Source organism: Sarcophilus harrisii, chromosome 3 (assembly GCF_902635505.1).
Source record: "Sarcophilus harrisii chromosome 3, mSarHar1.11, whole genome shotgun sequence".
NCBI lineage: Eukaryota > Metazoa > Chordata > Mammalia > Dasyuromorphia > Dasyuridae > Sarcophilus > Sarcophilus harrisii.
Genome location: NC_045428.1, coordinates 445154594 through 445405443, shown reverse-complemented (window position 1 = coordinate 445405443; position 250850 = coordinate 445154594). Strand labels below are relative to the sequence as shown.

The window sequence follows — 250850 nt, the reverse complement described above, 5'->3', positions numbered from 1 at the left end:
TATAACAGGTAAAAATGTTCTTAAGAAAGTCTGTAAACTTTTAGAAAAATATAATCCTTAATTATCAAAGCTAATATATATGGATACAAATGATACAACAGCATGTATTTGTAGCTTAATTATTAGCTAAATGAAATTGCCCCAGTGTTAAGTTTCATCATGTTCGCTGCATTATTCTCTAGGAAAGTACCAAAAATGGAATATTGAAATTTGTAAAAAAAAAAAAAAAAAAAAGAACAAAACAATGAATTTTATACATTTTTGAGGATTGGATCAACTGTGATTTTCTTCTTGGTTATTTTTAGAAATTTAAAGAGAAAAAAAGATTCACTTTATTATACAGAAATTTTTACCTTCCTTGTCAGTAGATTTTATATACTTTTGATAACTTGGCAATCAAAATAATTTTTAGCAATGAAAGGAGAGACTTCAGACAACTTGGTAATATTTAGAACTAGTTTTCAAGATTTGGCCTTCTTCATAGATACCATGAAGCTCTTAAAAAATTGAACTTAAAACATTAGGGTCAAAATTAAGTTTAAAAATGTTTGACTACATTAACATATTTAAAATAAAACTTGGTCCTGAGAAAGGCTACTAAAAAAATAAGGATTTGATTCATTTTTTTAATGTGTAAAAAGTATAAAGAATTCTTTGGTTCTTGTAATTTCAACAAGTATATCTCTAATATTCAGAAATTACTATTTAAATTTGAAAGATGATTTGAAGGATACAAAATGAGTGAAAACATATTTTTAAACTATTCAGTACTCCATTTTCTTTCACTGTTGGGAGAACATCCAAAAAGAACTTGTTGAAATTAAATATAAGACAGTGCCTTGACAAAGTGTGTTATGTATTTTTAACATGTTTAACATATATTGGATTACATGCCATTTAGGCAAGGGGGCAGGGGGAAAAGAGGAAAATTTTGAACACAAAAGTTTCTGCAGCGGTCAATATTGAAAAATTATCCGTATATATGTATTGAAAATAAAAGGCTTTAATAAAAATAAATAAATAAAAGTATATATAAACTAATGTTTATGTTAATGTTCCAGATTTTTATTCTTACTTGCCAAAATGTTTTGTGGAAATGTACATTTACTACAAGAAACTTAGAAATGTTTGGTAGTATATACCTAAGCAAGCAGTTGTTTTCATTTCTGAGGACTATTAAAACTTATTTTGGATAAGATTTACAAACAAGCCAATCAACATTTCTTTGTGTGTGTGTGTGTGTGTGTGTGTGTGTGTGTGTGTGTGTATGTATATGTATATGTATGTGTACAGACACACATATACAAAAGCTTATACCTGATACTGATAAAATAATTTCTGGCAAAAAATGCCAAGTTTCTAGTAAAAAATATTTAACTTTGAATCTTCTTTGTAGTGACATGTTTTGTAATGATTTTGAATCTATTCAGACTTAAAGCACAAAATTGTATGCTGTTCTATAATTAGTTTCTACCTGATTCGTAGGCATGTGTGCAATATATATACATACATACATATAAATATTGAAAGTTGTCAAATTCATAATGCCAGTACTTTTTTATACAGAGGTTATTTCTATTTGCTATCTGACTTTAATATGTTGCTACATTAATATTTATGTATAAACTTGAGATTTTCTAAGCTTGTAGGGAGCCTCATGTAGGGTTCACTGGCCTTTTATTTTTATTTGAGTTTGACATCACAATCCTAATGACAGCCTTAGGGATTTGTATTATGGTCAGGGTGACATTAAACAGGAAAGGTAGATGGAGTGAAAAATTCATGGGCAAGAATCTATTGGGACCACCTTCTGGGGGGCAGTGAAGGAAGAAAGAGTTGGGGGGGGTACAGAGAAGGTGTGAGTTTCAGAGTTGAGTTGATCTTACAGGGAAATGAGCTTGAGGGACAATGATGAAGTCCTGGTGAGTAGCCAGATGATGATGAGGTAACTGTTCTGGGAATAGCTAGCATTTATATGCCAGGCACTGGGCAAAGCACTTTATAAATATTGTCTCATTTGAACCCCCCCAGCAACCCTGAGCGATACTAGTATCAGCCCTCTTTATAGCTGGGAAACTGAGACTATTTAAATTACTTGTTCAGGGTAACACAAGGTCTAAGGCCAGATTTGAATTCCACTCTGACTTTAGGCTTGGCATTCTATCCATTATACTAGCCAGCTCCCTACCCAAGTCAAGAGTTGAGCTGGGACTTGACCTTCTGGGCAGATTAGTGGGAGATAGCCATCTTAGGATAAATTCTAATGGATCTGTGATCTCATCGATGCAGTTACTCTTTCCTCCAGTACAAAATGCATCTTTGTGTCTTCTCCTGTGACATTTTTGCTCACTTTTTTAAATTGTTTCTTTTTTCTGATTATACATGTATGTTAACTTTTTAAATACACATTTCTTTATGAGTCATACTGGGAGAGAAAAATCAGAACAAAAGAGAGAAGAAAAGAAGAAAAATATATAGCATGTATTGATTTACATTTAGTCTCCATAATTCTTTTTCTGGATGTGGAGGACATTTTCTATCCAACGTCTATTGGGATTGCTTTGGAACATTGAACCACTGAGAAGAACCAAATCTTTCATAATTGATCATCACATAGTCTTGCTGTTACTGTGTACAGTGTATTCCTGGTTCTACTTGTTTTGCTCAGCATCAGTTCATTGCTCACATAATTCTACAAATGTTCCAGAAAAAAAAAAAAACGGATATGTCTTGGATTATTTTAATATTTAGGGAGTAAAATATTCAAGTTGTCTTTCCCTTACCCTCACAACATGATGAGCCCACGTCAGTTGTTGTTCAGTAGCTTTTTCAGTCATGTCCCATTCTTCATGATCCCTTTTGGGAGTTTTCTTGGCAAAGATACTGGAATGGCTTGCCCTGTCCTTCTCCAGTTTGTTTTACAGATGAGGAAACTGAAACAAATAGGGTATTGTTATTTGCTCAGAGTTACACAGTGAGTATCTGAGGTCAAATTTGAACTCAGAAAAATGAGTCTTCCTGACTCTAGGACCAGCATTCTATTCACTGTACCAACTAGTTGCCCTTTTTCAGTCCTATGTGTGTTCAATTATATCTTCTAGTTAATTTATGGTGAGAATGTCAACATAATTCATCTTTGGGAATTTTTGAAAAATCATAATTTAATTAGTAAAACATCCCTTCACTCAGAGCCAAAACTCTTAAGAGACCAAATTTGGGGCTAAGGGGGAATGGTATGGATAATATGTATTTTACAGAAATGAGCTACCTTCCTCTAGAGAAGAGTTAGAAAATTTGTATGTGACTGAGAAGTTAGTTTGGGAACATCTTGCTATAAAATAATGATGCTTAGAAAAATAACCTTTCCACCATCACAGATGGCAAAATAAAATGGATATTTCCTTTGAGACTTATTTGAAACCACAGATCTGCTACTTCCATTTGAAATGCTAGTATCTACAGGAAGTCCTCAATTTATTCCTGAGTTCAGGCATAAACTAGAGTTCATCTCTTACAAATGAAATTTGGTATTTCCTTTCACTCTTCCTTTTCTTTCCCCATCCCTAATTTCTGCAGCAAGAATTGAACATAATATTCTAGCTGTAATCTGACCACAGCAGATTATAATGGCCCCACATCACTTTCTAGTCTTAGACACTAAAACTATTAAAACAGCTTAAGATAGTGTTAACTTTCTAGCTACTATATCACATTATTGATTTAACTTATATTTTCACTACACTTAAGCCCCAGGTCTTTTATGTATGAAATTCAATCTAGTTACATCTTCCCCATTTTGGATTTGGAAGTTGCTTCTTAAAAATTACTGAAAACCTTTTCATTCACCATGATCTCAGAAGAATCTGATCCAAATAACAGACAAGGAAATGGAAAAATCCATGGTGGGTTTACCTCTTGGGAGTAATCATGGGATTTAGAGCTAGGAAAGATTTTGGAGATCATTTAGTCCAACTGCCTCACTTTACAGAAGAGAAAAATAAATCTGAAACAGGTGAAAAGGCTTTCTTCACTTTGTACACTAAGTAGCCTAGGCTACTTAGAATCTAAGCCGTTAAACAGATTTTTTTTGTCTGAACCCCGGCCTTAATCTAAAGGAAACAGCCGGAAAGGAATAGCAATATGGTCCAATGGAAAAAACAATATGGCACCATAATCAAAGAACCCAGATTCAAATCCTAGCTCTGCCAAGTTATTGCACATGTATGAATCTGGATAAAGCAGGTTCACTAGGCCTGATTTCCTCATCTGCAAATTTGGGCATTTGGACTACATGGCTTCTGTGATCCCTTCCATCTTTAAATCGATGATCTACGATGAACCCATAAATTACAGAAGGAAATCTATCTTGCCATTGTATAAGCATGCAAATTTTGCATGATGCTGTCCTTAGTCCTTTTTTGTATTAATTTGTGTGTATACGTGTACACACATATATACATGAATACATATACACATGTACACAATATATACAAATGCTAGTGTGTTTACATACACATACATGTATGTGTATGTGTATACATGCATATATTATTGTAACACTAAAGGTAGCTAGTGGATAAAATGCTAAACCTTGCATCAGGAAGACCTGAATTCAAATCCAGCCTCAGATATTTACTAGCTGTATGACTCTGGGCAAGTCATTTTTTTGTCCCAGTGACTCACCTGTAAACTGAGCTAGAGGAGGCAATGACAAACTACATCAATCTCTTTGCCAAGAAAACCCCATTCAGGATTAAGAAGAGTCAGATATGACTGAAGCGACTGAACAACACCACCATAACTCTATAGAAATATCTGGTTTATTTTCCCATGTTGCCATGCAGATTTATAACTTAGCTAAAATGTTTTCAATATTTTTAATGTCTTTAAAAATTTAGAGTTTGACAGGAAAGCTATTATAACCAAGGATGTTGTGGTAGTTTGCGAATGTCCATATTCACTTAATTCCATCCATTCCTCAAAATCAAATTTACATTCCCTTCTAAATAAGGAAGAATTTTCAGTGCTGACTAGTGTAAACTATTGGAAAAGAAATAAATGTTGTTGATTTTTTTACCCAGAAGAAAGCTTGTGAGCAGAAAATGGGAGAAAAAACACCCCACGCTCATAACAGGCAGGAAAAGGAAAAGAAAATATTTTGTTGACTGAATAATAGCCAAAATGGGAATCATCGTGGTCTGATATTTCATCACATTTCACAGCAAAAGACAGTGCTCAGTGGCAAAACATTTCAGTATGCTTGTTTGCAAGATTCTCTTAAAGGACAGAAAATACCTTGCAAACAATGTTTCATTGATTAATTCCCAGGAAAGGCCGAAATTTAGAACTAATGGGATACCAGAAATAACTATGGGGCAGAGAAAAAATACAAGAAATTGTAAGGGCCTTTCATCTGGACCCCAGTGGTTCCAAAGGAGATAATTCTTCCCAAATGTGTGATTCTGGCTCTAATCCCAAGTCTTTGCAAAAGAAAATAGTTAAAAAAAGAAAATAGCTAAAGGCTTCATCTCCATTTTACAAATGAAGAAACAGAATTTAAATAAGAGTTTAAATTATTAGTTAAAAAGAGGGACAAAATTGATATCTTTTGAATTCCTTCAAACAATACTTCCTTGAATGCAATGGGAGTTTTACTAGGTTCTGGTGGGGCATTCAAATAAAATGTTTGTTTTACCATGAAGTTTAGAATTTAATAGATAGATAAATGAAGTATGCTAGGTTTTGTGTGTGTGTGTGTGTGTGTGTGTGTGTGTGTGTGTGTGTATAAACAAGAAGAGAGATTTTAGATGCCCCTAGTTCCTCAGAGAGGGAGATTACGTCCTGATAAGGATATTAGTAAAAGCTTCATGTAGAAGTTAACATGGAGCTGTGTCTTGAATAATAATGAGGATCTGGATAGGCAGAGCTGGAGATAAAGAAGGGCATTTTAAAATTCTGGAACAAATAAAGGTATAATTTAAGGAAACATCTGACATGTGGGAAACAACCTCTTTTGATAGATTAGGGTACATAAAAGAGAATGGTGCAAGTAGCAATAAATAATGAGGCCGATTTGGGCCAAATCCAAATGTTCTCCTATTAATGCAATAGTTACTTTGTAGCTTTACAAGCCAAATTGAATGTTTAGGATCTAACAGTTGGGAATGACAAGTTTTGAGAAACCAAAATAAAAGAGGTAATAGAGATGTTTTGAGCAAAACTGTGAAAAAGAAAGAGACGAGGAAAATTTTTTTTGGCAGAAATGTCTTAACTGTTATGAAAAGAATTTTTACAAGTTTGAAGGAGGACTGTTAAAAGTGACAGTTTGAAAGAACTGCAGAGACTTTTTCCTGCCAAGGGTAGAAAGAAGACAGTAAGAAAGAAGTTAGATCTTCTTTCTTGATAAAACTGTCAATATCTCAAAAGAGAAAGAAGATTATTCTTGGAAAGAGACTGTGCCTTTTACTTTCAGTTAACTGAATGGTGGTACTACATTTCTAAAAGCAAAACGTCATTTATAATTGTCGTTTTTTATAATGTGCTGATCATTTTTGCTGATTACTGTTCCTCTTTCTTTTTTCTTTCTTTTTAAAAAAATTCTTTGTTAGAATAATCTACTGCTCAGATCTATAGAAGGAAGGAATTTGTGACCAAAAAAGACTAGAGTACATTATGGATAATTTTGATTATATTAAGTTAAAAAAATTTTGTGCAAACAAAACCATTGCAGACAAGATCAGAAGGAAAGCAGTAAACAAGGGGGGGGAGGGAGGGGGGGCGGGGTGGGGAGTTTACATCTAAGCATTCTGATAAAGGCCTCATTTCTAAAATACATAGATAATTGACTCAAATTTATAAGAATACAAGCCATTCTCCAATTGATAAATGGTCAAGGCATATGAATAGATAATTATCAGATGAAATTAAAACCATTCCTAGTCATATGAAAAAAATGCTCTAAATCACTATTGATCAGAGAAATATAAATTAAGACAACTCTGAGATAACACTACACACCTCTCAGATTGGCTAAGATGACAGAAAAAAACTGATGAATGTTGGAGGGGGAAACTGGGACACTAATGTATTGTTGGTGGAGCTTTACAATTTATGCATGTGTGTGTGTTATCTCAGTCAATCCTCAAAAAGCCTTATAAACTAGATAACTTTCCAGATGAGAAAACTGAGGCTGAGGAAAGTTTAGTATCTTGATCCAGTTCACATAAGTGTCTGAGGGAGAAAGCCAACTTAGGTTTTTCTGATTGCTCTCCATGATTTCATATACTCTCTTGAATGGTACTCTGTTGTCATTATGATAGAATGATCATAGAGTAAGATTAAGATTATAGGTTATAGACTAAGAATTACTGAATAATATGAAGGGTCCAATTAAGGTTATCTAGCATTAATTCATAACAAACTTCATTGACCCAATTTCATAACTTAACCTAAGTAGTAGTGAAAGAAGCAGAGTTTTTCTAAGGTTACAGATTAATGATGCAAGTATATGCAACTATATCAGAAAAACAAAGGAGTAAGAGAAGAAATGACTTGTTGAAGGCCACCTAAACAGTAAGTAGCAGAATTCTAATTCAAAGAACTCAAATCTAGATCCTCCAGCTTCAAATTAATAACTTTTTCCACTGTTCCATACTACCTGGGGTGTTAATTAGAACATTGCTGAGGTGACATAATTCTACTGAAAGTTATCCAAGCTATTTGGGAAGGAAAAGGAAGCTAGAAGAAGGTGCTAGAATGGAAGGTTAGGAAAAGATAGCAGAACTAAGCATCACTGTGGAAAGTAAAGCCAATAAAGTAGAGAAGGAAGAGGAAATACAGGAAATTCTCAAAACAAACAAACAAACAAACAAACAAAAAAACCCACCAACCCTAGAAACTAGAAAATCCACAAGACTACATCCTGATAAAGATGAAAAGGGGGGTGGGGTGGGGGAAAATCACAGTGAGTTGTTTTTCTCCAGCCCAGATCAGATTGGCAAGATAGAGGAGAAGTCTGCTAATACTGGGGATAAGGTCTGATTAGGAGCCTTGTCTTCAGGACATTTCAGTGCCCAGGAACTACAAGAGGTCTGAAGGCTATTTGAAAGCTATGACATCCCTTCCCAGAAGAGACAAATAATGATACTTCAAGAAGTCTTAAATAATCTCAGGTCTCTTAGAGCTGGTGCCCAAAATAGAAATAGAAAGAATCCAATGGTTACTTTTTAAAAGAAATACCAAAATGAATGCTTCCCAAAACACTGTAACCAAGATCTCAAGCTTCCAGGTCAGCAAAAAAAATAAATTTTAAAAATTGCCAGAGAATTCAAATCCTGAAGAGACACAGGCAGGATCATACACACAGTATAACTACTACCACAGTAAAGGAGCAAAGAGCTTAGAATATGATATTCCAGAAGACAAAAGACATAGGTTTATGATAGCTTACCCAGGAAAAACTGAATATAAATAGGGAGAAAACTGACCTTTAATGAAAGAGTAAACTTCTAATCATTCCTGATGAAAAGAGCAGAGAAATTATGAAATTCAAACATAGGAGATAAGAGAAACATATAAACATGAACAATTACAAAGAACCAAATAAGGATAAACCCAAATATGAAGATATAACATTTGTTGGCTCTGTGTTACTAAGCACAATAGGAATCTAATTAGACTGACAGCCTAGGAATGATTCTGAAAGTCATGATCTTCCAAAAGAAAATGGAAGGGCAGCTACATGGCACAGTGGATAGAACACCAGCTCTGAAGTCAGGAGGACCCCAGTTCAAAAACACTTCCTGGCTGTGTGATCCTGGGCAAGTCACTTAACTCCAATTGCCTTAGCAAAAAAACAAAAAAGAAAAAGAAAAAAAAATTCTATGAATAGCTTAGTACAGTGTCTGCCACATAATAGGTGTTTAATAAATGCTTATTTAGAAAAAAAAAAAAAGGTCAGCATAGGGGTAAAGAGCTGGTTCTATAGCAGTAAAGGATGGAAAAGTAGATAAAAGAGGAGATTGTGGTCAGAGGAGAATTCCAGAGTTAGAAGTCCTGAAGAAAAGGTGTATTCATTAAATGAAACTGTTGCATTCCGATCTTGAATAGTTTAGAATGCCAGAAAGAATGAGGTTTTCAGTGTTACTTCTCTGAAGGATGAAGAGACTACTCAGCAGGAAGAATCAGAGTCCTGCAAAGCCCCCTCTATCCTTGTCAGGGAGAACATTTTCCAGGATTACCCAAGTTACTACTTGATGAATTAATACCATGGGAACTCCTTGTTATGAATTAACTTTGAAAACTGCATCAGCTACATATCTTTACTAAATGTGAGCTTTTAGTGAGATTTTAGCTGCTCATGAAAAGATTTATATCATTCAGATTCCATACTTCTTTTTGCAGTTTTAAATAAGAGTTGGCACTTTGGTCAGACTCCCAAAAAACAAACTCATTAGGGGACCATAAATTATGTTTTCTAATGCTTTAAAGTAATGGAGTTAATTCAGTGGCTGCCCCATATTTTAATTTTCTAAGAATTTTATATTATTTTAGGTTAACACATTTAACTACCAATGGCCCTTCAATAGACATTTAGCAAGTGCTCATTAAATGAATGCAAGCGTGACATTGGGCCTGCACTTCAGAGAAGAGTGGGTAAGAATTTAAAGGTGTCTTCCACTAAGTAGCTCCTCAACTCTGCTCACTTGGAGGGCTCAGGTCTGGAGAGACAGACCTTTAAAAAGAGGATTCAGGTTATCACTGATTTTTTAAATGTCCCCATTACCTAGGGTCTCTCCAAAAGGGATTAATAAGATCTCTCTTAGGAAGTCAATATATGAAGCACATTTAGTGTAAGACAATTATTTTTTTCACTAGAGAAGGAAAAAAACAAATCCAAAGGATTCAAAAATACACCTTGACAAAGAATGAAAACATTAAACAGTAATCAATAATTCCTGTTAATCTCTCTGAAAACTGATACCTAAAACATCAAAAAGGAAACATTTTGTGGGACTGTTGAATAGACTTTTCCACTTTCATCTAAACTCTGCATTTTCTGAATAATTCCATCAAGTCTGTGTGCTCTGTCTGGTATGTCTTAGTGGTGGTCATTTTCTCTCATGATCAGTGTTCAGTCTCCGTGATCAGGAAAAGAAACACAAGTAGAAGAGGTAGCCAGGAGCTGAGATCCAGGTTCAGGTTTACCTAACCAGGACATGGGCTGATTGGCAAGCGCAAGCTTGATGAAGACACGGGAGGAGATGATGCTTTCTTACACTTTCTGGCAATGAAATTTCTTTTGGCAGTTGCTCTTTCATAGGAACCTTTTATTTTATAATTTTTGTATTAAAAATATACTCATTAACATTCCTTCCCCAAAGCTCAAGGGCTGAGTCTTTAGATGACATTCACCAAATACTTGTTGAATTAAAAAAAAGTAACAGAGCAGCACTGGCTTAACAAAGGCTTTCGATATTAATCTAATTTAACTGGAGATTTGTGAGCTGAAGGGGGCATTGGAATAAATATCCTCTCCTACTAGGGAGCTACAGAGCTCTGGATTCACTTTGGAAGTACAATTGGCTGGCTCAAAGAATCCCTACTAATTCAATAGACCAAAAAAAAAAAAAGCACCAGAAGGCAGAATTGTATCCTTGCAGGGGTCCTCAAATTATAGCCGGAGGGCCAGATGCAGCAGCTGAGGACAATTATCCCCCTCACCTAGGGCTATGAAGTTTCTTTAAAGGCCCACAAAACAAAAGGTTTTTTTTTTTTTTTACTATGGGCCGGCCCTCCAACAGTCTGAGGGACAGTGAACTATCCCCCTATTTAAAAAGTTTGAGGACCTCTGCAAGAAGGCCATTCTTCTTGGTTCATTGACTAAGTCTTTTTGATATAGTTCCAGGTCATAGAAGATGGGAGCTGGGAGTATGATTGCCCATTTCTTTAGCAAGAGCCTTAAACTCCTCTCCAGTCACCAAGAGGGCCAAAACACATGCTCCAATATAGTTCTATTAAAAATGTCTGAATGAAAAGCAAGCTGTAGTCATTCAATAAACAATTATGTTCCAAAACACTGTGGTGAACACCAATACAAAGAAAAATAACAGTCTACTGAGTTCTAGTTACAAGTTACCAAATGCCTGTTGTACATTGTGGACTGGATGTACCATCTCAAATGTTTTCAAGAGCCAACGAGAGAGGATATAGAAGACAAGATTTATAAAAATGTTATATGATTTAAAAGATTTTGCACAAACAGAATGGAGTTAAAATTAGAAGAGAAACAGGGGGAGGGAGGGATTTTTGTAACAAATTTCCCTGATAAAAATTCCATTTCCAAGATATAAAAAAGCACTCGTTCAAATTGATTACAAATAAGAGCTATTCCTTAATAGATGATGGTCAGAGGATATGAACAGTGAATTTTTAGTGAAAGAAATCTAAACTATTAACATCTATGCAGGAAAAACTATCTTTGGTTGGACTCGTGTCTCTGAAGCTCAGGCCTCAGTTTCCTTGTGTAAAATGAAGGGGTTGAGCTAGATGGCCTCTAAAATCCTTTCCAGTTCAAGATCTATGATCTTATTGATGTGTTCAGGGTAGCAATTCATAGCCAAATAATATGTTTGGGGTTCAGCACTAAATATTAGGGTCTGGTCATGTGAAAAATTCACAATGGCCATTCTCTGGCAAAAAGATTTATTTAGGAGAAAATGTTACAGACAAAATGAAGAGATACAATAGGCAACAGGAGTGTTAAATATGAAATAAGAGTTGGGAGAGCATACAATTATACAGGAAAGTGGTTTTAACAATGAATGGTGGACAAGATAAGGTCAAAATGGGTTCATGACCTAGGCATAAAGAATGAAATTATTAATAAATTAGAGGAACACAGGATAGTTTACCTCTCAGACCTGTGGAAGGGGAAGGACTTTATGACCAAAGCAGAACTAGAGATCATTACTGATCACAAAATAGAAAATTTTGATTATACCAAACTGAAAAGTTTTTGTACAAACAAAACTAATGCAGACAAGATTAGAAGGGAAGCAATAAACTGGGAAAATATTTTTACAGTCAAAGGTTCTGATAAAGGCCTCATTTCCAAAATATATAGAGAATTAACTCTAATTTATAAAAAATCAAGCCATTCTCCAATTGAAAAATGGTCAAAGGATATGAACAGACAATTCTCAGATGAAGAAATCGAAACTATTTCTAGTCATATGAAAAAATGCTCCAAGTCATTATTAATCAGAGAAATGCAAATTAAGACAACTCTAAGATACCACTACACACCTGTCAGATTGGCTAAGATGACAGGAAAAAATAATGATGATTGTTGGAGGGGATGGGGGAAAACTGGGACATTGATGCATTGTTGGATTGTTGGTGGAGTTGTGAACGAATCCAACCATTTTGGAGAGTAGTTTGGAACTATGCTCAAAAAAGTTATCAAACTGTGCATACCCTTTGATCCAGCAGTGTTACTATTGGGTTTATATCCCAAAGAGATTATAAAGAAGGGAAAGAGACCTGTATGTGCACGAATGTTTGTGGCAGCCCTTTTTGTAGTGGCTAGAAACTGGAAACTGAATGGATGTCCATCAGTTGGAGAATGGCTGAATAAATTGTGGTATATGAATATTATGGAATATTACTGTTCTGTAAGAAATGACCAACAGGATGATTTCAGAAAGGCCTGGAGAGACTTACATGAACTGATGCTGAGTGAAATGAGCAGGACCAGGAGATCATTATATACTTCAACAACAATATTATATGATGACCAGTTCTGATGGACCTGGCCATCCTCAGCAACGAGATCAACCAAATCATCTCCAATGGAGCAGTAATGAACTGAACCAGCTATGCCCAGAGAAAGAACTCTGGGAGATGACTAAAAACCATTACATTGAATTCCCAATCCCTATATTTATGCCCACCTGCATTTTTTATTTCCTTCACAAGCTAATTGTACAATATTTCAAAGTCTGATTCTTTTTGTACAGCAAAATAACGTTTTGGTCATATATACTTATTGTGTATCGAATTTATATTTTAATGTATTTAACATCTACTGGTCATCCTGCCATCTAGGGGAGGGGGTGAGGGGGTAAGAGGTGAAAAATTGGAACAAGAGGTTTGGCAATTGTTAATGCTGTAAAGTTACCCATGCATATAACCTGTAAATAAAAGGCTATTAAATAAAAAAAAAAAAAGAAAAGAAAACTATCTTTACATGTATTTGGAAAAATAAAATACTGTTAAAAAAATAAAAAAATAAATAAAAATAAAATAAAAAATAAATGAATGGTGGAAAAGGCAAGTTCCTTAATGGAATTCACAATTAACCAGAAGAAAAGGTATACTCCATGAGGTGGAACTGATCAGTTCCTGAATGGTGGATGTGGTGGGCAGAAAAAATCTTGAACCATTGATAAAATTATTCCCTGGGGTAGGCAGGAAGAAGGTTCTGATAATCAAGATCAGTTTAATTCCATGATCCTACCTTCTATGGAGGTAATCCAGCCAGAAATCCAAGTTATGTCAAATCCCTATGGCTAAATTTTCCCTATAAATCTACCTATGACCCATGCCATCCACACTGAACCTCCTTAGGTTATTCCTCCACTCCATTTCTTTGGTGTCCTGGTAAATGGCAAATTTCAGTAGGGAATTTATCCTTTCCATAAAATCCCTTTCTATGGTTTCCCACTCTATTTCATATTTACCATTCCCGATGTCTATTGTATTCCTTCATTTTGTCTGTAATCTCTTCTAAATAAACTTACCTTTTGCCAAGGAGAATGGCCACTGTGAATTCTTCACATGACTGAACCCCAACATTTGGTACTTACCATTACCTACTGTCTACATCAGCCACATTAGAACTATTGCCTTAACTGACAGGCTAAATCCATACAGGAGTTTAGCTCCTTAAAAGAGTTAGTTACAAGGAGAAAGACACCATGAAGCATGGGGAAGAGGGCAGGAGAAAGGCATCTGGAGGGGGAGCTGTGACAGGCTTAACCCAGAGGGATTCAGCAAAGATGGCTTGGGCCATAGATTTATAGGGGAAAATTAACCTAGTGGGTTTTGAAATAACTTGGATTTCTAACTGGACATAGTGAGGTGAGGCTACCCTCACCCACCACATAGAATGGATCTATAAGGTTAAACTGATCCCCCTCAGTGCCCTTCCCAGCTTGCCTCATGGAGTAATCTTATCAATACTTCAGACTCTCTCTGCCAATTCCACTTAGTAATGCAGGACCTCCTCCCTATCATTTTAAGAAGGTTTATGAAAGGTAATGTACAAATACAAAGGCTGGTTGAGAGTAAAACCTAGAGAGAACCTAGAATGCAATTTGGAAAACTGACCATCGCAGCTCCCATAGTTCAGCAAGCTCCAGGTTACTGTTTTAAGTTCAGGTTCCAAAGTGCAAGATAGGACACGTTGGAACTCTCTCCAAAATGCACAGAGGGACAGAATAATGCCGGGTAACCAACTTTCTGGGGGCAATTAAGTTCAATTCAATATAACATATTAGGGGGGAGAAGAAAAACTCTGAGCTTCGGCCATCTTTTTGGTTCGACAAAATTGCTTATTGATACAGCTGAAGTGGAGCTTTCTGTCAGGTGCTTTTGGCTGGCAGATTACTCACCCAGCTCACAAGTCTCCAGTTAAATTAGATTAATTTAATATCGCAAGCCTTTGTTAAGCCACTACGACACACCAGACACTGTGCTAGGAACTGGAAGTGGGGAGGTGAGGGGAAGGAGATGGTTAAAAAAAAAAAAAAAAAAAAAGTCTGCCCTCTTGGAGCCACGTATTGATGGCGACTATGGACAGGGATGTGTGGAAATGCACCATCCCCACTTCGGGACTCACACCCTCCCAGAGGAGCCCCTTCTTGAGACCTCTTATTTTGGTGATTATTGGCCCACACAAGTTACCCCACCCCCAATCATAAATACAAACCCACCCATTACTCAGGACTTCGAACTGGCAGGCTGCTCTCGCTGCGGTCCCTTATGTCCCGCCCAGCAAGGAGGAGGGAGCCTCGCACAGAGTGAGTTTAGAGCCTCAAGAAGCAAGTTAATGACTGAAAATTTAAGTGGTGTGTGTGTGTGTGTGTGTGTGTGTGTGTGTCCGAAATGTTCCTGGCATCGGCGGCCAAGAGAGAGGCAGTCAACGCCGGGGCACTCCTCCAACTTTTTCTCCAGTTTCTCCCCTGAGGAAACAGGGTACAAAGTTCGCTCCGGTCCGCGGCTGCCTTCAAGCGTCTCCGCCGGCATCCCGCGCTCAGCATCCCTGGCTTGATCAGCATCTCGCGCCCAGCATCCCAGCACCATGTCTCCAAAGAGGGTGAGCGGACTATGGGGGCGAAGTGTGTGTGTGTGTGTGTGTGTGTCGGGGGGGTTGGCGGCGGGGGGGGGGAGGGGGGAAGGGGGGAAGGAGAGCCTTCTCCTCCTCCTCCGATCCGGCAAAGCTCTAGGTGGGTGTGGAAGTTTTGCCTCCACACCTTTACCTACAGCTCGACAAACTGAAGCACGGAAAACGGGCGTGGGGAAGAAAGAAATGAATAGGTGTGTGTGGTGGGGGGGGGGGGAGGTCCCCGGGGTTGATTTTGGGAAACTGAGGCAAGCACACTTTATCCGCGGTCTCGATTCGCTGTGGAGAGGAATCCTGCCCACGGTCTTCTCCTTCCCTCACACTTTCATCCCCCCTTTTCTCTTCTTCCTCCTCCCTTTCCCTCAGCAAATTTCCATCCTAGACGCGAACAGAAAGCCGTGGGGGGAGGGGAAGGGGGGGGGGTCTCGCAAACAGGGACGAGGATGCGCGGAGCTCACGCATCCGCTCCCCGCGCATTCCGCCCGCCTCTCGCCGAGCCGCAGGTCCGGACGCCCGCGGCCGTTTTCGTGCTGTCTCTGCTGCTGAGCCTCGGCTCGGAGGCTTTCCGCGTCAGCAAGCGCCCGGTGCGGACCCGGAGCTGCGCGGACCGTCCCGAGGAGCTTCTGGAACAACTGTACGGACGCCTGGCCGCGGGCATGCTCAGCGCCTTCCACCACACCCTGCAGCTGGAACCGCTGGACAAGGAGCGCAACGTGAGCTGCCCGGCAGGGGGCAGGCTGGCCCAGGACAAGAGGTACCGACTCCCCATCAACCTGCACAGCGTCTCCCCGTGGGCCTACAGGTGAGCGCGGAGCTTCTTCCTTCCCGGGCCGCCCCGGCGGGAAGCGGGTTCGGGCCTGTGTGTGTGTGAACCTTGGGGAACTTTCCCACCTCTCCCCCTCCGCCCCCAAAAAGGGTTTTTTTAAACGTCGGCGTGGTGGGCGCAGAGAAAGGTTCTTCCCCGCCCTTTGGGCGGCAGTGCTCGTTCGCTGGGGCGGGGCCAGGATTCAGAATATAAAGAGAACTAGCGAATCGGCGGCTTCTCCTTATTCGTATGGGCTCGTGTACGGGAAGCTTGCGAGGAGGGTGGCTTGTGGGTAGATGTGTAAAGCAAACCTGACGCTTCTTTCTGAAAAACCGAGGCGTTCATTTTTTCACCGGAGGTGTGGCTGAATTTCCACCGCTGCACATTTTAATCCGCCTATACCTTAAGAGACAGTCTTGGATTCAAAAAATAAATTCAAATCAAGATTTTGAGCTCGAATCCAATATTGGATACCAGCTATGTGACCTAGAACACTTACTCTTCCAATCCCCCAGGTACTCTCTAAGAGAATGTCCCAGAAGACATTCATGATAAAAGGAAATTACTTAACAGGATTTCCCTGCACCCCTGAAATCACAGTCTAACTCTTCCCTCAAATACATCCTAGGAGTTTTGAGGCTCAGAATATTGTGACTTAGGTGTAGAGGATTGTTGTGTACCAATCATTGTAAACAAGGTCAAATGCTCTGGATTTGATAGCAAGTATTTATCTTATTTTATTTTATGTGCTTTGTAGGACATAAACACAACTTTTGTGTTTGGCAGTGGTTACTACAATCACTTTGTGAAATGCAACTTTGTAAATACTTTGGTCAGGTAAAATGAATTATACCCTGTGTCAAAGGTTCTTAACCTGGTGTTCACCAACTTTTTACAAAATATATATACTTTTGATAACTTTGTTTCAATATAATTGTTTTCTTTTGTGATCCTTTTTTTACTTCATTGGAGGTGTGGCTTTATTTTTTATATATTTTACATATATATATATATATATATATTTTATGATTTTAAAGGCAATTGGCATTAAGTGACTTACCCAGGGCCACAAAGCTAGGAAATGTTAAGTGTCTGAGGCTATATTTGAACTCAGGTCCTCTTGACTTCAGGCCTGGTGCTTTATCCACTGTGCCACCTAGCTGCCTCAGATTTAGTGTAAATTATGATTAAAAACAAAAGGAAGAGCTAGACAAAGTGAGGAAGAAGAGTTCACTGTTGTGGAAGAATAAGAGAAGGCTCTTAAAAAGAAGTAGCCCTAAAAAAAAAAAATGTAGCCCTTCGGTTGACCTTTCAACAAATAGAATTTCAATAAATAGAAGTGCAGAGTATGTCAGGCAGGAGAACAGTTAGGTCAGCAGGAGATCAGAGAACAAATCTGTTTGGCATTTTGAGTGAGTAATGAGGTGTATGGTAAAATAAATCAACAGAAAGCTACTGCAAATTTTTGTGATGGTTAGAGTTATGTATTTAAAAGTATGGTACATACACTTGGGCTGTGTAAAAAGAGATACAGTGTCTCTATGAGAGAATAAGGACATAATCTTTCTGCTCTATCCTGATTAGGCAATTTATGGAATACTGTGTTCAGTTCAAAAGAGTACCATTTTAGCAAACAGGGGTGGGAGGAACAAAAATCTTTTGATGGGGAGACATGTGGAAGGGGAAGGGGTCACCAAGGTTAGGGGCCAGGATTTGCTTAGATAGGAATTCTTAACCTTAACCTGGGGGAATTGGAAGGATAAGTTATCAATCTATCCAAGGTCATGTAGCTGTTATATGACCGATACTGGGTTCAAATTCAAATCTTCTTGACTTCAAGCTCTTAGACTATGTCTGTTAAGTTATTGGGAGGTTAAAATGTGCAGTGGTGGAGCCACATCTCTAATGAAATAATAAACGCCTGAGTTTTACAGAAATAAGTATACGGTTTGGTTACTGTCTTCATAGCACTTATAGTTTAATATAGATAATCTTTTTTTAAAAAAATTTGATAACTTATTTGAATATAATTAATTTCTTCTGTAATTCTATGTATTTTATTTTATATATTAAGAAAAAAACACCATTCTGAGAAGGGAGTTCATAGAGTTTGCCAGATTGTAAAAGGAGTCCATGACACCAAAAAAGTTGAGAATTCCTGATCAAACTCAAAGGGCATCATCTAAATTTAACTGCTTTAGGTAAGCTGTGAATCCAGAGACCATTACTCTGGAAGCTCAGAATCTCCATCTCCATTCACTATACAATGACTGTGGTGCAGAAAGGAATGAATGCTAGAAAAATAAAATATTAAACACTCATTTTTTCATTCTTTAAGTGAATGAGAGAGACAAGTTGCTCAGAGCTGTGAGAAACAGTAGCAAAAGCAGTGTAGATATTCCTGTATAGTTTTAACTGAGTCGCCCAGTAATTTCACAGATTTGCTGCCTTGGCTTGGATCCCACCCAAATGATGGCACAGAATGCATATACTTCCCATAAAGATATAATGCATTAAAGATTACTTGAACTTGTAAAAGCAATCTACTTTTAAAAGTAATCAATTTAAAAAATAAAAATACCTAAATAAATTGAATTAAAATTTAATCAACTGAGCAATATGGAACAAAATTATGTTTAGCTGACTGAGACCTGGGATCACTTCATCTTGTTTATTAGAAATATCAAAGGATTTTCAACACAATTTTTCGGGATGGAGAGTAGGGGGTATTTGTCCATTTCTGAACCTTCTGAATAGCTAATTGAGTGGAGGGAGGGAGTGTAGAGGCAGTGGTTTTATGAGAGAAACTGGAATTAGGCCTTCCCTGGCTCAGATCTGATTCAAATGAAGCAAAAAGAACTTTTTTAAAATGAGGGAGAAAAGTGAAGAGAGAAAAAAGCAATGTTGCTAGAAATGTGGTTCAGGATTCTGAATAATATAGATTCAGACAAAGAAAGGCATTTAACCAAACTAGAATGTCCATTAATTAATAAGTAAGATAAACTCCTTGCACCAGCAAAATAGAGTATTATTTGCAAAAAACACCATCAAAGACAGTATGGGATTTTCTCCATTGGCACAATGAATTACTTGGAAATTTGTGGAAATCAAATTTAAATTGTTGCCAAAGTTGCCATTATGCCTGTGGGAAAAGTATCTTTCCTTCCAGAGCTCAATGAAGACTTTTCTGAGATATTTTTCTCTGTCCAGGATATTTGGATGAAAATCAAACTGACTTTGCTCAAGGATATTATGACCCAATGCACAAGCGAGGATTTTGTTAAGAGAAAAATACCAAAATATTAGATGATGTAGATAGGTTGTTTTGGATAGGTTGTTTTGTACAATTTCCTGGCAGATAAAAATACCATCACATTTACTTTGTGGCATGATGTCTGTTTCTGTTCATTTTTAAAAATAAAAATACCTAAATAAATTGCTTAGCAAGGGATTAAAGGAAATTGATGTATTTAGAAATACTCCTATTCATTGTAAACACCCCAGCTTATTGCTGTTTGACTAGGACCAGTCACGCAATTATGTTGAAATACTAAAAGAAAACATATTCCAGCAATCTAAATAATGCTCAGTAGTTCCTTTAATTACTTGTGGTGCAAATCCAAAGAGAGTTTTTCTCCGGAATATGAATCATGTTCAGTCGCTTATTTCTAGGCTTTATCTGCTAGTTTTCCAGGGCAGTTTTCCTACTTTAATCTCAGTCTGAAAACAATTTGACAAGAAGAAGCTTCAACAAGGGTGTAAACAGAGGAAAATCAGAGAAAGAAACAAGACTGGTCCCAGAAGAGATTGGGTGGGGAGGAGGAAATAAGGTTGAATAACTGTGATGAAGAAAATAAGCTGTTCACATTCTTATACTATCAGTCTATAGGGTGATTTTCAAGAAGTAGCAGATTTCCTTCCAGACTTCCCAAAAACATGTAGTTTCATAGAATCTTAGTATTTAAAGGAGACTTTAGAGATCATCTTGTCCAATCCCCTCAGTATATAGATGAAGAAAATCAAGGCCAAAAAAGTTAAAATGACTTTTGCAAGATCACATAGCCAGCCTGTCAATCACAGAGGTGGGTATCCCAGTGCTCTGCCTCTTTCAAAAGCCATCATCATTCAGTAATCTACCATCCCTGTCATTCATGTCACTGATACTTTTGCACCAAGAGGAAGTGGAAGGAAGGAATAAAGGAGGGATGGAGGAAAGAAATAAGCATTAATTAAGTGTACTATGTTGTGTTTTACAATATCTCATTTGATCCTCAAAATAGGCCTGGGAGGCAGATGCTATTATGATCCCACTTTTATAGATAAAGGAACTGAAGCAGGCAAAGGTTAAGTGACTTGCTCAAGATCAGAGATCTAAGGAAGTATGTAAGGTTGAATTTGAACTTAGATCTTCTTGACTCCAGGCCCACAAAATTTACTGTACCAGGCCCACCAGGCACTATAGTACCACTAACTGCCTCATATCCTCCTGACTTCAGAACCAGGACTATGGCCTTGTGGAACAAAATTCTAAAGGAAGTCATCCCCTACCCCCTATTAAAAAAAAAAAAAAAAAATCAGATCTGTGATTTTATCAGTGTGGAGAACTCCCAAGGTAGAAATTCCCTCCACTGGTGCAGTCTGGAAATTCACCAGTGGTCATAGTCTTAAAAAATTGCCACAGGTGCTAAAAAATTAAGGAACTTGACCAGTCACACAGCTAATTCTATGTCAGTGGCAAGACTTAAAGGCAAGTTTTCCTGTCCTCAAAGTTTGCCTTCCATATACGCCATGCCACCTTGTCTCTCACTATAGATATTATTCATCCCTTTTACAGAAGAGAAAATTGAACTTTGGAAAGGTTAATTTACTTGCCTATGTGTGTTTAGTCACGTATGATCCTTTTCTGACTCCATTTGTGATTTTATTAATCAGAGCTGGGTAGTATAATAAAGAGAGTACTAGGCCTGCAGTCAAGAAGATTCATATTCCTGAGTTCAAATATACCCTTAAACACTTATTTTTTTTTTTTATCATCACACACACACACACACACACACACACACACACACACCCCTTTATGAATCATGCCAGGAGAGAAAAATCAGAACAATAAGGGAAAACCATAAGAGAAAAAAAAAGAAAGAAAAAGTGAATATCATATATGTTGATTTATATTAAGTCTCCATAGTTCTCTCTCTGGATGCAGATGGCATTTTTTATCCAGAGTTTACTGGGATTGCCTTGGATCACTGAAAAAGATCACTGAGAAGAACCAAGTCTTTTATAATCATCGCACAATCTTATTGCTGTATACAATGTATTCCTGGTTCTGCTTGTTTCACTCAACATTAGTTTGTGTAAATCTTTCCAGGCCTTTCTAAAATCAGCTCACTCATCATTTTTCATAGAACAATAATACACTGTAACTTTTCATATACCAAAACTTATTCAGCTATTCCACAATTTATAGGCATTCACTCATTTTCCAATTTCTTTGCCACTACAAAAAGAGCTGCTACAAACATTTTTGCACATGAGGGTCCTTTCCCATTTTCATGATCTCTTTGAGATTCAGACCCTATAGAGACACTCTGAATCAAAGGATATGCAGAGTTTTATAGCCCTTTGGGTATAGTTTCAAACTGCTCTCCAGAATGATTGGATCAGTTCATAATTTCATAGACAATACTTTAGTGTCCCAATTTTCCCACATCCCCTCCATCATTTATCATTATCTTTTCCTGTCATCTTAGCCAACCCTTAGACACTTATTAGTCATGTGACTATGGGTAAGTTGCTTAACTCTGTCTCGGTTCCTCATCTGTAAAATTAGTTGGAGAAGAAAAATGACAAATCACTGCAGTATTCTCAAAACAAAAAACAAACCCCAGAAGGGATCATAAAGATTCTAGCATGACTGCAAGACAATAAACAATGGATGATCACAGATCTAGTAAATGTTTGAGGCAAAATTTGGCCCCAAATCTTCCCCAAATATAAATAGAAAGCTTTTTCACTCTAGCATGCTGTAGTGAGTTCTTTGTCATCAAAGGTCTTTGGATAGATTTCATGTTAGGAATGTTTTTTAGAGGAGATTCAGGTATAGGTTACACTAAATGATTTCAAAGGTCCTTTCCATATTTAGAATCCTATGATATCATGGTACACGTGTTTCTGTTTGGTTGGGCTTCTGAAAGTAGGGGACAAAAGTAACTTTCCCCTCAACATCTTCTGGGAACCTCTAATAGGACATGAGTATTAGTTTGAGCAAATGTATTACCAATGAGTCCGCAGGCCCTTTTCTGTCTATCAGGATCCTAATGATGAAAAAAAAAAAAGCAGCAAATAAAGTTCTCGTTCTGAATTTGAACAGCAAATTGGTTCCACCTGTGTTTTGGAAAATGAAAGCTAAAGAGTTAATACTGCCAATAAAGCCCATTGCACTTGTTTTAACAGTCTTCATGAGTTCCTATGACTGACCATCAAGGGCTAACTTAGTACTATGGGAGAAGCAAATTAGTTTCTACCAGAAATCTTTCATTCCTGAGACCAAACGGGGCCAGTCTTTGATTAAAGCATATCCCATCCCTGAGGCAGTGCAATGGGAAGTACATTAACTTTGGAATCATGGAATCAGAGGTGCTGCCCCTACCACCTGTGTGATCTGATCATCTAAATCAATCTGAGTGGTCATCTATAAATGATGACCTCTGGGGTCCCTTCTAAAATTAAGTTTATGATTCTATGAGTGATTTGTTATCTAAGCTGCTCAAATCCACTAAATGACTGATCTTACAACATCAAAGTATTGCTTTTCATTACCACTACTGTGCTAAACAAATATAGAAGCATTGTAATGTAGTATTGTCATAGGATTAAGGCCTTTTGTCCTGAAATCAAAGTCACTGGCTGTGATGCAGTGTTATTTTCTATAAATTCTCAGCTTTATTTGAGCATTCTTGCCACAACCAGAGATTGAAGGCAATAAAGTTTATCCCGTCAACACTTTTTCAATATTTGCACACCTAAAATGAGATGATTCCAACAACACACCCATCAGGAAGCAAGACTGAAGATGGAGGTTGGAGTTTTTCCACCATTTAGAGGTAGAAAAGAGGCTATGAAAAGGGCAAATGACAAATGACAGTTTAAATTGCTAATCCCCTGGCATTGAATAAAGAGAATGAGCCAGGATGAGAAGAGGAATGATTTTCATTCTTTCTCAAGACTTATGCCAGAGCACCAACTGGTCAGCCTTGGATTAAAATAGACTAAACCTTCATTAACCAAAGGAGAAGAGGTAGTTGAGCCACTTTATCTTGAGGGACAGAATTCAAATAGACACATCAAATGAATGATTCTACATTTCAGAAATTAGGAGTGAAGCACCACTTCAATCTGGAAAATCTGCATAAAAAAATTTGGCTATCTCTTTGTACCAGAAAAGAAGCCTGAATATTTCTTTTTTGCTTTTCTTTTGGCCTTCTTATAAAATTTGGGTTAAGTATTTGGTCATGGACTCTCTGTCCTCTGCTGGCCGTTGTGTGTTGTCAGCAGCTTCCACAAAACTTCCCCCAAATTTTCCATTTAATTTCTTATGCCAACCCACGACATATCCAAACTGTGATAGGAAAATTGCAATGTGGAATGGATAACTATACATTGAAGCTATTAGCATGGGTGTTGCTTCTTCCTCCTCAAAGTGACATTTTCCAGCAATACTGAATGGAAGATAACTCTTCTAGCTAAGAAAAAAATCCAAAGATATTCATTCTCATTGACTTAACAAACAAACCACCCTTCTAGAGTTGTAATCCAAGTTATTTCTTCTCTGAGTTCTCTTCTAGCTCCAAGTCCAATAATTGAGCCTATGATTCTGAATTTGACTTTTCTTGTGGATTCAACATGAAACAAATGGCTTACTTGGTGTGGAATGGTATGGTAAATTTACTATTTATTGTCCAAAGAAGAGCTGACTGCCAGGGGATCAGCAACTAGGATAACATTTGACTCCCCTTTCTTCTCTCTCTGACTTGTTAAGGGATTAAAGACAGCCTGCTATGAGAGAAAGAGAGCAGCAAAATAGGACTCAGGTCTCCTAGATTCTAGTCTGAGTTCTGCCATTGATTAATTGTTTGGGTTTTTAAATTTTTACTTGAGGTAATCATTGAACCACTTCAAATCTCATTTTCTTGATTTGTTAAAAAAAAAAAAAAAAAAAAAGGTGTGTGTGGGGGGGTTCATACTACATGATCTCTAAAATCCCCTCGAACTCTGAAATTTGTTCATTTTAAGCCCCAGGGAACCAAGGTCTAGACTGCCAATCAAAAATAATCCAATTCAATAAACTCTTGTTACATACCTACTATACACTGGATTTGGAGTCAGAGAAACTTGGTTTAAATCCCTAGCTCTGTCACATGACCTCCATGGCTAATCTTTAAGCCTCCATTCACTTATCAATAAAGTGGGTGTTGCAATAAAGACATTTGAAATCCTTTACAGCTTCAAATCTATGATATGATGGCCAAAATACCCTTCTTAGTCCTTTCTCTTATATTCTTCTAGGAGTAACAACTAGTTCTACAGCCAACTTATTTGTATTTTTTTCAGGGTTGACCTCAGGGCTTCATCAGAGTTAGCATTAGAGTCTGGATCAGCCTAAGCATTTACTTCACTCAGTGGCATACCTTGTTCTAAAACCAGGGAGGTTTTTCCACTTCCTCTACAACAGGGCTTCTTAAATCTCTTGTACTTGAGATTCCTTTTCTCCAGAGAAATTTGTATATGATCTCAGGTAGAGTATATAAAGTAGGTATATAATCAAATGTTTATTGATCATAAATAATAATTTTGCTACTCCCACGTTCCTTTGTGAGACTCCATATGGGATCATGACATGTAGTTTAAGAAGCAGGACTCTAAAAAGACATTTGTGAGAAAGCTCAATGAATGACATTTTCTCCCAGAGTCAGAAAGACATTGTTCGGAATTCCTTGGCACTGTCCACAAAAGATCTTTGGCTCGATGAGTTCTTGATGAATGGGCTGAGGGTGGGGCTGTCAGTCATAATTTTCAGTAGAGGAAAGCTAGTGTAACTTCCCAGTCTCTCCATTCACTTCCTTGGCAGGAAGGCTGTGACATTTCTGGTCAAAAGAGGAATAATGTATTCATATGCTGGGATATGGAAGTGGGTTTTTGGCATAGGGAAATGATCCTTGTTTCAGATACAAGAGGTCTCAGTTTAAATTCCAGGTCAAACCTTTTATAAGGTTTAAGCATAGCCATGATGGAGTCAGAGAACTCAGATCTTGCTTTTGTTGGTAATCCTGTCCAAGTCATTGGATCTCTGTAGGACTCAGTTTTCTCATCTTAAAAGAAAGAGATTATATTAGACGTCTAAGGCCCTTTCTAGCTCTAAGCTGATTTTGTTATTTTGTTAGTTATGGGTCTGCTTTCCCACTGCCCTGTACCTCATCTCACCCCCAAAATGCCTATCAATCTCTGTGTCTTCAGGGCCAACACTCCATCTAGGAGCACAAACACTGAATGGCACGTAGGAGGGGATAGCTAATTTGAACCTACCAGATGAAAAGTACATTTGATAAATATTCCAAATAAAGGTCCAAGCTCTACTTTCTTCCAAGTGGCTTTTGGTCTACAAGTATGACACAAAACATGATTTAAAATTAACTTTGTAATTAATGATGTACTTAAGTACTTAAGACAAATTCAGTTTAGTAGAAAGAGTTATTAAATACTATAGCACATCACAGATGGGTTTTAGTAGCAATGGGTACCATCTAGTAGCTTCCTGTTTTAAGTAATTACTTTTGCTTAACTAGATGCTTAGTTCAGTGGTTTCTATATTGCTCATGGAGTCCATGTTTGCCAAAATGCAAATGTAGCAAATTTCAGTTATATTTAAAAAATCATTACTTAAAATTTTTTCATCCTTTAAATCTTGGTGCCTTCACAAGCAAAATCCCCATTATCCCACCCTAGTTAAGACTCTGAGGAGAATTAGCCTAGCTGCTAATACATTTAACTATATTGGGTTAGTTAGGTGGTACAGTGGATAGAGAGCTGGGCAAAAAAAAATCAGGAAAACTTATTTTCCTGATTTCAAATCTAACTTTAGACTTTAGTGATCCTGAGCAAGTCACTTAACTCTATCTGCCTCAGTTTCTTTATCTGTAAAGTAATCTGGAGAGGAATGGCAAACTATTCTAGTATCTCTGCCAAGACAACTCCAAATGGGGTCACAAAGAGTAGGGCAAGACAAAACAACAATAATTAGCTATTAGTGATCTGTTGTTTTTTTCTGTAGCTAAAGATCTAGCAAAAAAATAGTTACCTTCAGAGATTGTACTTATATTTTCAAAGCCAAGTACTTGTTTGTTGAATTAAGTTTTTCTGCTTGTTCAGAAGAGGTAGCATATGAAAATATTTGCTGGCATGGATCCCTCTGAAATTCAAATACTCTTTCAAAAAATACACCTATACTATTATGTACTAATCACGATAAATAATGAAGTTCTTTGTTTTAAAATTCAGAATTTAGCTTCATGCAGACAGAAACACAATTTAAGAATTTACTGATTATTCTTCCTTACTGTAGACTGTTACCATTTCCTCTACTACTTCTACTACTACTGCTAGTTAACTAGGAACTGCTAGCATTTATATAGCATCTATTATGTGCTAGGTATTGTGGTAGATACTTTATAAATATTATATCTTTTGATTCTCACAACAATCCTGTGAAGTAGTTGCTGTTATCCCTGTTTTACAGTTTAAGAAACAGAGGCAAACAGAGTTAAATGATTTGTCCAGAGTCACATAACTAGGAAGTGTCTGAGACTAAATTTGAATTCAAGTCTTCCCGCCTCTAGACCTAGCTGCCCTTTAAACTGTAGCATATAAAAAGACAGCACTATTTTAAAACTTGCAAATAAACTATTTGACTCAATTATTGGAAATAATTGAATAAAGCATGATAAATTAATATAATGAAATATTATATTACAATGAATGATGAATATGAATAAATCAAAGAAATGTGAGATATGAATGCTGTAACAGTGAAGAAAGATTCAAAATTAAATCATGACAGCAACTCTAAATGTTGACATGATATAGTAACAAGATTAGGGATCAGACCTGTTATTTCACAATTATGAGAAATGCCCAAATGAGGAAACTCCTTCCCAATGTAGATGAGCACTTTCATAGCAACTTAGAGTTGGCTAAAGCACTGAAAATTTAAAATACTTGCCTAGGATTGGGCAGCTAATATGTGTCAAAGGCAGGACTCAGATTTTCCTAGTTTTGAAACTAGTTCTCTATGCACTTTACCATTCTAAAGGTAGCAAAAAGCATTTCTGGCAGCAAACATTTTGTGTTATTAACCAATCAACAAGCACTTGTTAAGCATATATTTAATATACCAGGCACTGTACTAGGTGCCAGAAAGGCAAAAAAGAAGCAATCCCTTGTTGCATGCAGCTTACATACATTTTAAGGCTTAATTTATCTTTTTAAAATTATAAATTATGAATATTTCTCTCCCTTCTACTTTGACCTCATCTTGTAAATGAATATACATAATCAAGAAAAACAAATTCTCATATCAGTCATTTTGTACTATGAATCTATTATTTTTCTGTCAGGAGAAAGTAGCATGTTTCATTATTAGTCGTCTAGAATTGTCACTGATTATTTCATTGATCAGAGTTTTTAACTCTTTCAAAGTTGTCTTCACAATGTTGTTATTGTATAAATTACCTGCTGGTTCTACTTACTCTACATTATTTTATACAAATTTTTTCCAAATTTCTCAGAAACTATCCCTTTCATTATTTCTTACAGTATGATAGTTTTCTTTCATATCCCTATACCATAATTTGTTCAGCTATTCCAAAATCACCGAATATCCCCTTAGTTTCCAGTTCTTTGCCACCATAAAAAGAGCTGCTGAAAATATTTTTTATACATATGAGTCCTTTTCCTCTTTATTTGATCTCTTTGGGGCATAGACCTAGCAATGCTATTGCTGAATCAAAGGGTATGCTCAGTTTAATAGCTTTTGAGGCATAGTTCCAAATAGCTTTAGCAATTTATATTCTAATAGGGGAGATGATAAGATATATATGTCTCTCAATTGATAAAGGTATCTTCTGTGCCGATAAGGACACTGATGGTAAGCTCTCTAAATGTGAAATATTACCCTTCTCTGCCTTTGAGATAGAAAATTGTTGACTGAACAATGCCTCTGAGATTCTTCTCTTCTTCCCATGAGGGGAAAGAATCTAAGCAGAAAAGTCAGTTTTTGTATCTGAGGCACCGACTTCTGGATAGCCAGTAAATTATTCTCTTCAATATTTTTGCTCTCTCCTAGATTATTGAGTTGCCAATTTCTCCTTATAAAAGAAATCACCAGCCATTGATACTTACTGCATGATAAAAGTTAATATGTTGAATAGCGTTTAGGGAGTTGTTCAGTTAGAGAAAAAATGTGGAAGATGCAGCCTCTGACTTCTGGAGAGAGGTTTGTTGGAAGTGGCAGATGACCGATTTCTCCAGTTTTTTGGTCACTCTGTGATTATATTCATTTGTTATCTTGAAGTTGGCTTTTATGAATGTCTATAAACAGAAACAGATTAATAAACTGAATGAATCAAGAATTCCTTGAGACAGGAGGAGCAAGCCAACACCTGTAAGTATTAATTTGTTTCTTTTTGGATTCCTTGCTAGGACTGTCCTTTTTCATTCTAGCAGAGTAGGTCCTCCTTAGTCTTCTCGCTTTTCGTGATGTTCCTTACATTTTTATACTAGCATCTTTTTGTAAGCATCGCCCAATAGGTATTGCTCACAATTATTATTATTATTAGAAGTGTGTGTGTGTGTGTGTGTGTGTGTGTGTGTATACCATGAGAAGAATACATACATATACATAAAATATAGTTAAATACAAGCTAGTTGGAAAGGGAAGGTACTGGCAGTTGTAGGGGGGATCAGCAAAAACTTCATGTGAAAGGTAATACATACTTAAGCTATATAATGAAGAAAGAGAGAGATTTTTTGGAACAGATGCCAAGTGGACATTTAGTGGATAATGCCAAGGAGGCAGTGAATTCTAAGCATGGGAGATGGCCAATGCATGGCCATGGAATTGAGAAATGGAGCTTTGTTTGTGAGGAGCAGAAAGAAACCCAGTTTAACTGGAAATTAGGGTTCAGGAGGAGGAATAATGTACAATGGGAAGAATTGGGTCTAGGTTGTAAAGGACTAAAAGCTAAGCCAGGTTTATTTTTGATTCTAAAGGCAAGAGGAAACCAGTGGCATTGATTGAATAAGGAAGTGACATGATCAAATTTATACTTAAGGAAAGACAGGGCAACCAAAGGCATCATCTACTTAGAATATTAGCTTGTTTGTAAAAAATTGATAGAAGAGAATAGTCAAAGATTGGGAGCAGTATCACTTCATAAAGAAGAGAAAAGTAGAAGATGAAATCAGTTTGAATAAAGCTTGGTGAGAGACACAACTAAGTAAAATCATCCTTAGGGCATTTACAGGTGAAATGGAAGAACAACAAAAACCAAATAAAGATGAAAAACATCTGCTGTGATTTTGATAATAAAGTTTTTTTTTCACCATCAAGTAGTAATTAAGCCACCACACTTGGTGTAACATCTCAGTGCCAGATGTGCTTCTAAATCCACAGGAACAGTAGTAAAATGAAGAAAGATGAGGAAAGTGTCTGGATTAGACCAAGAGTACATAGAGAAGATTTGTCCTGGAAGTGACTTAATTATAAGGGTATAGAGTATTGAGTCACAAAGCATCTGAAGGAAGGGAAAATACCAAAGGCAGGGGGGAAAACTCTCTCAAATAACTATTGATATATATGTTTATTTTTCTAGGCATGCAAACTTTTATGAAAATCATATACCAAGAGCATCCTTGAGGATCAATCAAGTATTTACTAATTATCTACTATGTGTCAGGCCCTGTGGTGGTGCAGGGAATACAAGTACAAACAGTAAAATAATTCCTACTCACTACATTCAAATAAGGGAAACAAGAAGCATATGTATGCGTATGCATATATATAAATATATGTTTTGACATCTGAGCTATGATTTAAAGGAAGAGAGGGATTCTATGAGATGGGGCAAAGAGGAAGTGAATTTCAAGCAAGTTTTGCCAGTGTAAAAGCATATAGATGAGAGATAGCATGTCGTTTATGAGGAATAGAGAAAAAGCTAGTTTGGCTGGATCATACCATGCAAGAGGAAGAATAATGTCCAGTAGACATGAAAAGATAAATTGAGTCTGGGTTATGAGAAATTTTAAAAGAGAAACAGAGTGCTGTATTTGTTCTTAGGGGTAGTAGGAAGCCAGAAAAGCTGATTGGCTGGAAGGGTCATTTGATAAGATCTACCCTTAAGAAAAATTTCTTCGGTGGTATTGCATAGGATGACCTGGAGTGGCAAGAAGCTTGAGACAGGAAGATCAGTAAGGAGGCTGTTAACAATAATGTGAGCAAGAGGTAATGAGGGCCTAAATTAAGGAAGGGGTCAGAAAACATGTTATAGTAGTAAAAATGGCAAGCTTTGACAATTCATTGAATATGTGAGTGAGTGAGTGAGTAAGGAAAGTGAGTATAAGGATGATGGCAAGGTTATGAAACTTAGAGCCTAGAAGGATGATGGTGATTTTACCCTAAAGAAGGAAGTGGTTGGGGGCAGCTAGGTGGTGCAGTGGATAGAGCACCAGCCCTGAAGTCAGGACCCGAGAGTTTGACCTGAGTTCAAATCTGGTCTCAGACACTTAACGCTTTCTGACTGTGTGACCCTGGGCAAGTCACTTATCCCTAATTGCTTCAGGGAAAAAAAAACAAACAACCCCCCTCCCCCCAGAAAAAAAAAACCAAGAAGGAAGGGGTTGAATGGAAAGATAATGAATACGATTAGGCTTAAGAGCTCTCTGAGATATGCAGTTTGAAGTATCCAATAAGCAACTGGTGAGGCAGCACCAAAATTTGGACACTGGGACTGGATATACAGATATGGGAGCATAAGTAGAAAAAAAGCAAGTACTATTTGCCTTTTCCAGTGATATCCCTCAGTAGACATTCTTTATCATTACACAACTGACTAAAAGATATAGAGACTGCAAAATCCAACTATGCCTATTGTTTGTGTATTATAAAAAGGCATTTTCTTTTGTAGAGAAAAGCATTATCTTTAAAAGCTTTCTTCCAAATTGGTATTTCCTCATTCACACATTAGAATAATTCAAGATTCCCTGAAAGATATAAACAGAGACATCATTGTTCCTGGAGGCTCATCATCCATATCAGGCAAAGTGCAAAGCATGCTTGCCCAAGAAATTCACCACTATTGTGGAAGAGATCTAGCGTAGAGTTTAAGTTGAAGAGGAATTCCTAGAGCAGCTAGATGGTGCAGTGGAAAAAGCACTGGTTTTAGGAGGACCTGAGTTTAAATCCAGCCTCAGACATTTAATACTAGCTGTGTGACTCTAATTAAATCAATTGCCTTGGAAGAAGAAGAAGAAGAAGAGAGATTCCTTATAAACAATGAGATCTTCAGATGGTCTCATTTATAGTTTGCATCATGTCCTGGAATGGTGAGTCTCTTGATCTGCATCTACTCTAAACGAATTTGGTATAACCATTCAAAAAATCAAGTAGATGAAGAATACTTTTTATCCAGATAAAAGTCATAGATATGCAATCTATAGAGCTTGTCCAGTAGGATATATTTTGGAGAATTGGTATAAATTGAAAAGTGGGTTCAGAATGGAGTAGAAAAAGGAAAGGGAGTTAGTTGTTGCCAGCAGAAATAAAAATCTTCTTAGAGTATGAACTTGGTTTTTATATACACACACATATAATGAAACTTGAATTTCAGTATCATTGATTTCTTTTGTATCCCTATGTATTTCTTTCATGCATTTAAAAACATTGGAACCATAGGCTTTATCAGCTTGTTAAAGGGATCCATGACAGAAAAAAAAAATTGAGTCCCTGCTCTTAAGTAATGCTTCTATTTTGATATCAGATTGTTACATTGGGAAGATTCTTATTGCTTTAAGGAATGCATCTCATGGTCTCCTGGAATTTTATCCCTCTCTGTTTAAAAATTGCTCCTTATGAAGTTCAGAATTCCTGAACTTGTATCTTTTTCTCCCCAGACTTGGCTGTCAATCATTCTATTCAGAGCTCAGTTTCCATCCCCTCTAATCATCCCCAGAGGATATACCCTTTGTTCTAGGATTAAGTATGCCAGCTGTCACTCACACATGCCAGGCTTCATTCATGGTCAGTGAGAAGGTTGTCTGAAATTCTTAGAGAAAAAACTTGATTTATTTCAAGTATGTTCTCATGTCAAGCACCTACTAAATTATGCTGAAATACAGAGGTATTATTTTCCTGACACCTGCAAAACAACAAAACCAAAAAAAAAAAAAAAAATCCCCAACCCATATTATCTGATCTCTTCTTGTGCAGAACCACATTTCTTTGAATCACTCCTCAATGTAAGGATATGTCCTTAGTTTCCAGTTTTTGGTTACCATGAAACAAATAAAGGTGAACCCTGTCTGAGCCTTAATGATAGCTAAACCATTTTCTATCCTTTGAAAGAAAACCAGTAAAGAGACCATATGTGCTTTGGAAATGACACATTTCTCTAAAACATTAAGACAGAGAGTGGGGAATGGGAGAGTAAGGGTGATCATTGATATTTCATTCTGATGCTGTGTAGAAATCAAAACTCTAGTGGGCAATAGTTCCATGGCTGTTTCTGAAATAGCAAATCTTCAGAGTAACCACAGTGTATAACAATGAGCTTTCTTGTTATTTGTTTTCTCACTTTGTAGCCAACAATTCTTCTTCCCATTTCTTGTTGTTAGGGCTAAGGAGAGCCTTCTGCCCTGGTGAAAATGTTCTCTGCTTCCCAACAAGGGAATAAAAGAAGGAAATAGAAATGAGAAGAAAGAAATGAAAGGAAGGAAGAGATATAAAAGGGGAGAACAGAGAAAGAAAACAGAAGACAAAGTGTAAAGGGCTGAAACTATTGAGTCAATGCACTGAGGTCAGGACTGCCAAGTGCTTGAGGCTAACTACTGATTGGACAATACTCTATGGGGATATGCTTGGAAAATGGTCCTTTCCACTATCCATGCTGGCTCAATGATTGGTGTATACAGAGGATTGTAGGAGGGACTAGGGGATGGAGTAAGACTAGCCAGAGTCACTCTTTGGTGGTAGATGAGGGAGAAGGCGGTTGTGGAGATTCTGCTTCCATCCTGTTCAATCCTGTGTCTAAGACCAAGAATAAAGACTAAGGACTTTTGCTTATCCTGACTCCAGCTGATTTTGAGGTATCTGGGTGCTAACGTGGTCATCACAACAAAGCAGGAAAAACAAGACAGCTTAAAATTTATATGAGATTTGTACTGATGTGCAACCCATTTTCTCCCCTTATACCTTGCCTGGTATACAAATGAAATGTGGCATAGAAAAAGAAAACATTTTTCTTTTTAAATAGGTTTATTTTTTTTTTTCAATTGACAAACATTTTATTATTTATTTAACTGAAAGATATTCAGGATTAAGTGACTTGTCCAGGATCATATAGCTAGTAAGCTTCAAATGTGAGAGGTCATCTTGGAATTTAGGCCTTCCCTTTTCAGAGCCGGTGTTTTATGCATTGCACCACCTAGCTACCTCTGATGAGCTTATTTTAAATCTCTCTCTCTCTCTTTTTCTCTCTCTCTCTCTCTCTCTACCTCCTTTCCCATCTCACACAGTGAACAAATAAGAAAGAAAAAGAAAAATTAAACCTGGAAAATAAAGCCCTCGATACATAGCTTCATAGTTTAGCAAACAAAGTTTTATATTAGGTATCCTTGTAAATATATGTCTTTTTCTGCATTTTAAGTTCATCATCTCATCGTCAGAAGATGAATGGTATGGTTTCTCTTTATTCTTTTGGATTTGCGATTTATCATTGCTTTGCTTAGAATTCTAAAGTCTTTCAAAGTTGATTTTCTTTATGATGTTGTTGTTATGTAAATGATTTTATTTCCAAACACTTTACTCTCTATCAGTTCATAAAGGACTTCAGTTTCCTCTGAATTGTCTATTTCATCATTTCTAATGGTATAGTAATATTCCATTACATTCATATGCTATAGTTTGTTTAGCCATTCCTCAATTTGTCCTTAGTCCATATGTCCTTAATTTTCAATTTTTGGCTACCATGAAAAGAGTTGCTGTGTGTGTGTGTGTGTGTGTGTGTGTGTGTCTGTATCTGTGTTTACTTTTGTACATATAAATCCTTTTGCTCCTTTCTTGATTTCTTTAGGATAAAAATCTAATAAGTAGTTAGTTTGGGAACTAGTAACTTTCTGGATTTAGTTCCAAATTGCATTCCAGAATGGCTGGAACAATTTATAACTCCAATGATAGGGTTATAGTATACCCATTTCCTCACATTCTTTCCAACATTTGTCACTTTCCCATTTTGTCTTCTTTGCCAGTCTGATAGGTATGACAGGGCCTAAATCACAGTTACTTTACTTTGAATTTCTATAATTATTTATGATTTATATCATTTTTGTATGATTATTGATTGCTCTCTTCTTTTTAAAACTCTTCATATCTTTCAAGTATTTATCTATTGAGAACTGGCATAATCATATAAATTTGAATCAGTTCCTTATATATCATATACATTAGACCTTTTTCTGGGAAAATTGTTGCAAAATTTTTTCCTTAGATTTGCTTGTGTAAATACTTAACTTTATAAAATCATTATTGTCAATTTTTTTCTTGTATGATCTCTTTCTTTGCTCCTTTAATTATGATGTGAATTTTCATAACTATATCATATATCCATTTGGAAATTAGCTTAGTTTTGTTTGCAAGGTATTAGTCTAAACCTAATTTCTGCCAATTTGATGTCATATTTCCAGTAGTTCTTGTCAAGCATTATGCTCCTATTTTTACCTCTCTATACAGTATACCAACAATATACTACCAATCAACCCCTTTAAACCAATGTTAAATTGTAAAACATTTAATGTTAACATATAAAGATCAAAATGGAAAGTACATATAAAGTTGAATAGCTCATAATGGTACTCAATAATTCAGTTTTTGATAAAGTGAAAAAATTTTGATAAACATTTTACTTGATAAAAATTCCTGGAAAAATTGGAAAGCAATCTGGCAGAAAAAGACTTTGACAACTCTTTCTTACCTTTTAAATGGATATGGAAACTTAATATTAAAGATCCTACTATTTAAAAAATTAGAAGAGTAACAGATAATATACCTATGACAGCTATGGATAAGACATGCATTCTTAATCAAATGAGAGAGAGGCTTTTGCAAAAGATAAAATAGATAACTTTGATTATGTGAAAATGAAAAATTTCTTCATGACAAAATTAATATAGCTAAGAAGGGAAGTGGTCTAAATGAGGAAATAAAAAAAATCTTTGTATTCAGTTTCTTTGGCTAATTAGTCACCAAGATATATAAACAATGAACATTAGCCACTCCACAACAGATACAGGAATATGAACAGTTCTTTCCCAAAAGAATTGTAAAGTATTTATAAGCATGGAAAAGAATGCCTCAAAACAATAATAAAAGAAATGCAAATCAAAATAATCTTGAGATTTCACCGAATACCCTGCAAATCACCAAAGATGACAAAAATGAGTAATAATTAAAGTTGGAGGAATTATGGAATCATAAGCACACTATTTGTAGAACTGTGAAATTATGCAACCATTTTGGAAAGGAATTTAAGTTTATGCAAATAAGGGGACTAAAATGTATATACTCTTTGATCCAGACACCTTATTACTGGGCTTATGCTCCAAGAAATCTATCAATAAGAAAAGTCCTCATATATACTAACATATTTATAGTAGTGCTTTTTGTGATAGCAAAGAATTGGAAACAAAATAGATACCCATCAACTTGTGAAAGGATAAACAAATTGTGATACATAAATGTAATGGAACATTACTGTACTGTAAGACTGTATTTATGTGATGAATACAGAGAAGCATAAAAAGAGTTATGTGAACTGATATAGAATGAAGTAGAGACAAGAAAACAATATGTATAATACCTACAATATAAGTGAAAACAATCACACACCAAAAACTCAAAAGTGAATGTATCAAAATTACAACGATAAAGCAGGACTCCACTGAAGAGACATCAGATGACATCTCCATCCCACCCCTTCATAAGAGGTAGAAGATTCCCAAGGGTTACACATTGCACATGTTTTCAGACTTACTATGTATCAATCAATTGTTCTGATTTTCTTTTCTTCTTTAAAAATATTGTTGTGTTTTTTTTTAATAGGGGATGTTTCTCTGGGGAGTGGGAAGGGATGAGCTACTGAGGATAACCATGATGATATTAAGAAATAGAAGCCATTAATAAACTTATTTTAAAAAATACACAAATAGCTCAGCGTTCTGAAATCCATCTACTCATCATTTTCTTATAGAACAGTAATATTCCATTACACTCATATGCCATAACTTATTCAGATTTTCCCAACAGATAGCCATTCACTCAGTTTTCAGTTCCTCGTCACTACAGAAAAGGCTGCTACAAACATTTTTGCACATATGGGTCCTTTTCCCTCTTTTAGGATATTTTTAGGATACAGATTGAGTAAAAACACTGCTGGATCAAAGGGTATGCACAATTATATAGCCCTCTGGACATACTTCCAAATTACTCTCCAGGATGGCTGGATCATTTCACAACTCCACCAACAATGCATTAGTGTCCCAGTTTTCCCACATCCCCTGCAGTATTTATCATTATCTTTTTTTTGTCATGTTAGTCAATCTGAAAAGTGCAAGGTGGTACTTCAGAGTTGTCTTAATTTGCATTTCTCATCAAAGTGATTAAGAGCATTTTTTCACGAGTAGGAATGACTTTTAATTTCATCTGAAAATTGATCATATCAGAAACACTGGCCGAAATCCTCTCCCCCCCCACCCCCCCCACCAATTTTCTGCTTCCCTTCTAATCTTGGCTGCATTGGTTTTGTTTGTGCAAAAACTTTTTAATTTAAAGTAGTCAAAATTATCCATTTTATATTCATAATGATTTCTAGTTCTTCTCTGGCCATAAATTCCCACCTTCTCCACAGATCTGACAGTTCTTTATCTCTAAATCATGAATCCATTTTAATCTTATCTTGATATAAGGTGTTAGATGTTGGTCAATGCCTAGTTTCTACTATACATTTTCCAACTTTCTCACTAAGTTTTATCAAATAGTGAATTCTTATCCCAGAAGCTAGAGTTTCTGGGTTTATCAAATACTAGATTACTATAGTCATTGACTATTTTGTCTTGTATATTTAACCTGTTCCACTGATCCACTTAGCTAGTATATCAAATGATTTTGGTGACTGCTGCCTAATATTTAAGTCTGCCATGGCTAGGCCACCTTTCTTTGTATTGTTTTCCATTAATTCCCCTGGTATTTCTGACTTTTTGTTTTTGCAGATGAATTTTGTTGCTATTTTTTCTAGCTCTATAAAATATTTTTTGGAAGTTTGATTGCTATGACACTGATTAAGTAGATTAATTTAAGTAGAATTGTCATTTTTATTATATTAGTTTGGGCTGCCCATGAGCAACTGTCATTCTTCTAATTGTTTAGATCTAACTTTTTTGTGTGAAGTGTTTTATAATTGTGTTCATATAATCATATAATTGTTCAGGAACTATAGTTCCTGGCTTTGACTTTACAGGTAGACTCCCAAATATTTCATATTGTCTACAGTTATTTTAAATGAGATTCTCTATCTTTTATTGACAGGCTTTGTTGGTAACATATAGAAATGCTGATGATTTATGTAAGTTTATTTCATTTCTTGTCATTCTGGTAAAGTTGTTGATTATTTTCAGTAGTTTTTTTAGTAGATTCTCTAGGATTCTCTAAATATATACCATCATATCATATGCAGAGTGATGATTTTTTCCTCATTATCTACTCTAATTCCCTCAATTTCTTTTTCTTATTTTCTTAAAGCTAACATTTCTAATACAATATTGAATAGTAGTAATGATTATGGGCAACCTTGTTTCACCCCTGATCTTATTGAAAATGCTCCTACTTTATCCCTATTAAAAAAAAATTGGTTACTCATGGCAAAACCTGTTTTTTTATGCCAACACTTTTGAATGGTAGGGGAACTTGGAAAATAACAGTCTCTATAAAATTTTAAATGAATATCATACAGAAAGCAATGGAGAGGTATATGGTGGGTGTGAGTAGACTAAAGTGAAACCAATGAAGAACTTTAATGAAGAGTAGTACAAAATGGCATCAAGGAATTGTAATAATAAAAGAAAAGATTGGATGATTATGTGACCAGACTGAGTCATGATAGATTGATAGCCAGTGCCCCACTGGTACCCTCACAAAGTGGGAAATGAAAAGGAAGGAGAAGGGAATAAATGTTTATATAGCATCTACTTTGTGTCAGGCATTGTAGTAAGCACTTTTACAAATATTATTTTACCTGAATCTTACAACAACCCTTCAAAGTAGTTGCTACTATTCTTTCCCAAAAGTGAACAAGTCCCTATGCTTTGACATGTGAGGACCTTTATGGTGAACATATATATATGGATATAGGAAAGGGGTATATAGCATGTCCCAGGCATGGATTGATTGTAATCTTCAGTAGAGAGAACTTTCAAATCAATGCAATCACATATCCATTTGATAATTCAATTATGGATAATAGATTTAAAACTGGAAGAGACTTGAGGCCATCTAAAATTGCAAACCTTAAATAATGGCAGACCAAATAGGAATAATGAGTTACAGGGAATGGTACCTCTCTGATCTATCTGAAAGTAGAGAATAAAATGGAAAATAACTCTTGTTACATAAAAGGCTGTCAGGAAAGCACCAGCCACGTGGAAGAATCTACATCTTGATTTCAGAAGTATCTTTGGTTGCCTTCTGGCTTGTAGTGAAAGAGTAGAAATATTAGACTTCCTCTTTTGTGAATGTTTTTCAAATATTGATATTTGATTCTCTGTCATGACCAGAAAAAGAGAAAATAAGAGGATGCTGGAAAATGCAGCATTAAGTTTAAAATGCAATATTCTTTTTTTTTAAAGTAGTCCTGACTTATACTGAGTTCCTTAGATACTCATTCCTTCTAAGAGGAAGTACCTTCCAACACTGGCAGCTTGACAAAGGAACTGTCAACTTGTGGTGGTCTCAGGGAAGATATCTCAGCTGTTTTTTCCTATGTGAGTCACCCAATTAAGTGATTAATGACATTGAACATTGACTTTGAGTCAGTGCAAACTCTTCTCTAGCATTATCAACATCCTATTGGATAACTTGGATTCATCATTCTGCTTCTGGCTAACTTGGATTCTGCATTTCATTTTGGCTAACTTGGATTCAGAATGAACACTTGGCAATTGCCCTTGAACTCGGGGATCTATTGTCTGCCAAATAATTTCCCCTCTCAAACTTGTACACACTTAGATTTACAGCAAACATGCTATCTATTTCTCTGCTCCCCACATTAGCAAATTCTTAATTTTTGGGTGCCTTTTTGCTAAAATTAAAAGTGGGGGGCAGTGTGAGTTTTCAGTAGGAGCATAACTCCCTGTGCTCTCTATTGCTAACACTAGAAGCCCTGTTGTCCCTTGAGATGACTGCATTTATAGTTCATTCAAATAGGGAGTGTGCATGTTCTCATTTCTCTCTGTATATAGACTTATTAACAAACCATAAAAGTTTTTTAAAACTAGCATACAGGAAAATAGTTCTGGAAGCTCTAGGGTTTAGATGAACAATATGTACAAATTCTATTTTTTTAACCTTTTAAAATTTAATGAAAGGCAGGTGATTTATCTTATTTAGCATAATTTGAAGTTTTAGGTTGGAGTATATGTACATGGTAACTAAAGCTATATTCTAAAATAACTGTTAGACCTTTTAAAGTTACTGATCTATTTAGCAAATGGTTTCAGTGCTTGTCCTCACTTAACATAGTGACAGATTCATCTGCAGCTATTTCTCCTGGCCATTAAAAAAAAAAGTTAAATAAATTACAAATGCTAACAATCGTTCTTTGTTAGGTAATATCCTCCAGATGGTCAAAAAGCACTCAATAAATCTGTGGTTTAATTTGTTTTGTTTTTTTCTTTTCCCATGCAGAATCTCCTATGATCCCACAAGGTATCCAAAATACATGCCTGAAGCATATTGTTTGTGCAAGGGCTGTCTGACAGGACTATACGGAGAGGAAAACTTTAATTTCCGCAGCACCCCAGTATATATGCCCACAGTCATTCTGCGCCGCACTTCGGCCTGTGCTGGGGGGCGCTATGTCTACACAGAAGATTATGTGACCATTCCAGTTGGGTGCACTTGTGTTCCAGAGCAAGAGAAGGAGTCAGAAAGCCTGAACTCCAGCATTGACAAGCAGGGAATTAAGCTATTGATGAACCCAAATGACAAACCCACAACAAACTGAACTAGAGGAAAACTCATCAGCTTCCCTCTTCACTTTTTTGTCTTTGCACAGAATCAGAAAATTAAAAGCAAATGAAAATCCTGTTCCTTCTGAAAGGCTTCCATTGCATAATACAGCTGGAAGGATTTCACCAGGTCATGAGGAAAGGAAGTTGAGTCATGAAGGAAGGGTCTTCTTTTTAATATAGAGTAGTCTACAATTAATGTCAATGTTGTGACTATTCTCTTTTCTGAACAAAAGTTAGCATTGTTTTTGTATCTTGATTTGAAATGCATTAGATAATTGGAATAAATCTATAAATCATATTCATCTGCTATGTCCAACTGCATAAACGGGCATAGAATAAGGAGTGCCCCTGGGATTTAATTTCTCACAATACTTGGGGCCAAGAGAGCATAGCTTTTAGAAAGAAATTCTCTGGGACTGCATTTACCAGAAGGCTGTCCTTTGACCACAGAATGTGGTGACAACACCAATCAAAAAATCTCCTTTTTGAAGCATTCTTCTCAAAATAGGAAGTTAAAAAAAACCTGCCAGAAATTTGGGGCAATGATTATAATGGGAAAATGTAAGATATTAAGCTTCATAGCCAGGAGAGTGAAGAAACCACTGGGAGCTTAGCAAGTTCAGGTTGGTGATTTCTCTGAGCAATGAATAGAACACCCAAATTTGGAGATGGACTAGCATAAAGGCTGCCAGAACTGGAAAGGAGCAGGAGCAGGGATGGAAAAGATTGCAGGCAAAAGACAGATAACATTGGAGCCAGGGCCCTCAGGCCCATCCTAGCTGCCTTTTCAAGAAGTTACTTATCTTCTTCCTGGTCACTGAGGCATACTGACAGGAGTCAAAGACCCATTGATAATTCACCCTGAGGGTCACTTTTTTCAGTAGGTACCTCAAAAGCTTTTTTCAGGTTTCTATCCATCTTCTCCTCCTAAAAGATGTTTGAGATTGCATTCTGTGTATGGATATAGAGAATATATATGTATATTTTTACTTTATTCCCGTCCTTGTTATTTACATTGTTTCATGTCCTCATTAAATGCTTTTGCCATTGGATTTGTATTTTATATGGTTTGGAAATAGAAATAAAAGTGTTTTGGATATATGCTCAGACCATGAGTTGCAAAATGAAGTTGCCCTAAAAGTGTTAGCTATAAGGAGAAAGACCCTAACTAACTCCTAAGGGTGCTAAATTCCTTTTAAGATTTACCCAGTCCCCCATGGGGGAAGGGAATGGGAAAAAAGATACTACAAGGTGAAACACCACGGAGGGCTAACTCAAAAGAGATTCAGCCAAGATGGCATAAGCCATGGGCAGATTTATAGGGGAAATTTAACCTTAAGGGTTTGACATCTTTTCTGGGCTTTCTGATTGGATATAGTAAAGTGGAATTATCTAAGACCTCCACAGAGGTGGCACTGTAAATTGAGCTGATCCCATCAGTGCCCTTCCCTGCTTGCCTCAGGGAGTAATCTAATATTTCAAGCTTTCTCTACCAACTCCACCTAATTACCCAGGACCTGTGGTAACTATGAAAGCAAGTGCTACAAAGCTTACTATTTAGTGTGTTCTACAATCATGGAGAATGAAGGAGAGTGTCCTTATCTCTTTGTTGTTTTAGTTATAACAACAAGCCTTATTCTATTGAGTATTTGGTGTGCCAGACATGTTTTTTGCATATACCAATGATTTTTAATTATGGTAATGAGGAACAACTTTCACAGAATCATAAACTCCGGAACTGAAATTTAAGATATTAAAATAATTGAAATTTACAGATTCATCCAATAAACAATTGCTAAATGTCTACATAGCAATACAATTATTGCCAGGATTAACGATTCAGAGCCCCAGAGATTTGGAAAGTTTGCATAAAATTTTTTGGCCTTCACTTTATACCAGAGAAGAAATCTGAATTATTATTGTATTAAAGGATAAAATGTGTTATAATACTGGATACATTTTATGCATTTCTGAATTTCCAACTTTTTTCTCTGTTGTCTGTTGGCATTTGTATGTAGCCTGTGGTATCCTCAAAATTCCCCCGAAATCACCACTTAATTTCTTATGCTAACCTGAGATATATCAAAATGGCAATGGGGAAAGTTGTGATACAGAAGGGGAAAGTGTACACTATATTAGACTAGGAGAGAATCAAGGATAAAGAAAATATAGTCTCTCTTTTCTTTAAAGATTATCTTCAAGAATTAGACAGAATTCTAAAAATTCCTTTTAGGCAATCCTATAGTTTCAATCTTCCCAACACAACATTCTCTCAGAATTCCTGGCAAGTTACAAAATAACTTAGAATTTTGAATTTGTCTGTCTCAGTTCATTTTTTAGTGAAAATGTTCACAGCATAGTAGGTGATGAAAAATCATAAGTGTGGAACTTAGTTCAAACCAGAAATTGGATGAAAGTCTCAGAGTAATGAAAGTTAGCTGCATACATGTATATTTAAAATAAAATTAGGTCTATATATTTATATGATTCAGGCAATCCCTATACATCTAGAGAACAAATCTTTGTATCTAATAAATATCTAGCCACTAGGTAGAGCTTGTGAGCACATTCAGGAAGCATTGCCATGTTGCTATGGTAGCATTGTTTTGATAACCACCATTTGTTCAGTCAAAGTCTGCCAGCTAAGCTGACACAAAGAAGTACCATCATTACTTACATCCTCTCTTCTTGGCAGTAACTATTTGAACCATGTGCAGCACAGCTTGACATCCAAATCTCTCATATTTAAGTGACAACTTTTACTAATATAGTGAATAATTTTCTGAGTTTAGTAATATCCAGAGGTATCTTTATATTGATCTTAGATGTTTCTGGATAGCTTACAGAATATAATACCTTTCTCCCTGCTTTTGTATGTGCAGATCTATATGGTTCTACGTCTCAATATCCTTTGTTGACTAAAATATCTTTTTATCTGTCCTTATTTTTAATGACCTAACAATTTAGTTTTAGATTAGCAAATTATCTTTATTAAAGCGTAAGATGAAAACTAAGCTTTTAGAAAAGGAATAAAGATTCTAAAATTACTAACAAATTAGCAGATTTAAATCCTCCCTAGGAAAAGAAAGGGATGAGAAAGGCCATAATCTTGTTCTTCATACTCACACTGAGTCAGCAGTGAAGGTTCAATTAAGTACCTAATACATGTTTAAGATACTTCAGTTTTCCTTTGTCAAGTAGATCATTCTGCCCACATCCATACTGTCTCTTCTCCATCAGTTCTGATGACTCTCAAGAAGCAGTTGATAATAGCTTCTTCTAATTCGTATTTGTGAAGGCTTTTTTATATTCTCCTTTCCAGAATTCACCTCAAGATAATTGACAAGGATCTACAAATTGTGGAATTTTGAGAATGCTGCTCCCAGCAGGTACCTTCCCCCAAAGGCTGATGTTCAGTGCCTATATTTTGTCAAAATTGTCACAGGAGCATATAATAAGTACTAGGTGTTGGTTATAAATTATCAATAGAAAAAAACCTAAAAGACAGTTTCTCTCTCTCTGGGTTATTATAAGCAACCACTTGGGGAAATACTAGGTAAATGAAATATGATAGACTTTATAAATTCACTTTAAAAAACAAACACACTCAGCACTGTCTTAATCTCAAAGGACGGAGAAATTAATAGAAAGGGGGGGGGGAAGGAAAGGAAACACAATGAAGACTTCCAGTTATGGATGAAATGGGAAATGAAGCCTCAGGCTATAGTTTTGGGTTGAGAATCATCTGATATACATCATCATTATAAAGATTAGAAATCTCATTTAATCAATGTTTTAATACTAATAAATGATGTATTGGCTGTGGCAATATTCATTTATATCTGAATTTATCTTGCCTGATTTCTTCAGAGGGAGATAAAGGAATAATCTTTTAGTAAAGGCCTTGACTTCTCTTTTGTTGTGAAATGATTTGGCGTCAGCTCCCAAGATATATGTATTCAAAGGCTTAACTGACTTGGAGATCTGATGTCTTCTTCATTCCAGTTGTTTTTATGTTGTGGGGCTATTAGAATTAAGTTTCTTCCCTCCTTGCCCCTCATTCCTTATTAGGCAATTCAGAGAATATCTTCATTTTAGTGGTCCAGACAACCTCATTGCTCTGCTTATCTGGTGATAGGGAAGTGTCCCCTCTTAGTTGTCATGTCAGCTTTTTGTCTGAAAGCTCTACTCTAGTCTAGTCTGCATCCTGAAAGGCATGAGGCCTTAGCTTGGACTGCATCTGTTTGTGGAACTAAGGACAATATGAGCCAAGAGTCTATGCTGTTCTCCATCATTTTCATGCCTGGGTGACAGTATCATACCCTTTGGAAACAATCCTTCTCTTTTAGAGCTGCATGTGTCATGCTGTATAGCCTGTATAGTAATCTGAATTAGATAGACAAGAAGGGGTATTTAATCTATCCTTGAAAGCTCAAAAGCACATTTTTTATTTTATATTATCTTTACATATCTATCTATAAATTTAAATTTTCTCATAATGTTTCAAATATTTTTGTGATATTTTCATAACTACAACAGAATAATTTTTAAAAATTTCCTCCTTTTATATAAACATATATTGTATTTAACATATACTTTAATATATTTAACATGTATTGGTCTACCTGCCATCTAGGGGAGGGGGTGGGGGAAGGAGGGGAAAAGTTGGAACAGAAGGTTTTGCAAGGGTCAATGCTGAAAAATTACCCAAGCATATATCTTGTAAATAAAAAGCTATAAAAATTAAATAAATAATTGACATCTAAAAAAAAACAATCCTTCTTTGAGCTTCTAGTTATAGCTAAAAAAAAAAAAAAAAAAAAAAAAAAAAAAAGGCCTTATAAGTTGGCCTTCACCCAACTTATTTTTACAGGCAAAGAGATTGAAGCCCATAGAAACTGAATGTCTTGTCCAATTCCCTTATAAAAAGGCAGCTAAATTCTGTTCTTCCAAAAGTCTCTTCAGACACTCTCAAAGATGATTGTTCTTTACCAATAGTACTTAATTGTCAGTCTCTCTAAACTTTCTGCCTTAAGTGTTTAACTGTTCAAGTCTCTTTAGGAAAGAAATTATTAGTCTTCTCTCAGGGATTCTCAGATTTCTTCAATGGTGACATATAACTATCAGTGTCAAGACTTTTTGTGTTTCTTTGAGAACACATTAACAGGGAAAATCTTCCTGCTGGAGAGGCTTTTTAAACTGCAATTACATTTGCATCATGAAAAGAGTGATACATCTATCACAGAAATTGTTTCTTTTAAAATCAAATTTAAACAATTTTCTTTAGGGAACAACATCTAATGATGACAATATAGAGATTAGAGAAGATCCAGGTCATATTATATTATATTGCAGGAACAAACTTCTGTTCTCTTAAAAATCCTAAATATTAAAGGTATTCAAAGCAATTAGATTTGGTATTTCAATTATTTGGAAAATAACTATAAATATATTAAAGGTTTTCAAAGTGTTTTACATAAATTATCTTGTTCAATCCTCAAAACAACTCTGGTAAGTAATTGGACCTGTGAGATATTATTATCTCAGTTTTATAGATTTGAAATTGAAACTCAGAGAATAACTTTTTTCAAGGTCACACAACTATGGCAAGAGATTAAAACTCAAGCTTCTCTTGCCTTCGAAGTTAGTTCACTAAGAACTATTGGCAAGTGACAAAAGATTTACATCAGTTTGTCTGCTTCTGTCTACCTTGTTGTAGAAATGTCTTGAGCAGTCAATCAAAAAGAATAAGTGAGTGTCCCAAAAGAATGAAAATTAACTGTATCCATACATGTACAAAATAACAATGAGCATATACAGTTCAAATAGTCTATATGCTTCTGGTGGAATACTGGGTTAGCAGGGCAGCTAAGTGGCTCAGTGGATAGAGCACCAGCTAAGAAGTCAGGAGGACCTGAGTTCAAATCTCTCCTCAGACACTTAACACTTCTTAGCTGTATGACCCTGGGCAAGTCACTTAACCCCAGTTGCCTCAGGGGAAAAAAAAAGAGAATATTGGGTTAGCTAAAATGAATATTGAAGGTTACTTACTCTTTGAAGCAGGGGGAGCTGGTGGTGGAGTAGACAGAGCACTAGGCCTGGAGTGGGGAAGACCTGCCTCAGATACTTACTAGCTATATGATCCTGGGCAAGTCACTTAATCTTTGTCTTGGTTTCATCAGCTGTAAAAGGGGGATAATAAAAGCACTCCTCAAAATTGTTGTGAGGATTAAGTAAGATGATATTTGTAAAAGTGCTTAGCACAATATATGATACACAGTAATTGCAATATAAATGCTTATTCCCTTTCCCTCCCTACGTTGTAGATAGAGCATTAGATTTGGATGGAGGAAGATGTAAGTTTGGATTTCATCTCACCTAACTATCAGTAGGCCTCAGATACTCTCAGCCTTAGTTTCCTTGTCTGTAAAAGGTCAAAATAACAGCATTATTCTCATGGAGATATTGTGTATATCAAATGAGATAATATGCTATGTTTTGTAAACCTCAATATTATATATTAACAGTTATTATTCATCAAATCTTTTCATTATAACAATCTGGATAATTTCAATTCATATCTATTAAATACCTACTTTAAGGCTTTGTACTAGATTATGAAAATAAATGACAGTCACTTACCTCAAGGAACTTAGAATCTATCTATTTTGTGAGAATAAAACACACACAAACACATTTATTTAGTGAAAATGTGTTAAGGACATAGGAAAAAATTCAAGCAATTTACAATAAGAAAATTTGACAAGATAGAGCTAACTTTGAGGGAAGTGCATCAAGGTTAGCTTGGCATCCAGATAGAGTCCATCAATAGGCAGAGATGAAGAATAATTAAGTTCCAGGCATAAGGGATGACTTCCCCTATTTCACTGAAATCAGAAATGAGTTTAGAAGGCACAAAGTAATCCAGTTTGTTTGAACATAAAAGTTATATATCCTTCTATCGGTATCTTACCACCAAGGTATATAGGGGAATCATGTTAGATAAGACTGGAAACAAATTGTGAATGGCCTAAAAATGCCATTTAAGTCATCTAAGAGTGCTGTGGCCCTCCTTGCCAAATCTAATCCCTCCATCTTGTAGTATAGTAGAAAGAGTTCTGGACCTAGATACAGAGGACTTGGTTTTGAATCTTCAATTTGACATTTATACTTGTGTGAGCTTGGACAATGGGCCTCACATTCCTCATCTATAAAATCAAAGTGTTTGACTAATAATACTACTACTCTACTTATTTACATAGTGCTTTAAGGTTCGAAAATCATTGTACTATTACCTTATTTGATTAGATGATCTTTATGGTACTTTCAGGTCTATAAATAGATGATCCCTCTGATTTGCTCTTTTCGCATTATCTCTTATCTTCAATAAGGTCTTAATCACCTGGAGATTACCTTGTGAGAGAAATGACTATTTCTTTCTTTTTTCTTCTTGCTGTGGCAATTGGGATTAAGTGACTTGCCCAGGGTCACACAGCCAGGAAGTGTTAAGTGTCTGAGGTCACATTTGAACTCAGGTCCTCCTGCTTCAAGGTTGGTGCTCTATCCACTGCACCACCTAGCTGCCCCGACTATTTCTTTCTTGTATTAATAATTATTGAATCAGGACAAAGATTTTTTTTCCCCTTTGCTACTTTCTCATCCAGAAATCAACCAGTGTAGAAAACTTCAGGCAAAGACTTACTCAATCTAAGATCTAATCAAAATATAGTAAAATAAATTCTAAGTTTAGGTCACCGAGAACATTACTGCTCATTATATTTACTCAGACAAGTCTGGGAAAATATGGATTCTCCCTTTTGTCAGGTAATATGGAAATTGCTAAGTTTCTTTGAACAAGGTTGAACGATCCAAGTCACATCGTCAAGCTCCTCATTGTAATATAGCCTACCTCCCTGAGAGTTCTTTGGCATTTGAGAATGCCACTGACCTCTTTTTTATTAGTAAACATTCTAGCGTTATTAATAAAATTACTAAATTACTCAAAAATTATGAGTCTCAAACTTCTTAAAACACTGGATTTTTGCAATAATCACTTTGTTTGAATCTCTCCTTCTAATGAATCTAACTTTCATATAATTGCCAAACTGATATTTCTAAAAATCACATCTGACTATATTATTTCCTTACTGAAAAATTTTCAGTGACTCCCTACTGCTGCTAAGACAATATGAAATACAGAATAATTATTGGTGAGGTATTTATAGGATCATCACAGAATTAACAAATGCCAGAGCAGGGATTTACATTTAGATCCTCAGAATCTGGGTCTCGGCACTATGGTATAAATAGGAAAAATTTGTTCACGTAAAAGGGATTGATTAGCCAATAGTGACAAGGGGAGCCCTAAAACTAACTCTCTCTCTCTGACTTTGGCGGGAACACTAAGCTCTCCTCTGAGAGACCCACCCCAGGGAATCAAGGCAAAGTGCTTTCATTCTGTTATCTGGATGGAACTGGTTAAGTCCAGGACCACTCCTAACCCTATTGAGTTGGAAATTAGTCCAGAGACACTGATTTAATTCCAAGATTTTCTATTCTGATTCCAGCTCAAACTGCTCCCAGTCCCCACCAATAGCTGCCCTCGGCTTCTAGCAGAGGTTTCAATTATGAAAAGAGGCAACTTGGGGCTCATTCCTTGCAGAGGACCTAACATGCCATGCCAAAGAACCAAGGAACCTCTCTCTCCCCTTGGCATAAGCTGCAACCTTCTGCTCGCTAAAATGATATTCTCTTTCAGCGTTATTCCTTCTTTATCTTTATCTATTTCCCTAACAAAACGTTATTCACTTTCTCTGCTAAGATAGGACTGTTCTGCTCAAAACTTTATATCCCTCTGTCGGGAACTTGCCACCAAGTAATTCAGTCTTTCTAGTAAAGGCTGACTTCCCAATGTCAATAATAAACTTCTTTTAACCAGTCTAGCTTTCCAGATTCATAAATTCCTTTATGAAAGACCTCTGCAGCGACCAAAGGGGTTCCCACAGCTCCCTGCCCTGCGCCGAACCTCATCATTTGGGGACACAACCCTGAACCTCTTCAACAGGAGTCCCATCCTTCAACAATGTATAGCATTATATATGCTGCATATCTTTAAGGAAGCTGGATAAACTTGTTTTCATCCATTCATAATCAGGCCCTGCTCCAACATCAGAGCAGGCACAAGAATTCTAGTTTTGGTACACTCAATATATATATATATATATATATATATATATATTTGGCTTATTGAATGGGGCAATTCAGTTATTTTTTCCAGCTTGGTTGCTTTTGAATGAAGAGAAAAGGACTGCTATTAAGTAAACTTTTGGGTGGGGAAAGAAAGAGCTAGCCTATTGTCTGTCCCTTCCTGGATTGATTGAAGTCATAAGCATATGGCTCTGCTGTTGCTTCTGAATCTTTTGAATCTATTCTTTTCTGTGATAGGTGAAGGAGTATCAGAGATGGAAGGGATTAGGGTATGAGCCTGAAAGTTTAGAAAGTTTGGAAGGGTGAGACACAATGAAGACCAATGATAGGAGTCTATCCTAGAGTTTTTGGATAACTGAACCCAGTTAAAGAGCACAACCTTAAGTACCTAGTTTTTCTGAGTAAGCGGGCAACTTTGACTATTCACTAGTTCACATTCAGAAGTGCAATGGTGGGGTGAGGAGTGAGAGGTGGGTAGGAGGAAAATGAGTGAAAGCATTGTACCAACCACTTTTAAATTCTTTTTTCTCAAGAACTATATAATAAAATATAGGGAGAATGTATTGCTAAGTATCGGGGGAAAACATATATTTCTATTCTTGCAATATTATCTCAGTAAAAAAAAAAAAAACTTCCTTCATAGAAAATAATTGATGTTCACTGGTTAAAAGACATCGAGGTGTTAATAATTGGCATTTGATTATGGGAGAACATAATAGAATGAGGGCTTAAGCTAACAGCATTGAAGATAAATTCTCAATTCCTTAAGAGGAAATCCCCCTAGAACCTTACAGTAGAGTTACTGATTTTACAAGCTCTGGGAGTTTTTATTCCAGTTCGTATACTGTATTCTATCAGTTATATACCCATGTGGAATGAGAGTGAGCTTGCTTTTAGGAATGAGTAAATAGGAAACCCTGCTTCTTATTATATAATCTTTAAAAATTATAAGGTAAATTTTTAGCCTATATAGGAGAATAAAATTTTCAAGCATTTTAAAGCAACATCCAATTTGTTAATAAGCATGTGATTATTACAAATAATTTTCCATTATATCACCAGAACTAAGAATAAAATTAAATGCAATTTACATAAATCAGATTCTTGACAATTCAGATTGATCTTATTTCCTTATGTTCCACAAAGTCTAACAGAAAAAAGAAAGGAATATCTTATTCAAATTCCACCCTCAACTTGAATTGTACTAGAATGGAGCAGGTGGAATGCTCCCTAAAAATGAAAAACTGAGTTTTCACTGCATAGGAACAAAGAACTAATCCTAATGAATCAACCTGGTTAAGAATTTTTAGAAAACAAACACTAAAGGCATTATAAATATGGTTCATAAAATTAAGAAATAACAACATTTTTTTATAATCAAATATGGACCAGAAAATATAGCGGTGGAGGCATCTTTTTAATAGGAGTATTATGAATGAGTTCAAGAAAATAGAATTTTATTTAGAATATTCTCTTCTATTATACTGCTATGAATAGTTAACTTCAGAATTCAGTCCCGAATCATAATTAACATAACATCGAAACTCATTTGCCAGATTTCGAGTGTGTTTTGGAATAAATTTGCACATCTTCACCCCGAGAAGTTCTGCTGCCTCTTTCTCCATGATAGCACCTGATAAAATGAAAATAATATCAAACAGAATCAATTAACAAATATCTCCTAAGTGGATAATAGGTTGTATGTGTGTCCAACACTGTGTTAAACAGAAGCTACCAAAAAAATATAAGATACAGTCCTTTTTGCACAAGTGAAACTTTCACTCAAGAGAAAGAGTGGCTTGGAGTTGGATTGCTTAGGACCTAGGCTAGATGACTGTATTGTTTACTAGTCTTAATGATTAACACAGTTGTATTTCACAAAAAATAAACACCTACATACCACAGAGAATGGAATTCTCTAATATTAAATTAATATCTAATATAAAATTAAATATTCTATGTACTTACAATATAATATTAACAAGTGTCCCTTTTTAAGGCTTTCCTTAGTGCTAAACACTAGGTGGCATCCTATTCATCCTTAATGCTCAGTTTTTCAGTAGCAAAAAATTCATATTTTTTGTATTTAATTTTGGCAATTAAGAGTGGCTAAGCCTACCTTGATTCCCTCTCATGATGACTGAATAATTCTGACAAAATAAAAACTCCTAAGGAATCATTACAAACTCAAAAAGAAGAAATATGACTAGGGTTTTTAAATGAGAAAAGAAAAATCCTGAAAATTATAAAGCAGTAAACTTAGCTTTAATATCTTTAGGGATACTCATCAATCAATTTGCTGTCACCTAGAAGGTATGAATAGCACATACTATGTCTTTATTAGGTTAATTTAGTTTCAAACTAAGGTTGACAAAGGGAAGAAATAGATGGGCTTAAGAAAGTCATTTGATATGGAAATGTTTTATATCATTGTACATGTATAACCTCTATCAGATTGCTTACCATCTCAGGGAAAGGGGAGGGCAAGGAGAGAATAGAATTTGGAACAACTTAAAACAAATTACAAATGTTAAAATTATTTTTACATGTAATTGGGAGGAAAATAAAATGTTATTAAAAGAAAACAATTTGATTTTATATTATATAACTAAAAATAATGTTATTTATTCATAAATATACAATATCAACTTAGCAGGATAATTCTAGGACACAGAAAACTTGCCTTTGTAACAGAAATACAAACTATATATACACACACATATATATACATATACATACACATATATATCTATATATATGTATATACATATGTGTGTATGTATGTATGTATGTTTGAAAAATCTAAATTTATCATTTCATGACTGATATAACTGGAGTGAGAGCATAAAATTAAGACTCAGCAGTATTAGATATTACATAAATGGAGACTAAAGTATTTGGCTAAGAATATTATTCCAGAAAGAATAAAATAGGAACCAGTGAATGTGAAAAATAGGAAGTGAGGGTGGCTTATGTATTCTAGGATAAAGGAGGAATCAATGAAAAACACATCATGTTGAGAAGATTAATAGCCACTTAATTTTGTTCAAAGTTCCAGAGTACTGACACATTTCAGAACTTTAGGAAATGAATTTTCATAGCACTTCAAATTTATAAAACCCTTTAAAATTAATCTAGTAATTCCTATAATCTAATAACAATATTTATTATCATCAGCTTAAATAAGATACTTATGAGAAATAAAATGTTTTGAAGAAACTGAAAGACCTAAAGACATGCAGTACCTGTGCAAAGCAGAATCTTTCCTTGTGTTAGAAACTTGATGGTTTCTGCTGTTTTTCTGAGACATTCTTCAGAAAGATAAGGCGGATCAGCAATAACAATGTCAAAACTATGTGGAGTAAGCTTTTCAGGCAAATTTAAAGGATTATTGTAATCATAGTAGATGAACTCCTCTCCATATACAGCAAATCTTTTGTCATATTCCAAGATACACACTGAAAAGTCTTCATCCTTCAATTCTCTTAATTTCTGGTAAACACTGGGGGCACTGACACATGCTATCCTAGAAATGGGGAATGAACGAAAACATGAAAGGTTTTCAAAGCTACCCAAGGGTATTAAACATCTACTAAGAATAAGGGCTTGGAGCCTTTTTGGCTCCATTGAGCCTTTTTTTTTTTTAAAGAGATCTTTATTTTTACCTCTTATTTGAGTGTTTGCTTCCATTTGATTATATAAAAGACAAAAGACAGTGAAATCAGCACAAGTTGTAATTTAAATAAACACTATCTGTAACACTTCATACTATATTGAGAGAATATGGTATTTTTAAGAAACTGCAGTGTATCATTTTGAGGTTAGAAAGTACATAAAACATGTTATGAAAAATGCTGGCTATAAATGTCACAAAGGCTAAAATGTCCCTATTGTTTTTATGTTAGTCCTTTGCCATTTATTTCAAGCATATACAAAACTCCAAAAAGAACAATTCTGATTTCATTTTTAAAATCCTCATGATTTTGAAAAGAGAACTCTACTATAATCCCAAATTTCCAAAAAGACAACCCAACAATTTTCTGCTTTATGAATCAGTATGTAAAAATGACTTGAAACCTTTGGTTTCGGTAGTTATAAAGTTTTTAAAATGTGCTATCAAGGAAACAGCCATTCTTACCTGTAGCTTTGATTGCCAACATTTTGGATTCCTAAAGTCTATTTTGTAATTTGATTATTTGGAATTTGAAATGTATCTTTCATGATTAAGTTCTCAAGCCCACCCACAAAAATCTCTTCAACTTAATGTACCCAAAGTAGAGAACCTAATTACTATGTCCTTCCTTCCTGGAAGAAAGAGAAAATTCTAAGCAATTACAAAAACACGGGATAAATTAGTAGCAGGATAGTGATTTCATACACACACACACACACACACACACACACTCACTCTCTCTCTCTCTCTCATATAAAACCTCATTGGAGCCTCATAACCTTGTCAAATAGATGCTATTATTTACATTTTACAAATCAAGAAACTGAAGATCATATTGGTTAAAAGATAATTAGGAATGACAGTGAAGAAGAGAAAGAATGAAGATTAGAATGTAGTCTTCTTGAGGGGTTGTAGGATCACACATTTAGAGCTGGAAGTGACCTTAGACGTCATTAAGTCCAAAGCCCTCATTTTAATGATGAAGAAATTGAAGTTTAAATAGGCTGAGTGTCTTGGCCAGCTAGTGTCTGAGATTGGAATTGATCTTGTGCCCTCTCCCTTACCTCAAGAGGTCATTTCCTTGAATATTAACTACTAAAACCTTTCTTGGTTCTCTCCGTGTGCTCTCCCCTTTTTAACATAGAGATATCTAAGTGCTTTCCCATATTTTTCACTTTGTATCACCCCCTTTCTCTATTCTGTGAACCGTGTACCCCAAACTTCAGAATGGATCATAAATTCCAAATTCTCTCTTCTGTAATTTCTAATATAAGTACATAACCTTCTTTGGGTTTTCCAAAGGTTTTAAAGTTTGTATATCTTAAAAAAAAATTAGAAAGTTGCAAAAGTTTTAAGTCTTAAAAAGTTATAGGCATGAAAGGCTTAGCATTTCTTTTCAGTGGACACACAAAAGGAGTTAAATTTTCATCTTTTTTAGTTGGCTCTCTTAATATCTCCTCTGACCTCACTCTTTTATTTCTTCTCTCTTGAGTCAGCCTGACCTCAATCCTGTCCTGGTTGGCTGTTGGCCAAAACTCTTAGGCTTCCAGCCTGAGGTATAATCAGGACAAGGCTGCTAGAATTGTCTGCCTCTCTTAAATCTACTACCTAGTCTTGGAAGATGAGTGAAGGACCTTTTAAGTGTGCCCATGGGTTTCTGACCTTCCTGATTTTACAATGGCTTCCTTCTTTCTGCCCTGTAAGGCTCAAAGGCTTTGATGTCTGAGAAGCACTGCATTCACCTTCTGTCTGTTAAACAATGAAATTGAACTTAATTTCTAAAGTCCCTTCTGGTACTATAATCCTATGACCCAATGCCCCTAAAGTTCTCTCATAGGCTTTGGCCTTTCTTGCATGGATTATCCAATAGCTTCCTTCATCCTTAGTAGCTCAGATCTCAGTTTTGGTCATTTTGCCTAAAGCAAATTCACTTGTCAATTGTTATGGCTCCTCTTCTCTTTTATATTTCAGCACTTGTTCCAGGTCAGAATCTCAGCCTAGTTTTCTTCTAGAAGTCACATGGCCTATCCAGGAAGAGCCTGCCTCCCCAGTGGCTATTCCCTGCACACATAAAATTATCCCTCCTGTTTCTAAGGCTACCTGTTCACTTCCCCGGACTTCCTATTAAATTATATGGCTTACTATAAGGCTAATATGACAGAACCAAACTCAAAAAAATGTTAATACTTTTTCCTGAATTGGGTTAACAGCTTCACTTATTTTTTTGTGGTTCTCTTTATTGATTGAATTTCAAGCGCAATAGGAGGGAGTTTAGGATACTGTAGCTAAGTTTACAATATAGTAAATAGATAATTTTTGTCAACAATAAAGGGAAATTCTGCAACAGTTTCCCATACTTCTTCCTTCCTAATAGAAATACTAATAATTGATGTTGGCATTGGGTAGGCTATTGTGGGCAAGGTAATAAGGAATAAAAGGGAATGTGTGGAACACAGAAAAGGAATGGTCCCCAAATCCCAAAATATTGTTTTCTTCTTTTCTTAGTTTTTTCTTCCTTCTCACTGCCACCTCCCTAGCACTGCATATCTTCCTGCTAATTAGTTCTAGAACCAAATGAGGTTAGCTAAGTAAGGAAAGATGAGAAATCCCTATAAATATTAATAGTAACAATAAAAATACTTATTATTTTTATAACATTGTAAGGTTTATAAATCATTTTGCAAACATTGTGCCATTTTGTCCTTATAGTACTCCTGGGAGGCAGGTGCTATTATCTCTGTTTTACAAGTGAGGGAAGTAAAGCAAATAGAGGCTAAGGGATATACATCTAGTAAGTGCTAGAAATAGCAACTGAATTTTTGTTTTCTTAATTTCATGTTTAGCTTTCTATCCAGTGTACTACATAAGTGCCTTTGAGAAATACTGGATCAGTATTATAACTGTATATGAGACATACACAGGATGTCCCTAAAGTCTCAGTGTAGTTTTAAGTTTTAATTAGCTATAATATTTGGCTACAATAGCTATTTAACAGTAACCATTTAATTGTCAAATAAATTAGAAAAACTTAAAACAGCACTAAGATTTTTGGGACAGCTCTATAAGTCAGGCCTTATTTTACATTGGGCACTGCTTCTAGTTTGTTTTTTTTTTTGCCAAATAAAACAGGGTTAGAATGGCACATGTCCATATTTGACTAGTGGCACAAAATAATTTGTGACTTTGGATAGCACCATGAATTGCATAAAATTAACAAGGAAAAAAATTATTTACTGATGTCTTTCTCCCTTTGCTCTTGGTTAAACACTAATTTGGCTTTCCCTAAAGTTTTCCTAAAGTTGGGAATGTAGATAAGTATATGGAATGGGTCTACGGCTTCAAATCCACTTCTTAGAAGTGGGAGGAGAAGCCAGATTCATTGGAATTCTGGTCTTTACTCTTTTAAATTGAGCAATCTGGTTGGGGTGTCAAGGTGGTCCAGAATCTGCCTAGAACCTAGCACAAATCCTAAGTGATTCCTGTTTCATGTTTGAACCTAAATAACTTCATTCCATTAAGGATATAGGATAAAAAGATTAAAAAACAACCAAACCCTAAAACAAAGATAAAATTGCTTCATTAAACACTATTAGATATTGGATAATTGCATAGTATTAGAGATTTTAAAAATAGTGACTCTGGGAGAAAATAGATATTCCTTTATTTTCTTGATTTGTAATATCTGGTACAGAATTGATGGCTTTAATCACAATCATAAAGTTTCACCAAAGTTTATGGTTAGGTATAAAAGGTATTTTTAAAAATTTGGACCATGATACAAAAAGACACTACATTCAGTTTTGAAAAAAATCCAATAGTTACTGTGAATTCTAACATACACTTGATTTAGTATGAAACTACTATTTTAATTTTTAAAATACAGCAATTAATTCTAAAGTAAATATTTTTTAAACTCCATCTGAAGTCTAGATATAGGAGAAAAAAATCCTAAAGACAAAGCATTTTTCACTAAGAAAAGTAAATGCTGACAATAGATTTGAGAGATAGTGGAAAAAAATGTTTAAAAGTTACCTTCCACCTTTACCAGCAGCCATAATAGCTTCAGTAGCTAATCGTAAGGCAGTTTCTTCATTGTACCAAAACTGACTTAATTGCTGTGGAAGGGAAATAGGTAGAAATCACTTTTTTTGTTTACATATTAAACCTTTTACCATCTAAAAAACAACTTCCACTTAAAATCACAGCAAGAAGCATGTTTTTGAAAAACAATGATCTGTAGAGAGCCACAGACAGTAGGGGAACTCTCAGTGAGGTATAAAACCCTTCAGCCCAGAAGGAATCTGCTGACAATGTCTGGTTTGGCTCTCATCTCCACTTGGGGCATCTCTCCCTTCCTGAGAAGTCAAGGAGAGCGTGATCACCTGTGTTCTACTAGAAGCAGAGACACTTGCAGTAAAGAGAGGCATTTACATATTAATAGCAGGGTGCTTATATTTAGTACTTTCTCAGTGTGCTGTGATGATGTAATGGTACTATAGTTAGCACATGCTCAGTGTGCTGTAGTGATGTAATTATACTAAGATATTTAGGAGCTGAGAGGACTTAAAATGAATGGACTCCATCTTTGACCATCCTCATGGGTCTCCTGCCTTCTTCACTCCTCTATTAACACCAAGGACCCGGGCTGGTCCTGAGATCCTCCAAAGAGCTAGTCCGGACGGTATATTTTGGCACCCCAGCTTGGGGGCGCTAGAAAGCACAGTACAATAATCCAACCTTGTTATTGTTCAACTGTGTCCAACTCTTTCTGATTCTATTTGGGGTTTTCTTCACAAAGACATTGGAGTGGTTTGCCATTTCTATCTCCAGTTCATTTTATAGTTGAGAAACTGAGGGGAAAATTGGTTAAGGGACTTGCCCAGGATCACACAGCTAGTAAGTGGTTGAGGCCCCATTTGAACTCAAGAAGAGCAGTCTTCCCGACTCCAGGCCCGGCATTCTTTCCACTATACCACCTAGTTGCTCCATCCTGTAGATGCCTGCAATCCTGTAGATGGATACTAAATAGTGACTTCATCTACCTACATTTTCCTGGCATTAAGTTAAGTAAAAGAGTCTTTTAGACTGGCCCTCTATATGTGTTTTTCTTCAAGGTTGCACTAACTTATACTAGCTCTTTAGGCTTTCAAATAACTCAGCTAGACTACAAGGTGGGGGTATTAAAAAATATCATAAATGCAGTTACTGACACATCAAACATTTTTTTAAAGGTAGTTAATGAAACATACACAATCCTACAATTCCCTCCCAAAAACTTCTCCAAATTTTTCTCTTCTGATAAATAGCTTCTTTGTTGGTAGTAGAAGTACATGTCTGTATCCAAATACCTTAATGTACTTGTGTTTATATATTATAGACAGTAAACTAATGAGCATCTAAAGTACACATTTTCCTTTTCTACAACTGGGATAAGAAAAAGCGTAAGCTAGCCTGCAGAGTATATATGCATTCATAACCAGTGAGACTTCTTTGCAGTAATTAATATTTGTGACTGAGATCTCTAAATAGATGACAGTGAATTGGAGGACAAGTAAAAAGTTTTGCCAGTTCTGGGATGAATCAGAAGTAATTATTGAGGGAAGAGTTACTCAAATCTATTATTAAAAAGTAGGAAGGACAGATACTAGGGATAAGATAAGATTTCTGGCACTCTACACAGATAGTGTTGCTGGCCTTCCAGAATGCTACAATGTCTAGCCTGGTATTATGGATATAAATAACTGCCTAATAAATATCATGTGAATTGAATCCTCAGCCAGAGATTCACAGGTTCATAGAATATTAGCACAGGAACAGATTGTGGAGAGATCATTTAATCAAGATCCTGTAATCTGAAGATAAGGAAATAAGACACAAATATCCTCAGATTCAGGTTACAGATGGAAACCCAGGTCTAGATATATTTTGGACACAACCAGTGTGGAAATTGGTTTTGCTTATTTATGTATATTTATGAGGGATGTTTTTTCCTCCAATGGGGAGTTAGTGGTGTGAGGGAGATAACAGGTTTTGTTGAAAAAAAAAATAATTTTAAAATAAAAATTACTTTCATGAAGCTAAGTTCCAAATTAGAGAAGTGTACCTGTCTAAGAGAAGAAATAATAATCCCATTCCTAAATGAATCTCTGGAATTTAAAAACAGGTGGATTGTGAAACACTGAGAAAGCCTTAAAAAAGGCTGTAGCATCTTACATGCTAGAAATATACAACATTGTGATGAAATAACCACAGATGAAACCAAGAAAAGAAATTCCCAGATTCTCCCTATTCCTTGGGAAAGCTATATTGCCATGGCACATCACTGACAGCATATCATTGGGCCACAGGGAATCCCACCAGGAATCACAGGTTCATAGCTCAAGAGAAGAGGGAATGGTAGAAGTCCTCTGCTCCAACATTCTCATTTAAGAGAAGAGGAAGCAAAGTTATGGAGAAGAATAGTGCCTGACACATAATAATTGCTAAGTAAATGTTTGTTAACTTAAATGACTTGCCGGATGTCACTTAGGTGATATTACAAGCCCTCTGGAAGGCCACATCTAGAGTGACCAGGCCAGCTAAGGAATTCTATCTACTCTCTGGGACATTTATCCTAGGAAGTTCAATAAAAGCTCTTCATAAGAAAAGATCCTTCACCTAAAGACTATAAGGGATATTCAGAAATACATGTCAAATATTGTGTATCTTTAGGTTAGTTTGATTTGGCAGGAGATAATCAATTCTTGACATTCCTTAATGATAATTTCATTCTTTATAGTCCAGCCTTGTTATTGTTCAGTTGTGTCCGACTCTTTCTGATCCTGTTTGGGGTTTTCTTCGCAAAGATATTGGAATGGTTTGCCATTTCTATCTCCAGTTCATTTTATAGGTGAGAAATTGAGGGAAAAAAATTGGTTAAGGGACTTGCCCAGGATCACACAGCTAGTAGTAAGTGGTTGAGGCCCAATTTGAACTCAAGAAGAGAAGTCTTCCAGGGGGGAGGAATTCTATTCTAGCTATAATTCTCACCAACAAGTAAAAACTGACTGCTGAGTTGGAAATGATGGGGAACAATGGGAAAAAGTGACCAAGTGGAAATGATGGGGAACTCTGGAAAGAAGTGAGGAGGAGTGTTTTCTTATATCTCTTCTTTGGGACCAGTATTGCTTTTTTGTAATTTTACAACATTGTTTCAATTTTTCTATAGTGATAATTCTTTCTATTTACATCATTGTAGTTATCATTTTTAATTGTTTCTTGGATCTATTTACTTTACTATGCATCAGTTCATGTAAATCTTTCCATGTTTCTCTGTATTCATTACATTTGTCATTCCTTACAGTTTATAATATAATTCGTTTCAACATTCCCCAACAGACCAGCATCTAGATTTTGTTTCTAGTTCTTTGTTACCAAAAAAAAAAGTGTTCATATAAATATGTAACATATTATAAGGTCTTTTTTTAAAATCCATGACCTCCTTGGATTTAGTAGTATGATTATGCTGACTTTTCCACAAACCATCCAATATTGACTATTGCCATCTTTAACATAAGGATAAGAATAAAGAACTGCTCAGGAGAACTTCTAGTTTGCAAACTACATTCCTCTCACTCTGAAAGTGATTTATTAAAATGCTACTTGATCACTAAAATCTTCTCTAGGCCTGCTTTGTGTAGCTCCAACTATTCATAGTTTAGAGACCAAGACAGTAAAATTCTATTATCCCCCGTGACTTCACAGATATAGGGATTTCCTAAGTGAGGTAGCTTAATCTACAATGCAGATCAACACCTTCTCTGAACTTACAGTCTTAGAGCTGATCAGAGAAGAGACACCAAGTTATCCAGGAAGCTAACTAGATTAAAATGGAATTAGTTACAAATAAATAGTATGCATCAGGAATTGAAAGATGTTCTGGTTTCAAGGCAAACTTTCTACCTACCTCACCATGTTGCCTGTCTTTATTAACACATACACATACAGAATTAAAACAGCAAATAATAACCTCTTAACAACCACTACTGGGCTAAATAAGGAATCTGTTATCGGGAATTGTCAGGAAAAGCCAGGACTGAGAAATGAAGGAAGTTCTGTGGCTGGTAAGGTTTAGGAATATAAAACATGAAGAAACTGTGAAAGGCTATGCGATGGGATAAACACAAAAGTTTAGCTGGCAAAAGGGAGAGAGAAAAAATAACAAGAGCTGAGGAAAAGATGGAAAATGCAAAGAACATGAAGGGAGGAAGGAAAACAAATTCTAATAAAATAAAAAATGGATGTCAAATGAATAAAAAATGGAATCAAACTTAATTCTTAAACTAAAAAACAAAACAAATAAGCCCAGAAGGGAACAGAAAGAAACAGAAAAGTAGAATAGTTTTGAAAGCTATATGCTCATTTATTACAAACTTATTATATTTGTAATATATTGTTACATATATTATATGGTATAAAATGATATAGTTTATTATACCCATTCATTATACACTTCAAAGGAAAAGCAAGCTTTAATTAACAGAGATTCAGTTTCATGTACAATCCTCTTCTTACATTCTACTTCATACATGAAAAAAACCATTTTATTTTGTGTTAAAAAAAAAACACTAAACTAAGCTACTTAATTCTTAATTTGCTTTCAAAATTAGTTAACCACACCTCTCTAACAGGGGGACTGCAGGATCCCTGCAGTCAAGGATCATAGAGTCTACTGATGGGGATACCACACATACCCAAAACTACAATGTGTGATAAATGCAGGAGAAAGGTGAAAATAAGATCCTGTATGAATTCTGGAGAAAAACATTATTACTAAACAGAAATATAGATTTGGGTGTCATTCCTATAGAGGTCATAGTCGATTCATGGGAATGAAGAGAATTTTGAATGTGAAACTTTTTCTAGGTTAAAAGGCAGTGCTTCCATAGAAAAAGAGGTGGCAAGTAAGTAGGAAGAACTGGGTCCTGGTTTTAATACTCATCTCTCAATATATACTGATAGTATGAGTCTAGGCAAATCATAAAACCTACTCAACTATTTAAAAGTAGAAGTTACCTGACAAGTGCTGATCTCCCTACCCAGAAGGAATTTCCTCAGTTGGATCTCCTATAACCAATGAAATCACTCATCTGGTACCCACTTTCCCAAAAGGAAAGAAAAGACTCAGATTAATCAGAGATTATAAAAGGAAAAAAATCCCTCTCGATCTATATTCTTGTAGGTGGGAAATATATTTTAAAAATCATTTAATTTGCTTATAAAAATGTCTAAAAGTAAAGCATGTAGCCCTGATAACCATGGGAAATTAAAGATAGAAAAATGGAAGCCTGAATTATTTGTCAATTCTATGTGAGAAGCTCATATTGACAACTTTCCCTCCTTCTCAAAAGCTTTAGTAGGAAAAAGTAAAATAAAGTAAGATATGTTCATAATCGCTAATTTTAATTCAACCAGTTTCTTGAGCAATCCATTTCTTGGTTTATCATAGTAGCAGTTATTAAAATGGTTTCTTTCTTTTTTTATTTCTTCCTTCCTTTCATAAAAAAATCACAGCTAGCCTGTGAGAGGTTAGACAAATATCAACCCCCATTTAAAGACTAAAGGAAATTTAAGGATTAAAAAAAAGAAAATTTACCATAGGTCTTAGTCAGTAAGTAGCAGAGTTGGGATTTAAATTCACATTTGCTGTTAAGCAGAAATCGATTATAAAATCAATCCAAAAACATTTGTTAAGCATCTGCTATATCCCAATCACTGTGCTAAATACTGTGGATACAAAAAGAGGCAAAATATAGTCCTATCCTCAATGAATTCACAATATAATAGGGTAGACAAGATTCAAACAAATATATACTAAATAAGCTATACAAAGGATAATTAGGAAATAATTAAAAGAGGGAAAGCATGGAGATAATGAGGTATTAAAGAAAGCTTCCTGAAAAAGTAGAATTTTAGCTGGGACTTGAAGGAAGCCAGGGAAGTTGGTAATTGGAGCAGAGAAGAGTGTTCCAGGCATGGGGGACAGCCAGAAAAAACTCCCAGAAAACAAGACATGGAGTGATTTTTTCTGGAACAGTCAGGAGGCCAGTGTCACTGGAGAGATCAAAAAAGAATAAGTTCAGATACAAAGTGTGAGAAAGCTGGAAAGACAGGAAAGGCTAGGTTATAAAGGGATTTGAATGCAAACAGAGCATTTTGTATTCAATCCAAAAGTAAAAACCTCTGGAGTTTATTAGTAGGAGGACTGACAATAACAGACTTTTGTTTTGGAAAAATCAGTTTAGTGTCTAAATAAAAAATGGATGGGAGTAGGGAAAAACTTGAAGCAAACAGACCCATCAGCAATCTGCTACAATAATCAATTACTCAAATAACTAAAAAAAAAAAAAAAACAAGGCAAAAGATAGAATATGAAAATGGCCTAACAGATATACAAAGTATTATGGAAGTCCAGAGAAGTAAAGTTACTGAGAAGGTAGAATTGGGGATATTGAGGTAGAAATGTTAAAAAAAAAAAAAAAAAAAAAAAAGCTTTGAAGAGACTCAAAAAACACATAGGAACTAAATTGCTGTTATCGTTTAGTTGTGTCTGACACTTTTATTACACTCCATTTTGGGATTTTCTTAGTAATGATACTAAAGCAGTTTGCCATTTTCTTTTCCAGCTCATTTTACAGATATGGAAACTGAGGCAAAGAAGACAAATGTCTTGGCCTGGGTCACACAGTTAGTAAATGTATGAAGCCAAATATGAATTCAGGAAGATGAATCTTTCTGACTCCAGGCCTAGTACTCTATTCATTGTACCACCTAGCAGTCTTCAGGGGTTAGATTAATTATATGTTGCTTAAATTATAAGATAATTTTTTGTGTTGGCTTCTCTTTCCAACTAAATCGTGAGTACTCTGAGGGCAGGGACTAGAGATGGTCTATAATTCATTTGTATAGGCCCACCCAATACCCCGTAATAAGTTAGGCCCTCAATAAATAGTTATTGCCTTATTGACTTTTTTCTTCCTTTAAAGCGAGATATGAATTTAAAATGTATTTACTTACCCAATTTTCTTCTATTACCCCAATGTTATATTTATTGTCTTCACCAGGGTCAGTGTTTCGATGCTGCTGTTCATCATAAAATTCCTGCAGAGCTGCTAGGGTATGGGAAGAAAGCTGAGGGACATCATCATCATCATCAGAATCAGCCATTTCTTAAACTGATAATAAAGCAAACAAGATGGATGAAAAATGTACTGTCTCCCATAAAATGAATAAGTGGATTCATTCTTTTGTTGGGTTATACAGTTTAGCTTATAAGTGTCATTAAAAATTACATTGGTTGGATATGTCTCTGCATACTGACCTTCAAAAAGACTTCATATTTAGAACTGAAAAGTATCTTAGAATACATCAAGTTCATTTTACAAATGAGGAACTAAGGCTCAGAGAAGTTAATCTTCTCTGATTACTTGTCACAGGTAAGTGGCAGAACCAGGGTTTGAACCTAAATCAACATACTTTTCATTTGTGCTATCTTAATACTTCCTATGTAAGAAAAGGGTAAGGAAATGTGAAGGGACTTCATAAGTATCCTCTTCTACCTCTTTCCTATGCACCTAACCTTAATAGCATTTCTTAAATATGTGCTATTGAGACTATCAGGGACTTCTGGACTATCTTAATAGCTCCCCATTGGTCTTCATTCCTTCAGTCTTTCCTCTATAATCCATGCTCCAGAGCTGGCAAGACTTTTATTTCTTTTTTAAAAATTTTAATAGTACTCTATTTTTCCAAATCCATGCAAGGATAGTTTTCAACATTTACATTTGCAAAACCTTGTGTTCCAAATTTGTCTCCTTCTTTCCCTTCTTCTCTCTCCAAAACATCAAGCAATTTAATGTAGGTTAAATATGTGTAATTCTTTTTTTTTTTTTTAATAGCTTTTTATTTACAAGTTATATGCTTGGGTAATTTTACAGCATTGACAATTGCCAAACCTTTTGTTCCGATTTTTACCCTCCTTCCCCCCACCCTCTCCCCAGATGGCAGGTTGACCAATACCTGTTAAATATGTTACAGTATAAATTAAATACAATATTAGTATACATGTCCAAACAGTTAAAAAAGAATCGGACTTTGAATAGTGTACAATTAGCTTTGAGGGAAATAAAAAATGCAGGTGGACAAAAATAGAGGGACTGGGAATTCTATATAGTGGTTCATAGTCATCTCCCAGAGTTCTTTTGATGTGCAATTCTTCTAAACATATTATCATATTAGGAACATATTAACATATTAGGAATATCTCCTACTCCTGTGAACAAAGCTTATTAATACTTTCTCAATGTTTCTCAGTTCTTTAGAAAAAGTTATTGGATGGCCTGCTCAGGGCTGCTTCTCCTGACTCTTCAAAGACCATGGATTTTGTGATATTCATTTTATGTAACATAATTTGGTTTAAAGTAGTCTGTGATTGCTGGCTCCCAGAAACCCAGTTTCTCTGTTCAAGGCTATTTGTAGCCAACGGTATTTTCCTTCTCTATGTCTTCAGTCTCCTAACTTGACTCTCTGCAGCACTTATGCCATTCTGATTGTATTTTTGGGCTGGTTCTTCTTTTTTATTCTCAGGATCAAAACTGTGCTTTCCGAGAATCATGAATTCCCCACCAATCTCACTAATGGGCCTGGGGAATGGCTCTGAGCCCCTTCCCGTTCCACCTAATTTAGAAACCTAACAGAGTGGTACAGAATTTAAAAAAGGACACAGTGGGTTGGAGGACCTGGGGATTCTCACAAAGACAAAACGGCTCAGGTCTGACGGGAGACAACTAGAGGCAAACAGAGAGAGAATGAATGCGAGGATTAACGTGTCCAAGGCGCCTCCACCTCTGAATTTTGCACTATAAAGTGTCCATATTCGAACCTACGCACTGAGGCGCCAAGCGTCTCTCTCTGCTCTAAGGTCTAGTCTAAGAAAGCCTCGCAAGGCTAGCGCACGTGCTTTCTCCTGAGGGGTGGGGGAGGGGGAAGCCCGCAGGCGCGTTCCGCGGGGCCCTGCGGGGCCGGGCCGCTTCCACGCTGCCTTGGCCGGCAGAAGGAGAAACAAAGGCAAAACCAGAATCCCAGAAAGGCCCTTTCCCGCCGGCGCGGATGCAGGGAGAGAACCCTGGCACGCCGAGGAGAGCGAGGAGGGATCCGCACGCTCCAGGTCTGGCTAGGGCCGGCCGGGGCGTCGCTGCCCCCGCGCGCTCCGTCTCCCTCCCTGGCCCGCCCGCGCCCTTCCTCTCCCTTCCCATTCGCGCCGGGCCGCGCGCCCCGCCGGACACTCACCGGCCCCACACGCCACAGACGGTAGTCAGAGCGCCGGAACGGAAACCCAGGGCCCCGAAGTCCCGCGCTCCGTCCGGCCCTCACGCGTGCGCAGTTGGGCGAAGAGGCTGCGCCGGGTGCCGGGATCCTCCGCTGGGCGCCTTCTCTCGCTTTTGCATCGCATTTTAATTAATCCCGACCCCCTACTCATCAGTCAGTCCCAGGACGGGCCTAACGGACCCGAAGATTCCTCACTGCGAGTCTGGCGCTCTCCCCTCCTTCTCTCCTCCCCTCCCTGGAACGCGCTCCCTCTTCCACTTCAGCTTCCTTTACTCTCAAATAAAACGTAGTCTTCATTCCAGTGCCCTCCGTTAGTCATTCCCTTTTATCCTATACGCGACTTGGCCGTTGTCCCGCCGTTCCCATCTTGGCAAAGCTACGGGGATGGTTTGCCTTTCCTTCTCCGACTCTTGGTTCAGATGAGGACACTGAGGCAAACAGTGCCCAGAATCCCTTCAGCTAGCATCCTGAAGGCAGATTCGAACTCGGGACCTCCTGATTCCAGGCCCGATGCTCTGTCCTCAGCGTTACCTACCTACTCCAAAGCTTGCAAATTTATAGAGACCTAATGTTTCAGGAGTAATAGTAGTAGGCGCTTAAGTCTTTAAAAAACAAAGGTCTTGTATTTTTATCTTCTGTGCTTAGTATAAGTTATTACATAATAAATGCTTATTGATTGCTTAAAGACCTCACTTCTTTCTCTTGGAAGAAAAGAAAAAGCACCTTATCCTAGCTCTTAAAGCCCTTCAAAGTCTAGTTCCTCTATACCTTTTCAGCCTTATTTCTCTCTTTCAGATTTTTTTAGGTTCCAGACAAAATAAACGGCCTTAGCTATTCGTCGAACTCCGTTTTCCCTTCTCCCACCTTGCAGTTGAATTAAGTCAAGCACTTCCCCGCAGTGCACAGCCTTCTTATTCTGTCTTAGAATCCTTTTCCTCTTCGAAGTTCAGTGCGGGTAGCACCTTATCTGAATCTTCTTCTTTGTCAAAGACTTTTCCTTAATTTTTTATGAATACTCCAGAATTATAAGCGTGGGGAAAACACAACTCTTAAATTTATCCTGTAGATAAATTGTTGGAATATTACCACCACTACCACGGGGTTCCTTAAGGTCAGGGACAGACTGTCTTTCTTTGTATCCCTCCTCCTTAACACAGTGCCTGCCCACATGGTTGGTGCTTAATAAACGCTTATTATTAAATTTAAGTATAATTATATATAACATATATAATAAATATTAATTAAAAATTAATAAATGTAGGATGATTTCAGAAAGGCGTGGAGAGACTCGAGAATGCATGAGGTCAGGGTGTTTGCTTTTTGTCTTTGTGTCCTAAGTGTTTAATATTGTTTGTTGAACTGCAAGAGTTTGAGAAATGGGAGACCCCAACACTAAGTACTGAATCACTTCAACACATACCAGGAAAGTTATAGTAATGTACTGGAGGTAGTAAACAGTGTTGAAGCTTTATTTATGTAGAAATAACCCACAAATCTTAAAGTTTTTAAAAATAAAGTTTTTCTACAAAATTGTTTAAGTTTTGGGAAAAGGGGGAAAACACCTTATTCCAGACAGCCCAGGAAAATGTACATGTCTAAGCAAAGTTTTTTTTTTTTTTTAAAGTATTTGGGCACAGATACAAAGTTGAAAAGATCAGAAAACTGAATTGGCCTTATAATTTAAGTACCCTAAAATTCCCTTTTATCCCAAATCCCATATAAGTTGAGGAATGAAAAAAGTTTATTTGCATATTCTTTAGGTGACTATAGTGTGCAGGCAGATTTAAAATTTGTGCTATCTTTGATACATGTAGTTTGGACAATTAAGATAGTCATCTCCTTCATTAAAATTAAATCAGCTGTTAATTTCACATAATCTGCCTGTCAGTACACTTTGACATCTACACAAATTGAGTTAATTTCTTTGGTATGTTTTCTGTTAGAATTTATATGCTAACTAATCTTTATCACCAGCATAGTGAACACTTCGGGAACTTCCAATTAATCATTGGCCCAATGATGACTGTCCTCCCCCACCTCAACTATTTACATAGCTCCATGGATCATCTCTATCTCTACAACTTTGCACAAGCTGTTCCCCACCTGGAATTCTCTTCCTTAAATATTCCCAATTAAAATCCCTTAGCCTTCCAAGTGAAGCCTTTTATGATCGTTTATTTAGTGCATACCTTTCTAAAATTGTATTTATTTTTCTTATTTTTGTATCCTCTATATGATCCTTGAGAATAGTGATTGTTTTTTCATTTTTGTTTGCAACCTCATACTTAATAAAGGGGCACATAGATGAACTAACCCACAGCACACAGTAAATCTTCTAAACGCTGTACTCTGTGGCAACATTCTGCTTTTAGATGTTGGATCACTTTAAATTAGCCTATTAAAAAGGACTGTTTAAAAATAAAGTAAAATGACTTTGCCAGTACCAGGAGTTGGAAAGAAAATATATAAAATATATAATTAAAGAAGTAGATTTAATGTAAAAAAAAAAAAAAAAAAAAAAAAAAAAAAAAAGATGGTGGTGGTGGTACTCTAGTAGAAAACAACTTATCCTATTTTTTAAAGATTTTTTTTTTTTTAATTAATGTTTTGTGCACGGGCCATTACTGTGATCTATTTTAGAATAGAAAAACTCCTTAGGAAAAAAGTGTTCAAATTTTCAGTCTGAAATACCATTTTAAAACCCTGTAATTTAAGAGTTGCTTTTAAAACACCTCTACACTAACATTTCATTTGCTTAGACATTTTTACTACCATAGAGTTGTACAAAGATTAAAGTTGCTCTCTATTTACCTCCACATTAACAACCCTGATCATTTCATGAAAGCTCACTAATAATTAAAAAAAAAAAAAAAAAAGTTGAGGGCTTAAAGGAGGGAGAAATATGCAATGCTGTTATTTGAATGGGTCCATCCAAAGTAATAAAAAGTATTAAAATTCATCAAAAACCAAGCAACCCTCACTAAAATAAAGGGCAATTTATCCACTTTATAGGATTAAACTCAAAAGTAGTTTTTAAATCCTTACCAGTGTGGGAATTAGCCACTTAGTGTAATAACTATCATGATATTCCTGAATTGAAAGGGTTATTAGAAGTAATGTAGTCCTACCTCTTATTCCAATAATTCTCCTCTCTATCATCCTTGACAAGAAGCTACCTATCCTCTGCTTTGAAATGTTTCCAGGGACAAGGAACTTCACATGGAAGCTCATTTAACTTCCAACTCTTTCTACTGAGCAGAACCTTCCACTGATAGATTCTATTCTATTGGCGTCGCACAAAATTGTCTCATCCATTTTTCACTTGACAGCCCTTCAAATATTTAAAAGCAGCTCTCTCATTCTCAATAAAGTTCTTCTTTTGATAAACATTTACCAGTTCTTTGAATCACAATATTACTTCGGGTGCCCTCCCCATTCTATTCTTTTGTTTTTGGATCCAATCCAGCTTGAATATATCTTTATTAAAACAATGTTCCACAAACTAAACAAAACATTGTAGGTATGAATAGGTATGAGCACAGCAGGATTAAGCAGGGCCATTACTCTTGGGTCTGGAGTCAAGATGACTCTTGTTTCTGAATTCAAATATGACCTTAGATACTTTACTATATCCATGTGACCTTGGAGAAATTACTTAATCCTGTTTACCTCAGTTTCCTCATCTGTAAAATGAGCTGAAGAAAATGGCAAACCACTCTAGTATTTTTGCCAGGAAAACCTCCAATGAGGTAATAAAGAGTTGGACACAACTAAAATTATCCAACATTATTATTAGGTTAGTCCAACATAACTTTTTTTTTTTTCTTTTGTGAACTTATTAGGCTTCTAATAATCATTTCTATTTGTGTTCAAATAGGAATTTGTGTGTGTGTTCAAAAATCACCTTATCTGTTCTAGAACTCTGAGGTAAATTAATGTGTAGAGGCCTATTATTCGGTATATGGGAGTTATCTAGTTGAAATATACTTTTTCTTATCAGGCCATATCCAGAATACTATATTCAATTTGTGCATCACATTTTAGTAGAGGCCCTAATAGGAAAGCTGAAACATTTAGAAGAGGGCAGCCAGAATGGTTGGAAGACTATTAAACATGTCATGAGTATTACTGAACAACATAATGGATATCTTAAAAGCATTTAAGGTTTATCATGAGACACATATTTCACTTAGCTCGAGGATATAATGAGAGTTGCATATAGGCATATTTAATATTTAAGCAGCTTAATTAAGGTAGAGGGGAATCTTTCTAATTAACCTTTAACATAGTCCTCAGAAGCAGAATGGGCTACCTTATGGGCAATAGTTCTCATTCAATGGTTTTTAGGAAGAGATAGGATAAACTTTAAGATTCTGCAAGAGTGATTCTTGCTCAGATATAGATCAGACTACGGCCTATCAACATTTAGATTTTGTTTAAAAAAAAAAACAAAAAAACAAAAAAACAAAAAAAAACCCTGATTCTTGGCTAAGAGGTTTTTAGCTATTATTTTTATAAAGTGCCCACAGACCATTCTTTCCATAATGTATTACAGAATTTTGCAACTAATAGTAATTCAATTCACAGGTAGTTTGTAGATTCTACCTGCTTTCCTAATTATAATGCATTTAATCAGAAAGACCCTCCCTGCTTTTTTTCTTTGCATTTTCCCAAATTTGTATAGATGAGGCTTATTTGAAAATTAAAGAATTCACTTTAAAAGTTTTTTTAAATAAACCCTTACTTTTTTAGCAATAAACTCTTAAGTATTTTAAAAAATTAACAGATAAAATTATATTAACAGGATATCTTGATGATCCTGAATTTTTTTCATTCACGATACTTTGCTAAATATCATCAAGAATATTGTTAGAACAGCATAAAATGGCATTCTTAAACCTCAGGTAGACCTGCTATTTACACTACACCAACATCAAAGTATAAGGCTGCATTAGTGAAAATCAAACCTGGTCTTGTGGCTCCGAACTAAGGACTCTTTCCTTTACACTGACACATGTCAAAATAAAGAACAAAATTTGAATTGCATAGTCAAGAAAATGAAATATTTAGCAAGATGTTAGTGGAGATAAGCTTTTTGCAACATGTATCAATTTAAGGAAACAAAATTGATATTAATACTGTGGATAAATAGCTAGTAACAAGTTACTTGACATTTGTTGTTGAGTTGTTTTAATTGTGTCCAACTCTTCATTACCCCATTTAGGGTTTTCTTAACAAAGATGTGGTTTGCCATTTTCTCACTCATTTTACAGATGAAGAAATTGAGGCAAAGAGTTAAATGACTTGGCTAGACTCACATATGTAATAAGTGTCTAAGGCTAAATTTGAACTCAGGAGATAACATTTCCCAACTCCAGGCCTGGTGCTCTATTCATTGTGCCTTGTTTTACATTAACAGCCCTTTTGTTCTTTGAGTCATCATGAATAATTTCTATATGGAGTATTTATCATTTGATTTTACATGTTATTTCCCTCCCTTCACATTTAAAATAAATGGTAAAACTTACTTTGAACTGTCACACAATGCAAAACCCAATAAAGATGCTTTAAGAAAAGTTCATATGGAAAAACAAAAGGTCAAGAATTTCAAGGGAATTAATGAAAAAAAAAATCAAATGATGGTGGCTTAGCTGTACCAGATCTAAAATTATATTATAGAGCAGCAGTTACCAAAACTATTTGGTATTGGCTAAGGAATAGATTAGTTGATCAGTGGAATAGATTAGGTTCAAGGGACAAAACAGTCAACAAATATAGCAACCTAGTCTTTGACAAACCCAAAGATCCCAGCTTTTGGGATAAGAACTTACTGTTTGATAAAAATTGCTGGGAAAATTGGAAACTAATATGGCAGAAACTAGGCATTGATCCATACTTAACGCCCGTACACCAAGATAAGGTCAAAATGGGTTCATGACCTAGGCATAAAGAATGAAATTATTAATAAATTAGAGGAACATAGGATAGTTTACCTCTCAGACCTGTGGAAGGGAAGGCCTTTATGACAAAGCAGAACTAGAGATCATTACTGATCACAAAATAGAAAATTTCGATTATACCAAACTGAAAAGTTTTTGTACAAACAAAACTAATGCAGACAAGATTAGAAGGAAGCAATAAACTGGGAAAATATTTTTACAGTCAAAGGTTCTGATAAAGGCCTCATTTCCAAAATATATAGAAATTAACTCTAATTTATAAAAAATCAAGCCATTCTCAATTGAAAAATGGTCAAAGGATATGAACAGACAATTCTCAGATGAAGAAATTGAAACTATTTCTAGTCATATGAAAAGATGCTCCAAGTCATTATTAATCAGAGAAATGCAAATTAAGACAACTCTAAGATACCACTACACACCTGTCAGATTGGCTAAGATGACAGGAAACAATAATGATGATTGTTGGAGGGATGCGGGAAAACTGGGACATTGATGCATTGTTGGTGGAGTTGTGAACGAATCCAACCATTTTGGAGAGTAGTTTGGAACTATGCTCAAAAAGTTATCAAACTGTGCATACCCTTTGATCCAGCAGTGTTACTACTGGGATTACATCCCAAAGAGATTATAAAGAAGGAAAGGGACCTGTATGTCACGAATGTTTGTGGCAGCCCTTTTGTAGTGGCTAGAAACTGGAAACTGAATGGATGTCCATCAGTTGGAGAATGGCTGAATAAATTGTGGTATATGAAAATTATGGAATATTACTGTTCTGTAAGAAATGACCAACAGGATGATTTCAGAAAGGCCTGGAGAGACTTACACGAACTGATGCTGAGTGAAATGAGCAGGACCAGATCATTATATACTTCAACAACAATACTAGATGATGACTAGTCCTGATGGATCAGGCCATCCTCAGCAACAAGATCAACCAAATCATTTCTAATGGAGCAGTAATGAACTGAACTAACTATACCCAGAAAAAGAACTCTGGGAGATGACTAAAAACCATTACATTGAATTCCCAGTCCCTATATTTATGCACACCTGCATCTTTGATTTCCTTCACAAGCTAATTGTACAATAATTCAGAGTCTGATTCTTTTTGTACAGCAAAATAATGTTTTGGTCATGTATACTTATTGTGTATCTAAGTTATATTTTAATATATTTAACATCTACTGGTCATCCTGCCATCTAGGGGAGGGGTGGGGGTAAGAGGTGAAAAATTGGAACAAGAGGTTTGGCAATTGTTAATGCTGTAAAGTTACCCATGTATAAATCCTGTAAATAAAAGGCTATTAAAAAAAAATATTAAAGACTTCTTTTTTTTATCAATGTTGTCAGTTCCATAATTGCCCACGATTCCAGAATTTTGAGAACTGAAAAAGACTGCGAAATGGAGATGAGTTCAACCTCCTCCTTTATGAGGTGAAGAACTTGAGGCTCAAAACAGCTAAATGACCTTGCCTAAGGCCCTAGAACTAGTCACTGATAAGATTGAGACTAGAACTCTGACGTCTCTATTTTGGCTATATGCTATGATTTAATTGCTGAATTTATGCACTGCAGTCTTCGAGTTGTTAGAATAACCATATATATATATATATATATATATATATATATATATTGTTTATGTCTACCCAATTCACTTAGTTTTCCCATTTTCCACTCCTATTTGTTTTTTTTTTCCAATTACATGTAAGAAAGTGGCAGTTTCAATAAAAAGTTTATCAAAAAAAGTTGGACCCTCTTTTTAAGATGAAAGATCAAATTCTTTCTAATGCAAACCAAAACTTCTGTTCATCTTACCTTTTATTCCCCACTCCTTTTTAAATTCCCTTCTACTTTTAACATTTTGTTTTTTAAAAAAAGAGCAAACTTTTTTCATTTACATTCTCATCTATTACGCTTACATTTTTAGTGCACCTTATTCCATCTACTTTTTATCACGACTTCTTTACACCTTTATCCCTTCTCCACTAGCACCTTTCGTTTTACTGTTACTTCCTCCAGTTTCCTTCATCCCTCCTTTTCCTTCCAAATGTATCAAGAGTTTAATTTCTGGGGCATCTAGGTGACGCAATGAATAGAGCACCAGCCCTGAAGTCGGGAGGACCTGAGTTCAAATTTGACCCTAGACACTTAATGCTTCCTATACGATCCTGGACAAGTCACTTAACCCCAATTGCCTCAGGAGGAAAAATTAGTTCCCTGTTACAATTCTTTAGCCTCAATAATTTTTCATTTAGTCATTCACCATACACTGAGTGATGTTAAATGAATTTTTATTATTAAATCACTTAATGATTTTCTTTCTTGATCTCTCATCTGCATTTGACATACCTTTTTCGAAATGCTTCTCTCTTCCTTGGCTTTGGTGCCATACATTCTTTTGGTTAGCCTATTTTTATTTCTTCTCCCTCTTCTACCCATCAGTTGCTTACATTCTATACTTCTTTCCACTTTTTCCCTTGGTAATTTTATCAGCCCTGACTTCAACCTTAATACAACTTCCACATTTCTGACATCTAACTTGACAGTATTTCCATTATTTCCTGGATATTTCCATCAGTGCTGTGCTACTGGCACTTAAAACTAAAGCCCTGGAACTGGTGTTATAACAACTGGGACCAGACCCCATAGAACACAATACCTCTGTGACTTTTGGCAAAACACTAAACCTCCATGGGCCACACAACACCCTTATCTATAACACTAAGGAAGGTTTTGAAGGAAAGGATCTAAGGATCTAAGGCTTTTGAAGTTTCTCCCAATTGAAAGTCAATGGGCCTGTCTCCAACAGAACTCATCCTCCTTTCAAAATTCCTAAGACTTTTCTTCTCTATTTTTCCTATTCATCCCCAATAATGACCTTTTAACAAGGCTATTGCAATAGTCTTCTAGCTCATGCTTTTTGCTTCTACTTCCCCATCCCAAATGGGGACATCCCGTGCTGACAAAGAACTTCAATAATCAGTCTCCTAAAGCAAGGCAGACAAGCAGCATGTTGGGGAAGTTTCTTATATGCATACTTTAAGAAACTGTTAATTGCTGAGATATAAACATATGCAAAAAGAATAACTCACTGGGCCATCTTTAATAGCTTGATTAGCTAAAGAAGAATAAGATGCAAACTTACCCAAGTATCCTAACACTGCTTTTCCCACAGTTTTTTTCAATAATCCATGTCATATTCTAGCTAACTACTCATTTCTAAAGAGTTAGAAGAAAGCACAACAATTGCTCATTCAATCTCTCATTTTCCAGATGAGGAAGACAAGTCCAGTGAAGCTGTGTGACTTACCAGCGGTCACACAAGACTAAATTGGTTTTAACAGTATTTGAACTTAGGTACTTTGACTCTTAAATCCAATATTTCTTTCTACTGTATTATTACTTTCCCCAAAATTTCTGAATAACCATCATTTGTCCAGTTCAAGATTGAACTCAAGTCATTTTTTCCCGTAATCTTCCTTGACCTCCCCCATAATCTAATAACATAGCATTTACTACTTCTCCTGATGTATTTTCACATTACACTTCTCCCAGTATGATAGTCTAGTACTAGACTTTATTACTTCAATGACTGCTTCAGACACTTGGCAATTAAAAGCTGTGTGACATCTGGGCAAATCTGAGAATATAAATGAAAAAAACTTTTGTTTCACCACCCTTCTCTCACCCACAGAAGATAACAAAACAAAACAAAAAAAACAAAGAACCCTTTTCAGAGTAAAACATTCTATTTTTTAAATTGGGCTTCAAAAATAAGTGTTACTGATTCCCATGAATGATTTTTTGAACAAGCTGTAGAATTCTTTTTTCCTACTGAATGCCTATAGGCTAACCAGATGATTCAGCTAGTTAGCCAAAGTAGCAGCCAAAAAAAGTTACTATTAACTCAAAGGGGAGTGGAAATTTGTCACAGATCTGACAAAAGTAATAAGTTTAATTGACCAAAATTAAAGATATTTCTAAGACCAGGGGATGACTACATTTTTATATCTGAATATTCCAAGGACAACCATCAGAGTTTATTAAGTATATTTTTGGCTGGAGGGAGGAAAAGAAGGTTTAATTTTATTTTACATTGGGTCTAAAAGTTCTCCCAAAGGAACATATAAACGTGTATTTCATCTTATCGATGTAAATCAATTAATATCTAATATGAAATTATTTTGTGAATGTGAAATGAATTCTTTTACTTTTACTCTTCCTATGCTGGTTAAATAGCCAATATGATTTAACAAATCTTATAAAAACCTGGAAAATACTCAAGAACACAAACAAATCACACATGGTCAAAACAAAAATGTAATAAAAATATTTAGTGAAAAAGACACATTTTAAACCCCCATTTATGGATTAAAAAAATACAAACAGAATTTTATCAGTTTGATATTCAGCTTGTAACTGGCTCAATTACACAGCCTTGATTTACTTCCTAAAGCCTTAATGCAGCATCTTTTGAAAAACTGAATGCAACTTTTATACCTTCATCATATTCTCAATAGAGGTAAATTTTTAAACATAGTATATATATATATATATGTGTGTGTATACACACACACACATATATATATATATTCCTAAGTATTTTAAAAAACTGAAAAAGTCTTTGTATATGTTTAAAATTTTAATTATAAATTTTTTAAAATTTACACGTGCTGTATGATAGCAGTGCTAACACTTTGTGACCATAAAACCACAAATTCACTGCACGGAGCTCTTCTTTGTACCAAATCACAATACCAAAATTTGTAATTTGTCATAATCTTATGCAGTACAGTATACCATAAGGTCTGTACTCAGAACATACTTGAGTCAGACTCTAGATAGGTATCTAGTGCAGATGTGGTATTTAATTTTATGCTAGGAAAATTAGCTATTAGTACACAAATAGCAGCTCCTAACAGCTAAGGATACTAGGAATGAAGACTGATAGGGAAAGAAACTAAAGCCTCATTTTACAGACAGAATTGAGGAATGATGTTAGGGGAGGGACAAAGAGATAGGTAAGTGTCTGGGATGAATGATTAACAAACCACAAAAGACTTTGTGGTTAAGCATCTGTTAACTGTTCAAAAACAAAATAAGTTGTGATGTCAATCCTAGGAGATTAATGTGCATTATCATACTCCCGTAACCTCTATAAAAGAGCCATCACCAGAGTCACTTTGCTATATATCCTTTAGAAAAGAGTCCACAAATATACCTAGAGGTCAAAAACTTTTCTTATTTATCTCTCATCCTTCCTCTCCCCAAGAGGCTTGATTTACATTATTAGGACAGAGTGAATGACAAGTTTACACTAGTGCCTGGGCCACACATATTCTATCATTATACATATGCCCCATCAGTTACCATTACAATCAATCTGGCACTTTTCACAGTTCTTAATAGTCAGGATATGATTAACTTTAGCTTTAACCATGGTATTCATATCAACTTTCAAAGAGTAGGTCCATTTTACAATTCCAAACACAATACACTTAATTTTTTTTTGTTGAGAAAATGGTTCAACTCAGTGCTTTTAGAAAAGGATTTGAGCCACATAGAATATCCATACATCTCTAACTTAAAAATAATTTTAAACATTATCAAATTCTTATGCAGCTAAGTAATTTTCACAATTTTGTAACTTAAGCCAAAAAAAAAAAATAAAATAAAATAAATCAAAAACAAAAAAACACCTCAGGACCAAATTCTTTATTCTCTGATTTAGTAGGATATGAGAGGAAGTACTAAAGTTACTTCTGAATAAAAAATTTAAAAAAAAAATCTCATTCTCCCATATTCTCTTAATGGTGACAGAAACAGCTAAGATTTTATGACACAACTACTTTTACTGATGAGAGCTGCAAAAGGACCATCAATAATTTTGTAATTGAAGAAACTTAAAAAAAAAAAAAATTCAAGTGACAGATTTTTTGCTCCACAATGACACTTAATGTTAAAATCTTATAATATCTTATAATATTACAATGGTTTTCTTTTGGTGCTTGAGTTCGTACAAATAGCAACAGAGATAAGACAATGTGGATGAGAAAAATGAAAACTTGATATTTAGTTAGGTTAATGGACTAAGTCAACTAAATACAGTGGATGGGAATAATAAATTTTGGACAGGGAAAGGAATCACTCAAGATTTTTGACTGTAAAAAAGGGAAAATGTAGGGATTTTTTTTTAAAGAGTAATAAATATTTCATCTGAATAGAGAAATGTTATACAAATCAGATACATGGTATACAACAATTAAAAAAGACTAAATTCTATAAACAACTTCTAAGAAAAACTGTAAAAATCTTTTTTCTTAAAAAAAAAAGTCATAATTCACAGCAGGTGAAACTCAATAAGAGTGATGCTAACATGCCATGTATCCAAAAAAGATTTAGGGATGGCAGGAAAAATCAAATAATTGTACTTAAAAGGACATTAGGACACTTGTCAAGTAAATACAGTTGAAAGAGGCAGCCATCCAACCAGCAGAAGGAGCACAGTGACAAACTGACCTTTTTTTTGGCTAGCACTATGATGACGCCAGTTTTTTATGCTATTATATCATACAAAAGCTAACAAAAGACAACTTGATTTTGCCTCAGGAAACAAAGTAAAAAAAATGAATAATTGAATGAACAAAGTTGAAAGGAAAACTCGAGATATATAAAGAGCAGAAATTTACACACACACACACACACACACACACACACAGTCTAGAGATAAAATACTTGACAATGTTCCTTTAACATATGTGTATAAAGGGGTAAAAAGTTGTTTTTTTTTTTTTTTTTTTAAATCCTTGAAATTTTAACAGGTAGTCAGTTATAACCAGAAAAGTCAACTTATCAGAATAAAAATGTTCTTGAAACCAACTGGGCAATAATTCAATTCCCCCTCCACACATTCCCCCCAAACAAAGCTTTAAATAAAGTTTAACTATTTTAGTGTATTAATTGGTGTCTCCACTTGCTAGCCCTCTCCCAAAATGACATTATTATATTTTAATTCTCTGAAGTTTGATTTGGTCCAATATAAAGCAAATATCCTTTTATTCAAAATCTGCCTACAAAATTGCACTAAGATTAATATCCTTGGCATATTTGGTAAAGATACAATCTGGTAGGCAGTTTACTAAATATAAATGTCATTTATTTATTAAAATGTTTTTCACTCAACCAAATTAATGTTAATTATTTTTCCAACTTGATTTTCATTCCAGCTCCTGCCAGCCAACTTAATATTAAAGCAACAACTTACATTGCCATACCTTTTGCAAGGAGATGGATGTACATCTCTAATGATCAAGCCCAAGAAGGGTTGGAAAACTGAGGTCATTAGTTAAAAGAAAAATGGAAAACCAATGCAAAATAAGATGGATACTGATTAACATAGCAACAATCTAACATCTTGAAGGATGAAAATGGAATTTTAGGAAATCTAAAAATAGCTTCACATTTTAATAAGTCTTATTGAAAATATTTTAAGATATGGAAAGAGGCCATATCAATTGAATTTTTTTTTTCCTAAAAAAGATTTATGTTAACAGCCTTTAAGATAAGGTTTACTCCAGCCCAGCTTTTATTTAATAATGTATTAATTTAAGAAAAAGGTATCTCAAAAGAGTGATGGCACTTTGCCCTTGAATTCATACATAATATCACATGCATGGGTTGGAGAGAATTTAGATGCTAGAGATTAGTTGACTGTAATTGCGTTGAGATGAACTGATAAAGATGGCACAGCGTTACAAATGTGATACTACACACAACTGAATAAAAAGTGGATATACTATACAGAAATTATTCCACAGCACACAAATGTTGAACACAGTGGAAGGACAAATCCCTCCCTCCCTATCAAAAACTGCAATTGTGCTCATAGTACAGGACTATACAGTCTACTCTCAGTTTGCTACATTCTTGTTGTAGATCAGACTGATCAGTATGCTTGTGGCTTGTTAAAACATGGTCATTTTCAATATTTAAGCTGGCACACAGAACTAAAGAGAACATGGCAGTACTGGAAAGGAAGTCCCTGATTGTGAAACATAAGTGGGAAATAGTAGAGCATCTAACAGTGTAGTTTTTACTTTTGAAATTAAATTTATGTGGCTCCTGATGAAAAGAGTACAACATCCCAGTCTAGCATAATTATTGCCCCTAATGCCCCAACTTAAATTATAGTTTGTATAAATCAATAATTTATACTCTTTTTGACTTGTTATTGCTTAAGCAAACTATTCAGTGTAGATTGTTACAGCTGTGTGCAATGTAGTTGGATTAAAACAAACTTTAAATAGACTACACATGAACCTTTCATTGACTCATGTTTACAGAAACACATACTATCAAAAAGGAGAAATAGGGAGACAGCAGCTAACAACCTAAACCAATTGTTGAAGCATCAAAACTTGCATTTTTACCAAAATGCCTGCTCTTTCTGTATTCCTTTTTTTAAAATTAAGGCAATGAAATGGCTACAGTTCCTAAAGTTCTTTTTAGGGAACAAAACATACAACTTTTTTTCCTCCTGAATCTCAGGCACCAGAAAAAATAAAAACCCGTATTACATACATCTGTAACACTGGGTTGATGCAGGAAAACAAAACAAATAAAACACAGAAGTTAAAAAATAAGCCCAACATTTGGTGATGTTTTTCCCCCCGCTGGATCATGAACTCAATCTTCAGAGAGGAAAAAATAAAGCTTATAATAACAAAACCAGGTAGAGTTTTGAATGTCTACAGAATACGCCATCTAAAATGTTTTCAGTAACAAAAATTCTAACCTTTATCTGGCCATCTATGTTTAGACAAACGGGGAAAAAGGCACTGAATATATATTTCATGGTGCCATATCTGTTTGCACATATATGGAATTTCATTTTGAAAATTTCAAATTGCCATTCATTTTCTAAAACACATATGACAGATTGTAGCTAACACATAGTAGCAGAAGCTGATTCAAAGTTGACCTCTCCTGTGTCACTGATTTACATAACAAACTTTCAGGCTCTTCAAAATACAAAATGGCCAAAGAACCCAGCAACAGGAAAAACGACTTAAGTCAACTTTCAGCATTTCAGTGCATTTTGCAGAAAGGGTCTAAATTAAGCATATAGTTTTGTTGTTTATTTTACACAAAGGAGACCACCAACATTTGCCATAAATTCTTCTAAACTCTTTAGGAAGGCCATCTTCTGTTTACGGTCCAGCGTGGGAGGAGTGCTGCTTGCAGTAAGCTTATTGAAGGCATCTGCTAATCTCTGGTAAATGACTGGGTCTTGCTGACTTGACAGTAAGGTTTCAACCAATTCTGAGTATTCAGCCTAATGAAGAAACAATAAATTAAAATACATATATGATAGCTAAAACAAGAAAATGTGCTTTTTAAAGACTTTAAATACTATATTCTGTAGGTCATCATTGCTAACAACTTATATTTATCAAATGTACTTTGTTCTTAGAAAACTACTGAATTATAGCGGTTTGTTTAGTTTATTAATATCAAAACGAAAATATCTTTTCAGTTTCCTATATACAAAACAGAGATAATTTCATTTGTCTAGTCTAACTCGTTTTGAGGTAATAATGTGAAAAGCATGCTATAAAATTTTAAAGATGAAGAAACTGAAGCTGAAAGAGGCGAACTTTGTCCAGGCTTATACAACTATTAATTGTCTGAGGCAGAATTGAAACTCATATCTTCCCAATTACAACACCAGAGACTTCTCCATTGTGAAGCAGAAAGGAGATACAAGTGTAGAAGTAAAGGAAAGTCAGAGTGTGGAAAGTTCTAATTATTAGACTACTAAGGGGAGTCTGAGCTTTTTCGGAAGGGAACAGAATCATGGAAGGGTTCTGAGCAGAGAAGTGATATGACCAGCTTTATGCCTAACCATGCCTGTTTGGAGAGGGAAGAAAAGGAGCAGCAGTGAGGCTTGTTAAGAGGTTACTTCAGGATTAAGGCATGTAGTAATGTTGTTCTGGAAAAGGGAGGAGGAAATTGGAATACTAAAGCTAAGGCATAGGTAAAATAACCGACAGGTTTTGGAGGAATGCAGAATCGTCAACAAAAATAATTCCAGGGTCTTGGTTATGAGAGAAGAATGATCTCAGAATGAGTTCTGATTCTTTCATTTTTTGGCAATATAATGCCAGGCAATTCATCTAACCTCTCTGAGTCTGAGTTTTCTTCCCTTTGAAAAGATTGAAATCCTACTTTGTGGAGTTATGCAAGAAAAACCCTTTGAAAATAAAAATTCAGTATTATTGTTCTGTAAGAAATGACCAACAGGATGATTTCAGAAAGGCCTGGAGAAATTTACATGAACTAATGCTAAGTAAAATGAGCAGGACCAGGAGATCATTATATATTTCAACAACAATACTATATGATGATCAATTCTGATGGACGTGGCCATCTTCAACAATGAGATGAACCAAATCAGTTCTAATGGAGCAGTAATGAACTGAACTAGCTACGCCCAGAGAAAGAACTCTGGGAGATGACTAAAAACCATTACATTGAATTCCCAATCCCTATATTTTTGCCCGCTTGCATTTCTGATTTCCTTCACAGGCTAATTGTACACTATTTCAGAGTCCGATTCTTTTTGTACAACAAAATAACTGTTTGGACATGGATACTAATATTGTATTTAATTTATATTTTAACATGTATTGGTCAACCTGGCATCTGGAGGAGGGGGTAGGGAGAGAAGGGGAAAAATTGGAACAAAAGGTTTGGCAATTGTCAATGCTGTAAAATTACCAATACACATAACTTGTAAATAAAAAGCTATAATAATAAAAAATAGAAAATATAAATTCAAGATATATATTGTGACCATGTCAAGATACAGCTAAAGAAAGGTAATTATGGGAGTCACTGGAATTGAGAAATTATTTGGACAAATTGCTAATGTGAATAATAAAGTCCCTGAGAATGATAGCAAGATAGTGGCAGAGAGAACTATAATTCAGCTAGTTACTGAATTCACTGAGGAGATTAAGAATATAAATGGGAGGCAAGTAGATTCTAGAAAGAAGAATGGGGAAGATAAGTCTTCAAGAATAATATATTTTAACTAAATATTAAAGCTCAAAATTATGGAGAATAGAAGGAAGGCTCAGTAAAAACAAAAAACTGGGGTTAGGGATTTTGAAATGCATTGTAGAATCTCCTTCAGTATAGGAAAGGCAAAATATAACGAATACACTAAATGGCATTTCCAATAGACTTGTATTATTTATTTCCTAGATTTTTTTCCTGTTAGAAGTCTCTGGATAAATAATTGCTAACCTATATGTAAAAAATATTTATATATTTTCTCTACTTGCTTTCTTCTCGACTTCTCTATAACACCTGATTCTGTTGACCACTCTCTCCTAGACAATTATTACTTCCTGGGTTTTTTTTCCTATCTGCCTGACCATTATTTTCTGACTCCTAGGCTGGCCATTCATTTACATCACTTCCTAATACAGAGGTACCTGGAGACCCTATACTGGAGCTGGCTCTCTTTTCTCACTATACCCTCACAGCTCTGACAGACTGAATTATACATCTATCTATCCAGTCCCATGCTCTTTCCTAAACCCTAGTGCTGTATCTCTTTCTATAAGATATATCTAACAGGATGCTATATAGACATCTATTTCTGATCTGTCAAGGGTTTTATCCTGGTTCAGCAATATCCATGTCTCTTCATTCCTCCTCACCTTATATATCTAATCAGTTGCCATTTCTACCTCCACAATATCCCTGACATGCATCCTCTTTCTCATTCATCTGAACTTTAGAAACTCTGTGTCAATTCCTCATCTCCTGTCTAGACTATTGCAATGACTTCATAATTGACTTCTTTACCTCAAATCTCTGCCCTCTCCAATCTATTTTCCACATAGCTACAGAAGTGATGCTTCTTAAGTACAGATAGGACTCAGTCACTCCTCTATTCAATAAATTCCAATAGTTCACTATTGACTGTAAGGATAAAATATAAATCCCTCTGTTTAGCATATGAAAGCATTAACCTATCTAGCTTCATTATACATAACTTCCCTTCCCTCACATAATGGTAGGAGTTCTTTAAAAAGGGTCCATTAACTCCATTTTTTAATATTTTGATAATGGTATTTCAATATAAATTGCTTTCCTTGTAATCCTATGTATTTAATTTTATGTTCCTTAATACATTATTTTAAGGAAGGATTCATAAGTTTTCCTAGACAATCAAAAGGGTCCATAATCTAAAAAAAAAGCTAAGGACACCAGCTCTTTGGTCTAGCCAAACTATGTTAATTGCTATTTTCTATACAGATGAGTTTTATCGCCTTCCTATCTCCCTACCTTTGAACTGGCCCCTATTTCTGGAATGCATTCTCACTTTATTCTAGTCTCATAGAACACTTAATTTTCTTTAAAACTCAGCTCATAAGGATTATTCATGATGCTTTCTAAAAAGGTGCTGTACTGACTAGTCATTAACTGCAAATGAAATTTATGTAAGTTTTATGTTGATGGAGAGGGGCAGCAACAAATAGTAAAAAGAATAGTGGAATAAAAGTTAAGAAATTGAGTTCTAGTCATGAGTTTGATCATTAGCCTCAACCTGTAGCAAGTCTCTTTTTCTTACAGAGGGGGCTATTTTTTCAGTCTATAAAATGAGATGACTAGATTAACTACTTTCAAGATATATAATTATGATTTTGTCTTTATGGATAAGTTAAGCTGATGAGGGAAGTATTATAGATTGACTGAAATCAGACCCAAAGAACTAAGCATTAGAATGTTTTTGAACAGACTACTCATAATAACTGAATTACTGGCAAATATTCTTTTTATATGTAACCTTATATAAAGCAAAATTATTGTTTATATAACCCTAATTAAATTACTTGAAATAAATAGCAGTATAAATATCCATGCTGTGAAGAGCAAATAGAAAAAATAGCTTACTATTACTGAAGCCAAAGGGCTCTCTAACAATTTCTCTGGACAAATTATAATAGGTCTCTCCCATGTCACTTTTATGTATAATCCAAAATGTAGATTTGCTTTTAATTTTTTGTTCAGAACTTAGCACAGTGCTTGGCCGATGTTGGCAATTAATAAAAACTTGCTGATTTTGTCAGGTCAATCCCAGTTGATACTCACAATAGCTAGAATATCTACAAAATAATTTAACTTCTAAAACATTTCAAAATAAACTTTAATACCTGATGCAAACACACTAATGTATAGAATGCCTCGCCTGCTGCAGTTGTCATCTCTGTGTTGTGCTTTTGCAATACCAGCATATCAAAGACCAGCTGAAATCATACAACAAATGAAAGTTGTTAAAGAGCATACTGTCATTTCATCTACTCTGAAAAAATCAAGGTACTCACAAACCTTCATCCTTCCCATATCTATTGCTTTTTAAAGTGAGGAAAAAAATTTTGTTATCAATTTACTAGGTCAATTACATTAAAGTAAGTAATGTTTAATGCCTATGAATCAATAATATATTATCAGTTTAAAATTATAAGGTATAATGCTGTTTATACAATTATAAATTTCCCAATAGTTTTTAATCATAATAATTTTCAAGTTTCAAAATAAGACTGTTTGATGAGGTGATTCAGGCAATTCCAATAGTATTGTGATGGAAAGAATCATCCACATCTAGAGAATAGACAATGCAGACTGAATATGGATCACAACATAATATTTTCACCTTTTTTTGGTTGTTGTTTGCTTGATTGGTTTTATCTTTCTCATTTCCCCCTCCATTTCATCTAATTTGTCTTGTACAACATGATAAATATGGAAATATATTTAGAAGAACTGCACACATTTAACCTATATTGAACTATTTGCTATCTAGGGGAGGAGGGGGAGAGAGGAAGAAAAATTTGGAACACAAGATTTTGCAAGAGTAAATGTTGAAATACTATATGATGATCAATTCTGATGGATGTGGCCCTCTTCAACAATGAGATGATCCAAATCAGTTCCAATAGAAAAGTTATGAATTGAACCAGCTACACGCAGTGAAAGAACTCTGGGAGATGACTATGAACCACCATATAGAATTCCCAATCCCTCTATTTTTTTGTTTGTCTGCATTTTTGATTTCCTTCACAGGCTAATTGTACACTATTTCAAAGTCCGATTCTTTTTGTATAGCAAAATAACTGTATGGACATGTATACATATATTGTATTTAACTTATACTTTAACATATTTAACATGTATTGGTCAACCTGCCATCTGGGGGAAGGGGTAGAGGGAAGGAGGGGAAAAGTTGGAACAAAAGGTTTTGCAATTGTTAATGGTGAAAAATTACCCATGCATATATCTTGTAAATAAAAAGCTATATAAAAAGAAAGTGAATGTTGAAAACTATCTTTGCGAGTATTTTGAAAAATAAAAAGCTATTATTATTTTTTAAAAATAAAGCTGTTGGAAGAATTCAGTGTAATCTCTTTTTCTGCAAGGTTAGTTCTCCCTATGCACTAGGGCTTACTGCCTATCCCATGTGCCTTTAGTTTAATTATTAAAAAAATCAAATTAGCAACAATTTTTCATTCTTCACAATTTAATGTAACAAATACTAATTTCAGAAAAAGATTTTTTATATAATGCCATTCTTAAAGAACAGAGATATAAAATCTAAAACCATCATATGATTTGCCAACATTCCATCTAGATTACTTACCTTAAGAAAGTGTCTTGTTGCTACAAAGAGTGGTGAATCTGTTTCTTGTGCTTTTGCACACTGTTCAGCTAATGGAGTCAAGGCCTCCAGACAAAGCTGGCAAACCTCAGAACTCATTCTGATCATTAGGGTTAAAGAATAAAATAAATTTAACATTGTTATATTTTATTAATGTGTGCAATTTGCCAGTAAATAATTTTTTTTAACAGTAACAGAAAAATTCTAACTACTGTATCTGGTGACAGCTAGTTATGAATATAGATAATCAAGCATTAACCTCTGCAATCTCCAGAGATCTATCTGCAACTTAATCAGCTTAGGTACAAATTACAATGACACAATATATAATATTATATGAAGATAGTTTCAGCAGCTAAAAACATTTATCATCTTGTAGTCAAAAATCTGGTAAAAAGTCTCCCAAACTTAGTGAGGATGGTCCTTAGAGAAGAGATAAATAACATATGGTTGAATTTGTAATTAAAAACTTTCCAGTTCAGTACAACTTGTCAGAGTTTGAATTCTAATGGAATAGACCAAAAGAATTCCTTGCTACAATGATTTAGAAGAGTAGGACTCTTGCTCTCTTGCACTTAAGAAGAAAAACTACTTAACTTTTAGGAATTGCCACAGTTAACAGTTCATTTCTAACACCTACAACAGATGAAAAGATGTATTATTCTTATCATCAGCAACAGTCCATTGGCAATGAAACATGAAACATCTTGGATTCACACCAGTGACATAAGATGAGTGTCAGATCATAAACTAAGACTGAGGAATGATTTTGGGACATAAGCCCAAAAACCTATGGAATCATTCTGTAAGAAGTTACGAGTGTGGTAAACTACTAACAGCCTAACAAAAGAAAGAACAAAATGAAGCTAGTATAGAAAGGACAATAATTATTAAGAAAGCACAAGTGAACTGAAAAATAAAAATCCCAAATATGTTATCCTCTGTCCAAACGGTTAAGTTCTACAAATGCTCATTCATTTAAAGGATACGATGTCATTCCCAGTTCTAGGGAGTACATTAGGCTCTTAAATAGGTCCTCAGGAAGCTGTGGAATTTTCTCAGGAAAGATCTCACAGATAAATGTAATTAATTTATAGTACTGATTACATAGGGTTGGAAACTGTCAAAGAAGCAAATTATTACAAATATTATTTGTCTTTGTTATTAATTTTTATTCCCACCAAGACTGAAAAAAGACAACATCCTACAAGGTTCTAGGTTTGGGATTTAAAAGGAATAATAACTAAATAAGAACGATGATATTTTTACCCCCATCAATTAGATATAATAAAACCACAACAAATAATCAAGTAATAATTAAGGGAGTTGGGTACAGAAAAACATCACAATATATGCCACTCATACAATACTAGCTTGACTTTTGCCCAAAGGATAGTAAAGAAACAATTTGTACAGGTAACCATCCTATTATTCAAAACTAATTTTGAAATCTTTTATACAATATGTCATTACTCAACAAGAACTTGATTAGTATCAGAAAAATAATAGCAGTTCGTCCTCTTAATTTTGAAAGGAATTAACAGAAGGAATAACAATAAGAGAAGGACTTGATAATTATAGATCTCAGTTTCCATAAAGACATATCCTCACTTTAGCATAAAACTTAAAACACAACAGACTAATCCTGACTAGTGGATTAGGGTTATTAAAAAGCATACAGATTTTTAAGTAAAAGACTGAGCGAGTTGTTAGATAAACCTGAAGGTGTGGAAAGTTAACAAGGATGTAGTCAATGGTAATATAGGTTTGTTTTTCCTAAAATGGAAAAAAGAACAACCCCCAAACAAACCCTTTATTTTCAAGAATGACTTTGTATGTCTAGTAATACTATTTTAATTCATTACTTTAAGAACTCTAAAATTTAAAAATAATTATTTTTTGATAACCATATGCTTTTATTCAATTACCTTTAAAAGATCTTGGGACATCAAAGGCAAAATTAGGTTTACGCCATATAAAACAACATCTGCTGCTGACACAGATCTGTTTGCCGCTTGTCCTGGCTCATGTCCTCTAAATACTTCATCTATTGAAATTAAAGTAACAAACCTTTAGAATTGAATTGCATTATTAGAAATCAAAAGTTAACAAAATTATGTTAAAATATCATGTATATCCCTTTTACTATCCATATCTCAAAGAGATAAAAGGAAAAGGATTCAAGAGGTATAAAAATATTTAGAACAGCTCTTTTTGTGACAGAAAAAAAAAAAACACAACAGAAATTAAAAACTGAGAAGGCTATCCTTCAACTGGGGAATGGCTTTACAACCTAAGGTATATGGATGCAATAGGATACTACTATACTTTAAGAAATAATGAAAGGAATAATTTCTGGAAAACCTGACAAGATTAATACAAACTGATGCAGAGTGAAATAAGCAGAACCAGGAGAACAATTTATATGATCACAATAATATAGTAAGGACAACAAACAGAAAAAATTGAGAATACTGAACAACACACCGACCAACCACAATTCCAAAGGAGTCATGATTGAACATCCAACTCCAGGTAGAAAAATAATGAAACCAGAGTGCAGATCAAGACCTATTTTCTTTCCCTTCTTTCTTTCTTTTTTTTTTTTTGGGGGGGGGGGGGGGGGGGAGAAGAGAAATTTAATGTGGGAATTTGTTTTGCATGGCTATACATATTTATAATAGGCTTTGTTTTTCTTTGCCCTCTCACTGAGATAGGAGAAGTGTAGAAAAATCTGAAAATTAAAATCAAATAAAATTGAATTAAAAAACCCACAAAATTAGGTTAAAATTAACTTCAAAATAAAATATGCTCCAAGCCAGAAAAAAAAATCTGTGGATTTAAAAAAAAAAATCAGAAAAATGCTGTTTTTATGCTAGTGGGAGAGAGTATTTTATACTTGCTAAGGCAGATGATTATGCTCCCTCAAAAGTTTCCAACGCAAAAATACAAGGAAATACTAGAGAGGAAATAAATGGGATAGATGCAAAACAATGAGTTTTTATAATAATTTTTCTTAATGAGTACTAATCCTTTTATTATTCAGACTTATAATTGAAATCTGTTATCTCCCTCCACATCGGAACATGAGTTTCTTAAGAACAGTGTTTCTTTTCTTCTTGTATCCCCAGAACTTTTCATATAGTGAGCTCTTAATAAAAACTTTTTAGATTTATTGATTTGTTGGAGAGAAACTGGAAGGTGGTATAATAAAAGGACAAGTATGGCATGGATCACTTTGAAGGCATTGCTATTCTTATAAAGTTCATTGATAAAGGAAAAAAAAATATTTCTAAACAATGGTTTGACTTCCAATATAAAAGCAGCTCAATGAATTTATGTCAAGGGTTTTGCAAGGTATGAGATTAACAGCTGTAGTCACTCCAAGCAGCCTTCAAAACCCATTAACACACCCAAAATTATCGTTTTTATCTTTATGTAAGTATTGACAAAATGATTAGTTCTACATAAAGATATCTTTGAACTCAATGTCACAAATTTATATATTATTTTTCAAATGTGCACAGATGCAATTACAGATAATAAAATACATTTAAAAGCATTTAATAACATTGATAATAATAGTTAATATTTACAGTGGTGCTTTAAAAATTTCCAAATCTCATTTTATCCTTACAATAATTCTAGGATGTAGGTGCTATTGTTATCTCCATTTTACAATTGAGAGAATCGAGGCAGGAAAGTTAAGTAATTACCCACAGTGCCAACTATTTTCTACAACAACAGATGTGAAGAATACAGCTCTTTTTTTTTTTAATTGTTAAGTCAATTTATTATTATTATTTTCATTTAAAAGGGGTGGAAAACCACAGAACTCTGATTTTGAATATGGGGGAAATGGAGCCCTTAGCAAGGCTTAACAGTTATTCTTCCTCTAAGTAGTTTTCTTTAATTACTCCAATTCACAGTTGAGCTCTTGCTGTCCTTATGGTGAGCATGATATATCTTAGAAATTATTCTCTTAAGTAATGGAGTCTTAGCTTTTTGTGAGTCATGAACTCTCTTGGCAATCTCTGATGTAATTATTGCCTTCCAAAAATAATACTTTAAAATATATAAAATTAAACATATAGGAGTGTAAAGGAAACCATGAGGACAGGAAGGTGGTACAGTGAATAATTAGTCTGGTCTAAAGTCAGGAAGACTATCTTCCTGAGTCCAAATCTGGCCTCAGACAAGCCCATTTGATCTATTTATGGAAATTCCTCATCTGTAAATGAGCTGGAGAAGAAAATGGCAAATTCCTCTAATATCTTTACTAAGGAAATCCCAAAAGGGAACACAGTCAGACACAAGTAAAATAAATAAATAACAACAAAAGAAAATCAAAGGCTGGTGAAAATAAAGGTGTAATTTTATTCCCATCCAAGTCAAAAGAACCATAGAACTCTCTTATCTACAGATACCAAGATTAAAAACTGTTCCTCTAACTATTTCATGTTTTTTAATTTCTCCCCAGAACATTAATAGCATTTTTTAGTATGGTATAGTAATTTCTGGATATAACCTTCCACTTTTTTTCTCTCCCCTCAGTGACTGGTAACAAAGAAAAAAATAAAACTGCTATTCTCTTTATTTCTGAAAAAAACTTCAAGCTTATTTAAAATGACTATTAGAATACTACTGAAGTTTAAATTATCAAAATGTGGCAATATAAAAATCTTATTACAACTAAATTAAAAAATAACATTGTGAAAGCAATCTGAAACATACCCATTTATTCAGTTAAACTACAATAAAACCATAGTCAGTGTTCTTTGATATCTCAACCTCATTTAAGGTATTTTCTCCACAAAATTCTTAAGCATAATACTTGGAATCCTTATTCAGAAAGGGAAGAGAATGTCTTATTTGACCTTTAATGTTATCAATTTTATAAATAATTACTTCTTGAATAAAATAGAGTTGAGAGTGTTTAGCATATGGTGAGTAATTAAATGCTTTTTTCATTCCTTCATTTCTTTACTGATAGGAGAACAAGTACAGGAAGAGATCAAGACATCTTCAAATTTTGAAAAATTGGAAAATGAAGTTTAAGCTACAGATAACTTCCTAGTTATTTCCTTAATATCTTCATTAATAAATTGTTTATGTAGTTACTACCCAGCACTGTGCCAGATATGCAAGGGGGTAACACATGAAGTTCAAGAAACTTTATAATTTTTATTCTACTTTACAATTTATTTGGGAATCTATTTGGGAAGTAAAACATACACAAATAATAAAGTGAAGTACTCAGTGATCAAATGCTGCTAAAGTAAGCAAAGACAATGAAATTCTGAGAAAGGGAAGATCAGTAGGAAATACTATAAACAGAGAAGGTATTATGGAGGAAGTTGGTATATTTCATTCTTTCTTTGTATCTTCAATACCTACTAAGGTGCTTGGCATGGTAGAAGTTGAATGAATGCTATTGGTTGTCTTATTTGATGTCTTTTATTCTATTACTTGAACAAAAAGATTGGCTCTTCTATGTGACAACTCTTCAAATATTTGTGGAAAGTAATCTTGGTTTTTTGGTTCTTCTATCACAAATTAATCATATTATTTATTCAATTAAGTTCCCTAATAGAACACTGAGCAGTGAAGGTGGCTCTCTATTTTGATAGTGCTAGAGTGTTCTCAATACAGCAAAAATTTGCCAAGAAAACAGGTTTCCTTAACATTAACTCCTCTAAGTAATCCCCTCAGAGTAGCATAATTCTGTATCACTGCCACATTGTTTCCTTTGTTTCTATAATCCTTTCTTTAAAGAAGGATACTTTAATTTCAGATAACTCAAACAGTAAAGTTATTTATTGAATACCCTCTTTATGCCAAGGTTCTTTAAATACTTTCTAATGGAAAGAGGCTACAAACTAAGCAATTATTAACTAAAAATATGTGATAATGTACTTTTGGGAAGCATCAGATTTGGTTGGATTTGGGCGGAACTTTTCATAATTATATTTTCCATAAATAATATCATTACATGTTAAATGCCAGGATTATTTTTAAAAGTCCTTATCTAAACAAATGATCATTATTATTTTCTTAAAACATTTATTTCTTAGCCAACTACACTTAGTTTACCTTTTTCCCTAGAAGATAAATAAACACATGAAATTGGCTGTACTTTCTAACAACTCCAGCTGTCCAAAAATGGGCTGCGGTAGGTAGTAGGTTCCACCTCACTAGAGATCTTTCAAAGGCTGGATAATTATTTGTTAGAGCTGTTATAGAGCTAATTCTTGGCCTGGTAAGCGTTGGATTAGATGGCCTCAAGTTGCTTCCAATCCAGATTCTGTGATTTAAGCTGAGAGGAAGAATTCATTGGGGATTTATAGAAATTTCATTTTCTACCTCTTTTTTCAAGGCTGCTTTCCAGTCTTGAAAGGCACTTTTCCCCCTTCACATTTTTTTCTCTTAGAATGTTAACTTCCTTTAAGTTTTAACTCAGGTGACACTGAATACACAAAGTCTGCTCTGAAACCCCACCTCCCTACTAGGTGTTAGTGAGCTCTCTCTTTCCTCACATTATCTTGTATAATTATCTGTGTTCAAAATGTATCCCTAACGAAAGAATGTAAGGTTCTCAAAAGGTAGGGCTGTTTTACTGGACTTGTACTGTCCCCAGCAGAATACTTGAACTATACAACAAACACTTTAATAAATGGTTGTTGGACTGAACTGATTATGAAGAGCAATGTGTCAATGAGTATAATACTGGTAAAAAGTCAAGAATGAATCTATGGATCACTACTACATGAGTGTATTGAAATGTATTGAGAATCCCAGAAATGTTAGTCATTCCATGAAGAGATCTAAGATGACAAAATGCCTTGAGGTCAGAGAACAGTCAGGGAAATTGTAGTAAAAAAAAAACAATCATGCAATTAGTGATCATTGAGTCCAATCTCTTCATTTTACAGATGAGTAAAGTGAAGCCTCATCTTAGAAGTGAAGGGACTTTGCAAAAAGTCTCATACCAAGTTAGTTTGCAGAGCTAGAACTGAAGTTTGGACTTCCTGGATTTTTGACTGTTTTTCCAGAATATGATTCTGCCTCTGAAAATTAAGTTTATTTTACCCATAAAAAAAGAAAAACAAACAAAAACCCCCCAACAATTGCCATATAAAAAAAATTAACAAAAGTACAGAAATGATCTCACAGAAACCCTATTCAAATCACATTGAACAACAGGAATGCAATTGGATAAATGCTATCACTGAGGGTCTACTGTGAGGTAGGACCATTCCCAAAAGAAGATTATGGAGTGCCAATGTGGAGATTTAGTTAATACCTACAAGGACAAAAAAGACCTAACAGACAAGAAAGAAGAAGAGTATTCTAAAGGGATAGGAATGGTTGATAATTCAAAAAGTGAAACGTGAAAAAGTAAATCTATATACTTTTCTCAATCATTGTACACATCCTCTCTTCATCACCTGGAAGTTTTTGAAATAGTATGAGAGAACAAGAATCAGATACTAGCTTCTTTTCTTGCTTTTTAGTGTAATTATTTGGAGAAATTGTGTAAGAATAAGAGGATATTTAATTACTGATCTACTCATACCTGTATCACTGAAATCTATGAATTCTTTTGACAGAAGATTAGTAAGAAGTTCCATAATGAGAAGAAGATCTTGATATTGTTCCTCTTCTGCTGTAACATCTATCCGCTGCCGACCTAGATTATTCTTGGAATACACTTGCAACAGAGTAAGGCAGGCCTCATACAAGTTCATAGCTTTGGACTGTAAAAAAGAAAAACTTGAAAAGTAAATTACATTATATAGCAGAATACTCTTGGAAAAACAATAAAAACTATCTTTTTAAATGTAATCTAGATAAATTTGCAATCAGATAAATAGCTATTAGATTGGCTTTTGATTATTTTGAAATAATAATGAATAAAAAGTAAATATTAAGATTGTAATGTCTAAAATATTAATTAAAAAACTTTTTGGATCATTGGCTCAAACTTTATAGTCCTGATTTAAAACTAAGTAGTTGTGTAACCAGGGCAAAACAAGGTTCTTGAAACCAAGTTTCTCATTGGCAAAATGAGGAGGGATTAGTTTTGATGATTAACTCTAATATTCAATGATTAAATGCTCCAATACTACCAAGTTCCCTTTTAAGTGCTTTACTCTTGCCATTCTGTACCAACAAGTGATTTTATAACATGAGCCATTTAGCTATTAAATGATTTGTACAAAGGCCCCAATGGAAAATGCACAAATGGATATGCTACTATTATATTTATTCCCTTTCAGGTTCTGCTTATAAAATCTACTTATGAAAAGGAAAGAAAAAGGAGTAATTTAATAAAATCTAACTCTACTGCCTATTCATTAATGGATCTGTTACTATAATACTTAAATGTATAAGTTTACTTTTGAACAGGTTCGTCAGACCTAACAAAGAGAAAATTACATGTCAGGAGACTAACAGGATATATACTAATATGCTAACAAATACAAATAAAAATCCTCGAATTATAGCTATTAAACTGTCTTTCTAAAGTAATATCTTGACAGTTTAACTTAGCAAACAGATAAGAATTTAGTGAATGAATATTTCCCTATAATTTATAAATGAGAAATATGGAAAGCATTTATTTTAAATCTCCATGTTCTATTATTATACTGTATTACAGTAAGATCCTATTACATTAATATTCCATCAATCTGTTCTTTCATGGATACATCATTTTGATGAAACTATGCACCCTATTTCATTATAAAGAAATTAAGAGATAATTAACACACATCATTTTGGAAGTGGAAATTTTATTTATTAAGCAAGCTTATTACTTCCTTGATAAATGTATTTAACCAGTCTATTATGTTTCTGCAAATGTATGGGGAAATAAAAAAAAGTACTCCCAGCTGCTATTCATTAGAGAAGATAGTATAATCATGGTGCTCTTTACATTTTATTACAACTATTATTATTTTGTATCCAAAAAGGATAAAATTAGGTAATGTTTACCTCTCCCAGATAGCAAATCTGTTTATGTGCAACTTCAACAAAAACTTCTATTATGAGATTAACAGTTTCTGGGGTATTTTTGTAAACCTCCATCAGTCCAATGCAATTGGTAAGGAAATCCATCAGGAAATTAAAGAGGATTGCTACATTGTCAATCTGAGTAGCCTCAGCAATGCCACACAGTGCCTCTAATGTGGCAGTTATCTCTTGTTTGACCTCTTCTTCTTGACACATTTGCTGAAAATTTTCTTGATTTATCACATTCAAGAATCTTTGCTGAAGTGGCTGTAGAACCTATAAAAACAAGTCATCAATAGTGATATTTTAGAAAGTGAATATTTACCAAGCTAGAAGCCCAAGTATTCATAAGGCACAAGTATTGTTATGATTTATGAGCATGTGCGGTCACACAGAGTAAGTTACGATTCTGAACTAAATTATCAATTGTTCAACATGAAGGGTGGCAAACTCTAGAATACAAAGCAGAAACATAAGTTAAATATCATTCTCTGCCCGCTCACTATTTTACAGGTGGCACGGTGGGGGAAAGACACTCTTAATACTGAGACCACACTGTCACAGGGTTTAACAGAAATTCTTCTCCTCCTTCCATTATTTTAGCATTATGAAATAAAAGTTCTGCTAGTATCTGCCCTGCTAAGGAGTATGTTTCCCATGTACAGAGAATACTTTTACAATAGGTTAAAACTAAGTATGAACTAAGTAATGACTACTGGAATAATTTTAAGTGGAATTAAATAAAACAATAATAAGTTTAATTCTATCCTTTGAGCCCAGAATGATATTAGCTAATAAATATGTTTCTGTGGTATATAGAAGGGTTAAGAATCTATCACTATGTGATCAATTTACATGGATTCTAGAAATGAGTACTAAGATTCTTGTTATGCAGACAGATATATATATATATATATATATATAGTGTGTGTGTGTGTGCATGCATGCATGCGTGTATGCTTTACTTCCTATTTCTAATTCAAGTTTCTTCAAGGTCATAACCATGTCAGTATTCCAATCAAACCTTTTCTGTACTGTATCTTTTCTGTCTATATTTTGGAAAATGTTTCCTTGCCTACAAACTCTCTTCTTTATAAGTGTGCTTGCATCTTTATGACAGTCTGCTCTTGGGAAAATGAGGTTCAGTAATAACTGGTCATAAACATGTCCAAATGCTAAAGCTTAGTAATCTTCAATACCATCACAAAGACCATAAATAAACTCAGGGAAGAAACCACTAATACGTTGATATCATAAAAATTAAGCAACTAAAATTATTATTATTTTTTTTTTAAATAACCTGTTCTGGTATAATATAGACGTAGTTATGGTTTTGTTTCATTAGAAGCTACAAATGAGATAAATAAAAATATTACCTCCGTCCAGTACTGCTGTTTTGTATCCGTGTCCATATGAGCAAAACCTCCTAAAACTAAAGCCTTCATAAGTGTTCTCTGCACAGAACTTGATAAGAGGTGAAGAGGCGGGCTTCTTCTTGCAAACTGTTTTGCTAAATTCCACCAATTTTCACATTTAATTACTAAGTTTGCCCTACATGAGGGGAGAAAACAAATCCAATATAAAGTCAGTTACTTCCACTGAACTTAAGGGCAAAGGTTATTAACAGAAAGACCTAAAGTTCTACACTTAAAGGAATATTATGCAAAGAAAAGATTTTCATAAATAATTTACAAAGGGCTTTACAAATATGAGCCAGATATCACAAAGCCTGGAATATCAGAATGCAATTTCAGTTTATACATTATTAAACATAACCAATTTACAAATTCTATTAAAAACATTCTGTATGCACAATCAAAGGATTATAGATTTAAAGCCAGAAGGGAGCTAAGCTCATGCAGACCAAGCCTAATTTGACAAATAAAGAAACTGAGATCCAGAAAAGTTAAATCACATGATGAAAATCACAAAGGTAGACGTAGACCTGGGATTTTAACCCAGATCTTTGACATCAAATCCGATGAGTCTTTTCCACTGTATCATTTCTAGAGTACTAAAAAAAACAGGCAATATCAACATTTATTAGGGTTTTTTGGGGGGAAGTGGGAAGGAGGCAGGTCATATGATATCCCCTTTTTTTTCATGTTCAATTAGAAAAATCTAGTTTGTTGCTCTGGAAAAAGATGTAAGGGATCTAATGTTGCAGTTGCATCAAGAAACGACTTCATCTGAACATCACCCACCCACCTTTCTCTTCTCACAATTACCTTTATAACCACAGATATAAATGTGTTTAATAATGGTTAACTAAAAATTTCAGTTTCTAGACTTCTCTAACACATGAACATAAAGATTAACTATTACTATAATAGCTATATTCTTGTTAATGATTATATCATATTACATATTTATATATCCCCTCCTTTCTAGATTTTTCTAGTGATCTTCCCTTTAAACCATTCTGATAGCAAGAAAAAAACCCATTTTACATACAGCATATACCTATATCTACAAATATCTGTAAATATATACAACACCTTTTTTTATCTAACCTGTATTTTAAAATAAAGATAACTTTTTAATAATAAAAAAAAATAGCAACAGCAGCAGATACCACTTATACAGTACTTACTATGTATCAGACACTGTGCTAAAAGCTTTACAGTTATAGACTCAATTAATCCTCACAATAACCATGCTATTTCCATTTTATAGAAGAGAAAACTAAGCCAAACAGAGATTAAGCGCTTGAGGTCACACAGCCGGCAATTGTTTTAGACCAAATTAGTGTCCTAATGGCAGGTCCGGTACCATAACTAGTTTGGCAACTTGTAGAATTAAATTCATCAAGAAAAAATTGAATTTAAAAGAACAATGTCACCTCATATTTATTAAATATTTTCAGGTTTATAAGTGCTTTCCCTGCAACCTAGTTATATAAATGCTACACATTTTATTATACTCCTTTTATAAATGAGGAAATGGAGGTACAGAAAGATTAGGCATTTTTCTTTGGTTTTAGAACTAATAAATGTTGAATCTGGAATATGATCTTAAGATACTCAATTTCAAGTCTAGCTTCTTTCAACTATAGGATGGTTTAAAGATTGGTCCTGTTTTCACAAATTGTAAAACAAAGAAAATAACTAGGCAAGAATCAGAAAATCTGTCAATGTAATGATTTCAGATTTAAAAAATTTTTTCATTCAACTTTAAAAATAGAAGGTTCCTATTATAAAAAAAAAAAAATGAGTCATTCTGAATTGTAAAAGCAATATAATTAATGGAAAAAACCTTTCTATCCATTTTCAACTAAATTAAGATTAGTATGCTTACTAATGAATCAAAATCTTTCATCTTTAAGAATAATAGAGAAATTTCCATTGCCACTAACTAGAATGCATGATTTCTGAGTTAGGTATAGTAATTAACTGCAATGCTAGATAAACAAATAAACCTAAAAAGGTAGAATTAATTCTTTTATGTAGCATACTTCACTTCCCATCCTTTTAGTCATTATATCAATTTAAGTGAATAGAGAGAAAGTAGAGATAAGCTATAAACTTTTTAAGTTTTTTTATTTTCAAAACAAATGCATGGATAATTTTCATAACCTCGTGTTTTAGATTTTCCCCCCCCCCCCCCCCACTCCCATATATGGCAAGCTATAAACTTATTTATAAACAATTCATATAATTGATCCATAAGCATTTTTATCTCATCTATGTAGACAATTCTGGCTGCTAATTTGTAACTTATTTTTCTACAGAATGAGAATTTGAACTCGTTTTTAATATTTTTTTGGAGAAAGAAGATGAATAGATTCAAGAAACTATTCTCTAAACAGTTATTAGAATTAGTGTCAGAAAGTTTTATAGATGGAAGGAGAAAACCATTTCTTCTAGTCTTTTGTCTTCACTACCGATAGAGATCCTGAGGTTCAGGAAAATTTAAGGGACTTATTTATGGTCATACAAGTTAGTAACAGTGAGCACCAGAATCCAGGTATTCTTTTAAGTACTAATTGACTACAAGATACTGCAATGATAAATTTTTAATTAAAAGAATGTTTCTGCCTTTGTTGGTCACATGTAATTCTATAAATGCTTTTTTGTTCAAATTTCCCTGAACAGCTTTTATTTACTTATGTATGTGAGACTAAGTTCATCAAAATCCTTCCTCAAAAGCTCTTCAAAATTTCAAGGAATCAAGCTGTTCTCAAGAAGTTAAAAGTCTAGCAGTGGTCCTCAAAGTGTAGTCGAAAGAATTGTTGGGGTCTCTGAAACCCTTTCAGAGGGTCTACGAATTCAAATTTTTTTTTAATTTCTAATATAGTAAATAGCTATAAATATAACCCATGTGAACAAAAACTCTCTGAACAGATCCTCAATAGTTTTTTTTTTTTTTTAAATGTGAAGATACTGAGAACAAAAGTTTGAGAACCACTGGTCTAAGGAAAACACTTAAAGGCCATTATACTGTAAAATATACAGTATTACATTTGGAGTCAGAAGAAATGAGTTTGAATCTAAGCTACGCTATAACTATCACACTTAGTTAAGATTGTTTAAAGTATATTATAGTAGGGGTATAACCGAATATACTTTAATAACACACAAGGTCTTCTATAATTTCTCTAGTATATTTGCTCTTACTTTAAAGAACTGGATTAAGTGTTGCTGAGTAGTATAATAAGAGTTATCTACCATCTTATTAGTCAGAGTAACTGGATTATAGATCTACCACTGTGTGATCTTAGATGAATTAAGATTAAAATTTCTAGTTACCAGTTTTACCACCAGCAGAATAAAAAAGTTTTCACATGATTTTGGTGTCTTTCAAAGTTCTAAAATTCTATAAAAGCATAATAATTTTTACTGTTGTAAGCAATTAAAGTTTTTTTAGTTATGTCTTTGCTTTATAACCTAATACTGGTTATAATTACACATCTATTTATTATTTGTTATCACATATATTTATTATTGCATTATTTATTGCTGACTCCTCTGACAGAAAATATACCACTAAATTTTGACAATTATGTGATTTCCAAGAATATTTCATACTAATGAAAAAATGAGACATATTTTAGACATTAAAATTAATACAGGGAAGTGAAGAAAAGTAGAAACAAAAGGGATTAAAAAAGGGGGAGGAAGGGTAAATCAGCCTATATCAGTTCAATATTTACCTTTCTCTTCTTTCCACCAATGTAACCAGTAATTGTACAGTATCATTCGCAAGATCCTGCTCACTACTCCATACTGCAAGGTTACTGATGACTTTTTCTAAGAGGTAGCCAACAATCCACTGAGAACCTTCTGTATCTGCTCCAAATGCTGTATTGAATGGCAGACTTATCTTAGGAAAGCCAAAAACAAAAAACAAAACAAAACAAAACAAAACAAACAAAAAACAAAATAAAAACTAAGTCAGAACATTTGTTAAATAATAATAATAAAAAAATCACCAGGTTAAAAAAAAGCCGCCAAATTGAAAATCTCATTTTGTTTTATTTGAATTTGAGGTATTCAAATGACAAATAAAAGTCAGAAGAATGTTTCACATGCCACCTACTGACCCACATTTCCAAATTATATTCCCTAAAATTTATTACTTTTACACACACATAAGTTGTGTACATAGTTGTGGGTACATGCTAAAAGAGGATGTACCCAAAACAAAAGTACAAGCATTAAAACATTAAAATAAAACAATTTGTTACATATTTAATTTCTGATTAAAATAAATTTGCCAAAATTGTATATAAACAAAATAAGGAAAACAATTTCTTAATTTATTAGATACTGGAAAAATTAGTTTTTTCTTCATTTAAACTTTAACATGTTCCAATCCTTGTATCCTAAAATGATTTTACGGGGGAAAAAATTTTCAAAGGAGTTTCTACAGCTAAAAAGAAAGTTTCTACAGCTAATTATCACCAACAAACATCTGAACAAGGTTATACAATTTTGTGTTCTGACCTGATCATACAGTTTTTCATCCACCAAAAGATAGGTTTTTGCCCATCGTTTCAGAAACCAAACAATATCTTTTCCCATTTGTGGACTAAGTAGATGTGTTAGATTTGCTCTTATTGCTCGAGATTCAACTTCTGAAACCCTTAGTATGGCAGACAATAACCTGTGGGCAAAAAGTAGAAAGATATAAAATAAATAATTTCTATTTCACACTGTTTTTGAAAAACAAATTTTGTTTCCTTTCTTAATACTCTGGATTGTGCCTAAGCTGAAACTACAATCCTTTGTCAAACAGGTATCTTACTATATGTTTTTAACCTGCACAGAAGAGAGAAACAGGAAAAAAAAAAGAAAAAAAATCATTATAAATCAATCATTATAAAGTGAATATGCTGAATTCATATACCTCAGTAAACTATCACCCCAGAAAAATTAGACTGAGTACTGAATTACATTATTACTGAATTGCATAATTACTGAAATGATATTGGAGCTGTGAACATAAACACCCAGGAATTTTCATTTTTTTATCCATTGTACAATCTCTATCATTTCTAAATCAGAAGTTCTACTTCCAGATACACTAGAATGTTGGTGAAATCAAGGACAAGATTTTGCTAGGGAATTTACACCAATTCTACATTGTTTTATATTTTCTACAAAATTATTCCAACAAAGAACATATTCTTCTTTCTATATACAAGCTACTTATACTATGCAAATTCCATCAGTTTAAACATAAAGCAGAGATATACACTTGAATTGATTTTAGCAAGAAATTATGTAAAAAGATTTTGTAAAAACATGTAATGACCAGCAAGTATATGACTCGTTCTGGAAGATAGCATTGTGGTGAATTGTAGGAATATTATATTGAAAAATGTGAAAATACTTTCACATATATATAAACCCTGTTCCGTATAGATTCTAATTTTAGAACCCGTTTTAGGTCTCATGCTATGATACTGACAGAATTGTTTCTTTCACATTCAACCTGCTATATATATATATATGCTTCTTATTTCTTAAGCAAAAACTATTTTTTTCAATATAAAAAAGTAAATTTTTTGAGACTTCTGCCTTTCATGATTTGCCTCTGTTCAGTTTTTAAAGTCCTTTAAAACCTGGCTCAAACTTATCTTTCCAGCTTCACTATACATTATTCCTTCCTTCTATAATCTGTGGGGATTTAATTTTTAAAAGAACCGTAGTTTCTAGAGGACACAAGCAAAGTTATAATCCCTTTGCGTTCTAAACTGGTCAAGTAACATTAGGACTATTTACTATGTTTAATTCTGGATGCCACATTTAAAGGTCAGTGCCAGCTTGTTGATGCCATGGCAATATCCTTGTTAAAAGTGAAGCTCAGTAGTTGGAACCATGATGGTGGAGAACATGATGGCAGCCATTTGCCTAAACTCTCCAAAAAACTCCTCTAAACACTTAAATAACACCATAAAATAGTTTCTGGAGAAGCAGAACCCACAAAAGGACCGAAAGAAATATTTTTCCAGGTAAAGACAATATAGATAATAGGCAGGAAAGATCTGTTACCCTGGGTAAGAGTGACTACTATTATAGAACATGTTGTGCCAACACACACCAGGTCCCAGCAGACCAAGAGGCTGCTTCCAGAGCTCTCAGCCTTCGGTCAGTAAAGCACTTAAACAAGAGTTAAGAAGAAGATTACAGGGGTCTCTCTGATGGCCCTGGTGGTAAAACTCAATTGCTTTGTCTGTACTTAGATCTGGGTAATCCTCCTAGGTAGCAGTTCCAGGGCAAGAAGGAAGAATAATAGCACATCAGAACTTATGCCCACAGTGGAGTGGAGGGTCCCTGGTCACAATTCCAGGATAGAAAAGAGTACTTATGGATGCTCACAAACCAATGCACAAGCCAGGACAGGAGTGTATAAATCTCCTTAAATCATACCATTTTGCAAGACCTAAAAAGTTACAGGTCCTTAGAATTATCTCTGCACAAAATCTATGAAATTTGGGACAGTGCATCCTCTACTCTGGAAGAAAAATTCTACTTTAACCAAAAGTGAAGTAATAGTCTGAGAATAAGAGCAAACAACAGAAAAAAAAATTCTTATCACAGAAAGTAATTATGGTAACAAAGAAGATTAAAACAAATACTCAGAAAAAGATAAAAGTCAAAGCTCCTACATACAAAACCTCCAAGAAAAATATTAATTGGTCTCAGGCCATGAAAAAACTCAAAAAAGTATTTTGAAAATCAAGTAAGAGAAGTAGAAGAAAACAGAAACTGATCTAATAAAATCATGGAAAACAAGTCAACAGCTTGGTAAAGGAGACAAAAAAAAAAATACTGAAGAAAATGACACCTTAAAAAACACACTAGTTCAAATGATGATGTAAGTACAAAAAGTCAATGAGAAGAAGGTGGCCTAAAAAAGTACAACTGGTCCAGGAGATCATTATATACTTCAACAACAATACTAGATGATGACCAGTTCTGATGGATCAGGCCATCCTCAGCAACGAGATCAACCAAATCATTTCTAATGGAGCAGTAATGAACTGAACTAGCTATACCCAGAAAAAGAACTCTGGGAGATGACTAAAAACCATTACATTGAATTCCCAATCCCTATATTTATGCCCACCTGCATCTTTGATTTCCTTCACAAGCTAATTGTACAATAATTCAGAGTCTGATTCTTTTTGTACAGCAAAATAATGTTTTGGTCATGTATACTTATTGTGTATCTAAGTTATATTTTAATATATTTAACATCTACTGGTCATCCTGCCATTTAGGGGGGGGGGGTAAGAGGTGAAAAATTGGAACAAGAGGTTTGGCAATTGTTAATGCTGTAAAGTTACCCATGTATATATCCTGTAAATAAAAGGCTATTAAATTAAAAAAAAAAAAAAAAAGTACAACTGGTCAAACGGAAAGAGGTGCAGATGAAAAAATTCACTAAAGAAAAAAACTCCTTAAAGAGTCTGACCAAACAGAAAAAGAAGTACTTAAAAGCTCACTGAAGAAAATAATTTCTCAAAAATTATAATTGAGAAAATGAAAGCTAATAACTTTATTAGAAATTAAGAAATAAAAAAACAAAAACCAAAAAAATGGGGGGAAAAGGACAATATAAAAATATCTCAATGGAAAAACAACTGACCTGGAAAACAAATCTAGCAGAAACAATTTAAGAATTATCAGACTACCTAAAAGACATGGTAAAAAAAAAAAAAAAGAGAGAGCCTAGACATTTATCAAGTAAGACTTCCCTGATATTCTAGAATCAGAGGGTAAAATATTAATGCAAAGAATACACTTTTTACCTCCTCAAAGAGATCCCAAAATGAAAATTTCCAAGAATATTATAGCCAAATTCCAAAGCTCCCAGGTCAAGGAGAAAATATTGCAAGCAGTCAAAAAGAAACAATTCAAGTATCATGGAGCCAGTCAATATAACACAAAATTCAGCAGCTTCAATATTAAAGGGCTGGAAGGCTTGATATTGCAGGGGCAAAGGACCAAAGGCTAATTAAGAATTACTTACCCAGCAAAAATGAGTATACTCCTTCAGGGGGAAAAATGGATATTCAATGAGATAGAGGACTTTTAAGCATTCTTGATAAAAAGACCAAAGCTGAACCCCAGAGATTCTGCTAAAAAGTTATTAGAAATAATCCGCAACTTTAGCAAAGTTGCTGGTTATAAAATAAATCCACATAAGTCATCAGCATTCTTATATATCACTAACAAAATCCAACAGTCAGAGTTACAAAGAGAAATTCCATTTAAAGTAACTACTGATAATATAAAATATTTAGGAATCTATCTGCCAAGGGAAAATCAGAAACTTTATGAGCAAAATTACAGACCACTTTTCACACAAATTAAGTCTGATCTAACCAATTGGAAAAATATTAAATACTCTTGGATAGGGCGAGCAAATATAATAAAGATGACAATATTACCTAAACTAATCTATTTATTTAGCGCTATACCAATCAGACTCCCAAAAAACTATTTTAATGACCTAGAAAAAATAACAACAAAGTTCATATGGAAAAAAAAAGGTCAAGAATTTCAAGGAATTAATGAAAAAAAAAATCAAATGATGGTGGCTTAGCTGTACCAGATCTAAAATTATATTATAGAGCAGCAGTTACCAAAACTATTTGGTATTGGCTAAGGAATAGATTAGTTGATCAGTGGAATAGATTAGGTTCAAGGGATAAAACAGTCAACAAATATAGCAACCTAGTCTTTGACAAACCCAAAGATCCCAGCTTTTGGGATAAGAAATTACTGTTTGATAAAAATTGCTGGGAAAATTGGAAACTAATATGGCAGAAACTAGGCATTGATCCATACTTAACGCCGTACACCAAGATAAGGTCAAAATGGGTTCATGACCTAGGCATAAAGAATGAAATTATTAATAAATTAGAGGAACATAGGATAGTTTACCTCTCAGACCTGTGGAAGGGGCAGGTCTTTATGACCAAAGCAGAACTAGAGATCATTACTGATCACAAAATAGAAAATTTCGATTATACCAAACTGAAAAGTTTTGTACAAACAAAACTAATGCAGACAAGATTAGAAGGGAAGCAATAAACTGGGAAAATATTTTACAGTCAAAGGTTCTGATAAAGGCCCTCATTTCCAAAATATATAGAGAATTAACTCTAATTTATAAAAAATCAAGCCATTCTCCAATTGAAAAATGGTCAAAGGATATGAACAGACAATTCTCAGATGAAGAAATTGAAACTATTTCTAGTCATATGAAAAGATGCTCCAAGTCATTATTAATCAGAGAAATGCAAATTAAGACAACTCTAAGATACTACTACACACCTGTCAGATTGGCTAAGATGACAGGAAAAAATAATGATGATTGTTGAGGGGTGGGAAAACTGGGACATTGATTCATTGTTGGTGGAGTTGTGAACTAATCCAACCATTTTGGAGAGTAGTTTGAACTATGCTCAAAAAGTTATCAAACTGTGCATACCCTTTGATCCAGCAGTGTTACTACTGGGATTATATCCCAAAGAGATTATAAAGAAGGGAAAGGGACCTGTATGTGCACGAATGTTTGTGGCAGCCCTTTTGTAGTGGCTAGAAACTGGAAACTGAATGGATGTCCATCAGTTGGAGAATGGCTGAATAAATTGTGGTATATGAAAATTATGGAATATTACTGTTCTGTAAGAAATGACCAACAGGATGATTTCAGAAAGGCCTGAGAGACTTACACAAACTGATGCTGAGTGAAATGAGCAGGACCAGGAGATCATTATATACTTCAACAACAATACTAGATGATGACCAGTTCTGATGTATCAGGCCATCCTCAGCAATCAGATCAACCAAATCATTTCTAATGGAGCAGTAATGAACTGAACTAGCTATTCCCTAGAAAAGAACTCTGGGAGATGACTAAAACCATTACATTGAATTCCTCAATCCCTATATTTATGCACACCTGCATTTTTGATTTCCTTCACAAGCTAATTGTACAATAATTCAGAGTCTGATTCTTTTTGTACAGCAAAATAATGTTTTGATCATGTATACTTATTGTGTATCTAAGTTATATTTTAATATATTTAACATCTACTCGTCATCCTGCCATTTAGGGGAGGGGGGGGGTAAGAGGTGAAAAATTAGAACAAGAGGCTTGGCAATTGTTAATGCTGTAAAGTTACCCATGTATATATCCTGTAAATAAAAGGCTATTAAATAAAAAAAAAAAAAAAAAAAAGACCAAAGCTGAATAGAAAATCTGATTTTCAAATATAAGACTCAAGAGAAGCATAAAAAAGTAATCAGAAAAGGAAAATCAAAGGAATTAGTAAGGTTAAACTGTTCATATCATTACATTGGAAGATCATGCTTGCAACTTGTAAGAACTTTCTCATTATAAAGACAGAAGGAATATATATATATATATATATATATATATATATATATATATATATATATATATATATAGACAGAGAGACAGAGGGCATAGGTATGATGTTGAATATGTAAGGAAATGATATCTAAAAAATAAAATTAAGAAGAATACACTGGGAGAAAGAAAAAGGGAAGATAGAATGGTGTGAATTATCTCACATAAACGAAGCGAGGAAAAAACTTTTTATAGTGGAGAGAAAGATGGAGGATGTGAGGGAGAGTGAGTGAACCATATTCTCATTAGAATTGGCTCAAAGAGGAAATAATATATACCCTCAGTTGGGGAAAGGAATATAAGAAGGGACAGCATATTAGGGAAGGGGTAGTCGGAAGCAAAACACTTTTGAAGAGGGACAGGGAAAAAGAAAAGGGAAAATAAAATAAATGGGGAATGGGATAAAATGGAGGGAATTATAGTTAGCAATAGTAAATATGAAAAAAAATTTGAAACAAGTGTTTCTGATAACGGTCCAATTTCTCAAATATACAGCGTTTTGAGTAAAGTTTGTAAAAATAAGAGCTATTTCACAATTGATAAATGATCAAAAGATAGGAAGTTTTCAGATAAAATAATCAAAGCTATCTATAATCATATGAAAAAATGCACCAAATCACTAATAAATGGAGAAATGCAAATTAAAACTATTGACATACTACCTTAGATTGGCTCATCACAGGAAAGGGATATGGGACAAATGAGACATTAATGCACTGCTGGGAGAATTGTGAACTCATTTAACCATTTTGTATAGCAATTTGAAGCAGACTATAAAACCAAGCACATCCTTTAACCCAGCAATACCATTGCTAGATCAGTATTCCAAAAAATAAAAAATAAATAAAATAAAGAACCTCTATATATAAAAATATTTATACCAGCTCTTTTCTGGGGACAAAGAATTGGAAATTAAAGGGATGCCTATCAACTGGGGAATGGCTGAATAAATTGTGGTATGTGATTATGATGGAATACCATTGTGCTCTAAGAAATGATGAGCAGGATGCTCTCAGAAAAACCTGAAAAGTCTTCTATGGCTCATGGAAAGTGAAATATACTATGTATAAAGTAACAGAAATATTCTAAGATGATGAGCTTTGAATGACTTAGCTATTCTCAGTAATATCCAAGACAACTCTGAAGGACTTATGACAAATAATACTATCCATATCCAGAGGAAAAAACTGATGGTTTCTGAATACAGATTAAACCAAACTTTTTTTTGTCTATGTTTTCTTTTATAGCATGACTAATATGGAAATATGTTTTGCATAACTACACTTACACAACTTATAACAAATTGCTAGCCTCAATAAGAGAAGTGGAGTGGGAAAGAAGAGAGAGAATTTGGAACTCAAAAGTTTTAAAACAAATGTTTGTGCTGTTATCTTCTTTTTTATAATATGATGGTTCTTTGAGAGCAGTTTTCTTGGGGAGGTTTTCTGGAGGCAGCCTTAGTTTCAGTTCCAAGTAATAATCACTCCAAATGCAGCCAGGTGTTAAAAGTTCAAACCTTTTATTGTCTCCTTCAATATAGCCCGGTTAGTTTTCTTAGAGGCCTCTCTCACTCCTTGGTTCCAAGAGCTCTTTCAGCTTCTGCCTCTAGCTCAACTCCGACTCCTGGCTTCTCAATCTCCAGCTGACGCTCCCCTTTCAATCTTTTTTTTTTTTTTTTTTAATTTTTTTCCCAATCTTTTCAACTCAACTCTCCTGACTGAGCTCAGTTGTTTCTATGCTCTTTTAGAGGTGTAAACTCAAAGGTTGACTCCTCCTCTGAGAGTGGCATTATGGGAGGTGTGAATTTGGATATCTCATACTGAACCCTGAAATCTCCCAAATGTGTGAATTACTGTGTGAGCTAATGTGTGAACTCTCAAAGGTGTTAACTTAAGCATTGTTTCTATCAATTCCAGCGACTTATCACCTTGTTTCAAGTTCTGGCTCATAACAAATGTTAAATAAATTTTACATGCAATTAGAGAAAAATAAATTATTAAATAATTGTTTTTGAATAAGTGAAACCCAGATCTTAAATGATTTATTTTCATTATGAAAAACCCCCCACATTCCCCTCAATTCCCAATGAGCTATATGAAAGTCAAAATAGCACTTAGCAAGATGAAATTGGGAAGAGAGGTTAGATCAGTTCAAATTCACACAGAAGAAATTTATGGTATAGCTGACAATACTGAAAACAGGAAGAGCTCTATATTATCATCATAATCATTGACCCTGACAAAGATTTGCAAAGCATTTTACATTTTCATTTGATCCTCACATCTAACTCTGCCAGATAAATGCACAATAATTATCTCTGTTTTTTACAGGTGAGGAAACTGAAGATAAGGGAAATTAGGTGACTGAACTAGGGTTATACAGCTAGTAGATATTTGAGGTAGAACTTGAACCCAGGTCTCTCCAGCTCTCTCAGACCTTGGTACTTGATCTACTATACCACAAAAACATTTAACTCAGTAGAGCAAATATAGCTTAAAGGCTTTCTCCTACATACATTAAGATTATACAAGATTTCATGATAAGTAAAATCATGAAGATAATGCCATTCAGTAACCCCAGTTATTAAAATTGAGCATGGCATAAAATAGGGAGACTTATTTGTCAAAAGTATTTGAATGCTTTCATGACATGCCGTAGGATAAGGCCCTCTAGATGGTAAACCCCATGTTTTCATAGCATCCTGATAATATCAAGTAAAAGACTTAAAAGTAGCAAGTAAAGAAGAATCATGGGGATATCACTATAGAGATGTATCATCAGAAAAGGGCATGGGCTAGTGTTGATGAATAAACACATTGAGTGCTATACTGGTATTCTTTAAATTTAAAAAGGTCAAATCCAAATATTCTGGGATGTCAAGTAGATATTCTACAGAAGAGAACATGGAGACAATCTGCATCTCAAAGAAATCCTATTAAGTACTCATCTGCATGCTGCTAAGCATGTATCAAGAATGAGAAGACGATGACGTGGACTAGAAACCACACTACATAAAAATTAGTCTAAGGTACTAGGAATGTTTAGCTTAAAATATTAAGGGATGGAGAGTGGAGTGAGTGAGCCATGACATCCATATTTAAGGATCCGAAGAGCTGTATATCCCAATGGTTTTGTTGGGCTTTGAGAAAAGAATTGGGAGTAATCAGTTAAAAATGGGATATGAGGATTTATAGAGGAAATTTCTTAAAAATATTACAGTTGAATCATATTTTGGGTCTTAACTGACCCTTCATGACCCAATTTAGGGTTTTCCTGGCAGAGATACAGAGTGGTTTGCCATTTCCTTCTCCAAATCAATTTACAGATGAGGAAACTGAGGCAAACAGGATAAAGTGACTTGCCCAGAGTCACACAGCCAGTGTTTGAATTCAGATTTGAAATCAGAAATGAGTCTTCCTGACTGCAGGTTTGGCACTCTATACTCTGTGCCATCTAGCCACCATTAACAACAGGAGCTTTCCAAAAGTTAAACAGGCTCATAAGATGAATTATGCAATTTAAGGAATCTTCAAATGGCCTCTAAAAGATTTAACTTTTCAAGTTAAAATATAAAAAAGGATTCCTGCTTGGTTTTGTGTTAACTGGTTGACCCCTAAAGTTACTGTCAAGTCTCAGATTCTGTGATTTCATGAAATACTATGTTTATGTACATATATATGCATACACATATATACACACCCACATTTTAGCCTCAATTTAAAGTTATTATTTAATGTTTAAAATTCCACTGCATTCAGTTCCCAAATCAAGTTATTTTCAGTTTTGCATTAAATAATACCTCCCCTAGAGGCTCTATAATCAATTCTATGTTAAGTTCATAGTAATTTCATAACTCTCATTCCCCTTTTCTTTTTCTGTAACTAAATGCTCTACCAACCACTTTTTATAAACCCAAACCTTTGCAATCTTCACATTTTTCCCTATATCATTTAAATATAAAAAGTACTTATTCACAGTCATTTTCTGAACAACTTATTACTTATAATATTGTAGAAATTATAAAAATGTAGCCATATATTTAGTATTACCTAATTACAGAATCTGTTCTGTTGCAACCTGGGATGGAAGAAGCCTTCTCTCCTGGAGATCCCAAGATCTGAAGTGTTGTATTAATGTCAACTTCAGTTGATTGCTTAATGGAATATTCCATTACTTCTGGAGGTATTAACGGAGTCTCTCCCTGAGTATCATCAGCTAAGAGGTAGCCTTTAGTTTCAAAAAATGAGGGGAAAAGGTGAATGCACAGTTTTTAGCCATCAGAATTTATCTTTTAGAATCTGCCTTTTCATTAACTAAAAGAACAGTGAAATTGTGTAAATTTGCAGGTTTACTTATTTAAAGCCTTTATACCACATAAAAATTTGTTAATACCACATAAAGCTAGCTCAGAAAAGACTTAAGTTTCTTCCCTTCTTCTAATATTTTACAACTTTTTGAATAAAAAAATCCCCTGAAAAGGAAATAAATCATTTCACCTATATAGTTTATAGAAAATTATATAAATGTGATCACTCTCCTATTAATAAATTTAAAACTGTCATATGAAAAGGTAGTCTATTACTATGTCAAGAGTAATTAGTCAATTATCTTGACATCATTAATATGTTATCTCCACCAGTATAAACTTTGATGCCTCTATGACTTTACTTTAGTAATACTTAAACAGTTGCTAAGCTCTGGAAAATTGAAGTACATATCAATGGTCATAGGACATGTTGTACTCCACCTCTCCCTGCCCCCCACCTTTTTAAGACTGAGCTGCTTGAAAGCAGGGTCTGTTTTTGCCTTTCTTTGAAGCCCTAGTGCTTAGCAGAATGTCTGGCACATGATAGGTGCTTAAATTTGCTGGCTTGATTCCACAAGACTAACAAGAATTAAGAGTGAGAATTTGAATGCAGGGCTTCTCTATTCCAAGTCCAATACTGAATTTGTTATTTCACATTGACTCTAAGCAGTTTCCTCACCTATAAAATGGTAACAGTAACACCTGCAGAAATTACCTCACTTAGCTGCTACTAAGTGAGACAAAAGCAAGCATATTGCTTTGCACACCTTTTTTACAACTGACAAAAAGGGCAATATTTTGCCATGATACTTAACATTATTTTTTTTTTTAAGGGAATATTTCATGTCATTTAGACAAAAGAAAAATTTTAAATCCCAAACAAAGTCCTAAGAGACTATTTAACTACATATAGTATATTATAAAAAAAGTACATGGAACTAAAACATTTATAGACTTTTAAAATTTATAGACTTCTTTCTCAAAATAACGCTGTGAGGAAGCAGTGAAATTATCATCTTGATTTTACAGATGAGGCAACTAAGGTTAAGGACTTTACCCAGTTCAAACAGCTAGTAATTGAAAGAGCTGAAATCCAAACTTGGGTCTCATCTGTAGTGCTCTTTCTATTATAGCACACAACATTCTATGGAAACTAATGCATTTTAATTTAATAACTTTTTAAAGCTGCTATCATGCCTGAAACTAAGCAGTTGGCAATTTTTTAAAGAATCATCACCCTACCTGTAACTAAAATAAGCCAGTGAATATCTTCATATAGATCATCAAGCACTTTGTTATCAATGGCACCTGAACCAGGTGAGGCAAGTAGCTGTTGTTGATGTCTCTGTAACTGGCCATGGAGTCTTGTTACTCTATCTTCTAATAAACTGAAAATAATAAATAGCATTGGAAAATTCAATTATTAAGGATATATTACAATACAATATTAACTATTAATATATGTAAAATAAATTTCAATTTCAACTACGTCATAACAATTTTGCTTTATTACATATAACAGCATTTAATGAATATATATATATATATACACACATATATATATACATATATATATATTTTTAAATTTTTACAAAGACTCATAGTACACAATGGACATTTGAAAATAGAATATTCCAAGTGTTTATTTATATGGGTCAAACCATTCTCGTACCATGTTTTCCATACTTTCTGCCATCTATCCTGTAGTGCCTGTGCTCCAAATGTATGTGCCAAGGTATGCAACCATGAATATGTTTCTGTCCATTTGTTCCAGTGAGCTGGAATACGGGGTAGGGGTGTTTAAAAGTCTTTAAACACTTTAAGTACTCTCCAGGGCATTTTGAACATAGAACATTTTCTCCATGGGATTTCTTTGGACTGTTTGTACCTTGTAAGAAGAGGTATACAGTGTTCTGCAGCAATTCTTCCTAGCATTCCTACACTGGCTAGTTGGTCAGAAAACTGGTCTCGGTCATCTTCCTGAAGTTCACTTATTTCTTCTTCCTCACGTGAGGCTACACCATTAGCAGTCTATTACAGACAATTAAAAGAAACGAAGATTAAAGAGCTGGTACATTACATAATAAAACATGCTGATTGCATCATATAATTCCCACTATTCCAAATCAGTTAAAGAGATTGCTTAGGATCCAATGATTAAAACTTGCTTAACTTAGTTGCTGGTGAAGAATGTAGGAGAGAAGGAAGTTGGCAGTAGCTGCCATTCTGTTAATTTGTGCCTCCCTACATAATGTACCAAACTACCAAGGATCTAACACCTATCACTGAAAGAATACTGAATTATAAGAGATGTAACAATGGATACAGGTATTTGTAGAGGTATATTCTTATCAAATTGACAGATAGGGAAAAAAATTATTGATTACTGGATAGAGAAAAGAAGTAAGGAAAAACACACACACTAACAGTGCTATCTTGTTATTTCTAGATGGGGTGAAACTACTTCCCCTCATTCCACTCTCATTCTTTCACCATTACTCAAAAAAAAAACATAGAAACCTGAAAGTTTAAAAGGGGGGAGGGGAGGGAGAGAGAAGAGGAATAGGTTAAGAAATGTATAAATTTAAGCAGCAACAAGAAGCAAGGAATCGGATTCTAAAAGCAGTCTCAGAACCCCAGCCTGTAAAATCCTTAGAAATGAAAAGTCAGTGAATTTTTACAGCTTTAGTTGTAGGCCATCCTTGACCCTCAGAGAAACTTTATCTTATTTAATTAATACATTGCCTAAAATTAGAAAGAATTTAAAGTAATAAGAATAGTTTTTAAAACACAAAAGCACTCTTTCATAATTAAGTATAAATGACTGAAAGTTCCTTGATGTTCTTGAATAAATTTAATTAAGTTGCTTTCCCTTTAAAACATAAATGAGATCATTTGTAGTGAGAGAATAATAGTAATTTTGACTGAAGGAGGAAAAGAGATAAGGGGAGAAAGGGCAAAAGGCAGGTTGGCAGTAAAGCACTTCATTTGGGGGTCTTAGGAATAAGTTAGGGCATTAGGAGGGGGAGGAAAGGTTTGCAAAAAAAGAGGAATAGGAATACAAAATATCAACTTTAAAATTTTACTTAGGGTCAATTACTAAAATTCTTCTCTCCACCCCAGTCCCCAGTCTTTAGGACCCTAAAATGCAAACTAGAAGATCAGCTCTACAGTTTGGCTATCTTATTATAGAAGTGCAACTTGAACTAGCCTGGAAAACTAATTACCCTTTCATAACATTAACTGTTTCTTTTGAGAAATTGGGTTCCAAGTTCCAAACATCCTTCTTTCAAGTAGATTTTTTAAAATACATAACCTTTTATGCTTTTCCTCCTCTCTATGCTGAGGGAAGAAACTGCAATCTTTCCCCTTAAGAGAAGGGTTTTTCCTTCTCTTATCTTACAACCAAACTAAGACTTCTTTGGTTATAAGCAGCTCCTGAATCTGATCAGAGGTCTGACCCTGTTTGATAAAAGCAAAAGGTTAAGTGCTTAAAGCAGTACTGGTGACAGTTGAGGGATCTAAATTTTCAGAGATTTTGTCAGGGGGTTATTTATGATTCTAGTTGAAATGCATAAAGTTCAGGGTTTGCCTTGTTATCCAAGAAACAGGGTGGTATAATGGGTGGAGCATTGGCCTAAATCAACACCCACCTCAAGTACTTTCTATCTGTGTAATCACTGGCAAATCACTGAACCTCTTCAAACAGTTTCTGCATCTAAAAATGGGCAATGATACCAGCTTATGAAATAACGCTTCTTTTATATGAATGTCTGTAATTTGAATAGGGTATAAAGGGTTAAATTAAAAACATACCAAATTCCTTGTACCATCTGGAGCAGCTAGGTGGCACTGAATGTAGGAATTAAAGACCTGAACTGCATGTTGGATAAAGAAGCCTTTATGGAAATGTTTGTCATCTTGAACCAAAGTCAACCAAGACTCCAACAATTTATCATATGCTTCCATGTACACCATATCATCTTTATCAAGCTGTAAGGGAAAAAAAAAAATCACAAAATATAGAATCAGAGAATTAAAATTAGGAGGATTATTAAAATGGAATGCAGTCATAGTTAACCATTTAACAAAAAAACCTTAACAGATCATCTGACTTAAATTTAGATTTTTAACTTGACAGATCAATGGACTAATTTTAATATGGTACAAATCAAATTGAAATAAAACCTGCAGCCTAAAAATAATTGATCCCTAGGATGGAGCTGTTGTTGAAGTATGAGATGGGGAAAGTCACTATTGAATTTTATAGCATTTGTTCATAATTAGCATAAATTCCAGGTCAAATGTAGAAATGAATATTATTTTAAATTTATGTTATATTTATACATGTCTACTAGGAAGAGTGACTACAGGACAAGTGAGGGAAGGGGCTGTTTCCTAAAGATCAGATTAGTTAATTCAAAGAAGCTAGTCATGTAATGAATTTGTTGTGCTATAATACCTTTTGAAAAACTCAGTTAAGAGGGGTTTATATCTGCAGTAGAGAAGAAATACACACATCAGTAAAAAATTAAGATACTACAAGTGGTAAAGTAAGAATACACAACAGAAATTGTTTCCCTGGGTAGGGGTTTCATATTAGGAACTGATTCCAATACCTTTCCCCAACTATCAAAAACATTCATAACAGTATGTTATCATACATTAAAGGAAAGTTTCTAAACATAACAGAAACACAGTTTTATAAACATAACATAAGCATAATAGTTGCATTATTTCTTCATAGAGTTCAAAGTAGTTAACAATCTGGTTGAAGAATTCCCTGTCTTCCCCCCAAAATTTCAAGCCAGTTTAACTACCATGATCTTGTGTGATATTGTGACAAATAACTTAAATTCTCTAGGTTTCTGTTTTCTCATTTGTAGAAGGAAGAATTTGAACTTTTTGATTTCAAAGATGCCTTGCAGTTTTAAAATTCTATGATTTTATGCACTATCAAGGCTTCCACCACAAAAACCCTGAGTTCCAAGGATTAGATTAACACAATCTGAGATATCACCACAAGCAGTTATTACAAGTTCCTTTTTAAAAAATTTTCTCCCCTTGAGACCTTGAATTTCATTGGTGAAGGGAAGCAATGTGGCATAAACTCCTTCAGGCTGGAATATCAAATACTACAGATTGACAACTTCTTAGTAATTTAGTCTTTAAAAGCTAAATAAACAATAAGAGGTTAAATGACTAGGTGATAGTGACAGAGCTAGTCCGAGTCAAAGAAAGGCTAGAGTCCTTCATCTGCACTGTATCTTGCTAGTACCTTCCATTATATTTCATAAATGAACCAAATTCTAGCTAAGGCTGAATACTACTTTATATATGATAAATTAGTCCATAGGAAATAACTTGGTTTTTTTTTTTTTCAATAAAAAAAATTTTAAAAATTGAATTTCAATAAAGTTCAATAATAAAAAGAGCATAAAAGATTTTAAAGGTAGAATCTCAGTGATCATTTTGCTTGTATTTATTTCTTTGAATAAAAATTATTAGTATAAGAAACATTCCAAATTTGCTATAAGTTCTGAAGTTACTATAAGAAATCTGGTATATTTCATTCTTTATATAATTAATTTTCTTGAATCAATTACATCATAAGAGCTAATAAGTTATATAGTGCTTTAAAGCTTACAAAATATTTTAACAAGTGTGACAAAAAACTTCAGTTTGTGATGACTTTAATCATCAAATTTGGCAAGTATTTAAACCCTGTACTAGATAAACCCTGAAGAACCTAAATATTAGTCACATTATTATTCAGCTTATAGTACATATCCTGCATCCCAAACCGATTTAGAAGTAATTAAATACTACAGATTCTCAGAAATACTCTGAAGACAGAAAAGTTTTTTTAAAAGACTTTCTTTGACAATATTTGTTAACCTATAACTATAAAACAAAAACAGTAATTTGAACTAATATTGTCAAAAGAAGTTAAATAAACAAATCTACTTTTGATCTAGGATACCTTTATTTTTATTTAGAGAATTTCAAAATACATGTAATCAAAACCAACGCACACAATCTTTTCTAGAGCCAACAAATGTAGATAGGTGTTAGAGAACAAGTGGACAAGGAAAGAAGTTGGTGACAAGGCTATTTATAATGTTGGCACTGCCAAGTAGAACCTCAGAAATCATAATTTACATTTGAAAATGCACACCTTATAAGCCACACCTAACTATTTCACGTCTGCTTTAGTTAATACTGGGCTTATTCACAATACATTTCCATGAATGTGATTTAACTGAGATGACACTATAGTTACAGATGAAGTCTGTGATATGGCTATCATTATGGATTTGCTAAATCATCAGAACCAAACCAACATTTTAATAAGAGTTTACTATGTGCTAGCTAATGAAGATACAAAGACAAATGAAATGGTGTTTGACCTCAAGATGTATACATTTTAAAGGAAGCTTTTTAAGGGCAGGGACTAAACCGTTTTTTGTATACCCATTGCTTAATACACTGGCTGGCACATGGCAGTTAATTGGCTATCATTATGGATTTGCTAAATCATCAGAACCAAACCAACATTTTAATAAGAGTTTACTATGTGCTAGCTAATGAAGATACAAAGACAAATGAAATGGTGTTTGACCTCAAGATGTATACATTTTAAAGGAAGCTTTTTGAGGGCAGGGACTAAACCGTTTTTTGTATACCCATTGCTTAATACACTGGCTGGCACATGGCAGTTAATTAGTAAATGCTTACTGACTTATTAAAAAGGCCAAGTATATAAAAAATAAATCTAGAACAATTTGAGGGGAGAAAGCAAAAGCAGCTAGGACAAGAAAGAGTGAATTCAACAGGAAAAGCCTTATAGAGGAAAAGATATTTGGGCTAATATCTGAAGTAAACTTTTGTTGTTTTTCAGATGTTTTAAGTCACATCCAACTCTTTGTGACCTCAATTGGAATTTTCTTGGCAAAGATACTGGAATGGTCTGTCATTTCTTTTTCCAGCTCACTTTATAATGAAGGAAACTAGGTAATCTAATAAAATTGAGGTGAAGACAATCAATATACATTCCAGGTATGGGGAAAAATGTGTGCAATGGCCTATAGAAAGAAAAGAGGATGCTGGCTAGGCTGGAGATTGACATATCTGAAGAGAAATTGTTCTATTAAACTAGAGTCTCCTAAAGCCAAAGTAAGATTCTCCCATGGCACAATGAAGTATTTACATTTAGGCAGAAAGAACTGGGAAAAGCAGTGATTTCTAGAGACTGTAATTTGGCATCTCAGAAATCCACTCAGCATACATAATCAAAAAAGAAATAACCTGAGCCTCTTAAGCTGCACTCAAGTTTTGTGCTCTGGATTGCAGGTTAATATTATAAAGAAATAAAAGACATAAAATATCTGAAAAGAAGCTGCTTAAAGTCCATTAAAAACTCTTTAAAAGAAGGGTTTTTGTAAAGTTTAAGTTTTGTATCTTATGTCTCAGAAAAATGGCTTCTTTCAACATCTAAATCTTATTCTGAGCAACTGTATATGATTGTCATAACTAAATGATAACACAAATTACATAATACTGTACAGTGCAAGAATATAACAAGGGTCATCAAAACAAATCTTGCAACTGCATTTGCAGTTTTCTTTCTTCTAATTAAAAAAAAAATTCCTTTAGGAATTTACTTTAGAAATTAGGCATAGTAAGAATACCATGAACTCGATTCCTTAAAAATAAAAATTCTTAAATAGGCCATTATTGGATATTCTAACATTTTGGAGGTATACACTTATGAATTTTTGATAAGAACTAATACCGAAAAGCCTGGATGCTCCTGAACTAAATAATCTTTTAAAAAAAATTTCAACTCTGTGATTTCACGACTCTGACTTCTTATTACTTTTATGCAATGTGCTCTATTTCTCCAGGAAAAATAAAAAAATAAAAAAACTTTTGTAGTTCATGAAATACTTCATTGCTTAAACTCAATTTAAAAATGTGGAGATTCCATATTTCCTACAGTTCACCAATCATATATTCTACTTTTTTACTTCTACACTTGAATTTTTTGACAGGTCAATGAATGTAAAAAAGGTATATAGCTACAATCTCCATATCTTCACTCAACTATATCTGGTTAAATTCATTAGTCCAGCAATATAAGAAGTAAATACAGTAAAATACATGAACAATATCTGTTAAGATTATTTTTCAATGTCCATTGAATGGAGAATGATTAAACAAAAGGTCTGCTTTCTCTTTTACTTATTGTCAATCTATTCTACTCTACTGGTTCATTCTGCACAAACATGCTTATGTTCTCCCATATCCTGAAAAAGCCTTCACTTGATCCCTTTTTTCTTATTGTTTTATCTTTTGTCCTTTGTAACTAAATTCTTCAGAAAGGCCATCTATAACAGGTACCTTTATTTTCCCCTTCTCGTTCCTTAACTCCTTAGAATTCTACTTTTAATGATACCATTCCACTAAAACCGTTCTCTCCAAAGTTACTAATGATCTTAATTGTCAAATCTAATGATCTTTTCTCAATTATCACTCTTCTTGACTTTGACTTCTCTGAAGCCTTGGACATTGTCTGCTTACCTCAACTCTCTCCTGACTCCAAACAATTCTCTTTTTTTTTTTTCCTCAATAGTATTATATTTCTCCAAATACATGTAAAGATAGCTTTCAACATTTGTTTTTGTTAAACTTTTGTGTTCCAAATTTTTCTCCTTCCCTCTCATCTCCTCCCTCACCAAAAGAGCAAGCAATCCGATGTAAGTTAAATATATGCTATCCTTGTTTAAACATATTTCCTTATTTGTCATGCTATGCAAGAAAAATCAGGCCAACAGGAGAAAAAAAACACCAAAAAAGAAAACAAACACACATATACAAAAAGATGAAAATACTATGCTTCAATCCACATTAATCTCTATAGTTTTTTTTTCTGGATGTGACTAGCATGTTCCATTCCAAATCTATTGAAATTGCTAGAATCATCATACTGTTGGGAAGAGCCAACCATCACATGTGATGGCCACATAATTTTATTGATACTGTGTATAACATTCTTCTAGTTCTGCTCATTTTACCCAGCACCAGTTCATGTAAGTCTTCTAAGCTTTTCTGAAATCAGCCTTCTCATCATAGTTACTGTTATTTATGACTCTGTTATGATAAGTATATTGTTACTGCTAGTTAATGTTTAAAGTTAATGTCAAACTGAAATGTCAAAATATGGTATATGCGGTAACCCTGGAATGTATATAGTGCCTGGAGATACTTGGTATTAATGTAACACTACCTTAAATAATATATAAACTTTGTGACTCAAATCAATAAACACTGCCTGGCTCGTGTATTTCCACACTCATCCTATTCACTGGAGCTGGCCTCCAACAGTTTCTCATAGTGTTTTAGTTGATTCTCTAAATGTCCAAAAAATTCTCCATCCCGCCATCAAACTGATTTTCCTAAAATGCAGTTCTAATCATGCTACCCCTCTATAATAAATTCTACTAGCTTCCTATTATTTCCAGGATCAAATATAAAACACTCTGTTTAATATTCAAAGTCCTTCATAACCTAAACTCCCACCCACCCACCCATCCTTCTACTTTTCTAGTCTTCTTATATCTTATTCCCAGACAATTACTCTTTGAGCCATCTTTGTTGTCTTATTGGCGCCTGTTCCATAAAGAAGATCTTCCCACCTTTCAGCTCCAGGCATTCTCTTTGGCTGTCCCCCTTGTGTGAAGTCCGGACTAGTTCCCTGGAGGCCTCAGGATCAGCCAGAGTCAGGATAAGCAAAAGTTCTTGGTCTTTAGGGGGAGGAGTGAAGGAGACAGACAAACTGACAGAAGTTTTGCAAAGGATCTAGAGTCCAGAACCTCCACACTTTTCTCCTCTCTGGTCTGTGGCCAAATGAAGTTCTCTCACCTCTCATTTCATTTCACCCTCTAATTCCCCCTACAATTATCCATATACACCAAAAGATCAAGCCAGCAAGGAATAGTGAGAAGGGCCATTTTTTCAAACATATGCTAATAGAGTTATTGTCCAATAGATAAGCAGCCTTAAGTGCTTGGTTGTCTGATTCAAGCCCACCTTTTAAGAGTTTCAGCCCTTTACACCCTTGGCTACAACCTTCTTCCCCACTTCTGCTCAGACCTCCCTAACTTCCTTCAAGTCCTAGTTAAACACACCTATTTCAGGAAGCCCTCTCTAACACCTCTTAATTCCCACATTTTGCCTCTTCTAATGACTTCGTCTTTATTATGTATAGAGCTTGTTTTGTTGATTGGTGGGTGGGTTGTAGTGCTTCCTTCTTGAAGAGGACTAAAATGACATCACTGTTAGTCAAGTTAGTATATTCAAATGTAGCTGATCAGAGCAATGTGAGTTTGGAAAACTCTGCCACAAGTCAGACACAAAAAACCCCTATGAACATTTGGGTGGATTCTCTAATTTTGCGCATCTAGCTTGCTTTGCATATATTTGTTTACATGCTATCGCCTCCCATTAGATTGTAAGCTTCTTAATGGCAGTGACTGTCTTTTGAATCTGATTTTTGTATCTCCAATACTCATCATACTGATGAGCACAGTAAGTGCTTAATAAATCCTTTGCCTGATTGAGCATTTATAGGCTGAATGTGATGACTATGGAGAAATATGGGAAGACTTAGATGAAGTAAAGCAAAATGAAGTAAGCATAATCAGGAAAAAAGCATACAAAATGACCAGAACAACCTAAATGGTCAAGAACAAAAACGAAATAATTGAAACTGAGGTGGTGAAATAATCATGACCAAACTAGGGCCAAAGAAAAGCTAGACAACTCTCTTTCTTCTTGGCACAGGTAGGAACTAAACATTTTGAAGAAGGGACCCCAAAACTTGGAAAATCCTTAAAGGAGAAAATCTTCAACTCTGCCTCAGTGAGGGACCCCATCCCAAGGGGCAACAGTTTCATCCTTGTTATCTCGGTGTGGTCAGCTCAGTCCTGAAACCCACTGAATTCAATTCAAATTCCAACTTGAAGCTGAAACACAGCTAGGAGCCAACTTGGGACTCCACCCACCAGCCCCCTTCAGCTTGTAGCCAAAGCCCCCTAGAATACTGTTTCCAGTGCTATCCCCTCTTTACTCTCACCTATTTCCCTAACTAGACTTTAACCTTACTTCTAATCCCCATAATAAACTTCTTTTATCAATCTAGGTTTTCAGGTCTGTAAATTCCTTTACAGAGGATTTCTGTGCTGCCAGAAAGGAATCCCCAGAATTCACTATCCTTGTGCCGCCACTAGACCTTATTTAACTCCCTGACCACCAGAAACCCCAATTTCATTTGGGTTCCCCAAATCTAAATCTCATCAATATGAAAGATTTCTCTTATCACAACTTTTCTAATGCCTTGGTTGTATTTTGCTGCTTTTTACTTTTTAAAAAAAATTCTTTGCCATTAAGAAGTGACTGTAGAAGAGAGATTAAGAGGTAATACACCGTAAAAAATGTGCTGGAAAAATAAAAAAAAAATTAACTTTTTTAAAGTTTTTTTTTTTTTAAAGTAACATCACTTTACTTCAAAGCTGAAATTTTCACCTCTTTAAATTATTCACATAAAATAACAGTTTGATTTCCAAAGTATTAGTTAAATGGCAGGAAAAATTCCAGTAAAATGAATAATGCATCATAAACTATTAGAAAACAGTAGCTAGCAAAAAGGCCAAGACTGGGTCCCACTACAAATTCCAGCTATATAACTTTTCCCAATGTCCATAAATTCAAATGCCTTTCCTACAAACTACATTGTATTTATTATACTTACTTTTATCCTACAAATTCTTACACATGTATTTATTGCTTTTCTTTTAGAATATAATGGAAAAAGTATAATATATATCTTGAAAGTAGGGACTATTTAGTTCTTTGAATTTATATTCCCAGTGCCTAAGCTTGTGCTTAGCACATTAGGAGAAGTTCAGAAATGTTAGTCGATTGACTTAAATATTACAGTCAAGGATAATTTCTGTCTATATTTCTACTTTTCATGGTAACACAGGTATTCACAAAACACCAAATCTGTATCCAATAAACTATTAGCCATGTACCATGTACCTCATGTACCATGTACCATGTGACTCAAAAAATTTGGTTCTTCTCCTTGAAATATATTAGCTACCATTTACATAGTTATAAAAATATTATCTGATTTGCTCCTTAGGAGAACACTATATGGTGAATAGTACATTATTTCCCACTTCAGAGATAAAAGCAATAGCTGACAAATACTTGTTACTTGTAAGCTTTACAAAGTGATTTTCATATTATCTTCCTAAGGCATGATGCTGACTGTGTCACTCCTTTATTCTAAAACCTTTAATAGTATCTGATTCTCTCTACTATAGAAAAGAAACTACCTGACATTTAAGAATCTACAATCTGATTTCAGTCTACTTTCTAGAAATTATTTCCTATTTTCTGTGTTCTAGTTAAACTGGACTGTTTCACTTCCTGCTTAAGGACACTCTCACAACATATTGTTGTGGACCTAGAAAACCTTCTCTTTTCATTTAGGTCTTTCACAATCCATGTCAAGTGTCCCATTTTTCATATTCCCCAGTTCCTTCATCCTCAATTCCTAAGGACTTCTCTTCTAATAAATTATCTACAAGTTGCATCCCAAACTGAATGCAAACTGCTTGACATTGGGACTATTTTGTTTTTCTTCATGTTCTCAGCACAGCATAACAAACACATTGTATACAGTAAATGCTTAATGAATGTTTACCAGATAAAATTATTTCTCTTGATGCTCATTAACACTGTGAGGTACATATTTAATCTTGTTTTTTAGACAACTAGAGAATTCTTCCCCATTTTCTTTCACAAATTCACTTCTGAAATCTAGGTGCTTTCCTGTGCCTAAAATGGATAATCTAATTATTTATTGCTTTATAAAGCCTTTCTTGAAAAAAAAAAAATTTAAAGGGGGCAAATAAACTTTCGAACAACATTCTTTCCTCTATCCTTGAAAAATTTGTGCTTTACATGGACTCTATCATATGAAATCCTATAACAATACTAAGAGACTGGCTCAAAAATGGGAACCTAAGGCTCCCAAATTTTATTAAAATAAAATATAGGACCTTGCTACACCAAATTCTTTTATTGTTTTGTAATTTGTTTTAGTAAAGTTCTAGACATTAAGTTACTTACTGAGGAATAAATTTACAATTTTCTCAGTATTTTTCTTTCTTCCTAGTCTGATATTCTTCATTCTTATCATAAATCAAATCATTTATTTTGTTCAATAACTACCATAAATTAGATTATTTGATTGTGAATCAATTAGTATACTGCTATGGACCAAAAGCCTTAAATAGATTAGGCTGGTCCTAGAAGAAATTCATATTGAAAAATCATCATAGCTCTCTGCAATGAAGTAACTTCTATTTACTCCTCTATTCCCTCAAAACACAAGAGGAAGAAACAACAACAAAGTCAAGGCAGAATCTAAAGCACAAAGACCACCATTTCACAACTTTTAGTTTTTGACTTCATTATTCCTTTGTCAGATGAGCATAAGAATAAGACCTGTTCAGATAATAAATATGTTAATTTTTCTATTTTCTGCAATTCAGACAAATTTAATGATTAAATACATAAACTGTTAGAAATTCTATAAGAATTAAATTTTAAAAGTTTTTTTTAAAAAAGTCAAATCTAGAAAACAAAAACAAACTTAATTTCTCTTTAAATGCTATTCATTTTAACCACTTCAAAATAGGAAATAAAAATCAACAAAGGGAGATATTAATTATGCTAAAAATCTCATTAATCCATGCTTCATTAATTCAGAATTTGGACAGCATAACCTTTGAATGTAGAACACATTTTATGTTCACTTCAAAAAAAAAAAAAAAAAAAGAAAAAGAAAAAGAAAACCTTTATGCCTCAGAAATCCAATACCACAATTAAAAAAAAAAAATACTACTATTACTATCCTTCTTTCCATCCCATGAAGAATTATCAGTTGTTTACCTCTTCTCTTAGATTCACACTCTGAATACCATGTTTATTAGAATTCTGATGGGGCTTCATGAAATTTTTAAAAGATTAAAAAGTATTCACTGAAAAGTATTGCTTAAACAGAAACTTGGTTGTTCTGAGGAATCCGATATTTGGAAGCTGTCTTCCCCAACTATTTTTATATTTTCTAAACGTCCCTACATTAAATAAAATAGATGCCTACATCCACAAATTAAGCCATGAATGATTAAAACAGTTAGAAGGAAATAAAGGTTCATTAATGTAATAATATTTAGTTTCTTTTAAGGTAAGCTGGAAAAGTACACCAGTAGATATTTAACACAATAATAGTGCATTTCTTCTTATGCTTTTTACAAAAGTCTTTAATGATCATTAAACTGGAGAGGGAAACTCATTTTAAACAAGAAATGTGAAAAATTTTTGATAAAAACATCAATTACTTCTATCACTACAAGGTGAATTAATCTATTAACTAAATAAATACAGCTGTTTTCATAAAGATTAGGGTCAACTATTCAGTTAAATTTGCTTGATTTGATTACAAAATGAGGAAATATTTTTTGTGTTTCTAAGAACATCCTTAATATTTAACACATTTTTATGTGTAATAACAGTTAAACTTAATAATTGCCATTAGATCATGCTAGCTAAAGAGAGCAGCACCCAAATCAGAAGATGTTAATGATAGAGAACCCAATTATAAATGGCTTATTTTTGAAAAAATTCAAAACTTGGATCAAAAGATACTATCAAAAAAGTACCTTTTTAACTTTTAAAAGCATTTTATAAAGAAGTCAAAACTGAACTCTCAAGGAACAAAAGCTGTATTATATAACAGTAGACTATTAATATTTTAGAGGGAAATTTACTAACATATAAGTGCAAGCATTTTAAGTTTAATCAGATGAAATTATTTCAAAAGTAAAGCTCCAAAGACCTAAAATTTCCAATTCTTTATGTACCTTCATCCTACAATCTCAGAAGTCAATTTGTAAATGAATTTATCATTCCTCATGATCCCAATGTTAAAAAATGTGCATGCCAAAAGACTTGTGTAACAACAAAAGCAGACTACAAGCCATGGAGCTCTCATTTGACATGTCCACAGCTTCCAAAAATACCATCATAGTATAACAGATTTTCAAGTAAAAGATCAAATAAGCTCTTACATTAGAGTAATTTACTCACCACTTCTTCCAACGCAGCACTTCGCCCAAAAGAACAAGTGAGATGTGTGAGGCAGTTAACAAAGGAAGAGAAGAGTTCATTTGGAATGGCAGTTAAAACATTTCGAGGGAACACAGTTATCAAATTGCTGATAATGCTGGAGATCCCCACCGCTTCAGAGTCTTCTATTTCAATTCTATAAATCAAAGAAATTTTAATTATTGAGTAGGAAAAATGGATTCCCTTACACATACCATCTATTCATTTTCAAAGATTAATGCAACTGTTTCATTCTAGCCATCAAATGCAGGTATACTTTAAAATGTCAAGAGGGGGGGAAAAAAAAAGTTACCTATTATTTATTTCTGCTAACTGCAAAAATAAAAAGGAGTAAAAAAAGAAAAATCACCATAATATTAAAGAAGCAAGTTAAGTATACGTACCCATTAATGGTATTCAGTAATCCCTCAATGAAATGTGCCAGGTAATCCACTTGAGAACCTTCATCGGGAAAGATGGGTCCATGAAGAGAGGCTAACTGGGCTAAGCACTGAAGTGAATCTTGTGCCATATCTGAATCTTCTCTGATTTTACGATGTACCTGTAAGAAAGAGTCACTGCCAATTCATAAAAATAAATTCTCTTTATCAAATTACATGTCTACCTTCCAAACAAGAAAGAGCTCAGACCAGCTGTTTATTTTTAAACAAAGTATTTAATTCCTAAATCAAAACACATTTTAAATATCATTTTACCCTCCAATGCACTAACTTCACAAGCCATAATTTTAAATATCTCCAAACTAACTATCCACTGGGTGCTACCTACATTTTGAAAATTTAACTGTCTACAGCATGTTGTGTCTTAAAGAGAGAAACAGATGCCAGCCAGTCAGACATACTGCTCCTTCTAAAAACAGCAATAACGACAGTCATCTGTATTATGCTAACTATGCCTAGGCTACAGTCTTGCTAAAGTTAGTCATCAAGTTCAATCAAGAGTATATGGATGCTTCTTTATTGGAAGTAAACAGTGAAGCTATGAAAAGTAAATGCTTTACAATCCTTAAAAATGCATTCATTTATTCAAAATTTTATAATTATAATTTTCTCTTCATTTACCTTTGTTCTACAACACTGCCATTATAAAGGAATAGTGTAAATACATTTCAAAAGTCTGTACAAATTTTACTTCAGTCATGCAAAACTTTCCAAATACCTACCAGTGTTCAAAACACTACATTTATGCTAGATAAATTAGTATTGTTTATATTTTCAGGTAAATATTAAAGAGACATTACATTTCTGTCACATGATACAATATTATAAAACAAAGTATTTTTTAATGTAGATTGCTTAATGTAGTCACCACAAAAGCACCTAACTTTTTGAGAATGAATTAGAAACTAATCCCACTTCACTTTTATTGACAATAAAAATGACATTTTACTAGAGATTAAGTTGGTCCTTCTCTTTTCTAAACAATTCTGACTGTATACATCATCACTTGTTACCTTACTGTTTTGTATGTTCAATCTATTTAAATTTGATTTCTCTAACTCTATATTTCTCAAGGTACTTTCTCTATTTTATACTTACTTTTGTATCTTCCAGGCTAACCCAGCAAAGTGTTGGGCACATATTTATCTGCTCAGCAAATACTTGATGAATGATTCTATTTTCATCTTTGAACTTCCTTCAGCTTATAGTTATTAAATATATATTGCAAAAACTCAAACATATTTGGAAGTTTTTAATAATTATTTTCTCTACTCTTACATGTTAAAAAAATAATTTTGCTCAAGAAATATTAACATCCTTTGAATACATTCTAATACATCTAATGATGTCTACATAACTCTTTGTATCAATTATGACATATAAGCAATTCCCATTTAGTGAATAAGTTGTATAACAAAGTTTGTTCCTAAGTGGAATTCAATGTGCATTTTTAGTTGCTAAAATGAACCTGGACATATAAGAGGGTAAATAAATGTCTATGGGCTAACCTAGGAACCCAATCTACTTTATAACATTGTTTCTACGGGAAAATGTATTTCAAGTTCTAACTTAGAAATTGGATACAATGAATACAGTCCTTGGTTTCTCCTACCCTTCCTTGACACTTCCTTAGCTCTCCCATTCTTGCTTTCCAGTACAACTTTTGGTCAACATGGCTGGTTAAACAAGTCAGGATGAAGGAAGACTACATTCCATTGTTAACAGCAGTTGTATTTCAAACATTTGTGACGTTATCCTTACTGAATTATAAACATATCACATAATTATAAAGTTAGCCCTGTCTCTAAATATGTGTATAACAGACATTTGTGTAGGGTTTTAAAGTTCACAAAGTATTCTATGCATATACACACAGAGATACATATATGTATATATAAACATGTATATATGTATGTATGTATATATATTTGCACATCACTAGAATCTCATTACAATCCTGTGAAAAAGTTACCATTGCTTCTCTTTTATAGATAAGGAAATGGAGGCTCAAAGAGCTCACAAGTTTTATTACTAGTCACACTGTCATGAAGTGTCAGAGGTAGGATTTGAGCTGAAACACTTCAATCTTCAAGTCCAGGACTCTCTGCAATAGTTCACTTTCATTATAAAAGGCAAAGGGAGATAGAGAGGGGGGAGGGAAAAGAGAATGCATGATGCTTGGAAAAGATTTCTGAACTCATTATGATGTACAAATGGAGAGCTTTTTGTTTTCAAGTTGAAATATAAATTCAAAAATATTAAATAGAGCTAAACATATATCCTTACCTAAGGAAATATTTTTTATGTCCAATTGAAAATTAAATTAAGTCATAATCCATCTGATTAATCCCTTAAAGTACATCTTAAGGTAGAATTAATAACTAGCTATAAACATTAGACTTGTCAATACAGCTATGCAAGGAAGAGTTAACTTCCAAACTCAAAAAGTTATTTGCAATGAGGCAATTCACAGCTGACAGCAGCAGCTGTTTGGTTTGTCTAGACAGCTGTTCAGATTTGGTATAGCTGTTTCGAGTTCTGCCAGCAAGTTTTTCACCTTTTCAAAAACTGCTGGAGCAATATCAATTTTCAATCAAATGAAATAAATCTTTATAAAGATATAACCTTGAATACATTCCAAAATAATTTATTTCAATTGAGGCTGACAGCTGTATTCAAGATTTATTTACAATTAGTCCATTAATTTTGACAATGTTTTCAGCATATTATTTTTACGAATTGCAAATGAAAACACAAACTGATTTATGTTAAATCTAAAAATGACAAAATCATCTATGTTTACACTTACATAGACATAAAGAATTCATTTCAACAGCTGCTGAATATGTACTAGATAAACTACAATGCTTTTTCTTTAACTTCCAATGACTCCATCTCATCAAATGGGAATTCACCAGCAAAGAAAAGGAATATATAAATACTGGAAAATTACAAATGGAAAAATCTTAGTCTTTAACTGTCCAATTTACCATTAATTATGCAATTTATACTTTTATACTACAATTGCAAATTAGCTGGAAAATGCCAATATGTTTTTCATCTTTAACTGTTATACTTGTGTAAGGATGGAAAACATTGAAATGCAGTATTTATTTGATATTTTCAGAGTAGTATTTAAAACATAAAATTATTCAATTATATTATAGTTTAAAACTTGAAACATGTATAAAACATACAAAATGTATATTACTCTTATAAAGTATTAAACTTCATGAAATAATTACATATCAAAAACATGAATTATTTTTTAAAAATTTACATTTAATTGATGCAATTGAAAGTCAGAATGTGAAAAGAAATTTAAAAAAAAAACAACTTCAAACATATCAAATAGGAAGAATTATACTTACTGTAAAGAAAAGATCCATAACTCTGCTGTCCAAGAGGGTCTCACGCCAGGACTCTGTTGGCTTTAGCATCACATTTTGTGAAGATTCAAACATAGCTATATAATGTCTACCCAGTTATCTGGTGTCAAGGTCAACAATAACATTCTTACTTTGTTTAAAAAATATGTATATCCTGGATACAACAGGATCCATTCAGAAAGAATGTAATGGAACCAAGTTTAAGCCTCTTCACATACACTGCATAATTCATGCATGAGGCCAAGGAATAAAAGGTATTAAGTACTGGAAAAAAGAATGCTATAGGCATGTAAGATAACAGTTTGATCATAATTATGTGACATACCAAAGGGATAAATTCACTTTTGATAAGTAGGACACCTAATGGGCAAGAAACAAAAGGCGGAACAACAATTGCAACTAATAGGTGTCAAAATTTACACAAGAAGGGAAATAATTTTCTACAAGTTTTTCCCAACCATTAAAGCCAACAAGCTTTATGACAAGTTTTAATACATGAAAATGTGTATCTCTGTGAATCTAGTTGCAAGAATCACTTGATGAAATGAAATATGCAAATATTAAGAAAGAACAAATCATAAATATATATATGTCATCATTGGAAATTTACTTCATTTTAATTCTAAATTAATTGACAATAGCTATCATAAAAATATTATATTAAATTATCGATCATTGCAAAGAAGCTTGAAAACTTAATTTATGTTATTCAATATTAATGACATTACTATGCAGTGTTTTTCTACCATATAACAAAATAAATTTCTAGCAATTATAAACTGACCAAAGAACATTCATGGGCATTTCTGAAGAGAACTTTCCCAACAACATTTTTATAAATAACTAAACTACTTTAAGAAGAGTTTGACTATGATCTAAATAGCTAATATCAGGATATGTTATCTGGATATGCTGTCTTGTTCATGTTCGACTATAAAATTTCAATTGAGGCAATTCTCTGATCATTTAGTAATCCATATGATTACTTATAAAAATAAGACAGAAATTCAAAGAATATGCTAACATTTCTACCATCATATAACTACAAGAGTAAAAAAACAATACTAATGAAAACAATTTGAAATGACTTTTTTTTTTAAAGCATAGCTGTTTATTTTGTTGCTTTTGAGATAGTTTTAACACATCTGTTTCTACATAGGGGAAAATACTTCAAGATTTGAAAGAATACCTCTTGTTTTTCACAGGTACAAAATTCCAATAATATTACCTATCATATCACAGGAACTAGGTGAATTTGAAAATTGAATTTTATTTCTCCTCTCTTATGTTCCCTCTAGTGGAAATTTTCTGATATAACCAAAAAAAAAAAAAAAAGGAAGGAAAGGGGAAAAGACTAAGCTAGAAATAGAAATTATTTTTGAAAAAAATAAAACAAAACAAAAACAAAACAAAAACAACCTAGCCATTCTGATCTACAGCAGTAGATAAAGAATTAAGTTCTATAGTACTATATCACCTTAGGAATAATGGCATTAAATATCCTTTCATAAGAAAAAAAAAAATCTAGATCACTAAAAGCACTCTGCAATATTAAGCAAATACAAGAAATCTAACCCATTCTATGTATCTGTGAAAGACAGAATGAAAGTTATGGTTAGGTCATTCTCAAATAAATGGAGGTGGTCGTGATTGAAGGTAGATAGAAGAGGTAAATAATATATTACCAATAAAGTGCACATCAAATTGTATTAAAAATATCACCAAAGACTCGATGAACAAGGAAAAGGCCAGTAGGGAAAACAAAGGACATCAATCAGAAAACCTGAGTACTGCAGTGATACCTGTAAAAGGTCTCTATCATGTAGACTTCTAGTCTTTCTACTGTGGAACTATGAGACAGCCAAGAATAGACTGTCAAAGGAAAAAAGATATGGAGGTATTGGGAGATGCCCAGCAAAAGGAAGCTTTTTTCACATGGCCAAGATAACACATTTATTGAAATAGGTAATTAACTTTTCACTTCCTATCTTAGAAACCTGTTTTAGAGTTCAAGATTACTTTCTGTACCTCACTTGCAACATTAAACATATAGTAACATTATAAAAAGTGAAGTTTAAAAAGAAGATAAAAGTAAAAAACAGTATTTTTACTTATGTTTTTCTAGCTTTTTCCCTCCTAAAGAATGATTCCTGAAGCCAGTAAGAACTATGCAACTGAAAAAACACAGAATACTTTAAAAGCAAATTACTCCTATCATGTTCAACACTGTTACTTTCCTTTCATTCTTGTTAGTGCAGCATTACTAGACAGTCATTTAGGAAATATTTACTGTGTGCAAAGCACAATTTGAAGCACCAGGGATACAATAAAAGGTAAACAATTCCAACCCTCAAGGAGCATACATCTCAATGGAGGAGATACAACATGTATAAAAATAACTAGGAAAATACAAGATATAAGTAATTTGAAAGAGAAATAAAAGGAGCCATTATAGAAGGGAGAAGCCAAGTCTTGAAGAAATAGAGGGAAACTAAGGTAAAAATAAGGGGACAAAGAATTTCAGCTTCATTAAGAGACAGTCAATGAAAGGCACAGATATAGGAGACAAAGTGCTGTACTCAAACAACACAAGTAGGCATGTTAAGTAGATTATATTATGCATGGAACGGAATAAAGTGCAATTAGACTGGAAAGGTAGAAAGTATCAAATTAGGATCTTAAATGCCCCCAAAAGCTGAGATTTGATCCTGGAGATAATAAGCAGCCACTGGAACTTACTGGAGCATGAGGATGACATGATCAGACCTACACTTTAAAAAAATATTGCTTTGTTTGGAACTATGCTCAAAAAGTTATCAAACTGTGCATACCCTTTGATCCAGCAGTATTACTACTGGGCTTATATCCCAAAGAGATCATAAAGAAGGGAAAGGGACCTGTATGTGCCAAAATGTTTGTGGCAGTCCTCTTTGTAGTGGCTAAAAACTGGAAACTGAGTGGATGCCCATCAATTGGAGAATGGCTGAATAAATTGTGGTATATGAATATTATGGAATATTATTGTTCTGTAAGAAATGACCAACAGGATGATTTCAGAAAGGCCTGGAGAGACTTACACGAACTGATGCTGAGTGAAATGAGCAGGACCAAGAGATCATTATATACTTCAACAACAATACTATATGATGACCAGTTCTGATGGACCTGGCCATCCTCAGCAATAAGATCAACCAAATCATTTCCAATGGAGCAGTAATGAACTGGACCAGCTACACCCAGTGAAAGAACTCTGGGAGATGACTAAAAACCATTACATTGAATTCCCAATCCCTGTATTTTTGCCCACCTGCATTTTTTATTTCCTTCACAAGCTAATTGTACAATATTTCAGTCTGATTCTTTTTGTACAGCAAAATAAAGGTTTGGTCATGTATACTTATTGTGTATCTAATTTATATTTTAATATATTTAACATCTACTGGTCATCCTGCCATCTGGGGGAGGGGGTGGGGGGGTAAAAGGGGAAAAATTGGAACAAGAGATTTGGCAATTGTCAATGCTGTAAAGTTATCCATACATACAACCTGTAAATAAGAGGCTATTAAATTAAAAAAATATATATTGCTTTGGCAACTGAGTGAAGAATAACCTGGAGTAGGAAAGAACTTGAGATAGGGAAACCAGCTAGCTGACTACTGCAATAGTCTAGGTATGAGGTCAGGAGGTCTAGATCTCAGGAAGTAAATGTGAGTAAAGAGAAATGGACATTCATAGAGACAGACAAAGATGTGGATGTTAAGAAAATAGAAATCACAAAATTTGGCAATTGACTGCAAATGTAGGGTGAGAATGAGTGACAGATCAAGCATGACATCAATTTCAGCAATAGGGAAATCTGGAAATGGGGACAGTTAGGAGTGAGATAAGAATAATGACTCCTGTTTATGGACATGTTGAGTTTAAAGTACAGTTCAAAATATGAAAAATGCTTGTAACTACAGTTCAGAATACAGAAGAAGGATGGATATTAAACCTGGAAATTACAGGCACAGAGTTGCTAATTAACCCCAGAGTAACCAATAAAGAGTACAAAATGCAAAAGGGAAAAGGACCAATAGTAGAGATCTCAAAAATGTCAATAATTAATGAGCAAGATAAGGATAAAGAGCTAGCAAAGGAGACTGAAAAGCAAGTGGATAGACAAGAGAACCAGAAGAGTATGGTGTCAAAAAAAAATTTTTTTTTTTTTTTTTGACAGGGAAGAATATCCAGGAGGAGATAACTTAGAGCATTCAAAAGCTACAGAGAAGTCAAGAAGGATAAGGGCTGGGGAAAAGTTATCAGATATAATTACTTTGAAGAGGGTCATTTGAAATAAACTGAGTTCAAAAGGAAGACGTCAGAGGAATAGATGTTAATATCCTGTTTATCTATCATCTGATAACTACTCTCTCATCTATATGATCGTTATTAATTTTTCTTATTTTCATCACTGAAAGTATTTATCCATGTATATGTCAAATTGTTATACTAAGCGGTATACAAGCTTTACTAAAAATATCCTGTATTTTCCCTCTAGGTCAGGAATTTTTAATTCAGGGTCTAAAACCCAGAGATAGATTTTAGGTGGTCAGTGAGCTTAGATAGCAGGAAAATTGCATCTTTAGTTTCATTAACCTAGGCAGCTGGATGGAAAAAGTGGTGAAGGCATTGGCCACAGAGTTAGAAAGATCTGAATTCAAATCCTGCCTGAGATACAGTCGTGTGACCTTGGGCTAAGTTACTTAATCTCTCTGGCTCTCAATTTCCTTCTTCATAAAATGAGAATAACCATCATCTATCTTCCAGGGTTATTGTGAGGCTCAAATAAGTTGCTAATTGTAAAGCACTTATCACAGTATCTGGGTATACAGGTAGGCCTTTAATAAATGCCTAATAAATTACTTTCTGTACCTCCCCTTAACTGACATTTAACATTTTCTTCAATTATTTAAATTATTCTAAGAAGGAATCAATAGGCTTCACCAAAATTGCCAAAGCAGTCCACGACACAAAGTTAAGAACCCTAAATCAGGCATCCATAATCAAATATAATTTTAAGGGTTATCACAGAACTTTTAGCTGTAAGGGACCTTTAACTTTACCCCTAAGACTTTATATTAATTAGTGGCACATCAGACAACACAAGGTAAATAGATAAAAATAACTGTGTACCTTTTAATAAACCATCCAAAATAAAAATGTTTCATCACTATATGAAGGATGGCAGATAAAAAAAAATTTTGAAGACCGTTAATACTGCACTATTAAACAGTACTGTAAAAATGGAAATCAATTCAATTCATAGTCTAAATGATTAAAGAATTCTCTTGATCTCCAACTATTTTTTTTTCCAGAGGAAAAAGATAAAAAGTATTAGTATTTTGCAGAATGACAGCTCATTTGTACTTCCAACTACTTAATTTAACTAGTAACACAGGTATACAACCATTAATATAGTCTTTTAAAAATTCCCTAATCTTTTCTTGCACTTTTTTCCTGTCCCTTGTTCTGTTTATATATGATCCCAATATGCCTACAATGAAGGTTTTTTCCCCTTATTTTTAATACCAAATTCTATCATCTTTATTTCCATTTTCTTTCCCATTTTTTAAAAACAACTTCCTGAAATGACAGAAATGAAATTAAAATGACTTTTCTGTTCTTATAGTGGCTACTTACACAACATTTTCTGTCATATAACTTAAGGACAAATGAACCAACATAGGCCAGCAAAATAGAATGTCAAACAAAGGAGAGACAATTTATTTCTATAATGCCTTAAAGCATTAAAATTCTTTTATTCTGTTTATTGCCTTGGAGAGAACTGTGACACAAATATATGTTGCAGCATCTCAGTTTGCAAACTAGCAGTCTAGAAAAAGAAAAACAAAATAGAGATCATCGATTCAGCCACAGCTCTGTTGCTGGCTGTACCTTAAATAAGTCCTATAAATTCCTTAAAGAGTCAATTTCCCTAACTATAAAATGGTCACCTAACCCCCAAAAAACATAACATTATACTTTAAGGACAAAGAACTCTTGGATAATTATGAACTGTTTCAAATATATTTTTATTTTTTTATGCTGAGGCAATTGGGATTAAGTGACTTGCCCAGGGTCACACAGCTAGCAAGTGTTAAGTGTCTGAGGCCACATTTGAACTAAGGTCCTCCTAACGTCAGAGAGGTGCTCTATCCAGTGCACCACCTAACTGTCCCACTTCAAATATATTTTTAAAGGTAATATAAAGGACTCATCATGGAAAATGCTATCTATATTCAAAAGAAGAATCAATGGTGTCTGAATGCATAGTGAAGCATGCTATTTTTTACTTTTTTTTTTTTTGGGGGGGGGGGGGGATGTGGTTTTTTTTTCCCCTTTTGGTCTGTTCTTCTTTTACAACTTGATAAATGTAGGAATATGTTCTACATGGTTATACATTCTAACCTATATCAAATTCTTTAGCCTTTTGGGGAGGAGGAGAAAACTTGGTACTTAAATTTTTTTTTTTAAATCAATGTTAAAAATTATCTTTACATGTAATTGGAAAAAATAAAATACTGTTAAAAATGGAAAATCTGGATTTAAAATTCCATTTTTATAATCCTATTTGCATGTTTTTGAACAAGGCAATTACTCTGTCTCTGACATCTCTCTTGGACTCAAAAGATAAATCACAAATTACAATCTGCATTGCTATAGAAAAATTCTTGCAACAACAGTTACCTACACTGGTACAATTACTGATCCTTTTGTGTAACTGTATAATAATTAATATTATTGATATGATTAATATTAGTAACAACCACTTTGACCATCAACTAGAGAAATCCTCTTCTGAAACACAAGCACAGTCTATTACCAATGAACACAGTTCAGAACACTTTTGTTAATCTACAAAAACTATCAATATGCCTGTTATCAAGAATGCACATCTGATAGCCATTGTAATGGAAATGAGAAAGAGTAAAAATAATGAAAACTAATGCATTTTATTATTAATTAGCACCTAACCACCATGCAGTATTAGGATACTGCTATAGCAAAGTTTTCTATCATTATCAATGTTTTATATTATAAAAGGCTTTTCTGGCAACAATAGGAATTTAAAAAAAAAAAAAAAATCAACATATTGACACAATATCTATCCACCCAGCTTTAAATGAAAAAATTTCAAGATCAGTACAACTTTATTGTCAAATCACTTCTATCACTACCTCTATCTATCAGTAATAGAAATGGCACCATTTTTTCTGTTACCATAGCTATAAATTTACTGCAACTTAAAACCATGTGGTCCCAGTTATCATAAATCCTTAAGAGGAAGGGGAACTGGCAGGTGCAATAAGGCCTCACCTGCCTATTTTCCAGCCCTTGCTATGGATGAAGCTGACCTTACTGATTGAGTATCTCTGATCTAGGTGAAAGTCTTTGTATCTCATTACCATCCTTTGATCCGTTCAGCTTTCCTCCAGGAGATTAAGTTAAAAAAAAAATATGGCCAAAACCAAACCTGATCCTCGGAAATAGAATGCCAATAAAAGGCACAGTAATAGAACTGGAAAAAGAAATATTTCAGAAGCAACATACCAGGGACCCCTGCCAAACATTCTTTGTGCAAAATAGAAATTCTATGGCATTGTCATTTATGATTAGCACTGCCAAATCCTCAAGCATTTATGAACACCAGGTGAACTAATATCTGAACAGTATTAATATCAAATAAGTGCTCAAGTAACTGAGAAAGTAAAGTCACATTGTTTGTATTTACAAAGCTTTCATATGAAAGCCCTAATACAATAAATGCCACCTGTACATCAGAATTCAATAATATCAGAGGCCCACATATGACCATGAATAGCTACATTAAAAACAACAAACTACATTTCAATATTGAACTATTTAAAAGCAACTTTGGGCTTAGTGCTACATCTATTAGTCTTAAATAAGATAACCTAAAGGCATAATACATATGACAGCAAAACTTATTATGTGGATTTTCCTTACTACATAAAATAAATTTAAAATGGCAGTTTATGTCCTCTGGTGCTTACATGGTCTTCGGAATATAGTTTAAGAGTTGGGAGTCAGAAGACCTCAGATCAGATACTCCCTCAGATGATTACTTATTAGCTGTGTGGTCCAAGGTAATCACTTAACCTTTCAGCTTCAATTTCCTTTTCTAAAAAGGAGGAACCACCTAATTTCACAAGGTGGCTAAGAATCAAATGATTTAAGATATACAAACATTTTGCAAACCTTTAACTAACTATATAGAAGTACTGCAAAATTGAGAAAAATGTTTCATGCAAATTTAACAATTTAGTTGGCAAAGCACTTTGTTCACAACCACACTGAGTTAACAATTCATGCGTTGTTATCAATCTCCATTTTAGAGATACCAAATTTGAAATTGAGTTATTTTAGTGATTTTATCCTTCCCCCACCAGCAAATAATAAAACTGAAATTTCAACTTAGGTTTTCTAACCAACAAGTGAAGGAAATTTTAATTTGCAGTGCCTCTAGCAGCATTCCCTGACAGGCTCACTCCCAACTTTCATCCTGCCACTTGGTTTTTTCTAACAAATTTTCCTAAATCATTTCATCTGAATCTCCTTTATCTCATTCACATTATTTCTTTCATCATACATAACAACCAGCCTCACTCACTGTATACTCCTTGACAACAAAGGACATCATTTTTATCTTTCCCAGTTTAGCAAAGTTTTTTTTTTTTTTTTAATAAATATTCAATATGTTTACTGAATCAAACTATTAAGGGTCATGAAAAAAATTACACAATTATAAAGGGATCAAGATGAAATTTCCTCCTCCCAACCCCACCTCTCCAAAATGTTAAAAGACCTTGACATATTAAAGTCTATTTTTTTCATAAACAACTTGATATGCTCATAAGGATACAATATTCCAAACTACATGCTATTGGTGCTAGAATGGTCAAAAATCAAAATTCTCTTAAGAGAATTAAAATTTACGAAGTTTCATGAAATCACAATTATAAAAAACCATGATAATTAAGCAAAATAAAATCAAGTTGTAATTTGCTTACAATGATTTCTTCTCATTCACAAAGAATTTTAAAATGTTTGCAGCAGCTCTTTTTATGGTGACAAGGAACTGGAAATTGAATAGATGCCCATCAACTGAGGAATGGCTGAATAAATTATGAATGTAAAGGAATACTATTGTTCTATAAAAAATGATGAGCAGGCTGATTTCAGAAAAGCCTGGACAGACTTACATGAACAGATGGTAAGTAAAGCAAGCAGAACTAGAACACTGTACACAGTAATTGCAAGATTGTGTAATAATCAACTATGATAGACTTAGCTCTTCTTAGCAATATAGTGATCCAAGACAATTCCAACAGATATGAGATGGAAAATGCCATTAGTATCCTGAAAGAGAACTATGGAGACTGAATGCAGACTGAAGCATAGTACTTTCACCCTTTTTTTTCCCTTGTGGTTTTCCCCTTTTGTTCTGATTTCTGTGAAGACAGGGATGAGGAAAAGCATTTCAGACAAGTGAAGAAAAGGACAGGTATTTCAAGAAAGTGAAATAGCATAGGAATATGCACGGGAACAAGATGGGTATTCAGTTCAGCAATAACTATTATTTCAGTTTGGCAAAAACAAAGTTCAAGAAGGGAAGTATTATGATCTAAGTCTGGAAAGCTACATTACAGCTTGTGGAGGGACTTTAATGTCACACTATAAAAATTTTCTTCAGCAGAGTAATAGGTTCATAGATGTGGAACTGGAAAGGATAATTGGGGTGATCATGTGATACAACCTCTTCATTTTACAAATGAGGAAGTTGAGGCCCAGAAAAAGGGAAGTAATTTGCTATGATCATATAGGTAGCTAATGACAGGACTAGGATTCAAACTCAAGTCCTCTGAGGTCAAAACCCAGCTTTTTCCATATGGTCAAACTCATGCATTACACTTTTGACAGGTGTGTGAAAGGGAAACTAGGAGTGGAGAAAACTATTAAAAAGATGTTACACTATTTCTAGTCATATGAAAAGATGCTCCAAGTCATTATTAATCAGAGAAATGCAAATTAAGACAACTCTAAGATACCACTACACGCCTGTCAGATTGGCTAAGATGACAGGAAAAAATAATGATGATTGTTGGAGGGGATGCGGGAAAACTGGGACATTGATGCATTGTTGGTGGAGTTGTGAACGAATCCAACCATTCTGGAGAGTAGTTTGGAACTATGCTCAAAAAGTTATCAAACTGTACATACCCTTTGATCCAGCAGTGTTACTACTGGGCTTATATCCCAAAGAGATTATAAAGAAGGGAAAGGGACCTGTATGTGCACGAATGTTTGTGGCAGCCCTTTTTGTAGTGGCTAGAAACTGGAAACTGAATGGATGCCCATCAGTTGGAGAATGGCTAAATAAATTGTGGTATATGAATATTATGGAATATTATTGTTCTGTAAGAAATGACCAACAGGATGATTTCAGAAAGGCCTGGAGAGACTTACACGAACTGATGCTGAGTGAAATGAGCAGGACCAGGAGATCATTATATACTTCAACAACAATACTATATGATGACCAGTTCTGATGGACCTGGCCATCCTCAGCAATAAGATCAACCAAATCATTTCTAATGGAGCAGTAATGAACTGGACCAGCTATGCCCAGCGAAAGAACTCTGGGAGATGACTAAAAACCATTACATTGAATTCCCAATCCCTATATTTTTGCCCACCTGCATTTTTTATTTCCTTCACAAGCTAATTGTACAATATTTCAGAGTCTGATTCTTTTTGTATAGCAAAATAACGGTTTGGTCATGTATACTTATTGTGTATCTAATTTATATTTTAATATATTTAACATCTACTGGTCATCCTGCCATCTAGGGGAGGGGGTGGGGGGTAAGAGGTGAAAAATTGGAACAAGAGGTTTGTCAATTGATAATGCTGTAAAGTTACCCATGCATATAACCTGTAAATAAAAGGCTATTAAATTAAAAAAAAAAAAAAAAAAAAGATGTTATAGTAGTCCAGGAAGGAGATTATAAGACCTCCTTCAATCAGACTAGTGATCCAGAATGGAGAAAAGAGAAAAGTACATGAAGATGAGACTTGTCAACTAATTTGACATAGGAAATAAAGAAAAGTTGAAGACGATTTAAGATATGAACTTGGAAGCCTAAGAAAACAGTGATGTGGGCGATTTTAACATCAAAAGGTTATGTTATTATTATGAAGGAAGAACAAGTTTAGGGAAAGAAAATTAATTCAGTTTTAAATCTGGTGACATTTTAGAGATATTAAGCAGGCAGTTATCAAAGTAAAATTAGAGTTCAGGAGAAAGATGATGGCTAAATATAGAGATCTAGAGGTCATGTATGTGGATGGTTCTTGAGCATGAGAATAACTGAACCAAGCAAGGTAAATAGTATGCAAAGTAAAGAGAAGTAATCTAAGTCTTATCCATGTTGAATGGGGGAAAAATGGTGATCCAAGAAAGAAGACTGAAAAGATACAGCTAAAGAGGAAGAAAGAGATTCGACATAATTTCACAATTATGGTCCTCCCCACTTTGTCTTGATACTTCTGGGTGAAATCCCATTCTTTATTTGTCTGTCATCCCAAGCAGGCAATGAATGACAATGATGGAAATGTTGGGAAGAAAGTAGGCATTCCATCTTAGATTTATGACAAGAGAGAAAAGCCAAGTACAGACTGATATGCATTGTAGATTTTGGGGTAGCAGATGTCAAAAAATTTCAGAAAATGCATAGGTATGATCCCATGCACAATTTTACAGTGGAAGTCATCCCAGATGGGATTGTTAGTTTAAATTCTGAATATGAAGAAAATTTTAACATCCTGATTATCTTTCTCTGGATATTCTCCAGTTTATCATCATCCTTTCTAAAATATGATGCCATGAACTAAACATAATATTCCATATATAGTGGAAGCAGCACAGAGATTTCGGTTGTTACCAGACTCTTCTGTTAGTGGGGCAAATCCCAGTATACATTTTAGTATAGCATGTAACAACTAAGTAAAATACAATATAGAAACCATTCATCCACTAGGTAAGGAATTGAACATAGGACCTCCAAAGTTCATTCCACTTCAGAATTCTATGGTTTAATCAAACAAATATTTATTAATCACTTTCTATATGCCAGGAAATGGGCAAAGTTAAAATAGATAAATAAGCAAAAATGAAACAGTTCCTGCACCTTAGGAATTTACAAAGGGGAAGAAACATATGCATATATCTGAGTTAATATAAAATATACACAAAGTATTTAAATATATGATAAGTGTAAGATAGGGAGAAGGGGAAAGATAGCACTAGTATCTGGCAGTTTCAGGAAAGCCTCACAAGAGGAATATTGTTTAAGAATAAAGTGAAACTATCTAAGAGACATAGGTTAAGAAAGTAGAAAAGCTGAAAATACATGGAGATGAGAAATGGAATTTAAGACGGGAAGGCTGTATTACAAAATATGTAAATGACAGTAACAAGTATTTAATCTAGAAAGATAGATTACAACCAGGTGTCGGAAGAGATTTAAAAGCCAAACAAGGGCTAGCTTTTGATCCCAGAGATGAAAATGTCACTGGGACTTCTTAAGGCATTTACATTTTCTTCTTTTTTTTTTTTCTCCTTTCTTTGGCTTTGTTTGACTGATTCTTGATGTTTCATTGAGCGTTCACTTCCATTTGTCCAATTCTAATTTTTACTGAATTATTTTCCTCAGTTAGTTTTTTTACCTCCTTTTTCATTTGGCCAATTGTACTTTTAAAGGAAAGTATTTTCCCCCACTTCACCAATTCTATTTTTAAAGAAGTTGTTCTCTTTTTCCATTTTACCAATTGTATTTTTCAAGTTTTCTTTTTCTATTTTGTCATATCTATTTTTTAAGAAATGGTTTTCTTCAGTATTTTTTTTTCCATTTCACCAAATACATTTTTAAGGAGTTGTTTTCTTCAATTAATTTCTGCATTTCCTTTTCCAAACTCTCTTACAAAGTTCTCATTTCCATTTCCAATTTTTTTCTTCTAACTCTTTTTTAAGATCCTTTTTTGAATTGTTCCAAGAGAGCCTTTTGATTTAGAGGCTAATTCATATTCCTCTTTGAGACTTCATCTGGAGGGATTTTCCCTTTAGTGTCCCCAGGGTTTGAGTTCTGTTCTTCCCTGTCTCCATTTATGGTCAGAGCTCTTTTTGCTTTTCTGCTCATTTTTAAAGGTTAAGTTCTACTCCTTAGGGAATGGGGAAGATTGGCCCAAGCTTCCTCTACAAAGTGACAAGGATTTCTCACAGCTAATTTGAGGAAACACTGACTTCTGAACTAGCACAGAGTAGCCAATAGTGCTGTATTTGGGCTAAAAGCTTCCCCCTAGAATCCCTGTGCAGAACCTCTCTGCCCTGGGTTTCCCTGTCACAGTTGTGTTGAGCTCTCCTGTCTGACTGAGACAGATGTTTCCTAAAATCCTTCCAATTTATGTTCTGCTGGAAATTTATTACACTCTAAATATCTGTGAGTCCTGTCACTCCAAAATCCATTCAAAGACTTGAGGGAAGCCAGGAAGAGTTCAGGCAAAATCCTGTCTACTCTCTGTCATCCTGGATTTCCCCTCCTCCACCCTATTACTAGGACTTCTTGAACATGCATAGTGGGACATAATCCAACTTGTGTTTTAGGAATATCATTTTGATAGCTGTGTGGAGGATAGATTGGAGAGGGAAGAGATACGAGGCAGGTAGATAAATGCAAAGTCTATTCCAACTGTTGTTGAGAGAGGTATATGGTGCCTGAACTAGTGTGACTATGTTAATTCAGTTCCTTAAACTGTGGATCAAAACCATATATGGGGACTGGATATGTAGGCAAATAAATGAGAGTGGTATATACAATTAGGGAGGATATAAATAAAGTCTATGTGCTGTGGATTTAGAGAAACATCTTCCCAGAAAAAGTTGGCTCAGAGGTCAAAGAAAAAGGAACAAGAGGAGTATATAAAAGAGATAGACTCGCAGTCCCTGAATCTCTTCTCTTTTTTCTTAAAGGAAGTTTCTATTACCTTAAAAGGGCAGCCAGGTAGATAGAGTGTCAGGTCCTGAATCTGGAAGACTCATCTTGCTGAATTCAAATCTGGCCTCAGACACTTATTAATTGTGTGACTTTGGGCAAGTCACTTAAACTAATGCTAATTAAAATGTTATATTCCAGTTCTGCCTCTGGATTTTTTTTGACCTCTGATCAAGATTATCAATGTGGGAGGAATTATTATAATTGATTCTGAGAAGGAAAAACCAGACATATAACCAAAACAACAACAACAACAACAACAAAACCAATGTTACAAAGACCCAAAGAAAAAAATAACCAGGAGAAAAATTGGTCAACCATGTCACATGACACAAAAAGAATTTCAGAATTAAGAAAAGTTCCTAACATTTGGCAATTAAAAGATCATAAGTAGCAGTGGTGAGCAATTTCAGTAGAATAATGAGGTCAGACGTCAACTCTCCAGGGAAAGAGAAAGGAGAAAAAGTAGAAATGAAGAGTATAAACAGGTTTTGTCATCCCCACCCTTCCCCAACATATCCCATCCCTCACCTCCAAATTTAATTATAAAAGGAAGAAAAAAAAAAAAAAAAAGGATACCAATTAGAGAGAAGTAGCAAGATCAAATAAAGGTTTTTAAGAATGGGAGAAAAATCTTTTGTATGAACTAATAAATGTATTTCTTTAAATAACATTCTCTTTTTCAATTGCTTTTAAGTGGAAAAAATACAACAATAAGTTCTTGTCATAAGTTGTTCAGAAAAATGGTAATATACTTTTTATCACAACATTCTAACCTCAAGTAAAAACAAGAGGACAAATCCATGAAAATCAAATGCCAAAAGGAGGGGGAAATATTCACAGAGATAAATAAAAGCTTCCACTTTTCTTGCTCCTTATTAACTTTCTAAACAAGAAGTCTATCTTAGATTTTCCTACCAAAAATTCGGTTGTCTGAGCAGTACCTTCTATTAGTAAACTTTCTACTTCATGAACTGCCTTGAGAAAGATAAGGAAATAGATTCTCTTTTACTTTTATTTTCAGAAGACCAGAGTAGGAAAAGAATATGGAATCAGAACACCCAAATTTTGTCCCTAAAACTTGTCTTTAGGGGCAACTAGATGGTACAGTGGATAGAGTGTTGGCCCTGAATTTAGGAGCACCTGAGTTCAAATCCAGCTTTAGACACTTAAACCCTTCTTAGCTGTGTGTGACCTGGGCAAGTCACTTAGCCCTAAATGCCACAAACAAAAAAACTTGCTGAGTTCGTTTTTTTTTTTTTTTTAAATAAGAACTTAGTGTATATTTTTAAAATAAACACTATAAAAACTATACAAACTACTTTTCTATTAACTGTATAATGCAAGTAAATTACCTAGATTTAAAACTGTTACTAACTAAATCTTCAGTCATTAAAGGATATAATTTGGTGGAAGAAAGTTCCAACTTAAAACCTGATTTGCTAGTGCAAGATAACGCTGAAACACTGAAGACATTTGAGCGTTTAGATTTTCCCGTCGGCTAAACTCTTGCAGCACTTCAACAGTTAACATGAAAATCTGTCGAAGGTCTTCTTCCTAAAATTAAGCAATATAAACATTCTTATATCAAAACATAAATGTTAAAATGTGCTCTATTAAAATACCGGTGCTTTTAAAAGTCAATTTTCTTAAAAATGAGCTTTTCAATTCTTAGGAGTATTTCCAAATTGTTCAATATTATACCTCCCTGCAATGATAAAGACTTGCACAAATGCATACACCTGTGCATGCGCATGCACGCCACACACACACTTTAAATATAAATGTCATTCCTACAACAAAGCATACTTTCCTTGAACTATGTCCTAGTTGACAAGAAAGAAGAGTCAGTTGTTCTACTACATAGTCCTAGGATTTAAAGGAATGCTTCAAATTATCACTTCCTCTGAGGAAGACAATACATGAGACTATCAGCCCACATCATCAGCAATAACATTTTAAAATACATAGCTATTATCCTTAGTCTACAGCCAAGCCTATTTTTGTGAATAGAAGTGGTTCAATAACAGTAATTAAATTTGAAAACAATAAGCAATAAATAACAATTAAAACCATTACTATGAAAATACTGGGAGATCTAAGGATAAACCTGATAAATAAAGCTTAAAATTTTGAAGATATTTAAAATGCTGAAAATTTTATTCTTTTTCCAGTTAAGTCATAGTGGAAAATTTTCAAATACAAAATCTTAATACCTAGATAAAATTTCTTTTATCATGCTTTTTCTAGAGAAGGAAATACTAATTTATAATATATTTACCAAGGACATTTTAATAGCAAGCAGTACCTGAAAAATTCTTTTGCAGTTACCATGAAATTCCATGCTTAGTCCAATGTTGCTTGTTTTACTTGAACTTGAAAACTCACTCAACAGTGCCGTTAGAATGGAACACGCCAGAGTTTGCTTGAAAAAATAAAAATAAGATAAATGCTTTGTGTAGGGTCACTTGCAACAAATATTTTTGCTAATTTGTCAGAAAATTTCCATAATTTTCAGAAGTCTACAAAATTTAGAAAATTAGTTCTTTTCTATTTACTAAAAATGACAAATGACATTTAGCAAAACACACCTCACCATTTTCCTATTCAAAAACAACAACAATAATAAAAAAAAACTTCTGCTATAGTTTTCCCAGTCATTTCTTTTCTGATGCCATGTTGAATGGGAAATATTCAATAATTCAATTTCTCACATTTTGATATGAATATAATTTATTCTAAGCAAGTATAACATAAACTAATTGTCAAAAATCTCCAAAATATTTTACAGGCTACATCCAGTGACCCTGAAATTGGAAATTAAGATTTTCTTTCCCAATAACTCTATCCAACATATCCCCAAACTGCAAAACTATTGGCTTTATCCACAGACTATTTGGAGCCAAGGTGACAAAGATGGACGGAGTGGTAGGAATTGTTAAAAGGTCAAGCATGCTGGCAAGTGTCCATGGGTTAAACAGAAATATGCACACTACCTCTGAACAACCGAAAGATTAAAGTCAAGATGATACTATTTATGCAAGCTTATAGAACAGCTGAACGCATTGCCATCCACCCAACAACTGCAATATCTTTGTTCTGAAATGCCTCTGATGTCAGTACCTTGACCCTACAGATGCTCATTATCTTGGCAAATTTAAATTAAATCTTTATTTCGCTCAAATCACAAATAGCTTATAGATGATATCTCCCAGGGAATCTTTAGTGAGATCTTACCCACAATAAATGAATATCAACCCTCCCAAAAAAAATTTAAATGCCTATTTTGTATAAAGTACTAACTATATGCAGTGATTAAAAGATCAATTCACTTTACTTAAAAGCTAAATGTATCTTACAATATCATCTGGTCTAACTCCCCTACTTTACAGATGAAGAGAATAAGTACTTAATTTAGAAATGGATTGCTTTTCATTTTGGGGTTTTGGGTTTTTTTTACATCTGAAATAAATGTGTAAAAATAGGAGCCATTCAAGGGAAATATAAACAAGCATTTCCCCAAAGAAGACCAACTTTCAATAACCATGTAAATGAAAGCAATTGTGAGATTCCACCTCACACCCCTTAGACTGAGGTTAAGATGACAAAAGAGGAAAAGTTAAAGTAATTGCTGGGGAGGCTGTGGCAGATTGAGAAGATTAACACATTGCTGTTGAACTTAGGAATCGAGTGATCCAAAGTTTCTGGAAAGCAATGGAACTACACCAAACTACACTAAACTGTGCAGACCCAATTATTTGGTAACGCCATTACATGAAATACACACCAAAAAGTTTGAAGAAAAAGAAAAAAGAACCCTTAGGAACTTTGATCAATTATGATTCCTAAAAACAAATGAAGACTTACTTAATGAGACTTTTTGGCGCATGGCCATGGTGGGATTTTTTTTACCCAATTATGCATAATTCTCATAAGGGTTATGTTTGTTGGAGGTGAGGGTTTGTCGTTGGGAGAAAAAAATAAATTTTCATCGAAAAAATTTAATTAAACACTAAAGATATCAAAATAACCTAATCATTCTTTGGCTTAAAAAATAAATCATAATTGTGTAGAACCTTCAGGGAAACTTTTACAAATAGCTATATTCTAGTAAAATTTAGAAGTCCTGGACATTGAAACCTACTGGAAAAATAGCAGATAATCAAGGTGATGCTCCTATTTTCATCTAACAAAACTCATTTAATAATGCTAGTAACATCAACAATATATTCCTCAACATGTGTCAAATATAAAGCACCAACTGCACAAAGGTTAAAGCCCAAACAACAGAAATCCATGTGGGGAAAAAAGATTGCGTGTATGATGGGGTGGGTTGGGTTGATTAACCACAAATTTAATATAAGCAGTATGCCAAGTGTGCTGAAAGGCCTAATAAAATGTCCATGTTTTAATATCATATGCGATATAGAAATATGAAATGAATATAAGGAATTCAATAATTCCATTGTCCTTTGTATTGATCAAAGCATATTTGGAGTGCTGATTTTAGTAATGGATTTTACACTTTAAGGGCTGCTAAAAGAATGGAGTTAAGTCCAAAGAAGGTGTTCAGAATGGTAACAGGTTTGAAAAGCATTTCAGAATGAACAGATGCTGAAGGAACTAGAAATATTCTGTGGGAGATGAAAAGGCTTAGAGTAGACAGTAACATTGGCTTCAAATATCTGAAGGGCTGTCAGGTAGAAGGATTTGATTTATTATGTAGCTATAATGAGCATAAAATTAGCAGTGAAAACTAGATCAAATAATTTAACCTGCTTAGGCCTCAGGACTCTCATTGATAAAAATAAAAGAGCTGGACAGGACAAATTCTAAGATCTCTTCTATTTCTAAATTGATGATGTTGTGAGCTAATGGGCAAAAGATGCAGAAAGTAAGATTTCAGTTCAACAACTGGAAAAACAATTAGAACTATTAAAAAAATGAAATGGACTCTCCCAAAATATAGTAATCTCTCCACCAATGGATGTATTTCAACTCAAGGTTAAACTGACTTCCCATCAAGAGTATTAAGACATTTTGTACTATGAGGAAACCTAGATTTTTGACAAAAATTCTTTATTTTAGTTTCAAATCAATTTTATGATATCTAAATCTAAAGCTGGAGTTAAGAATGAACTCCTGGAGGATGTAGAGAAAAATCTAAAGAGAGAGCCAAATGATTTTTGGATAAAATATTACCAATCTGTTGAGTTCTTGGTTTCAGTGGACACACAATCTGTCGGCCCCTGACTCGTGAATGAAGCATTAAGATCCTTCTTTCTACCCTGTCAGCTTTGATTCCAGTGGTACAGGCACATACTTCCGCAAGATAAATGATCCCTTCAGATCCTTGTGGGGTTTGTGAATTTTGTTGGTACAGGCCCTTCCTCTGGAAATGCAGATCACAAGTCTTCTCTGGCATGGTAAATGATTTTCAAAAAGAGCTGCTGGGACTGCAAAATTATTGCTATTTGGCTAACTTGACAATAAACCTCTATGAATCTAGCTAGTTTGATTTACAGAACAGAAATAGAAGCCTTCTAGAGAGACATTCAAGCAAACACTCCCAAGTGCTCTGGGCTGAGTAGCAGGGCTTTGTGGTCAGATGTTAAGGATAATGCAAAGTCTTCTCATAGTGACATGAGAAAAAGAACTACTTTTGAATTATTCAGAGCAGAGAATTCCATTTTAATAAGATAAAAAACTGGCTGAAAGAGCAATTGATAGGCAGCCCTATGAGTTACCAATCTTGCTTTCTGGGTCTGACTAGTATATTACCATTAGTATGTTAAAATGCTTCTTTGATCTGGCATCATGGACTTTTAAATATAGTTAAATTTTCAGATAGTTTTTTCCCTTCTTTCAAACTTTTAATTGTCTTACTGGTGATTTTTCAAAAACATACATTCAACTGTTTTCTTAAGTAAAATAGTCTGACCATGATTTGTTTTTCTTTGTTGACTTCAGGTAACCATTGTGGTCAGTGAATTATAATTCCAAATCCATAATTTTATGGGCAAAAGACAAAATAAGTAAATTTAATTAATTTCTAAGGTCTTTTCCAGTTTAAAAAAAAAGTCATGATGTTATTTTACAAACTATTAGATCTTATCTTCAGAGGCTAGTCAGAGATGTAAGCCTGTTGGATTCTACGTGAAAGAACCTCTTTATGCTATGCTTCTTCTCTTCTCTTTGAATAGTTTTCATGTTTCTTCCCTTTGCCATATAGTTTCTCATTAAACTACTTTCTCTGATAGAACCCCTATCCCTATTCTCCTTACAGAGAACCATGGAGCCCTCCGCCTTACCACATTTTTATTATGTTACTTCTAATTGGCTATGAGATACAGGATTCAAGTTTAGAAGATCCATTCCCCAATTGATAGTCAAAGAATATGAATACTGATTTTACATAGGAAGAGATACAACTTCTCAATAATCATGAAAAAAATGTTCCACATTATGAGAGAAATAAATTAAAGCAAATCAAAGATACCACCCATCAGATTGGCAAAGCTGGTTAAAAGAAATGATAAATGCTAGAGGGGATGTGGAACCTGTAAATTAGTCTAAACATTCTGTAAAACAATTTGGATCTATGCCCCAAAAGTTACTAACCTGTCTATATCTTTCGACCAGCAGCAATACCATTACTACGTTTATATCCTAAAGAGATCAAATAAAAAGGAAAAGGGCTCATATGTACACAAATATTTAGAGCAACAAATTTTTTATGATGGCAAAGAAATGCAAACTTAAGGGGGAAAGGGTACCTATTAACTGGGGAGTAGTTACACAAATAATGATATACAAACATAAAATACTATAATACTACTGTGCTGTAAGAAATAATGAAGGAGATTATTTCAGAGAAACCTGAGACTACTCACATGATCTGATACAGAATAAAGTGAGCAGTAAGCAGGGTAACAATTTATACACTCACCCCCAAAACTGTAAAAACAGCTTTGAAAAACTTGAGAGCTCTAATGAAGAGAATGACCAATTAGGATTCCAGTGGTCAATGATGATTATCTCCTCATGGAAAAATGACAAGTTTAAACATGCAAAATGAGACACATTTTTAGACATGACTATTGTTGTAATTTCTTTGCTTATTTATGAATTCTAGTTACAAGGGTCTTTCCCTCAATGAATGAGGAAGAAAAATAGATTTATTCATTGAAAAGAAATTAAATTAAAATAAAAAATTTTAAGTGAAGACTGTTAGATTCTATTAGTTCACTTTGAAATAATTAAGAACTTGAAATCCAAGGAAAAAATACATAACCTTTAGTATAAGGATTGTCCTATTAACATGAGATGAAGTATAGTCCTGACTCTGCCACTAATTACTCATATGACCTTGAAAAAGTCATTTAACTTCTTTGAATCTTATTTTTTTTTCCTGACCCTAAATGCAAAAAATGGGAATAATAACTAATTTTATCATAGGCCAACTTCAGGAGTTGTTATTCCAACATCAAATGAGATAATATATTTGTATATAAGCAAAACAATACACTCCTTGAATTGTTTTAAAACATGCATCATATTTCCAAATCTTTAATATCATGGTGTTAGTTTCTAGTAAAGTCATTAACTTCATACCATCGAGAAACTATTTCATGGACATTGCTTGTCTCACTCTCCAGCAACTTCATTAGTTCTGTCATAAGAATAACATACTCAAACACGAACCCCAGCTGACAAAATAAAATACTCTTGTTCAGAGAGAGGATTGTCTCTTATAATAGCCTGGCTCTTATCCCAAGAGCTTTATTACCAAGAATAAACTTTATGAAAGGTTGCCATACATAAAGCAGACTTTCAGCTGCTCCTCTAAGCAAACATCAATGAGACTTGTGATAAGAGAGATTAGCCCTTTATCCCACACAGGGCAGCACTATCCATAGACAATTGAATTTCTCACCCACTTTCCTCTTATCCTAGGAAAAGGACTATTTGTAAAAGAGCTTGAAAAATAAGACTATCTGCATTGGGAAAAAAAAAAAACATGAAAATGATTTAAGTTAAGACTGCAAAATTAAATGCCACCTGCAGGAAATCAATTTGGCTCTATGGTGAATTAGAAAAACAAATTCATAAACTAGTTTTCATTGTGAACAAAAGTTTCAACATTCATGTCTAAATTTAAGTATATGTTCTATTAATGGGGGTGCATTAAGGGTGACTTAACATAGTTAACTGTCTGCTGAACCAAGTCTGCTTAAAATGAAAATGCAAAGGACAAATTGGAAGACCATAGTCAGGGAACTTGGACCTGTCACAGTCTAGGTGGCAAGGTATCAAAAGCATTTAAGGATGGAATCAGCAACTGATATTGCCCTTAAGCAAATTCTAGACAGGAAATACAAATACAAATGAAAAGGAAACAAATTTAGTTTCTCTATCAATGAATTAGGCGAGAGCATGAATGATACAAGTTTATAAAATAAAGCAAATGATATGAAGATGGGAGGGAATATCAAACAATGCAATAGAAGTAAGGTCAAGAGGCTAACAGCTAGAACAATGAACCTGATGATCACATGAGATCAAATTTCATAGGTCTTAACATAAAGTTTTACACTTGAGTTAGAAATAATCAACAATCAACCACACAACACTACACAAGAACTGGGGAATGTGAAGAGACATTAGGGGATTTTTATGGGGACCACAAGGTTCAATGATTCAACACTGTGTTATGTCAGTCAAAAACAAACAAACCCCCTCCCCCCTGCTAAAATGACCAGAGAAATGTTATACAGATGTTCAATGGTATGTATACAATCTTTCTCTATCTTCTTTGTATAATAAAATGCATTGACAACTTTAAGTTAATGAAGATAGCAACAATATTGTAAAAGGATCTTATAATCGTAAGTTTTTTAAAATCAATCAACAAGAATTTACTATTTGGTACCAAGCTCTCTGGTGGGCACTGAGAATACAAAAATAAAAATGTAGCAGTCATTGGTCTCAACTAATTTATAATTTTATCAGATGAGAAAACTTGTACACATATATATACTAAATAAATAGAAAATAATTTTTTAGAGGAGAAAACACTAGTGGGGGGGGGGGGGAAGAGAGAGAAGAAGAGGGGAGGAGGGGAAAGAGACCAGGAAAGGTCTTATGCCCTTGGACTATATTATGCCCTTGGACCATACTGCATTGAGATCAGGGCATAACGTTTTATGAAAGATACTGACAAGTTGGAGGATATCCAAAAGAGTGATCAAGATAATAATAACTACCATTTATATTTATATATGATTCATTCCTGAATCAGCTGTCTGGGTCCAGTCAGTCAGTGAGTCAGTCCAGAGACATGTTAGAGCAAAGATCAAAAGGCATATAAAACTAAAAGAAGAATGAGAAAAAGATTAACTGAAGCAACTCAAACAAACCATTCAAAAATAAATTTTGCACAACTAAAAATAGGACAAGGGCATCTATTATAATAATTTTATAAAACTTCACAGATATAATTGTCCACACAAAGACACCAAAAAGACATTAAAAAAGCATATTAATCAACAGATACTTGACTTGTTTGTCAAGGAGAGAGATGGCAATCAAAGGTAACAATGATATATAATTTCAGCTTAAAATCTTAATCTTAAATCTTACAAGGAAGGAGGACAAAAATTTTGAGCAGGATCACCTCATATAAAGCAGGGAGAAAGAGTGATGGATAAAACCAATCTAAAGAAAAAATAAAGAAGTTCTTAACATTGGGCTCACGGATTCCCAAGGGATCTATGAATAGATATAGCCATCAGGATGTAAGTTTCCCAATTATTTCTCTGCCACTCTTTTCAACTGTATCAAGCCAAAACTTTCTAGCTAACTACATGTGAATATGTTCCCATAGTTCTTGGGACATCAGCTATTTTAGTGGCTTCAAAAATAAAAATAAAATTTAAAAAACAAACAAACACTAGGTTACCATTGGGACTATTTTTTGCCATACATTAAGTTCTGCAAGGGAATATTAAAAAAAAAAGAAAAATCAAACACTTTTTAAACATTTGCTCATTCCTAAGGAAGACAAGAGAACTGTTGAACAATTTAGCTACTACATACTTGTTATCAACTAGCTGTTGGAGATAAACATTTTTCATTCATGCTAGTAGGACCACCTGAGGAGATAAATAACTAGAAAGGGAGTTTATAGTCACTAGAATCTAAGATCCACAGCTCCTGATTAATTTCTTAAAATTAATTTAGATAAATCTTTGTTTATCAAGATTCTCCAACTGAATTGGACTTACTTTATTTTACAAATGATAAAAATAAAATATAATTACCCCTAGCAAAATTCTGAAGAAACAGTATTTTGATTTTGGATTTCAAAGCCATACATATGTTAATGATAGCCCTATACAGGCCCCTAATCACTTTGAGCAGATTACATTCACTATCATTTTCCTCCATTGTCCCTTCTGACTTTGTGAATAAGAATCACATTATCAGATTAATTGAGGTTAAACACTAATAATAGTCCCTGTGAATAAACAATTTTCATTCTACTTTAGTCTTTAAAAAAATAAACAAAATGAAGCTTAACTTAAAGGATTAATAAAATGAAAACAAATAAAATGTTGAATATTTATTTAATGTCTTAAGAAAAAAATCCCAATACTTAATGAAGGAATCAATAATATATACTGGGGAAAAGATTCATAATCACTAAGTAACCTCAGGTACTCAATTAAACCCTTGAAGTATGTTTCCTCACCTGTAAAATGAAACTATGAACTAATTGATTTCTAATGTTCCCTCCTTTCCTATTGTTCTAATGTCTCTCATTTTTAGCTAAAAATTTTAACATGAAAAGTGCTTAAAGATGCAGTTGATTTTTCCTTGTAGATGAAGATAAAGCCACAGCCAGCCACACAGATATTTAATATTTTAAGAGAGAAACCGTTTGCTTCATATGAACTAATTAAATTTTGGATAACTAAGCCGTCATAGACAATTGCACACAATATAACTTGATATCAATACATCCGATGATTGGCAACTTCAAGGTTCTAAGTAGTACTAAGTTAATTAATATTCCCAAGTAGTACATGCTGGGGCTGTCAGAAAGCAAAGGAAATGCATCCAGCCCCTGCCAGTGTGTCTATTATATTTAAGTAAATTCAAATATGTGGACTAAAATAAAAGTTTAAAGAGTCACCATTTTAGATTCCTGCCTCATAAAATCAAACAAAGCTGTCAATACAGTTCAGTGAGCCTAGTTGTGGTACCACTAGATATAAACAATGTAGTAATTTTTTTTAGGCACAATTCCAAATTGCTTTTACAAAGTAGTTGGACTAATACAGTTTCACAAACAGCATATACTAATGACGTTTGCTTATAGCCCCATTAATTTGTCTCCCAGGTAAAGGTTCCTTTCACTATGTATTTCAGAAGAAAACTTAAAGAACTTAATTAATCATGACAAAAGTCTGGAATAATTGGGGGGGGGAGGGGAAGTAGGACTAATAATAGAAAATCTTGCTTTAATATACATAGGCTGTTCCAATACAACTTTTTCTTTTTAAGTGCATCTACTTTGAGACATGTACGAAAAAATCAGTGATTCTCAGTCCTACTTATCTTTATAGGGTAATACGATACCATGGGTTCTCTAGGTAACTCATAGAATTCTACTCAGCTTAACATTTTTCATTGAAGATTCTAAGGTATCTCCAATTATTAAAACAAACTATGAAAATCTAAATGCAAAATGCCCATTTGCTTACTTCAGAAAATAATGTTATATGCAGTCTGTCTTTTTTTTTTTTTTTTGAAGATGGGATGGACACAAAAGGGGAGTAAGGTGGGAAAGAGGTAGAAATTTGCAACTAAAAAAAAAGGATAGACTATTAACTCCCAAAATATAAAGAACAATCAACTATATAAAAAATTCATGTGAAAATGAACATAATAGCTTATCCTAAACATAACACTTTATCAAGTGTTTATCAATTTGATTCAGTTGTTTCAGTCAGTCATGTCAGATATTTTGGAGACACCATTTAGAGTTTTCTAGCAGAAATATTGAAATGGTCTGCCATTTCCTTCTCTAAATTTAAATGATTAGAACAACGTAAATGATGACAATATTAAATAGTAAATATCAAGTCAAATAACAATGGGCAATATTAGTAATTGTTAAAGTACACATCCTCCCTTGCTTTTGGTTAAATGATAAACTCCAAAAAGTAGATCATGACAACCATCATTCATCACAATCATTCTTTTAGGTGGTTTTACCTCTTTTAATGAAGTGTGCTTTGGAGTATGAGAGGAATAAGTTGTATGCATGTATAAGGTTGTGTCTTTGTGCCAAAAATAAAATTTTACATAGATGTATTATATGCACACATACATACAGTAATATCACATTTTAACAAATGTAAACCACAGCCACATAATGAATACAAGAACCAATGTCTTTTTTTTTTTTAAATCCTTAAGATCCAGAGGGAAGGGGGAAGATTCTGGGAAGATGGCAGATTAGGGTGGTAAATTTCAAGCTCTTCCAATTTCCCCCCATAAATGGAGTAAATGTGCACCTCAGAGCGAACACAGACTGGTGAAAAATCAAGATTTGGGGCAGAACAGGGGGGGCCTCCTAATACAACCCAAGAAGACCTGAAGAAAGATCTCCAGCTGGAGATTAACCTATCTGAAGTGCAAACATCTCTAGGCTAGCTCCGCAGAAACATCAAGTGGGGGACTCCTGGGTCTAGTGTGAAGAAATCAGTATCATATGAAGTGAAGAAGCAGCAGAGTAGGGATGTTGCTGGCTGTAGGCACTTGCTGGAAGGTGGAGCTCTTAGTTTGGAGTTCCTGGTCAAAGGACAGAGCTGATGGGAAGCTTGAGGCTCCATCTCTCCACTCCACAATTAGAGGTACATTTAAAAAAATGAGCCAGCAAAAAAGAAAGTACCCCCCTTGATAAATGTTATGGGAACAGGGAAAAACAGGTTTCATTTTCAGAGATGGAAACTTTGCAAAAAAAAAAAAAAAAAAAGCTTCTACCCAAAGAGTAAAGTGAAATGGCTGGCTCCCTGCCTAGAGAGAATTTATAGAACTCAAAAAAGAATTTAAAAATCAAATGAGAGATATAGAGGGGAAAAAAAAAAAAAAATCCAAGAAAACAAGATGATTATGAAAAAAAGAATTAACCAACTAGAAAAATAGGTACAGTCTCAAAGATGAAAATAATTCTTTGAAAATTAGAATTGGGCAAGGGGAAGCCAGTGAAACTATGAGAAACCAAGAAATAACAAAACAGATTATAAATGACAAAGTAGAAAAGAAGTATGATGTCTTATAAAAAAATGATGGATCTGGAGAACAGATTAAGAAGAGAAAAGTATAAATGGACTCCCACAAAATTGTGATCAAAGAGAACCCTGACACAATAATGCAAGAAATAATCCAAGAAAATTGTCCTGGAGTATTAGAATATGAGGGGAAAGTAGAAACAGAAAAACACTCTTCACTCCCTCAAAGAGATCCTTTGTGGGAAACACAGGAATATTATTGCCAAAATTTCAAAGCCCTCATATCAAAGAAAATTTTGCAACAAACAAGAAAAAACCAATTCAAATATGCTGTAGCTACAACTACAATTGTACAGGACTTATCAGCAGCTACAATAAAAAATATAGGTCCTGGAATCATATTTACTGGCAATCAAAAGAATTAAGCCTGCAGCCAAAAATCTCATATCCAGCAAAATTATCTATAATTTTAAATGAGAAAAAAAGGACCTTCAACAAACTTGCAGATTTTCAGGGATTTCTATCAACCCACCAAACCTGAACTTAACAGAAAATTTAACATATAATATAAAAGCCAATATAAAAGATTTTAAGGAACTCAACATGAACAAACTGTTTAAACATGGATAAATTTTATATCCAATATGTATATATATTAGCATAGGAAATGTCTATATATATTTAAGATTCACATCAACAATAGGACAACTCAAAAGAAAAATTGGCAGAGTTAAGGTTAAAACAGTAATGTTATACAAATGAAGTGCTGAGGAAGAACAGACACAAAGGCATTAGAAGGGGAAGAAAAGTTCATAATTCTGAAAACCTTTTCACATTGGGAATGGGTTTAATAGGCAATGCTATATATATTCCATGAAGGATATAGCATCCTCCAAAATCTATAAAGAAATAAGTGGAGGAGGGATAGGTGGATGGGGAAGCAAAAGATGAGGGGAAACAAGGGAGGGGTCCCTCGATGAGGAAAGGTTAAGTAATAGCAAAGCAAGTTATGGAGCAAAATTTAATTGCAGAATCAGCAGAGATGGGAAAGACATGTATATATATGTGGGGGAGAGGGATGTGTATGAGTCTATGTGTGTATGTATGTATATATCTACAAATGTATATATAAATATATCTCTTCTTAACTGCAGCTTGCTTGGGGTGGTTGACAGGAATGAAAGAAAGAAAAAAGAATAAAGTAATTAAGGTATCCAGCAGAGAACTAAAGAACAATTTAAAAGGAAGTAAAGGAAAAAAAGGACATTCATGAATATAATTTCATCTACTAATATTATACACTTTCTTGATCTGGTCATTTGTTGTTATATATTTTGATCATCCCTGATGTTCAGCTGGGCACATGACAATGTTCTCTTTTGTTCTACATTCTTTTTGTTTTTCTTATTGTTTTTTCAAATAAAATAAATTAAAAAAAAAAAAAAAAAAAGAAAATAATAAAGATTAAAAAAAGATCCAAAGAAAAAAAGGGAGCAAATACTTGAGAAAATAAAGTAATAAAGGGCAAAGAAATATTTGTAAGCCCAGCAAAAAAGATGACTAGAAATTCTAACATGAACAAATCCTTTAAAACTAAAATAAACAGCAATAGTTTCACAAAATACAGAAGAGGGAACAGCTAAGTGATGCAGTGGATAGAGCACCAGCCCTGAAGTCAGGAGGACTTGAGTTCAAATCTAGTCTCAGTCACTTAACATTTCTTAGGTATGTGACCCTAGCAAGTCACTTAACTGCAATTACATCAGCACCCCCCCCCAAAAAAAAAAAAACACCAGAAGAAATTCAGAAAGCAATTATTATTGACCACACACAATGAACCTTAAAGTATTAACATGTTAATTTAACAGGTTAAAGTATTAACATATAAATAATAATTCAAAACGAATGCAATTAAGCTATATTTCTTATATATTTAACATACTTACCACCGTGGGATTGCCACTGCTTATCAACTGGCTGACTTCATGGAAAATGCTTTTGCAGTCAATTGATTTATCTAATGATCCTCGTTTTACTATTACTGCTACTGCTAACAGAATTTGCTCCCGAACATACTTCTGAAGGCTGTAATATACAAATTGTTAAACAGTTACTTAAATCCGCTATAAAAGAACATCACAATTTCTAATAAACATGTAGTTATTTAAAATACTGCTTACAGAATTAAAGGGGGTCATTTATAAATAAAAGTTGATAGTGCTGATCTTGCTTGGAGAAAGCAGGAACAGGTAAAGAAGAAACATCCAAATACCATAAGTTGTTTTAAATGGGGTGATGAACACATACAGAAAGAACTAAATGCCTTCTAAACTTCCCAGCAAATGATCCTAGACAGGAGCCTAGATCCAGCCAATGTTATGAATTTAAACCTACTTGTCTTCAATACACAATGGTAAATAAACATTTCATGCTACAATTTAGCTAGACAGTTCAAAGCAGAACATAGAACTAAAAACAAATTCTATTATAATAATTTTTATAACTTCATGTCTAAGTTACATATTTTTGCACCTGCAAAACATGGAAATAAAACATTTAAAACAGGTTGATTATTCTATAAGTTAAAGTATATAAGTACATCTCAAATTAATGATAATTTTTAGCTTCACTTTTTAAAATTTTATTTAAAAACAAAACAAAATTCCACATCATAAGAAGACAACCATGACCTCAAGTATTCAGATTCTTCAGTCCAAGAAAAAGAATTATCAAGGTATTAAACTATATTGCATTCCGCAATGGGATACTAAAGGTGCCATTCTAGTTCAAAAGCACAAAAGTAATATTCCTTTCTTAACAATGAAACTCAAAAAGAAAATCGGGATCTACTATATTCCTTTCCCTTGTTGGGACATAAAGAGTACCTACTTCCTCTTTTCTCTGTCCCAGAAAGCTTTCCCTTAAACTACAACGACAAAATAAAAGCCCAGAATATTAGCTGATTTTTATTCTTTAGGGGGAAGATGGTTTTAAATGCAGTGACTACTAGAAAATATAAATAAAATGGAGGACCAAATTTAAACAATGTACAGTGATTGCCTTTCTGAATTGTATAGCAATGTGTAATTGTATATAACTGTAAACAACAGAATTATTCCAAAGTTTATTCAGATAAACAACTTCTGAAATAAAAATCATCTTTAAAAAGTAGGAATTGTTAAATGAGCATAAGATTGGTCTTATATTCATTCACATTAATTTCCTTTAAGGATCTAGAGAACCCTAGACTAACTCTAAAGTTTTTAGGTCTGTAAGATTGGGAGGGTGGGAGAGAGAATTACATAACAACGCAACTCTGGACAGCTTTTCTGAGTATAATTTTAGATGTCTTTAAACTTTAATTAAATGCATTATATCAAAAGAATTTTTCCAATTTTGTTTCTAAACATAACATGTTTCTGAATGTATTATCAATTAATGAGTCAAAAACGGCATTTTGCTAGGAATAAAAATAAGGTAATTAAGTTTTAATAAAATTCAACAAATTATAAATCTCATATTGTATTTTTTTCCCCCAAACTAAGCAACAATTCTTTAACAATTGTGAGACTGATCACAAGCTGAAAAACTTGCCTAGATTCCTCTTTACCAGTTATTTTAAAAATAATCAAAAGATTTGGGAACATGGCTAAATGGAAATCCTAGAAAGGTAAGGCAGCATTCTAAAAGATTAAGTAGATGGGAACAAGAAGAAAACATAAGCTATCAGTCACTTATCTTTGTTTCATGGAGCTGGAACAAGGAAAGTATTCCATATTTCCCCACAACTCTCTTAAATTAGTTTTAAGATATGTTACAAACTGGTCTTAAAAGATCTATGACTCATTACCTACCACTATTTATTTTAATACAGATTAGAATTAAAATAATAAAATGTACTGTATCCTTCTACTGTAACTTATTCTAATGCCTCATCAAGGTATAAAAGTAAATCCAAAGTCCTTAAAGGGGTGGTAGCAAAGCATAAGCTCTTTGACAGGTCCTGGCAAATCTTCCAATACAGGCCTCATTATTAGATTGTACATCTGTTATCTAGGAATGTGTTAGATTAGCTCATAAAAGTTCACCACTAAATTGACATAAAGATGGTTAATTTTTTGGCCACAGAACAGTAACTCTCTGAAAGACCCTTTACTAAATAAGGGATAGTAAGTAATTGCATGTTCAGTGTTGGTGTTCACTGTTGGAGGGCATAAGAAAGATTCTGTATGAAAGAAGTACCAACAAAAATGACAGATCACAATAAACATAATGAAATATAGCAAATTGTATGGCTATAATTAGCTCCGCTGGTTAAAGTTAAAGATAACACAATGTTTTACAGGGAAGGCTAACTGTAATGAGAAAAAGACAAGATTTAAAAAAAAGCTAAAACCACTGCTTTAGACAAATGGGGCTATGCACTTGATGACAAAGAGAAGACAGAACTGACCAACTCTTATTTTGTTGTCTATTTGTACTGCTGAGAAAAATGATCTTTGAACTGCAAAGAATGAAACAAAAAAGCTAATCAGAAATTGAAACCCAAGATGAAGTAAATAGTAATAGAGCACCAAGTGGCTCTGAAGGAGTATGTGCAAATCACCATCACCAGGATCAGATGAAATAGGGTACGGAAAGAACTGAAAGGCATGATTGCTGAGTCACTGGCGTAATGCTCTCTGAAAAGTCATGGAATATAAGTAAAGTATTATAGGATGGGAAAAAGGCAAATATCCTAATTTTCAAAAAAAGACTGACATATATAAACTACAGGCCAGTGATCATGATTCTGACCAAAATTCAAAAACATATTAGAGATGGTTAGTGAAGGACTAAAAAGAAACTGGTACTCACAAGTCAGAATGGATTGATCATGAATAGGTCATATAATATTTACCAATGTTAAGTATAATACCAAATGTGATTATCTTGAAAATTGATTTTTAAAAGTTTATTTTAATATATGGACTCAATGAAAAAAAATTATGGATTCAACGACTGGGGGGGGGGGGGGGTTATATCCCACTTAAAAAAATTACTGCATTGTAACAAAAAAGTGGGACATCAATAAAACAAATAAACTGGAATGTTGTGCTATATTAACTTTATTTTCTCTAGGGGTTATTAGAATGATAGCTCAGTAAATATTCTATTTTTAAAAATGCATGTAATGCATCATATTTTTATTTGACAAAGAAAGATTAGCTATAATTAGAAGTACAATTAGGGAAATTAAAAGAATTTAGAACAGGCTGAAGAGACTGACATCAAATCCCTAATAAGCAAACAGAAAGTTTATGGTATTGTTGTTTAATACTACCAATGACTTGGATCTTTACCCAATCTTTTTTTCCTATGGAATTATTAAATTTGAAGATATCACAAAGTTAGAATAGTTAATACATTCGATGATGGCAGGGATCCAAAAAGATTTTAACAGGTTAAAACTGAATTTAGTAACATGAAATTTAAAGATAGTTTTAGAAATGGGTTAAAAATAAATTCAAATGTAGGAGATTGGGGAGGCATCTAGACAACAGTTTTGGGGAAAAAAAACAAATGAGTGCTACAGAAGACTGCAATCTCCATGAGTGTTTTGTAACAGAAATAAATGAATTTTAGTGAATCATTATCAGTATATATACCACTGGGCTTTAAACTAGCAAAGTCATGTATGTGTCTTCGAGAACAAGTGAAGAATTTTCACTGACTGAAAAGTAATTTTTCAAGTGGCAAAAAATTGGAAACTATGAGGGTGCCCATCAAATGAGGAATGATGGAATATATTATGGTACCCAAACAAAACAGAACTTTCACTATGAATAAAGAGACTTTTGTGATTCAGTGTAAGAAATGATGAAAGGGATGGTTTCAGAGAAAGCTGGGAAGATTTGAATTAATTTAAGTCAACCAAAATAAGCAGAATTAGAGCAATTCATATAATAGTAACATTTTTAAAATAGTGTGTAAAGGACTTAAAAAATTCTGATCAATGCAATAACCAACTAAATGATACAACATGTTATTCAACTCCTGAAAAAAGAGGCAACAAATTCAAGTTACAGATTGAGACATTTGTTTAAACACGTCCAGTGAAGGAATTAATTTTACTTGACAATGTATATTTGTTGCAGGGGTAACTGTTCATTTTATTTTTTCAATGGTTGGAGAATAGTGGGAAGGATAAAAAGAAATTATTGCTAATTTAAAAGATAAAATTTAATTTCAAGAGAAAAAAAAGAAATAAGTGCATGAAAGATAATAAAAAAGAGTCAGACTACATTTAGAGAACAATGGTGCCCAGAAATGGTACAAGGAAGTTCTAGTTTACTTTCCACTCTCATCAAATATATCAGAAGTGTACAGTATTTAGTTTTAGATAACATATTTTAGGAAGAGCATTGATAAACTGGAAAATGTCCAGAGGAGGGCAAACAGCAATGTGATGGATCTTAAGTTATTCCCATATGAATGGTAGGAAAAAACAAAACAAAACAAGAGATGGTTAGTCTAGAGGAGAGAAGATTTCAGTGAGAAGACATGATAGGTCTCTTTAAGAAGAGAGAAAACAGATCTGCTCTTCTTGAACCCAGATGGCAAAACAAGAAGTAATGGATAAAAATTGTAAAAAAGTATATTTGAGCTTGAAGTATAGAAAGCTGTCAAAATAAATTAGAGATGCAAAAAGTAGAATGGGATGCCTTAAGGGGGTAGGGGGTCCCCTCTCAGACAATTTAAAAGCAAAAGCTAAGCAACAGTTTGTAAGATATACCTTTTTTTTCCTCCCCCTGAGGCAATTGGGGTTAAATGACTTGCCCAGAGTCACACAGCTAGGAAGTGTTAAGTGTCTGAAACCAGATTTGAACTCAGGTCCTCCTAACTTCAGTACTACCTAGCTGCCCCCCATAGATATACTATGGAGTGGATTCTTATTCAGGTCTGGGTTAGGCTGGGTTTCATGACTTTTGAAGTCTCTTCTCACTATACTGTGATTCACATTAGTATAATTAATATGGCACCAGGATATTGATGGAACTCTTAAATCCAGATCCAGGGGATTCTGCAATGACTGAAAGTTCAATGTAGGAATATGAAAATTTAGGGTAAAAAGGAGTAAATGAGACCTTTTAACATTTCATAATGCATTTTTGATCATTTGTAATTTAACATATAATATTCTCTTTCTCACAGAATCCCTGCCTGTTTAAATCACATAAATAACAGTTCTATGAAATATAAAGTATAGGAAATGTCAGCATAAAGAAACTTTGTTTAATGGAAATGACAATTTTTGACCAATTTACATGGAAAATTTCCCTTTTATTTTAAAGATTTTCATCCACATATGTTTCTATCTGCAAAAATAACAAAATATTTGTTTTTTAGCTATTTAGTATTTTGTTGGATTTTTAAAAAAATAAAACTGTTCTTAGTCTGCTTTCCTTTTAAACATTTGGGCTTTTAAAAATCTAAACATTTTAAAAGCAATCTTTCCAAAATGAAAATTTAAAAACTTTTTAAAACCCACCTACCAGTTAATATCCAATAATAATAGCTAATGCTTTAAGGTTTACAAAGCACATCCCACATATTACCTCTTTTAATATTCACCAGAATTTTAAGAGGTACATAGTATTATCACTCACATTTTACAGACAAAGAAACAAGTGAAGAGTAGTAAAGTGACTTGCTCAAGGTCTTCAATGCAACAAACATCAACAAGACTCCAAGACCTTGGAGCTATAGATAAAAAAAAAATGGAAAAAAATTCTTGCCTTCAAGAATCTTATAATTTTAACATGGAATACAATAATCAATAATTTAAACAAAAAGACACTCTCAAAGGCATGTAAAATTGCAAAAGACATTTTAGCATTTCTTCTATGTACTTACTTAGGCCTTTGTAAGACATAGGTTAAAAGGAATGTTCGCAGTGACTCGATGCTACCTTTTTCTAAAAGAATCCATTCTCGAACAACTGCTTCCATTATTGCTGTGGCAGCTTGAAAAAGGACATAGTCCACTTTACTAGTTTCTGTTAGGAAAATAAAAAATTTTCTTCAGGTATTTGTTATGAACTTCCACAATGTGCATTTCTTGATTTGAAAACAGAACTTTTCAGACAAGGAATAAAATGATTACCTGTTTTTTTTTTTTTTTCCCGTGACCTTGCTCTAGCACCACAAAGAGGTTAGTTCCTCTCAGAAGACACCTCAGGCAGGTGGCAGCTAATCACGATCACAATTTTCACAAACTTTCCTCACCTCTCTTCAACTGTTACTTCCAAAGCATGAAGAACTAAAAAATAACACAGCTTTAAAAAAAAATAAAAATAAAAAAATAAAGCAATCAGAAATTTTCCTAAGATATTCTCACCAGGTATAACTAGTATACTACATTTGAAGATAATTAAACAAACAAAACAAACAAACAAACAAAAAAAAAACAGTAACTTTTGAGTATTCCCATCCGTGATGAGCCATGTTGTTAAAAAGGTCTATATTTACAATGATATAGATTTCTTTCAGCAAGATGACTCATCTCTAATAGGACACTCAAAAATATATAATTAAAGTTATTTTTCCCAGAAAATAAAAACAAGATTCACTCTTTACACAAGGTGAGAAGTTCTTATAAATTTTCTGATTGCTCTGAGGATCAAACTGAGTAAAAATCCCCATTCTAAATTTTGAAGGAATTCAACCTTATCTATCAAGTTACAGTTTCTGAACTAAGAATTGGTTCACAGGAAAAAAATGAAGTGTCAACAGGTATCAGATTCTCTGTGACCCACGTACCAAATAGCTCTGATAAATAGTTTTTAAATGTGATTTCAAAAAGGAAGAAACAAAGTCAAGAAATGTACAGAAAAACTCAAGAGACTGAATATAATTGCTACAGAAACCATATAGCCAGATTCCAGATAACTTTCCAAGACATTTGAACATTAGTATCTTTAAAGAATTAAAAACAAACTGTAACATAAAATTGGTACTTTAAAGAATGAGCTAAAGTATCTTGAAGATACGTACATTGAAAAGTTAATATCAATGTTTTTCTCCTACTCAAACTCTTATCACTAAAATCTTACAAATGGTCTTGGCAAAATTAGATATGGAAATCTGGGAAGAAGGTTAATCATTAGTGAATAACTATCTCTTAAGTCTCCTACACTGGGTACTGTATAATCCTACATGAAAAAAAAAAAAAAAAGATAATTCTTATCTTATTTTTAAAAGTTTGACTTATTAAATGTAGCCTCAGTGTCAATTCTAATCCTGATGGAAATTACAATCACAATTCATAAATCCCTTAATACTCTCAAAGGAAAAAAAAAAAGAGATAGTTCTTAGAAATTACTACAGGACTCTGGGTAAAGATCTGGTAATGAAGAAATAAAGACTCAATTCACAGTGGACTGAAGGCAATTAAAAGCTACATATCATGTAACACATTTAAGGAGAAATACAGAGCTTCCTCACAACCATAACTCAAATAACTTCTTGCTACCAATTTTCATGGTAAAACAACTTACACTTCCTCTACCACAACATAGCCACTATAACCAAAGAAATGTTAATTTCTGCGATTGGCGTGAATAAAGGCAAACTGTTTTCTCCTTAGCTAATAAAGATCTTCTTTCAAAATTTACTGCATGTGAGAGTAGGACCCAAATAAATATATATTTGGATTTTCATGAAATATAAAATGCTCTCTTTAGCCTCTAAATTGCCTTATCTAGTGGCATTTTTTTAATGAATAATAAATCAACAGACTTTTCCATTTAATACATTTACGGTGGCAAGCATAAGTCACAAAATACAACCATGATCATTCATATTCCTTGAACATATGATATCAGATGATATCAAGATTTCCAAACTGCTGGACCTATATAATTATTACTTCTAGGAACTATGTATATAGTAAAACCAAAGCCAAAATTTTAAACACATGGTCCTTCTAAAACCAATTCTACTTGGACAACTTTTCAAAGTATTAATCTAAAATAAACTTCAAGAGATCCTTTCTAGACATCTATTGATAAAAATAAATAATGTAACTATTACAATACAAGCAATATGTCTGGCAACTAGTAAAAGGATATTTTGAAGTTTGGGGTCCTCAGAGAATTCTTAGCTAGCTACTTACAAAAAAGAAAAAGAAAAAAAAAGTTTATCCATTTACTATGCTGTGCTCACCTCTGCCTAGCAACACAAACTGTTTGACAAAAGCAACTATTTTCAAGTCATTTTAAAAGTTGCATTACTTATGACCAAAATGAAATCATCTCTTTTAAAGAATTTCATAAACCAAAATATTTTTCTCTAAATTTTCTAAAATGAAAATTATTCATTCTCCTTAAGAGAGGAAATGTTCAATTCAATAGAAGAGGCTCAAAAAATTAGCCAATAAAGAAATTGTTCCTCATTCCTCAAGCCCTTTCTACATGACAGTGAATAATTTAGTAAATAAATTCCCACACACAAATTCTAATATCTTAAAATCATACTAACACTTTTGGGACAACCCATACATTTAATTGACCAAAAGAAAAGAAACAAAAGGTAAGATATGATTCATTAAAAGAATTTTACCAATGAAGTACCAATTCTCATTGTTGACAGTATTACTAAATTTTTTCCCAGAAATTCTGAAATCTAAGATTTTACTATTATAATTGCTTTTTATTTATTCTTTTTTTTTTTTTTTTTGATACTTCAAGGTAAAAAAGAAATGATACTTCCTAGAATATGGACATAAAATTACTAAAAAAAAAAAAAAAAAAAAAAAAATTAACACCTAGAGAAAATAAATCCTTTTATTCATCTGAGTATTTTCTAACAATAAGAACAAAGTCAAAGGGTTTTCTAAGAACAACTTTAGCACTGCTTAGTCAAAAAGCATTTGAAGTGTCATGAAAGTGAGTAACTATATCTTCAGATTTTTTTCTTACCAAAATAAATACACAGAAAAAGAGGAAAGAAAATAAATATAAACATAAGAGTTAGAGAAAGAAATAAAGAAAAATGGAAAAATATGCAAAATTTAAAGTTGAAATGAGGAAAGAAAAAATTTAAGTTATATAAAATGGAAGGGCAAGGCTCTTTTTTTCCTTCTTTAAAATTTTAGAACAAATTCCCTAAGCGATGCCCACAAAATAAAATTAATTTCCTGAATAAGAATGTGAAAATTCTGGCTTCGCTGATTGACTGCCACCTGAATGAGAAGTCTTCTTAGAGCAATTACCCTTCTTTGCTGGTGGCAACTGAGTAAAAGACAGCCTGTGGTGTTTATATGTAAACATGAATATAACAGAAAGACCTGTAGTATATTAATGATGTTATTGGTAATACACACACTCAAAAGTAAAATCTGCTACTTCAACATTCCAAAATTTAAAACTCTAAGAGTATAGTTGGAATTGGCACTACTACTCCTTCAAAAATGTATCCCATGTCAAAAATACATTATTAAATAAACTAAAATAGCAACAAAGTTAATACTACTTCATAAAGGTGAAACTTATACATTGGAAATTTTTCTATTTACCATCTAGAATAAACTAGTAATCACCTGAAGCTAAATTAAACCACAGCTAAGCCCAGCTATGTATATCCAGCAAAAAAGAAAAATAAAATAACCAGTTCTCAGAACAAATTTAGATGGACTCTAGATTTATTATTTTTAACCACAATGATTTTCTGATATTTATCAATGCTAACCCAATACATGTCAGGAGGTGGAAAAGAAAGTAGAATTCTTTTAAATTTGTTTACCTTGAGGTTTGGTTTCTTTTAATTTTCTATGGATATATTAGAAACAGTCAGAGCCAGTTTATCATATCAGATCTAAACCACCCCTGTGTACAAAATTATTCATTCAAAAAATATAAATATTTCATCTTAGTTTTAAAAACTGGCCTGTCTATTCAGAAGTGAGTTAACTGACCTATCCTTACCACTTTGGGTCCTAAAAATACAAACTATGCAAAAGTATTCTCTTCTTTTAAAAGAAATTGAAATCTCAAAGTAGAAAAGTAAGTTAAATGACTACACAATTATTTACAGAGAAATGAATTTATCGAGAATATGATCTTTACTCACAGCATAAGGCAACAACAAAAATGAGTTTTCTATTTAATACAAACAAACTTATTAAGGGCACAGGGGAATAAAAATCAGCAGTTCATCCTAAAATTTACTATCCTATATCAAGTGTTATGAACCTCAAATAAAACTTTAGACTGTCAAATAAAAAGAGGTTAAATTATCAAAAGCAAAGTCTGTGTAAAAAATAAACAAAAGGAAACAAAAGCTCTACTGTGGCCCTTATTAGTAAACAGTGCCAGTGAAAGAGGCAGTTTTATAATTTTGAAGTTCAATATTTAAGATTTTTAATGTATATGTTATAATCAAAGTATTTTGAGTAGAAACTTCCACAAAAATCTTTTAAAAAGGCGATGTTTATTTTTAAAATAATTATTTCAAAATATTAACTTGTTTCTGTCTCACGTGCTATCCATTCATTTATTTCTGAGTCACATTTAAAAAGTGTTATGGAACCAACATAGACCTTTTCCTTTGAGAGTTTTTTCCCTGTCCTCTAGGGCCAGTAATTCCATGCACATAGGAAACTACACATGAGAAACATCCCCAAGTCATAGATAAGCAACAATTTTGCAACTTGGATTATTTAAAGAATTGCCTGGGGCATAGAGAATTTAAATTATTTCATATAAGGGATCTTAGATTTAGAGTGGGAAAGGGCTTGGGTCACAAAGAAGCATGTATCAAAGGAGGGGCTTGAACTCATATCACATTGATTCTAAGGTCCACTATATTGGGCTGCCTGTCATTTTTCCTTTGAGAGTTGATGTCATATAGTTGAAAAGAACTGAATAACAGAAATGATGAACACATCAATGTTTTTTAAAAATAAACTCAATTCTCATGTTCTTATTTTAAAGAGGTCTTTGACCTTAAAGTATGTTTTAAACAGATAAATTCATACTTAAAATAAGTTTCTTTTTTGCTCTGAGAAATACCTTTTAAAATTCACTTTAGTACAATTAATGTAATATTTTTTAATTAAATATTTTTTACAAATAAATGTTTTTTAAAATGAAGCTGTATAAACAGCAATAATCTTTTTTAAGCAATATAAAACTACTAAGCTAGTGCAACAAAAATTAAGTTAATACTTACCCAGGATATGCTTGCAAACTGCAAAAGGTGATTTTGATTTCCTAAATGATAAGAATATATGTTCTGCATGCTGGCGTTGTTCATTATTGACCATAGAAGGTGGTGCCTTAATTTAAAACAAAAAACAAAAAAAACCTACTTAGATATGTCTAATTTTTAAGCTCAAACATACTGCTCCTTAGAATATTTTATGAATACTATCTCACCTTCATATTATCAAAGAAAAGTTTCACAACAATGGCAAAAAGTTTTAGTAATGTTCAATTGAGCATTTTCTACCAATAACAACATCAGAAAACAAATAAGCTGAAAATGGGCTTTTATTCCAGTATGTTACCACAAAATGAATTTTCAACCTGAGCAAGAATAAATAACTTTCAAGAATACAAATATTAATTTCATGGAACACATTTTTTGACCAGAAAAAGTTTCTGATAATTCAAACAACACATATTTCAAAGATTAAGTAGTCATAATTAGCTAAGTAATTAATTATGAAACCTTAGAAAAATCAAAGTAACCATATTACTAAACTATAACTAAATTAAGTAATTATAGAATAATATTAAAGATATGATTAAATGTTGCCATTTAATGAATGCTTATTCAGGATAAGGAATTAATCAGCCAAAAATTTAGACTAATAAATTCAACATTTTTTTAAAATTTAAGACTAAATTATTCTTAAGAGTGTCACCTCAATAACATTTATTCCTACAATAGGAATTAGGCTGTGTACAAGTATGAAAATTACTCAAGAAAAAAACTGGTGTCTCTTTAGTTAAGTTCCACTGAATAAAACAAAAAAAATTCTTTAGAAGGGGAAGAAAAAAATGGGAGGGAACAATGAAACTTTCATCATTCTAATAATAATGTTATGGAGGAAGTAAGTTCAAATCATCTGACAGAAAATACACAACACATTCTTAAATTGAGACATATTTTAAAAACAAATGCAAAAAAATTTAAAACATTTTTATAAACTAGCTAATATTCTTAAGGGAACAAATTACTTAGTATCTAAGTACTCTTACATCCAATTACAGTCAATAAATAAAAGACTAATTGAACTTTTGGATTTAAGGATCTTAGATTAGGAAAAAAACTAGGCTAGAAAACTAATTTCTGCTGTAATTTATAGTGATAGAGCACCCTCTAGGTTTCATCTTTTAAAATTCAGGTACCAAACAACAAAAGTAAAGCAAGCTTTACCAGTAAAATGCCATAGTTTCTATTTATAAAAAAGTTGCTATGTGAATCCATTAAGTACATTTCATGTTAGTTATATGTTAGTGACGTGCTATTTCCTGATCCATATGAAACTAACAAAGAGAAAAACTTTTATTTTTACTCAATATACTGTTTGGGTATTAAATCAAATGAGTGCATCAATTCTAGATTATAAAGATAAAATAATTATTATCTACATCCTCTCTCAGAATCATCTTCATAATTAAAATACAACTAATAAGTACATAACTGTGTGTGACAATGTGATGTGTACAACTATACAAAACTATATAACCAATGACTCCCTCTTTCTAAGAGCTAACAGTCTGAATTAGATAAATATACTTATAACAAAATTAAGCCATCAAAGCGATATTGCAAAGGATATTTAAAGAATTTACATTAGTCTCTCAAAAATACCAATAAATAAGTCAAAACTAGATCAAAATTTTTCTTCCTTCTTTCCTTTAATTAGCAAAATCAAAAAGAAAGTCTTATTCTTTATTGTTGCTGTTCAGTCGTTTAAGCAGTGTTTGATTGACACTTAATAGCATTTTAGAGTTTTCTTGGCAGAGATATTGGAATGGCAAGCCATTTCCTTCTCCATGTCATTTTATAGATAAGGAACTAAGGATTAAGTGACTTGACCAGAGTGAAACAGTAATTAAGTGTCTGAGTCTGGATTTAAACTCCTAACTCCAAGCCCAGTGTTCTATCCTCTGTGACAGGATATCATTCCTTATAATTTGTTTTAAAAGTCTAAAATGGTTTTAGAAATTCAACAGGGAAGAAGTTATCATCTGTACAAGCTGAAAACTATTAAGTCTGAAAAGTATTTAATGAAATATATATTCAAAAGATATTGAGATAAGCACTCTAAAATTACCTAAATAACTGAATATTTAAGTCTAATTCAATAAATCAAATTAATCAAAAGGAACAAGAATCTACTCAAATGAAAGAGTATTTTAAATCAAAATAAAATATGCTGATTACAAGTTACTAACTGCTTCACATTGTATTAGAATCTTTGATCATCATAAGGTGAATTCTCCAACATTCACAAATACTTTTTCTAACTTCCTAGGGAGTTATACTTTGCTTTCTACCTCAATAAACTGCTTTATCTCTTCTGTTGGCTTGTACATATGTTCAATAGGAAAAATTTCTCATTTCCTGGCAGACTTTATTACTTTGGGACTTCTCCAACTTCACCATACTCTAGGAAAACATCATCTGGAAAGATCAAATTGGCCTTGGTATTCATATCTCATTGCTCCTTCTGATGGAAGCAAGAACCATGTAAGCTTGATTAATGGAAGGAGCTCAGTACAGACATATCAGTATTTTCCATTTGGTTGTACTACTTTAGGACTTTACTTCTCTCCAGTACTTCTTCCTCCTACTTCTCTGACTTCTCAAAAAACAAAGCATTGTAGGGGAGGATAGATTGATCTGGCCTATTTTGTTCCTACTCTTTCTGGTAAATGGGAGTCTAAGAACCTTGGGGGAAAGTAAGGAAGATCAAATCTCTCCAGCAACTCAAATAGCCCTAGGTAAGGTAGGTAGATAGCCTTTTAAAAGGATGTTGAAGCAGTGCAAATTAGCAACCAGAAAGTAACTCAAATTACAAGGAATTTCTAACTCTAAATCAAACGACTATCTGGGACAATGTATTGATGTTCATCCTCAGACATCAAAGATGTGAAGATGAATTAAACCTCTGCAGACATAACTTATCTGATTGGTTAGTATGTTCTCAAAGAGTATAACTTCTGAAGCTGAAGACCCCCGTGGGAGGAAATACCTCTCCATTCCCCACTCCACAACAATTCAGTGATAAGATTCTGCAAATTGCACAACCTCCTGTGAAAACAGGATGAGTATTTAGTTTCCACAGAGTTATGAAGCTTAAAACAGAAAAATGAAATTGAAACCTAAGAAATGGAAGCTAGGCTAACACAGAAAAAGGAAACAAAAATTTATGGAGGGAAAATATAATTAGAGGTAGAGACAAGGGAAGATGTAATTAAAGGACTTACACTCACTTGAGGGGAAGATGTAATCAGAGATAGAAACTCATGCAAGGGAATTAAGACTTTTCAGAAAGGCTATCAACTTTTATAGTACCTATCCAAGTCAGGAGAAGGATTGAACTACATCCAAATAAGTTGACCACCAAGGGAAGATGTAATGTAATCAGGATGAGGATTCACACCTACAACAACAGATTAGGTGCTCCAGATGGGTTGTAACCTCTGTAATTCCAGCCAATGGGAACACAGGAGAGGGACTGCTTCTGTGCTCCAAGTGTGACTTTTCTACAGGAAATCTGCTACTGCCATTGTATGTTAAAATGCACTTTTATTTCTCATACTCCCAATCCTTACAAGAAGAAAGGTGCCTAAGTATTTTCCTTAATTTGATATTGAGTGTATACATGGCCTATCTTCTTCAGAGAGCTGAAGTCTAAGCCACTGAGTTCTAAGACAACATGTATATTGGTTTAACTTGTTTTCTGGAGAAGAGGCATCTTAGCAGCTAAGCATTTTAGTATCTCAGCACATAGTGCAAGGTAGCATCTAGAAACAGAGTGAAACTGTAACCAATGTGCCAATGGAACCACACCTGTCATTGACCACAAGACTAGAAGAATAAAATCCACAAATGAAACAAGCAGACTTAGTAAAAAGAGCAAGGTATCATCAGATATCAGAACTTAAGATATGCAGTTATTCTCCTTGCTATGACCACAGCATTCTCATGTGTGTGCTCTACCATATGTAATCACATAATATAATTTCCTATGGGTGTAGTTCTTTATATATATCCATCACCCCTATATATATTTCTCAAATATGTACACTCTTACCCAAAGGACAATTTCAGAGAAAAACTGGAAAGACTCCTATGATGTAGAGTCCAGAGACTGCTGAACTCGGCATCATAAAGACCAGAATTCAAATCCTACCTTTATGTGACCCTAAGGCAAGTCATTTAAAGACTGCCTCAGATTCCACGTTGTGAGATCAAATGAGATGACATTTGTAAAATTACTGTTATTATTAGAGTGAACTTAGAACCAGGGGAACAATTTAACAACATTGTAAAAACAAGCAACTTTGAAACACTTTAAGAATTGTGATCAATGTAATTACTAAATAATTCCAGGAGAATGATGAGGAAGCATGGCCCACCCATCCCAACAGAAGTGACTAGCTAAGTATGCATAACTAGGCAAACATTTTTTGAGTAGTTGATGTGGGATTTTATCCTGTTATATCAATGGTCTCATTATATCTGTTACACATCTCAAAAACCAGGACCAAAACAAAACAAAGAAAAACCTGGACATTATACTTTTAAAAATAGGACTAACCAGAATAGAAATAGAAGGAATTAGCTCATCACATTTTCAAAGAAACCCCAAAATGAAAACTCTCCAGAACACATAAGCCAAAATCCAGAGCTTTCAGGTTTAAAAAAAAAAAATTCATATTTTATATATATATCAATCACACAGCCAGAAAGAATTCAAGAACAGAGTAGCCACTGTAGAATCAGCAGCCCCTATTCGAAAGAAGACAAAAGCCTTACAGCCAAGAAAAATTTACCCAGTAAAACAGCATATAATTTGTAATCACACAAAGAGGAAAAAAATGGAACTTTGATGAAAGAAGACTTCTAAGCATTCCTGATAAAAAGACCAGAACAACAAAGAAATTCAAGTTTAAATTCAGGAATTAAAGGAAACATTAAAAAAAAAAAATCACAAGGGACTATACAAGGGTAAATTGCTTATATCAAAATATGAGATGATACAAGTCCCATCTGAACCCCAACAACAAAAGTCACAGTAGGAATCTAATCAGTTGGAAGATTTGGGAATGTCTTGATGGTTTTAAAAGAATGGAAACAGAAGCAAAAAGGAATAGAGGAGAAAGAAAAGAGAAAGAAAAATTAGGAGAAATTATACCCATCATCCTAAGAAAGATTCACAGACATAGATGTACATGTGCATGCAGCACTGTGCACACACTTTTTTAGACAAGACTACACGAGATAAACTGAGTGAAGACACTCATGGGAATATAGCCTTAAAATATACCTTAATTGTGATTTGAGACTGTAATAACAAGTAGAATTATAGCTAAAAAAAAGTTGCGGTGTTCATCTTCTCCTGTTTCCAACCATCTCTTATTAGCATTTAAGTACCTCTTTTAAAGGCAATTTATTCTTTTATTTCTAGGATAATTTTCCATAATTAGAATGTAATCCCAGACTCCCCAAGCAACAGGAGAAAAGGCTGGGGAGGTGAGGGAGATTCCTCATTCAGGCTATTTAATCTGGTGTTTTGCAGTTTTTACTTTGCACTCCTTTTACTGGCAAACACTTTTTTGTCAGATTACAGTTGCCCTTTCTTGAGAAATTGTAATAAACTCCTTTTTGCTTTTTCCATACTCTGAAAATCTGGCTGTTTTTGTGGTTGATACTGTTCCACACAGTTTGGGGGCCCATCCAGGATATCTCCTATTTGTGAGAGATCTCTCCTGTACTGAATCCTTGGGCAGTTACCCTCCAGAGAGTTCTCCATTGGTTCTTCAACTTGGCTCAGGAATTCCCCACTCTGATCAGGTAAACTCTCGAAGAGAGACACTCAAAGAAAGCAAAAAGCAAAGTGGGCTAGTAAAGATAGAGGATTAATTCAGCCCAGGTGATAAGCCAGTTGAGAAAGGTTTGAAATCACTCAGGTGAGTTGTGCACAGCCCAGATGAGTAAGAAATGGGGGGAAGAGGGGAGGAAGAAGACTATCAGTACAAGAGCTTTCCTCTGCCAAGTAATTAGTGAGCTGCATGGGTGACTGGAATTGGGATTAGGAGAATTTAGACACTGAAGTCTGTAATAAAAGGCTCCCTAGGCAATTCTAGTCCATTAGGATTTTCCTTTGGTACAACTGGATGAGTCCTGTGGATAAGATACTGTGAACTTTGGGAAAGAAAGATAGTTTAACTTTAAACCTAGCTAGTATCCCTGGAAGACAGCTCTTTAAGAAGAATTGGGAGTAAGTAACAAAATGTATAGGAAAACTCTGTTGTTTTATTTGGGCAGATGCCCTAAATTCAAAGGAGTCTTCAATGCTGGCTAACAGCTCCTAAGGCTTCAGTTCCCAAACTCTCCTCCTCACTTCTACTCCAAGGTATAGTAGTTTGATTTAGAAAAGGGTAAAAAGGACAGTGTGTGTATGTGTGTGTGTGTGTGTGTGTGTGTGTGTGTGTGTACACATGTATGCATGTCCTGTGGATAGACTTGAAAGGGCATTTTTTAGCCAACTTAAATTTGAGTGCTAAATTCTAATTCTAAAATTGTTTGAGATAATTACTATTAACCAATCACGTGCTAAACTTGTTCCCTTGTTTTATTCTGGTATAAGATTTTCAAAATATGTATGCACTTTTATTGAAGTATTGCCATTGGAAATTTCGATCTGTATTTGATTTGATTTTAAGTTTAAAATTTTGGTTCTCTGGTAAGAACCAGGTCACATGTTTGTATCTTCTAATTAAATTGTATATTGGGCAATTTGTAAAAATTGTATGAGCTGTGCTTTAACATTTTGTCAGTCCAGCTGGATATGTATTATACGTTTTGTGAAACTTCATCCAAAGTTAGATATTCTGAATATTTTAAGATTTGTCTTGCTTTTTTCTTTGTAAAAGCAAGAAAATTTGGCACATAGGGATATGTGTAATTGCATCTGAAAGATGTGTAATATGTCTAAAGATAAATAAGAATGTATTGAGAAGGTGTCCTTCCAGAGGGAAGGAGCCCTTTTTGTAGTGGCAAGAAACTGGAAACTGAGTGAATGCCCATCAGTTTAGGAATGGCTAAATAAGCTATGGTATATGAATGTTATAGAATATTACTGTTCTATAAGGATGATTTCACAGAGGCTTGGAAGATTTACATGAACTAATGCTAAATGAAGTGAGCAGAATCAGGAGAACACAGCAACAGCAAGATTGTAATGATCAATTCTGATGGACGTGGCTCTTTTTTCAACAATGAGATGATTCAGGCCAGTTCTAATAGATTTGTGATGGAGAGTCATCTGCATCCAGAGAGAAGACTGTGGGGAACTGAATGTGGATCACAACATAGTATTTTCACTCTTTTTGCTGTTTACTTGCATTTTTTTTTCCCTTTTTGATCCGATTTTTCTTATGAAGTATGGTAATTGTGGAAATACGTATAGAAGAATTGCACATGTTTAACATATACAAACACCTTTCTCATGAGATCGTAATAAACTATTTTTTGCTTTTTCTTACTCTGACAATCTGTTTTTGTGGCTGATACTGTCCCATGCAAGACCAATATGTAAATTTGTGTTCTTGAGTAAACCTTTATAAAATGAGTTTTTTTCTTCTCATTCTCAATTGAGGCAAAAGGGGGAAGAGTCAGACTTATATGGGTAGAAACTTGACGGTAGGGCAGAATTCAAGGGGTATAGTTAGTGGGAAAAGGTTGGGCTGTGAGTAGTCCTCTGAATCTTCTCTAAATAAAGGTTTGGGGGAAAGGTTTTTGCTCCACCTTCCAGACCTCAAAAAGAGGCATACTCCTGACCATAATCACCCCACTGCTCTCACAATCCCCTTCCTGAATATTCTTTCCTCTTATAGCCTGTGCCACTACTCTTTTCTGGTTCTCTTTCTACCTCTTAGATAGTTTCTTTTCAAACTACTAAGTTCATAGTCCACCTCTGAAGCATGACATCTCTCAGAAAGATTTTTCAGCCCCATAAAGTTTCCAGCAATAAATGTGACAGGTCCTTGGTGGAAGGGGTTATTTATCTGGCTGGTGGCAGCCTGAAATTTGGAGTAGAGGAGGAAAAATGAAACAAAGCAGAGATTAACCACTACCTAAGCAACAACCAAACAAGGGAAGGGCCTGAGCAGTAGTGGACTCTCCTCATTCTGATGCATAGCAGTTTTTCTTCTTTTTTCTTCTCTTTTTCCCTCTGTCCCTCTAATTAAGCCAGAGTCCTTAACCTTTTTTGGTTCACAGACCCCTTCGATAATCTTGTGAAGTCTTCTCAGAATAAAGTTTTTAAATGAAAAAAAAATTGCAAAGAATTATTAAGGAAATAGTTATAAAAATGTTTTTTAAGGCTATGGCAAATCTATACAGCATACTAAAAAACAAGAGCTATCAGCTTGCCAATAAAGGTCCATATAGTCATGGTCTTTCTATTGATAATTGTGATTTAGGGGTAGTTAGTTGGCATAGTGGATAGAGCACCAGCTCTGAAGTCAGGAAAACCTGAGTTCAAATGTGACCTCAGACACTTAACACTTCCTAGCTGTGACCCTGGGCAAGTCACTTAACCCCAATTGCCTTAGGGGAGGGGAGGAACCAATTATGACTGAGAACTGGACTATAGAATCAACACTTTGGAATTGTAATATTGGAGAATACTTTTGAGAGTCCTTTGGATAACAAGAAGGTCAAAATTAATATTTAAAGACATTAATTCAGAATATTCATTTCAAGGTTAAATACTTAAGCCAAAACTTAAATACTGTGGCTACATAATGAGAAGACAGGACTTAGTGGAAAAGACTGATATTAAAAAGACTGAAGGTAAAAGGAAAAGGAAAGTCAGAGGATAAGATGGATAGTGTCATGAGTATCAATGAACATGAGGTTGGTCAGACTTCAAAAAATAGTGGAGGACAGAAAGGCATGACTGGCTATGATCCATGGGGTCACAAAGTATCATATACAATTCAGTACCAATCACAGATATAGGGGGTTGAGAGATGGTAAGGATTCCTAGGCTTGTGAGCCTAAGAGTTTAGGAAGCTGATGTTACTCTCTATAGTAGAGAAAGAGGTAAGGAAGGATTTAGGGAGAAAGATGAGTTCTATTTTAGAATTGTTCAATTTATGATGTCTACTGGATGTCAAATTTTAAATGTCTGATAAGCAAGTTTGTTGGATAAGTAAATCTGAAAATCAGTAACATAAAGATGGTATTTAAACCCACAGGAGTTGATGACATCACCAAGTGAAGTAGTACTGAAGGAAAACCTAAGATTCTTTAACTTTTTGGTTAAAGGCTGTTATCTGGATAATTATTTAGCAAAGAAGACCCAAGAGTGGTCAGATGGGAACAAGTAGAGAGAAGTGTACCAAAAACCTAGAAAAATAATGTGTCAAAAAGAGAGATCAATTGTGTCAAAGGCTGCAGAGAAGTAAAGGAGAAAGGTTTGAGGGAAAAAGTCACTAGATTTGGCAACTAAGAAATCATTTAAAGACCAATTTCAGTGGAATGACAAGATATGAAGTCAGATTATAGAAGATTGAAGAGAAAGTGGAAGTGTTTACTATAGAGAGCTGCAATTTGAGCTTAGCTGCAAAGAGCAAAAGAGACATAAAATAAGTTATTGAGAATGGAAGAATCAAGCCAGGGTTTTTTAGGGATGAGGGAGACATGGATACGTTTGCAGAAAAGAAGCCAGTAAGAAGGGAGAGAGTGCAGATAAGTGATAAAATAAGGATGATAGAGGTCATCTACTGTTGGAGATGGGATGAAATGTGATTCCTTGAACAGGAAGGGGGCAAGTAGGTGGTACAATGCATAGAGCACCAGCCCTGAAGTGAGGAGGACCCGAGTTCAAATCTGGTCTCAGCCATTTAACACTTCCTAGCTGTGAGACCCCAATTGCCTCAGCAAACAAACAAACAAACAAAAAGAACAGGAAGAGGGATAGGGAAACAGGGGTCAAAGAGGAAAGAGTGATAGAAGGTATGTGAGGAAAAGGATAAGTGGGAGTTCATGGCAAATGGTTTCAGAAAAATATTTTACAGGAAAAAGAAAAATAAGGAAGGTATTATTGTACCTTAGCAGCCATGAGGGCCCAATTGAGCCCTTTGTAGTAGACCTAATCAAAATAGTTGTGTGCCTTTCACCTTACTGAGAAGCTCACGTATAGGAGCAAGGAAGCAAACAGCAGGAGGGATCCAAAGCTGAGGTTTAGCAAAAAGTAACTGATGACATGATAAGGTGGCTATGGATTCAAGAAAGAAAGACAATATAGAGTTGAACAGTTTCACTAATAGGTCAAGATAGGGAAACGAAGAGAGAATATAGTATAGGGGAGTTGGCCTAGAAGAGAACTGAAGGGTTAAAAAATTTTAAATCACAGGTGCAGATGAAGATTAGGTTTTTGTAAAGGAAGGCCAATAGTTTACATTCAGATAAGAGGATTTCAGAATTTTTGAGCAAAAAAGTAATAGATTTGTGGATGATGAGAAGAAGGGTATGACCATCATTGTGAGACTGAGCAAGGTAGAAGAGTATGTAGCTCATGCAAAATGAATAGTTGAATATACACATACTCTCTGTCTCTAAATTGGAGATATCCATCAAAGGGAAAGCACTAAGATTAAGAAGGAGTGAGAAAAGCTTCCTGTGGAAGGTGTGGTTTTGGGCTGAAATTTGAAGCCAGGAAGTAGGATGAAAAGGGAGATCATTTCAGACAGGAGGACAGCCAGTGAAAAACAAGGAGTCTGAAGATTGCTTTTTGAAAGGAACAGCCAGAAGGCCAGGATTCTTCAAAGTACATGGAGGGTAGTAGGTGTAAAAAATCTTGTAAAATAGGAAGGGAACAAGTTATAAAGATCTTTAAGAGCCAGCCAGATTTTATATTTAATACTCAAGATAATAGGGAAACTGAAGTTTACTGAAAAGGAGGATGAGATGATCAGACCTGAATTTTAGGAAGATCATTTTGGCAGCTGAGTAGAGGTAGGATTAATATGGGGAAAAATGAGGACACAGAGACCAACCAGCAGACTACTGCAACACTCCTGGCACCAAGGGATGTAAGATGTGGACAAGTTTTAATGAGATAAAGAAAATAACTAATCAAATGAGAAAAGATATAAAATGGGTTCTAACAACCCACCGTCCCTTTCAATTGGGGAAGCAGATAGTACTAACATCTAAAGAGAAATTAGAAATCAAAACATTAGTTCTCAATGAATTGTTCTGATGTTGCCAAGTTCTTTGGGTGGTAGAATCAAATTCTGGTCCAGTTTTCAGTTCCACTCTTACCAAAGAACTTGACAAACTATTAAAACTGAGTAACAACCTTATCTAGCCTACCAACTCCACTATTTAGACATGATTTCTGTCATTTTTCAGATGTATCAGACTCTTTATGAACCTATTTGGGCTTTCATGGCAGATACTGAAGTGGTTTGCCATTTCCTTTTCCAGCTCATTTTACAGATGAAAAAATTTAGGGCAAACAGGATTAGATGACTTGTCCAGGGACACACAGCTAGAAAGTGTCTGAGGCTAGATTTGGATTCTGGAAAGAAGAGTCTTTCTAACTCCAGGTCCAGCACTCTATCCACTATACCACCTAGCTGCCCTTAGATATGATAGAGTATATAAACTGCAATCTTAATAAAAGTCAATCTTGGGGAGAAATAAATGGACAAATGTCATACTTTCAGTTCTCTGATGTACCAAAGAAAGATGACACTAAAAGAAAGATGATTTCCTTTAATGACTTATGTGGACATTACATGTCATCCTAGGAAGTTTTATGTCACTGGATCCCAATCACTCCATCTAAAATACAATATTGGGACAAGAGGACAGCTAGTACCATAGAGGACAGTGCTGGGCCTTGAATCAAAAGACCTGAGTTCAGATCTAGTCTCAGACTCTTGCTAGTTGTTTGAGCCTAGACAAGTCATTTAATCCTATTTGCCTCAGTTACTAGTCTGCAAAATGAGCTGGAGAGAGAAATGGCAAACCATTCCAGCATCTTTACCAAGAAAACCCCAAAAAGGGTCACAAAGAGTTAGACACAACTGAAAATAACTGAACAAAAATTGGGACAAGAAATCAGCTAGCCAGTTTGAATTTAACTAGAAAAAACTAACTGAAAGCTAAATAAAGAAATAGCTAGATTTTGACATGTGCTAGATATCTTGCGTACTTTGCCAAGGGAAAAACTTGCCTTTTATAAAAAGAGTTGGTAAACTATTATGATTTTAAGACTGGGGTACCTGCCTTCACCCCAGTCCTGATGGGAGGGCTCCCTTATAATCAAGTACTAATTTGGACCCAGGTTTTACAGATTGTAAAACAGTAGTGAGAGCAGGGGAACCTTAGCTGGTCTAAGTAGTTCAGTTGAAACCCAGGTCTACATGGAAATGATCTGCAATAACCAACATTTATAAAGATTATCTAAGTGGCCACAGAAAGCAAGCGATCACTTCTTTGGAAATACATAACCTACATTCAAGGCAAATGGCTGAATGTTCCTGGGTTGGATTTTTCTTGGGGGGAAAATATTGAAAAATTAACTATTTTATAATAACTGCTTATTTTTATATTCCTATTACTGGAATCTGTTGTTATCCTAACATGAGAATAGGAAAACCTAAAAAAAAAAAAGTTAATAATGGCTGGCTGACAGATGTACAGCACTTAAAGATCTTCCAAGTGCTCTGCATATATTATTTCATTTGATCCTTAAATAACCCTGTAAGATAGGAGCTATTATGCTCACTTTTTAGGGAAGGGCCCGTAAATGGGAGAAGTTAAGTAACAGGCCAAGAGTTAGAAAATTAGTGTCCAAAGTAGATCTTTCTGATGCCAGGCTGAGGGTTTTTCATGACCTACATTGAAACAAGTTGAATTAAGAGCCTGGAAAGTTCCTTCTAACTGAAAACTATTTCAAAAATGAGAGGCTGAACAGGATGATTTCAGAAAGGCCTGGAGAAACTTACATGAACTGAGGCTTAGTGAAATGTTCGTACCAGGAGATCATTATATACTTCAACAACAATACTATATGATGATCAATTCTGATGGACGTGGCCATCTTCAGCAATGAGATGAACCAAATCTGTTCTAATGGAGCAGTAATGAACTGAACCAGCTACACCCAGCAAAAGAACTCTGGGAGATGACTAAGAACCATTACATTGAATTCCCAATCCCTACATTTTTGCCCGCCTGCATTTTTTGGTTTCCTTTACGGGCTAATTGTACAATATTTCAGAGTCCAATTCTTTTTATACAGCAAAATAACGGTTTGGACATGTATACTTATTTTGTATTTAATTTATACTTTAATACATTTAACATGTATCGGTCATCCTGCCATCTAAAGAAGGGGGTGGGGAGAAGGAAGGGAAAAATTGGAACAAAAGGTTGGCAATTGTCAATGCTGTAAAATTACCCATGCATATAACTTGTAAATAAAAAGCTATTAAAAATAAAAAAATAAAAAATAAAAAAATGAGAGGCTGACAAAGTAGGGATCAACACCCAAACTGAATGTTTGGGTCCAAATGCTGAGATTCCAGGCTTGTGAAAAATCAGGAGTCCCTAACAGAGTGTGACAAAAGAAGACAGAATAACGTAGCTTCATTGATGACATACTTCCAAGAGAAGGAAATCGAAAAACTAAACTTCTCCTAATGATAGATGATTTGTCTTATCATCATCATCACCACCACCACCACCACCACCACCACCACCACCACCACCCCCCTGTTATGTGCTTGCACTCTCCTTCCCTTTATAAAAATGTAGGTCCCCCTATTTCCTTCTCCAGATAGCTTACAAACCCATCTCCTTTTGGGTAGTCTTAACTGAATTGTGAGGACAAAAGCAAAGCAAACTGATAATGTAAATAAGATTTCTAGAAATAGTTGAACTACTAAAGAATAAATTATTTTGAGGCACTTCAGAAGCACCTATTAAATAACTGATATATATTAATAATCACTTTTACCAATTTATTAAATCTTCCAAAGAATTTCTTTAATATTTTAACAGAATTCAGCTTGGCTTTCCCCATCCCAGTTTGAATTAATGAGACTTTTATTGTATTTCTCGTTTCCTTAATCATATAATCTTTATATACTAAATATTTATAAATAATATTTATATACTTATTTTAACTTTACAAAGCCTTCTCTTAACAATCTTCTCTCCTGTGAACTTATTCATCCAGATATTTTGCCCTACCCACACATCAGGAGAGCAATACCTGGTGCTTCCCTTCCATCCCATCTTATTTCTTCATACTTAAATAATCTTCTTTCTTAGTTCATCCACAAATATCTGTAACTTTAACTCAATCTCAGACACTTAAAGGGACTGCCAAACCCTTGATCACATATCACCTCCACAAATCTACAAATGAAATTTCTCAAAACATAATCTCCTGTCCTCCCATTTCTACCTGTGCCTTACCCCTAAACTAATTTTCTTTCCTCACTGCACTCTTCAGTCACTCCATACCCTCCTTTTCCAGGCACCACACCCCAGCAAATTTTCCTCCATTCAAAAACCTTAATCTTTTAACCAACTCAATCTTATAACTATCCTCTACTCTTCAATTCTCTGCTCCATGATTCTATGATCACTCCCCTCTTCCCAAAACTTAACCCTGCATTATTCCTATTATCTGCATTTCTCTGCTCCTGTTCCCATGCTGCAGAATCCTGGGGAGGTCACAAAAACATGCTGAGTCCACTACACATTTGTTATATCTATTCTCAACTGTGCCATTATGGACACATGCCAAATCTTATAATCTTTCCCATCACACTCATGCAATTATTGTTCTAAATCCACTCCTCTCCCCCTCAGCAGATTTCTACTTATAATCTCTATTTTCTAATCTCATATCTTTTCCTCATTTCTTCTCATCTTCTTCATTTGAGCTTCTGATGAAAAAATGGCTTTTCCAGACGAGACTTTCCACATGTATCCCTCAATATTATCCCCTCCCATTTTCTGCAGCAGATTATATCCACTATCATACCCACTACCTACTCTTTAATCTTCAATCTCCCATCTATCAGTTTCTTCTCTGCTAACTACAAGAATGATTAAGTCTTCCCATCTTAAAAAAAAAAAAAATTTCCTTCATCCACAGAGTCTAACATTCCCTCAGGCTAGATTTTCTGGAAAGGAGCTATGGAACATGAAAAACAGTTACAGAGTATTAGAAGGCCTGGAAAGGTCATAATCCACACCAATGGAAGGAATGCTCACATCAATTATGATCAATTTAAGTATAATTCAAATTTGAATAAGAAAATTTCTTATTCAAGTGCTAAATATAAATGGCAAGAATTCCAGAAGCAGAAGTTTATTAAATCAGAGCCAAACAATAGCTTGGAACCAATAGTGGAGCATAAATATTTACCTCTCCTTCAATCTTCAAGTGTCCCTAAAAAATGAAGTAGTGAAATGGATCTAAGGAAAACAGGACAAGACAAAGTCCCCCTTAGGGAGGACCATAAAGGATTTCCTTTACAAGGAAAACTTCATATCAATTCACGTAAGGAGGAAGAAGACATATTCAAGGAAAAGTTTTAGAATATAAGGAAGTTTGTTCCTAATATAAATAAAAGGATAAAAGAATAATTTAACCTAAAAAAGAGAAGATTGAAAACAGGATGACACTTCTTAAATGTTTGAAGGGCTATAATTAGAAAGTGAGACTGGGATTGTTCTCATTAACCCATAGTGCAAGGCCACAGTGATGGCTCAAAAAGGTCATTTGGCCTTGAATCAAAGAATTTTTATCAAGGGAGACCAAAAATGGACCTCGATTCTTTAGAAGAAGTCATAATGCAGGTCTTTATATAGAAAGATAGCCATTTGTCATCAATATTGTAGAGAAGATTCTTGTTTAGAAATGAGTTAAACTGGATGAAAGAGCTAGATACTACTGAAGTTTCTTCCAAATCTAATAATCTATGATTCTTGTGATTATATTTTAGAATTCTTCATGTGATTCTGTGATTATATTACATATTTTTTAGTATATAAATCTTTGGGTCTCCTTTATGTAGATGCACCAACATGTCATTCTAATCTATTCTCTTCCCAGTTCTAAGCACTAAGTCACATCACTTTAGATGCAACCTGCCCATACTACTTCTCCCTGTTATGATCAACCCTATTCTTTCAAGAGGTATACTACAACTTCATTTATCCAATAACTACACTTTTCCATTATGCTTGCTTTAAACAAACATCACTATATCCTTATATTTTTTAATGAACACCTTCTACCTCTAGCCTTTTACAAAGGCCAGTTTTTCCATTCTCCCTCCCTCAAACTATCAAAATCAGAAACAGAGTCTGACATACTCCTTATTTTTTATTACCCATTACTTAGTAACCAGGAGTGTTCCCCCAAGGCGTGGCCTTCTCTCTATACTATTTCCTTGGTGAACTCATCAGCTCCAAAAGATTCAATTATCTTTCAGCAGATGATTTCTCAGATCTATTTATCTAGCTCTCATCTCTCTTAACTGGATATACTGTGAACATCTTTAACAATATAACCAAAAGTGAATTTATTCCCCCCCCCCAAACTCTTCTCTTCCTCTTTATGAATATTTCCTTATTACTATATCAAGATCATTTTTATCTAATTTTTGTTGCTCTTGTTGAAATTTTCAGTAAATTATTTTAAAAACACAAGAATAAAACCCATATAAATCATAGGCATGTCTATATGTTACCAGCAAAGCCCAGTAGCAAGAGATAGAATAAGAAATCCCATTTAAAATAACTGGAGAACAGCAAAATAACGTTTTGGTCATGTATACTTATTGTGTATCTAATTTATATTTTAATATATTTAACATCTACTGGTCATCCTGCCATCTAGGGGAGGGGGTGGGGGGGTAAGAGGTGAAAAATTGGAACAAGAGGGTTGGCATTTGTTAATGCTGTAAAGTTACCCATGTATATATCCTGTAAATAAAAGGCTATTAAATAAAAAAATAATAATAATAACTGGAGAACAGCAAGAACTAGATTGTATGATGATCAACTGGGATGGAATTGGCTCTTTTCAATAATGAGTGATTCAAAGTAATTCCAATAGACTTGTGATGGAGAGAGCCATAGAAATCTAGAGAGAGAACTATGGAGATGGAATGTGGATCAAAGCATAGTGTTTTCACCTTATTCTTGGTGGTGGTGGTTTACTTTTCTTTTCCACAAGTTTTTTTCTTTCATATTTTGATGTGATTTTTCTTCTGCAACATGATGAATATGGAACTATGTTTAGAAGAATTGCAAATGTTTAACCTACATTGGATTGCATGCTGTCTATGGGGGGGGGGGGAGAAAGGAGGAGGAAGAAAAAGTTGGAAACAAGGTTTTACACAGGTGGATGTTGAAAACTATCTTTGGTAAAATAAAATGCTATTAAAAAGCAAAAAATAAAATAAAATAACTGTAGATAATATAAAATCTTTGGGAGTCTACCTGCCAAGATAACGCCAGGAACACAATTACAAAACACTTTTCACACAAACAACTGGAAGAATGTCAAGTGTTCATGAGTAGGCTGAACTATTATAATAAAAACGACAATTCTACCTAAATTAATCTATTTATTCAGTGTCATGTTAATCAAATAACTGAAAAATTACTTTATAGAATTAGAAAAAAATAATAAAATTCATCTGGAAGAACAAAATATCAAGAATATCAAGAGAATTAATGAATTATAGTAATTTAGTGTGTGATAAACTCAAAGACTCCAGCTTCTGGGGTAAAAACTTGCTACTTAAAAAAAAAAATTGCTGAGAAAACTGGAAAACTGTATGGCAGAAACCACGCATTGACCAACATCTAACATCCTATACTGAGATAAGGTCAAAATGAGTTCATGATTTAGACATAAAGGATGATACTATAAGCAAATTAGGAGAAAAAAATCTACCCCTCAGATCTGTGGAGAAAGAAGGAATTTATGGCCAAAGAACTAGAGAACATAATAAAATGCAAAATGGATAATTCTGATTACATTAAATTAAAAAGTTTTAAAATAAACAAAAGTTTTAACACAAACAAAACCAATACCAAGGGAAACAAAAGTGGGAAACAATTTTTATATCCAGTGTTTCTGATAAAGGTTTCATTTCTAAAATATATAGAGAACTGACTCAAATTTATAAAAATACAAGCTATTCCCCAATTAATAAAAAAAAAAAAAAGGATATGAAGAGAATTTTCAGATGAAGAGATTAACACCATTTCTACTCAAATGAAAAAAAAATGCTCAAAATCAATACTGATTAGAGAAATGCAAATTAAGACAACTCTGAGGTGCCACTTCACATCTCTCAGATTGGCTAAAGTAACAGGAAAAGATAATGATGAACGTTGGAGGGGATGTGGAAAAACTGGAACACTACTGCATTGTTGATGGAGTTATGAAATGATCCAACCATTCTTGAGAACAAATTTAGAACTGTGCCCAATGGGTTATCAAACTGTGCATATCCAGCAATGTCTCTACTGGGTCTATATCTCAAAGAGATAATAAAAGGGGTAAAAGAACCCACGTGTGCAAAAATGTTTATAGCAGCCTTTTTTCTAGTACCAACGAACTGGAAATTGAGCGAATCCTCATCAGTTGGGAAATGGCTGAATAGGTTATGGTATATGAATGTGATGGAATATTATTATTCTATTAGAAATGACCAACAGGATGATTTCAGAAAAACCTAAAAGATTTACATGAACTAACACTATATGAAGTGAGCTGAAGCAAGAGAACATTGTATATAGCAACAAGATGTAATGAACAACTGTGATAGACTTGGTTCTTTTTAACAATGAGGTGATTCAGGTCAGTTCTAATAGACTTGTGATGGAGAGAGCCATCTACACCTAGGAAGAGGACTATGGAGACTGAATATGGATTATAACATAGTGTTTTCCCTTTTGTTGTTGTTGGCTTGCTTTTTTCTCTCTCATTTTTTCCCCTTTTAAAATGATTTTTCTTGTGCAGAATGATAAATGCGAAAATATATTTAGAAGAATTGCACATGATTACTCTATACTGGATTACTTGCTTGTCTAGAGAAGGGATGAAAAATTTGGAATACAATGTTTTGCAAGGACAAACACTGAAAATTATCTCTGCATGTATTTTGAAAAATAAAAAGCTAATAAAAAAAAAAAAAAAAGAAGAAGAATTGCACATATTTAACCTAGATAGGACCACTTGCTTTCTTGGGGAGGGCTAAGGAGGAAAAGAGGGAGAAAAATTTGGAACAAAAGGTTTTGCAAAGGTGAATTTTGAAAACTGTCTTTGCATGTATTTGGGAAAATAAAATGTTATTAAAAAAAGAAAAAGAAACACAAGAATAAAAACCACATAGGAAAAAAATCAATTTCAATAATAACTGTTGGGAACACTGGAAAGCAGGTTAGCAGAGAAAAGACTTAGATCCAACATCTCTTACAAGTAAAGCTCTAAATGGATGGACAGCCTAGACATAAAAAGTTTAACTTGGAAAACGAAAGTTACCTAGGGAAAAACTTTATATTTGATAAAAACTAATGGGAAAAGCAGTATTGAAGAAATTAGGCTTAAACCAATGCCTTACACCACACACAATACATTCTAAATGAATGTGACCCTTAATATTAAGAAACGTACTATTACAAAAAAAAAAAATTAAAAAGAAACAGATCATATACTTCTCACAGCTCTAGGAAAGAAATGTATATTCTTAACTAAATAAGAGATAGAAGCAATTGCAGCAAAAATGTTAGATAACTTTAAACCAAAAAACTTCTGCCAAGACTACATTAACACATCGAGGGCAAAAAAATGATCAAATGGAGGAAAAAAATCTTTGTATCAACTTTCTGATGTGAAAACAAGTTAGTAAAAATTAGCTTTTAAAAATTAAAAAGAAAAAAGTGCAAAACAGAGCGTTAAGTCAGATCAGGTGGGAAATCAATATTATATTGATTTTGGTGAAGGGGAAAAGTGGCATGAATGCCATCAAACTTATTTTGGTTGAATAACAAGGTACAATTACAATAAACTTCCTAGGTCTATTTCATTCCTTCCTCAAAATACATATACACTTCAAAACACACAAAATGATATAATTTAATGAGAAAGATTTTATATAAAGATCAAGGATGACTATGTGTATATGGATATTTCCATCTCTTCCTTATAATGTAATTCTCATTTCCAACAAGTATGAAGAATATAATATACTCATCACAACAGCAGCTAGGTGACACAATGGACAGAGCACTGGAACTGGAGCCTGGAGAATTAAAATCCAGTTTCATATATTTATTAGTAGTGTGACCCTGGGCAAGTCAATTCTTCATCTGTAAAATGAGGACAATAGTATTGTGAGGATCAAATGAAATAATAATTGTCTAGGACCTGGTATGGTGAGTAGCACATGGTAAGCTCTACATGTTATCCTTATTTCCTCCCCTCCCCCCCCCCAAAAAAAAACCTGACCGTAATGAGAACTGGTTTTAATAATATGAAGTTACATTATGGCAAATGACTGGCAAAACTGAAGTATTTAAATTTTGTTTTTTACAAGTCTATAATAGTCATAGTGAGGTCAAAGAGGAAAGAAAGCTAGCTGGGAAAACCTGAGTTCAAGTCTCACCCTCTGACACAGAATAGCAGTCTTTTAATTTTTCAGTGTTTTAGGGAATTTTCTAAAACTAAAAATTAAAGAGACTTCCAGCCTGCACTAGTACACAGGAGTTTCCTTTATCAATGATATCACAGTTTGAGTACTTAGATTTACAGGTGAATAAAAATTATAGCTACATTTATACAGCACTTTACAACAATTACAACAATCCTACAAATACATAATCCAAGTATCATTACTGTCGTTCAGTACATCAGGAGGAGGATGTCTTGACTTGCAAGTGAGCTGAATTTAAATGAGGCTTTAACCTCACTCTTTCCTCCAAAGTCAGAATTCAGTGACAAAACCAGGGCAATACAATTGGTGATGGTGAATGGAATGAGGAAAATTTGAACAGAGGAAACTAACCAAAAGATTATGGTAATAGTTTAGGCATACAGTGTGGTGGTACTATCATACTATCAGGAGAGAAGTAAGGATCTATAAGATATGTTAGGAAGATGGGACAGGAACTGGACAGGAATTGGATATAAGGGGATAAGAGAAATTCAGGATGACATGTAGAGTGTGAGCCTAAGTGACTGAGAGGATAAATTCAACATTAATAGGTATTTGATATACAAAAGTTTGCAGAACTAAATTAAATAATCCAAGTATCATTATTTGAATTCTGTAGACGAAAAAAACTGAGTCTCAGAAAAATAAATTGATCTGCCTATCTTCAGAAAGCCTCCAAACCCAGTCTTTTGGCTCTACAACTGGTTTATTTGCCCCTACACTGATACTTCTCCATGATAAATTAATGATTTACTATAAATTAGTGAATATTATGAGTGATCTGGACTATCTAAATAGCTAATTATAGCTACAAATAGTAATAACACATCGAAAACCTTGATGTTCTAGAACTGAAACCTTGAGGACAATTCAAGACATACTTTGCATTTCTTTCCACTAATGAATTAAAACCTTAAATCAATAATTAGAAAATATTTCCCTAAAAATTTGTCTCAAAAATTATATTTAATGTTACTTCAGAACTAAGAAAAAAATGCCAGAGGTAACATTTTATCTGTTATTCATTGTGTGGATCAATACTTAGCCTTAAAGCACTTTTTCACTTACTTTCAATCGCTCCCTGACTCAGTACTGGCTCATTTCCTACTATCTACAAATATACCCATGTTTCTCCATTCAGAAAAAAAGCGTCACTTGATCCTTCATCCTAAATAATGTTTTCTGTTATTTGTAGTTAAATTCCTCAAAAAGACTGTCTACAACTAATACAATATTGGTGGAGTTGTAAACTGATCCAACCATTCTGGAAAGCAATTTGGAACTATGCCCAAAGGACTATTTTTGATCCAGCAGTGTCTCTACTGGGCTTATATTCCAAAGAGAGCACAAAAAAGGGAAAGGGACCTACCTACATGTGCAAACATGTTTGTGGCAGCCCTTCCAAAAAAACTGGGAACAAGAGAGGATGCCCATCAAATGGGGAATGGCTGAATAAGTTATGGTATATGAATGTTATGGAATATTATTGTTCTGTAAGAAACTATCAGCAAAATAAATAAATAAACTATCAGCAGAATGATTTCAGAGAAATCTGAAATCAGATTTCTGGAGAAACTTAACATGAACTGAGTAGAACCAAGATTATGTGGTGATCATCTAATGATGGACTTGGCTCTTTTCAACAATGAGGTGATTCAGAGTAACTCCAATGTACTTGTGATGGAGAGCCACATCCAGAAAGGGGACTATGGGGAATTAATGTGGATCACAACATAGTATTTTCATTTTGTTGTTGTTGCTTGCTTGCTTGTTTTTTTCCCCTCATTTTTTCCCTTTGGATTTGATTTTTCTTGTGCAATATGATAAATGGGGAAATGTTTAGAAAAAAATGCACATATTTAACCTATATTAGATTATTTGCTGTCTAGAGGAGGTGGGAATGAAGAAAAATTTGGAACAAGGTTTTGCAAGGGTAAGTATTTAAAACTCTTTACACTATTTTGAAAAATAAGAAGCTATTATTATAAAAAGACTTGTCTATAGTAAGTGCCTTCATTTTCTCTCCTCTCACTTTTACTCAATCTCTTAGAATCTAGTTTCTCACCTCATCATTCTATTAAAACTGCTCTTTAAAGTTACTAATGACGCCTCTTAGCTATCAAATCCAATAGCCTTTTCTCTTATCTTCATTCTCCTTGACCTTTTTGCAGCCTTTGATAATGAAGATCTCCCTCTTCTTTGATATTCTCTACCCTCTAGGTTTCTAGGACATCACTTTCCTCCGGTTATTCTCATACCTATCTGACCACTCCTTCTTTGTTTCCTTTGCTAGGTCCTCCTCCAGATCATAACCTCTAAATGTGGGTGGCCTTCTGTTCTGGGCTATCTTTTCTTTCTCTATATTATTTTATTCAGTGCTCTCATCAATTTCCAGGGATTTAATTATAATCCATATGCTGATGATTTTCAAATCTAACTTTTCTGTCCCAACCTCTTTGCTGACTGCCAACCTCCCATTTCTGTTTCTGAGACCTCAAACTGAATGTCCCACATTAATAATAATAGTCAATATTTATATAGCACTTAATGTGTGTCAGACACTGTCCTCAACTTTTTAGAAAAATCTCATTTTATCCTCATAACCCCCTAGGAAGTACTTGTTGTTATCACTATTTTACAAATAGGGGATAGAGGTTAAGTGACTTGACCAGAGTTACAGTTAATAAGTGTCTAAAGCTAAATTTGAAATCAGGTATTCCTGACTCATGAAGAGCCATTTTTAAACAACAATTTCTTCAGGACTAATGTAATCATCAACCTGGTGGGAAAATTAGTTTTATCAAATCTATAAATAGAGGAAGAGTTCATTACCAAACAGGTGATGGAGAAGAACCACAGAAAATAAGTAGTTTTGGTTATATAAAATTGAAAATTTTGCACAAAAATATAACAATTAAAATGAAAAAAGAAAGAATCATGAGGGAAATCTTTCATATAAAGTTTCTCAAAAAGGTCTTATCTAAAATTTTAAAGAATTGATTCAAAATTTAAAAACTAAGAATGATTTCCCAATAAATGGTCTAAAGATATGAACAAGTAGGTTTAAAAGGAAAAAATTCAAACCAACAATAACCATAAGAAAAAATGCTACCAGTCAATAATAATTAGAAAAATGGTATATTCAAGTAACTAAGATTCATCAAACTGACACTCATCAGACTGACCAAAAAGGATAAAGGAGGAAAATAAAGAAAAGCAGGACCACTAAAGTATTATTGATAAAGGAGTAAATTGGTTCCAATATCCTAGAAAATAATTTACAGTGGCTCTTTTCAAGGTAGCCAAAAATTGGAGACTAATGAGCTGTTTTCCTACTGGGGAATGGCTCAACAATTTGAGGTAAATACACATGAAATAAATTAGGTGATAAAAAAAATGACAAAATTAGACAGTTATTTCAAAGGAAGCTGGGCAGACCTCTATGAAATGATGCAAAGTGATCTGAATAGAACTGAGAAGACGATTTAAATAACATTATAAAGATAAGCAATTTGAAACTATGAAGAAAAAACTACTAACCTATGCATACCCTTTGACCAAACTATTCCACTACTAGGCCTACACTCTAAAGAGATCAAAGAAGTGAAAAGAACCCAATGGCCAGAGTCATAGCAAAAGTTTTCATAATTGCCCAAAACTGGAAACTTAAAAGGGTACCTACCTATTAGGGAATTTATAAACAAATTGTCATATGAACACACAATTTTGGAAGAAAGTAAAAAGGACTATAAGATGACTGGATATGGAGTAAAGTGAACATTACTAGAACAATTTACATAATAATAACATCATTAAAGAGAAATGTCATTTTGAAAGCTTTTAGAACGCTGATTAATGCGATAATCAACTATGAGTCCACAGTGCTGGATATGAATCACAACCACCCAACCTTCTGCGAAAGATGATAGACTTAAAATCCAGAGCCAGGCATATTTGGATATAGCCAGTGTTGGAACTGTTTTGCTGAGACACATATATTTGTATGATTAAAAAAAAAAAAGTATTACTGTTCAATAGTGGAAGGAATAATAAAATATCAAAAATGCTGCTTTTGTAAAAATAAAAGGGGGACCAGAATACCAACAAGTTGGCCCCTAGCTATTGATGTCTGCATTTGCATTGTTCTGAACAGGAGAACAAAAGCAAACGGCCTCAAAAAAGATGCTATTCTCCTCATCAAAAGGTATAAAAAAGATGCACTTATATACCCTTTTAAAAATATTTGTTAAAGTGGGAAGTAACAGCCATCGTTGTAAATAGTATGTCGGTCATCTCTTCCTCCCCAAAAGCATCATCCACGCATGACTCAAATGATCCTGTAAAATACTGTCTTGTGAAATTTGATCGAAGAGTTGAGTAGATGAAACTCAAGACATTTATTTCATACAAGAACCGAAATTCTCTCAAGAAAAAAAAAAAGAAATGCTACACTGGTTCTGGCTAAAGCTGGTGCCAAAAAGCACACCTCACCCTGAGCCGGGTCCTCAACTTCCAAAAACTTTACTGTCCAATCCGGAAGTCAAAAGTAACAAAAACAACAATGAACCAAGAACTCCGAACACACTTTGTTAAGCTAAGATATGTAAATTGTTGTAGCAATCACCTGGCCATCTTTCCCTTCCTCCTCCGCCCGATGTCCTTAACTCGGCCCTACCGAGCTTTCTAGGCAACCGACTATCCTGGGATAAGTTGGGGGCATGAGGCCAGAGGCTGGACGGGGAGTCCATCCCGCCACACCACACGTTACTTACTCACTGGGGCTGGGTGCAAGAGTAAGTTTTGGGCCCGGTGACCTTGGCCCCAAAGGGTTTTTTTTTCTCCCTCTCCCCCTCCCACGTGCTGCCCCAGACTGGGCTGCACCTCGGGGAAGGTGCTTGGGGACCTCGACCTAGATGGAAAACGTGAGCTGCTCAGGCCATACTATCGGCAACCTCCCTTTCCTCCGCCCACGAGCTTTCTTCCCTGGGACAGACGGGCTCCTCTCCAGTCCCCACGGACAGTCACAGATCCCTACAAGCCTGCACCCCGCGTTCCGGCGCTCCCTTCCCGGGCCAAGGCAGGCTGCAAGCTCGGGACCGCGGCAGGGCGAGGGGCAAGCCGAGCGCCAGGCCAAGGCAGTGCCCTGGCTCCTCGTGCGGCGGAGTGGCGCGGGGAAGGGGTCTGGGCTCCCGGAGAAAGCAAAGGGGCAACTAACTGAGCGGGTCCTGCGCCACGCCGCCGCCGCCTCCCCCGTGGCCCCCCGAGGGAGCCGGCGGGGTCGGTGTGGGGAGCTGGCCTGGGGAGGGGGCTGCGAGCAGGGCCGCCCGAGGGCCCGGGGCTGGGGGGGCGGGGAGGCAGGAGCGCGGCGCCCTCACCATCAGAACTTTGGCCGCGTTCTCCAGCTGAGCGATCACTTCTGGGGGCCCCAGCGCCGCCGCCATCATGGTCTCTCTTCAATGACGCGCCATGCGCTGCATTGTGGGAGCGGGCGCCGCGGCCGGCCAATCGCGGCGGGGACTCGGCTATCTCACGCGCGGCTCCCAAGCCAGTCGCAGCCACGGCCGCCGTCGCCTCAGGCACCGCTCCTTCCTTGCTTCCTGAAGCCTGGCTCTCGGGGCCGTGGGAGCTGAGGGCTGCCCTCTGGGTGGGCCTCCGAAAAAGGAGCAAAGGCCGCAACCCTCCAGTCCCGCGGGACAGCTCCGCCCAGCACGCCGAAGGGGGCGGCGGGAGTGCCCCTTCCCTGGACGGGCCAGGGCTCTGCCCTCCGCTGGTGTAACCTGCGGCGCTCCCGGCGCCTGCGGATGCCCCCACAGCCCAGGCTGGGCCGCGACCTCCCCGCGGACGTATCCTTCCCCGAAGGCGGGAGCACGTGTCCGGCCCACGCCGGGGTGTCCGGCCCACGCCGGGGTGTCCGGCCCACGCCGGGGTGTCCGGCCCACGCCGGGGTGTCCGGCCCACGCCGGGGTGTCCGGCCCACGCCGGGGTGTCCGGCCCACGCCGGGGTCTCCGCTGTGCCTTGGGCTCTTGTCTCAGCCTTCCCTTACGTCCGCTTCCCCTTTTCCTAGCACTTCCTCCGCTCTCTGCCCGCTTCCCCAGATTCCCTCGTGTTAGAGGTGGGGGACAGAGGCATTTCCAGGAGGTAGTTAATTCTGGGGGGCGGGGGGAGGGGAAGGAAGCGATGGTGAAACTTGGGCTTCTGGATTCCTCTCTGCTGCGGTTGTGCCTGGATTCATGCCGGTGTCCCGTTTCTTCGTCATCACCCCATTGTTCTAGCATGTGCGTGTATAGCATGTACACTTTAGAGTGGAAGCTCCTTAGGGCCAGGGGACTTTTCGTTTGATCGCTCCAGTACTTAGCACTAATCTAGCGCTTAATGAATTCAGAGTTGCTTGATCTCTGGGGCAGACCGGGGATCACTCCAAAACCCTCTCTTAGGAATACCATCATCCTTTAACACCTTTTTTATTTTTACCTTTTATCCTTTATTTATTGCCATCTTTGCTTTCCAAGAGCTACCATTGTAAATGATGAAAAATATAAGAAAATAGGAAAGTTTTAAACTTGAATCTTACACTTGGGGCATAGGAATCCAATGAGTCCTTTTTTATGAAGTTATACATATTGAATTTTTTCTAGCCCTGTCCTTAACTATTAAATATAAATATATTAAATATTTAAATATAACTAAATGAAATATAAAGTGTTTATTGAAAACTTGCGATTCCTTAAATAAATCTATCCTAACTGCTTCTCAGCAGTTATTTCTTTTTTACTTCTAGTCAAACTAAGCACATTTAATTTTTAAATTAAGACATCTATGCAGGTAGTTTTTATTTAGTAAATTATGAAAACAAAGTTAAATCTGCTTACAAATTGTGTCTTTCGTGCTACAAAGTTTGACTGCATAGATTTTATCATGAAGTAGTATACTTTGAGACATTTAATACTTAATGAGTTACATTGCTTCATGTTTGGCTTCAGTACTACTGAAAGCATGTTTTGCATGTCTCATATAAATACTTTGTAGTGAGATATTCCAAGATCAAAGATAAAAGGTAATCAAGTTGTTAACCTATCCCTCATGAGTATAGGCATTACAAAAGATTTTATAAACAATTTCCAACATACAAACACTTAATATGAATTTGTTTCATGTAAGATGAACCTGTTTCAGAATGAAGTGTTATGCAATAGGACCCTACTGACAAAACATAATATTTGAACCTAGCTCTGTGAAAGGAAAGGAAGTTAGTATAGTAGAAAAAGCTCCAACAGAGTCAGGAGTTTTGAGTCCTAACTCTACAATTTGTCAGTTGTGTGAACTTGGATAAGCCATTTAATACCTATACATACCTGCAAAATAGAAATGATGTTTTTTAGGACACTTCACAACTGATTTTGATCAAGAATTTTATTAAGTACTTACTGTATGAAAGGCAACTGAGCAAAGCATGGGGATCCAATGACCAAAAAAAAAAAAAAAATCTATTCTTAAGGAGCTTAGAGTCTATAAAGGGAGATAACATGGAGAAGATGAGATTGTATATGGGGAAACAGGAAAGCACTATTTAAATATATGCTAATATTACTGTCTATACCCAGAAAAGAATTCTGGGAACCAACGGGGAGGCAGGGAAATCTTAGGCATTGGAGAAGATATTGAAGTCAAACTCAAAAGGGCACCTGGAAAATGAGATTTGAAAGAATCAGGAAATCATTACAAAAATATTAGAGATATATATTATATATATATATATATATATATATATATATATATATATATAAACATGAACTGGCTACCAAACTCTGCTTTTCCCCTCATCAAAAGCATTCAATTAAGTCATCTAGATAATTTATTTGATGGGAACATATAGAATTTGAGAATTAAAATTGAACTCAGAATTATCTGGTCCAGTCCATAAGGAAGCAGAAATTCCCTCTTCCAAAATCCTATATATCAGTGCCTCCCACTCCCCAACAATAGAGAAGTTATAAATTAAAGAAGCCCATTCCATTTTTGAAAAACTCTGATTGGAAGTCTTTCCTTGTACTGAGCCCAAAATTGCCTCTTTGCAACTTTTACCCATTACTTCAAGTTCTATTCCTGTAACCAAGCATTATAATTCTTTGATTCCTCTTCTATTAACAATCTTTTGGACAGTTATTTACATATTAAGCAATTCTTTTGACTAATCTTCAGATGACATGGTTTCAAGTTATCTCAATATTCAATTCCTTCACTGTCCCTTTCTAATTTTTGGACCTATTTCAGTTTGTCAATGAACTAATAGAAATTGTTTTATGTCTTTACATCCCACAAACCACAGTGCTTATCATTAATAGGTAATAGATGCTTGATAATGAATGATGTAAATTACTTTAAAAAAAAAAAAGTTTGGTTAAATGCCTTTATTCCATAAAGCAATGGATATATATGTCCATTCAAGATGCTTTTCATCATCGCAGACCGATGCCTCCCTCTTAAAATTTAGCTGAGTCAATGCTAGTACAAAGCCTGTACTTGTTCTTTCCAGCTTGCTTTGGTCTATAAAGCTGTGCCCATTCATATCCTTGACCAGTATAGAATTAAAGCTTCACTGTCTTAACATTTTCATGGATAAGAATTAAAAGATCATTTGGACAATCCCTCTATAAAATTCTTCAATTACTTGAAGAAGCAAAAACAAAACAAAAACAAACAAAAAAAAAAGTAGTAGAATGAGTTTTACCATATACCCAGAAAACTAAAAAATATTTTATAGGTCATCACATATTACCCTTAATACTGGTACTTTTAAAAGAATACCAGTTAATGCAGTTTCTGCATTGTCATTTTCTGAGGAAAAAAAAATTGGTAAACAGATTCTACAAAGAACTTTATGAGAACTTAATTAAATTAACAAGTAGTTCAATATTTGGTGTCTGCAGGGCAAAGTTGGGAAAAGTTTAGTATAGGAAAGTTTGGTTCAAGAAAAATGAAAAGGCCAAAGACTTAAAGATTACAAAGAAACATCATTCCTTTATCATGAACTTTTTAAAAATTAAGTTGAAGATATTAAATCCTATAAACAATGAAATAGATTTTATTGTAACTGAAAGGAAAAGATTTGTTATTGATACGGGGAATTGTATATCTGAATCGACTGTGGGCCTGAATCAGCTGTGGGTCAGAATGAATCAGAGTTAAAGTATCAACTCAGAGTTAAAGTAAAGTAGAAAAATAATGAGAAAAGGATTTCAATGACTAATTATTTAAACAAGTTACTGAAAAGTAAACAAAAAACTGATATTGAAAATGACTATAATTAGCATTTTGTCCAGAAATTTAACTGAAGTAAATTGTCCCAACAATGAAATCAAGAGGTTAGAAGAAACTTAAATCTTGCTAAAGAGAGGGAAATAGCTGCAACACTATATTAAAAGTATAGACATATTTGTAAAATGATATAAAGAGATAATAAGCAGTATCATCTCATAAAACCGGTTTAAAGAAATATGATGCAATATGCACCAGGATGGCTAAAGTAATTCTATGGATAATTCAAGGATAAAAACTGGAAAGAGGACTACAAACAAAAAAGGAAAAATGGAAAAGACTTACAAAAATCCTAACAAGTTTTTCCTCCATCAAGGTCGGTAGAACTACCATGCATAGACCCTAAAATTAAAGTCTTCTAAGGCAAAATTTCTTAAACTGTGGGTCACATAACTGAATTAGCTGGGGGGAGGGGGTCACAAAAAGTTTGGCAACAGTAAAAGGTATTATTCTCCCAAGCTTTAGTTCTTTATGTAAAAATAAAGAAGCACATGCATTGCATTAGAGGATGCAAATTTGCTTCATACTTTAATAAATGTAAAATTATATGTATAGCAAAGAATTGTTTTAAAATAAATTGCTTTATGATTGATTTGTATGCCTGTTTTATATTACTATAGGTGGTGAGGGGAAGGGGCAATAAAAATCTCAGGCAAAAAGGAGTCGAGTGGAAAAAGTTTTAAGAAGCCCTGGTCTAAGATGCTTATATAGGAGATAGAAATGGCACTAGAGAAAATGAAAAGAGGGGAAATAGTCAGATTGAGCTAAGTATTTACAAAGAATATCCCTATTAGAGTTAATTCAGTTATGAGGATATTGAGGGACTGAGATACCTAAAAATTGATTCAATAGAACAAGATACACGCTAACAAATTCTTTTATATCATGGTATTTCCCATTCATGAGTGAAGATCATTCCAGGATTCGTTGGAATAGGTAACAGAAAAACTCCTGTTCAGTGACCCACTGATGACAAACATCAAGCAAGGCATAAAATGGAGATATACATTCTCTACAAATATTAGCCATGGTGATGAGAGATCCAGCATGGCACCCAGATAGAAATTAAGATGAGAAGGAATCCTTCCTCCGTCTATTGGCTGCTTCCCTACTGTCAATAAGTATGTCTGACCATATCAACCTACCCCTGTGCCCTCTATCCCAATTCTAGTTATTCCCTGTTATCTCCAGAATCAAATACAGAATTCTTAGTTTGATTTTTAAAGTCCTTCACAACCCAACCCCTTCCTACCTTTCTAGTTTTCTTTTACCTTGTTCTTCTCTGGTATTCAGGACTCTGGCCTTCTTGCTGTTCCTTATACATGATACTCCAAATATCAATGTTTTCATTGGTTGTTCTTTATGCCTGTAACACTGTCCCTTGTTCATCTGAAAGAGGACTACCAAAAAAAGTAACAATAGGACTCATCAACTGAGGCAAGGGAATTGCAATTCAGGACACCACAATGCTTAAAAGAGCAAAAGGGGTAGGGCTTAAATATATTTCAATCCAGAAGCTTCCTCAGGAGGGGCCGGTTGAAGGGTTAAGTATCTGATCAGAAAAATAGGATCCAGATGCAGCAAGTTTTCCCCTTCCCCCCCCCCCCCCCCCCCAATCACAAACCTATTTCAACCAAGAGGTCAGTGAAGTCAAGGTGGCCTCTACTGATTATTGCATTCAACGTTCTCCTTATCTATATGTCCTGGATTCCCTGACTTTAAGTATCAACTAAAGATCCATACTTGGCAAAAATCCTTTCCTAATCTCCTTTAATTTCAGTGCCTTTTCATTGAAATTATCTTCAATTTTGTTGTTTAATTGTTTTCAGTGATGTCTGATTCTTCATGACCCCATTTGGGGTTTCCTTAGCAGTGATACTGGAGTGATTTGCCATTTTCTTCTGTAGCTAATTTTACAGAATATGAACTGAGGCAAATAGAGTTAAATAAATGTCTGGGGTTATATCTGAATTAAAGTCTTCTTGATTCCAGACACTCTCTCCATTGTGTCATCTAGTTGACCTATCTGTTTTTTAAAAAATATTGTATTTTCTACAATTACATATTAAAACTATTTTGGATGCTTTTTTTTAAAATTTTGAGATACAAATTCTATTCCTCCTTCCTTCCCTCTTTTCCTCTCTCCCTAAGATGATAAATAAAAGATTATATGTGAACAATCATGTAAAACATTTCCATATTATTCATTTTATGTAACATCAATACCACCCAAAAAAATCAATAGTGATTTAAAGCAATTTTTTCATATGACTATTGATTTCTTTGTCTGAAAACTGGCTGTTCATATGCTTTGACCACTCAGCAATTGGGGAAAGACTTGTATTCTTGTAATTTGACTCAATTCTCTATTTGAAAAATGAGGTCTTTATTAGATATTTGTTGCAAATATTTTTCCCCAGTTTTCTTCTTGCCTTCTAATTTTCGTTGCATTGATTCTATTTGTGCAAAAACTTTTTAATTTTATATAATCAAAAATATCCATTTTACATTCCATAATGCTCTTTATATCTTGTTTGGTCCTAAGTTCTTCCCTTATCCACAGATCTGACAGATAAACTATTCTATGCACTTCTAATTTGTTTAAGGTATCACCCTTTATGTGTAAATCGTACCCATTTTGACTTTATCTTATTATATGGTATGAGATGTTGATCTAAACCTAGTTTCTGCTATATTGTTTCTCAGTTTTCACAGCAGTTGTCAAATAATGAGTTTTTTTATTCCAAAAGCTTGGATCTTTGAGTTTATTACATAATAGATTACTATGGTCAGGTATAACATGTTGTATACCTAATCTATATTACCCTGATCCACCACTCTATTTCTTAGCCAATATATGATTGTTTTGATAATCACTCATTTATTATACAATTTGAGATCTATTATAGCTAGACTATCTTCCTTCACATTTTTTCCCTATTAATGAATTTTGTTATTTTTTTCTCTAATTTCCCTATCTTCAATTTATCCTGAATATATCTCTTTTGGACATAGTGGTCTAGATGTTGTCCCCTGCATTAGACTGTGAGCTCCTTGAAAACAAGGACTTTCTTTTGCTTTTCTTGGTGTTCACAATACTTACCTTAGTGCCTGGCCTAGTAGGTAATTAATAAATGCTTACCTATCTATTAATAAATGCAGACTTATCCATAAAATGAAAGACTTGATTAGAAAAAATTTAAGGACCCTCTGGAGTTAATCTTCTGTGATCTGTAAATCTGTGATTAATAGGTGAAATGGTTTGCCCAAGATCACACAATTAGTAACAGGGCCAAGATTAGAATTCAGATCACCTGACTCCCAGTCTTCTTTTTACTTCAACACAATCAGTAAGATAAGGGAAGCAGAAGACAGAGGCCATTGGGGAGTTTAGAATCTAGTTGGGGTGATTAAACACATTAAATAACAATTGTGAATAACATGTTTTCTTCCCTCATCTTTCTTTTTGCAAACTGTATTAGTGTCATATATTATATATATCTTAGCAACTTTGTATACTAGTTCATGTTCTGACCACTTTTTGTTTAGTTGAGTGTATTAAAATATATTATTTCTAGTTTCACAGTGGCATTTAATACAAATAATAATTTTTAAAAGATGTAATGGGTGGAAAGTATAAAAATAAATGAAACATAACAATCTTATAGGTTAGGATGAACAGAAAGCCTTCCGCATCTCTTCTTAATTCCAGTACCTCTGCTCTTATCTATTTATCCTGTATATAACTTGCTGTGTGTGTATATGGGTTTGTGAACATGTGTGTATAAGATACTGGCCCATCCCCTTTCACATGACCTGTCTGCTTATACTTTTTGCTCTCTATTATGTAGTAGTCCACATTTTCCTTCCTTCCTTCTTTTGTACCTTTTTCTTCTTTCTTCCCTTCATTCTCTCATGTAGGGTCTTTTACCTGTGAGTTCTCTACCCAAAGGAATGTAAATTTTGATCGTTGAAACCTAGCAAGATATTTTTGGCATTTACTGTCCAGATTTCTTTCTTGAGACCATGCCTTAAACCCAAATCACTCTCACTCTCATTAATTGATCAATAATAGGTCCCAAGTAAAGCCCCACTTGATCATTGTATAGACCCTGAGTGCCTTAGATTGAATGTAAATAGCAGTTTTTCTGTTTTGGCCAGATACCTTGAGAGTATTCCCTTCCCAGAGAGTTGTTGTTGTTGTTTTTTAATATTAGATAAAAAAGGTCACCCTCTGTCTCATTTTTTACTTTGGCTTAATCTCTGATTAGGCTTTGCCTCAGTCCAACTGAGACCTGTTAAAGATCTTTGCTTTAAAAAAGGCAAAGGTTTCCCACTGCATCCCCTGCCATCTCCAGTCATCCTAATCTAATCTTGCTACTGAACTCAGATGTTTTTGGTGGAGAAAGTAAGGCTGATGACTTTCCAATTCATTTGCATGTTGTGGCATCACTTCCTGATGTCATGGTCCTCTTTAGAGAACGGAGGACAAACAACTCAAAGAAGGATAAATGATACATTTTCTTCTCTGAATCATTGTTGATTAGAGAAATGCAAATTGAAATAACTCATGTTCTACCTCACAACTCTCAAATTGGTGAAGGTGACAGGAAAACTTAACAATAAATGTTAGAAGTAAAGTGGGAAAACTGGGACACTAATACATTGTTGGTGGAGTTGTGAACTGATCTAACCATTCTAGAGTGCAATTTGTAACTCTTCCCAAAGGTCCATAAAACTGTTCATATTTGATCCAGCAGCACCACTACTGTGTCTGTATCCCAAAGAGATCATTAAAAAACAGAAAAGGATCCACATGTATAAAAATGTTTGTAGCAATGCTTAGTGATTTCAGGGAATTTCAAATTCAGGGAATGCCTATCAATTGGGAATGGCTCAATAAGTTGTGTGAATGAATATAATAGGATAATGTTCTATAAGAAATGTGGCCAAAGAATAGTATTTTTAGCTTTTGTTGTTGTTTGTTTGCTTGCTTAGTTTTTTCTTTTTCATGTTTTTTTCCCTTTTGATCTGATTTTTCTTGTGCAGTATGATGAAAATAAAAATATGTTTAGAAGAATTGCACATGTTTAACTTATATCAGATTGCTTGCTTGCTTGGAGAGAAGGGAAAGTGGGGAAAGGAAGAAAAGTTTGGAATACAGAGTTTTGCAAAGTGACTATTGAAAGCTATCTTTGCATGAAGAATGAGAAAGAAAGAGGGAGAGAGAAAGAGAAAAAGAGAAAGAGAAAGAAAGGAGGAAAGAAAAGGAAAGGGAGAAAGAAAGAAAGAAGGAAAGGGAGAAAGGTAGGAAGGAAGAAAGGAGGGAAAAAAGAAAGAGAGAGAGAGAAAAGAGGAAGGAAAAAGAGACAGAAAAAGAAAGAAAGAAGGAAAGGGAGAAAGAGGGAAAGAAAGAAAGAGAAAGGAAGGGAAGAAAGAAAAGGAAAGGGAGAAAGAAAGAAAGGAAAGGGAGGAAGGAAGGAAAGAAGGAAGGAAGGAAGGAAGGAAGGAAGGAAGGAAGGAAGGAAGGAAGGAAGGAAGGAAGAAAGGAAGAGAAAGGATAAATAGACAGAAAAACCTGGAGAGACACTTGCATGAACTGATGCTGAATGGAGTGAGCAGAACCAGAACATTGTACACAGCAACAGCAATATTGTGTGATTATCAACTAATCAGCTCTTCTCAACAATACAGTGATAGAAGACAATTCCAGTTTTCTTGGGATGGAATATGTGATCCATATCCAGAAAAAGAACTATGGAGACTGAAAGCAGATTGAAGTATACTACTTTACTTTCTTATTTTGGTTTTTTCTTTCTCTGATTTTTTTCACAATATGACTAAGATGGAAATATAGTCTTGGGGATAAAGAAGTGAGGGACAAAGAAAAATTTGGAACTCTAAATCTTACAAAAAATGAATATTGAAAATTACATGTAATTGGAAGAAATAAAATACTACTAGATGAAAAAAAAAACATAATTTATTTTAAAAATCCAACAAAATAATACCACCACCACCCCCCAAAAAAACTGATACATTTTCATAGCTTCAGCTATTATTTTTATGTGGATAATTTCCAAATCTATACTTGTAGCCTTAACTTTTCATCTACTGTAGCCAATAAAAATTGTTTTTTTCAGTCAGGCAAACAATAAACATTTACAAAACTCTACTATGTGCTATGCATTGTGTTAAGTGCTAAGGATGCAATACAAATAAAAATAAATATAATTCTTGCCCTCAAAGCATGATGGAGAATTCCAAAGAAGTCCCAAAGCAGCATATATGATGGTTATGTGGACAAAAATTGTTCTAAGTTCCCTCTTTGGCCTTATTCACCATATAAAGGGTCCAGTGAGAGGGATGGAAGATACTGATGAGTTATGTGTACCAAGAAGGTTCCATCTTGTAAAATAATGAAATTTCCCAATGATGAGTTTCTTAGGGAAGGAAAGCATGTTGGAGAATTTCAAAAAAGTTCCAAAATTTTGGGAGCTGTCAGGAAAAACTTTTGAACATTTTTAGTTGAATAACATGCCATCTTGAATACATCTTGTGCAATTCAAAGAATAAATCCCATGATCCAATTATTCTATATCATTTAATATACCCAAACTAACTTCTTCCCTCTAAAAGCAGTTTTTCTTCTTTGGTATCACTATTCTTTAAATCTTTCAATCACCCATATTCAACATCTCTATCATCTTTGACTCATCTCTAAATCCAGCCAGTCATTAAGCTATGAAAATCATTGTATTTGTTCCTCCCTTTTCCAATCTCACTGCCACAACTTTCATCTAGAATCTTATCAGCAAATGCAGAAGAAATGGAGGGAAATATTGGAAAATGAAAAGTTCTTAAATAATTTCTTCTACTTCAAGGCATCCTATATCTTACTATCTAATCTTTCTAAAGTATTTTCATACTCAAAACTCTACAGGAGATCTTTAAAATGGAATCCAAACTAAGTCTATTTTTAAGGTTCTCCACAATCTAGTCCTAATGCTATCTATTCAAATTTATTTCCCACTGCTTCCTAACATCAAGCTTCTTTAAGACATATGGTCTCCATACTATTTAGGAAATAAATCAGACTGAAAATCACCTCTACTCATGCAATTCTTCTTGCTTCTTATAACCACACTGTTCCTCTATGTCTATTTAGTTCTGCTCATCCTTCAAAGTCCAAACCAAGTCCTAACCTCTCCATGAAATTATCCTAATTCTGCCCTCATTGATCTTCCTATATTGACTATAGCACATGTAATATGTAGTATTTAAAAATACTAATTTTTATGCTGGCCCATTTTTTATGCCTTATCTATATGTCTAGTCTAATCAGGGAGATATAAATCCTATTGAGAAAGACCAAATATCATACTTCTCTATCCTACATAGTATTTAGCATGTAAATGCTCAATCATTATCTTTACTAAAGTCCTACTTCTATGCTTATGGAACCATGAAGATGACACTAGCTTTTTAAACATTGTGCCAGTGGAGCCCAAGTTCTGACATGTTCCCCTAATCTAGAAAGATTCCATTTTGGCCTCAGCAATGGATTGTCCCAAAGGTAAGAGGAGTTTATCATCAGAAGATTTGCTGCCAAATGCCAAAACTTTGTTTTTTTAGTATTCTCACCAAATAAATCATATTGGATGAATGAATGAATAGTAAATGCTTAATAATTACTCAGGCTGAAGATAAGGACATGCTATTGAAAGTTCTTTTGGAGGAAATCTAGTTTAATGACTTGATACATTATGTAATTAGATCATGTTAGTATAATTATCCGAGGTGTACAGTCTAGGAGGTATAATAGGATAGTGGCATAGCATTTACCAAATGTGACTATCCAAAGAAATAATTAAAATTAAAAAGATGGAATTATGTTTATAAAAGTAGTTCAACAGCCCCCTCTGCTGTTTGCAAAGGAACAACAGTTCTAAAATCCTCAACATAAACTCAATCCCCAACTAAAATATTAAAAAAAAAACTTTCAGCATTATCATTGCTCTATTTTGAAATATGTAGGCATACAAAAAACCCAATGTCAGCATATTGTAAATAACCACAAGTGAGAAATGTGGAAGGACTCCACCAAACTCATTTGAACTAAGATTCCTTCTGCTCTTAATCCTGTTGTTATTCCTGATCTCCCCTCTGCAGCTGTGATGATTTAATTTGTTAATTTGAAAAGCTTATAACCGTGAAGCACTTCTAATGGGAGGTTTATATAAAAGATCCCATGGAAAAGAATAGTTGTATTACACTAAAAAGAGGTTCAAATTGAAAAAAAAAATTGATGGATCATATTAAATCCTACTGAAAACAATATTGATACCTTTAAGATTGCTCCTGCTTCTTTAGATAATTATCTTTTCTTGGCTGTCCTGTAGATGTTTATCATTGCATGGATCTGGCCTCCCATTTGGGGATATTCACCTGAAGGGCTTAATAGGTTTTTAAAAACCTAGTATGACCTTCAGATTAGAATCACTGAAAACCACTGCAGTTTAACAGAATGAACCAATCAGTGTTCTGATAAAAGAAAACAAACCAATTTTTTTAATTTTAATTTTTTTTTGACAAAGCATCTAATGGAAGTCAGTCACTTTGGACAATCTCTGCAATTCCAGATCCCCAACCTGTGCTGTTTATTAAAACCAGAAAAGTTGCCAAGATAAGCAGATATGATAATAACAGGAAACTATTATATGGAAAAGAAGCATGCATTAGGGAATGGAAAATAGTGCTTTGGGGGAATAGTATTTAGTATCTAGGGTTCATTCATTCTCAAAAAGCAGTCTTTGTAGAGTCTTCAATTCACTTTCCTTCCTGAGACCCCCAGATAGTTAGTACTTAATAAGTCTCTGCCTTATAGGATTTATTACAAATTTTCAATTCTCTCCATTCAAATTGGAAGAAAATCTATAAATAATAATAAGGAATTAACTATCTTAACAAGAAATTTATTGAAAATCTAATATGAAGTATCAATACAACCAATTCGGCATGTTTTGGCAATATTTACATTTAAATCCCATCTTCTTAAATTGGTTCCCAACCCTTTATGGGGCCTCAGTGAATGTGGAGTTGGCAAAGTTATAATTTATAACAGTAAATGTTCTATTACTGTACCTATTTTACATAACTATATACCCAAAGTCATGTAAAAAATTCTCTGGCAAAAAAGGGAATATGAGTGGAAAAAAATTTAAGAATCTCTGATTTAAATAAATTACTTTTGACATATAAAACAATTTTTCAGTTACTCCTAAATCTTTACTAGATTTATGATTCATTCATTCTGTTTCATGCTTCCTTTATATGGTAGTAGTTAGGGTAAGTTCTGTTCTAAACTATTTTTCAAAATCACCATCCGATTAAAGTACATGAAAGTGAAAGCCACTGTCTATTTGCAGGAAGAGACAACATAATTTGGATAAAATAAGAGCGAGATTTCCTCTCTCCCCCTCTCTCTTTTTCTCTCCCCTCCTTCCCCCGCCCCCTCCCCCCCCCCCCCCCCCCCCCCCCCCCCCCCCGTGTCTCTCTTTGTTTATCTCTGTTTCTTTCATAAATAGATCCTTGAGTGCTATTGCTTGATCCTGGCTCAGTGACACAAATAAACATTAGGCTATCCTCTGAATCACAGAAGCACACTCAGCAAAGAATTGCTTCACATTTTTGAAAGAGAAGGCAATTTTTGCCTTTGTGGATTTTCAGATAGAAAGTCATTGGAACGATTAACTACAAGAGATATTTTATAGAAAGAAATGAACTCTGGAGATACAAAAAGTAATAGTGTAAGTATTAAAGTTTAGACAGGATAAAAATAATCCTATCACATTAGGTTCTTCCTTTACCACATAAAAGAATATTGACTTTTAAGATATGAGAAACAAAGGACTTATTAAATGCTTTCTGTAGCACCTTATGAATCCTGAAGAATCAAATGCTCAAATTTGAGAATTTCTTTTGGGGATAAGAAAGATTCTAGAAATAATGAGAAATCTGTTATCCTCAAGCAATAATATATCCCATTGTTGTAGAAACCAAATACACATTTTAATCTTGTAATTGACAGCAACAAAAAAAAAATTACTTTTCTGTAAGAATTAATATGTGCTCCTAATTAAATTTAGAGATATAGAAATGCTACTATAGCATTTAGCTGGTTGTCTACAATCTTCCTACTTGATCATTATTTCAAAGAACTTAAAGAATGAACTCAGAAATCACTCTGAAAGAAGAGGCATTTAAAGAAGCTAAAGAATGTTCTCTTTGAAATGCATTTAAAAGTTTTCTATAGCAATTTATTAGTGAAATCTCTATGTATTTCCAACATGGCAATAGGCTTTATAAAAGATAACATTTATTAGGAGCCTCTTAAACTGAAGTTTGTTGTTCTTGAGTCATTTTTTCTTTGTTCTATTCTTTGTGACCCCATTTAGAGCTGATCTGGCATTTCCTTTTCCAGCTCATTTTACAGATGATGAAACTAAGGCAAATAGAGTTAAGTAACTTGTCCAAAGTCATACAGCTAGGAAGTAATGAGTTTGCATTTGAACTCAGGAACATGAATCTTCCTAACTTCAGGGCTGCCACTCTATCTACTGGGCCACCTTGCTGCTCTAAACTGAAGTGGGATTATAAATTTATGTTGAAGTGGGATTATATAATTACCAAGGAAAAGAGAAACTGCTTTTGTTCCTTTTTCCATAGTTCCTTTTGAAGTCCAGCTTGTTCAACTCAACATTATTAGGTATCTGCTGTGTGACAGGCACTATATTGTGTGCTGGAGATTCAAAGACTAAAAAATGAAAGTCACTATTGTTCAAAGAACTTCCTTTTTGCTGTGGGAGAGAATATACATATATATAATAGGGGGTTTGATGCTCTCACCTCAATTAATTAGCAGATAATTAGATTTTTAAAATGTATGAACATGACTGTCAGAATCTTGCAATTCCTTTATCTTTTTTTTTTCTTTTAGGGAAAGATCTTTTTTATTATAATTATTTTTTAAGTTAAACATGTACATTAATTTTTAACATATTTTCAGATGAGTCATGTTGAGAGAGAAAAATCACAAGAGGGAAAAATTACAAGAAAAAAAAGTGAAAATAGTATACTATGATTCATATTCAGTCTCCATAGTTCTCTCTCTGGATGAAGATGGCATTTTCCATCCAAAATTTATTGAAATTACCTTGGATCATTAAATTGCTGAGAGCCAAATCTATCATAGTGACTCATCACATTATCTTGTTGCAACTGTGTACAATGTTTTCAGTTCTGCTTATTTCACTCAACATAATTATTGTGATTTCACAGAGGCCTAGAGAGACTTACATGAACTGATGCTATGTAAAGAACCACTACAAACATTTTTGCACATGTGGGTCTTTTTCCCTCTTTTATGATTTCTTTAAAATAGACCCAGTAATGGCACTAAAGGATCAAATGATATTCACAGTTTTATAGTCCTACTGGCATACTTCCAAATTGCTCTCCAGAATGGTTCATTAGTTCACAACTCCACCAACAATGCATTAGTATCCCAGTTTTCCCATATCCTCTCCAACACTCATTATATTTTCTCAACTTAGCCAATCTGATAGATTTGAGGCAGTACCTCAGAGTTGTTTGAATTTATATTTCTCTAATCAATAGTGATTTAGAGAATTTTTATATGACTATAAATAGCTTTAATTTCTTCATGTAAAAATTGTCTTTTCATATCCTTTGACCATATCAATTGGACTTATATTCTTATAAATTTGACTCGATTTTCTGTATATTTTAAAAATTAGGCCTTTATCAGAAACATTGGCTGTAAAAATTATTTCCCAGCTTTTTGCTTCCTTTCTGATCTTGGCTGAATTGGTTTTGTTTATGTAAAACCTTTTTAATTTAATGTAAGCAAAATTATGAGATAGGTCTTTAATTGTCAAGAAAGGAATAGTTTGGTTAGCTAAACAAGTAAGCTCTTTGGTGGGGCTTCAAATTGGAAAAATTCCAGTAATTCTGTATTCTATTTTGTTCTCTGGCTCTAAGAATTTGAGGCAATTTAATTTCATGATTTCTTGAAATATGTCTAGATTATTTTTTTGGTCATGGTTTTTAAGTAGTTCAATAATTAAATGATCTCTCCTCAATGTGTTTCTCATGTCAGTTATTTTTGCTAAGAGATATATTAGATATTCTCTTTTTATAATATTTTGACTTTAATATTTCTTATCTCATGAAGTTATTATCATCTATTATAATTTTAAGAGAGTCTGTTGCTTGAGCAAGATTTTTAAAAAATTTCCATATTAGCCATGGTACAAAAGAAAACACAAACAAAATAAAACAATAAAAATATCTATTTTTTAAAAAGTATGCTTTACTCTGCATTTAGAGTTCAGTTCTCTGGAAGTGGTTAGCATTTGTTTTTATCATGAATCCTCTGGAATTGTTTTTTATATTATCTACAATTAGGTTAAATGAAATTCCTCTTTCTATCTCTTCCTTTTGAGTTTTTGATAGTATATAGAAATGTTACTAGTTTGTATGGGTTTATTTTATATCCTGTAACTTGGCTAAAGTTGGTAGTTATTTCAACTAGTTTTTTAGTCAATTCTCTAGGGTTCTTAAAGTATATAATTATATCATATGCAAAGAGTGATAGTTTTGTTTCCTCATTACTCATTTTTATTTCTTTAACTTATTTTTCTTGTCTTTTTGCTATCATTAGCATTTCTAGTATAATATTGAATAATAGTATTGATAATGGACATGCTTACTTCACTACTAATCTTCCTGGGAAGATTTCAAGTTTGTCTTCATTAAAGATAATGCTTGATGTTGGTTTTAGATACTATTCATTTTAAGAAAAGTTCCATTGACTCCTATGCTTTCTAATGTTTTTCATAGGAATGGGTGTTGTATTTTTGACAGGGATTTTTCTGACTCTCTTGAGATAATCATATGATTTTTGCTATTGATATGATCAGTTATTTTAATAGTTTCCTAATGGGCAAGATTTAATGCCTCATGCCAAACTGTTCATTTCCTTTTCAATTCTTTCTTCCATAACTTTCATTTTTTTCCACTTTTTTCTCTAGTGCTCTCACGTAAATTATATATATTTTTAAAATCCATTTAAATTCTCTTTTTATCTCTTCTGGAAATTCTAGTTGAACTTGTACCCAACCTATGTTTTTCTTTGAGACTTTGCTTGTAAATGTTTTGTAGTGCTTGTCTCCTACTGTATGTCAGAGACTCTCAATTGCCATGTTAGCTCATTATGCTAATCTTTTCCCACTTAATTCTTTCAGTCTAGTTCCTTACTTCAGATTGATATTAAGTAAGAGCTTGTACAAGTCTAAAGAGAATATGTTGGTTGCTCCTGCTATAGCTTTATTATGATATTGAGTGTTGTATTATTTCAGGATCTCAGGAACAGTTCAAGATGTGGAACTGCAAACTCTCAGTGCTCCCAAATTACTCTAATCAAGGGAAAAGTCTGATTTCTGTCCTCCATTTCTGAACTTTGTAAGTTCTTGACTTGGCTTTGGTTCTGAGCAACATGCCTATTGGTTCACCCTAGCACATAGAATTGCTATAGACTACAACTAGACTCAGCCACTATTAACCAGATGGAAAACTATGTTGGTTCAAAGTGACGGTTCTGCAGCCCCTCCTTTGGTTGGAATTTCTTCCATGGTTATTCTGTTTTCAGTTTCAGAGAGGGTTAGAAGCTGGAACTGAGATTCTACTTCTCTTCTTGGACTCAGAGCTACACTGTTCCTACTTATTTTTCAACTTATTCATTGCTTGATATACAGTGTAGGGCCCAGGACTGCTACTTGGCTTGAACTATTTTCCTAAGTACAGGTTTCCTCCTCAATCCAATCTGGACCTATAATCTCCATGTTGGACAGTGAATGTCAGAGCTACAATTTACACCTATTTTTTTTTTTTTTTTTTTATTCTGGACAATTTTAGGCCTCTCTATGCTGTATCTGAGACCTTTTCTCGATGTAGCATATAACTTCTTCCAGCACTGGAGAGTTCTGTGTGGTTGGTTGTTTCTAGATAAATCCCATTCCCAGTCTTTACATATTCTTCTGTTGTCCTATTCTAAGCTAACCTTGGCTGGAAAAATAGCTCATTTAAATTTTTCTCTTAGATTTCCCAATCAGGATTTGATCTGTTGAATTTTCTAGATCTATTTGGAGATATTTGGGATAGGATGGTAATGATAATGGTGGGGATCTTACTGTATTTTTTACTACTTTACCTTTTTGGCTCTACCTCCAAAAAATATTTGAACTACTATATCAAAATATAAAAAATAATTATATCAAAATAATTACTTTAATGCTCTCCTCTCACAAAGTGTCCCTCATGCATATGATAAAACTATCTAAAATCCATTAATGATATAACAATGATGTTGATTATATATATCTTTCTGAATATTTGTATCAGAGAAAAAGAAACAGGGAGACATTTACTTACTGAAAGTTTTTATCACTTTCGTTGAAAAGATCTATTGTAGTCCAAGTAAAAGAGGAGTTTTCCATAGAATGAAGTCCTTTAGACGTTCCTGTTTGCAGAAGACATTGTGCTGGTTGCATTAAGTCCCAGAGTATTGTGATGCCTACTAAAAAACATTAATAGTTACTCAAAAGAGTTTTTCCTAACTTGTCACATGGGAAAAACTGAGTGGAAAAAAAAGTTTCAAATATTCAGTCTATGGTATATAGTTTATTAAATAACCAATAAAGCTTATACATCAATACATATTGTAAGCTTCTCATCTCTCTTTATAGACTGTCTCTCTTCTCCCAAAGGAGCTGTGATAGCTCTTCCCACCTGAGATAAAATTTCTCCCATTTCTTTGTCTTTCCAAACCCTCCCTTTGCTTTCTTGCCCATTTTATTTATAAGAGACTATAGGAGTTATTTTACCTTCATTGTTAGTTTTTAACTTCATCAGATTATGTCACACATTCCCCTTTATCTTCTTTCTCTCCTGCTCCCTTTAAGGTACTTTCCAATTTTATAATTTAGTCCCACAAAAACACTGATTCACCTGTAGAGATGATATTGTGAAGTTTCATGCCTGATGGTTTAGACTTGTTTTTCTACTATCACTTCTATTTTATTCTGCTTTCACCCATGTCTTCTTGTGTGCATTTAAAAAGAAATTTCTTAATTATATCTCTTTTGCTATTTTGTTGTTTTTTGTTTTTGGATGTATTTACTTTTCTGGTATTTCTGTTGTTTAGGGGCATTTGAAAAGAAAAACATTTGTCTTCATTGAATGAAGTGAGGTCTTCATTCTAGAAATGTGTTGGATATTAGTTTTCAAAAATTGAATCTTTTTTCATTAATTATTAGGTTTAGATTTTTGAGGGTAGGTCATCTTGTACTGCATCTTAAACTTCTTTGTTCTTTAAAACACATCATTCTATTCCTTGTAGTATTTTTAGTGGGTGCAGAAAAGTCTTATATTATTAAAATTTCCTTTCTTTTATATTTGAATATCTTTTTTTTTGATTGTTTGAAGAATTTGTTGTCAGTGGAATTGTTAAAATTAGCTAAGTGTCTTGGAGTTTATAGCAAAGGGTTTGGGATTTTCTCCTTGTCAGTAATCTGTGGATTATTTTGATTGACATTTTGGTTTTTTATGTTCAGAAGTATAAGGTACTCTTTTTGTAGTATTTCTTGCATTATAATTTTCAGGCTGTTTGGCTTACTCTTTGGAATCCCTATGATCCTTAAAGTTGTCTCAATGTATCCTATCTTTGAGATGTTTTGCTTTTTTGGAGATTATACTTTTTAAAAACATCATTGCTTTTTTTTTTCTTCTTTCAAATTGTCCTTCACTTCCTAGTATTTGTATTCCCAACTCTCTTTTGTTTCTTTAATGAGATTTGCCACCATGGATTCAAGTTTTCTATTCTGCCAACTTTTTTTTTTGATGTATAGGCCATAAATTCTGCTCTCATAATTCTTTTTTTTCCCTGATGATTTCCCTGGAAGATAGATCTTAAGCCTCCCATGCTGGACAGTTTTCAGTTCATTAGCCTCAGTCTCTGTCCCAAATATCTTTTGGAGGAACAGAACTGTTGCTGTCATAGCCTGGGAAAATGTCTGTCATTTGGATCATTGGGGTAATGGTGGGATGAAGGGAATAGGAGAGGGATATAGAGTTTAATTCTTCTGCAAGTACATGAGTCAGCTTGTATAGCCTTGCAGAAGGGAGGGTGATGGTTGGTGGAGATGGGGGTATTGAGTGAATGACTTAGACGTTAGGAATTAGCTTTCTGTGCTGTTAGTTTAATTTGTTTGGGTTCTTGGGTGTTTTAGAACTTGGAAACAACTGAAATTGTTTTATCTTTTGCATATAATTCCTAATTTGGAGACGTTTGAGAGATTGTAAGAACTGAACAAGATGTCTAGTCTTCCATCTCATTGGTCACATGATTCAGAAGTTCCAGTCACCAAAGTGAAAAAACTTGGAATTCACTTCTGAAGTTAAAGAGTAGGTGTTCCTGTAATGTTCACTGTCACCACTTGCCTATTTTATCCTTAGTCCTCTGCATGGATGGCCAAAATATACTGATATTGGGTTATAACTTATTATCTATAGTATCTTATTGTTATCGTAGACAGACTGGATTTGGTACAATTATAATGATATCTTCTCTACTGGAAATGTTCTCTGGATCCAGACATACCCAAACCAAGGTGTTCACTTTCCTATTGACAGCAATAACTTCCTTAGCAAATTCCAGGTTTATTCTGATGTAGCCCAGATATAGGTCAGATTGGTCACTCAGTCTTCCAAGTCCAAGCCCTTCCAAAAGCTATAATGATATTTTTCTTAAATATCTCCTATTAAATGACTAGAAAACAATGATCAATTATGTCCCACTGTCCAAGACAGCAATATATTCTACATCATATGAATCAGCATGGTATAGACTCATAAGTGATCAATGATAAAGTCCTATATGTTTTGATGGTCTAGATCCATAGGGGTCCTCAAACTTTTTAAATAGGGGGCCAGTTCACTATCCCTCAGACTATTGGAGGACTGGACTATAGTAAAAACAAAAACTTTGTTTTGTGGGACTTTAAATAAAGAAACTTCATAGCCCTGGGTGAGGAAGATAATCTTCCTCAGCTGCCTCATCTGGCCCACAGACCGTAGTTTGAGGACCCCTGGTAGGATAACATTTTTCTCTCATTCCATCTTTTTTTCCCAAATACAGATCCCCTAGGACCTCAGCTTCTATAGCACCACAGCTGCATTCTTTCAATGAGTACATCCTACCTATGTATGATCATATTCTTTTCTGCAGCTTAATAGAAAGTAAATCTGCCTTTATTTGGTACCTCTTGGTAGCATTTATTTGTGGCCTCTCTTATTGTACCTTTCAAGTAAGCATGATTTTGTCTACTGTTCCATTCATCCCATTTTGCACTAGCTACTCTGCCTGGTTTTAACTCCATGTAATAAGATGCCCCCCGGTTTCCTATTTCCACCCCTTAATCCCACTCCTTTTCTGCCTCTTTCTGGGTTTGATCATCTCCCCATTAGATTGTAAGCTCCTTGAGGGGAGGAACTGTCTTTCTTATTAATTGTATCTAAGGGATGAAGACAGTGTCTGGCATATAGTAGGTGCTCAATAAATGTTTGTTGGATTGGATTAAATTGTTCCATCTCTTGCAAGATTTTCTGTGGTTTGTAGTGTGGTTTCCTTGCCTTGATCAATGGCCTATACACAAGAAGTTGCTTCAGAGATAAGAGTTCTGCTTTCCTGGTAGCAATCTCTTTTCATAACTACACATTCATGTATCTTATGAATTATGCTCATAGATTGGAAGGAATGTCATGGCATTTGCATGGTTGAATATTTATTCACAACAAATATGTGTTATATTTTTGTGTTACTTTATCCATTATAATATCAAAGCCAAAATTAATAGCACATAGTTTGCATTCTTAGAATACCAGAGCCTAGCAATTTTCCTAGAACATATTGTGGGAGTTCATCCATGTTAATTTTTTTTTTAATTTAAAAAGCTCTAGACTGTTTGCCTTACTGGCACATGAGTCAAAACAGTTTGTCTGAGATCCTATTGTACTATAGGTCCAAAGGATAAAGTTTACTTGATGGCTTATAAACCTTGAGTAGTAATTCCAAGTGCTTAATTCCTTCTTGGGAACTCATCCCTCTTTTTTCTGAGGCTTTTCTGAGATAGCTTGATTTCTTTTTAAAGTCAGCTTAGTTAACCAAGTCAGCTATAAGTTCAGACCCGCAAATTCTGTTTTGGAGAGACCCATAGGAACTATTACTTTCTCCTCCCAAAAAAGTTGAATTTATTGATCCGTTAAACTTAAGAAGAGGAAGCCTCTTAGTAGAAAAGGGACAGGATCAGCACTCAAGTTGTATCTTTGCCCTAGTGGATCAGTTATTGTATAAGTGCCTATTCAAAGCATTTTGGTTTCTCACATGAGAGAGAGGTGAATTTCTGTTAACCTGTTAACCCAGAGGTTAAAAAAAAACAACATTTAACGACATCTTTCCTTGGAAGGAGCGGGATGTAGAATGTATGCATAACATATTTTGAAATTTAATCTGCATCATTAACTTTCTTAAGTCTACGCAATCAACAAAACAATAAGTCAAGCTCTGATTTGTAACATGAACTGATTTCCAAGGTGCTCACTCTGAAATTTTAACAGTCAGCTCTCACAAGTCAGTCAGAGCTAGCTTCACAATCAGCTTCAAGTCTCTAATCTGTTTTCTCTTTCTTTCTTTCTTTTTTCTTTTTTCTTTTTTCCTTCCTTCCTTCCTCCCTCTGTTTCTTTTCTTTCTTTCTTTTCTTTTTTTCTTTTCGCTTTGGGTTGGAGTATGCCTTTATAAGCAACACAAGTGGTAATTTGAGTGCAATTTGTAATACAAAGTCTACTTTTTATGATTACTTAACCATGAATTTAAGAACGGGTATAATCCCTGAGCCCAACAGTTCATCATAGTTTTTTCATTTGAAAATTACAAGTCATTCTTCATAGGTTGTGGTTCCACCAAAATTTCTTCTTGCAGACCTAGATTTTATCTTTTATTAATTTTACATACTTAGAGTTAAGATCCATTTACAATGTTACTGATGAACTGTTATCTCTTCCCTTGTCTCCCTGTATACAAGAATGTCAATGTCCAGATTCTTCATGAACTATGCCACATGGGCTTTGCCAAGAACAAAGCAAATCAAAATACCTTGATTGATTTGCTGTAGATAAAAATATTTATTTGGGTGTAGAGTATAAGGAAGGGGACCCCTCCTCTAGAATGTAATCACATTTGATAAAGTTTTAATGTGTTAACAAGGCATTAATCTACAAGGACTTTATGAAGTAAATTTCTTGACTATTAAAGAGAGCAACCTCTTTGAATGAGTAAGAATCAGAAATACCTTTGCAGGATTTTGCAGACCTAGTTTCAGTATCACTGGGCCAAAGGGCAAGAACAATTTAATAGTTTTGGGAGTGTAGTTTTGTATTGCTTTCAAAAATGGTTGAACTACTTCTAGTCCTCTCTTTCTTCCTTTTTCCATCAATTATCCAATTATCATGATCTTCTTGACCTTTGGTTCCTCCAAATGAATTTATATTAATAATTCACATTTATTTAACATGTTAAGGTTTGCAAAGTATTGTATTCTCCAAAGTTTATAGACCATGTCAAATCATCATATCCACCCTTCATTTTATTCAATTATACTAATATTTGCTTTATTTTTTTCTTTTTGTCTTGTTTTGTGGAGTTTATGGAATATTGAAATGAGAGCTAAATTTAGCCTGTAGGGAAGTCCCTTTATGGTTCCCATGTGATTTATAGTTATACTATCATCCATGAGTCTTGTCTAGCAGAATTAACTATCTGAAGGAAAGCAATGGAATCTATGTAGTAGGAAAAGTAAAGGACTGAACATTAGGCGATTTAGGTTCTAAATTGTTCTGAAGTTGATGCTAAGAGTTAGAAGTTCTTTCTCAGATTCTGGCCTTGTGATATGAGATTTTTCTTAAAATCCCTGAACCTCTATTTCCTCATTTCTAAATTGAGAATAATAAAATTTTATTACCTATTCATAAGGTCGTTGTGAGAAGAGTGTTTTGCATATTTTTTAAAAATGCTTTAAAAATTTGAGTTATAATTGCATAGTCCACTTCCTTTTGTTAATCATCTTCCATTTATCCCATATATAGTTTGCTTTGTGTATATTTGTTTGCTTATTGTCTCCTCCATTAGATTGTAAGTTCCTTGAAAGCAGGAACTAACCTTTGCCTCTTCTTCCTCTATATTATCTCTTGCTTTTCTTATTAGCTCCTATGGATTCGATTGTGATCTTTACACTGATGTCTCAAATCTATTTATCTAGAGCTAAACTCTAAATCTCACATTTCCAAATGTCTATTAAACATCTTGAACTGGATGTCTCACATCTTAAACTCAATATGTCCAAAACTTAACTCTTAGCTTTCTCCCTAAGCCCTTGCCTCTTCCTAACTTCCCTGCCATTGTTGAGGATACCACCATACTCCACTCATCCATGTTTACAATCTGTCATTCTCTACTCTTCACTCTTTCTCATTCCCCCATAACCAGTTAGTTGTCAAGTCCTGCCATTTCTATGTTTTTAACATCTCTTGAATATATACCTTTTTCTCCTCTGAAACTGCCATCATCCTGAAAAAAGCCTTTATCACTTCAGAAATAAACTGTTGCAAAAATGGGTGCTCCTGACTCAATTCTCTCCTCATCCTCCACTCAGCTGTCAGACTGATCTTCCCAAAATTAGGTCTGATCATGTCACATTCTTCCCTCTTCTCTTTTCCCTCCTTCTTTCCTTCCCTCTTTTGTCCTCTCCTTCACTTCTTTCCTTTCTTTCTTTCTTCATTCCTTCTCTCCTTCCTTCCTTCCCTCCTTCTCTCCTTCCATCTTTTTCTCTTTCCTTCTTTTTCTCCTTTATTCCTTCTTCCCTTTCCTTTTGTTCCTTCCCTCCCTGCCTGCCTCCATTCCTTCCTTTCCTCTTTCCTTTTCAGATAAAAACATTTCAGCAAGTTCTACTTTGTTTTCCTCAATTCTTCCTTTCTGAAAACAAAAGAAAGTGAAATGAAGAAACACTGAGGTATGGATTTTTTTTTTTTAAGGACAAAAAACAGTTCTTTTCCTTCCCCACTTTATAAACTATACAATCGAACCATGTTCTGTGAAATACCTTTATAATCTTCCAGTGCAGTTTCAGTGGGAATCTCTAGCAATTCAGTACACAGGGTATTGAGGTATCCTGCCTCAGATACTAGCTGTATCTTAACCTCTCAGCCTCAGTGTTTCCATAGCAAAATGAGGGGTGGTGATGCTGGACACCAGTTCATTTTTATCTCTAAATCTATTGACCTAGAGTCTAAAAGACTGGAAGAGCTATAAGACATCATTGTAAATGCCAGGGCACTGAGTGCCAGGAACCTAATGGGGGAAAATGAATCACTTTAAAGATGAAGCCATTGAGATAAAAGAGGAACCTGGCTCAGCTAATTCCTATACCACTTCTCAATTATATCACTACTGGCTTTCTCACGTTTTTCCTTCTTTTTTTCTTTCTTCTGTCCTCTTAAACATTCAACAAAAAAAAGCAAGACAAAACTTGTTTACTACCCCCAATGGAGTCTTAACTTTTTTTTTTTTTTTTTTTTTTTTTTAAATAGAGTCACACTGCTTTTTAACAGATGCAGAGAGAATAATGAGCTCCCTCCCAAAGTTCCCTGGACCTACTGCCAGATTTAATGATAATACAGCAATCCAGATACTTCCCCCCTTCTCCTTCCGTTCTCCTCCCCACCCCCATCACACACAGGCTGGGACTCAGCTCTATTCTAAGTCACCATTCCTGCTGTCATGAGAGGAGCCTTTCAAAGCTAATAATACGGCTTGTACTCAATGGAGACCAGAAATGAGTTCCACTGGGGAAAAGGTTTCCTAGGAGTTGTTATAAACCACACAACTCATTTCATCATCTTTATGACTTTGAAAAATGTTTCAGCTATGCAGTGTGTTCCCTTTATAAACCAAAGGCATTTGCTTAATTTAACACATTTACGCAGTGAAATCATAGTCCACAGAGCTTTGACCACAAGGTGGCTCCTGCCCACAATTTATAGGAACCTAACTACAATTTCCTTTATTCTCAAATTAAGCATATAAAGCTTTTGTTCCCAACAGTGTCTTTGATATACTAGGGGAGAACTATAGGGCAAGAGTACCTCAATGAGAGAGGGACGATGCTTGGGGATCTTAGTGTGAAAAAAGGGAGGGAGGAATGGAAGAGATTTTTAAAAAGTTTCTTCATCTGAGGTTTGCTGGTAAATTCTACTTACAGAAGCAGGGAAAAGATCTAGAACTTGGAGCAATTTGAAAGATCATCTAGTACAATCACCTCATTTTTTTTTAGTTTTTCTATTTTTAATCAGTTAAGCTTTGCACGTACAACTTCTCTTGTACCCTCATACCTCATACCCAATTATATGCCCTAAAGAAATCAAATCAGGAAGAAAAAGACTATAAAAACAGCAAATCTATGGTAGCAAAGAATTAACAGCTAAAAGAATACTCCTCAGTTGGGGAGTAGCTGGAAAAATTTTTGAATATGAATATAACTAAATGTTATTGTGACGTTAGAAATGTTGAAATGGATATTTCAAAGGAAAATGGGAAAACCTACATGAACCGATGGAAAATGCAATTAACAGAAACAAGAAATAATGTTCACAATAATAATAATATTAAAGAGGAAAAATAAAATTTTTGAGAGATTTTAGAATTCCGATCAGTGGTGATGCCATGAGTCCAAAGAGATGAAAATTCATGCCACCTGATCAGAGTGGGAGCTCCAGAAGTGATTCCAAGGGCCATCAGAGAATTCTCTAGAGGGCGCCTGCTTAAGGACAATCACTTCATCTTACATATGTAAAAATAAATGAGGCCCACAAAACTGAAGGAACTTGCTTTTAGCCCATAATTAATATAGAAATCTTTCTTGAAACACCAGACTATTTCTAGTCAATATTCTTTATTCTAGTCTTCTTAAATATAAAATGTCAGTCTTTTCTGGATAGAGCACTGAATTTGGAATAAGAAGATTTGGATTTGAATTCTGGTTCAGCTATATCCTTTAACCTGTATAATCTTAAGCAAGTTCCTAATCTTAACCATAGTTCATAAAATATGCTTTTTTTCCAGAAGTGCAGAGTAAAAGAGCTAGAAGCCATCCTCAAAATTCAAATCCCTAAAGAAGAGATAAAGGAGTATTGAGTGGCTTCTTTCTATATCTCTTGAATTTCAGCTGAGCAGTCAATTAGAAATTTTTTCATCATTCCCTATGCCCAAACCCTAGTTATAAGGGCAAAGTTATTTAGAACAAAACTTTTTAAATTGTGGTTCATTTGTATATCTATTTTATATACCTAAATACCCAAGGATTAAATAAAAATTTCTAAAGAAAAAAGGAGGTCGAGAGTGGAAAAATTTAAGAAGCCCTGGTTTATGACAACTATCAATTAAAGGAGACTTCATCATAACCCATCATAGGTTTATGAGTCTCAAATACCCAGAAATAGGTTCTTCTAAAATTTTCACACAATAAACTGGAATCAGGTAGAGGATATCTGTTTTTGCTCTGTATGACCCACCAGGAAGGACAAATCTGATTATGCACTATGCCTGCTTTACTATCTTTTCAGTTTTCTTACCTACTGACCTCAGCAAATAGATAGGTCTATTTTATAATCCTGGAAAGCTCTCTGCACTCACTGAGGAGTTCTAGGATCATCCTTTCAAGTACTTTCCCTACTGCCTTGTACTAAAGTAATTTTAGGAAAACACTCATGGCACCATTCAACAAAGAATCCAGACATTAATACTCTAACAAACTTCTAAGTATGAAATGATACAACTTAACAAAAAGATATCCTTAAATTTCTCATAGGTTACCACCCACTTTGGTACTTTCAAAGGTCTTTCACAATCCCCCCAAAACAGAGGGAAATGAAAGAAAATCAAGCTTTTTATCTCAGAAGAAAAGCCTTGTTCCTCCAGAGCTCCCAGAACCTATGGGAATTTTCTCAAAGTGATGAGAGATTTAGAGATAATTGAAAGTAATCACTCTGAAAACAAATCTTTTTGCCAGATCCTTTGGTACTTATATAATAAAACAGCTCCCCCCGCCACTGCCCCTCTAAGCTCCAGGGGAGCTGGGATACTTGTCATAGATCCCTAAAAAGCATTAGGCACACAGAATATAGAAATCCCTGCAAAACCTAGGGAATTCCAACTGGAAATCCAAACTCATCTCTCTTTAGGATAAATCACTAAACTTTAAAACAAATCTCAGAAAAGTCCTAACAAGGTGTAAAGATCCTAAAAGCATTTAATTATTTTTTTTTTGAAGGATTAGATCTTTTTTATTTATTTATTTATTTTTTTTATTAAATAACTTTTTATTGACAGAACCCATGCCAGGGTAATTTTTTACAACATTATCCCTTGCACTCACTTCTGTTCTGATTTTTCACCTCCCTCCCTCCACCCTCTCCCCAAGATGGCAAGCAGTCCTATACATGTTAAATAGATTACAGTAGATCTTGGATACAATATATGTGTGCAGAACCGAACAGTTTTCTTGTAAAGCATTTAATTATTTGAGAATGATTACTAAGAATTTCTAATAGAATTCTATCACTGCCTTGTAAGCAACAAGCAATTGAAATAATATGCTCATGGGATGATATCAGTATTTGGAAGTATCTATTTATGTGAAAAGACATTTCCAAAGATGAAATATATAATCTAATCACAGATCAGCATTCACAAATGAACATTTACAATTGATTTTTATGATAGAGCACTAACTTTGAACCCCAATTAAATGAAATGTTATTTCCTAAATTCCATTCCTGATATGAGGTTTTCAGAATTATGAGCCTTCCTCCTCCCCTCATGCCATTCCATCTCTTCTTCCTTAGCACCTCATTTATATACATAATGACTATTTTTACTTTTTTCTAGATGGTTTTGCTTTTTTTTAGAGTCTACTTAATTCTGCTCCAATCTTTCTTTTGAGCTATCCGATTGCTGATGAAAATCTTAAACATCTGGTATACGTTTCCATGTAAAAAACATAAACAAATTTTTCATGTTAAGTTCCTTGAAACTGATCTTTGATATTGGTTCTTACATGTTAAATTTTCTATTGAGTTTGGGTTTGGTTGAAAGAAAGTCCTGAAAATCTGCAAGTCCATTTTTTTCATAATATTATGAATAATTTTGCTGGGTATGATATTTTTGGCCACAGACATAGTTCTTTTGATTGCTAGTATAAATGATTCCAAAACCTGTGGTCTTTTATTGTGGCAGCTGATAAGTTCTGTACAATTCTAGTTGTAGCTCCAGTGTATTTGAATTGTTTTATCTTTTTTTCTTTTTTCTTATAGATTTTTCTCTTTGGTCTTGCAGTTTTGAAATTTGGTAATTATATTCCTATGTATTTTCTAAAAAGGATCTCTTTGAGGTAGTCATAGGTGGATTTTTTTCTATTTCTACTTTCTCCTCATATTCTCTCACTCCAGGACAATTTTCTTGGATTTTTTTTTTTTTTTTTTTTTTTTTTTTTTGGTCATAGCTTTCAGGTAGCACAATTTTTCTTATATTTTTCCCTTCTTGTTTTGTTCTCCAGATCTGTTGTTTTTTCTTGTTTTACATTGTGTTCTATTTTTTCATTCTTTATATTGTTTTGTTATTTTTTTAGTCTCTTTTAGCTTCCTCTTGCCCAATTCTAATTTTCAGAGTTCTTTTCATCTTTATGATTCTGTATCTACTTTTCTAGGGTTAACTTTTTTTTTCATAATCTTGTTTTTCCTCAAAGTTTTTCATTTGATTTTTAAATCCTTTTTTGAGTTCTATAAATTCTCTCTGGGCAGAGAGCCATTTGATGCTATTCTTTGGGGTAGAAGAAACTTTTTTTCTTCAGTGTCCTCCTCTAAAGATGAACCTTGGTTTTTCCTATTTCCATAGTAAGTTTCTATGGTTGGGTTCTTTCTTCTTTGCCCATTTTTTTTTTTAAGGAGAATATTAGTGTAAGCACCGTGGGGTGAGGGATGGTGCTTTAGCTTTACTTCAGCTTTCCACTCTGACCTGGAACCTCAAAGAAAAAGCTTACCCCTCCTGCAAGTGCCCACAGCCCGCAGCATCCTTACTCAACTGCATCTGCACTCATTGGGTGTGCTGGCTCCTCCTTGCCCAGCATCATCTCTCGCAACATAGTTGGGCTGGTGCTCCTAATCAGCCAAAGTTTCCTTACTCTTCATGGAGTCAGAACCCTGATTCCCCACCCTATCTAGGAGGTGAAAGTCTAATTCCTGCTGAAGTTCCAGCCATATTCAGTTAGCCCCATGAGTCCCCACTTGATGTTTCTATGGAGCTAGCTGGAGGTGTTTGTACTTTACACTGGTTAATCCTAGTCTGGGATCTTTCCTTGAATCTCCTTGGATTATGCTGGGAGATTCCCAAGTCTTCCTGAATTTTCACCAGTCTATGTTCAGCATGAGGCACAAATTTATTGTTTGGTGAGGAATGTGGAGACTTTAAAATTTACTGGCCTATTTTACTATCTTCCCAGAATCTTTCCCTCCCATATACTCTTTCCACCCTGTCCCTCCTTAGTAATATTTTGTTTTTCATCCACCCCACCCTCAGCCTGTCCTCCTTTTTATCATTTCTCTTCTCTTCTCTTATCCTTTTCTCTTAATGTTCTGTCCTCCCTTCTATTCAGCACCTCCCTTCTCCCCCCGCCTTTTCTATTCCTACTTCTTTATAGGGTAAGATACATTTCTATACCCACTGAGTGAATGTTATTGCCTCTTTGAGCCAAAACTGATGATATTAAACTCTTCCCCATCTCTTTCCCTTTATTGTAATAGATTTTTTGTGCCTCTTCATGTGATCTAATTTATCCCATTTTATCTTCCCTTTTCTCTTCTCCCAGTACAACCTTTTTTCCACCCCTTAATGTTTTTTTAATCTAATATCATCAAATCAGAATCAATTTATACCCACAGCCTCTGTTTATTTATGACTTCTCTAACTAATAAATAATAAGATAATAAAAGATACAGTTCTTAAGAGTTACAAGTATCATTTTACCACCTAGGGATGTAAACAGTTTAACGTTTAAATAATGTTGTTTTTCTTTTTCTTTCCTATTTATCTTTCTATGCTTCTCTTGAGTCCTGCGTTTGAAGACAACATTTTCTGTTTAGTTCTGATTATTTCAATAGAAATGTTTGAAAGTCCTCTTACTTTATTGAAGATCCATCTCCTCTCCTCTGAAAGATGATGCTCAGTTTTCTAGGTGGATGATTCTTGGTTTAATCTCAAATTCTTTGCCTTCTAGAATATGGAATTCCAAGCCCTCTGATTCTCTATTGTAGAAGCTGCCAGATCCTGGTTAATCCTGACTGTGGTTCTGTGATACTTGTTTTTTTTTCCTGACAGTTTGAAGTATTTTTAAATTAAGAGATTATTGTTCTGGAGTTTTGCAACAATGTTTCTTAGGGTTTTCCTTGTGGGATTCCTTTCCATAGGTGATCAATGGATTCTTTCAATGACTATTTTGCCCTCTGGTTTTAGTATATCAGAGAAGCTTTCCTTGATGATCTCTTGAAGAATGCTATCCAGGTTCTTTTTGGTCATAGTCTCTAGGTAGATCAATAATTTTTAAATTTTGTCTTCTGGATATATTTTCCAGGTTGGCTGTTTTTCCAATGAGATATTTTACTTTTTTTTTCTATTTTCTAATTCTTTTTAGTTTTTTCTTATTTTCTGACTTTAAAAAAATTTTTTTAAAGCTTTTTATTTTCAAAACATATGCATGGATAATTTGATAACACTGACCCTTGCACAGTCTTGTGTTTCAGATTTACTCCTCCTTCCTCCCACCCCCTCCTCTAGATGGCAAGCAATCCAATATATGTTAAACATGTTAAAATATATGTTAAATCCAATGTGTATAAACCTATTTATATAATTCTCTTGCTGCACAAGAAAAATCAGATCAAAAAAAGAAAGTAGATGAATAAGAAAACAAAATGCAAATGAACAACATCAAAAAGAGTGAGAATGTTATGTTGTGAACTACTTTCAGTTTCCACAGTCCTCTCTCTGGGTGTAGATGGTTTTCTTCATTACAAAATCATTGGAACTGGCATCAACTATCGCATTGTTGGAAAGAGTCACATTCATCAGAATTGATCGTCATATAATATTGATGTTGCTGTGTACAATGATCTCCTGATTCTGGTCATTTCACTTAGCATCAGTTCATGTAAATCTCTCCAGGCCTTTTTGAAATCATCCTCCTGATCATTTCTTATTGGGCAAAAATATTCCATAACATTCATATACCATAACTTATTCAGCCATTCTCTAGGTGATGGGCATCCATTCAGTTTCCAGTTTCTTGCCACTACAAAAAGGGCTGCCACAAACATTTTTTCACATGTGGGTCCTTTTCCTTCCTGTAAGATCTCTTTAGGATATAGGCCCAATAGAAATACTGCTAGATCAAAGGGAATGAACAGTTTGATACTTTTTGAGCATAATTCCAAATTGCTCTCCAAAATGGCTGGATCCATTCAGTTCTATCAACAATATATTAGTGTCCCAATTCTCCCACATCCCCTTCACCATTTGTCCTTGTCTTTTCCTGTCATCTTAGCCAATCTGAAAGGTGTGTAGTGGTATCTCAGAGTTGTCTTAATTTGCATTTCTCTAATCAATAGTAATTTAGAGCACCTTCTCATATGATTAGAAATGGTTTTAATTTCTTCATCTGAAAATTGTCTGTTCATGTCCTTTGACAATTTATCAATTGGAGAATGGCTTGAATTCTTATAAATTTGAGTCGGTTCTCTATATATTTTAGAAATGAGACCTTTATCAGAACTCTTAAATGTAATAATGATTTCCCAATTTATTGCTTCTCTTCTGATCTTGTCTGCATTAGTTTTGTTTGTATAAAAACTTTTAAACTTAATATAATCAAAATTATCTATCTGGTGTTCAATTATGAGTTCCAGTTCTTCTTTGGACACAAATTCCTTCCTTTTGCATACATCTGAGAGGTAAACTATTCTAGGTTATTTTAATTTGCTTATAATATCACTCTTTATGTCTAAATCATGAACTCATTTAGATGTGTTCAAGCTCTAATTTCTTCCATACTAGTTTCCAATTTTCCCAGCAGTTTTTGTCAAATAGTGAGTTCTTATCCCAAAAGATGGGGTCTTTGAGTTTGTCAAATAGTAGATTGCTATAGTTATTGACTATTTTGTTCTGTGAGCCTAACCTATTCCACTTATTGACTACTCTATTTCTTAGCCAATACCAAATAGTTTTGATGACCGCTGCTTTATAATATAGTTTTAGATCTGGCATAACTAGGTCACTTTCATTAACATCTTTTTTCATTAATTCCTTGAAATTCTTGACCTTTTATTCTTCCAGATGAACTTTGTTACTATTTTTTCTAGATCTGTAAAATAATTTCTTGGGAGTTTGATTGGTATGTCACTAAATAAGTAGATTAATTTAGGTAATATTATCATTTTTATTCTATTTACTCGGCCTACCCATCAGCACTTGATATTTTCCCAATTGATTAGATCTGACTTTATTTGTATGGAAAGTGTTTTGTAGCTGTGTTTATATAGTTCCTGACTTTTCCTTGGCAGATAGATTCCCAAATATTTTATACTATCAACAGTTATTTTGAATGGAATTTCTTTTTGTATCTCTTGCTGCTGGACTTTGTTGGTAATATATAAAAATGCTGATGAGTTATGTGGATTTATTTTGTATCTTGCAACTTTGCTAAAGTTGTAAATTGTTTCTAGTAGTTTTTTAGTTGATTCTCTAGGGTTCTGTAAGTATGCCATCATATCATCTGCAAAGAGTGGTAATAATTTGGTTTCCTCATGACGTATTCTAATTCCTGCAATCTCTTTTTCTTCTCTTATTGCCAAAGCTAACATTTCTAATACAGTATTGAATAGTAATGGTAATAGTGGGCAACCTTGTTTCACCCCCGATCTTACTGAGAATGGTTCTAGTTTGTCCCCATTACATATGAAGTTTGCTGATAGTTATAAATAGCTGCTACTGATCATTTTAAGGAAAAGTCCATTTATTCCTATATTCTCTAATGTTTTTAATAGGAGTAGGTATTGGATTGTATCAAATGCTTTTTCTGCATCTATTGAGATAATCATATGATTTTTGTTAGTTTGGTTTTTGATATAGTTAATTATGCTAATAGTTTTCCTAATATTGAATCAGCCCTGCATTCCTGGTATAAATCCTACTTGTTCATATTGAACTAATAAAAAAAAAAAAAACTAAGAGGTGGTTTTATGAAAAAACCAACAAAATAGATAAATCTTTAGTTAATTTCATTAGAAAAAGGAAAGAGAAAAATTAAATTGTTAGTCTCAAAAATGAAAAGGAAGAACTTTCCACCAATGAAGAGGAAATTAGGACAATAATTAGGAGTTATTTTGCACAATTATATGTCAATAAATTTGATAATCTAAATGAAATGGAGGAATATCTACAAAATTTTAGATTGCCCAGGTTAACAGAAGAGGAAATAAATTATTTAATTAGTCCCATTTTAGAAAAAGAAATATAACAAACTATTAATCAACTCCCTTAAAAAAATCTCCAGGGCTAGATGGATTTACATGTGAATTCTACCAAATATTCAAAGAACAATTAATTCCAATACTATATAAACTATTTAAAAAAATAGGGAAAGAAGGAGTCTACCAAATTCCTTTTATAATACAAATATGGTGCTGATAGCTAAACCACATAGGGTGAAAATAGAGAAAGAAAATTAACGACCAATTTCCTTAATGAATGTTGATGCAAAAATCTTAAATAAAATATTAGCAATGAGATTGCAGAAAGTCATCCCCAGGATAATACACTATTTTGTGACTTTTAAGGTCAAGCTCTGCTTCTAGGATGCAAGGGGCATTGTACCAAGCTTCTTATGCCACTCTGAATCTTGATTTTGAGCATAGGGGTCTCTTGTATTTGGTGTCTTGCTTACAACAGGGTATATCCGTACCTGTTCTCTCCAGGCAACAGCCTGGTTTCCTGGATTAGCAGGTTGCCTTCTGAATTGGGACTGGAAGTTTCCCCACTAATATACTCTACTAATGAGCTAGGACCAAAGGTCTTAGTTGCTGATATGCTATGATTAAGACCCTCTCACTGGCTTTAATAGACACCTTCTGAGCTGAACACTACTTTCAACTCAATGAGCTGACTTTTCTTGAAGTTCTTCTAATCTATCTTGAGTTGGAGAGTGGCTTCATTCTTTTAGACTCGGTTCAGAGGCTTGATTTCATTTGTTTTTTGAAGGAACTGGAATAGCTCAAGCATCTTCCTGGCTTCAGTCCACCATCTTGGCTCCTCTCCAGAACAGCATTCTTCTTTTTTTTATCCAATTCAACATTGATGCCCAAAGGAGCAAGGAATGAATTTCATGAGGGAACTTCAGGATCTAATCTAGGCTAGCTGAAATGAGGATTCATCTGATGATAATGAACTTGATTGGACCAAAGTTTTATATAAGGACTATATAGGGTAAAAATGAGCCTACTTCTCCCCAAAATCAAGATTGGTTAGAAGAGAAAATGCTCCTCCTAATGTTTTGTATATTTATATTTATACTTTGCTATAACTTTGAAATAAATATCCTTTGTCAAAGCTAATTCAATTACAAAGCATTTATTAAATATGTCCTACACTGTGTTAAGCACTGAGGGCACAAAGAAAGGCAGAAGAAAGTCTCTATTCACAAAGAGCCCCCTGATAGAGAGTTAACTCACAAATAACTACAAACCAACAAGAAATACATAGAATAAATTGGGAATAATCAATGGGGGAGGTACTAACACAACTGATGTTAAGTGATTAAATGAAAGTAGGATTCTGCTCACTGTGAGCTAACGATGGGGAAAAACCTTAGACCACTCATAGTACTCTAGAATTCTGAAGCCCAAAGACAATCTTCCCGTCTCTGGGAGAGTGATCAGCGTGTATTTGCTACAATAGAATAAAAACAAATTTCATGAATTGACAACGGCAAACCTAGACTTTAGCTAGGATCAAAACAGGGTTATGAAAAACTTTCTTTAGCAAAACTATGCAAGATCTGTCTATAATTCTAAAATTTAAGCCTTGTAGGAAAAAAATTGCTATCCTGCTCTCTCATTTGAATAGTTGTTCTCTGGAAGACTTTGTATTTAGTCAGTTAAATGGGAAAAGGGAAAAGACTAAGACTTTGAAAAGTCCAAGACTTTCAGGACACTATATAATAAGCTCAACGTGTAATTTTCAGAGCTGTCCTGGTTCTTTATGATGCCATATAATTTGTCAGTGGCCCCATGTATCTTTGAGCTGAACTGCTACCCCATGGGAAAGGAGGGGCAGTGAGTGGAAGGGCAGGATTCACATTTATGTTGTCAGTCAATGCAAGCATTTATTAAGTGCTTACTTTGTGCCAGGTTCAATGCCAAGTGTAGGGATACAAAGAAAGACAAACAATGAGATTCCTGCTTATATTCTTTTTTTTCTATTAAGTTTATTTATTTTTTAATACATATTGCTTTATGAATCATATTGGGACAGAAAGATCATAGCAAAAAGAGAGATAAAAAATAGAAAAAAGAAGTGAACATAGCATGTGTTGATTTACATTTAGTTTCTTAGTTTTTTTCTGAATGCAAATGGTATTTTCTGTCCAAAGTCTATTGGGATTGCTTTGGATCACTGAACCACTGAGAAGAACCAAGTCTTTTGTAGTTGATCATCACTTGCTATTATGGTATACAATATATTTCTAGTTCTGCTTGTTTCATTCAGCATCAGTTCATATAAATCTTTCCTGGCCTTTCTAAAATCAGCTTGTTCATCATTTTTTATAGAACAATAATATTCCATTACCTTCATACACCACAACTTGTTCAGTCATTCCCCAATTGATGGACATATACTCATTTTCTAACTCTTTGCTACCATAAAAGCCTGCTCATAATCTAATAGAAGAAACAACCTGCAAATAATTTTATTTACATACATATATTGTATGTTATATAATATATGATATAATATTCAATATTATAATGTATGTATATGTGTGTACATATATATATATATATATATATATATATATATATTAATATAAGTAGAAGAAACCCTCAGAATGAAGGTACTTAAAGAAAGGGTAGAGAGGGGCTGGAAAAACCTCCTGCAAAGAAAATTTCAGTCATGGGAGAGAACCAGCCAGTGAGAAGGTATCTCTCATACCTTCAATCAAGAGATTGTATGTCAAGTTAGAAGAAGATGGAGTAGGCCAGCATAGCTAGATTATGGAAAGGAGAGTAAAGTATAAGAAGGAAGGTAGGAAGGAGCCAGGCACAAACCTATTCACAACTCAGAGTGTGAAAAAAAAAGAGTGGGTAACTCAGTTGATCCTGCTCAGAGTAGGTGGATTATTATACATCCTTTCTCCATAAATAACCTTCACTTTCATAGAGACCATTTAAGACAGTTTCTATAGACAGTGGCAGAAACTGAGGTTATAGTCCAAGAAGACTAGATAGTAATGATGAGAAGAAACAACAGTTTTGAACTCTTGCTTTTGATTGGGAATCCTTTCTGGGAAGCCCCAAAGACAATACCCACTAATACTTCAAAACATATTTTTCTTTTTTTCCCCAGTTTTCTCAGCAATTCTTTTTTTATTCAATATTTTTATTTTCCTAGTTACATATAAAATATTTTTTACATTTGTTTTTAAAACTTTAAGTTCCAGATTCTCCTCCTTCTTCCCCATTCTCATCTCCCTTTATTTTTTTTCAATAGTATGCAAAGATAATTTTCAACATTCATCTTTGTAAAACCTTGCATTCTCCCTCCCTTACCTTTTTCCCTCCCCAAGACAGCAGGCAATCTGCTATAGGTTAAACATATGCAATTCTTCTAAATATATTTCCATATTCATCATGCTGTGCAAGAAAATCCGATCAAAGGGAAAAAACCACAAGAAAGAAAAAAAAAAAAACAAGCAAGCAAACGACAACAACAAAAGGTGAAAAATGCTTTGATCCACCTTTAGTCTCTATAGCTCACTCTCTCTCTAGATTTGGATGGTACTTTCCATTCCAAATCTATTGGAATTGCCTTCATTATCTCATTGTTGAAAAGAGCCACTTCCATCACAGTTGATCATCCTATAATCTTGTTGTTACTGTGTACAATGTTCTCATTTCTACTCACTTCATTCAGCATCAGTTCATGTAAGTCTTTCTAGGCTTTTCTGAAATCAGCCTGCTCATCATTTCTCATAGGACAATAATATTCCATTACATTCATATACCATTAGTTATTCAACCATTCCCCAACTGATAGGCATTCATTCAGTTTCCAGTTTCTTGCCACCACAGAAAGAGCTGCTGCAAATATTTTTTCACATGTAGGTCCTTTCCCTTCTTTTATGATCTCTTTGGGATACAGACTCAGTAGAGGCACTGCTGGATCAAAGGACATGCAGTTTTATAGCCCTTTGGGCATAGTTCTAAATTGCTCTCCAGAATGAGTGGATCAGTTCCCAATTCCACCACCAATGTATTAATATCCTAGTTTTTCCACATCCCCTCCAACATTTATCATTATCTTTTCCTGCCATCAGGACCAATCTGAGAGGTGTGAAGTGGTACTTCACAATTGTTTTAGTTTGCATTTCTCTAATCAAGTGATTTAGAGCATTTTTCTTTCATATGACTAGCAATGATGTTAATTTCTTCATCTGAAAATTGTTCATATCCTTTGACCATTTATTAATTGTAGATGGCTTGTATTCTTATAATTTTGAATCACTTCTCTATATATTTTAGAAATGAGACCTTTATTAGAAACACTGGATGTAAAAAAGCTTTCTGCTTCCCTTTAATTTTGGTTTTGTTTGTGCAAAACCTTTTTAATTTAATGTAATCAAAATTATCTGTTTTGCATTATATAATATTCTTCTTTGGCCATAAATTCCTCCCTTCTTCACAGATTTGAGAGACTATCTCTTTTTCTCCTAATCTGTTTAAAGTGTCACCCTTTATGTCTAAATCCTAAAACCATTTTGATATAATCTTGATATAGTATATTAAGTGTTGGTTAATGCTTAATTTCTGCCATACTATTTTCCATTTTACCCAGCAATTTTTGTTGAATAGTGAGTTATTCCAGAAGCTGGAGTCTATGGGTTTATTATATTATCTTTATATGTTAGAAACATATAGAAATGGTCTCAGTAAAAAGAATAATCACCCTTTTTTGGGTGTTCTTACCTCTCTTCCTGAGAAGTCAGGGCATGACCACCTGTGTTCTAAAACAAAAGAAAGTGGGAGATGTAGAGAGCAGAACTTTGGAGAAGTATACTTGAAACAAGGTGTTAACTCAGTGGAATTGATGATACAATGAGTTTACATATACTTAGTACTTAGCATGGTGATGTAATAGTTCTACAATTGATGTAATTGTAATAGGGTATTTAAACTAAGGACAAAGTGAGCCACAGACATTCTATCTTTGATCCGCTTTGTGGTGGCTTTCCTGCTTCCTGCACTATGGAGGAAACTGGTTCACACTGGGAGACTGAAGGAAATAATAAAGACTTTGGACTTTATTCATGACTATTCTCATGGTGATAATTCTGCTGAGATCAAGGCTGGTCCCAAGGCCCTCCAGAAAGCTAGACCAAACATTACAACATAGTTCTTAGCTTTGTCTTAGCAGGTAGATCCCCAAATATTTTATATTGTCTACAGTTATTTTTAATGGGATTTCTCTCTTTATTTCTTGTTGCTGGGCTTTATTAGTAACATATAGAAATGCCTATGAGTTATATGGGTTTATTTTATATCTTGTAACTTTGCTAATTATTGTTTCTAGTAGTTTTTTAGTTGATACTTTAGCATTCTTTAAATATATCATATCATCTGCAAAGAGTGATAGTTTTGTTTCCTCATTACCTATTCTAATTCCTTCAATTTCTTTTCTTCTCTTTATTGCTGAAGCAAACCTTTCTAGTCTAATATGGAATAGTAGTGATAATAATGGGCAACATTGTTTCTCCTCTGATTTTATTGGGAATCAAGTATATTTTTCTCTATATATTTGTTTTGGGTTTTTTTAATACCTATGTTATATTTTTATTTAATTTTAATAATAGATAATAACTGACATTTTTATTATACTTGCTATATGCTAGGCACAAAATGCTTTACAATTATTATTTCATTTGATCCTTTCAAAAATTTTGGGAGGTAAATGTTATAATTGTTCCCATTTTACAAATGAAGAAAATGAGACAAACAGACTTGAACTCAGTTATTTCTGACCCCAGGTGCAGTGCTCTATCCATTCATTGTATCACTTATGAAAATAAAAAGCTTCAATAACAATTTTTATTGGAGAGAGATAGAGACAGAGAGACACCAAAAGATAGAAATACAGAGACATAGATAGAGACAGAGAGACAAAGACAGAAATAGAGAGACATAGGTAGAGACATATAGAAAGGATCAATAAAACATTTTGTTGAAGAGAAAGGGAGAGATTGAGAGTATGGGGGGAAAAGGGAGGGAAGAAAGGGGAGAAAGAAAGGGAGAAAGAGATGGAGGAGACAGACAGAGATATAGATAGAGACAGAAACAAAGACAGAGAGACTGAGGGAAAGAACCATACGGTGTCAAGGAAACACTTGGAATGAGTCTCAGTGACTAGACCTGTGTCTCATCCCTCTACGAGTAGAAGGAAGTAGTGAGGCTAGAGGGGACAAGTAGATGGGAACACCTAGAATGACTGATGAATCCCTGAGAGCAGATTCTCACACCAAAGGAATTTTACATCTCCAGTGAGAATCCTTATCTCACTTCCTCCTAATTAGCATGTTCTAAAGGCTCCAGAAGAAGATGGATCCTAGATTGGTATAACTGATAAAGGCTATAGCTTCCTTTCCAGCTTTAATATAAAACAATGCTACCTCTAACTACTCTTGCTACCCAGATGTAGCCTAAAGCTTTGGATAAAATTTCTTCCTACCTGGAACTTAGCTTTTCAAAGAGTCATGCAAAATGTTGACCATCCAGCTGGCCCTTGAAATGGGCCATTAGCACATTGATTGATTTGAGGACTACATTTCTGTGGGGATGAATTTCTATCCTTTGAGATCTAGACAAGGACTGATTCACAAATCATAGAATTTTTAGATTTATAAAATAACTTAGAGGTTACTTAATCCCTCCCTGACTTTTTTTTTTTTTAAAGAGAAAATGGAAGCCCAGAGAGATTAAATGACTTTTCTAGTGATTTATAAATCCAGCAGGACTACAACTTGGGTCTCCAACATCCATTTTAATGCTCTTTCCCTTATAGAATCAACTAAGATTTATTTATTTTCAAACAACTTCAATGTTATTTTTATTTTATTTTTTATTTTATTTTTTTGGCTGAGGCAATTGGGGTTATGTGACTTGCCCAAGGTCACACAGCTAGGACGTGTTAAGTGTCTGAGGCCAGATTTGAACTCAGGTCCTTCTGACTCCAGGGCTTATGTTCTATCCACTGAACCACCTAGCTGCCCCCAATATTTATTTTTAAAATAAGGGTTCATTTTCACCAGAATTCTGAAAGTTTTATCCTATATTTATTATTATTTTTTGTTGTATTTTTAAACATTTTCATTTGAAGTTTTGAGTTACAAATCCTGTCCCTCTGATGTAATACGATTTTGTGGTCCCTTGATTTTAAGGGGGCTTCTGTTCTAACAATAAGTCAGTAATACTAAATCTTCTGTCTTTGGAGTCTACCCCAGGGACTTCCCATACTCCTAATCTAAGAGCAACAATGTGTCTGATTCTGAATAGACCACTCCTCAATTCTTTACTGACTGTCAGATAGTTTCTGGTCTCAGAACAGTCCCATGGACCAACTCCTGAGACAATAGTGATAATCTGGTCAGTGATAACCAAATTCCTGGAGACCATTATTGAGCTGTTGAATTAGCATGTCAATGACAGAAAGCTGGATAAACGTGTCTTCTTGCTTCTGTTTCTCTGCTGAATGCTCTTAGAATTCAGTCCATTTGTAATAGCATTATAATTACAACAAACTTTGCCCCTTGGGTAAGGAGATGGGTTCAAGCCTGAAAATTCTTTTGAGACACCTCAGGATGCTATCTATGACCCCAAACTTTTAGGGTCCCCTTCCTAACATCAACACCTCTTTTCCCTCCCTTCCTCTCTTCTCTTTCTTTGAGATGGTAAGCAATCAGATATGCTTATGTCCACCAATGTGGGCATAACTACACATAAATAACCTATATCTGATTAGGTTATATATATGTAGTTATGTCTACATTGGTCATTTTGTACAAGAAGACTCAAATAAAAAAATAAAAGTGGAAAATAGCATATTTCTGTCTTCGTTCAGAAAATATCAGTTCTTTCTCTGGAAGCAGATAGTATTCTTCATCATTAGTCCTTTAGGACTGTTTTGGATCATTATATTGCTCATTCACAATCCTTCATCAAACAATGTTTCTGTTACTGTGTACAACATTCTGGTTCTGTTCACTTCATTATGTTGTGCTATGTTTAGAGCATAACATTTCCAGAATTTATTTTGGGATACATTTTACACAAATATTTTACACACTTAGCTTTCTAAGTGATGAATACCAAAAACTATGATTTTCTTATTCTTTCTTCTTTGGAAAGCCAGGCTGCTTGGCTTATCACAGCTGGTTCAATAAGACCTTATTCTACTTTAACCTCTGTTTGTCTTATACCACTGGAGAAGGAAATGGCAAACCACTCCACTATCCTCGCCAAGAAAACTACAGGGGCAGTATGGTCCATGGGGTCACAAAGATTCATATGAAGGAATGAACAACACTGAAAGACTGAATAACAACAACAAATACTCTACCTAAATATTTGAGGTGGTGTGTGGGGGAAGAGTGGAGAGGGTGATGAAAGAATACCAATATAAACACAACCCCATGGTTTTTATTCATTTAAACTTTAGGAATCTTCTAAAGTTATCAGAGTTCCTTTTAAGAGCTTCATTTATTTCAGTTTTTGTAGCCCTTTTTCTCAAAAAAAAAAAAAAAAATCTAACTGAATCAGCAGCCTGAGGGCAAAAGCAGAGGAATGGGTGTGGTTTCAACAGCAGAAGGGGTGTGTATTGCCGTCATAGAAGTGATATTTGGTTATGTGTTCTTAGATTGTCACCAAGTAACCACAACTTTACTCTCAAAACAATATCAACTGGCTTGTTTGTCATTCTTGGAGCCCAGAAATGTGGCAAAGAGGCCGCAAATGGATGAGGTGGGAGGGAAGTCATGAGTAGGAGCCTTTAAAAATATTGTAGTCAAGAGTTCTGCCTTTCAAAAATAGATTTAGTGAATGTTTAAGGAACTTATAAGTCAAGCATTTAGTATACTAGTACTAATTACTATATGATTCAGATATAAATGACTTCACTTTATGAGTTTCCTTCCTAAAATTAGATCTCCTTGGGGAATTTTTATAAAGTTTTATTGGCATGGATTGATATCACTTATTCCTCCTATGGCAACCTTATGGGAGGAGATGGACAAAAGTTGCATAAAATGGGTAGGTTGTGATCTGTACCACTACTGGGACTTCCACATCAATGCAATCACAGATTCATTTGACTATTTGTTTTTATGTCACATTCATTCCCAAATATATACAATCCACCTCCCCTTCCAAATCACTCTTCTCTTTTGCTATACATTAAAAGGAGTTTTCAGCAAAACCAATTCATATTCAACTCCATTTGACAGAATATACAACACTACATACCCACAGTTTCTTGCATCTCCCATGACAGGATTTAGATATGTTTTCAGTGAGATTTCTTTGTGAGGGTGAGGGGGAGCAGGTATAATAATCACCATAAAAAAATCATCCTATAAAAATGTGCTTACATTTTTTAAATGGTTTTTTTTTTAAGTAGAGTTTTTAAAGTAACTTTCACTTCAAATAAAGATGTTTTGTTTTTTTTAAATCAATATTGCTTTTTTTATTATTTTTGTTGTCTTTCCTTTCTAAGATTTTAAAGTCTAGAGAGTCAATAATAGGGCCTATGTGAGGAATAAAGACAGACCAATCTGGAACTCTTCATAAAGGCTGAATTGGAGAGGAAAGATATTGGAGGTAAGGAAACCTATCAGGATGTTATTGTAGTATCCCAATTGAGACATGATAAGGGCCTAAAAGATCTATTAGTAGCAGTTCTGTGAGAGGAGAGAAAATGATATGAGATATTGTAAAAGTAGAATCACCAAGAACTGGCAACTGAATGAAGAGGAAGGGTTGAGGTTGACCTTGAGGTTCAGAGCTTGGGTGACTAGGAGAATAGTAATATTCTTTACAGAGATCAAAATTGAATTTGGGAAGAAAGACAATGAGTTAGATTTGAGACTTTTTTTTTGAAGAGGCAATTGGGGTTAAGTGACTTGCCCAGGGTCACACAGCTAGTAGGTGATAAGTGCCAATTTGAACTCAGGTCCTCCTGATTTCAGGTCTTGTCTTTTATCTGCTGTTCTTTCTAGCTGCCCCAAGATTTGGAACATTTTGAGTTGAAATGCCTGTGGGACATATGGGTAAATTTTGTACCAAGGTAGGTACGCCAGGAATTTGATATTGTGGGAATGAGACCAGGAGAGAGATGAGGCTTGAATATGTAGTTTTGTGAATCATATGCACAGAAATAATAATCAAACCCATGGTAGCTGATGAGATCACCCAAGACAGTATAGCGAAAGAAGAGGGCAGGGCCCAGGACACAATCTTGAGGTGATAATCCAACAGAACAGATCGCGAAGTGGTAGAAACAGAATGAGGAGAGTGAAGTGATATGAACAAAAGAGAGTGTCTCAGAGGAGGGAATGGTTAGCAATGTCAAAAGCTATAGAAAGGTCAAAAAGAAAGGGGATAAGAATGCAGGGCAAAGATCCACCAGCTTTGACTCTCCATTGTTGACAAGGGCCTCCTTGAGTCTTATCACATCTTTAAGGCAATGTGCTTGGCCCAGGGCCAAGGTTCTGGAGGACTGATGCGTGTTGAAAGAAATTCACTTAACCTAATTCAGTTAGGCAGGAGGGTTGGGAGACTTTCTGTTGAAGAACAAAGCAAGTCAAGTGAAAAAAGGCCTCGACATTTGTTTGAGGGTCCTTTTTGTATATCAGCAATGTCTTTTCTAACAAAAGAGTTAAAAGTGTATTGGTTATCACTCCTAGGCTTGTTGGCTCTGTACAGTTTCACAAAAGGTCAATATTTCTTTCCCCTCCTTGATTTTGGAAGCAGATGAAAGCTAACTTATAGCAGCTGACACCCAGTGAGGAGTAGCATCAAAGGCAAAATGGAGCAATAGTGAGACAAAGAAAGTTGCAGGGAGATGGAACTGTGAGAAAGAAGAATGTTTTCCTTACCATATAGCAGAAATTATCTAGGATGTATTTCCTTCCTCACTGTTAATATATTCTGAAATTTGTCACCATCCCTGCCTGGCTAAATAAAGTCCAATTCTCATATCTTAACTCCCTGCTTCCCTTCTCTCAGTGACTGATTCTGTTTGAGTTAGGTAAGAACCCCATCAAAATCTATCTCTTTCTGCCCATTTTGGGTACCTAACACCACCTAGGACCCTACTCAATTACCCTGTGTCCAGTTCCCTGACTGTCCCTTTAATATTATCAACATTTCTCTTTGATAAAACTTCTTGCTTCTGAATCTCATTGTTAAATTTAACTAATATGTGCCTTGGAGTTTACAGCCTTGGATGGTGGTGGTGGTTGTCTTTCTGGAGATGATCTGTGAACTCTTTCAGTTGTTATTTCATTTTCTATGTCTGGAAGTTCTGGGTAGTTTTATTATTTCCTTCATTGTGGTGGTAAGGTTTTTGTACTATTATATTTTTCTTGGAGACCTATGATCTTTAGATTGACAATGTGGGGAAAAGTATTTATTATATTGTTTGGAGAAAAGTATTATATTGTTGAAATCATACCATACATAATTAAAGGTTGTACATACCCAGAATGTTGCTTGGCAACTCTCTAGGAATGCTGAAAATGGCTACAAGGTATTTTGGGTTCTCCCTGGTCCTGGATTCACCCAATGTGTTTTTGTTTTGGACTACCACACCCAGGACTTGTGATGGGTCCACTCAAGCTTGTATTTTGGGTTCCCTTATGTTTTGGCTTCAGCCAAATTTTATTGAATGTTTACAGTAACTCATATCTGTCTCAATCTACTTTGCTTTCAAGTTACCCTCTCAACAATTTTGCTTAACCATGCAGTGTGTGTGTGAGCACCTTTGTCTCAGTTTTATATAAGGTAAACCCTCCAGAGCCTGAATAGGAGAGGGAGTCCTACCTCTTTTCTTCTCTACCAAGCAAGCTGATAAATTTCTTTCCAAAATTATTTCAGATTTGGGGATCTGTTCTTGCACACAACATCTCTATAATCCTATCTTTGATTCAGTATGCTTTGCAAGTGTAGTGTGCATATTTTCTTTTGTTTTTTTGCTTCTTTTCTAGATTATTCTTCACTTTTGTGTATTTGAATTCCCAATCTATTGTTCTCTTTTTTGCTTTTTCTGATGAGGTTTGCTATTCAGATTCCAATTTTTCTATTCTGCTTATTATTTTTGTCATGCAGGCAAGAATTCTATTCTCATAATTCTCATTTCTCCTTTGAACCACTCAGGAAAAGTACATTAAGATTTTGTGTTCTCAAATTTCACAGGATTTCCTATCTCATCAATTTTCCTTTATTCTGAAATATTTATTCATAGATGCCTGACTTAATTTACTAAACCTGAAAACAATATTTCTTTATCTTATTAATTTATCTGTTTATGTTTAAAATCTTTGGGTTTTCTTCCCAAAACTTTACTAATTTCAACTTTCTCTCCCCTTTATTTTCCCCTGCCACTAACTTTCTGATTTCATCCCTACTAGTTGTGGTTTCCTTGGGGACAAGATCTCAAAGTATCTCAGTCTTATCCTATGCTAGGTAACTCATGATTCACCAGTTCAGGTCTTTAAGCAGTCAGAACTGGCTCCAGTTCTATGATTTTTCCCTGTGCTTTTCCCTAAGCTTAGTAAAATGCTGAACAGTTCTCTCCTTCCCTCAACCATACCCAGTGTCCTGCTTGGTGTTTGATCTGCTGCCTCTGTTCTATAGTTCTTTGGAAAGGCACTAAGTAGTTCAGTGTTGCAGCACAGGTGCTACAATGTTTTTCACCCCAGCACTTCGTCTGCCAGTGTGCCAGGATTATTGGCCCTGCTTGGACAGTTGGGGCCACAAGGTTGTCTTTTCAGGCACCAGAAGTTCAGAGCTTGGCTTAAGTTGATGTTATGGGTCATACCCCTAGGTAGGCTGTTGTCCTGAGGGCCTGCAGCTGCCTGGATGTTTGTCTTGGTCAAGGAAAATTTCCATGAACTGGAGCTGGATCTCCATGGCATTGAAAAGTGGTATGGAGGACCAGTTGTTACAATTTTTTAATTGTAAATCTGTGTCGTGTCCTTGGATCAGACTTGTTCCTGATAGCATAGAAATGGAGAAGGAATGCTGAGTTCTAGATAATTGAGTTAATGGGTTTTGGAATTTTGTTTGTTTTTTAAACCTTCTTTTAGATTCTATGTGTCCTAATCTATGGAGGATGCTAAAATTGCTTTATCTTTGGCACTTAATTTCTATTTTGGAGAGGTTTGAAAGGTCATAAGGATCAGAGAAAATGTGATCCAGAAGCATCTTGTTACTCCTATGACCTCCTGTAGCAGATAATGGAGATTAATTAATGCCTTTGCTTATCCTCCCTTTTGGGACCCAGACCCTAATGAAACCTGTATTGAATCAGAGTGATTAAACTAGTTTGAGCATTGGGTGGAGGGGAGCCTGAAAATGATTATATTGCTTGGTTTTTTCTCTATTTTTTAAACTTTGCTATTCTTTCTCTTCTAAATGCTTTATTGTTTGCTTTATTTGATTTCATGGTAGGGAATGCAATGAGTGAGGCCCAAGCTATATTTGCATAACTGCAATTATCCCAAACATATCACTTTGAGTCAAGGGAGACAAAAGTTTTCAGAATTATATAAGACTTCTGCTATATATGTGAATAATGATATTTTTCTCTCCTAATACCTACCATCAAAACTGAGCATCTCATTTCTTAGGAGGATATACCAGCATCACAGTCAAAGGAAGATAATACTAAATTGCACATAAAGAGCCTTTTCACGCATAGACCCTGTTGACCAAAAAGAACCAGTGGACTAGTTAGTACTATGCAAGGATTAACTTAGACAATCACTTACTGGTCCACTCTTCAGCCCTTACATTCACAGAGTATATGGAAAGGCAGGCTGCTTTCCCACTTCTGGAAGATAATTAATAGAGAAGGGGAAGCTAGAGTACCAGCCTTAAAGTTAGGACTTGAATTTAAATCTGACCTCAGACACTTACTTACTAGCTGTGTAACCCTGGGCAAGTCACTTACAACCCCAATTGCCTCACAAAATTAAAAAAAAAAAAGAAAAAGAAAAGAAAAGAAAGTAGGAAGAATAGAGTATGTTTTAGTCTGTAGGACTATGTTTTAGAAGTAGGAACAGATGAAACTTTGCATGTGAGAAATTCACCTGGGAAATTCCCTGGGATTTTTCTATGGTGTTTAGACTGTGGCAAGCTACCTACTTTAGGGATACTTAGTAGAATGGCACTTGCACCATGGTGTTTAAGAAAGACAAATAATGGGAAGGGAGTTTATGTATCTTAAGGAAGTGCCTCTGATGACCAACCTTTGTGTGATCAAAAACAGAATCTACAGTCAGAATAGATGGCATCTTTATAGGTGGAGAATCCATTTGAGGCTTAAAGGAGTAGCACAACTGTGGTGCCTAGAATTCTTTTTCTTTGTATTTTTTTTATTTTTTTTTATTTTTTTGGTGAGGACTGGGCATTTATGGCTTTCTGTGCCTGATCATAACTAATGCTTGTGGTATACCAGTACTTGAGCAACAAGTGGTAATCAATGTCTATTTTAAATTTGGCCCACAATAACCTATCTGAAATGTTATTGATTGAGCTTATATCTACCCAGTTCCTTGTCCTGAGAGAAAGGATGCCCAGGGTTTGAGAATAGGGATACAGCACAAATCTCCTTTCTCCTTCCTCAAATGAACAAATCCCTTTTCTCCATTATCCATCCCTATGGTATTTTATCTTCTTCTATCAAGGCCTCTATATCTACCTTTCCAGCTTTCCCCTTCTGTTGTGCCATTTAGAATGAATGTTCTATGTCATTAAACTATCTTTCATTCTTTTTCTCCAGGATTTAAATTTTTGGGGTGGTGGTGTTATCTTGACCTTGACAAACATCAACACGAACATTTCTATGTAGAATGAAAAAAAAGTATGATTATATATGTATGAACTGTGAGTCTCTATTATGTATTTCTTGGGTGCTCGCAGGCACACACACCCAGACACACACACACACACATACACACACACACACACACACACACACCCCAAGCCCTCTCTTTTAAAGCAAAACAAATCCATACATTTTCTTGTCTGAAAAAAATGTATATCTCTTTCAGTAATTCATCTATCACTTCTCTGTCCAGAAATTTCCCTTTTATTAAATAATAAAAATAGTTATTATTTATACAGCACATTAAGATTTTCAAAGCATCTTATAAATATTGTTTCATTTTTACAATAATCCCAAGAGGTAGGTGTTATTATTAGCTCTATTTTACAGATGAGGAAACTGAGGCTGAGGGAGGTATCTAATAAGAATTTGAAGTAGGGTTTGAACTCAGCTCTCCCTGACTCTAACACTCTATTCACTGTCTACCTAGCAGATAATTTTCATCTTTTTTTTTTTAATTTTATAATCCAGAGCTAGATAGGAGCTCAATAGCCATCTAATCCAATCTCATAATTTTATAGGAGATTAAATGACATGTGAACCTATATACCCCAAATCCAAAAGCAATAATTATTCCATTCTATTGTGCTGCCTCCTATTCCTTCTACCTTCTGGTATTGACAGAAAACTGATTTTTCCCTGATGGCGCATTTTTTGTCACCCTCTCCTGAGCCAGTCACTCCTCCTTTCAACTCATTGGAACATCAGGAGGACTTGGCTTACTCCTTGCTCCTTGCTGTCATTTTTGAGCCCTTAATTTTCCACCATCACTTAACAGCTTCCTCAAATACAATAGCTTTCCCCCAAATACTTCTTTTCAACATAATTCAGTAAATATATTAAGTGTATGCTACATGGAAAGAATTATACTAGGCACTGAAGTAGGCAATCTTCAAGGTCACCATTGACAGTAGCCAAATCCAATGACTTCCAAGTTCTCACTAGAACCAAAGTGTTTAAAATTTGTTAGTGATATCTTTTTTTTGTAATAATGTGATATGAACTAGCCAGAGGCGATGAGCTTACCCACAGGACACAAATGTCTTACTACCTTTCCCTCTGGGCACCAATCTTTACAAATAGAAATTAGGGAAGTAGATTTAATGATCATTATAAATTAAGGTGGCGTCATTCACCATGAGAATACAGTTCTGACCAGGAATAATAATTGATTAGGAGATATTATATCTCTACCATCCCCTGCTTGGGGGGGGGGGGTGACAAACCTTAGAATAGTGGTCTTCAGGGAGGAGACCTGAAGGGGCTTCTTTCTAATCCTAGGCTATGGGAATCTGCCCTTTCTGAAAGATCTTCAGCTTTAAAAAAGAAAGTACAATAGCATTCATATTATCTTGTTGCCAGTGGTAGAGCCTAAATCCAGTGGGTCCAGCACAGATGCTTGACTCTGCAAAGAACCAGCCTAGCAGCCAAGCAAACTGTCCAATTGAGATGCTGTTGCTTCACAGAGAGCAAGTCTGGCCTAGCCACAATGTGGCTTATCACTGATGTCATGTTTTGTAGTGAACATCCTGAGGGCTCTTTGAAGATTACTGAGACTTTGTAGTTCCAGAGTTGAGAGTGAATATTCTATCAGTATACTTGAAGTTTCTACCCACTCTCCCTATCACAGACTCTGTAGAGAGTAGGCCCATGTTATATAAATAAGGAGGAAAAGTGAAGAATGATGATGAACCTCACTCTTATGTGAAATGGAAAAGGAAATGTTGAATATACATTCACCATCAAAAAATTTGGTGGAGAAATACATGGGAACTAAACAGAGATAAATAAAGATGGGATGAGGGAATGTTAAAAGGCTCAGAGAGAGAGCCAAAAGCAAAGAAAACTTACAGATCCTGAAAGGGACTGGGGAAAAGTAAGAACTGGAATCTAAGAAAGTTACTTAGATTGCCTCTCAAACAAGCAAGGAATGGATGAATAAATGGTGGTATAGAAACAAAATGGAATATTATTTTGTAGTAAGAAATGATTGAAAAAATGATTTTAAAGAATCTTAGGGAGAATGAACTGATTATAGAGTAAAGTAAGCAGAACTAGAACAATGATTTATACAAGGACAGCAACATTGTCAAGAAAAACAAATGTGAAAAATTTAATAACTCTCTAAGGCATCTAGGTGGCTTAATAGTTCAAATATGACCTCAGAGGATGCAGTGATTAGAGCACCATCCCTGGAGTTAAAAAAACAAACAAACCTGAGTTCAGATTTGACACTTAACAGTCACTAGCTGTGTGACTCTGGGCAAGTCACCTTAATCCTGATAATCTTGCCAAGAAAAGAAAATGTGTCATATCCTCACTTATTGCTG

General features: G+C 34.3%; 3 protein-coding genes and 1 long non-coding RNA gene across 9 annotated transcripts; 2 read left to right on the top strand and 2 right to left on the bottom strand.

The window, feature by feature from the left end:
• Nucleotides 1-15015: 15015 nt before the first annotated feature.
• IL17D (interleukin 17D) lies at nucleotides 15016-42356 on the top strand. Its single transcript, XM_012545180.3, has 3 exons — nucleotides 15016-15379; nucleotides 15910-16208; nucleotides 40492-42356. Exons 1-3 carry the CDS (start codon nucleotides 15365-15367, stop codon nucleotides 40808-40810), a joined length of 633 nt encoding a protein of 210 aa, XP_012400634.2. The 5' UTR covers nucleotides 15016-15364; the 3' UTR covers nucleotides 40811-42356.
• A 990-nt stretch (nucleotides 42357-43346) lies between these two features.
• Nucleotides 43347-65051, top strand: LOC116422479. Its single transcript, XR_004233149.1, has 3 exons — nucleotides 43347-43621; nucleotides 44140-44206; nucleotides 64800-65051. It is a non-coding gene; the product is annotated as an uncharacterized LOC116422479 (long non-coding RNA).
• EEF1AKMT1 (EEF1A lysine methyltransferase 1) lies at nucleotides 51407-67110 on the bottom strand. Its single transcript, XM_003764445.4, has 5 exons — nucleotides 67024-67110; nucleotides 64753-64910; nucleotides 57730-57812; nucleotides 53270-53550; nucleotides 51407-51657 (listed from the first exon to the last, which is right to left on the bottom strand). The coding sequence occupies exons 2-5, from the start codon at nucleotides 64900-64902 to the stop codon at nucleotides 51512-51514; spliced, it is 660 nt and encodes a 219-aa protein (XP_003764493.1). The 5' UTR covers nucleotides 64903-64910; nucleotides 67024-67110; the 3' UTR covers nucleotides 51407-51511.
• Nucleotides 67111-78537: 11427 nt separating this feature from the next.
• Nucleotides 78538-204140, bottom strand: XPO4 (exportin 4). Of its 6 annotated transcripts, none has more exons than XM_031960807.1 (24): nucleotides 198856-198995; nucleotides 172689-172794; nucleotides 167374-167515; nucleotides 161424-161562; nucleotides 152798-152845; nucleotides 148485-148601; nucleotides 147580-147733; nucleotides 132045-132157; nucleotides 128617-128774; nucleotides 128195-128369; nucleotides 116786-116962; nucleotides 114858-115000; nucleotides 114212-114357; nucleotides 112713-112890; nucleotides 102717-102876; nucleotides 101924-102093; nucleotides 98148-98322; nucleotides 96754-97047; nucleotides 95333-95513; nucleotides 89685-89803; nucleotides 88746-88876; nucleotides 87739-87856; nucleotides 86255-86347; nucleotides 78538-82359 (listed from the first exon to the last, which is right to left on the bottom strand). In XM_031960807.1, exons 1-24 carry the CDS (start codon nucleotides 198922-198924, stop codon nucleotides 82162-82164), a joined length of 3504 nt encoding a protein of 1167 aa, XP_031816667.1. In that variant the 5' UTR covers nucleotides 198925-198995; the 3' UTR covers nucleotides 78538-82161. The 6 variants fall into 6 exon arrangements, with proteins under 6 accessions (XP_031816667.1, XP_031816670.1, XP_031816672.1 ...); XM_031960810.1 differs by lacking the exon at nucleotides 198856-198995 and adding an exon at nucleotides 204049-204140 and having other exon boundaries at nucleotides 82144-82359; XM_031960812.1 differs by lacking the exon at nucleotides 198856-198995 and adding an exon at nucleotides 167623-167794 and having other exon boundaries at nucleotides 82144-82359; nucleotides 172689-172775.
• Between the last annotated feature and the right edge of the window lie 46710 nt (nucleotides 204141-250850).

Bases quoted from the DNA above. Each gene is read 5' to 3' on its own strand.
- IL17D (XM_012545180.3), top strand. The intron at 16,209-40,491 runs GTGAGCGCGGAG...TTTCCCATGCAG, and splicing joins GTCTCCCCGTGGGCCTACAG to AATCTCCTATGATCCCACAA.
- EEF1AKMT1 (XM_003764445.4), bottom strand. From the start codon at position 64,902: ATGGCTGATTCTGATGATGATGATGATGTCCCTCAGCTTTCTTCCCAT. The intron at 53,551-57,729 runs GTAACTTTTAAA...CCCCATTTCTAG, and splicing joins GCTGCTGGTAAAGGTGGAAG to GATAGCATGTGTCAGTGCCC. The intron at 51,658-53,269 runs GTACTGCATGTC...TCATTTTATCAG, and splicing joins AAAGATTCTGCTTTGCACAG to GTGCTATCATGGAGAAAGAG.
- XPO4 (XM_031960807.1), bottom strand. From the start codon at position 198,924: ATGATGGCGGCGGCGCTGGGGCCCCCAGAAGTGATCGCTCAGCTGGAG. The intron at 95,514-96,753 runs GTAAACATTACC...TCTTTTTTACAG, and splicing joins AGATTTGCTATCTGGGAGAG to TCCAAAGCTATGAACTTGTA. The intron at 86,348-87,738 runs GTAAGTAATCTA...GTATGATTTCAG, and splicing joins CAACAAGACACTTTCTTAAG to CTGGTCTTTGATATGCTGGT.